The sequence below is a fragment of the Ambystoma mexicanum genome, chromosome 1p (genome assembly GCF_040938575.1).
Source record: "Ambystoma mexicanum isolate Mex_15411 chromosome 1p, UKY_AmexF1_1, whole genome shotgun sequence".
Lineage (NCBI taxonomy): Eukaryota > Metazoa > Chordata > Amphibia > Caudata > Ambystomatidae > Ambystoma > Ambystoma mexicanum.
The window spans coordinates 100322385-100610742 of record NC_090921.1 but is presented as its reverse complement, the minus strand read 5'-3'; the positions used below and the strand labels follow the sequence as shown (position 1 = coordinate 100610742).

General features: G+C 45.9%; 1 protein-coding gene and 1 pseudogene across 1 annotated transcript; both read left to right on the top strand.

Annotated features, from left to right (window-relative positions):
• The first annotated feature begins 78728 nt into the window (after positions 1–78728).
• Positions 78729–78870, top strand: LOC138462782 (U1 spliceosomal RNA; annotated as a pseudogene).
• Positions 78871–120256: 41386 nt separating this feature from the next.
• Positions 120257–247460, top strand: LOC138455260 (N-acetyllactosaminide beta-1,3-N-acetylglucosaminyltransferase 2-like). Its single transcript, XM_069607096.1, has 3 exons — positions 120257–120840; positions 190389–190892; positions 247444–247460. The coding sequence occupies exons 1-3, from the start codon at positions 120342–120344 to the stop codon at positions 247458–247460; spliced, it is 1020 nt and encodes a 339-aa protein (XP_069463197.1). The 5' UTR covers positions 120257–120341.
• Positions 247461–288358: the final 40898 nt, after the last annotated feature.

Here is a 288358-nt window from a genome sequence, read left to right as displayed (position 1 = left end):
TATGCAGTGACAAACGATCTAACAATCAATCCTGCTAAAACAAACATTGTTTACTTCTCGACCCCGCGTAGGCGCATTCCACGTTTCAATTCCACATCTCGGGAGGATAGCTCAGGGGCAACGTGCTCGCCTTGAAAGCATGACGACACGGAGCAACACAGGTTTGATCCCCGGGTCCGCGGTTAGAAACCTCTGGGTATTAAGCGCGTTATAAGTAACCTATCATATCATATAATTGGCACCTGAATGGTGTTTGCATCCCAGTGAAGCGGGAGGTAAGGTATCTGGGCCTGATTCTGTATGCAAACCCGTCAGTCATGAAGGAAAGAGAGCCCATAAGCTAATCTGCCAGATGAAAAAGATCTCTGTGAAGTACTGTACATTCTCGCTGGTCCCCCTGATTTGTTTATTATAAAGGAAAGGTGATCGTTATACGGCCTGGACTCAAATTTCCAGGCTTGGTCAGTTAACTGGTCGAGATTGGAGGGGAGACTCTGGAAAAGGGTTCTAAAAATCCCTCACTCCCTTCCAGTCTCAAGCATAAGGTTTGAACTGGGCTCTTTGGGAGCGCTGCTGGAACAGTAAATAGTCTCCATATATCGTCAATCCATTCTGGCTTTGAAGGTGGCCAGCCTGTATGAAAATGCGGCCTTCCATATGAATCAGGGTTAATCTCTGTATTTCTTGTGATTAAAAGATCTAGCCACAAATTATTGGGGAACTCAAAAGGTATTAAAAAAGCCATTCTAATCCAGGATTAGATCCTAACAATAGAATCTGTTCGTAAATTGAAATGAGCAAAACCTCTTTCCATCCTGGACAAAACCAGAGGTCCTTCCGAGATACCTGATCAAATTCCCGGATCCATACGCGAGGCACACATTTCTCAGGTTTCGTTTTAATCTAGTATTGACAGGAGAAATACGTGCGGCGGGAGACAGCCTGCGCTTGGTCTTGGTCTTTGTACTCTCTGTGGGAATGGCGAATCGCAAACACTTGTATTGTGAGTGATTGTGCGGCTATACAAGACAGGAGAATTTGATTTCTCTCCCAATGTGTCCATCAGGAAGCAAAGCTGCGGACGGTGTAGTTTTGGGAGAGAGTGGCCTTAAAACTGTTGAAGAATGCTGGTTTTATTTAATGTCTTGGGAATGTTTTTTCTCTATATTTCTTTGTTTTTTTCACTCAAAAGGAAACATATTTGTAGTTGTAAATTGTAAGGATTATCAAGCATTTTAAGAACTGGTTTTAATGTGTGCAATTTTTATCATGTTACCTTCTATGTTTTCCTCTGTAAAAAGCTGATTTGCTGCTAAATGCAATAAAACTATATATTTTTTTTAAAATAGCAAAATATCCATCGGGGTGGGGGCAGATCTTTAAAGCAAAACGTGTAAATACATGTAAGGGGCTTTTCCTCCTATGCAGGCCTTTTTCAAATACTTAACATACAATGCACGTTTTTTTCTAAAAGTGTTCATTTGCCGCGCTGCTGGGCACCACCGTCAGTGAAAAATGCAAGCATTTCCTTTGCTAAATTACAGCGCATCCCTTCTCGGGAGGTGCGAATGGGGAATTTGTCTCGTTTTTCTGAATAAGGATGCCCTGTGCAACCCATTGCGTTGGCATTGCAATTCACCCAAAAATCCCAGCGACTAATACGCAATTAGAGCCTGTTGCGCAGGAACGGCACATGGTGTCCTTGTGAATTGTTGTTCCTCGTTCATGCCGTCCTCTCTGTCATCAGCTGCGTTACCCGCATGCATATCCCCCCTGTGAGTGATAGGGGCGCTTGGCTTCTGTACTCCTTCATTAGCAGCGAGACCCGCATGTACTTACCCTCTGTGCGTGATGGGGGTGCTTGGCTTCGGGACTCCATCTCCCTATCAGCGGGTGGTTGCCATCGAGTCACACCTACTGGTGCCTTTGGTCGCTACAGGGCCTTCACACGCTGAGATGTAATCTGCGTGTGCTTCGTGTTGATGTAATCTCCTCTTTCGTCTTTCCTTCCCCGCGGATTCCTGCGCCAGAGTTGCTGGGTGACCGAGCACAACTCCCCAGCTGCCCTCTATAGCGATTGCCACTGCTATATCACGCGCATCACACCGTGCCTGGCCTCGCTCCACCCCTCCCACCAGCACTTTCCTAAGAGTCTCCTTGTATTCTAACATAAACGTATGTACTTTTTTAATCTATACACTATTTGAAAGTCTCTGTAGAGGCTATAATCGGTTGTTGATTAGACATGTCGAATGCATTTTCTCAGTGGGTTAATGCGCCGACTGCCTATGACAATCTTCATCTCTCAACCCCTACTATTCCTCGTTCATGATTGGTATTGTATCACTGCCAAAGAGGTCTGTAGCATTTACATTTCTGAGTGCTGTTTTCTCCTACTGTGACGTCATGACAGAGGATTATGGGATGCATAATCAACGTTTAGCTACCCGTAACTACCAAATGTGAATTGCACCTAAATAAATAAATAAACTGCCAAAACAGAAGCAGGGCCTCGTTATTGTTAGGAAGTATTATTTATAAATAATATTTTATACTCTTCTGTTAATTTAAGTACTTCCAATGTTTATTGGGAGGAACCCTCATGGAGGCCGACCTTCATCTATTCAGGCAACTTCGTGTATGGTTCCATCAACATTCTGGAACCATACACGAACATGCCGTCATGGTTACAGAACACATTACATCACAGTTCAGTACGATGTACTGAACTATAGTATTAAACATCACAACATCTTCCTTTCTATACTAAACTGAACAAACTAAGTTTAAAATTTAAAGTATGTTATCACAAACATTTCATAACTATATATCTATATATAGACATTGCTCATTTAATAAAAGGATACTTTTATAAAGTCTTGTATCTCTTTGAATGTTCTTGCTTCTTTGTTTTGTTGTGGTTGTAAATCAAATTTCTCTTTAATAATATACATAGTCTTGATTATGATTCCACACTCTTTTCCTAATTCTTGCCGATGACTGAACATGCTCTAGATTTTTTCCATGTATTTCATTCTTCGCTAAACTCTCCTGAGTAATTGCTTTATTCATATTTTCCAAATCATTGAACTTCTCTTTGAAAATTTCTCCTTTCGCCAACAGTTCTTCCTTGAATTTCATCACTTCCTCCTCCTTTGCCAAAACAACATCATTACATGACCATTTCTTCCCATCCTCTAAAATTACTGATTTTCCAGAGCACTCCATTATTTTCTGAGGATAACGAAATTTTGACTCTCCTTTCATCATTCTTTTGGGTTCTCTTACTCTAACCCAATCTCCTTTTTTCAACTTGCTTTCTTGAACATGTTTCTGTTTGTCGTAATAATTTTTGTATTCTTCTTGTTTTCTTTTTACTTTGTTAACTATGTCATCCAAATGTATTTCTTTGTTCTTTTTCTTAGTTATCCACGCAGGTCTGAATCTGTTTGGAGCTATTCTACCTCTCATCAAAGTGAAAGGTTCTTCTTCAGTCATTGAATGAGGAGTAACTTTATATGTGTTAAGCGCCTCCTTTAAAGTTTCTCTCCATGGTATATTGTTGACAATGGCTAATTGAATGATGCCTTTTATGAAACGATTCATCCTCTCCACCAATCCATTCCCCATCGGATGGTACAGAGCTGTCGTTTTATGTTTGATAGCCCTTTCTTTAAGAAATGTCTGGACTTCTTGTGACATAAATTGAGCTCCATTGTCAGATATTATTTCTAGAGGTTCTCCTTCTCTGTTAAAAATGTCCTCCAAAAACTTAGTAACTTTCCTCGCTGATTGGTCTTTATTTAACGGATCTGGAATCTTGAGAATGGTGTCAACTAATGACTCTTTGGGTTTTATACCATCAGCATTTATGCGATGACCTAAATAAGTTACCTCATTTTTCTTTATCTTGCATTTTTCAATTTTTAGTGTCATGCCTTTTTGCTGTATAACTTGAAGTACTCCTAGCAACTTAGCATCATGTTCTTCCTCAGACATTGCGGATATCAGGATATCGTCCTGAAAATAATGAACCCCTTGAAGACCATCAAATAAATGATGCATTAATCTCTGAAATACTGCAGCCGCAGAAGCCAATCCAAACGGCATCCTTTTGTATCTGAATGCTCCCAATGGTGTAATAAATGAGGTTAAATGTCTGGATTCTTCATCTAACATTACTTGATGGTATGCCGACGATAAATCAAGTGTAGTGAAAAATTTTGCTGGCTTCATCGTGGTCAACATTTCTCCTATATTTGGTAATGGATGATGATCTACCCAGATGTTGGCATTCAGATCTCTTAGGTGAACACACATTCTTATCGATCCATCTGTTTTTTTTACAATGACAATAGGGGATAACCATTCAGAGCTTTCAATGGGTTCAATGATGTCTTGCATGCTTAATTTATCTAATTCTCTTTTCAATGCTTCTCTAGTGCCTATAGGTATGTTTCTGACCTTATGTACCACAGGATTTGCTCCTCTTTTAAGTATGATCCGATGCTTAAAACCTTTAAGAATTCCAATGTCATTATTGAAGACCTTGGGAAAACTCTTGGCCAAATTTTCCGATGTACTACAGCTATCTCCATTTATGCAAAGAATAGGCACACTCTCACCAGGATGTATTCGTATCTTCAATGATGCTTGTTCCCACCATCCAACTATAGAAAATCCATTTTCAGCTACATACAATTTGCAGTATGTTTTCCTTCCTTCAAAATTTAAATGCACCCAGCCATACCCCACTATATTGATGGGAGTTTTTCCATATCCAGTCGCTTTAGTCTTGGTCAATTTCAATTCTTCCATTTTTTTTTTTAATATATTTACATATGTGTCCACATCCACCATGGTATATGGGGAACCTGTGTCTACCATGACCTGCAAAGTTATTCCATCTATTTCCATTGGCACCCACGGGCCCAAGCCACTTTCGTTTGGTGTGAATGCAAGTACTTGTACTTCTTCTTCGAATCTGTCGTTGATGGCTAATAAACTACTGGGACCTCCAATTTCTTCCAAAGCCTTTATGCTCGTCATGGTAGCACTCCTTCCTCTACCATATCTACCATTATTCCTCACATGGCGAGAATTGAATCTGCCTCTGCCTCTATTGTTGCGACACACTTTACTAAAATGTCCTATTAGTCCACATTTATAACATTCAGATGATGTAGCAGGACAGTCTTTCTCCACATTTATATGTCTGAATCCACCACATTTAAAACACTTGTTGTTCATTCTATATGCATTGTCTCTTCCTTGTCTAAGTCCAGCATCATTTTCAGACCTGACTATTCTTTTAACAATGGCAATCAAATCTTCTTCACCACCATATTGCCCATCAATTGTTTCTCTGACTGACTTTATTTCTGCATTCTCCATCTTGTTCTGCACCTCCTTCATGCATTTCTCACCAAGTTCTATGGATCTAGCTATCTCAATCGCTTGTTCCAATGTGGGATTTTTTTGCTTGCCACAAACGCTGTTGTATGCGAGAATCTGCCACATGGAGAACCAGTTGATCTCTCAAATATTCTTCCGCCACTCCTGTGAATATACACGTAGCCAATAGACCTCTCAATGCAGCTATGTAGGCATCTATGCTTTCACCTTTATTTTGTTTTCTTGAAAAAAATCTATAACGTTCCAACACAATGTTAGTTTTATTTCCAAAGTGTTTGTTTAGTTTAGTAATTGCCACATCGTATTTCCTGGCTCCGCTTGACGATTCGCCACCCAGAACTACGTCTGTGTGATCCAATTCTGGTAAGTTCCTGAAGATCCTGAGTGCTTCAGTACCTATACAGTTGAGTAACGTGGCTTCCTTTAAATCGTCATTAAACTTTGTACCTCCTATTGCCCTTAAGTATACTTGAAAATTGTCCTGCCACTGTTCCCAGGGACACACCGGATCCCCCGGTAGCGGCAAAAATTTCATTGGAGCTGCTATGTTCTGCGTCATTCCTAAATACTCAGTTCTTTGTATATTAGTGTGGCTGTTGCTGGATCCTCCTTGTTTACTTCTATATTGTTATATATGTTTCCAATTTCTTATTTCAATTTTTTGTATATATATATTTTTTTTTTTCCAGTTTCTGTTTTACTTGAAATTGTATATTTTTTCCACACCTTAAAACTTGATGTCAACTTCTATTTTAGTTTTAATGTTATAGATGCAGTTTCTATGTAATTCTGGCAATCTTAATGTTTTCACAATACTATGCAGCGTTTTAATATATTAATTCTAATTAGCTGTTTCTTTGTTGTTTTCACTTGGGCGCGTGCATTCACATTTAGTTATTGCTGCCAGTCACCTCCAGTAACGCACGCAGGCCAGCGTATATTTCAGAACTTGTATATGTGTTATGATACGCGCTTCGACGGCCTTTCGCATAGCGTTTACCAGTGTGGCAGAACTGTCATATCCCTAAAATGGCGGCACGCACCATACGCTCGTAGGTACTTTTCTCTAATGTTTTCTTCTGTCGGCCTCGCGCAGTATTTAAACGATGCCAAACTAACGTAAGCACACTTTTCGTTCATAAATATTGTCCTTTTTGTTTCTTTCACGCTTACAATCAGCGCCGCTAGTTCTGGTCACTTGCCTTACATTGATCCAAAACATTTCCGTGGGTTCTGCTGCCTCACCATTACTCCGATGCAGTTGGTCGAGTCAGCTTTGTATTTTGCTGCTTCTGGGGGCTTCCTCCCTTTGAAGTCCTCGTCGCCAATTGTTAGGAAGTATTATTTATAAATAATATTTTATACTCTTCTGTTAATTTAAGTACTTCCAATGTTTATTGGGAGGAACCCTCATGGAGGCCGACCTTCATCTATTCAGGCAACTTCGTGTATGGTTCCATCAACATTCTGGAACCATACACGAACATGCCGTCATGGTTACAGAACACATTACATCACAGTTCAGTACGATGTACTGAACTATAGTATTAAACATCACAACAGTTATGAGTGTGGCGGCGCAGTCAAAAAGTGTCGCTAATTAAATTGTCGCACCAGCAAATTCTGACTGGTGGTAAAAAATGTCATCACTTTGCTTTAGGGTCTTCCTCCATTTTACCACCAATAAAAGGAGTATTTAGCACAGGCAGAATGAATCCAAGTCCACAACGGCGCCCTACGGACTCTGTGTATTGGGATTAACCCTCAAAATATGTCAGATTTACCGCAGTTGCTGGTGGCAGAAATGGTCAATGGGTTTGGCAGCGGGAAATTGCCACCAACCACATGATGAGTCTCCAGGTTTTTTAATGTTATTTGCGGTCCCCACATGCCTCCACTCTACACCCTCTGCAATGCTGGTCCATAAGGTAGAATGCTGGTGTGGGAAAGGGGCCCATGAGGACCACACACAATATATGGTTATAGATGGGGACCTTGGAACTACGGGGTGTGCTTCACCTCAGCGTTCCTGGTAACATCCTAGACAGCTCAATCTTCGCTCTCTGGAACCCCTTCATGAAACATATCCCTGCACCCGAGAGCGGCCCAAGTATAATTCTATATATTGAAGATGGCATCATTCCGACACACAAACCAAATTGTCTCGCTCCCGTCTGTCACACACCACACTCCCACACATGTCCCTACAACATCTAGGTGCCCTATAGCGCTCTTGAACCCTGCACCTCCCTCCTCTGCTACTCACGTAGGGCGGAGGTCACGTGAGCGGCAGATTCCCCATTTCCCTCCGGGCCGTGTCATCTATTCGGGGCGCCGCAGGCGCCGTGTTCAGCCCTGATTGTACCCCTTCTTTCACTGGCGGTTGCCATGGCGCATTGGGGAAGGCATCCATGGACGATCGCGTCCGTGTCACGTGACAATTGGTTCTCGGTCACGTGATACGGCTGTGTGTCACGTGACGCGGAACCGATCAGTACTTAAGCAGTGATTCGCCCGCTATTCTTTGCTTCACAGCTGTTTCCTTGGAACTCTGTATGGCATCACTGTTTGTTCTTACCTCACGACTTTGAAATTCTTACACGGACTCCGTTTGTATTTGCCCTTCTGTTGTGACTTTGTGCTCTGATTTCACGGACTTCTTGACCTCGGAATTGCAACTCAGACTTCTTTTGGATTTCCCTTTTGTATTGGTGTCCTGCACCCACTCTTGGTATTCCTCTGGCAAACTTCAGGATTGTTTTCATGGACCTTCTTGCTTTCTCCAGCTTCAGTTACAGGGGGGCCAGTCGGTGTTTACTACACACCGCTGTGAGTCGCTTCAACTCACACTACTTCCATCTGTGGTGCTGCTCACGTGCCCCAGATGGAAGCACGGAACCACCCCTAAGCCCTGTGTGCTTAGCAACTACATCACTGCCATTGCTAGGTAAGCCAGTCATAGTCCCTTATTTAAACTGTATTTCTTACTGTGATCGTTTGGTGCTAATTGGCATTTTGCTTTACAGCGGCCTTGGGGTTCCAGTGTTCTGTGGTTCCAGTCTTCAAGCATCTCCCACCTGAGGCCTCAAAGACCGCACAGAGAGTGGTGTTACTTTCTCTCTGTGTGGTACTTGTGGACAGAGGTTTCTCTAATCTTCACAACAATCAAGACTCGACACAAATACCTTTTACTGTTTATAACCAAGCCCAAGAGAATGTGGCCTTTGATGCAGCCGTAAAAGTGTAACAGAAAAAGCAAGGGAGCAGTCACACCACCAAAGGAGGGATAAGAGAGACGTAAAGTAATATGGCATTTGTATAGCGCCTATTCCCATTGGTGTGGCTTCAAATCGCTGTAGGTAAACACCCTCAGGGGACCGAAGTCCGTAGTATATAAGATTCAGCAGAGGAGTCTAGAATGTGTGTGTGCATTTCAGCCAATACGAAGGTAGGTAGGGGTGGCCAAGTCCCTGCTAGCAACCTATTTTGAGGTGGCTTGGGGATGGGTGCTGTGAGGTTATAGGGATGTTATGCGATTCCAGGACACTGATTATATGTCCAGCTAGACCAAATTATTGTCCTTGGGCTTAGCTGCATTCTAATGGCAGATGTGTTGCGGATGTATCTTCAAGTAGCGTGTGATTGCAGATGAGTGTGGTTGGGTGGTTGTGTCTACGGCTATCTTCCATTGACATGGAGTGTGATACATACTAAAGTGTTCTGGACGGTTTTTTGTTTCCTTGACGTTTTGTCATTACTTTCCTGTGGTCTGCAGGAGTCTGTTGGGATGAACGTCTTACATACCACATGTGCAAGGAAATATAAACTAAGGAAGCCCACTAGGTGGAACACACATTCAAGACCAAAAGCCCAGGTCGTAAGCAGATCACCCTGTTATTCCAACCATATACCTTCACTGAGAGACAAATGGAGGACAGCATCCCACATGCATTCTGGGCGTAGATGCACAGAAAGACGACAGGCACTGTTAACCAACAATGATACGCCAAGAGTCAACTCGACACACACACATATGTAGATGTGCGTGAGTAGGCCCAAGGGACATGGGGTACGATAGGCGAGAGAGTAAGCATTCATTAGATAAAGCAAGCCTTACCAGATTGTGTCAATGAACACGACATATCAGCAGTAGCGATAGTTCCCTTTGTGACCCGAGAAAGGTAGCAGCCAGCAAATCTGCATACACATAGATACATTTATAAGTAGGCATTATGCCTAGCAAGTAATGGCACTCATAGCATAACATAGGGACAGATCTTAGCTATGACCAAATACACATGCACACTTTAGCACAGACTAGAAGAAACGAGAAACACAGCAGGTATCTATCAGTGTGTACTAGCAACACTAGAATAGAATATACAATATATATACACACATGCATACGTTAAAGCTTCATAGGTATCTAAGACTTAGTAGGCCTCAAAATGGAAGGCAGTACATGGGCCATTTGTACAGCGAAACATACAGCGTCGGTGCTTCTGAGCCCAGCCGGTCTTCGCCGGTCCTCGCCGACCATCGCTGGTAGCTGCTCACAGGTCCCTTGTTGGGTAGTTGACCCTTAAATAATTAAGTGAGAGACCCTGTTGTTAGCTCAACTGTGCTGTTATATCTGTACGTTGATATATCCCTGGTAGGCACGTGGATTTTTGCCCTTGTACAAAACTGGGAAGTCTCTAAAATACCCCCTATTTAATCCTTTGTAACTTTTCCCAGCACGCACTACGACTTAGCAGCACCCAGTGCGGCTAATATCTACCTCACTTGCTGCTTGCCCCTGACGCAGCAGATATATCGGCCCCAAACTGGAACGTATCCAGTCAAACCTGCTGCGGGATACACAAATCCTGATGCAGGCCCAGAATAGAGCCAGGATCATCAACATCACAGGTAGCCCCTGGGGACACTAAAAATAGAGATCCTAGCTAGAAACCAAAGCAGCACATAGGGACCTGGAAGAGGAAATCCTGAAGACAAAAGAAGAGCTACAGAGGGTAAAAAAGAACAGGGAGCGAGAGAGATTAAGTCTAGTCATTAACGCTGACCAAAGGACAGCAGGGGAGGTATTGTTAAAGATGAACAGAGCAGTGATTAAGGATGTGAAAATAGAGACGGAGGAAGACATGCAGTCGGAAGGGAGAAGTGAGGGAAACTCAGTAAACTGAGATCAGACTAGACAAACTCGCGACTACGATTCAGCAGTAACAGAGACTGATGAAGATCAGGAGGACAATGAGAAAGACTGGGAAACAGCGGGAGAACGGGGAGAGAGCTACATGGGGGGAGCAACTTAGGGAAGAAAGGGACTCAATTTACGTTATCACAAAAAGGGATAGGAGATCACAATATGTGCCCTGGCCACATATGGACAAAAACAATTTGATAAAGACGCTCCCTACTCTTACAGCAGGAGTGGGAAAGTGGATATATACACTTGAAACCCAAACATCAGGGGTCACATTAGCAGTGCAGGACATGAACATTTTACTCGCCAGCACATTAGGGAAACAGACAAACACCATTTGGGAGAAAGCAGGGTATCCTGGTGTTGGATTAAAGAATGACGCACATGATGAGGCTCCATTCAACAACTCCAGAACCCATGTATGGGAAACCTTGTGAAGGGTGTATCCAGACAAACCTGGCATAGGATCAATCATGGCACGCACAATGCAAGAGCAGAATTATATATTCATTCGGTTCAGGAGATGTGGAAGGAAGAGACAGGCAAACCAAGTGGTAAAACCATACCAATATTCTATCATGTATTGTGCAGGTGTCTTACAGTAGAGTTACAAACAGAGTTAGACAAAATAGTGGGCATTGAGGTTAAAACATGCAGAGAAATCCAATCGCACATAGTACATTACTGTAAACGCAAGCGCAAGCACTTCGTCTGTCCCCAGAAGGGTGAGAGGGCTGGAGCCCCTCACTGTCCTCTACGTCTACGACCGACGCGATCGATCCCCTGCAGCAGAGCAATCCATGATGCCTGACCTGCACACATCCTGCATCGAGCATGATTAATATATATGGTGAGGCTATTCACTTAACATGTAGCCCCTTCGATGCCTGCAGTCCCTTCAACCTGTTTTGCTGTGGCCCCAGAAGCTCCGGTAGTGCATCTGCACATGTTGCCTCCTAAGCACCACCATCTTGTCCCGACTTCCGGCCTGACCCCAAAATGGCGGTCGCGATGCGGCACGAAAACGAGGCTGCCATGAGTTGCTAAGCAACTATCTCGATCTTCTACCTATCCTCGCCGCCGGTAGGCGGAAGCCAGCACTCGGAAGAAGGCCCGAAGAAAAAGGCCCTGTTCCAGTCCTGTTCGCCCCGGGACGCCAGGACTAGGCGACCTGATTACGCCAGGTGGCAGACCTGCTTAAACCACCTCCTACACTGCCTGGATGCCATATACTGCTGTCGCACCTCCCACACGGACCAATGATCGACACAACACTAACTCTGCACGTCGCTCCCCACCGCCGGTAAGCTGCGTGCTAGGAACTGCACGGCCTACAAAATCTAGCATTGTTATACCCTTCCACATTACTGCCGATCGCTTTTAAGCGCAAGTCTATTTGGGTAAAGCGCATGCTTGAAAAAGAAATATAAAGTCGCATGCTTTCATGAACAATCCATTTGCTCTTAATGCTAAACTTCACCTGATAGACACATGACCTGTATGCATGTGCACAACTCTAATGTGATGACAATGTGTGAATGTACTCACTGCTCTTAAATCAGACAAAACCTACCTGCCGATGTGTATTTGCTAAAGGAGCGTGATCTACCCACATTTGATCATTGTGATGTCTACATAGTATGATGTATTATGTTATTGCTAAGAATTATCAAACAACTATTGTCACACCACACGGATCAGCCAGTGGTCCCTTTAGACCCTATATCTATAAGTCATTAGACTCTAGGCTTACTACCTTTAGAACACACTTTAGCTTTGTAGCTTCAGGCACGACTCGGAACTCAGTTGCTGCCCTTCTGCATTATTAGCTTAAGTGTCCTACCCGAACCCAGGCGATGCCTAACTCCTCTTCAGCTTACGCACTATTGTGCACTTTGATGCCGCCACACTGCATCAGGTGTTGTGCCCTATGGTCGCCTACATACTACATTTGATTGATTAGTGTTGTGCCTTATGGTCGCCTACAAGACCACATTTGATTGATTTGTGTTGTGCCTTTGGTCACCTTTAGACCACATTTGATTGATTAGTGTTGTGCCTTATGGTCGCCTACAAGACCACATTTGATTGATTAGTGTTGTGACTTATGGTCGCCTTTAGACCACATTTGATTGATTTGTGTTGTGCCTTATGGTCGCCTACAAGACCACATTTGATTGATTAGTGTTGTGCCTTATGATCGCCTTTAGACCACATTTGATTGATTTGTGTTGTGCCTTACGGTCACCTTAAGACCACATTTGATTGATTAGTGTTGTGCCTTATGGTCGCCTCTAGACCACATTTGATTGATTAGTGTTGTGCCTTGTGGTCGCCTTTAGACCACATTTGATTGAATTGTGTTGTGCCTTATGGTCGCCTTTAGACCACATTTGCAACCCCTGCTTACTAGCAACACTGCCCACATCATGTATTGGTGCCTATCTACTCTCATCCACCTACTGTATATCTACACTAGACGTTGGACTAGTCAACCTAATCCATTTCCTAGTCAAGACACTTACACCTGCACACTCATGTTAACCACCACCCTCACCTTGTGGCCTATCACCATGACACCTGCTTACCCGTATTTGGATGATCCAGCACTCTGGATACGCCACTTTGCTACCAGACCAACACCCAACCAACCTTGTACTACGGCCATCAGAAACACTAGATTGAATTCTAGAACTAGCCCACCTACCTTTCCATGCTCCCACCACCCTAGCATTTCTAATAGAAACATTAGATTGAACTCTAAAACTAGCCCACACACTCTTCCATGCTCCCACCACCCTAGCATTTTAACCAGAAACTTTAGATTAGGAGCCCGCAGCATGAAACACTCGCATACTGACCACAACCCTGCCATTTCGACCACTGACTCAGTCAAGTTAGCCCATACCCATTTGCACGAACTACCTGTACCACCTGAAAAATCTTCCCATAAAGACAAACTCATTAAAGCAGCTTTGGTGAATGCTAGGTCTCTTCCTGCCCATGCTCTCGACATCGCTGACCTTATATCTCACGAAAAGCTCGATTTCCTCGCAGTCACGGAAACTTGGCTTAATGCTGCCTCCGGTCCATCCCTGGCCCTTGCTATACCTAATGATTATGCTATTATTAGATGCGACAGAAACACCACTCAAACGAAGGGAGGTGGACTCGCCATCATATTCAGAAATACATTCGACATCAAAGTCATCCAGGACGCTCAAATCCCCTCTGCTGAATCCTTGTCTATTAAGCTACCTCTATCACCTAACCACACGGCATCTTTGCACCTTATTTACCGACCACCAGGTCCCATCTCCTCCTTTATAGAGGACATCGCATCACTCATAACCACAGATACCAAACCCAACTCTCAAACGATCTTACTTGGGGACTTTAATCTTGGTTTTAACGACCCTAAGAACACTAACGCCCATGACCTAGCTAACACCTTATCGGATTTGGGTCACACGCACATTATTCACGAGCCTACTCACGTCAAAGGCAGAACACTGGACTGGATCACTCACCTCAATTGCTCTATTGACCTTCTATCCAATGTCCCATGCACTTGGTCGGATCATCACATAATAACCTTCTCTATCAAAGCCAATACACCTCACCTGGCGCCTATCATCGCCCCAGCCACCAGCACAAGAAATAAGAAAGATATCACCCCTGACAAACTCTTACCCATACTACTCCCCATCCTGAACAATATCGACCCAGAGGTTGACCCCACAGTCTCAGTGGATATCTACAACCAGGCTATACTTAAAGCACTGAACACCATTGCCCCCCTCAAATTGCGGAAACCCAAACCACAGCGTCACCTCAACACTTGGTTCACGCCGCAGCTAAGAGAATTACGCAAAGCTAAGAGAACCGCAGAGTCACATTGGAAAAAACATCCCACAGCATCCAATAAGACTGAGCTTACCATAGCATCCTCTAGTTACAAAGAAGCCATCTTCATTGCTAAAAAGGACACATATAACAAAAGGATTACACAAGCGGAATCCAACACAAAGGAACTCTTTAAGATTTTGAAAGAACTAGAATCCCCCATTGCCCCCATAGACAAATGTGTTACAGATGCACTATGGTGTAGTAATATTCAGAAGGCCTTATTAGATAAAATAGCTTGCCTACAATCTAAAATCAACGCAAACAAATCCCTGCTACTTGCTGACCCGGACTACAAACAATTACCTAACAAATCACCTACCTTTAAATCAACTTGTAAACCTTTCAGCTTCTCACCCCTCTCAATCTGGGAAGTAGAAAACATCATCAGGAAACTTAAGCCTTCAAATTGCCAAGGTGATGCCTGCCCTGCCCCGATCATCAAAGCTGCTGCGCACGACCTGGCACCATTCATAACCAACCTCATCAATGCCTCCTTCAAAACTGGAGTAGTGCCTGATAACCTAAAAGATGCGTGGGTCATCCCACTCCTTAAATAACCTACTCTTGATCCAGCCAACCCGTCTAACTATAGACCGATAACAACTGTACCTTTCTTATTAAAAAATATTGGATAGAGCAGCCTACTTACAAATACAGGCCTACTTAGAATCAAACAATCTCCTAGGACTTAGGCAGTCAGGTTTCCGACCGAGACACGGTACGGAAACTGCATTAATAGATCTCACTACCCAGATCCAAATCCTGAAAGACAATGGTAAACTTGCACTCCTCTTATTGCTTGATCTGTCAGCAGCTTTTGACCTGGTCAACCATCAAACACTCTGTCACCACTTGAAAACTGCAGCACACTTCTCAGACGCAGCCACAGCCTGGATCAGCTCCTTCTTGGAGAACAGCACCATGAGGGTCTTCTCTCCCACTGATTCTGCTGAACCTTTACCAGTACCCTGCGGAGTCCGTCAAGGCTCTTGCGTGTCCCCGACACTCTATTATATATTCACAAAGCCCCTCTTTGATATCCTTGACTATCTGGGTGTCACGTATACCAATTACGCGGACGACACCCAGATACTCATTCCTATCTCGGGGAACTATGAAACAGACAGCAAAACCCTTAATGAAATCTACTCAGTAATTCAAGCATGGATGGCACATCATGGACTCTGTCTCAATGACGAAAAAACCGAGTTGATCATCCTTGGCACTCACGCCAAACTCAAAAATCTCAATCCCGCATTTAAATCCTTCACCATAGATGGCAATCTCATCCCTGTGTCAAATAACACCAAAACCCTTGGGGTTTACATTGATGTCACCTTATCCTTCTCCAAACAAACTAATGCAGTAGCATCATCAGCCGCTTACACCTGCAAGCTGATCACTGCATGTAGGCCGTTCATCTCCTCACCCAATTGCATTACTCTTGCTAGAGCATTAGTCCTATCCAAGATAGACTATTGTAATGCCCTTTACTTAGGCACTAGTTACAAAAATATCAACAAACTGCAAGTAATTCAAAATAATGCCATCAGAGCTGCCCTCAACATCCCCAAAAAAATGCACATCTCGGAGACCAGACGCAAACTACGTTGGCTTCCAGTCAAGCACAGAATATCCCTTAAAACTCTGGCCCTTACACATAAAGCCAGGGCCAACCTTGCACCAGCCTACCTCACCAACCAACTTACACCTCACACTTCTTCAAGACCACTTAGAGCAGCACAAGCTAACACTATGTCCATACCGAGATTTAAACTTCATAACTCGGGTGGTGCTAGCTTCCCTGTACAAGCCTCTAAATTATGGAACACAATACCTGCGCTTTTGCGAGCAGAACCTTCATTTAGCCTATTTAAACATAACAAGAAGTGTTGGCTTCACAACATGGACTCTATGACAGCCTAACTGCCTGATCCCAGCATGATCGACTGTCACTGGTACACTTTTGTAATTAATGTACTTATACTAGACTATGTATATATGCATTTGCATGACTAGGTTTGTACCCACCTGTAACTGCAATGTAACGGAACCCTTATTGACTGCTTTCAATTGCAACTGTAACCAGATCTAAGTTATGCGCCCGTATGCCCCTGGGCCTGGCCGCGCTTTATAAATAAAATAAATACAAATAAATACAAATGAGAAAGACAGAAAGAAGAGCAAGCACAGTGAGCAGAAACCAATTGAGTGCAGAAAAAGCTAGCAAAGGCGAGTACGGATGGTGCAATGGTCACAAATGCTACCAATGGGAGATAGGACCAGGATCCCCAGCAAGGAAGTGCAAGTAATATGGGAAACAATAGAAGAAACATAGGAGGGGTACAAGAAGCACAAAGCAACTCTGAAAGAGGGAGAGGAGGAGGCTTTGGAGGTTTAGGACCAAGATTCAGAGTAACATGTTGACAACGTCGTTCATGCAGCATGATATTGTAGAAGCAGGTAACCAATGAAATATCATCCCAGTCGGGCCCCAAATCAGTACCCAACCTACCTACATCAGATAGGGCAGCAGCCTATGGGGGATAAGCTCCAGGGTCAGCACAGCCACAATATCCAGATCCACAGCAGATGGTGTCCCCCACACAGGGACGGTGCATACACTATCCAACTCCAAATATTGCGCAGAACACCACACAGCAAGAACCATCCCAAGCAGTCACACCACCCTGGGAGCAGAACGCACTGCCGCAAGGAACAGTAACACACTATGCAGGAACAAGTGTCAGGGTGACAACACATTCCCGCTCCCACGGACAAAAATGTATTCACAACAGGACAGCCTACAGCGAGCCCTGTCCAGTCCTATCTATCACCCCGGACCCAGAAAAGGTACCTAAGTGGGAGTGGAGATATGAAACAGAATGTTTACCTTGATGGTGGATACAGGAGCTACAAAGTCTTGTGTAAAGGAGGGAAGGTTCCCATTGAACAACAGGTTCCTTTTACAGAAGAGGTATCCATCACTATAGGGACACAAGAGGTTCTAGCACCATTATTATACAGCACTGAGACACCAGTGAACTTGCTGGGTAGGGATTTACTCCAAAGACTAAACATGACAATCTCATTCACAGAGAATAGAATAGTGTGCTCCACACCAGGTATGCATTAAACCAGAATAGCCACAGTAGTTCAAAGACTCTGCAGCACCAGTACAACTCGAGAACTACCCTTGCATGAGCAAATGTTCATGTATCCAGTGACCGTCCTGATTGGGTGGATCCCAAGAGTTCAAAACTTATTTTGCTTGCCAGCGGAATTCTTACTTAGACTAACAGTCCCAAAAGAAAGAGCACCCGGTACAAAGTTCATTTTACACATTGATGCAGTAATCACCAGAAAAGACTTCATCATTCTCACAGGCACAGAAGAAGAGGGTATAGAATGGCACACAGCACTGTGCATAGATCCCACTTTACCATTGAGAGAAATCACTGATGACCATTTATTTGCAGACATAGAATCTGAAGGGGAAATACTGTTCAAAATGTGCATCTCATGCCACATGGTAATACAACACAGAGAGGTACCACAGACAGTATTAGTAATGACAGCACCACCCACCAATTAGACAAATACTTGGCAGCAGTGCCTAACCGACGGTGCACAGACAACCCCCATGATGTATGGATATTGAACAGCATAGGAGCAGTAAGAATCAAACTCAAACCAGTAGCAATACTCCCACGAGTGAAACAATATCCACTATCCAGGGAAGCAGGTGAGGGAATATGTGAAACAATTACCACACTGATTGAGCGGTGCATCATTAGTACCATCCACATCACCATGCAATGCAGTGATAAACCCAGTGAAGAAAGCAAACAGGTCATCTTAGAGGTTCGTACAAGACCTCAGGCCTCTTAAAAATATAGTGGAAGCAGAGTATCAACTAGTGCCCAGGCCAGCTTCAATACTCTGCAATATCCCTGCAGATGCCACATACTTCACTGCGATCAACTTCAAAAATGCATTTATCTGTGTTCTCTTACATCCAGATTCCCAGTACCTTCCCACGTTCTCCTGCTGTGGCAAGATGTGCCAGCACACTCATTTACCACAAGGGTACTGTGAGTCTTGTAGTGTCTTCAACAGGGTCCTCCTGATGGACCTGGGAAAAATACAAATGCAACACACAGTACTACACTATGTAGATGACCTGTTAGTATGTAGCACCACAGAAAAACAGTGCAGAAAAGACACTATCAAGCTCCTGCAACACCTCGCAGATAAAGGATACAAAGTAGACAAAGAAAAACTGCAACACCACCAAAAGGAAGTATTGTACCCAGGGCAGATACTCTCAGCAGTAGGGAGAAGACTTACCCCAGACAGAGTGACATTAGTCAGAAACACACCCTGACCCAAGACAGTGAAAGAAATGTAGCAGTTATTAGGGTTATTCAACTAATGGAAAACATGGATGTTTGATTACTCCACATACGCCAGACCCTTAATGCAAGCACTCAAAGATGCATAGAAAAAACAATAGCCCCTTCCTTAGACAGATGAGAGGGCAGAGTGCTTCGATAACCTAAACATGGCCATCAGCAATGCCCCAGTATTATCTGTTTTTGCACACAAATGGACAGGTGATGACAGCAGTACTCACACAGAAATCCCAGTCATTCAGGGTAATTTCCCATGTGAATAAGCTTTAGCAGCCGCTACCTTTGCAATTCAGAAATCTGCCACAATCACTATAGGCTGCCCAAAAATGCTGTATATTGAACATGCAGTTTTCACCATACAAGAGAGGATCAAATCAACCTTCACTACACAGAGAGCCTCTGGGAACAAGATACCATTGTCCAACCCAGCGATCAACATAGTGAGATGTCACATTGTAAACCCAAAAACATTTGTAACACAGACCATTGAGTCACAAAACTAGGTACATGACTGTGCAGTGGCCGAGGGGGAAGTAGAAGACAGGAACAGAGTAAGTGAGGATCTACTTCACAACAGGAGGAGAAGTACTTTATGTAGAGAGGTCATCAACCATAAATCAGGAGGATGGTCAAAGACATAGATGTGCAGCAGTAGTGAGATATGCAAAATATCAGGAAGAAGAATGTCAACTAGTGATGCAAAAAAGATTACCCACACATATGTCAGAACAAGTGGCAGAATTCATCGCACTTATAGAAGCACTTGTAAGGTCATCGAATGATGATGTCGCTATATGCACAGATTCAGCCTATGTAACATGCACAGTTCATTCAGGATTATCAACATGGAAAAGAAGATGACAGAGGAGATCTGATGGATTACCTATCCAGCATGCTGGGCTATTAGCCAGATTAGTAGATGTATTTAAATGTCCTCTTCAAGTAACAATTGTGAATTGCGCAGCGTACACCAGAGGAAAAGATGCAATTCTTGTGTGGAAATGCAGCTGCGGATGCAGCTGCCAAACAGGCAGTTTATAGGCCCTTTCCAATGGAAAGTAGCATGCCTGTCATAGCAGTACAGCAGAAACAGTTGCCAGAATTATACAGTTCAGTGTCTATGGCACGGACAGGAGAAAAGCACCATCAGAGGAAAAAGCACTATGGGTGAAAAGAGGATGCACATTGTCACCCACAGTGTCAGCAACAGATATGCTGTGGGGACAAAATCACACAGGTAAAGTATTAATGCAACATGTTTTACAGAGGTTATTCCATGAAGACCCTACAGGCAACACTGGCCCGCCCATCAGGACCTTACAAAGAGCTCCATCTTGACTTTATTGACATGGTGAACAGGTGCAGTACATATCGCTATATGATCGTGATTGTGTGCCCATTTTCTTGGAGGATTCCGGCTGGTACTTGTGTAAATGCTGATGTAAAATCTGCAGCCAAATTTCTGGTGATTTTTGCAAACAATTTCTTCAATGAGATAACAAAATTACTGGGCATAAAGTATGAGCTATGCATGGCGTACCACCTACAAGTCTACGGGATAGTTGAAAGGTTAATGGGCTTGCTGAAAAGCAAATTGCCCAATATGTGTGCCATGATGAAAAAAGCTGGGTCTATTGCTCGCCTGTGGCTCTGTTCAATGTGTGCAACAAGCCAACCAAAAACCACCATCTGTCACTGCACGAGGTGGTGACGGGTAGGCGGATGCACAAATGCAAACACTGATTGATGCTCACAGGATCTAAGATATTCTTGGGCTGGAATCTGTCAACATGAACACATGTTTTGTCTCATCGGGTAATTACAAAGACACAGCAACGGGCCCCCACAAAAAACTCGAGTCACACTGAAGCAGCATCAACTCAATTACACCCTAGAGAAAAAGTCTGCACATGATAGCACAATCGCAAATGCCACCAGCCCAAATTTGTGGGACACTATGACATCATCCAGGCTACTGCCACCGCAGTAAAACTAAAGAATTGCAAGACCTGGATACACATCTCAAACATCAAAAAAAGACACCAGCGCAGCAACAGAGCTCCAATGAAAAGCAGACGCTTGGACCAGCACCCTCAGCCAAAGTTGAGTGCAAAAGACTATAGGGGTCATTACGACCTTGGTGGTAAGGGGTTAACGGCACCGGTAATGGTAATGGTAAAACCATGTGCCCTTAGCGGGTCCCGCTAGCAGTCCAGGGAGCTAACAACGGGCCCGTTATTAACGGGCCCGTTGTTAGCTCCCTCCTCATTCCCATTGAGCCCTATGGAGGCTTGAATGGGAATGGGGATGTACCGGGTCCGGGTTCCTTGAATGAGGAATTACTGGGTCCTCAAAGGTTGGAATGGCCTGGTAATTACTCATTCAAGGAACCCAGACCTGGTACCAGGTAAGGGGGTAACCATGCCACAAATTGCAGCATGGGTACCTCCAAGGTCGTAATGACCCCCTTTATTATCATATTTTAAGAGAGCACAACCATTTGGGCTGGTAAAGGGTGACTGGTCGACTCAGACTCTAGAGACATGAATATCAGAAATAAGTAGAATGAAAGAGCGTTCCACAGGAATTTGCTATCTGGTTTTCCTTCTTCTCTCCTATTCAATGATGAAAACTAATGACTGTAGAAGCTACAAATAGGAATGTAACAGAAATAACTAATGTAACGGAGATTAAACGTAAACTTGTGACCAGACATAAAAGAATTATACAAAAAGAAGGACATATAAATGATAAAATAATAGATGAACATCATTCAGAAGGGAACAACGTGTGGTACAGTACTATGAAAGCAATCAGTAGAGCTCAGTACAATGATTCATGTTTTGTTTATGGGCTTATCCCGCATGCAGTTGGCACCCCCAGACTGTTCATTCTCAGAGAGATACCAGTGTTACAATCTCAGTGCTTGGCACATTTAGTACTCTGCAAATTGCAAGGGCAAATCCAGAACACACCATTTGAATATGGCTCGAAGAAGATAGAAGCATGTGTAAAGGACAAAAGGGACAAAACTACAACAAATGTGCAATTAGACTCCAGATGTGCATAAAAGGAGCAACATATTGGAAGAAATGGGTAAAGGGGCAAGTAATAATCAAAACAGAGGGACTGGTGGGGTACAAAAAAGAAGTCAATGTAGACCCAATGCCTATTTCCATCTACCATCATCATGGAATGTGGTGTGCTCCCTCATGAACTTGTACACCACAGTACTTCTAATCCCTGCAGAAATGTTTTTTCAATTCCCAAGAAGAAACCCCAGTCACCCACTATGCCCCCAGCAGTGCAAAGACAGAATGGATCACAAACCATAAATCACAGGTAAAAATCTAATTATCTCAGTAAGGAAGCAGATATAGCCCTAGAAGAAGTTCCAACTCAATACAGACTATTTCGCAAAGATTTAGACATTCTTCGCCTCACTTCTTGCACCTGGAATCCAAGCAGCCACTAATGCAAAGTGGTTGCATATAGTACATTGGAATCTGGTCCAGATGGCAAATGCAAATGAGCATGGACTCAATGCCATAAGAGAGAAACTGAGGGTGATATTATTGCACTGTAAAAATGCATGGTCCTCTCCTCACAGCCATGGAAGAAGGAGTTTGTAGACAAATTGGTAGTTCCTGCTACGCCTACATTCCCCTAAATGACCAAGATAATGTATCCCTCACTGTCGCAATAAAAGCTTTACCTAATCTAAAGGTTGAAATGGAAGATGAGGGGGGAATAAATAGAGATAGTGAATGGACGTCAGACCTTTTCCCCTGGATGCCCAACTGGTTATCACATACCTACCAAACATTTTTGCCAATTTTGATCTTCTTAATCCTGATTTTGAGCATTTATCAAATGATATGAGCCTGTTGTATGTCTCGTGGAGATGGTATAAAATGACTTGCAGGAAAGGTAGAAGAACCCACTTCTCCTTGGAAACACGAGAATACACAAACAGATTGCTATAAATAAAGCCCATATCCAAGATGTTACCCATAGATCACCCAATAGGCCTGCCAGGAACTCTCTTGGCACCACCGCCAGATGCTGAGAATTACCTTGAGTGCTATGTAGATCCCACAGGAGATGGGCATTTCTGGTTCTTAGGAAGCAGCCCCTGGGATTATGCCGAGAGGGGAAGGAATTTGAGAAACATCAGCAACATATTGATCCCAAAAGAAACATATGATTGGGCACACAAACAAAGAGTTAAGAGACAATGGGCCTCATTACGGGTCCGGGTTGGAGAGGAGAGTGGGAGAGAGAGGGGATGTGTCGGGAGGGTTGGGCAGGGGGTGGGGGGTGTTAAAATGAAATGGGCATCCAGGTTAAAACAGGCATGATGTGTATTATTAGTGGTTAGACTGGCATTTTGGTACACTCAGTCTAGTCATTTCTTACTGTGGCTTGACATTTTTACTGGGCATATACAATAAAGGAAGCATGCTAAGTGTTATTACTTTTCTAGACTGGTATTTTGGTGCAGCTAAACTAGCCATTTCTTACTGTGGCTTGACTTTTTGTACTAGGCATCTCTGATAAAGCAATCAGGATAAGTGTAATTACTAAGCGGCTAAGTGTGTGTTCCAAGGAGTTAATCTTCTAATGAGTGCCTCAGGCAGAAAGACACCAATACTGACTAGCTGTTATTCACTTTGGCCCCAACGAGGCAGCATGGGTTCAACTATTCACAGACCCACTGATCCATAGTTTTCTCAAGGTGGTAGTGTGTTCTGATTTAACAGCAGTGAGATGTTTCTATTGTCATGACCAGCCAGGAGCCTCACGTTAGTGAGATGCAGATCATATTATTTGCACTATTTACAAGTTCCTATTTCATGTTAGTAAATGTTACCACGACACAACCCAGCGGCCAACCTTATCCACTCCAGTTCAGGTATAACTGACAATTTCAGAGCACTCACTCCTTTTACACACCTATAATTCTCCTGAGCTGTCATTCATTTAGCATGCACCAATATTCTATCAGCATTCATGGATGGCCAGGAGGACATACCCAGATCGGCATTCCAAACATGCACAATCGTGCACCATGCCTGGAGAGCAGTGATGGTCCTGTCATGTGGTTCCGTACAGTGCTTCTTTGATACAGAACCAAAATGTCCAGATATTCAAAGGGACTTGACCTGTGGAGACCGATTCTGCCCCACCCAGCTGCTCTGGCGTATGTATGTAAACAATGTGAAATTGGACTAGAGTACTTCTTCTACATCCACCTTCTACTCAGAAATGGGGCAACAAATGCATGTCACTCCATTGCCCATTGCGATCACTGCGGGCCAGATATCCACTAAAGGACTCTGGGATTGTTCTTTCAGGGCTTCTTCACTTGCTGAGGTTTTCGAGGGAACATTGCTTTTCCTCTGTTGTTGAGCAATTGGCTTCAGGAAGATGCAATCTTCTCTCTGCGCATTAGAGGATTTGTTTCGCTGTAGGGAACGGATCACACTTTTTCCCCGGGACCCATCTCGCCCACTCATAGAAGTGAACCTCTGCATCCAGCCCTTCATAATATCCTGTGCACAGGTGAAGTGGTAGAAGACTACTAAAAGAGGGTATTCCCAAGATTTGAGTGTGGTCGTTGAAGAGTGTGTCAACATCAGATAGGTGTTTTTACCCTATTTGAAAGATTTGTGCTATCTAATGATCATTCTAGACAATTGATTTCTTTGCTGTACAAAATACTTATGGAGAGCAAGTTCATGAGAAAATGGTCAAACAACGTTATGTCATTTGGGGATCGCTGGGGGTTGCAACTGTGACTCCTGGCAACTACTGTGCGACCCCTGGCTCTTCTACGACCCCTGGTTAAGTGTTGCAGAGGTAGAGAGACGCCAAAAGTAAAAAAGTACTTTGACTTTAAAAAGAGACCCCTCCACAGGACATGGAATACCCCAGCTCCTCTGCTCTGCGCATGACAGGAACCAGAACTGGCTCCTTGCACGCATGGAGCACGGGAGCCAGAGAGGCCTGCCTGCAGAGAAGTTCCTTGGAGCAACAATGGATTCGGGAATAGGTAAAAAAATGTAAATGTGCCTGTGTGCATGCAAGGGTGTGTGTGTACGTATATATATATTCAATGAAAAAACTTTGTTAAAGGGACGTTATGGTTAAGTTGCGCTACTAAAAACCTATGAAATTCAGTGAAAAAACTTTGTTAAAGGGACGTTATGGTTCAAAGTAAAACCGAAAAACCCCTGAAATACGGCAGTTATGGTAAGATAAGCAACCATAACTCGCGCCACCGTGCAATGCTAACACTAACACCCAGGACATCAAAGATGACATCACAAATGTCATTGATGACATCACTGATGACATCACATGTGCATTTACTTTTCATGAAAACTCTGTACAAGGGATTCTTATAATGCTGACCACAAACTGTCAAGGATCATTGGGATAAATATCATGAGCTAATTAGTGCATTAAGCAATGCATTGATATAAATAGCATTCTATTATGAAGTTCTATGCAGTATACTAAGCTACTCATGCAGAAACATAGGCAGTGTGTGCAGCATACATGATGAAGGTGCAATATTCATAATCTTGCCATGTTGAATAGTGAAATGATAACTGCTTTCTTATTAGAGTTTTGCGTACTGTGAAACATGTAATAAATAGATAATAAAACCCACTTAATACATAATTGCATTATTACAGACAAAACACAAAGAGACAACAACACATACAAATATGAGTATATACAGGGACAGTGAAGTAAACAAAAAAGCAGAAGTAGTAGCAGAAAGAGTTCATAACCTAACTGATTGTCTTCATGCAGAGAAATAATTGCTCTGTTTGAAAGCTGCTACTTACCATATGTATGTGTATCACATGATGTGACTGCACCCTAAGGAAAGGAGTGTGAGTACAATGTATACAAATATGAGCATATACAGGGAAGGTAGAGTAATACAAATAAAACTATGAGAAAGTGCTGATAACCCTAATGATTATCTTCATGCACAGAAAGGATTGCTCTCTTTCAAGCCTGTGTCTTCCGCTATGTATATGTTTCATATGATGTGACTTGACTCTAAGTCTACAAATATAGTACCATTTCAATTTTTACTTCCTGACTGTTACTAAAGAAAACTATGTGGCCTAGATATGTCAGTAAAGGGAAAAAGGGAGAGCCAGACATGTGATGTCATCAGTGATGTCATCAATGACATTTGTGATGTCATCTTTGATGTCCTGGGTGTTAGTGTTAGCATTGCACGGTGGCGCGAGTTATGGTTGCTTATCTTACCATAACTGCCGAATTTCAGGGGTTTTTCGGTTTTACTTTGAACCATAACGTCCCTTTAACAAAGTTTTTTCACTGAATTTCATAGGTTTTTAGTAGCGCAACTTAACCATAACGTCCCTTTAACAATGTTTTTTTACTGAATTTCATAGGTTTTTAGTAGCGCAACTTAACCATAACGTCCCTTTAACAAAGTTTGTTCACTGAATTTCATAGGTTTTTAGTAGCGCAACTTAACCATAACGTCCCTTTAACTAAGTTTTTTCACTGAATTTCATAGGTTTTTAGTAGCGCAACTTAACCATAACGTCCCTTTAACAAAGTTTTTTCACTGAATATCATAGGTTTTTAGTAGCACAACTTAACCATAACGTCCCTTTAACAAAGTTTTTTCATTGAATTTCATAGGTTTTTATTAGTGCAACTTAACCATAACGTCCCTGTAACACAATTTTTACTGCATTTCATAGGTTTTTATTAGTGCAATGTCACCATAGCATCCTTTTCAATAGATGAAGACCACTAGCATCTTAGGTCTTCAAAGTGGGAACCCCAGGTGGTAAAAAAAGATTTTCCTTCATGCGCAGGCGTCCCGGTGCAGGAAGGAAAATCTTTTACCAAGATGGTCACCATGGAAAGGGAAGGCAGCAGGGAGACACGGGACATGACCGGGGGGCAACAGAAGAGAGACACGGGGCATGACCGGAGGGTGGGGGGCAACAGGAGAGAGACACGGGGCATGAGCGGGGGGTGGGGGGTAACAGGAGACAGACACAGGGCATGAGCGGGGGGTGGGGGGCAACAGCAGGGAGACACGGGGCATGAGCGGGGGGAAAATGAGGGAGACACGGGGCATGAGAGGGGGCTGGGGGGTAACAGAATAGAGACACGGGGCATGAGCAGGGGGTGGGTGTCAACAGGAGGGAGACACGGGGCATGACCGGAGGGTGGGGGGCAACAGAAGGGAGACACGGGCATTACCGGGGGGTGGGGGGCAACAGGAGAGAGACACGGGGCATGAGAGGGGGTGGGGGGTAACAGGAGAGAGACACGGGGCATGAGAGGGGGGTGGGGTAACAGGAGAGAGACACGGGGCATGAGCGGGGGGTGGGGGGCAACAGAAGGGAGACACAGGACATGACCAGGGGGTTGGGGGGCAACAGGAGAGAGGCACGGGGCATGAGCGGGGCGTGGGGGGTAACAGGAGACAGACACGGGGCATGAGCGGGGGGTGGGGGGCAACAGCAGGAAGACACGGGGCATGAGCAGGCGGCGGGGAAAACGAGGGAGACACGGGGCATGAGACGGGGTGGGGGGTAACAGAAGAGAGACTTGGGGCATGAGCGGGGGGTGGGGGGCAACAGGAGAAAGACACGGGGCATGAGCGGGGGGCAACAGCAGGGAGACACGGGGCATGAGAGGGGGTGGGGGCCAACAGCAGGGAGACACGGGGCATGAGCGGGGGCTGGGGGGTAACAGCAGGGAGACACGGGGCATGACCGGGGGGTGGGGGTAATAGGAGAGAGACACGGGGCATGAGTGGGGGGTGGGGGCAACAGGAGATAGACACGGGGCGTGAGAGGGGGTGGGGGCAACAGGAGAGACACACGGGGCATGAGCAGGGGGTGGGGGGCAACAGCAGGGAGACACAGGGCATGAGCGGGGGGTGGGGGGTAACAGGAGAGAGACAAGGGGCATGAGCGGGGGGTGGGGGGTAACAGGAGAGAGACACGGGGCATGACCGGGGGTGGGGGGTAACAGGAGAGAGACACGGGGCATGAGTGGGGGGTGGGGGGCAACAGCAGGGAGACACGGGGCATGACCGGGGGTGGGGGGTAATAGGAGAGAGACACAGGGCATGAGTGGGGGTGGGGGGCAACAGGAGATAGACACGGGGCATGAGAGGGGGGTGGGGGGTAACAGGAGAGAGACACGGGGCATGAACAGGGGGTGGGGGGCAACAGCAGGGAGACACAGGGCATGAGCGGGGGGTGGAGGGCAACAGCAGGGAGACACAGGGCATGAGCGGGGGGTGGGGGGGGCAACAGGAGAGAGACACAGGGCATGAGCGGGGGGTGGGGGGAACAGGAGAGAGACACGGGGCATGAGCGGGGGGCGGGGGGGCACAGGAGAGAGACACAGGGCATGAGCGGGGGGTGGGGGGAACAGGAGAGAGACACGGGGCATGAGCAGGGGCTGGGGGGTAACAGCAGGGAGACACGGGGGCATGACCGGGGGTGGGGGGTAACAGGAGAGAGACAGGGGGCATGAGTGGGGGGTGGGGGGCAACAGGAGATAGACACGGGGCATGAGCAATGGGTGGGGGGCAACAGCAGGGAGACACGGGGCATGAGCGGGGGGTAACAGGTGAGAGACACGGGGCATGAGTGGGGGGTGTGGGGCACAGCAGGGAGACACGGGGCATGACCGGGGGGTGGGCGGGAGGGATAGACACACGGGGCATGAGCGGGGGGTGGGCGGGAGGGATAGACACACGGGGCATGAGCGGGGGGTGGGCGGTAGGGATAGACACACGGGGCATGAGCGGGGGGTGGCTGGGAGGGATAGACACACGGGGCATGAGCGGGGGGTGGGCGGGAGTAATAGACACACGGGGCATGAGTGGGGGGTGGGCGGGAGGGATAGACACACGGGGCATGAGCAGGGGGTGGGCGGGAGGGATAGACACACGGGGCATGAGCGGGGGTTGGGCGTCAGGGATAGACACACGGGGCATGAGCAGGGGGTGGGCGGGAAGGATAGACACACGGGGCATCGGGGCATGAGCGGGGGGTGAGGGCAACAACAGAGACAGACACACGGGGCATGAGCGGAGGGTGGGCGGCGGGAGGGATAGACACACAGGGCTTGAGCGGGGGGGTGGGCGGCGGGAGGGATAGACACACGGGGCATGAGCGGGGGGTGGGCGGGAGGGATAGACACACGGGGGGCAACAGGAGAGAGACACGGGGCATGAGCGGGGGGTGGGGGCAACAACAGAGACAGACACACGGGGCATGAGCGGGGGGTGGGCGGCGGGAGGGATAGACACACGGGGCATGAGCGGGGGGTGGGGGGAGGGAGAGAGACATGCGGGGGGTGGGCAGGAGGGGGAGAGACACACGGGGCATGAGCGGGGGTGGGTGGGAGGGTTAGAGACACACGGGGCATGAGCGGGGGTGGGCGGGAGTTATAGAGACACACGGGGCATGAGGTGGGGTGGGCGGGAGGGATAGAGACACACGGGGCATGAGCGGGGGGTGGGGGGAGGGATAGAGACACACGGGGCATGAGCGGGGGGTGGGGGGTGGGATAGAGATACACGGGGCATGAGCGGGGCGTGGGGGGGGGGATAGAGACACACGGGGCATGAGCGGGGGGTGGGTGGGAGGGATAGAGACACACGGGGCATGAGCGGGGGGTGGGTGGGAGGGATAGAGACACACGGGGCATGAGCGGGGGATGGGTGGGAGGGATAGAGACACACACGGGGCATGAGCGGGGGTGGGAGGGACATAGACACACACGGGGCATGAGCAGGGGTGGGTGGGAGGGATAGAGACACACTGGGCATGAGCGGGGGGTGGGTGGAGGGATAGAGACACACACGGGGCGGGTGGGAGGGATAGAGACACACACGGGACATGAGCGGGGGTGGGTGGGAGGGATAGAGACACACGGGGCATGAGCGGGGGGTGGGTGGGAGGGATAGAGACACACGGGGCATGAGCGGGGGGTGGGTGGTAGGGAGAGACACACACGGGGCATGAGCGGGGGGTGGGTGGGAGGAAGAGACACACACGGGGCATGAGCGGGGGGTGGGTGGGAGGGCTCAAGACACACGGGGCATGAGCGGGGGGGGTGGGTTGGAGTTCTAAAGACACACGGGGCATGAGCGGGGAGTGGGTGGGAGGGCTAAAGACACACGGAGCATGAGCGGGGGGTGGGTGGGAGGGCTAAAGACACACGGGGCATGAGCGGGGGTGGGTGGGAGGGCTAAAGACACACGGGGCATGAGCGGGGGGTGGGCGGGAGGGGGAAGACACACAGGGCAAGAGCGGGGGTTGGCGGGAGGGGGAAGACACACGGGGCAAGAGCGGGGGTGGGCGGGAGGGGGAAGACACACGGGGCAAGAGCGGGGGTGGGCGGGAAGGGGAAGACACACGGGGCAAGAGCGGGGGTGGGCGGGAGGGGGAAGACACACGGGGCAAGAGTGGGGGTGGGCGGGAGGGGAAGACACGCCGGGCAAGAGCGGGGGTGGGCGGGAGGGGGAAGACACACGGGGCAAGAGCGGGGGTGGGCGGGAGGGGGAAAGACACACGGGGCAAGAGCGGGAAAGACACACGGGGCAAGAGCGGGAAAGACACACGGGGCAAGAGCGGGAAAGACACACGGGGCAAGAGCGGGGGTGGGCGGGAGGGGGAAAGACACACGGGGCAAGTGCGGGGTTGGGCGGGAGGGGGAAAGACACACGGGGCAAGAGCGGCGGTGGGTGGGAGGGGGAAGACACACGGGGCAAGAGCGGGGGTGGGCGGGAGGGGGAAGACACTCGGGGCAAGAGCGGGGGTGGGCGGGAGGGGGAAGACACACGGGGCAAGAGCGGGGGTGGGCGGGAGGGGGAAGACACACGGGGCAAGAGCGGGGGTGGGCGGGAGGGGGAAGACACGCGGGGCAAGAGCGGGGGTGGGCGGGAGGGGGAAGACACACGGGGCAAGAGCGGGGGTGGGCAGGAGGGGGAAAGACACACGGGGCAAGAGCGGGAAAGACACACGGGGCAAGAGCGGGAAAGACACACGGGGCAAGAGCGGGAAAGACACACGGGGCAAGAGCGGGGGTGGGCGGGAGGGGGAAAGACACACGGGGCAAGAGCGGGGGTGGGCGGGAGGGGGAAAGACACACGGGGCAAGAGCGGGGGTGGGCGGGAGGGGGAAAGACACACGGTGCAAGAGCGGGGATGGGGGGAGGGAGACAGACACACGGGGCAAGAGCGGGGGGAGGGAGACAGACACACGGGGCAAGAGCGGGGGTGGGGGGGAGGGAGACAGACACACGGGGCAAGAGTGGGGGTTCGGGGGGAGGCAGACAGACACACGAGGCATGAGCGGGGGGTGGGCGGGAGGGGGAGAGACACACGGGGCATGAGGGGGGTGGGCGGGAGGGATAGAGACACACGGGGCATGAGCGGGGGGTGGGGGGAGGGATAGAGACACACGGGGCATGAGCGGTGGGTGGGGGGAGGGATAGAGATACACGGGGCATGAGCGGGGGGTGGGGGGGAGGGATAGAGACACACGGGGCATGAGCGGGGGGTGGGTGGGAGGGATAGAGACACACGGGGCATGAGCGGGGGGTGGGTTGGAGGGATAGAGACACACGGGGCATGAGCGGGGGGTGGGTGGGAGAGATAGAGACACACACGGGGCATGAGCGGGGGTGGGTGGGAGGGATAGAGACACACACGGGGCATGAGCGGGGGTGGGTGGGAGGGATAGAGACACACGGGGCATGAGCGGGGGTGGGCGGGAGGGATAGAGACACACGGGGCATGAGGGGGGTGGGCGGGAGGGATAGAGACACACGGGGCATGAGCGGGGGGTGGGCGGGAGGGATAGAGACACACGGGGCATGAGCGGGGGGTGGGGGGGAGGGATAGAGATACACGGGGCATGAGCGGGGGGTGGGGGTTCGGGATAGAGACACAAGGGGCATGAGCGGGGGGTGGGTGGGAGGGATAGGGACACATGGGGCATGAGCGGGGGGTGGGTGGGAGGGATAGAGACACACACGGGGCAAGAGCGGGGATGGGTGGGAGGGATAGAGACACACACGGGGCATGAGCAGGGGTGGGTGGAAGGGATAGAGACACACGGGGCATGAGCGGGGGGTGGGTGGGAGGGATAGAGACACACACGGGGCGGGTGGGAGGGATAGAGACACACACGGGACATGAGCGGGGGTGGGTGGGAGGGATAGAGACGCACGGGGCATGAGCGGGGGGAGGGTGGGAGGGATAGAGACACACACGGGGCATGAGCGGGGGGTGGGTGGGAGGGATAGAGACACACGGGGCATGAGCGGGGGGTGGGTGGGAGGGAGAGACACACACGGGGCATGAGCGGGGGGTGGGTGGGAGGAAGAGACACACACGGGGCATGAGCGGGGGGTGGGTGGGAGGGCTCAAGACACACGGGGCATGAGCGGGGGGTGGGTGGGAGGGCTAAAGACACACGGGGCATGAGCGGGGAGTGGGTGGGAGGGCTAAAGACACTCGGGGCATGAGCGGGGGGTGGGTGGGAGGGCTAAAGACACACGGGGCATGAGCGGGGGGTTGGTGGGAGGGCTAAAGACACACGGGGCATGAGCGGGGGGTGGGCGGGAGGGGGAAGACACACGGGGGAAAGAGCGGGGGTGGGCGGGAGGGGGAAGACACACGGGGCAAGAGCGGGGGTGGGCGGGAGGGGGAAGACACACGGGGCAAGAGCGGGGGTGGGCGGGAGGGGGAAGACACACGGGGCAAGAGCGGGGGTGGGTGGGAGGGCGAAGACACACGGGGCAAGAGCGGGGGTGGGCGGGAGGGGGAAGACACGCGGGGCAAGAGTGGGGGTGGGCGGGAGGGGGAAGACACACGGGGCAAGAGCGGGGGTGGGCAGGAGGGGGAAAGACACACGGGGCAAGAGCGGGAAAGACACATGGGGCAAGAGCGGGAAAGACACACGGGGCAAGAGCGGGAAAGACACACGGGGCAAGAGCGGGAAAGACACACGGGGCAAGAGCGGGGGTGGGCGGGAAGGGGAAAGACACACGGGGCAAGAGCGGGGTTGGGCGGGAGGGGGTAAGACACACGGGGCAAGAGCGGGGGTGGGTGGGAGGGGGAAAGACACACGGGGCAAGAGCGGGGGTGGGCGGGAGGGGGAAAGACACACGGGGCAAGAGCGGGGGTGGGGTAGAGGCAGACAGACACACGGGGCAAAAGCGGGGGGAGGGAGACAGACACACGGGGCAAGAGCGGGGGTTGGGGGGAGGGAGACAGACACATGGGGCAAGAGCGGGGGTGGGGGGGAGGGAGACAGACACACGAGGCATGAGCGGGGGTGGGCGGGAGGGGGAGAGACACACGAGGCATGAGCAGGGGTGGGCGGGAGGGGGAGAGACACACGGGGCATGAGCGGGGGGTGGGCGGGAGGGGGAGAGACACACGGGGCAAGAGCGGGGGTGGGCAGGAGGGGGAGAGACATACGGACATGAGCGGGTGGCGGGTGGGGAGAGACAACACGGACATGAGCTGGCGGCGGGTGGGGAGAGACAACACGGGGCATGAGCGGGCGGCGGTTGGGGAGAGACAACACGGGGCATGAGCGGGGGGTGGGCGGGAGGGGGAGAGACACACGGGGCAAGAGCGGGGGTGGGTGGGAGGGGGAGAGACACACGGGGCAAGAGCGGGGGTGGGCGGGAGGGGGAGAGACATACGGACATGAGCGGGCGGCGGGTGGGGAGAGACAACACGGACATGAGCGGGGGTGGGCGGCGGGTGGGGAGAGACAACACGGACATGAGCGGGCGGCGGGTGGGGAGAGACAACACGGACATGAGCGGGGCATGAGCGGGGGGTGGGCGTAAGGGAGAAAGACACACGGGGCAAGAGGTGGGAGGAACAGGAGACAGACACGGGCATGAGCGGTGGTGGGGGACTTACTGTGCAGGCGGGATACAAAGCCTCTCATGCGAGGAACAAAGATGGTGGGCGTCTCTGAAGCCAGACGCACTGCACGCTTCCACGCATCCAATGAGAGAGCACGTCAGATGTCCGCGGACATCACGCAAGCTGCTGGCCCAATCACCGTCCTGTCCGCGGAGCGAACAGGGAAGTGTGTCCGTGAAGCGAACACAGATATCACTAATTTTTTTCACTTACATTTTTGTCATTTTTTTAAAAACTACTGGACGGATTTACATCAAATAAAGCAAAGCACGCTTTCGGGACCAAGCCGGTACTCCTGCCGCTAATTTGGTGTAAATCTGTCCGGCGGTTTGGGCTGTAGGCGTGAGCAAAGTTTTTTCCCATTATGTCTATGGGAAAAAAAAAGTTTTGGGACCCCCTATAACTTTCCCCCCCCTGGACGAATCCTCACCAAACTTTGCAAAACAATTCAGAGTGACCCAACTACTTTTTTTGCAAAGTTTGGTGAGGATCCGTCCAGGGAGAGCAAAGTTATAAGCCACCCAAAAAGTGCTCTTCCTATGGAAACAGCAACTTAACCATAACTACATGGCCACTGCCGTGGCCATGTAATATATATATATATATATATATATATATATATATATATATATATATATATATATATATATATATATATATATATATATATATATGTAATGTGTGGGAGTGCATGATGTATGGGTGGATGGGTGTGCATGTATGAGTGAATCGTTCGTCATGCATGTGCAAATGAGCACATGAACGCGTCTGCTTGTGTTCAATGCCTGGATTACTTTCCAGTAATCTTCCTTACTTCTATTCCTTTTCCTTGCCCCAGTACTTGACAATGACGTACCTTGCTGCATAAGTACTGGGACAAGGAATAGGGACATGGAGGTTATCCTGGTACAAGAAGCTGATTTTGGGGGTTGGAGAGGAGAGTGGGAGAGAGAGAGGACGTGCCGGTAGGGTAGGGTAGGAGGGGGTGTGTGCTAAAATGAAATGGGCATCCATGATAAAGCAGGCATGATGTGTATTATTAGTAATTAGACTGGCATTTTGGTACAGTCAGTTTAGTCATTTCTTACTGTGGCTTGACATTTTTACTGGGCATATGCAATAAAGGAAGCATGCTAAGTGTTATTACCTTTCTAGACTGGCATTTTGGTGCAGCTAAACTAGCCATTTCTTACTCTGTCTTGACTTTTTGTGCTGGGTATCTCTGATAAAGCAATCAGGATAAGTGTAATTACATGGCTAGACTGCCATTTGGGTGCAGGCAGTTCTTACTGTGGCATTGTGTATTTTCCTGGCCATCCATGATAAAGTAAGCATGATAAGTGGTATTACGTGATTAGATGTGTGTTTTGCTGCAGCCAGTAAGGTATGTCTTACTGCAGCATGGCATTTCTTTACTGTGCATCAACAAAGCTATGAAAAACATGTTTTATTACGTGCAAGGCCTACATTGTGCAGCCAGTTTTGACATATTTTGTTATGCACGTATTGTACTGCAAAGCAGTAAGATAACTTTGCGGGTTGAGTGCTCGCCGCTGCGATCTGTGTGTGATCTGCAAGTCACAGTTTTAAGTCCTGGCAAGGACCAAATCAGTCTTTCATTTTTCTAAGGTTGATAAATGAGTAACAACTTTGGTTGGGCTAATAATTGTATGTAAATATGTGCTATTTACTGCACTTTGGCGAAAGTGCAATATAAATAACAAATCAGTATAATTAATTAAAGCATTAATGCTCCTGTGCACTGCAGTGACTTGCATCTACTGTATTGTTGGATACTGTATTATCACACCAACTGGCATTGTAGGGGCTCTACTTTTCAGGTAATGGGCTGGTGCAACCTCAGACTGAAAAAGTTAAGGCTGTTACGGAAACCCCAAGATGTAAAATGAAGAAAGATCTCAGATCACAACCCTGGGGGTGGACGAGCGAGGGAGGATCGCCTGGGTAGGGGAGCCCGGGGTTATGCTTGGTGGAATTCCCCAGGTGAGGCAAGAAAGGGACGAGGAAAACAAGGTCCTTGGGGCTTTTATAGGCTGTACCAACTCAACCTCCCTTTCACCCAATGGACCTCCTTTACCAGAATCCAACATCCCCTCTGCATCTGGTAAATCCATTAGAAACCCTGTTGCACTCGAAAACCATATCTCCCAGAATCCCTGTTTCCCTGTTTCCTACCCGAATACTCCTAGTCATTTTCTCGACGTCCCTCGGATTATTCTTTCCCAAACTCCCAGTATACTTTCATAAAATACTACTGTTCACCCAATCCCCCCTATTTCTTACATAAACCCTGTAAATCCCACCTTTCTGAGTTGACCAACTACTCCCTTCCTTATGACATCTTTTTCTCATCCTACCCCGTAGGATATCTAGAAACTCTACCCCCTCACCGCACTTTTCCAACACAAACACTTTCTTACACTGTGACAAACAACGGACTCATACCAAAACTCTTTACCTCACATGTCCCAAACCAAGGGCAAGGCAGAGTCAGGCAATTATCAATAATTGCACACACCTGACTGCCTTTTCCCTTCCCCACAGGGATAAAAGGCGAAGCACGACAGTGCACTGTGAGCGAGGCCAAATGCTTGAGGAAACAGCTACACCGAACCAGCAGTTCAATGGAGGAGAAAGGCGGCGAGACCTGGAGGGACGACGAAGGGGGAACTACACTTGCCCTTTTCAACCCAAACCCCCCGAAGCCTCTGAAAGGGAAATCATAAGACCGGGAAGACCATCTGGCATGTGGTGTGACAGTTTTCAATGGCACACTGGGCTCCCCTGTGCTGATAGATAAAGAGGGACTAAGCGCTTGCTGCCATGGTGCCGTCCTTGACTCCAAAGACAAGAAAACTCAGACAGTTCAGCAAAGCCGGTGAGTCGAAGAAGATAGATAGTAAAACTGAACTGTGCTGGGCCCAAGGTTGCAGGCGGCAACCTTGTTGAACTAAGAACTTGTGCAAATGAACTTTAAAGAAACTCCAGTAAAAGGTTCAGAAGCAGAGTGGTCAGGCGTCGCGGGGTGCTCATTTGAAGGACTCTACCTGAAGCCTTTTTTGGGTTGTGTTTTTGTTTTGTTGCTATGAAAGCCAATAGCCCTTAAGAGAGGCCATAGAGAAGTATCAAAGTGGTCCTACGAGGGTCGAGCTAAACCCCTCATACAGTCGAAAGTCTTTGACATATTGGAGAAATGTGGTTGAACTGTGAAACTGGCAAACATGAACCCGGCAGAGGGATGCCAAACTGAATGAACTGTGAAACTGGCAAACGTGAACCCAATGGAGGGATGCCAATAGAAAGCTAGGGAAAGGGGGCCCTGCTTTCTAATGAGATGAGCAAATCATGAACTGTGATAGTAAGGCTACGTGAACCCGACGGAGGGATGTCCAGGAGAAAGCTAACAAGAGTAAATTCCCCAGTGTGAGAACACCAAGTGATCTGTGTATGTGGCAAGAGTTAACCCGGCTGAGGGTTGGCTGCGAATTGGGTTGAAGAGTAATACACCCGTGAACATTGTGTCGACAAAGAGTGAACCCGGCTGAGTGCTGTGACTGGTTATCTAAGGATTTGATAATTGTGAAAAGAAGGCCGTAGGGAACCCGATGGAAGGAGGCCCATGTTGCAAGATGGATCAGAGCCCGGCTGAGGGGGATCGAAATGGGCGATGTGCAATCGCCCAATGTGAAAGATTATCAAAGGAACTTTTGTATGTTTATTGTTTTTGGTTCAGCAGGCCTTCTAAGGTAAGAGACTTTTGAAGGAAAGGGACTTGGCCCCAGAAGGTACTGGAATCGTTGAAAGGAACTGTAACCTCCTGCTGGCAAGGCCCAGAAGTGTGCTTTGCTTAGGAGTTCAGACTTGTCCCGTGCTAACGTGGGGAAGGGAGATGCCAGCCCTACTATCCTGACTTATCATTTTGTGAACACTACTTTGTAACTTAGTTGTAAGGATTGCCAATAGTTTTTTTTTAGTATAGGCCTTTTTATTTGAAAAGACGCCACTAGGGCTGTTTTATTATTATTTGATGGTCGTAGCTTTCTCCTATCTTACATTTAGGTTTAGATTCGGCATTTGAACTGTGATCACTTGTCTGTAGTTACTGTTGCCACCATGAGTTCCTTACAGGAGGGAGTGATCAGAAGAATAAGAAGGAGGCACCATAATAAGGGAAAGAGACAGTGCTGAAGAGATAATAAGATCGAAGGAGGGCAGCTAGATGTGAGAAGTATCAGATGAATATTGAATAAGATTGGAGGGGAGGAAGGAAAATCACAGAAAGTGTGAATAGTCAATACAGAGATTGAAATCGCCAAGCAGAAAGTAAGGAAACGAGAGGTGAAGTAATGAGGAAATAAGATAGTCAAATGAGAGAAATGAGGGAGGTGAGGATAAGAGAGGGATAAAGGAGGACTGGAAGAGAATGCATGTGCCTGCCCCAGTCCTAGGGAGGCAGGGGAAAGAGAGAAAAAGGAGGCAGACGTTACTGTATCCAATGGTGAGATCCTGGTTTCAGTCAGATGGGGAAAGTGAAGAAAAGAAAAGGTGGGAAAAGGTGTCCAGGAGAGAATGGGCCTCATTACACGGATGGCGCTAAGGGATTACCGGCACTGGTAAGGGCACCGGTAATCCCTTAGCGCCATACTACGAGGTCCCTCAGCGGGTCCCGTCCTTAACATGTGGCCAGACCACACGTTAAGGAAGGGACCTGCTGAGGGACTTCAGTGCAAATAACGGTACCGCTATTAGCGGTACCGTTATTTGCTCCTTCCCCATTCCCATTGAGCCCTATGGGGGCTCAAATGGGAATGGGGAAGGGCCTTGGTGAATGGGAAATTACCACCCCGCGAACCTTGGAATGGGGCGGTAATTCCCACATTCACCAAGGCGGAATCGGTAAAATACCGGCGGCAACCATGCCGCTAATAGCGCCATGGTTACCGCCGTCCGTGTAATGAGGCCCAATGTGTTTTATTACATACAGAGCTGGCACTGAGTAACCCAGTGGACAGAGAGAGAAGAAAAGAGGTGTGGGGGATCCAAATATGATCATTTGGGTTTTGAGAATGAGTGGCATAGGAAGGAAAGGAGGAATGGGAAGAGGGGCGAACAGAACAGTGAAAGTAATAGAAAGGAAGAGAGAGAGTAGCGACAATGCCTAAGTAGGATGGAGGAAGAGTGGAAGCAAGGTTACAGAGTTTGAATTGCTTGGAAGGAGGGTAGGTTGCAGGAGATGCCTTGCGAACGCTATCCCATACTTTTTCTATTTTGAAGTATGAAGTCACACTCTTTGATAGACAAAGTTCTAGTAAGATGAACATGCTATGTTGCATTCATTTCTAAGCATTTATGTGTGTGGTATTTATATATATCAAAAAGGATCAGGGCAAGCCCGGATATAGTGTGATCCACTATTTTATTCCTTTTACCGTATGCCAAAAGGTAAAAGTGATGGTTCAACAAAACAATTCTAGTAGAATACATCAAAGTGTGGCAGAGGAAAATATACAACATACATTACATGTATACAAACAATCAGCATTACTTGTTAACATAATCTACAAGAGGTAATTTGTGTAAATGCAGAACGACCGATTTGCATTATCTTGGGGTCGTATAATAATATGCATGCTCAATCAATCAGCTGGGTATACAGTGTTGCGAATGGACACTGTGTTGTTATTGAGTTGTCGACACAAACTGTGCTTCGGGCTTTCTAGCAGTTGGATGGTGCTGTAGTTACATCAGACTTCATCAGGACAGGGAAATGTAAAGGAGTCTCATTCAATGGGATATCCTGTGGTCGTGATCTAAAAAGAACAAATAGGAATCTAGGAATGAAAGGGGTCTATATCCAGGACATATTCTAAAAAGAAGCATTTAAGATTTTAGATTTCTTCAAGAACCCCCACTAGAGGAAACTTAACATGCATAGAGGAATCGTAAACGTCAGAAAACAATTCAGTAGGTGTGTGTGATATATCTGCAACACACAGGAGGATGTTTTAGTAATCAATAAAGCCTGGGGAACTGATTAAAGGCAAGGGAGAGGTAACCCATGGGTCATGGAATACGCTTGACATTTGTGGGATTCTGGAGTTACTGTGGGGCAGAAATGTGTGAATCTATCAAGACCCATCCACCAAAACCATCTATGTCTAAGAATAATATGCAGAAAGAGTAGACAGAACTTACCCCAATGTTTGGACAGGCCTGAGACTAGGCCACAGGTCAGAGGGTGCTGGCTCTATGCAAATCATAAAAATGGGGGTAGGGTGAGAGTCAATCCTTCCACTGTAAAGAGACAGCAATCCCAGCTGAGATGCTAACTGTGGCTGAACCACGTGATGTCACTACAGTGCCACAAAAGTGCTGGGTGTCATAACTAAAGTCAAGGTGGTGGATGCAGGGATCTGGTGTAAGAAATCAGTGTACCCGGGCACTTATCCCCCCACACCAGACCAAGTCAGTAGGTACAAGGGCTCTGTCCCTGGGTTGAATCAACTCTCCCCTACCACTATATAGATCAAATCCTTTAGACTGTTTAGTAGCAATGGTAGGACTAGTGACTCTCTTACTAAGCTTCTCAAACTTAAGTGCTCTGTAGTTTTTTTCAACTGAATCTGATCCCACTCGGACACCATATGTGAGGGGTCAGAAATGAGAGACGGACACAAAGTAGTAATATTCTCAACATCAGCCATTTTTGTTAACAGAAAGGGGTTTGGCTAAAGGCCTATCTTTGCATAACTTAAAGATAATGTCTCTTCCTATGAAACTAAGAATAAAGCAGGCTGACCTTGTGTCCAAAGTATCTCTAACCATCACACTAACATAAACAATCAAAAAGTGCAAGGTAAACGTTTCTGATTTCAATTCCACAGAAATGTGCAAAAACCTAAACATATAACTTCAACAAAATAATCCAGGGTATGGATTTAGGGTATGGCTCACTTCCCCTGAATTGTTTCAAGAAAGTTGTTTAAAATATACTGTTTCAACCACAGTATATCAAAGGGAAGGGCAATGTCTCTTTCACTCAATGCTTTCTTCAGAATGGCAAAACAATTATATTTTCCATACCACTGGTTTGAATATAGTAAATGAAATTATTTTATCATTTTCAGGATGACAAAATGTTAAACTTAAACAAATTTATATAACAACATTTCTCTTTAATGAAATAGTTAAAACTTGGATTTCCTGGTATACTCTCCTGCCAGGAAACTTTTCAACTGCTTTAGATATCCTGGTTTACTCCCCTGCCATGAATATCTACCTTTTGTTTCATGTAGATCACCCGGTGCACTTTCCTTTCAGGTATCTCTTTCCAAAAAGATACACATCAGATAGTGAATCTTTCATCAGGTCTTTCTGTAACATTCATGTTCCTTTTAGATATAATACAGTCGTGTTTCTTCAAAAATAAAACTTTGTTGACTTCAGGGATTACTTGTTCCAATTGTCCCCCTTCTGACATGCCATATATGAGGGTGTGTGTTCAAGCACTGCCTGTCAACCTTTCTTTCAATGTTTCTTGACTCTTGGCAATGCTTGTTCTTGGTTTCCCCAAATTGACTGTTCATATTAGGAGAATTGTACAACTGTTGCCTTTTTATTTCTTCTATAAGGTCTTTTGGCGTGTGACAATACTGTTCCAGGTTTCCTCCAAGTGACATCTCATGTTAGGAGAATTGTACCATATTTGTCCCTGCTTTTCAATTCTATTTGGTCGGTATTAAAAAATGCTTCTCAAATGTTTTTCAGCGTATTCGCACGTCCCGTGGCCCCTACTCTCTGAGGTTGACTCACTGGGTCTGCGTGCAGCTGCAGTGAGGAGTTTTCATCAGGCAGGCTTCCCCATCTTGGTAGAGGCTTCTTCTGTTCCTGTGTCAGCGTTTCATTCTTTCGCAGATGGAACCATTGTCGCTTTTTGGGACTGCATCTTCTCCAGTCCTGCTGCACAGTTTACCTTCAGTGGTCCCTCCCGGGCATTCGCTGCAACTATGACGGAGATCCTCTTTTCTGGTCCAGAACACCTCCAGACGAACACTGGAGAATGTCTCTTGCTCTTTCCATGGCTCATCTCCTTAATTCTTACTCTGGTCTTGCTTGCCACTTAATGCACACTGCAGCTTTCCACCTCTCTCCTGTTCTGTTCTCGTTCTCCCACCTGCACGGGATGTCTGTACTTAAATGTCCAGCACAGTTGACTTTGCTCTTGACAACTAGACTGCAATTGCACTTGGTGTGATATATGCTTATGCTCCACATTAACTCCTGGCTCCTCTTCTTAGTCCCAGTACTTGAATCTTTCTGGAACTTTGAGTCCAAGGAAAATCCATATGATTTTAAATTACATTGTTGAGCAATTTTGTTTAAATAACAATCATCACCAACGTTAAATGTTAAATAACAGCATGCCATCTGAAACGAAGGAATTAAGGTTTCTTCCTCACAGAAAAGGGAAGAATACTGTGTCCCTCCCATTGGAGTCCTCAGTTCCACCGGTATTCATCGCCTCCACATGACCCTCCCTCATGACTCCACCCACCAAGGGTCAGGATCAGGTAGTGGCTGCCTTTCACTGGCCATGCGGGAAGAGACTGTCGGCAGGGAATCAGTGATGACTCTGCAGGATTCATTGCACAGTCCTTTCTCTCGATTGCTGCTGCGACATCCGTTCCAGAGTCCCTCCTTTAGTCACCACGGCCAAGGAACAGGACACCGGGTCCATTGCTGTTGCGCCGTGAAAGAATCCAGCTGCATCTTCTTCAAAACTCCTTAGGACTTGTGGTAGCACATACCTAAAGTCATCAACTTGCTCCTTTGCTGTTGAAGTGCTGATTCCAGTGTTTCCGTGTTCACCCATGCTGTTTACCCAGGCCTAATGCTTGTGTGCACTTAGGGAGCCTTTCCCTAGGTCCCGAAACCTTTTCTGTGCATTTAAAGCAGTCTACTTACTTGTAATTGAAGAATTAATTCCTTGGAACATAGCCTTTTCTGCTGCTGTGCGGTACCTGCGAAATCACTCCTGGTGTTAAGCGCTTTATAAACAAACAATTATAAATTATATCAAATAAATAACTAGTTTACTATAACTATAAGTGTGTGAGAGTTTCTTTGGGCCTATGTATTTACTGAGGTCATTGTACGTACCTACAGCTCACATCTCTCTCCTAAAATAAGCCTGGCTGCTGTGCCATTCTATCAAACCTTTGGCTAGAACATACTTTTACTAGAAGGAGCGGCTCTTTTTAGCAAGGGAAAGGTTTATAAAGTCTTACCACAGGTGGACTTTAGGGAAACTCCCCCAACAGCAGTCCTTGATGTGAAGATCCCAAGGCTTTGCATTCTGGAGCTTGAAATCCTACTTTCATAAAGGGAAAATAACACTGCAAGTGCATTACATGAGGTTCAAATGTTGTAAGCTAAAAGCCAGGACTTTCAGAACACTTCTTAGAGCTCTAAATATTATTTTTCCAAATAATTGTGAATGGTCAAGTGGTGACCTTTTTTGGTGAGAATGTGTGCAGCAGTTTGGCAGCATTGCTTGCTTTAATGGAATGTAGCATTTTCTCCTTAATAGTGAATTGTTATGCAGATTACTACTGTTTTTCCTGCCAATTAGGCAAGTGTTTGGAATGGGCCAGACCATTGCCCATTTAGTAAAAGGGGTACTGATTACCTTGCTGTGATTTTCCGTCTTCTGACCTGTAGGCTAAACCCGCTTCCAACTGCTTTTTTTTAATGAAGTGTGCCCTGGCAGCGTCCAAAAGAGTGGGGCTGATCTGGGACATTGCTGGGGCGCCAGATCCCACTGAACCACTGCAGGACACATTGACTGGCATGGCTGCAGCCGTGACGGGAGATGGCCTGCAGGTTTTAAGTCAGGCAAGCTGTGACTGACACAAGTGTCAGCCAGCCACAGCGTCGCTCAAACTGGAAGTTGCAGTCACTGTAGCTGACTCTCGTACGAAAAGAAGTTATGGTCCCATTGTTTCCCTCTCCACAATTCAAGCAATTCTACTAGATCACGGAGTCGCCAGGTTTACCGATATTCAAAGATGCCTCAGGCTTGGTGATCTAATCCGCTCTGCAGAGCAATGATGTCATTTGCGGGTCGCCAGGGGTCACACTTGCGACCCCTGAGGTCTCCCTTGCGACCCCTAAAAAAAACGTATATATATATTCTTTTTTTTAAATGACAGCTCCTGGGCTGTGGCCAATGCCACGTGGCTCTGTTTCTGGAGTGTCTGGCATTCTTGTTCAGGGCTCTTAAAAAAACAGGGGGTTCCACAAGTGTGGACACTTTGAGCAGTGACCCTAAATAGGAAAGAATATGAATAACAAATAATTTGTCTTTCTGGAATTCTATACAGTAATCCCTGAAGTCATTAAATGTTTATCTCAGGCACACTTCAGGGGGCGAGTCACTGAATTTGTCTGTTCTTAAACACCTCAAAATGACAATGCAGACAAAAACTTCCAAAAGGCACTTAGAGTAGAATAAGCATCCATTTCGGACTTTGTACTTTGCCTTTCGCAAGTTTCAGTTATAGCATGTATTTTCCTGCCGTTGTCTCTGTTACATTCCATCTCTGTGTCCTCGATCACTTGACTAAATCCTTGGGCCTAAAAGCTTGTGTACAGTGTAGAAATGTTTGACATTAGCACCTAAAGTGGCCCTTGATTTAATTGTGCCACAATTAATGCTTTGTTGTAATGTGTCTATCTTTCCCATCTCCCTGGCATGCTGTTCAGGATGTTTGTTTGCATGTATGAGGTAACGAGTGCCCAGAGTACGGGATGCCATGTAAGTGCACTGCTTTCCCTGTGCTACTCTACATTCTTTAATACACAGTTATGATCCCTTCCAATGATATGATTTTGCCAACCTCTGCAGCCTGAAAAGTAGATCCACACAGGCTTAACATGTGGCCTAATCTGCGCCAGACCTGCAGATGAATTGACGTGCTGTTAAATCTCAGTTACCAGTTTAATGATATCCGCTACAGAGTGTGATTTGCTTTCTGACTTTGAGAACATTTAGACATGTAATTGCTCATTTTCCTATAGCGGGTAAGATAGCTCTAGCCTGCAAGATAGCTCAGTGGGTTGAAGGCTTGCTTGTGCAATGTACGAGTGCTATCTACAGGTTGCAGGTCTGAATCCTGGCAAGGCCAACTCAGCCTTTCATCCTTCTGAGGTTGATAAATAAGTACCAACACAGGTTTAGAGATATTTTATGTATATTTGTTGTATATATAGCATTTTGGCGTAAGTGCTATATAATAACACATCATTATCGTTTGGCCTTGGAAGGTCTGCTTGCATTCATAGCAATTTGGTAATATTGGTCTATACACACTGGTATTAACGTTATTATTATTATTATATGGTGATCAATTCTTGTATGAAATGTATATCACATTACAGCGGAATCGTAACCATATTTTTCATACAGTACTTAGGAACAATGCAATGTGATGACACTTCCTGTTTTGTCAAGGGGTGGAAGGTCGTGTTCCATCGCTTCCGTGGTGTCACTTCAAAGTGTGGTCTAATGACATCACTTCATGTGATGTCGTCAGAGGTCAAGGGTCATGTGATGTCACTTCCGCGACCCCTGGCATTTTGGTGAAATAACGTCCCTGCTGCAGAGCACAGATCACCGAGCCCGAGGCAAATGATGGCTTGAATGGTGCACTTTCCAAGCTATCTTTTATGAACATAGAAATATGTAACATATTTCTATGTTTATGAAAAATGGCTTAAATGGCAGAACAGGACTGCGAGACTTGTCCTTGGCCTCAAGCCCAGGGACCGTATCTCTCCAGGACTGAAATCACTACACTGGCTCCCAGTGACTGCGAGGATCAAGTTCAAAACCCTCTGCATTGTCCACAAGGCCGTCTGGGGCCTTGGGGCAAAACACCTTCAACTCTCTCTTGCTAAATATCTTCCTTCTCGAGCTCTTCGCTCATCCACCTCTAAATCCCTCAGGGTCAGCCGCTTCTCCAAACAACGAGTTGGGGGCAGATCTCTCTCCGCTGCAGGGGCCTCCCTCTGGAACAGCCTTCCTGCCTCCCTGAAACTTGAGGAGAACCATCTCTGGTTCCGGAAGCACCTCAAAACCTTCCTCTTTGCCTCCGCTTTCTCTCCCTCTCTCCCCTGCTAATACTACTGAGACTGCACTGAACCTGCAACTGGGCCACTCACCGTTTTCGGTCCTTGGCCCAGCCACTCTCCCCTGCACTGCCTCCCCGGCAACCCCTGCACTGCGGGACTGTGTCTGTATCCATACAGCCCCCCTTCCCAGCACTTGTCTGCACTTACCTCGCACTTGCCACCAGGTGGCCCTTGTTATTTATCCTGTATCCTGTATGCTAATAACCCTGTACTGCACTTTCCCCTCTCCCTTTTCCCCATGCACTTTTCCCTTCCCCTCTACCCTTGCACTTGCGCGATCTGAATGACACCTAGCCTAGTAGGATCGTTGTCTGTCTCCCCTTGTTCCCCCCCCTGCCTCGTCGCGCCTTGAAACACTTGTGTATAGGCGCGTTACAAATGCCATATCATATCATATCATATCACAATTCAAGGCATCTGTTATAAAGCTTTGCCCGCTCTCCTGGCATTGCCACAGCTGGTGGGCCTTTGTCTGCTCTTCGCTGTGCTGGGAGCTCACTTCTGTGTTGAGGAGCTGCCGTGCCTCGTCTTTCAGCACCGAGCCGTCCCCTCTATCATTAGCTGGTTACCAGGGATTCCTCTCTAACAGACCCACCTGTTGCTGTGGTCCTGGCAGGCCTCGAGAGCCGGCTCAGACTCCACCTGCGCGCGCTTCGGGCTCCTGCAGTCTCTCCTCTCGAGAGCCCTTGTTCCTCCGTCTGCCGCCGGCCACGCATCCCGGATCCCGCGAAAGCGTGAGTAGAAAACCCCACCCGCTCTATATAGAGGCAGCCACAGATGCCTGATGGCATAGGACACAATGCCTGGCCTTCCAGCACGATCAGTGATCATCCAAAAGCGATACTCACAATAAAAGGTGTCCACCCTTTAATGTGAATGGCGCGTTCAGGGCGGGTTAAAGCTCCTGATGATGGGTGTAATCTTTGCAATATCTGTGGTCCCAATTCTGCCTGGCTGACCCTGTCCCCATCCTTCTGAGACTGCATTGTGGAGAGGGACTCGTACCCGCATACACGCGAGTCTGAGGCGCTTGCTCTCGCCGATCGTGTCTCTATATCACAAACCCGGGGGGCGCCTTTAGAAGAACCACTGGGGAAATGGCACGGGTTGGACAAGATAGGACTGCAGGGGTAGCGCATTTTTGGTGGACGGAGGTAAACTTAGTTTGAAACAGTGTGCACTGCCTGCCTAGTGTGGGAGTCCAGATGTTTCGTCACGCCCAAACCCCGCCCCTCCCAACAGTTGCCTCTCAAAAGAAGAATCACGAACCCCTTGAAAAGGGAAGAGTGTTCCCTGTACTGCTGGCAAAGTATAAAAGGTGCACACTGTTGAATTGTAAGTTTTGGGGTTGGATAGATCACTCGGGAGTCAGAGGTGACGTAGACAGACTTTACTGGGTTATTTTAGTCACAGGTAAGTACACAGGTATAAGCAGGGCAAACATAAGACAAGTCCATGGGAGAGAAACATCCATGCCCCCCCTGTGCCAAGCACCTACATCATCACATTCTAGTCAGTCAACATTCCGTACCAAACATTCCAGGCTCAGACACACACACATACAGGAAATAGCCTCATAGCCAGAAAAGGTAAAACCCAACACACACCCTTGAAAACCAAGCATGTCCTGCAGCAGCAGCAGCAGGCGGTTTCAGTGGCACGCTGACCAGAAGCCAAGTGTATTTGTGGGTGTCTGACCCTAACGGCTGGGGTTCGAAGGCCAGCTTCCGTACATGGTAAGCCGATTAACCAATCGAAGCCTCTAAAGGGATGCTTCCGGAATCCGCACAAAAAAAACAGCACTGCCTATGCTAGCAGCCTCACAATGAGGATGGGGGGCGTGAGAGTCGGTTACCACAACCTGCACAGAGCATGCAGACCCCGCCCCCGCTCCACTGTCTCCTAGGGATTTGAATCTGTGAAGCTGGGGTGATGGGGACATCTGCCACACATCACACCCTTGAGCGCTCTCACTTGGAGAAGTGCCTGTCCGCTGCAGGTTGCACCAACTCTGCAGCAGGCACACCTTCCCACTGAGCTATCTTACTATAATGGCTGCTTGTGACTTGCCTAAACAAAGCTTTTTTTTATTCTATTTTTTTTATTATTTGTGAATTAGTTACATACATTATCATGTGGAATAATTAATTGAGTTATATAATATGAATGCAATTTTGAATGTATTTTAACAAAATATAGTTGTATGTGCATAATTCTTGTACTATGTATTTGGATGTATTGTTTTAACCCATTTCTGATTTTAGGAAGATTTTAGATGCTCTATTTATTGTGGTTATATTTATATTCTCAGTTATCTTAATGCTGTTTTAATGTGAATTGTGAATCATTATTTATTTAATCTACTTCAACGACATATGATTTTCTAAATCACTAAATCATAAGTAATGTAATTTTTTGTTTTCCATATAATACTTGTAATGGAATCGTAAGGAATTTATCTGCAAATAATATCTTTTAATATTGTGTAAAGGTTTGTATAAAAAAAACAATTCCTTCACTATGCACTCCTAAGTTTGGTCAAACCACAATTTCTATAAATCAATCTTTAGGGTTGTGTGGCAATACTCATCAGGTGCAGGGGAGATAACTGTCAACCCTGGCATATGGGTTGTAAATCACAAGAACAAAAGAAAAAGTTCCTTGTAAAGGAGCTCCCGTCCACTGCACACTTTCAATGGCTTAATCAATAAGCCCAATCATTAATAGAATATACTGAATATGTGTCTATGTAACAGTCTTTCAATCACATTAGGTTAATATTGATCAAATTAATAATCATGCAAGATCCACAATAGCTTTCATTTTTCATTTTCAAACAAATGCTTTTTATTATTATATTTTAAATAAATAAATGAAAATAAAAATATCCATTTCGATAAAAAGAAATAAAAGTATCCATTTAATTATAAAAATTCAGCACACGATAGTCATAACATTAGCCATCTGAAAAGGCTAACAATTGGTGTTGGGCTTGCATTAAGGTAAATTTCAGAATTTCAATCATTTTATAACTGCAATTACTAATTGAGCGTCTTCCTCATCACAGCTCAACCACCAAACATCATCAGTGTGGCCTGGGTAACAGATATATGAGCGCCTGGAGACCGCCTCTGCGGTGGTAACGGTGCGTGGTATAAGTCAACATAACATATCATTCCCTGTAACCTGGGACCAGTAGGCCAAACCTACATCACAGCCGCAGGAACACTCAGCCACCCGGCTGGGATTGTGTCACGTCATCCAAGACGGTAGTCTGAACGCGCTGTTTTTTGGGTGAAAGAAACCTATGCCAAAAGTAAAAAAAGAAGCAAGAAAACAAAGAGAAGAAGGAAATTGACCCTCTTGTCTATACACATTCCTGACTGGCTTGGCAATAAAATAAAGAGAAGGAGAAAAATTGACAATTGAATTGATATGTTATTTCTATCGCGCTCGTACACAAGTGTTTCAGAGCGTGACAAGGCAAGGGAGGGGATCACAGGAGAACAAGACAACAATCTTAATAGTCCCATTGACATTGTGAACATGAAAGCAATTCTGAATAAATTGCCCTAAACGTGCAGGAAAAATAAAAAGTTGTGAACACGAGGAAAAGATTTTTTTTGTAAACCGTCAAATAAACCACACATATTAGAAGAAATGTTATGTCCTGATGAAGGCCACGTCTTTTGAGATCAGATGAGAATATCACACTCAGACATATCTCATACCAGGGGCCGAAACACAATGTGTCGACGATAAACATGATTAAAAAGAAATGAGTCTGTTGTCCTATGTGTCTGATTTGGTAATCGGGCAATGTATCACCTATCTGTACAAAGATCTAAAAATGGATTAATGCCTAAAGCGAGTTGAAATCACTCAGACGTAATCTGAATAATCTCGTTGTGGTACATGAAAGGTGTAACATGCGTTTTTGTTATTCTAGTGTGTAAATTCACTAGATTCTTGTGCTGTGGTATAAAACAAGGAAACATTTGTCACTTTTGATACTAACCCGATAGTGTGATATGTTTTTAAATCTGTGTTGGGGCGTTCATGAGAACTGGTACAGGGACGTCACCCATTATTGTGAAATGTGATATGAATTGCTTTTAGAGCAGTACATGAAAAATCCAACTTTTTTAACCGATTTCTAGTTAATGTGCAGTGGATTTATTTAGCCATTTCGCCAAACATAGCTCAAGGTTATTAACAGAGTGGAAAAGGGAGGGGTAGCCTGTTTCCTTTCTTTGTCTTGGATTATTTCTGGGAGTGGTGCATGTGGCTTTCAGGTTTAACACAGGTCTCTCTGCAGTGGGAGCATTAACCCATTGAACTATCTGGCCACCCCAATGCTCCAAACACAAGAGTGCCAAAGTAGACCACACGGGCGATGATGCCGAATGCGGGTGAAGCGAGTAGGAGGGCGTCTGCATCCTTGAGAGTGGTCTGTCTTGGTGTGATAATGCCATGTGCAAAATAGTAATCCAAGCCCTATAGGACAAGCACACCTTTCCCGAGCTTGTAGCATGCTTCTCAGCTTGGGAGCAGCGGAGGGGAAGGGAGACAGTCCACTAGTTAGCTGGGATGTTTGGGTTGATGGGTGTGCCTTTGAGGATGAGCGGTCCTGCAGAGGGGCATTAAACCACCGCATTGCAACCATCCTTGTGGCGCAACAGACGGCTACATTCAACAATGTGTACCATCCTTCTCTCTACTACCAGCTCTTCTACCTTGCACTCCACACATTTCCTTCTACCTGCCTGACCACTCCTGCTCCAAGCGTTGGAGTACTTGTGATTCAACCATTGGGGTAGCAGGATAGTTCAATGGGTTAATGCTCTGCCACCCCTCGGAGTAGTGGTTTCTTCGTCCCTTCCTCTGCACACTTTACAGCTCCTTATTTATTCATACATTGTTTGCCATTTGTATAGTGCCTTTCACCATAATTATGGTCCCCGCACGTTGTTGAATGCCCTCGGAGGGTCCAAAGTATGGGCACATTTGGAGGTGCTATTATGTGTGTGTGTGCATTTCAGCCATTAAAGTTATGAGAGGGTGGCCATGTCTGAATGGATGGGTGGAAGGAGGTATACTAGGAGCTAAGCAGAAGGGTGTGTGTTAGAGGATATTTATGTGAGTAGCTACTGTTGCCATTTATGTTGTGAAATGTAGCAGCATTCTTATGGCAGGGGTGTTGTGCAACAGTGTTTGAGTTATATGTGTGAGCAGAAGGGTGTGGGAGTGACGCCATAGGTTCGGAGTGCGAAAGGAATAACTGGGTTAGGTCAGCTATACATTCAACCTTGTCTACCCCCTGGGTAATTATTATAATTTTTTTTAATAATGTGCTTAATACCAAAGATGTTTCTAAGCGGGGACCCTGGATTCGAACCTGTGTTGCTCTGTGTTGTCTTGCTTCCAAGACGAGCACCTTGCTACTGAGCTAGACTACCATGGGATAGTATAGCTGCCAGCTAGCTACTAGCTAGGTTTCAGCTAGGTACAAGGACAATTGTATAATCTCACATATGATCTAAGTGCAATACCCACCCTCTGTTTGGATCTAAGAATGGTATATTGCTCATCCCCCGGTCTTCAATGTCTGGTTGCAGCGGAAATGCCCACCCTCAGATGCATTCGCGTTACATAAAGTATCATATACCAGAGACTATTCAAATGCAACTAATTATCCGTTGTTTGAGTGCAATACCCGGCCCACTCTCAGAATTCTTATTGAGTGCAAGTTACTGGATGCCCTTGTGCTCTAGTACCTTGAAACGTCTCTTGTGCTAGATGGAATTACCAATAAAGATCTCAGACCAAATAACTGGACAGACTCAAAGAACATGGCACATTATTACTGTATTCTCAATTTAATAAAGCCTGGTCATCTGTCAGACATAGGACAGATGCTTGCACACCACACACACTTGATTACACAGAGGTCTTATAGCCCGATATGTGTCATCTATGACTTCATCCTACGTGGCAAACTGTAAAACCTATTTGCAGGAGGTATTGGTTAGGGGAACATGCCTACTTTTAGAATGTATACGGGTTACTACTTCATTGGCTGTCTCTTATCTGTAAGACACACCTCAAACTACCCCTAAAGACGTATAATTCTGATGATAGCGATCAAAATAGCAGCAGATTGGTCAATACAACATTGTATAGCTGGTTACCCCATAGACCCACTGGTTGGCATTCTCACCCAACCTTGGACTTTCAGCTCGACTAGCAGCACGCATGGAAACCGAAACCCAGTGCTTGAATCACGTCAGATCGTCAGATTACTCCCACTTTCTGAATGAGTCCATCATCTCTCATCAGTCAGGAAATGAGCCAAAGTTTCCTGTCTGTAGTTGACCTTGTAGCCTGCTCTCTATTCTGGGACATTCAATGAGTGTAAGTGTTAAAATGGATTTCTAAACTCTCACCTGATGGACAGAAGTTTAGGAGGCCACCCTTGGTTTAGTGAACCAGGCGAACCTTCTGGACAAACCAGACAAACCAGACTAATCCAGGTAGCTTGGCAGGCGGTCAAGACTATGGGCCTCATCACGAGTCTGGCGGTAACCCTTAAATGCGGTGGTAGCGCTATTAGCCCCGCATGTAAGGGTCCACCAGATCATCACCATGCCGGATTTCCCTCCAGCTCTAAGCTGGGGGGAAATCCACAGCAAATTTGCCAATTTTCGGCACGTTTACCACCGGCAGAAAAATCCACCGGTGGTAATAGCGCAAATTTTCCCCATTGGGCCCAATGGGGAATGAGGAATTCCTGAATGGGCCCAATGGGGAATGGGCAATAACCATTCTGCCAAACCCATGATCCGGCGCTAATGACACCGGGGGGTTTGGGGGTAGGGATATTAACGCCGGCGCTATCCGCCCAACTCATGATGAGGCCCTATGTCTCAGGAGGGGTGAGAGTGATCGGAAGCCTACAATGAGCAAACATAGTAATGAACCAGAAATTACTCTTAGAAAAGTGTATATGAAAAATATCTATACATTTATTGTCGGCCGGACCAAGAGACACAATTATACTTTAGTTATGCAAGAACATTTAACACACAAAATACTCTACTGTACAGCATATATACAATACGTTTCCTAATTCGACAAATGAGGAAAACACAGCCACAACCTGTAAAGAGAAGGGTGGGTTAACACACTAGGAGTATTAGACAATTCTTCGGAGTTGTTCCTTAACTTTTAAGTCCAGCTCTAAGAAGTGGGGAGCCTTGTACTCAACAGTACAGTTGTACGTAAAAAAAGCATGATCGCGCTAGTTGAACCAACATGCGAGTCTTCCTAAGAGGGCTGTAGCATGTTAGGAATGGGCTTGAGGTGATGAAGATTTGGTTCCCACTATTCGAGTAGGATCTTCCCTTTGTGGCAGAGCAGTTTTCAAAAGGTGAGAATAGCTAGGGAGCACAGTCTAACCCAGCCAAGATTGAATACCTTTTAGTGGTATTCGTGCATAAAAGGGATAGGTTCTGCCAGGGGGCCACCGGTAAGTGATACAAGTACTCACCGATCCTCGGCACAGTCTGGACCACACTTTTCAAGTCTAGTCGAGGTCACTAGTAGTTTCGAGTCATACAGTTTTGTGGTGCTCCGGCTCTCAGTGGCTGCAGGGGAGAACGATAATCCGTGATGTGACAGTTGCCATTTCTCAGCTTCCGAAGGAGGTATAAAGAACATTCCAATACAGCAGGCTTCAGGGTACAGTAGAGCAAAACAGAAAGGCACCTACAGTCACCGTCACCAACAGGTAGTGACGCAGGAATCACATATGTGAGAAGTGTTATGCACTGTCCTAATTTGGGACCTAGAGGAGAAAGGCCTGTGAAATCCGGCAGAAGATGGTATAGGATCACAAGCAAGCAATGTCCCAAGTCTTGGGCTTCCACTCGAGATAGCAACAATTCTGCAGGATACCCTGAAGTAGAGCTGGACAGTTAACTGTATGGCCCAGGAACACTTCTGAAGGGGCTTGTTTGGGGCGAAAGCAGGGAGCGCCGAGAGTAGATGTTCACACTACTTCAAAGGGGAAAAGCGCCTTGGCAGGCCTTCTTGATCGAGGAAGAAAGCAGAGGGCGAAAGGTGCCAAAACTTTCCAAAGCATATCAGTCGGTTTCACAAGTTTGTTTCTTCATGCAGGAGGCTTGGCTCTTTCTGTAGTTCAGTAAGAACTCAGGCGATCGACCTGGAATGGATGCAGAGCCATTTCTCTTATCCAAGAATTGCTTCGCGCCAAAATAGAGGACTTCCAATCGAAGATCTGCTCTCATGCTGGCATCCCAGTCTCGGTCCAGTCACAGTCCACGGTGGTCTCAGTCATTCAGGCACTCCAGACATCCTGGCACCAGTAGTGGGGTTTTGGACCAGACAGCCCCAACACACTTCCTGGGCACACACACGTGACAGGCAGAAGCCTGTGAAAGAGATCAATTTTTGCAAGAGGCTGTATGCCCAAATAAGTAAAACCCGGGTTATTCAACGTGGGTGAAGGCAAGGGACAAAATGGCCATGGGACAGAACAAAAGACCCTGTGGTTCAGCCATTTTCGGACCTAGCCTCATTCTTGAACCAAACACGGTAAACGCGGTTAGATTCAGTAAAAAGAAGTAAAACATTACAAAAAGTAACTGCTGCCACCAGTTCGTCCCAGGCACGCTCATACAATCACCTAAAAATCCTTCAAGGGTGTCTAGGGTCATAAAACAAAAAAGAACCCCATTGCACAGTACTGGAAGATATATTGTGCAGTGTTAAATAGTTGCCAATAAATGGCAACTTTGCCAAAAACTAAGGAAAACATAGTTTCCCAGTGCTGACAGTCTAAAGGACGTGTCAGTTTCCTCATAACAAGTGAGCAAAAGCACAGGGGAGCACAGCTGAAGGCTGGGCTCCACTGGTAAAAGTTCAGGGTAGGATAGCCAAAACAAAGCAAAAGGTTTGGCGGGTCCACAAATGGAGGGGAAATTACACCTAAATTAAATCTTTCCTAACATTAAGCACATCACTATCTTCATCTGAGGTTTAATGAATAGGCCTTGTTTCCGACTTCTCAGTCACGAGTGAAGAGACCAAGAATTTGTCCACTTCGACCTCTTATTTACTGCTATTTGATATAATTATACTGAGTGGCATTGCTCTTCTTGGCCTCCAGAGACTTGCTCACTCTACCTTGTATAAACTTTATACACTTTTAATTGTCCGATACTTGGCTCTTGCAGATGTTTTCTTCTTCTTTAATCTAAGAAAAATATGTCTCGTCCATGGCTCCCTCCCTTTGTGCTTTTCAGCTATTCCTTAAAAATAGCATCCTTGATCCCAAGCCACCATAGACTCCTGTTTGTTTTGCACACAAAGCTGTTCTTCCAGCGTCTCCTTACTCTTCAACCCTGATCTGTTTCTGAGGTAGCTGAACTGAATCTTAACATGTGCTGGCATCAATATTTTAATTATGCCCATCCTAGGCATATTATATATTCCTCTATAGCAAGCATCTATATGTCTTTTCTACCTTTTCGGTACTGCATAATTTACACTTATTGGTCAGTAAGTTACTTTGTCGTCTTTTGTATTCATGATTACTTTATCATTTCCTACATGTTTCTCTTGTCACTTCAGTTACATCATCTCTCTTAACTATTTTCATATCGTTTCAGTATGTCTTCATATAGCTTCTTTATGACATCACTCTGCCCACTCAGTCTGATTTCACTCAGCGCTCCATGATATCCAATGGTGCATGCTGACATCCTTCCACACTTTCAGAGTAAGGGAACATTTGGTACGGCTGTCTGAGTTCATATCGTCTCTCGTACACTCGATGCGGTATAGGAACAACACATGGGGTCCCATATAGAGCTCTTCTCCTAACGTTCTAGTATGATGGCGGTGAGGGGGTGTGAGTTAGGGATAATGTGTCCAAATGCTCCTTTACACCCTTGACCCCTCCGGGTGTCGAGCCCTGGCTGCATTGCTGGGAGGTGGTGGCGGGAGCAAATCGCAGAAGGTAAATGAGAGACGAGGCAAAGTAACTGAATGGCAGACAGGCAGGACGGGGTGCACATGGGAAGGGGGTCTGGCTGCTAGTCGGTGCTGGTGTCTGGAAGGATGCGGGGGGGGGGTTCACAAACTCATCACTTCCACTGGCTTCTCCTGCAACTGATGATGGCCCACTCTTATTCTCCTTCCCCTCATCCACCCCTGAACCACATGTTCAACTGTCTCCCCACTCTCCGTCACTGGATGGCACTTTGCTTCCTAAGTCTCTACTCTCCAAACACACTGGTCCCCTACCTCCTCCCAACAACCTTCCCCCTCACTGACCTCTCACTCTCACCACACAGGGCATGCAGCCTCTGCATACTCTTTGACATGAACTTAAAATCTACCTGCCTATCACATCCACTGATACAGTTGCCGGCTTACACTCTCACAAACCCCTAATTTCCACACTGGTCTTCAGAGGTGAGATCACTGCTCCTGCCTATTCATTGACTTTACTCTCACTGCCTCTGTTGCTCAAAACATAGTACTGTTGTTGTTTTCTTGTTTATTTTGTTTCTATAGCACCATCTGCCTATGCGTTTCACATAAATGTATGCATCGGTACAAAAAGTGATATGATCGGGAAGTAACAGGATACGACAGAAAGAAATAGGACAACAGAACACCAACAAAGAGATGAAATGACTTGATGGTCCATGAGACAATAAGAATGAAAGTCAAGCAACATAATGAAAAAGCTGAAGGACAAAAAACAACACAGGATAACGTTGGAGGAGAACAAGTCTTGAAATAAGAAAAGCCCATCTTAACAGAAGGTTCCCGGACAGAGACATTGGCGAACCAAAAGCACAAAATGCTGGTGTGGGGCAATTTTTTGGGTCAAAGTGGGGCACATTTTTGCCCAATGTGGGCCAATGCTTTTGCCTAATGTGGGCCAGTTTGATGAGTTACTTCACTATGCGGCTAGGCATTTTGACCAGTGTTGCTGAATAATTATTCTTTAAAATGGACAACACCGCCTTGGGTACTATTTAAACAGTCTCACAAAAGGAATGAATTGCCATTTTCAACTGTGGGCAACTTTTTCATTGGTGCCCGAGACAATTTTAAGGCCCAGTCCAGCCCTGGACAGAGACACAGGCGATTCTGGGATGAAGAATGGGAACATACTGATCTATACCAATCGCTCCTCTCCTACCTCCCCCACCACCTCCAGGTTGGCTGGCTTTCGAGGCAGCACGGTCACTCTTTACATTCCTTCTTCTTGTCTTTAAATCCATTCAGGGGAAGTGCATCACCCCCTTCTGGCTGACTCTGCCTCCCGCTACTGCCAGCCTCACACTCTGGTGTCTCAAGCTAAGCTCATCCTCTCTGCCACCTTCCCACCATGTGTTTCCTCCACTTCCGCTCCCTACCACTCGAGCAGTCGCCTGCCCCCCCCCCCCAGACCAAGAGCAAAGCCACTGTCCAGAGCTCCAAAAATGTAGTCTGTCATTTTCTAACCCCACTAGGCCCTAGCCGTGCCCCACCTATGTACATGATTAATGTATGCTTGCTCGGTGCCACTTCCCCACGCTGCTTCATGCGGCATTCCCATGTTACTGCTCTATCTGTGTTAAGCACCTAGTCACGGGAATGCTCTGATTATCCAGTTGTCTTCTCTTTCTCTCAAATAAACACAAACACAAATACACATTACTTCTCACCCCACTGCAAAAGCATGATGTTTTTTCTTTTCGCAGAGTCTTAACTATGAAACAAAGAAACCTGGAGTCAAGCCGTCCCGTGTGACTGGATTAACTTCAGAAATGCTCCGCAGTGACACCTGCTGGCTGAATGCCACCGGTACTTTTCAGGTCCACCTTCGCAGCTATTGCCCCAGGCCCTGGGCCGTGCGAAGTACGGCCCTATGGGGACCTGGGGGTTAGGCGCAGGGTGGGGGCGCGATGGCACGAAGAGGCAAGGGGAGGGGCAGCCAGGTGGCGCCACCGCCCCAGCGTTGCCAGGGCAACAGCCCCCAACACCGGGAATGGTGTAAGGGCTAACCAGTATGAGAATAACAATGGGCAGAAGGAGTATAACTACGGGCCAAAAACAGAGGGAAGAACAAACCAGGCAAGACGCTCACCTCGTTCGGGCAAGCGTCTTGGGACCTGGATGCCTTGTCTCTTTTTCAGTGTGGCAGGTTCACGCCAAAAAGAAAGGGAAAAAAAAACCTCCCACACCGGTAAAGGCATGGGTTCCACTGAAGGCACGGGAGGAGAAGGAAAGATTAGCAAAGAGGCTATCTGGAAAAAACTGGAAAAACCGAAGGTACCAGTGCGAGGCATAGAAAACCTGGCCAGGTACGCCCTAACTTACAAAACGATGGGGCAGGTTCAGGGAGCTGAGGCCGGACGCCAAAAAGGAAATAACGCCCACACCGGAAAAGGCATGGGTTCCACTGAAGGCACTGGAGGAGAAGGAAAGGTTAGCAATGAGGCTATCCAAAACAAAAAAAACAAAAAAATAGGTAAAACCAAAGGAACCAGTGCGAGTCAAAGAAAACATAGCCGGGAACGCCCTGACTTACAAAACGGTGGGGCAGGTTCAGGGAGCTAAGGCCGGACGCCAAACAAAAAGAAATAACGCCCACACCGGAAAAGGCATGAGTTCCACTGAAGGCACTGAGGGAGAAGGAAAGGCTAGCAATGAGGCTATCTGGAAAAATTAGGTAAAACCAAAGGAACCGGTGCGAGTCAAAGAAAACCTGGCCAGGAACGCCCTGACTTACAAAACGGGTAAGCAATGCCGAAAACATGTGCAGAATGTATTGTTTGAGACAGGAGTAAAAAATGCGGGGAAAGTGACAACAACAAAAATATGGGGAATCCTTGGAAGGTGCTTGTGCTAAAGGGAAAAAGTAAAGCTGGGAGGCAGCACATCTAGCCGCAGCTGCATGCACCGCAAAAATAGCAGGGGTAACAGACCCAACAAACAGCCCGCTAATAGTATGAAATGAAGGGTTGGGCTAGGTTGGAGGGGAAAAAACCCGAGAGTAGGGGACCCCTGAATTTGGGAAAACTGGTGTTACTGCTGAAAACGCTACAGGTCACATCTAGCAGCAAGTACCACACTGCTCGCTTTAGGGTGGCACTTCCCGGGGCATTTAAAAAGATCTGATAGCATATTAAGGGGCTTTCAGAATAAGGGACCTAGTAGCCTGGAATACTGTAGCAGGGGATGGCCTGGAAAGAGGGAATGTTAACATGGGATCTAAAGGGATCCCAGGCTGGGGAAAAACAGAGGTTTTCATGTCAGTAATGATACCACATAGAACATAGGATGGGGCACATCGGAGGCAGGCTGTGGAAACAGCGAGGAAGAAACTGAACAAGGCAGTGGTAAAATATGGCAGGAGCACAGGCTTCCATTTTATAAGGCAGGGTTTTTTCCAAATTAACCCCGAGTGGTCTCATCATGACGGGGTGCAACGGTCCAACAACGGGATGGGTTTTTTTCTCAGACAAGAATTTCAGGGCATTAGAGGAGCGGGGATGTAGATAGGGCTACTTTTGAGGGGAACCTGAGTGGCAGAGGCAACGCCCACTCAGGTGTGGTGGCACGTGTCCAGGAACAGATGCCCGAGGGTAACCGAGACTGGTCAAGGAGAAGGCTGGCATCTCTAACCCTGGACACGGTGTGCCCAAAAGCACACACACATGTTGTTATCATGATTCTTGTTTGTGTATTTTCTGTAGAAAATAAATGCCTACGGCCAATCATTTTTCCACAACAAAACTGTCTGTAAGTCATTCCATAGTATAGGAGGTAGGAATCAAGAGCAAGGAGAAGCTCACACTACACAGCCTATGTTTCCATGTCCTCTGTTGTGTGTAATGGTGTTGTAGATCCAGAGTTCATTTGAGGGCCTTCTACAGTGTTGTTGGGCAGCCAGTAAAGCTAGCCTTGAGCTTTGTATGTGGGGGCAATAGCTGTCTCAGTGGGAGGACCATCGTCAGTCTAGCATCGTTCACGCTTTGCCAATTTAAAAGGAGCAATGCCAACTCTTGTAAGTCACTTATCTTTAGAATCTGCACCTTTGACATCACTTGGTGCTTGTGGGAAAGGAAAATCTTTCACAGTGCTTGAAATGGAAAAAATGTGTACTCTGGGAAATGGGGTGTATGGGGACGGGGATCCAAGGTCAAGCAACACTCCATCTGTTCAAGGAACTGAATCAGGCACTTTTCATAAAAGCTAAGGGCATTCTGGGAACATAAGAATAACCACATCATTTTATATTTGAAATATGCCTGTGATAGCGATTCAGCAAGAAACCGTTCTGAGCAAGTGCTGGAAGTTGGGCTCTCTGCTCTTTTCATTTGTCAGAAAACTCAGCCTGATAGAAAAACCTCCAAATTTGCTAAAGGACCATCCCAAACGCAGGGACCCAGGACAAACGCCTGTCACAACTATCACTTCTCCCGAACCTTTCCTGCCCCCTTTTATACCCCACCTGAGGCGCTCTATGCGCAGGCTAGCTCGCTGGCCTGTGCAGCACCCAAAATCACCCCCACGGCCCCCTTCCAGAATTGGAAGAACAAGAGAGAATGATTTGTGTTTTTAAGGTCACCCCGTCTCATGTTTTAGAACCTTGTCTGACTATGAGAACACATAACCGTTCCTGTTTCCTACAATATTTACAATGTATTCAATTTTAAAAAATTCCAACAAAGGACACTAGTGAATAGACAGGATAGCACCGACACAGTGTTTACAAATCATTTAAAAACAATTTTCTCAAAAACGTTTTTCTAAGAATCAAAGGGCACAATCAGAGACGTCATTTGGGGGTCACCAGGGGTTGCGCTTGCGACCCCTGAGGTCTCCCTTGTTACCCCAGTGGTCTCCCTTGCTACCCCTAAAAACAACATTTTTTAAAAAAGTTTCTTTGTTGTTTTTTTACAAAATTGAAGCTTCTGGGCTGTGGCCAATGCCATGTGGCTCTTTATAGAGTGGCTGGCTTTCTTGTTCATGCCTCTTTAAAAAAACAGGGGGTTCCCCACAAGTGTAACACTTTGAGCAGTGACCCTAAATAAGAAAGAATAGGAATAACAAATAATTTGTATTTCTGGAATTCTATGCAATAATTGCTAGACTATTTAAAGGTTTATTTCAGGCACACTTCAGGGCGCGAGTCACTGATTTAGTCTGTTCTTAAACACCTCAAATTCACAACGCGGACAAAATCCTCCAAAAAGCATTAAGAGTACAATAAACATCCATTTCGGACTATGGGCCTCATTGCGAGTTTGGAGGCAGCCATGAAGCTATTAGCTCCATGGCTGCCTCCAAACCGGGTTCCTTTACCGGGTTCCTGAAATGAGGATTTACCGGGTTATTCCAACATAGGAGGACTTGGTAAGTCCTCCTTGCAGGAACCATTACCGATTCCCATTTTAGCCCCCATAGGGCTCAAAGGGAATGGGGCGAGAGGTAACAACGGGTACATTACGAGTGTCTGGTTGTTATCTCCCTCTTCCCCTCGCGGGACCCGGAAAAGACCTCTGGTTTTACCGCAAAGGGAAACTCGTAATTGGCGCTCCCGTAATGAAGGGGGCCGGTCCCAAACTGGCCCCCTTCATTACGGGAGCGCCAGGGTCGTAATGAGGCCCTATGTATTTTTCTTTTTGCAAGTTGCAGTTATAGCATGTTTTTTTTTTCTGCCGATACATATGGTGATCCATTCTTATATAAAATGTATTTCTGATGCTTGTGAATCTGCTTAGAATCACATGCTGTGCATATAATCCGACATCTAGTGGTAATCGCATTGTATTGCATCTTTCTTTCAAAGATCGAAAGGGGACATCGGTATGGGCGTGACTGTAACACTATCCTTAACGTGACGTGCAGTGTATGCAAAATCCCTCACATGTCGAGGTTCCTCAGATTGGTTTTTTCCGTCAACCTAGTTGGTCAAGTAATGCAGAGCTCCCAAGAGTTAATATTGCTTACTTTGTCCCAAGACCTACGGTCGTCTAGTCTAATCTTCTCGATGACTGCCTCGTAGGCTTCCTGCCACCGAAGACATCCATTACTGCTCTGCGACTTTTGAATTGCTAGACGACTGTCGACTGCATGGCCTTGGCCCTCCGGCCAGCCCCTTACAGTATGGAGGCTAGGGGCCCTGGGTTTATTCTTCTTCAAGAATGTATTTCCTTTTCACTTCTCTTTCCCTATTTGGTCCGGCTGCCGTCACCCTCTGCTCTGGAGAGGACGGCCTTTAATTCTTGCCTGTCATGTAATGGCAAGTTTCCTTGGAAGGACACCCACTGCCGTTGCAATCGGTATCTGCCTAGAGACCACGACGAGCGCACATGCAAACCCTGAAAGCTCTTTCGACCGAAAATGTTGGACAAGCAGACTAAACGGTGGGCTGCCTGCGCTATGCAGGCTGAAATCCATTCCCCCGTTGGTGCCGTCGCTTCAGACAATGAGGAATACATCGGCAGCCATGGCTCTGAATTGGAAGCCATCAACCTTTCGGCGGAACCTTCAGGCTCCCAAATGCCCATCCCCGGCCCCGACAGACAGGCCACTGGCTCTGTTATGGGGAGTTCACATCCCAGCGACAAGGGCACACATGCACCACAAGTACCTGAATACACAACCTCTAAGCCCTCCTCGACGGAGTCGTTGAAGAAGCACGCAATGCCAACAGGACTGCCGAAAATTTCTGTGCCACCTGTACCTCGCGGTTCAGCACCCTCCACGCAACCGTCTTCGCAGCATGCGACTGGGCATTGCTCTGGAAAGGGCGTTCACGCAAAAAAACATATGGCCGCTGACACACCGGCCAAGGCTTCGGTGGAGTCGTCGACCACGACTGTGCCATCAGTCGCATCGAGACCTTGCATTCAGCCACCGAAAATCTGTGAAAGCCTTGCAGCTATTATTGTGACAGCTACAGAACACAAGGGCACCCCCTCTCGTTGAGAGGAGTATTCTGAGGACCCCCAGTGTCTCTTGAAGGCCTTATTAGGAAAATCTCCCCATTCTGGGCAATCTTTTCCACCTCTAGACCCTTCTGCATCTTTCCTATGGAATAGGGAGGGATTTGAAAACTATATGGACAAATGGCCCTATTTATTGACTGATCAGACAAATGTATCACTCCCAAACGACCTGGGGAAGAGGACCTCTGCCCCATTTCACATAAATTGCAGAAATGGCCCATCTCTGCACAAGGCCACCAAGAGGATATCTTAGATGTCGCAGAGCAGGAGGATACCTATGAGGACATTAATCTATTTGCTCAGAACACATCTGACGAAGACCCAGAATGGGATCAGTATCAGTCAGGGGATCAGGGTCCTTGGCTATCACCAACACACACCCCTGACATCATTTGTCTAGATCCCCCTTCTTCGCCTCCATAAAGGGAGTCATGACCTGTGGATGTCCAAATGTTATTCAACGTCATTTTAAAGAGAGCAGCCGATCATTTTGAGATCGCAACACATGAGGCAGCCCCTGACTCTGACTTTGTTGAGGATATCCTCAAGGCGAAGCCTCCAACTAGTCAAGCCATCCCCTTACTCAATTCTATAAAGAAGCGCCTAGCTCCTTCTTTGTTGTAACCATCCAGAAAACGTATTCCGCCCATCTCCTTCGGTCCCACTGTACATACCGGGTGATACCACACCGGACACTCTGGTGGTTATAACCACTAGGAAGAGGGCAGGGGTTCCACTGTCCAAGGCGGAAGCCGCTCCGGATAATGATTGTAATAAACTTGTATGCCCTCGGAAATCGAATCACTGCCTCTGTGGCCTATTCACTAGGATCACAAACAATACAACTCTCCTGGTAAGCTAAAGTGATGTCCAATGAGGCCTAGTCCAGGATGGCCTTCAAGAGATCCCAGAGCCCACCCGATCACACCTGCTGATGGTCGTAGCTGAGGGCAGACATATTACCCACAACATATTAAAAAATACTCTGGGCTCTGCTGAGACTGCTGGACGCACTCTAGCCCAGGGGACTTTACGTAAGAGACACGCCTATTTGAAGAACTCCGGCTTTAAACCAGAAAATCGGGCCTCTCGTATCAATAAACCAGACAAGGACTCCAACCTTTTTGGGAAAGCTGTCGATGATGCCCTGGAGACTGCCAAGAAGGAGCATGAAATGCTTTTTCCTGGTCTCCTCATGGACAATAAGGCTCGGGAAGTACACCCTGGACCTCCGGCCAAGGCTCTTCCGGTAATAGCCAGTATCAACAGAAAGGTCCTCGTAGAGGCAAGGTTAGAGGCAGGAACTCTACTCCTAGAGGCTCCCCGGCCTCCCCCTCAAAGTGACTCACCGATTCGGGTCGCCTCCCATGCCTCCCCGGGCACGTGGTCACTTGTGGGTGTTAAATACTGTTGCCCATGGCTATTGCATCAAGTTTCACCGACCACCTCGATACCACCCCCAAAAAGCAGACGCTTGTCGCCAGAAAACCTGTGCATCCTGCTGGAAGAGGTTCAAGTCCTCCTGGATAAGGGCACCGTAGAAGTCGCCCCATTCACCAGGTAAAAAAAGGGTATTTATTCAGTGTACTTGCTTGTACTCAAAAAGGATCGCACCATGCGCCCTGTGTTAGACCTGCGCCCAGCAAACAGTTTGTCAAACCTCAAAAATTCAGAATGACAACACTTCAGGAAGTAATCCCACTGCTGCTGCAGGGAGATTAAATGGCCACATTGGATATGAAAGATGCATACTTTCATAATTCAATGTTGCCAGCGCACAGAAAGTACCTCAGGTTCATGATATAAGACACCCACTATCAGTTCAAGGTTCTCCCCTTAGGCATTGGCTCAGATCCACGGGTGTTCACTAAGGTACTGGCGGTAGTAGCTGCGCACCTATGCAGGCAGTCCATCCCAGTTTATCCTTACCTCATTGACTGGCTCATAACAGGGATTCGTAGGGAAAATGCCAAACAAATACCCAGAAGACGGTAGATCTCCTCTTCAACCTAGGTTTCTCGATCAACGAGAAAAAGTCCAGTTTAATTCCAGCCAAGTCAAACAGTTTCGGGAGGCTCTAATTCAGACCAAAGACGGCCTCGTCTTTCTCTTCAACGAGAGGGTTCAAAACATGCTGTTCCAGATTCCTCACTATGTAGCCAGTCACAAGGTGACCGTACGCAAAGCCGTGTGACTGTTAGGAATGCTGGCCTCCTGCGTCTACTTAGTTCCACACACTCACCTGCGCATGCGCCCCTTGCAAGAGTGGCTCTCAAACCAATGGTGTCAGGCTAGCGGCCAGTGGGACGATAAAGTGCTCGTCTCAACAGCCCTCGTTCAGTCTGTGAATTGGTGGACAAGGGAAAACCTCCTTCAGTGGAAAACCTTCACCACCCTCGCAGCAGATGCATCTCTGATGGGGTGGAGGGCTCACCTCCTTCATCAGACGGCGCACAGCGTGTGGTCCCCAGCGGTAGCATCCAATCAACTAAACTTGTTGGAACTGCTAGCAGTGTTCAAGGCCCTGAAAGCCTTCCAAACACATCTCCACGGGAAAACAGTTCTACTCCTCATGGACAGAACTATGGCCATTTATTACTTAAAAAAACAATGGGGCGATCCCTCTCTAGGGTTGTTCAAACTGTCCCAGAACATATGGAAGTGGGCTCACAAACACAAGATGTTCCTCCTGTCACAACTTGTTCCAGGGGACTCAAATCTTCTGGCCGACGTACTAAGCAGAGACTTCAATCTACACGTAGAGCATGATTGGTGACTGCAGGAGGACATTGTACTCATCATCTTTGCAGACTGGGACTTCCCAGAGGTCAACTTGTTCACCACTCTGGAGAATGCCCAATGCCCATATTACTCCTCCAAGTACACTCAGAACCGCTTCAAGGGGAACATGGTCAGGGAAATGTGTCTACGCTTTGCCCTCCCATTTCCCCTGCTCAACAGAATAGGGCACAAGATGCACCAAGAGCCAGTCAGGATGATTCTGGTGGCACCGATGTGGGCCTCCCAGCCTTGGTTCTCTTATCTCATGGCAATGCCAGTCTCCCCTCCCAGGAAGCTGCCATGCCCATACAATATGCTGTCTCAAGACCAGGGGGGAAACACTATATCCATGCCCTCAAACTCTCAATTGAGCAGCCTGGCTCCTGATGTCATAGAGTTAGGGCACCTCCAACTCCCTCAAAGATACATGGACATGCTCAGAGAAGCACAGAAACCTAACACCAGGCATTGCTACTCCAGCAAATGGAAGCGTTTTGTCATCTGGTGTAATGGCAAGGCCATCACTCCTATTGAATGCACACCTAAACATTTGTCCTGTACTTAACCCACCAGTTAGATTCAGGTCTAGCTTTCAATTCTCTAAAGGTACGCTTAGCTGTGCTTTCAGCATACATCATGTCCCAAAGCAAGGTTTTATGGTGGAAAATCCCTTTAATTAAAGCATTTACGGAAGGGATAAAAAGGCTTCATCCCCCTATTTCCAACTCAGCTCCCGGGTGGGACCTGAATGTTGTTCTTACCAAACTAAAGGGGCCTCCCTTTGAACCAATGCACAAGGCTAGCCTTAAAGTACTCACCTACAAGACCACCTTCCTGGTGGCGAACACCTCTATAAGGAGAGTTAGTGAACTGCAGGCCATTTCAGTTCAGGACCCATTCGTCAAGATTCACAAAGATAAGGTGGTTTTGCGCACACACCCACGCTTTGCGCCTAAATATATCTCAAAGTTCCATGTAAACCAATCCATTTATAGGTGGTAAAAGCAGTGCTAAGACATCTCTTTGCTACTGTTCCTTCACACATCCCACCACCATCTCTGGGTATGCTTACTAGTCTATGCACAGCATGTGATTCTAAGCAGATTCACAAGCATCAGAAGACATGCATTACTCACCATAATAGCATTTGTGATGATTGTTTCTGCTTAGATTCACATGCGCCCTCCCTTCCTCCCCTCGTAGAGTAGAAGGAACATAGACCCCTTACACCTTCTCTCTTCTGTTCTCACTCACGCTGACTACAAGACTACCTCACACCAGAAAAAAAACAACCAGAGGGAACTTGATGCGTGAGGGTTTTTGGGTACACTGCACGTCACGTTAGAGATAGTGTTACAGTCATGTACATGCTGACATCCCCTTTCAATCGTCGAAGGAAAGATGCAATACTCTGCAATTACCCCTAGATGTCGGCGCATGTGAATCTAAGCAGATACAATCATCAGAAACGCTATTAGGGTGAGTAATGCATGTCATTATGTTACAGGGATATTATAACCATGTTTTTCATAGTGTACTTGGGAACAATGCTATATGATGCCACTTCTGTTTTGTCAAGGGGTAAAAGGTTGTGTTCCAGCGCTTCCTGTGATATCACTTTGGCGTCGGGTTAAATGACATCAATTCCTGTGATGTTATCAGAGGTCAAGGGTCATGTGATGTCACTTCCGCTACCACTGGCATTTTGATGAAATAACTTCCCTGTGCACAATAATGCCAATAAAGTGCAAAAGAGCTAAATAGTACATCACATAAAATATATACATCACTTCTTAAAATACTTCTTGAAATACACAAAAAACAAAAATAAACAACAAGCATTAATCTTTAATCATACAATTTTACAGACACGATTGCCCAATTCCTTATCATTCTCAATCGCGCTGATTACAAATTTAAAGTGCTTCAAAATATATGCCATAGCTTCACTAACTCGCTAGGGTCTTCCTGTAGCATGATTTTAGCTGTGCAGTGGCAAAGTCACGCGAGAAGGAAATATGGGGGCCAAGTAACGGCTTCCTCTGTGGATTCATTCATGGGACTGGGAAGAGCAGTAGTAGACATCGGCGATTAAGTAAAGAGGCTGCTACAAGTGACCTCGTATGCTGAATAGCACATACAGGAATGCTGTGTTACTAAGATTGTCAGTTTCTACTGTGAGAAACCCTGTGAGAAACCTCAAGGTGTCTCACTTGTTAGTCCCCGGGGATCTGTCATCCAGGTGGCCAGGACACGGCCATCGCTATTGGATGCAGTTCCTGAGGGTGGACTAGTGAGGGAGGATCACCTGGGTGGGGGGGTCCTTGGATAGTGGAAGTGGGACACCGACGGGTGAGACACGGTATCCCCCTTCTTCCATCTTTTCTCCAGCCTACCGCGTAGGACACGCAAACAATCTATCCCCAACAAACACTAAAGCCATTTACTTGACATGTTGCAATGCCAGGGATCAGGCAAAGGCAGGCTATTTACCAGAATCACACACACCTGATGGCCTTTTCCCTTCCCCACAGGGATAAAAAGTGGAGCACGAGAGCACAATATGAGTATGGCACACTACACAACAAGAGACCTAACGCAGCACAGCAGTTCAAGAGGAGGAGAAAGATGTCGCAAACCGAGACTGTGACAAGGAGAGAAGCAACCTTGCCCTTTCCAAAACCAGTCCCGTGAAATCTCCACAGAAGGAAACGTAAGACCATGAACAATAGCCAGCATGTGTTGCAGCAGATGTCAAATGTACATGACGACATCCTCCACTGATAACTAAGCTGAGGGGAGATGCTTGACATATTGGTACCAGCCTTGACTCCAGAGAAAAGCAAAGCAGAGCGGTTCATCACAGCCAGTGAATCGAGGGGAATACCAATAAGAGACCAAACTGTGTTTGAACAAAAGTAGCAAAACCAGCCAATTATTTCCATACAAGGGTGGGAAAACCAGCTACAGGGGAGTCAGGCACCATGCAGGTGCTTGCTTGAGAAACTCTGGGTGAATACCCTATGGTTGAAACTACCGTTACCAGAAGGTATTGGGAACGGCGCAAGAGACTTGGGTCGAAGTGGTTATACGGGAGTCAAGCAAAATCCTCAGTGCAGTCGAAAGTCTTTGACCGGCAAGTGAAGGTGAAGTGAAGGGAAGTGAATCCCACATTTTGTGAATCGCAAAAGTTGGCATGAGTGAAAACAATGGAGGGATGTCCACAGTGAACTGTTTAAAAAGACATTAAGACTGGTGAATACAAGAAAAGCCATAGTGAACCCGACGGAGGGAGGCTGATGATCAAGAGGGATCTGCACCCGGAAGAGGGGGACCCAGGGGTGACAAGACATCACCCAACGTGCAAGCAGAAAGGATCTTTTAAAGATGGATGGCGAAGCCTATCACCCCCAGCCCCTCCTACAAAATTCATGACAAGGAGGAAGATCCTGGAAACACTGCAATCACCCATTCTATTTGGACCAATTCCCAGTGGTCCTATGATTGACAAGTATGTCAAGAGATACCCCCTCAGCCAACCATATCCCCCTCAACCAGCCCTACAGACCAGGTGCAGTGTGGATTTACCACAGCGTGGATAATGAGCCACAGGCCATGATCAAAGACACCTCTATTGACAGTCTGGACTAGACACCAAGAAGCCACGTTGCTGACGTCATTAGAGACACCACAACATAGCATCATTAGACATGAAGCACACATGCCATCTACCCTTCAGGACCCAAACACACACTTAAATACATGGAGGACACGAGCGTACAGTTCTATAGTTAGAAGACAGATACATATACATACTGTCATTGCTTTATTATTTTGTTGTTATTCAAACGCAGCAACACAGAAACCGCAAGAGATCCTGAGCACAGCTTGCAGGCGCTTACATGCAAATAACCCTAAGGAACTGCAGCAGCACCTATAGGACCTGACCAAACCAAGTGTGACTAACCTATGGAAATGGAGTATAGTATGGACACTGGAGAAACCGCATTATAAGATTTAGGAAAAGTACAGCAGGCCCTTCAGCAAGAAACGGGCTGAGCTGAAATTCAGGCTGCACAGAGAGCAAGACTTGAGAAACAGGACTCGCAGACAAGGCCAAGAGATACGGATGACATTCCAATACACAGACAACAAAGGGACCAGCTGCAGAAACAGCTATTAAACGCTCATAATTCATAGCTCATATTAGTGGTCTCTGAACAAGTGACCTGGCCGAAGCAGACAATAGGCAGCAATCAGTGGTGGGAAAGGAGCACTGGTCCCAGGCCGCTAGACACAGACAGTAACAAGTCTGCTACAATATGTCACAAGTGTTGCGCCAATCAGGAGAGAACTCACATCAGCTAAGGTGGTGTACACAAGTTACAATGCAGTCACATAGTTATTCTTGTTACCTTGAAGAGGTACACAGAGAGCTGAGAACTCTTGCAGATGCCAGGCCTGCGGACATCAGTCTAGCCAATCACAGTTTAGTATCCTAGGGGTATGATATGATCGTTTATTTATATAGCACCTATACACAATATGTTTCAAAGCACTTCAAGGCAAGGGAGGGAACAAGGGAAAATACAACCACATTCTTACAGGCCATGAACAGTAAGGATGTGAAATTAACTATCATACTCGGCCTGACGACATTTCAGATAGTGCAAGAGCTAAGACATAGATAAGGAAGGAAATGGAAACAGACAGGCGACTACCATACTAGGCCTCATTACATTTCTGGTAGAGCCGGAAAAAAACAAAAGGTGAGGGAGTGGGGTGCAGAAAGGGAGGGGAGGAACAAAACAAGCGACTATCATACTAGGCCTGATGACATTTCAGATAGTGCTGGAGGGTGGTGGGGAGGAAAAAACAGTAATGGGAGGGTGGAGGAAACAGACGAGGTTGCTATCATGGTAGGTCCAGGGACACTTCTGATAGAGTAAGTGCATAGAAGAAAGTAGGGGGAGGAGATAGAAAAAGGGAGAAGGGAAAGGAAGAGAGAAAAGAGAGTAAGCAGTCAAAAAGAGTGGAGAAGCAAGAGTGGAGAGCAAATACAATTGCAGAAGTCATTAGTAACACATAATGTTGCAAGCCAGGATACAAAATGAAGATGGGAACAGCATCCCAACAGGGGTGGGAAACAACGGGCAAGTACCAATGGCAACTCCACCACACTGCAGCATTGTTATAGATAGTAACTTGGGGATGGACCAGGCCAGCCACCTGAAATGCGAGAGCCAGTAAAGTAATATCTAGTAGTGCGCTATAGGTGGTATAATATTCAATACCCAAACATGTGACCCGATAGGTTACCTGGAGAAGGGCCCAGGTTGTGATGTCACTCTGATGTAATTGGGTTGTAAAACCGGCCTGAGAGCTGTGGAAGAACGTGATGTGCATAGATTTTCTCTGTTCTTGTACAGTCAAAACCCTGTTGGTTTTGACTGTAATAAACCACAGTGTGAACTTGCCGTTGACTGAGTCCTCTGTATATCATGGGAAGGAGGGAGTTGGGCTCTCCATGCCCGTGGACTTCCAGTGTCCCTCGGGCATACCTGGCAGTTCATCCCAACACTTTTGTTTATTATTTTTTTAACACATCAGATCTTTCGGAGGCATTCGAAATTTTGGAGAAAAGAGACTTAACCACAGAAAGCCATGATACCTGAGAGTGGAAATGTAGTCTCGTGCTTGGAAAGCTCGAGCATCTCATGTACTCCGGAGTCCCGCCTGGTCCCATGCGCAAAACATGGGGAAGAGAGACCTTGACTACCTCATCCTGACTTATTATTTGTGAACACTTCTTTCTTTCCTGTGAACCATATCCTACATTCATTGTTTGTATTTAGCATAAAGATTGGCAATGGGTTTTTCTTAATATAGGCCCTTTTATTTGAGAAGACGTCATTAGGACTGCCTTAATTTTCATTTAATGGTCGTAGCTTGCTTCCATCTTAGTTTTAGGTTTAGATTAGGCATTTTCCAACCTGATATTCAGTTTAATAAACACCATTGAACTGCGATCACTTGAGTCTGTCTTTTCTATGACCATCATGAGTTCCTTACACTACTTACCGAGAAGGATGGGAATTTGTAAATAGTGGAGAGGCAATGAAAAGAGGAATTAAAATCAATGTGAGAGACACTAACATTAATTGCTCATGGCTACAGCAAGACCCTAGGGAATTAGATATCATTTTTTCATTGGTGCGCCCGACGTTTAGGGAGAGATTTAGATGTGCCTTTCATTCTCCAAGGTCTGGATTTTATTGCAGTTTGTGTATATAAAAATATGGTGGCAAAAGGCATCTTGGGATATTTTAATTTGGTCACACTGGTCTTTCGGGACTTGTGAGATTTCCGAATTCCCCACATGACAATCATGTTACCCGATGAAAAGAAGGAATATTTGTGTGTTTCTGTAATCCGCTGTGTTACAGATGGTGGGTTCTTTATCTCTGGGAACTTCTTGTGGATCTACTTCTCCCAATGGCTTAGATGTGTCATAGCTCTCTTCAGAGTATGCTCTATTCTCAGAGTTAAGTAGGTCTTTTTGTAAAGCTTCCACTGAAAACATGTTTAGGGTGGCGGGAGGAGAGAGGGTGTTGTCTCAAGGCTCTCAGGACTTCGTCTCTCTACTAGAGAGGAGGATTCACGGGGCATTTGGAAATCAGAGGACCCTACATTTTCCAGGGAGATGGTAAATTCTGTTTACAGTTTGTTAAGGTTAGAGTCCAACTTACTCTCCAAGTCAGCGGGAGTCAGACATTTTTTTGTGGATTTAGATCTAAGGTTCTGTCTCCCAGGACTTTCTACCCTTCTCTCTCTGGTCTCCTGATTAAATGGATATTGCAGGAGGGGCTCATATAGAAAGTATGCCGCCAATTCCCCTCTTTGAATTTCAGTGGGTTTGGGAGAGTAATTTAGGAGGATGAGTTGGCACTCTCCTTCATAGGGAAAAAGGGAAAAAAATACTAACCCGGTTTTCGGCCAAGGTCTTGCAGGTGGATTCGTGTAGACCTGAAAACATGGATGGATATCTATGTGAAAACCTTGAATAAGAATAGTCTTCTCTCTCCCAGGTATTAAGCGGTCCCAGCAACTATTATAGTTACTCCCCTCTATGTTCTTACTAACAGGTGTAATGGCTTCAGAAGTCAATCCATGGAAGAGGAAGCCAAAATGTATTATATTAGGTGTTACAGCGACCATAGGACTTTGGCCAATTAGGATGTTGGAGTCCTAACTCTACTGGGGACTGGGGCAACTCCATTTCAGGTGTTACCATGGAGGTCGGGTCAATAGACTTCACTATGTGGGCCAACTCTGTGCTGGGTCGTCCATTTCCCAGCCTGACACCATATATATTTTTTATTTATTTATTTTACATTTATAAAGTGCTCACACAGCGCTGTTACAGGAATTGTTTGTTTTTCTTAGTTGCGTAATTGTGTATTTTTGTTTTGTTGTCTTAGTTACGTATTTATAACGCGCCTAAACACCCAGAGGTTTCTAAGCGCGGACCGAACCTGTTGTTGCTTCGTGTCGTCTTGCTTCCAAGACACGCACGCTGCCGCTGAGCTATCCTCAGAAGGAGGAGTTGGACGACCAAATGACATGGTGAAATTGGTTTTATTAAAATAAATGAAGCCCAGGTTGCGGATAATAATCACCCTCTTGTTGGGGGGATTACATGGCCAGTAACGTCTCTGAGCACACGCCAAGGCCCGAGATTAGACTCAGACCTGTATACACCGCGATGCAGGATTGATAACCATATTCTACACTCTTTGTTACTTACTAAGAAGGATTAGGACATTCTCCCAAAATTGTAGAAGAACCACTATTAAAGCGTTCTCTTAAAATTCAAAGTCAGAATTCTTCTGTTTTTAAAAGATGATCTTTTCCCACAAATCTGCCCATACGTTGGATTCAGTGGTTATCCAAAGCACAGCAGTCAATATGTAGATGCCTAAAATGACTCTCTTATTAGACATTTGACATACATTGTCTTCTTTCGGTCCCCCAATAAACTCTGCTGTTCAAACTTATCCAAACAAAATTAAAAAACGAAGCTGCCTTTTTTCTACAGGAGAATAAGGCCACGTATGTAGCCAACCTGTGTTCAGTAGGTATTACCCAAATTGACCTTTTACAATCAAGCTCTTGTCCTAATTGACCTAATTATAGAGGTCCTAATTGACCTTCTGAACAATTGACCTTTATATTATTTTAGTTATTTTATATATGTATTGAGTTGGTTTTGGATTATAAATAATATAAGGGGATTAGGTGGGGGGTTGATGGTGTTTTCTAGATAGGGTGAGGGGTTAGGAGGGTTTCCCCCTCATATATGTCCTAATTGACCGTTTCCAGAGTCAGGGTCTTCGGATTTCCATAGGGAATAAAGATGAGGGTTGTTCCCCTGAAGAGAGGGAGGCATTGCACAGGAATCCTGAGCCAGGGGGTGGGTGCAGGGGGAATTTGAATGGAGCTCATTGGAATAGCTGTTCGCTCATTCTGGAAATCTGGGGGGATTCTGGGAGATCTGTGGGTTGATTGGCCCAGTCCTTCTTTAGTGGTTTTGAAACTGACACTGATTTCCCTCGCAGCTTTGATGTAGAATAAATTGCACCACCTGTTCAGGATGTGTTTGATGTCGATCAGAGGCTTGAACTGATCAGAGGCTTGGTGTTGATCTGGAGAGCCAATGAGGAATATGCAAACACACTTTGCCCATCGTCCCCTTGTCCAGAGAAATGCAAAAAGCTAACATAGGAGCACATGCTAGATAGCTGCCCCTGGTTTGAGGATTTTGTCTGGGGACCCTTTGAATGGCACGGTGGGTCTGAAAGCAGATCCCGGCGTTCCTACAAGGCCATCTGGTGACTGACTCTTGCTAGGTTTTTGGTCAAAGCCCAGTGTCGGGAAATCTCAAGCAAATGCTTCCACACCCCTTTGGACATGAACGGGAGGATCCAGTCACTGCTAGCACCTTTGTGGATCCTTTTCTGGAGGGGCCCGGGCAACCCCTTTGCCCATTGACACTCTTTTTCCCTTGAATTAAGCCTTTCTTGTGAGTGAAGTGGATCTTGCAGCTGGCGGTATTCCTTGATCGGCCTGGAAATGCCTGTAAAAGGTTAAGTTAGATCTTGTCCTGATACCAGAAAGAATCCAACCACTGATAAACTGTTGCATCCGAAGAAAGCGATAATTGATCGAAGGAATTAACATTCCAGAACCTGCTTATTCAGTCTGCCTCTCCGTAAACTGAGCTTGGTTGGATGTTTTAGGTGCCACAGCCTTTGACAGTACAATGGAACAAATCTGCACTCCGTCTTAGAAATATCTCCAATTCAGGGGTTGATGCTAATTTAAACAGTTGTCAACGACAGACCCTCTTCTGGAACCTCATGGGTCAGACCTGATGGAGTTGCACATTCTGTGCCTGTCTAACTTTGGAGCAGGATGGATTGCTAGGGGCCGCTGGGCTTAGTTGACTGGTTTGAGGCGGGAGACCAGCCAGATTTAGGTAGTAGTGAAACTTTTTTCTTAGTGTATAGCGTGCACCAGACACTCTATGAAGCTCTATGAAATGAGATGCAAGGTTGTGTGCTGTGTGGTGGAAAGAGGAAATAATGAATCATCCTTTGAAGACTGTCTGATGGCTAAAGAGAACTTCAGCATAGTGACCCACATGCAGGGTTCCAGATAAGACATATCAATTGAACGTAAGGCCCTCTGGCTAGCATGCACACAGTGGATGGGAAGCAGAGCAACCCCAACACCAAATAATTGAACCAACAGGGAGTTACAACGGACATCAACGGATGTTCGCTCGAGCTCTTGGTTCATCTTACAAAAAAATCACAGCTTTATAATAAAAATGTGTCATACGTGATGTCATAGTACGTGGCAAATAAGAAAATCCTACGAGGGATTATGATTCACTCAAGGGGAACATCTAAGTATACTTGGTTGTGATTGGCTCTCTACTGTCAGGTGGACAACTTATGTCCACCTCTAGCGCAAGTCATCTTCATCACTATTAGGTACACAGTATATCATTGGCTCTCAAACTATAAGGCTTTTCATTATAGGGGCTTCTACAATTGGTTGGCATGCTCATGCCAGTCTGGAACATTCAGCTCACTAGCAGCACGTAAACTCATTCCCCAGATGCCAGGAGGTGGACTTGACTGTACCTTCCCACCCAATTAGCCCAACATCTCTCTTCACACATGCCTTCTGCAATGAAGATTGTCTTTGAACTTGGCCTTGCAGTTTATGCTTGTCTTTGGGAGCATAAGGGAGTGCGAGCACCCACTATCATTGTTCTAGAACTCCTCGCCCAACTCTATTCCCATCCTTGGCACACGTGACAAGAGACCACGATTTGGTCCATTTTTCAGCATCTAATTGTTTTAAATTAATAAAACTTGGCACTCTTGGTGATCTTTCTTTGTACCTTAACAAGGGATGATACAGAATCTCATGTACACCACCTTCAAGCATAGATAACCAGTCTTGGCTGCATTAGCCTTGACACCAGTCCAGACAGCCCTTCCAGACTCTTCCACGATCTCAGCTAATTTGTGTTGCAACACATCTCTCGGCTCTTCTCTCCATGGTTCTGAGCTTACTAACTCTGTGACACCGATGTCCAGCTTCTATACCAAGGTTGTCCAACATACGACCCGTGGGCCACAATGCGGCCCACCAAGCCATTTTATGTGGCCCGCAAGGCCGTATGTTGGACAACTCTGAGTAAAAAAAAAAAAAGTTTTTTTTTAAAAATGTGTCTGTGCGCAAAACTGTAACTTCCTCTGGTAACCCCATGGGGTCAACAGAGGTAGTTACAGTCCTCAGCCACGAAGCGTTAATGTGTTTATTTATGCAATGTTTGTGAGATATCCGACAAACATTGCAGAAATAAATACATTTGTCAAGAAGATCTTGGGACATGATGATGGAGGAAGGAGAGACTAATTTGTATCACGGCATAGTGAGGGTTACCTCGGGAATACCATTCATTTTCAGTGAGCACAGGTCCATACAATTGCCCAGTACTCCCACAAACTATGAACAATGGGATTAATATAGTAGCAATTACTTGGCATTTAAATATCTCATTTCAGGCAAGTAGGACCCACCATGCAAGAAAGGAAGGGGCTCCGGCCCAGACATGCCCATTCCTCTCTTGCATGGTGCTCCGAGGGGCAAAAGGCGAGCCGAGATGAAGAGAGCAGGTGGTGAGGTGAGGAGAAGAGAGTGATGGCCCGGGCGAAGGATTATGTGGACAGGTGCTGTGCAGGAGTTCCTCTTGGCGTGGGCAGCACAGTGGATTCCTGAACCCCTGATTAGCCGTGGGCCGTTGCTCAGAGGGCCATTGTGTGGAGTTACTTTCAAGGTTTGTCGTCTCTGGACATATGTTTAGCAGGGGTTGCAGCAACACAAACTGTCTGCCCCAAAAATCGTTCTTTTTAATTGCGAATGTCACCGAAGATGAACCTTTATCAGCCGAGAAACTTAACCTTTGCAGTGCTTTTTTTCCTCGTCTCAAGACAAAGAAGAACAGCGGGAGCTCAGTTACGTTTACCTCTAAGCACAGTGTGGATTGATGAAAATGTCCATGCATTATACCAAGTACATTGGACATTATAGATGTGGCCAGTGGGGTATCAAAGCATGGCGAATACCACATGTACAGCACAATATGTTACCCTAGTAGTGCCCTAATAACACACTGCAACCTGCAAATGGGCCTCAGTGGACCACCTGCCAAGGTTTCTGGAAGTTGCTTATGATCTTGATCTGTGATCTATGATATGATCTGATATGATAGGTTATTTATAACATGCTTAATACCCATGCAGCAGTGATCCCAATCATGAAAGTGAAACAGGCAAGCCCAACAGGTATAACTTATTTTCACTCTTTTGGTAGCGCAGTCTGAGGGCAGCCTATACCCTTCAGGAGAGGTTTGAGCTGATACAGTTGCAACACAAAAAACAATAGTACTATGTTCCCAAAATACCTTAGTTCTTGTCTTTCGGATCTCAGCAGAGCAAGGCTTTTCAGCATCAGACCAGAAGCATGGGTGCCTTTGCGCTGGGTTGGGGTCAAGTCGGAGAGCAGCAGCAATGGGCCCCAATGATGCAGTTCTGTTTGGCAGTGGTGCTGATTTGCGGGTAGAAAACGCTGGGAACAGTAGGCCGTGCCAAGTGGATGGCACTGTAAGACTCAGTGACCTCTGGGCCCGGACAAGGGAATACTTGCAAGCTCGTCTGACACAACACGGCATATGGTTACGGCAAAGATGTCAAAGCTTCAGCATTGTCATTGAGCAGAACTCTGAGATTCAGGGGCGGTGGAGCGTCGAGGTCCAGGATGATTATGATGGTGTCAATGGGGCCAGCGCTGAGCAGCTCCGCTCAGGAGGGCCAGGGGCCGGTGTGATGCCTACAGGCCAGTGGGCAGACTGCAACAGGCCTGCTCGAGCCATCCTGCTATTTATACAAATCTCGGGCCGAGCAGGGCCTGATGGGAGAAAGAAACTGTGCTACAATCTGCTCTTCTAAAGGGCTCTGCCTGCTGGAGCTTCCCCCTACACATGGGACAGGCAGCTCTGCAGATGGTCAGAGCTTCCGGGGGGTGGGGGTTGGGGCTGGGTCAGGGCCTGCCTTCTCACCCTCGCTTAGCGGGGCTTCCCAGAACTGACCCAACCCCTACCCTCTTGAATGCAACTCATAATTAGCTGGCAGGGGAGAATCTGATCTCAAGGGCAGATCTCCCAGGGTGAGGCTTACCCATTGCACATCGGATTTGCTGATCCCTGCTATGTTCCCAAATGCGGGATACACAACTGCATTATTTCTGTGTTTGCGCTCTCCCCCTGATTTATTGGTGAAAGAAAAGGTAAAGTGTGCACTAGGCCTCCTAGTTTGCATACTTTAAGATTGTGCTCACATTGCGTTTCTTCAATTAGGTTCACCTTTAGGTGATCGCTTTTCCACATTTTATCTGTTGAATTGAATTATGCTTCTTTCATCACCACCGAAGTAATGTGTATTACAGAGATAAGCTGCCATATGTATTGGGCACACTGCACATGCTCAGGCAGCATCAATCATGCTTTGTACAGGACAACGCTGGCCTAAATTGGGAACAGCCAGCATAGACATGTTGCTACAGGGGCATCTTTTGGGTACAACCAGCATGACAATGTGTTACATCAGTGGCAGTGCTGTCTTACACTGTGGATACATTGATCATTAAAATGTGTTGTGTTGTAAAATGTTCTTTTCTGCTGTTGGTGACATGGAATTTTCATGTTCCCCTTTAGAACTGATTGTAAACCTATGGCTTTTTGGTCACCTTTTCTGCTGTAAAATGCACCATTTCAACCCCATATTTGAAAATAAATTCTTGGGGGGGCAACCCCCCCAAACCCTCCCTAGAAGCTTGTAGCTCCCTCGCTATGCTCGGTCGCCCCCACTATTTCAGAAAAATATTAACACATAGACACTGAAAGAAATCACAAGCAACTAACCTTTGATCACTGCCCATGACACCAAAAGGTATCTTTGGGACTGCATGGCTATCACTGCCTGTGATGCTATTGTGTCAAAGGGGTGAGGTTGTTGACTTTTGGCTCGCCTGCCCACTGGGTGGCAAAATGTTAATGCTTCGGCCCCACATTCAAAAAGGTTGGACAAGCCTGTTCTATAAAATGACAGCTCCGCCTAAAGTCTATTCACGACTTATAGCCAGCGCCTAAGATTACTTGATCTACATGCATTACAACATCTGTACTGCGATTGAATGATTTGCATTTTGTGCAGTGCTTCTCACACATGCAATCTTCTCTTTGCATATGAAAGTTGACTTGATTTTTTGCTTCGTCCTCAGTTTCTATAAGGTCCATACACTCTTTTCTTCAGCCAGTCTTCTCTGTGCATCATGTGCGTCACACTCGTCCTTCGTGATGTCACCAGCTTCTCTTTCACTCTTTTTCATATTAATTTGGGGTGCTCCTCCATTAGATTGTCATCTCTTCGGGAATACATTTATTAGGGTTTTCTCAATGGACACCTTTCGTCAAATATTCACCACGGAATGGTCACAACTGCTGGCATCAAGCATGGCACAATTTCAGGCTTCCAGCATACAGGTGGGGTGGGGGCGCCCCTTCCAGCAAAGGCATGAAGCTGCTCCCCTACACTCCGCCCTCTGATCAAGCCATCAACCACATCTTCACCGGTTTCCACATTTTGATACCGCCTCTTGAAGTAGTGCTTCTTCGGAGTCCAGATCATCATCACCCCCTTCAGGGATCTGACTGATTTGACATGTTCATCCACACTCTAGGTCATGTAGCTGCACTGTCATTTTGGATTACAGTAGATCCATCATCCTGCGTACCTGTGATTCTTCGGGTGCAGGAACTTTGTTCCCTCAGGTGCTTCGATGCTGGCCTCTATGTATTTTCTGACATCATCAATAGTCAATTCTTTTTGTCCAAACCCTGATTCGACATCGATCATGATCTTCATCCCTACTGCTTTCTTTGTTGTTTTCTTGCACTGTGTAATTATTATCCTAATCACACAGAGTTCAAACATCACCATCACTAATACGGCTCCAGGAAACTTGAAGATAATTGCCATCCATTGTGGAATCCATGAGAATATAGATGCAAACCAACTGTCATCTGCTAGGTCCTCTGTCTCATCTTCCATCTTGGTATGCAGGTTCATCAGCAGCGTTATGGCCTCTGTCAAGGTCCCATTCTCATCATCGTTAGAAGGTATGAATGTGCTGTACTGGAGGGCGTAGAGTCCACTGACGGGCCCATAGGCCAGAGCACACCCTATAGTACCTGTAAAACAAGATAGCTGCACCTTGAGGAGGTTGGGGGGGCAGGATTCACATACTCCAACACAATTCAATAAGGACAATTCGATAAGTTCAAAAGGGTTTATTTCATTCCACTGCTGACACAGTGCCCACCTATCCGCAGTAGTCAAGTTCCCTCACTCAACCACCTCCCCAGCATTACACAGAGCTCATTTTATAGCAAAATGTGAGGGAGCAATCTGCCCCCACCTTTTCCTGCACAGTCTTAGACAACTTCATCGTTAACCGTTAGCTCATTGGGCAATTATTTTTAATTGGTCTAACCCTTCAGAATGAAATACGCTCTAGCATGCATTCCTGACTCTTCTTCTGTGCTCTGTTCAATTTATAATTTGTGCAGCTGGATTTTTCAGATAAGGTTTTCAGACACAGCCTAATTAAAAGTCTAGGTTCTGCCCTTCCGTCATGTTTCTGACAGTTTACCACCCTTGAATGTTTCAACTTTAAAATGATCTCATTCTACCCTTTCTGCTCATTTTAGCCACATTTTCAGTACATGCATTTTCATTAAAGGCATTTAGCCCAGGCGATTTTCTGTCTATGTACAAAAAATGTTACTGTCCATTCTGTGCCTTGCCACCCTACTACATCATGGTAATGACATGTTTCTACCTTATAAATAGGATGCTTTTTTGAATACTTTTATATACTAACATTATGAATACCAATTTCATATAATTACAACATCATATTAGTCTGTACGACTTTCTCTGCTTAGGTTGAAGTGGGGGGGGCTCTCCACTTCATTCAGCTGTTGATTCAATATATATTTAATTCGGATCCTCCATTGCAGTGCAACTTGATGGCCCAATTTTGTCGCAAACTCCTCCTTCGATCGGTGTGATCATATCAAGGACATATCTTTTCTGCAGGGCCATTAGTCATATGGCCCTCAGCTCTTCCTTGATAGCATTGAATCCCTTTATGGTCGTGTTGATTGTCTGCAAAAGCTCCCATCTGGTAATTTAGCAACCATTTAGCATTAGCCATCGTCTGGATGCCAGGCATAAAGATAGTCATGAAGATTGAAGCAGTCTTGAACATGTGCTCATATGGAATAACGTCATATGCGTCTATTGATTTGGCTGACAAGTAATTCTCTCTTCTGTTTCGATTGGGAAATTCAAGCAATCTTCCCTTCCGCAAATGGGTATATACTTTCAGAAATTCTCCAATCTTCAAGTCACTCTGAGGAATCACTACCGCTGGAACATGGATGAGCACCAAGGAACATCTTCCTCCCCAGTCTTTGGGCAGCTTCATGTAGGCCCTGGGCCCACAAGCCCAATATCGATCCATCAGGACTGCTGGTCCTGCACCCATTCTGGTAATGTCAACTGTAGTTTTGCAGCCTATGTTATCTCCCGCATGTTTCCTTCCTTCTCTTCAGAAACACAATGTCACATTCACCAATGGAACCACAATCGTTGGACATGATTCATCTTCTACCCATGTAAGCAGTTTGGCATACTTAGCCCACAACTTCAAAGGCCAATTGTTTACTCTCTGTACCTCTTGCACATACTCTGGCTTCAGTAGATGAGCTGCACAGGACATCAGCACTCTTTCCCATCTCTTCTTGGATTTCACTTGTCCATAGACTAAGACTTGAGTTTGCTCCCGACATCCAGGCGATCCAGCTATTTCTGTTATCTCAAGGCATTACATCCTCTTCATGTCTTTCATGACTACCTCTTCCTGTCCACCTGTAGGGTACTCAATCATCTTGCTCTCCCATCCGGGTTGTTTTTCCATCTGTGACGTCTTGATACAATCATCCTGGAATGAAAACTACCATTTTTACCTCCATCGCAGAGTAGCCCAACTTCCCTGAGATTGTCCTCTGGTCATGCATGCTTCAATATGAACGAGGTGCTTGGCATCATGTTCTGGGAATTCTGTAGAAATGAAAGTTCACACTGTATTCATGGCATAGGGTATGAGAGCACAGACATAGCAACTCTCCTTAGATGTCCTCTCTCCCACCTTTTTCATGTGCTGATACCACATGTTATTACCCAAGTGTGCTGCATTGTTAGATGTGTATTTATCCCCTCACTATCTTCGTCTACATTTCGCCTATATTTCATATATGCAAAGTTTGTGTAGTGGCCATGAAGTGAATCAAACGTAGTTCTCACAGTGGGAAGAACCATAGGGACATCTGCCTTATCAGGACCAATATGATAGAGAGTGTGAAACAGGAGAAACAGAAAGACTAAAAGAGTAATCGTACAGGCATATGCTATGCACAAGACCATCGACATCCACCTTTCGTGCCATACTGGCATTGATTGCACTTGTCCATTCTCTAGAACCATGCCAGCTTCTACATGTCTTTTATTTTTGAATACATAAACCTTTCAATAATTATTTTACTACAATGATTAATAAAAATAGAAATAAAAAAGAACAGTTTCAATTATCAAAATCAAAATTTGTCAAAAAATCCATATGATGGGATATCAAAGGAAGCAGTGTCTATACAAGTAATAAGATATCAGGGGTCATGGAAGTTTACATATGCATTCTAGTAATGATAGTCTTGGTTTCGTTAGATACTCTCTCTCAATTGCTGTAATGTAACGAAATAAGGGGAGATACAAGGGAGTTGTGGTATCACCAGACTTAACTCGACCTGCTCACAATCATGTTTTCCATCTATGTGAGCTTCAGAGCTAATGTAAACTTTACAGTTGCGATTTGAACCTTATGTCTCTGAGATTTAAATTCTTTTTGCCACAATATTGCAGGAGTCAATATTTTAAAGTCTTCGAAGAGTGGCTTCAAGTATTTTGATCGATGCTCAGCGAGATTTGGCCATTCGGTCGGAAGGTGTTGTAGGCTCTCACATTGTTGGGTATCACAGTGAAATCTGCAAATATTATCAGCTTTAGCGATTTCTCGTTGTCTTGCTTGGATTTCTCTGGTTTATGTATTTATAAATGGAAACGTAAGAAAGCATGCCTGTACAGTGGGCTTGGAAACTTTAGAAGATAGGTTTCCGTTTATCACAGTTTCTTCTCAGTGAACCGATTGGCAGTACATCATTTATACAATTTGCTTGTTTCCATTGTTTGAATCCAATCTTGTTGGTAAAGTTTCCATATTTCTCGTGTTGGATTACGTAATAGCAATTCCTCTGAAATGTCTGTTGCTGTCAGTATTGATCATGAGAATTTTCTCCACTTCTTCACTGGAAACGTTGTTCAGAATTCTTCATATAGTCAGCCAACTTGCTTAAAAGTGTTTTCTTCTTCTCTTGTTCTAGAAACTTTCTATGTAGAGAGCAAACGTTCCAGTTATACATAACAAATAATGACGGCAGGCCAAGTTCAAATCTGAGTATTGCCATAGGTTGAGAGCTCAGTAAGCCTAGAACACATTTCCAATATAGACTCTCCATTTTGTCCAGTACAGTTCGGGTCTAACTGGCTTTGTGTCTGCTCCATGTAAGATGGTGTTTGCTATTTTCTGCAGATAAAAAGTTATTACTTGTAACAGCAAGAACTTTCCATATTTTGCATGAATAATTTAGTTTTGTGAAATAGCAGTTGCAATTTTAGTCAGAAGTTCTTCATGGTAGGGCGGATCTGTAATATGATTGTTGATATTAATTCGTAAGTAGTTGTATTCATCAACAATGTTAAGGACTTGGTTTCGTTTTGTTCCTGGTTGTTAACGATACAGTATAAGACTTTGTTTTTTTGTACATTGATCTCGAGGTGATTCCTGTTTGCATAAATTACTAAGGTGGTAAGTAGGTTTTGTTGGCTTTTTGAAGTTTTCGATAGAAGAACGAGATCATCTACGAAAATTGACAAGCCATTAAGGTTGTTCCCAGATGCGGTGGGTCAGAAGTTACTTGTCCAAAGTATTTGCTCATGTCAGCCATAAAGAAGTTAAAGAGGGCGACGCCAATACACATCCTTGATTGAGTCCTCGATAGTTGTTAATTGGTTCCGACAGCTTTCCATCCTGTGTGAGTCTTGTTCGAATTGACGTGCTATTTTATTTATTTTATTTTTTTTATTTGCTACACGCCCAAACCCTCAGGTGTCACGGCGTGGTTAAAAGACAGCTTAGCAATTAGTAAAATTCAAAACATTACATTCGTTCCATTACATGATATAAATTACAGAATATTCACAACATTATACAATAGCCTAAGTATTCACAGCAGTATAAGATGGACGGGGTCCTATCTTTGGGTGCTAATATTGGTCGAATAACCAGGTTTTTAACTGTTTCTTAAAGATCGTGAAGGAAGATGCTTTTTTAATGTGGATAGGTAGGGTGTTCCAGTGTTTAGGGGCTAAAGTGGTAAAGCTGCTGCCCCCTGCTCTTGTGTTTTTGAATCGGGGGGGGTCCAGAAGGAGTTTGTCATTGGATCTAAGTAGTCTCATGTCGGATTTGGGATGCAGAGTGTTGTTGAGGTAGATAGGTCCTTTTTTGGTAAGGCATTTGTGGGTGATGCATAATGTTTTGAAGATAATTCGGGCTTTGATGGGGAGCCAGTGGGCATTTTTCCTAATCTTGGATATGTGGTCTGATTTTTTTATGCCTAGAGCGGCCCTCAGGACTTTATTTTGCAAAAGTTGCATTTTGGCTAGGTTGGTGTTAGATGTGCCCAGTAGTAATACATTACAGTAATCCAATTTCGATAGGACGTAATTGGACGTAATCTAGAATGTAATTGGTGAATTAAATTCAAAAACATTTCGGGGCATCCTTGAGTTTGTTCATCAATTTATTTATTTCTAGAGATGGTATAAAATGCAGCCTGTAAATCAATATAGGCCATTTAGATTTGGATTGCTGATATTGTCATTAAATTGACGAAAGTACCCAGGCCTGCGTCTAAACCAGTTTGATGTGGATCCTGTAGATTGTTGTCACTTAACCAATGGTTAATTTCTCTCATAATGAGTCTGGCAAACAAGTTACCCGGGGCATCCAGCAAGGAGATTGTTTGATAATTACTCACTAATTGTCTGTTGCCCTTTTTCAAGACGGAAATAATCACTGATTTTTGCCATGATGATGGTATAATCTGAGTAGATAGTACTTCTGGAAGATTTGGTAAAGTATTGCAGCACATTGGTCTGTTTTTTTTAAAGAATGTAATTAGTTAGGCCATCATGCTCCAGAGCTCTGGATGTACTTTGTTTAGAAATGTAATATTTTATATCTGCAGAGTCAAATTTTAGTGGAAACATGGAGTTAGATTCCAATTCATTGGGGGTCATTCCGAGGATGGAGGTAAGGAATTACCGGCACTGGTAAGGGTGCCGATGCCGGTTATCCCTTACCTCTGTATTCCGAGGTCCCTTTGCAGGTCCTTCCTTACCTCCTGCTTTTAGCAGGAGAAAAGTACGGGACCCGCAAAGGTACTTCGGAGGTAATTACGGTACCGTAATGACCTCCTTCCCCATTCCCATTGAGCCCTATGGGACAGAAATGGGAATGGGGAAGGGCAAAAGGTGAATGGGGCATTACCGGTCCCTCCAACCCTGGAATGGACCGGTAATTACTCCATTCACCATGCCGGATTTGGGACGGTTTCGGAGGCAACCATGGAGCTAATTACTTCATGGTTAGCTCCAAACCCGGACTGAGGCACATTGTTATATTCATCATGCTCAATTTAAGCATACAGAGTTGAGCAATATCTTATCCTTTTGACTGAGGTATTACATTAAGTTGTAAGAGAGCGTGTGTGTTATGTGTGGCTTGATTGATCAGTTGCCAAATATCTGTCTAATGTTTTGTTTCTAAGGTCTGTAGCATAATCTCACTGTCATTTTGATACTTCAAAGCCTTGCGCGCTATTAGCCAATTTTTATATTTGGATTTGAGTTGCCTTGTTTAATCGTTCTTGTAGGGGCAAATTCTGAGTTAGTCTTATTTCCCTGCGAAGTGTTCTTTTTCATTGATAGACTTCTAAGTCATGTACATGTTTATGTTATGGCTGGTATTAGAAGGACAGTGAAGTCGTCCCATACTGGTACTTCGGTCAGCCATGTTTCCTGTAGAGCTATGATGTCACATTGTTCTAGGACAGCTGTTACTGAATTGAGTAAGTGTTTATGTCCTCGCGTGTTCAAGCTGATTAGGCAAAAGCATTGAAATTGTTGGTCCTTTGATTGCTATGCATCTGTCCATAGTCCATTTTGTGAGAGATGTTGCTGTTTAATCGCTGACTGTGTCTACTGGCGGTCATACATATGTTTTTGCATAGATGTTATTCTCATGTTAAATCTTGACATGTCTCCCTCAGACTTCGTCATAAGTACAGCATTGTTGTTGAAACCCAACATGTCATCCCCAGGCTGGAGGGGGTCTGTATTTCTATTTGGATGTATGTTCTCCTTGTTACTAGAGTCATAGAAGATGTCAAAACCAAGATTGTGAAGGGCCTGCTTTGCTTGCCAAATGGTGTTTATTCCAGACTGTATGCATAATCTAGCCAGTGAGAGATCGGGATCGTAAAGGAATTCCACTTGATTTATGTCGGTGGTTGTTAGGGCTTCAAGGCAAGGGACGTTGCTGAATAGGTTTAATATACTGTTCTATTTAGATCATAGGCAGGGAATGGCCCCCTCTACACTGAATGATCATGTTATGGCAGAATTGGTTAGTTCTACTGCTCATTTTTGATTTAGCAGGCTGTGTTGATGAGTCGGTAGCAGAATGCTGTTTCATCATTTGCAAGGGCTTTGTTGAGCTAGCTGATAGCTGGTTTACTGAAGTGATGGAAGATGAAGGTTTAATGTTAACAATCCTATGGGTAGGTTGTGAGTTAGGGAAATGCTGGACTCCTGATTTGCTATGTGAATTCTCTGTTGTTCCAGTGTTTGAAATGCTATTTCTTCATGTAGATGATTCTGCTCAGAGAGCTTTGGGCAGGAGTCCAATATTTTAATCTTTTCAGTACACCTCTGTTTCACAGTTGATTTTTGTGGTTCAACTTCCTCTAGTAACATGTTGAGAGGCTCTTGTTGATTGGTGATAGAGAAATTTGTTGGTTCAATCTTTTTTTTAGTTGCGTTGGATCATGCTAATTTCATATTTCTTTGTGATTGCCATGCTAGCATTTAATTGCCATTTTTTCGGCTTTGGTAAAGGTTTGATAAATAGTTTTGAGGTTGCGCGATTATGCAGTTATGTTGACTTAATGTTCTTGCTTTCCTATTGGTCTTGTTGGCCACCATTATTTTTTGTTTTCTCCTTGGCTTTTTTTAAAGATGACAAAGTTCATTTTCTCCTCTTTAGCTTTTCTGACATCCAGTTCAATTAATGATAGGTCCGATGTGGATGGAACAGCAGAGTTAGGGGTGCAAGCTGGAATTATATAAACATCCTTAGTTGGAATAGCCAGTTTGGATGCTTGTTTGATTTCAGCCATTACTGGTATTTTAGTTCTGCTGTCATTGCTCTGTTTGTACGGTTCAGTTGTTTCTTGATGTAGTAGTCTTTCGAGCAGGATGGTCTGAGTATTTAGCTTTACATTTATGACCTCATAAAGTTTGGTGAGGGATTTGATAGCTCATTTAATAGCCGTTAATGTCACCTCTAAAAGAGCGCTACTAGGGTTAGGCGAAGTTACGGGGTGTTTAATGGTCCTGTTTTGTCTGTGTTTCTTTGAAGTAGGGTGGCTGAAAAACAATGACAGAACTGACAAGTTTTGTGTTGACCTATCATACATTAACAGTGATTGCGATAGGTTTGAATGAAGTTTTGAACTCAGTTGAGGGGTCGAGGTTATCGGTCTCCGAGGTAATATGGGGCGAGCAGGTGGCAGAGTTACAGGATCACGGGCCGTCAAGGATATGGCTGTTTGCTCCAAAGGTTTCAATGCAGCTACATTGTTATCTTTTATTGTTGGAAAAATTTTAATGAGGCATTTATAGTGGTAGGTGACGTCACGCGATCGTGAATCTGTGCTGTTATCACTGTTCCTTGACCTTGCAAGTCATCAGTCCTTCTGGCAAATGTTTTTGTGTTCATTTGAGTGATCAAGGTTTGAGTCCAGGGCGAGAGAGATTCCATGGTAAGGTCACTGGGACTCTGAATGGGAGTCTCTGTTAGTAAGTCTATTAGCAAGTTAGGTGGTGGCTCCACTACCTCGCATTGTTCTTTTGGAAGACCAGTGTCAAGCAACATTTTTCCCATGCTTGGATGATTTCCTTTCAGTGTGTCAGCAAGGTAAAAGGTCCTTATATCAGCGTTCATTGAAACAGCTGGCCCCTTCCTGAGCGACGCACAATAGTTTGAAGTAGTGAAAGTATGATCACCTTTAAGCAGTGCTCGTTTAAGGTGAACTATTAGTTACAGTGTGTCAACTTTTGAAGCCATTCCCGTTTTCAAAGTGTATTGAATCAACAGGTTTGTTTAAATTCGCAAATATAATACGATGCAGAGATCAAACAGCTGAGGATGCTGCTGTTACAGAGTAATTACTGGGGGAATCGATGGCGCAAACAGCCAGATCCCTCAGCCCAGATGAATAGGTGTTTAAGAAAATGGCAGCTTCAACATTTAAAACAAGGATCAAACAGACGCAAAGTCTGTTTAAGACAAGATGGTGTAGCTGGGTGCACAAAGCTTTTCAAGCAGCCAGATCACTCAGCACCCATGAGGAAATACTTCAGCTGGGAACATTTGACAATTTAATACACGGAGCAAGGAAATGCAAGTTTCGCATTAACAGTGTAGGAGCTGGCAGAGCTGGTTGCGTGAAGGTTTTCAAGCAGCCAGATTCCTTTGCATAAGTGGAAAAGTACTTTAGCTGTGAACGCTTGACAATTCAGTACACGGGCCAAGGAAATACAAGCTTCGCTTTAACAGTATCAGAGCTGGGCTTGTGAAAGTTATCAAGCAGCCAGATCCCTCAGCAGACTAAAACGAGGTACTTCATAAGTGACGTGCAAGGCTAGGGCAGTACATTCAGACGCACACCCCAAACAGCCACAACAGCACTTCAGGAAGCACTTCCTTGAATGCATGCACGCTCCAACTCTATGGCAAAGTGGGCGTGGCTTAGCTCTGTTGAAATATAATCCAGTTTTAGATGATATAAATTGCCTGGAACATCACAAGACGCATGTATAAATATATAATGGTGATAGTAGTCAGCAATCTATGAGTGTTAGAATGAAATGAGGACCAAGTTCATACCACAATGTCCGTTATGAAAAACGAAAGGGTCCTGGAGCCACAACTCGCCACAACAACACTTCAGAAAGCACTTCTACATGTCTAATTTCTATTATAATCTAAGAAAATTATTTTAAACTTGCAATTGTAATATCTGCTCTATTATCGCAACAAGAAGGCTTTGAATCACAGAGTCATTCTTAGGAACCTGTAAAAAAGTGTGAATATCAACATCTCTTCTGACAAGAGCAGGATACGTTTGAAGGATAAATACAAAAACAGCAAGCACAAGCCGATGAACATCACTGTCAGTCAGAACCATGGGGTTGACTACTTAGAACAGGTATGCACCAAGGAATGAATGTGGATACTGAGCTCATTTCTCATTTCTGATCAAGAACTGCAATTTAGGCATACCTTTGGTACATCAATGTCATTCTAAAGTTCATTTTCCCCAAAATGTCTGAAATTCTCAGCAAGGGTTTGCACTCCTGCTAAAATATCTATAAGAAGTGTTTGTTTGAATCACAGTGCAAATATAAATCTACATCAGTCACTGATCGATTTATCGTACTTCTTCTTTGTCATCGATCGAGTCTACACACACTGAAATTCTTCTTCTTGTCTTGCTTCTGAGATGGCAGTGGTGGGAGGGTGGGTCTCGCCTTTATATGCTTTCACATCACCTAAGTGAAGCCAAACTCGCCTGCCTTGGAACTTCACTGCCTAAGCTATATTTTCACGCAAAAGTGGACATGAAAGTAGTGGCTCTTGCCACTTTGTGGTGAAGTTTTTTACTAGAATCAGATCACCAACAAACAACTTCAGTGTCCATAAATGTTCAGATGATCCAGTTTTTGAATTGTCTTCACCTGTGTTCTGAGACATTCTCATTCGCCGCCCCGTCACCAGCTCATAAGGGGTGAAGTGATGGTCTGAACCAGGCTGATTCAGAAGGGCATATAAAGGTAAGGGTTGGCAATATAGCCATCCCTTCTTCAATGTCAATTTTAAATTTGCCAACCCTTTCTTTAAGGAGGCCATTGAGTCTCTCACCTACGCTGTTTGCTTGTGGGTGATAAGCAGAAGAAAACTTGTGTTTGATATTTAACAAAAGCCCTATCTGTTCAAACACCTCATTAACAAAATGTGACCCATTGTCGGATCTCAGCACTTCACACACACCCCATCTCGGAAAGACTTTGCATACTAAAAACTTCACTGCGCAACTGGCATCAGGGTATGTACATGGACCTGCCTCGATCCACCTAGAGAAGGGACACACCACCCCTGCCAGATACCTATACCCATTACACACCTGCAGCATATTGAAATAGTCATTGGGTCTCATTCCGAGGTTGGAGGAAGCCATGGTGCTATTAGCACCATGACTACCCCCTTTCTGCATACCGGGTCCGGGTTCGCTGAATGGGGATTTACGGGGTCATTCCAACCTTGGAGGACCCGGTATTTCCCCATTCAGGGGACCCATCACATTCCCATTCGAGCCCCCATAGGGCTCAATGGGAATGGGGAGGGAGCTAACAACGGGCCCATTAATAATGAGCCTGTTGTTAGCTCCCTGGTCCTTTAGCAGCTCCCGCTAAGGGCGGCTGGTTTTACCAACCGCCCTTAGCGGGACCCGCTAAAGGACCTCGTAATGAGGCGGTAAGGGGTTAATGGTACCGGCATCCTTACCAGCGCCGTTAAACCCCTTCCTGCCAACCTCGGAATGAGGCCCATTGTGTAAATGATGAAACTGACCATTCGGTCGAGGTATTACCCCTCTAATTGTTCTCAGTGTATGCCCAGCAGTAAACTTTGGACACACGATGCAGTTCACTATAAATGGTGCAATCTGCTCTAATAAATTTGGAATGAAGCAGTCTTCTGCACTCCTTGCAGCAAGACTCTCTCTAGTTACATGCGTGGTGTAATGCAGCTGTTCAAGTGCAACCTTTAACAATGCTACTGGAATCACCGGCTTTCCAGTGCTATCCTGTCGCCATAATGCTTCTGTGGGGTATAAGAACTCCCCATTCGTTTACATAATTCCTGCTCTTCCTGTGGTGCACTCCCTTGAATCTTCATTAATTGGGTCATCAGTAATTTGTTAAACCCTTCTTGCATCACCATGGTCGTGATTACTTTCTCTTTGATACTCAGAGTAGCGAAACTCGAAATATCTTAGGACTATGCAAATCTTTTGGCTTCTGCGTCTGCGGTTTCATTCCCGCAAGAGATAAAATCTGTTCACTTGGTGTGAGCTGCACATTTAATGACTGCTATGGCCACTGGGAGTTGTAGAGCCTTAATAAGCTTGTCCAATAAGGATGCGTGCTACACTGGAGTGCCATCCGCTCGGAGGTAGCCCCAACTTTTCCAGCATGCTAGCCCTGCGTGTATGGTTGACATCACATAGGTGGAGTCACTGTACACATAACTTCCTGCCCTTTATGTTTTTCGAGCGTGACAATAAGAGCTACCAATTCTGCTGCTTGTGCAAAAATGAGACAGTAGCCTGGCACTTGCTACAACTTCAAATTCTCCATTTAATCTATGCCTCGCTACCACTGTGCCAGAATGCCTTTCCTCACTAGTGTGATCAATTGTTGAAGAACCATCAATAAGGAGAATTCCCCCCTCCACCCCCGGCAAAGCATTTTCTTTCACATGGGGTATATCATCATAAAATTCAACATAATTAGCACAGTCATGCACTTGATCGCCTTCTGCTATTGGTTCAGCTATAAACGTGGCAGTGTTCACTATTTTACATCTGACAATTTTAATTGCTAGGTGCAAAATCATTACTTCATAGGTTGAAGCTCTTTGAGATGACCATGTACCTGTGCGTTTCTCTAAAATGGCAAACAGAGCATTCTCCACAAAGAGAGTCATAGAGCAGCCCATAACAATACTTGTAAACTACTCAAATGTTAACGTGGCAGCTGCCAATGACGTGCCAATGACTGTTTGCAAGGAAAGTGTCCTTTCATAACTGGGTCAAATAATCCCACTGTAATATGCTACAGGCTTACATCCCAATGTAGATCTTTGCGTAAGCACTGCTGTCATGGCTGTCTCATTTGTGTGTGAAAATAAATAAAATAATTGGGGATTCCCAAAACAGGGGATGTACAAATAGCTGTTTTCATCTCCTCCAACTCTTCCATCATTTCCTCAGTCCATTCTATTTTTACTTTGTCCACTTGTGATCTCTTTAAAGCTTGCAAATGAGGCCTTCTGAACTAACTGTAATCAAACACCCAGCCTCTAACATAGTTGCATAGCCCCAAAAACGGTTGCATCTGTTTCAATGTTTCTGGCTTTGCAGTTTTCATAATTGCCTCAGCACTTTCAGGTGTCACCTTCTTTCCTTCATGTGAGATCAACTGCCCTATGTATAACACCTCTTCTTGACAGTATTGCAACTTCTCTGTGTCTACCTTATATCACTTGTCTGCTAGAATAGTCATCAACTGAATAGAATCTTGTCTGCACTCATCTTTTGTCATGCTACAAATTAAAATGTCATCTACGTATCACTGCACTCTTAAGATCAATATTGCCAAAGTCCATCTGCAAGACTCTATTAATGATCGATGGAGACTCACAGTACCCCTGGGGCAAACGAGTATGATTCAGTCGAGGTTGGCGAAACGTCAAGAAAGTCAAGTCTTGTGAATCTTAGTGCAAAGGGATCAATCTACCCTCATCATCCATTCCTTCGAGCATTGCCATTTCCTGTCATACTATGGCTGCTTCCAATTATATAGGGATAGTCTGTCACCCCTCTTCGTCCATAGGTATTTGCGGTCTAAACAAAAACTCATCATATTCTCACAATTGTTCCCACTAAGCCAGGTAGCCATGTCAGTAGAATTCTCACCCCATATAGGAAAACCTCTGGCTCTACTGAACGCCTCGCAGAGCCACTTGCCCGGTGAACGCCAGTATAAATTCACCCACGTTTAAGTAGTGTATTCCTGGAGTGGAGCACACTATTCCTTAATCAGTAAATGAAATCAGCAAATTTTATTTTGTCATCAAGTCTCTTCCCAAAATGTTAACTGGTGTCTGCCTTGAGTTGAACAAAGGAACAGACATGTCACACTCTCCTATAGAGACTGGCAATTCATCAGTAAAAGGAACTCGACTTATAGCTCCAGAGAACCCTTGAGCATTCATGACAATTCCCGACATTGTATATTTTCCCTCTCATGTGCATGAACGAGTAGCCCCAGTGTCTACTAGAAAAGAAAAATATTTGCCTCCTATCGTCACACCGACCCTTGGTTCCTCTTGGGGTCTGCTGTCACAGATAGTACTGAACACATTAAGTAACCCTGTGAGCTGTCCTATTGTGGGTACAGGCTCATCCCCGTTCCTGTGAAATGATTTCCTCCTTTCACAGTGACACCTCCTATTCTGGGTGTCAGCACATCCTGTGTTTGCATACTGTTGAGTCTGCATGAGGGCTTGTTGTGACTGCCCTTGCGGTGGATTCATTTGCACTTGCTCTGATTGCTGTGCCTGCTGCACTCACAGATATTGTGTCTGATACACTGTCTGATCTTAGACAAACCCTTCCCTCGTCTGTGTGCTATATGGTGGAGGGTAAGCTGTCCCTTCTCTTGTGAATTGGCCATTCTGTACATTCCCTTGGCTCCCACATATGCGCGCAATGGGCCCTGTCCTCCCACATGTCTAACATACGGGGGTGCTCGTTGTGATGCTGGAAATGCATCGGAGGGACAGGGCCTCTGTATCCTTGTCCTTTACTGCTTTTTATAGTGTGTTCTGTCGTGTTTTCCGCACAGGAGTTCATGTGGGACTCCTGGCGGTGCAGATCTCTTTCTTTTGGTTTGGTGAACGGACCCGTGGGATACCCTTATGGCACCCATGGGTGGGGGTACAACCCTGTGCCCCTAGTGTCTGTTTTTGGGCACCTGTGGGTAACCCGCAGAGCATGGTATGGGCTGGTGGCAGCTCCATGCTGAATTTGACAGGTGCGCGGAGTATCCTCCATTTTGGGATGCCCCGGCCCTGCCATTGGGATCAGTTGATTCTGGATGGAAAACAAGATGGCCCCGGTGGCCTCTTGCTTTCTATTACCCATTACCTTGTTTTCCCAAAGTCCTGGGAAGCCCTGACTCTGTGCCTTCCCCCTGACTGGCTGTTGGGTGGAAATGCCGTATATGGTGTTGTTGTGAAGGCCCGGCCAGACTAGCTGGAGCCTAACCGGTGATGTATGTTGTGGGTACCTCCTGTGGGTGGGACCTGGGTGAATAGAGTGTGTGACGAATATTCATTCTGTGTTGTGGGTGTCTAGTATCTGGTGGTTGACACAATGACTGAGACAACCCTGCCCGAAACCGGTATGAATGCAGCTTGGAGTGTTGAATGGCTCGGTACTTGTCCCAATACAAATAACTTGTTGTGAGTGTCTGGAGAGAAGTGAATGGCCTGAATACCTCTTGTGCCTGATTGGCTGCCTGCCTGCATGAATGCCCGTAGTCGTGATTGGATGCTTGAGTGTGACCCAGCGGAATGAATGGGAGATCAACAGTATATCTGGGGACCTCTCACTGCTAGGAATCGTGTTCAGAAGCTGAAGTCCACTACGACGAGTAACTGGAGTAACTGACGCTTGACCTTGAAGCCCTGCTGGACAAGAAGAATTGCTGTTGCTCTCCTTCGCAATCTGAAAGCTGCTGTGTTTCCAAGGACTGACCCAGAGAGGACCTGGTAAGGCGCCCTCTTCCCGAGCTACGAGGGACCATCGTGCACAGCAGATCTTTGCCAACGCTCCCTGGTAGACCGACCTTCGACAGGCTGCCTACCCGAAACGGGGACTGCTGCGGAACTCCAAGGAGAAGCACTCGGACTGTTGTACGCCACTGTCGATGACCGCTGTCGCTGACCGGAGCCGCCACTGACCGGAGCCGCCGCTGGAGAAGGCCTGACTGTCGACGCGCGAGGAGCATCCACCGGTGGGTTTCCCGCCACCTAAAGACCACAGAGACGCCGACGACTTGACGCCTTTACTGGGCCACAGTTCTTCATCAACTCTTTGCGATCCAGAATTATCGTCACCGAGGTGCCCCGCATGCCTCTTCCTTGCAGGACGCCAACGCTCTGTCGTCGATGAGCACCGCTAGGAACGAAGCTGCCACTTCACTGCCGTAGATCAACCTGTTCACTGTCGGACGTTCGACGACTCGTGACTTCCGCCTTAAAGGGAGGGCACTCAGGAAGGGCCGTCGATTCCCCGGCACCGAACGCCAAGTTCCCCAACACCTATCGACGATCCGTGGCTCCCACCTGAAAGGGAGGCACTCAAAAAGGATCGGTCGACGCAGCGTCGGAGAACTCTACTCCACCAGGTACATTGGGGGGGTAAATCCTTAATAGGAAGAAGTAAGACTATCGAACATTATATGGACTGGGCTTGTGCTATATATCTTTATTGACAGGTTGCCCAGGTGGGGGGATCTCCACACAGAACTGTGCCTCGTGGTAGGGGTCAGCATTCTGCCTATTGTTTCAACCATCTTGCGTTCCTTCCTATCTGTATTGCTGGTTTACTCGTTATTGATCTGTGTGACATTTTAACCGTACAGTTGATGCACTTTAAAGAGATTCGATAACCCTGGGGTTGACACTCTAGAATTGTATATATTTATCATTATTTACTTCCGAGTACAAAGTGCGTTATTGTGATCGTGTACATACCCTTGAATATTAATTATACAAAGACTGTGTTTTCAGTAATACAGTGTGTGGACATTCCTTTTTGGGGGTTCGGGGACTACACTGTACTTAAGAACCAGCCTGCATCACCTTCTGAGAAGCTAGGTCTTGATTACTCGACCACGTACCAATAATAGAGAATCTTGGCTGGGGTCCTCTGTGCCTCTCCTCTACCATATAGAGAGCGGAAGTACAGACACCCCCTACCAGTCTTTACACTGGTGGCAGCGGTGGGATGCTTATGGTTTTAAGAATCAGTGTATAACCGTGCCACTTACAAAATATCTGCACTTTATTAGATTAAGGTTTGGCTGTGTACAAAATAACTGCATTACAATCAATGGAGTCTATTGCGAATGGTAAATTGACTCGGATGAGCTTAGAGGGTCTCCAGAGTGCTTGTGAAGCCAGAGAGTTAGACTTTTTGGATAAGTCTAGGGCTGAGCTGATAGCTGCCCTGGTGGACTACCAGACCGATGGTGAAACTCTTGATGAGGGGGGAATGCAACCGATGAGGACTCTGCCCCTGGGGTTTCTACTGAATCTGTTTCTGGGAATGCCGCCATTCCTGCTGCCTCTGTTCCGAACCCCAGCAATTCCTTGGAACCTGAAATTGGCCTTTGAATATCGCAAGTTGGAAATAGATGCTGAGCTTAAGAAAGAGGAGCTGGCGCAACAAGTTGAACTCAAGAATAGGGATCTTGAACTCAAAGACAAGGACACTGAATGTCAGAGAATCCAGCTAGAGAAAGCTTGAGTGGAGAGTTCAGCGAAACCCAGTGAGAGTGTCAGGTCCCCAGCAACTAAATTTATGAAGGATTTGGTTGGTGTGTTTTCGGAGGGTTCTGATATCCTCCAATGGATTGAAGCGTTTGAAATGGCTTGTGCAATTCATGATGTTGACAAAAGAGATTGGGCTAAGTATTTGCTAAGCAGAGTGCCTCAAACTGGATATGACTGTATTCTGAAGCTGAGCGTGGAAGAACGGGGTCGGTATGAGTGTATGAAATCTGCTTTGATTGCCAAGTTTGGCAAGGCGCCTACCCAATACCTTAAAAGGTTCAGGGATTTTAAGAAAAGAGAGAATGTGTCTTGGGTTGACTGGGTGAGTGCTGCACACATGAATATGATGGGGTGGATTGATGGTTACAAGGTGAAAACTTTTGCTGAATTGTCTCACCTTTTGTTTTTTGAGCATTTTTCTGAAGCCTGTTCACCGGAGCTGCATCAGTATGTTGCTGACCAGAACATTTTGGATCCCTTTAAGCTGGCTAGGTTGGCTGACAAGTGGGTCGCCCACCGGGTGTCCCCTAAGGACTCCAGTGGGAAGGACAAGGACAAAGAAAAAGGAGCCTCTCAGAAAGCTGAGGAGTCCCAAAAACAGTCAGAGTCGAATAAACCTAAACCCTCTTCTCCTAAGACCCAAAAATCTAGTGGGGATAAGTCATCTGTGGGTGGGAATAAGTGTAGTGGTCCACCTGCTGCAAAGCAGGCTCCCAGTGGTTCCAGTACCGTACCCTGCACTCCCGGCACGTGTTGGGATTGTGGGGCTCTGGATCACAAAAGGGGTGACTCCAAGTGTAAAGGTAAGGCACTCAGAGTACAGGCTGTCAGCCTGACCTACCCTTACCCCATATCTGAGGTGGAGGCCACTGTCCTCCCCTCCTCTACAGGGATCACCTTTGGTGCTCGCATAGAGATTTCCTTAGTGTCCCTTGGGGCCTGGGACCAGTACACGGAAGTACTGGCGACTATCCCACAGAACACCCGTAGATTTTTGAGAAGTGTCCTCCTGAATGGCCAGCCTTCTACTGGTTTGAGAGACACTGGGGAAAACATGACAGTGGTGGACAGGAGTCTGCTCAAGACAGAGGACTATGTAGATGCTCCTTTGAGAACCACCAGGTTAGCTGGTGGGCCTCCCAAATGATCGCCTGTAGCCCGAGTCACACTCGTAATTGGAGACAAGACAGCAAAGCTTCCTGTCCTGGTTCAGGACAATGTCCCTGCTAACATTCTGTTAGGTAACGATCTAGTCGAGTTGGGATTGATCGCGGATGGTCTTCCCATGGCTGCTGCTGCGGTCACTAGATCACAGGTGACACCAGGTCTGGCTGTGGGTCAGGTACCCGAGCCGAAGGCGCAGCCTAAGGCAAGACGAAGGTAGAGCAAGAAGGCCACCTCTGTGGAGGGAGCTCCTTCTCCTCCTGCTGTTCCTACAGCACCCATTGGGATCCATGCTCTGGACGGGCTGGGTCCAGTGGTAAACCCCGTCTCAACTCCTGTGGGAGAAGAGCCCGAAGACTCTCCTGTGGGAGAGGTTCTCAACCCGGACGATCATCCCGATCTTCAATGCTTGTTAGCTGAAGGGGGACCCTCCCAGGCAGACTTCTGTAAAGGACAGAGAGAGTGTCCCTCTCTCGAGGGTCTGAGGAAACAGGCCCAGTCCCAGGCACGAGGAGAAGTGCCTAGGACATTCCGGATTTATTGGGAGGGTGAGCTCCCTGTTAGTGAGCCCACTAAGCCTGAACCTGGTACCCTCAAGAGGTTGGTGGTACCCCAGGTTTACAGGCCCTTCCTACTGCAGTTGGCGCATGAGGTGCCCTTGGCTGGTCATCTTGGTACCAAGAAGACTAAGCAGAGCCTCTCTGCCCATTTCTACTGGCCTCAGATGGGAGTAGAAGTGGAGTCCCACTGCAGGACCTGCCCAACTTGTTAGTTGTCTGGCAAGACTGGAGTCAGTGTCATTGCCCCACTGCAGCCATTGCCAGTGGTTGGCACACCGTTTGAGAGGGTGGGCATCCACATCGTCGGTCCCCTTGACCCTCCCACATCAGGTGGACATCGGTTCATCCTGGTTTTGGTAGATCATGCCACCAGGTACCCTGAGGCTATACACCTTCGGACTGTTACGGCCAAGGTGGTTGCCCGGGCTCTCCTGGTCATTTTTACCCATGTTGGATTCCCCAAGGAGGTTGTCTCTGACCAAGGATCCAACTTCATGTCTAGTTACATGAAAACCATGTGGAAAGAGTGCGGGGTAATGTACAAGTTGTCCACTTCTTACCACCCCCAGACCAATGGTCTGGTTGAGAGATTTAATAAAACTCTCAAGGGCATGCTAGGTGCTTTGGAAGAGCCCCTAAGGAGGAAATGGGATCGCCTCCTGCCATGCCTGCTGTTTGCTTACAGAGAGGTACCTCAAGAAGGCGCTGGTTTCATCCCCTTTGAGTTACTCTTTGGACATCCCGTGAGGGGGCCCTTCGCCTTGATCAGAGAAGGTTTGGAAGCCACCCCTCCCGGTCCCGCCAAGCAAGTGGGGGACTATGTGTTGGCCTCAGACGGAGGATGACACAGATGATGGGTCAAGCAACGGCGAATCTCAAGGCCAGCCAGGAATTGAACAAATACTGGTATGACCTTAAAGCATCGCAAGTGGATTGGACTCCGGGACATGAGGTCCTTGTGATGGAGCCTACCAAGCCTCGGGCATTGGCAGATAAATGGACTGGACCCTTCCGGGTAATCTCCAAGATGGGCGAGGTCAATAATCTGGTTGACATGGGAGTCCCAGGGGTAGCCCCTCAGATATTCCATGTCAATAGGCTCAAGCCTTTCCACAGACGAGCAGAAGTCTCATGTCTCTTGCTAGCTTCAGAGCAAGAGAGGATGAGAGTGAGCCCCTCCCTGATTTGCTGCATAGCAACCCTCAGGATGGCTCAGTGGAGGGAGTGCAGCTCTCTCCAGATTTGACAACTGAGCAGCAGAGGGCCTGCAGGACTTTGCTCCAGCAGTATGCCTCTCTGTTTTCGCTGACACCAGGCCTTACACCGTGGTGTAAGCACGAGATTGACACTGGTGACAGCGTGCCTGTCAAGAGCAGGAGCTACCGAATGTCAGATACGGTTAAGAACCACATCCAGGTTGAGGTCACCAAGATGTTGGATCTGGGTGTTATTGAACCCTCAACCAGTCCCTGGTCCAGTCCCGTGGTCTTTGTCCCCAAGACAAGTTCCCAGACAGGTACCACGGATTGGAGGTTCTGTGTGGATGACCGAGGAGTCAATACCGTCACCAAAACTGACGCGCACCCATTGCCCAGGGTTGATGAGCTCGTGGACACCATAGGTGCTGCCAAATTTGTGAGCACCTTTGACCTCACCTCAGGCTATTGGCAAATAGCTCTGACGGACCATGCCAAGGAAAAGACGGCGTTCTCAACACCAGAGCGACTCTACCAGTTTAGGGTCATGCCTTTTGGTTTGAAGAATGCCCCTGCCACCTTCCAGAGGTTGGTCAATCATGCTCTCAGTGGCCTGGTAGCCTTTTGTGTGGCTTATCTAGATGACATTGCCGTCTACAGTTCCACTTGGGAAGAGCACTTGACGCATCTAGATAGAGTGTTGCAGGCCTTAAAAAGGGCTAACCTCACTATCAAGGCCATCAAGTGCCAGATAGCTCAGGGGAAAGTCACGTATCTTGGTCATGAGGTAGGAGGGGGTCAAATCCAACCTCTCCCCAGTAAGGTACAGGATGTACAGGACTGGGAGACTCCCACTACTCAAACCCAGGTGAGAGCCTTTTTGGGCCTCACCGGGTATTATCGCAATTTCATGGCGGACTATGGAACCATAGCTGCACCACTGACAGCTCTGACTTCACCCAAGCAGCCTAGGAAGGTTAATTGGACTGAAGACTGTCAGAGGGCCTTTGATGGCTTGAAAGAAAATCTGTGTCAAGCACCCGTGTTGTGTGCGCTTGACTACAGCCGACCCTTTATCGTCCAGATGGATGCCTTTGACACCGGAATTGGAGCTGTCTTGTCCCAGTTAGATGACAAAGGGAGAGAACATCCTATCATATTCATCAGTAGACAACTCAAGGGTAGAGAACTTAGGTGGGCTACTGTTGATAAGGAATGTTTTAGTATAGCTTGGAGCCTTAGGCGTTTTAGGCCCTACCTTACGGGGTCTACCTTCAAGGTCCAAACAGATCATAAGCCCCTGAAGTGGCTTATGCAGATGAAGGGTGAAAACCCGAAAATACTCAGGCGGTCCATTAGCCTGCAAGGGCTAGACTTCACCATAGAGCACAGACCAGGGAAGAGTCACGATAATGCAGATGGCCTTTCCAGAAGGTATGTTGACCGTCTGGATGAGGGTGTCTATCCCGTGGGAGATTAGGCACCCTCCACCTCAGTATGGGGGGGGGCGACTGTGATGCAGGAAATGCATCGGAGGGACAGGGCCTCCGTATCCTTGTCCTTTACTGCTTTTTATCGTGTGTTCTGTCGTGTTTTTCGCGCAGGAGTTCATGTGGGACTCTGGCGGTGCAGCTCTCTTTCTTTTGGTTTGGTGAACGGACCTGTGGGATATCCTTATGGCACCCATGGGTGGGGGTACAACCCTATGCCCCTAGTGTATGTTTTTGGGCACCTGTGGGTGACCCGCAGAGCAGGGTATGGGCTGGTGGCAGCTCCATGCTGAATTTGACAGGTGCGTGGAGTATCCTCCATTTTGGGATGCCCCGGCCCTGCCATTGGGATCAGTTGATTCCGGATGGAAAACAAGATGGACCCAATGGCCTCTTGCTTTCTATTACCCATTACCTTGTTTTCCCAAAGTCCTGGGACGCCCTGACTCTGTCCCTTCCCCCTGACTGGCTGTTGGGTGGAAATGCCATATATGGTGTTGTTGTGAAGGCCCGGCCAGACTAGCTGGAGCCTTCCCGGTGATGTATGTTGTGGGTACCTCCTGTGCGTGGGACCTGAGTGAATAGTGTGTGTGACAAATATGCATTCTGTGTTGTGGGTGTCTAGTATCTGGTGGTTGACTCAATGACTGAGACAACCCTGCCCGAAACCGGTATGAATGCAGCTTGGAGTGTTGAATGGCTCGGTACTTGTCCCGATACACAACTTGTTGTGAGTGTCTGGAGAGAAGTGAATGGCCTGAATACCTCATGTGCCTGATTGGCTGCCTGCCTGCATGAATGCCAGTAGTCGTGATTGGATGCTTGAGTGTGACCCAGCGGAATGAATGGGAGATCAACAGTATATCTGGAGACCTCTCACTGCTAGGAATCGTGTTCAGAAGCTGAAGTCCACTACGACGAGTAACTGGAGTAACTGACGCTTGACCTTGAAGCCCTGCTGGACGAGAACAATTGCTGTTGCTCTCCTTCGCAATCTGAAAGCTGCTGTGTTTCCAAGGACTGACCCAGAGAGGACCTGGTAAGGCGCCTTCTTCCCGAGCTATGAGGGACCATCGTGCACAGCTGATCTTTGCCAACGCTCCCTGGTAGACAGACCTTCGACAGGCTGCCGACCCGAGACGGGGACTGCTGCGGAACTCCAAGGAGAAGCACTCGGACTGTTGTCCGCCACTGTCGGCGACCGCCGTCGCCGACCTGAGCCGCCGTGCTCCCGTTTGCCTAAGAACTTCCATTGATCATCGGACGCTCTCGTCTGCATCGTCACCTGCTTGTCTCCCGCTGGAGAAGGCCTGACCGCCACCTAAAGACCACAGAGACGCCGATGGAGAACTCTACTCCACCAGATACATTGGGGTGGTAAAAACCTTAATAGGAAGAAGTAAGACTATCGAACATTATATGGACTGGTCTTGTGCTATATATCTTTATTTACAGGTTGCCCAGGTGGGGGGATCTCCACACAGAACTGTGCCTCGTGGTAGGGGTCAGCATTCTGCCTATTGTTTCAACCATCTTGCGTTCCTTCCTATCTCTATTGCTGGTTTACTCGTTATTGATCTGTATGACATTTTATCCGTTCAGTTGATGCACTTTAATGAGATTCGATAACCTTGGTGGTACCACTCTAGAATTGTATATATTTATCATGATTGACTTCTGAGTACAAAGTGCGTTATTGTGATCGTGTACATACCCTTGAATATTAATTATATAAACACTGTGTTTTCAGTAATACAGTGTGTGGACATTCCTTTGTGGGGGTTCGGGACTACACTGCACTTAAGAACCAGCCTGCATCACCTCCTGAGAAGCTAGGCCTTGATTGCTCGACCACGTACCAATAATAGAGAATCTTGGCTGGGGTCCTCTGTGCCTCTCCTCTACCATATAGAGAGAGGAAGTACAGACGCTCCCTACCAGTCTTTACACTCGTCTGACAAGACCCCTTGGTTAAATCCTCCCTGTGCATTCTGAAACCCACCTTCATTATTTTGTAATCCAGCTCTTCCTCTATAGCCCATACCTTTGCCTCGTGGCACGAACCCATAACCACCTTAGTCCATCAAGCGCTGATTATTCACCTGCGATGTAACCACTGCTTCCTGCATCCCATTCCTTTTCTGCTTGTCAATACCGCCACTTTCCTGGCAAACTCTGACAATTTCTTCTGAACTAACTTGGCTTCCTCACTTTTTCTATTCTCATCTTTCTTATTATTTTTCTCTTGCAACAACCAACAGTGATGCACTATTGTCAGCTGTATCTCCGCCCACGGTTTTCCTTCCATTCCCACTTGTTTCTTCATCTGCCTCTGCACTGGCTTCATGAAACCCCTGACATAAAATGGTGTAAACTAATGCCAACATTTTTTTTCCCACGGGTTGTGAGTTTCAAGCTGTCATTTCTCTTGAACATCCAGAATGTAAGCAATCGGGTCCTTCATCTTCCTTCATCTTACGTGTCATAATTGCACCCATATCGGATGTATTGGGATACTGTACCCTGAGAGCCCTCCAAACATTTGCTCTGCAATTATTAAACAGCGCTCCATCATGGGCAGTGTTTTCCTTCCCTTCTTTCCTCTTCTTTCTTTCCTCTCTATATCCTTTTGTCTGTTCATTTCTGTGCTTCCTCCTCTTCTCTCTTCCTTTCTTTTTTATCCCTCTCTTCTATTGCTCTCATCCTATTGTCATACTTTCTTTGCTCTTTTTTCTCTTGCTCCTGCTGATACATCTGTTCTCATCGCTCCCTGCTTTCTTTTGGCTTGTCTTCCTTCGATCTCTTCTCTCTTTCGCTGTCTGTTCTGTCTTGTTCGTCCTTATCTTCTCTTTGGCTAACATCCTCAATCCTTTTCCCATCTAGCTTGAGTACTATCTGTCCTCCCATCCATTTGTTCTGCACAAGCGTTACCTCATCAGCTTTATCCTTCTTCCCTTTCTGTCTTTTAATCTCCCTTTCTATTTCTGTCGATACATTCGACCACTCACTCTTCTCTTCTTTCTCTTGTATGATCTTAAATATCTCCTCTTTTCTCTTATTCTAGTGTGGATTATCGTCACTGCAATAAGTGGGCAGTTCCTATATCGGTGTACTATACCCTGTTGCCGCTTTCAGTTCCTTTAAAGGATACAATCTTACTTCTTCCACACTTGCGCCTTTCACTTCAGGCGAGGTAAAGGAAACTGAAGGCTCAACATCTTCATCCTCACACTGGCTAAGCATCCACTCCTCAGGTGGTGTATCTTGCCTCTCATTCTGGTAGATTTTCCAGATCTTTGGGTCTAGAACACTAGTCTTTTCTCTAATTTCTTCACCGTGTACCCAGCGTATAAGTCTGTCATCATATGTTGCAATACTGCTTTTGACAGTTATCCCCCTTGTGGCCATGGCATGAACATTTTTTCTGCCGTGCCTTTCACTCATTCCACACTATACTGTTTGAGCTTGGGCATGTGGTTTGGCAGTGTCTTACATAGGTGCATCAGAGGAGTGTCTCCCATTATGACAAGTCTCAATTGATTGTCAATACTTACCAGACTTTATGAAATTCCCTTTACTTTTGCTTAAATCACCCGTTTTTGAACACCTTTAAAACAACAAATATGAGCGTGCACCATCAATCGCCGCTCAAGCATCTAATTTCTCAATTAGCTATATCTATCTCTGGATTGTTACCAACCAATTCACTAGAGAGTCACTGTAGCTCCTTAATTTTTTCTCAATCTCTTCACAATTTGTATCGCTCTTCAATACTACTTTTTAACACACAACACACAGACTAGTCGACTTTACACATCAATAAACACCCTGTGATCACCTTATTCTTCCGTCTTTTCTTAACCCTTTAACTGCCATGGGTATTTCCCCCCAGTGCAAGGGCCTTTTTTGGTGATTTCGGTATGTGGCCATTCAATGGCGTGTAACTTTTTTGTTACATGAGGTATCTTAGCCAAATTTGGTTCTTTTTATTTCCACATGTAGGCGGTCGTAACGCCATCCAGGAATCCTAGGTTGCTGTAGGGGGGTGAGAGAAAACAAGCAAAAAGGGCGAAAATGTTGGGTTTTTTCAAAAAAAATGCCAATAAAATGATTTACAAAGAAGCCTGTGGTTTTTTCCTTGTAAGAGCTAGGAACAAATGGTTTGCTGTGCTGAGTTCTCCAATTTCCTGGCTTTCAAGAACAGGTTGAGTGGAAACAAAAAAAAAATATTTTTATGTGGTTATCAACCGTTTTGTGAGATGTAGGCGATTTTGGCCATTTTTGCCAATTGGACATGCATGGACGGAATGGAAGAAAAGGGTAGGAAAGCCGAATTGGAGGACAGAATATTTCTGAAAAGTAGACAAAATTCCAAGTTTAGGAAGGGGTGATTTGCGTAGGTCAGGCAACAACTAGGTAGGGGAAAGTGCCATAGATTGGGGGAAAAGCGGGAAAATGATCGAAAAAAAGGTATGTGTTGGACTTGGTTGGCTTGGTACGGCAATGGCTTCTATGAATTTTGAGAAAAGCAATGCTCCGCTACATTCCCCCGACTCTTGCAGTTGGGAGAGCACGCATTTTTTGTAGTGTTTTACAAAACAAGCAATACCACAAGCCAAACACTGAGCCATGGTACACAGAAGTTTTACGGTCACGGACTGAACAGACGCACTTAGCATGTGTAAATCGGGAAAACCAATGTGGTGAGGAACAGCAAGCATACATTTTTTGAAAGAGCAGAGGCAGACCTTTTCAAGGGTAGGCGACTTGTGCAGGTTTCAAAAGAGTATGGTGCCTAAAGCAGCGACTAAATGTAGGTCACATTTGGGAAATGAAAGGGTTGTGTGACAAAGGGTACCAGCAAATGGGTCAAAACCTTATGAAAACCACACAAACACAACACATGGCCTACCTTCCCGCATTCCCACAGGTGTCCCGATGAAAACGGTACCTCATATGTGTGGGTGCACCTACCTGGCCGCCAAGGGGAAAGCCTAAAACACAAGTAACCCCAAGTCTGTTTTCACACCTGAATTTGAGACGCTCTGCCGACCGGCACAACATACAGATATGGGCCTCGGGTGTCCAAGCCACCAAGGAAAACAGGGAACCCCATGCATTTCTGAAAAGAGGACACCCGTGGGAATCCGCTGAGGTATGATATGCCCAAATCGCCCCAGAATATTTTACCCAGACACCCCCGCAAAGTCTGAAATGTGGGAAAAAGAACGCACTTTCTGCACATTTCGCTCGGCTCACCCATCGAAACACGCCCCCAACAACACATGGCCTACCGTCCCACGTTCCCACAGGTGTCCCGATGAAAACAGTACCTCACATGTGTGGGTGCACCTACATGGCCGCCAAGGGGAAAGCCTAAAACACAAGTAACCCCAAGTCTGTTTTCACACCTGAAATGTCACACTCTCACATCATACAGATATGGGCCTCGAGTGTCCAAGCCACCAAGGAAAACAGGGAACCCCATGCATTTACGAAAATAGGACACCAGTGGGAATCCGCAGAAGTATGATATGCCCAAATCGCCCCACAATGTATTACCCAGACACCCCCGCAAAGTCCGAAATGTGGGGAAAAAAACACATTTTCCGCACATTTCGCTCGGCTCACCCATCGAAACACGCCCCCAACAACACATGGCCTACCGTCCCGCGTTCCCACAGGTGCCCCGATAAAAACAGTACCTCACATGTGTGGGTACACCTACCTGGCCACCAAGGGGAAAGCCTAAAACACAAGTAACCCCAAGTCTGTTTTAACACCTAAAATGTCACACTCTCACATCATACAGATATGGGCCTCGAGTGTCCAAGCCACCAAGGAAAACAGGGAACCCCATGCATTTCCGAAAAGAGGACACCCGTGGGAATCCGCAGAGGTATGATATGCCCAAATCGCCCCAGAATGTATTACCCAGACACCCCCGCAAAGTCCGAAATGTGGGAAAATAAACGCATTTTCCGCACATTTGTCATGCCTGCGCCATGGGCGCACACATTGGCAACCATCATGGACTATTTGTTATTCATTTATCTTCAGAATACTCTTGGAACAACCCCTATTCACACTTTGATACTTAATTCCCATTTGCGTGACTTTGGTGCCTTCTTATATAACTCAACTAACTACATGTACCACAATGCACCTTGCTACAGCTATCAATTCCTGGCCATTCCCATTCGTCAGCATTGGAACCACAATCCCCAGAAGCCCTAGGGATCAGTGCTGATTCCACCATCTCAGGAGCAGAGAGGGAGGAGGCAGATTGTATTCAGGTGTGCTGCCAATTAGCCTGCCTCAGTACAGGGCAGGGTGGTATTTAAGCAGCTGCCTGCAGGAGCTCAGTCTCTTGCATCAAGAGTCCTCCCAGTCCCTTTTTGCCTTTTGTCTCGAATTTGTATGCTGTTCCTGCTGCTGCTGCATTTTCCTGCTTTTGTTCCAGTGCTCTTTCTGGGCTTCCTGCCTTGCAGCCTGCTACACCCTGCTGCCTACAGCCCTAGCCTTTTGGGCTCCCTGCATCACAGCCCTGCTCCTCTGGGCTTCCTGCCTTACAGCCTGCTACACCCTGCTGCCTACAGCCCTAGCCTTTTGGGCTCCCTGCTTCACAGCCTGCTCCTCTGGGCTTGCTGCCTTGCAGCCTGCTACACCCTGCTGCTTACAGCCCTAGCCTTTTGGGCTCCCTGCCTCACAGCCCTGCTCCTCTGGGCTTCCTGCCTTGCAGCATGTTACACCCTGCTGCATACAGCCCTAGCCTTTTGGGCTCCCTGCCTCACAGCCCTGCTCCTCTGGGCTTCCTGCCTTACAGCCTGTTACACTCTGCTGCCTACAGTGATAGCCTTCCGGGCTCCCTGCCTCGCTGCTCTGCTCCTCTGAGCTCGCTCCTTGCTGCTCTGCTCCGCTGGGCTCCCTGCCTTGCAGCCTGCTACTCTCTTCTGCTTTCAGCCCTGACCCTCGGGTCTCTCTGCCTCTATGCCCTGTTCCTTTGGGTTCGCTCCTTGCTGCCCTACTCCTCTGGGCTCTCTGTCTGCCGCCTCCTACAGCTCTCAGTCCTGCTCCTCTGGACTCTCTGCCTAGCAGCCTACTACAGTCCTCTGCAATCCACCACAGTTTTCCTGTACTTTGTACCATTTGGTACTGCAGCACTGCTTCCTTGTTTGCAGCCCCCTCTTTCCTGGCTGCTACTCCCTTGCTCTCTTCCTTGTTTGTAACCCCTTGTTCTTGATCCCTGTCCTTCTCTTCCTTGACTCCTCTGGCCTCCCCTTTAGTTTACCCATTTCTATTGCACTGTTTCTTCCTTCATTCCATTCTCCTAGATTTTCTCTCAGACTTACTTGTCCCTGGTTATTTCTGTTCTTGTCTCTCTTGTGTCTTATGTTGATCCTTTGTACAGAGCTTGACTGTTGGTTTCCGGCAGGCAACCTCTGCCCCTTCCCTTGTCGCGTTTTCTGTTTAACAGACACCCACAGCTGTTGTTCCCAGCCATGAGCAGACAGAGTGGGCCTCTGTAATAGTAATCCGTGCAGAAGGCTGGAGTTTCCAAAGGTCGGTGGAACACTCTTTTTCCATATCTGCATACACCCCAAGAGGGAATCCAGTTTGTTTGTATCTTTGTATTTCCTGCCCCTTTCTGCTCACAACTACAGTTGCCTACTTTTCTTTCTTGATGAGTTTCCTGCTGTGTGTGTACTTATCTGTCACCTTACATCAACACAGCCACCCAAACCCTACCTGGGGGCCCTGTGCCACTCTTGACAGAGTGCCATCCTTGACAACATTTCGCTCGGCTCACCCATCGAAACACTCCCCCAACAATACATAGCCTACTGTCCCGCGTTCCCACAGGTGTCCCGATGAAAACGCTGCCTCACATGTGTGGGTGCACCTACCTGGCCGCCAAGGGGAAAGCCTAAAACACAAGTAACCCCAAGTCTGTTTTCACACCTGAATTTTGAGACGCTCTGCTAACCGGCACAACATACAGATATGGGCCTTGACTGTCCAAGCCACCAAGGAAAACAGGGAACCCCATGCATTTCCAAAAAGAGGACACCCGTGGGAATCCGCAGTGGTATGATATGCCCAAATCACCCCAGAATGTATTACCCAGACACCCCCGCAAAATCCGAAATGTGGGAAAGAAAATGCATTTTCCGCACATTTCGCTCGACTCACCCATCGAAACACGCCCCCAACAACACGTGGCCTACCGTCCCGCGTTCCCAGAGGTGTCCCAATGAAAACGGTACCTCACATATGTGGATGCACCTACCTGGCCGCCAAGGGGAAAGCCTAAAACACAAGTAATCCCAAGTCTGTTTTCACACCTGAAATGTCACACTCTCACATCATACAGTTATGGGCCTCGGGTGTCCAAGCCACCAAGGAAAACAGGGAACCCCATGCATTTCCGAAAAGAGGACACCAGTGGGAATCCGCAGAGGTATGATATGCCCAAATCGCCCCAAAATGTATTACCCAGACACCCCCGCAAAGTCCGAAATGTGGGAAAAAAATGCATTTTCCGCACATTTCGCTCGGCTCACCCATCGAAACACGACCCCAACAAAACATGGCCTACTGTCCCACGTTCCCACAGGTGTCCCGATGAAAACGGTACCTCATGTGTGGATGCACCTCCCTGGCCGCCAAGGGGAAAGCCTAAAACACAAGTAACCCCAAGTCTGTTTTCACACCTGAATTTTGAGACGCTCTGCCGACCGGCATAACATACAGATATGGGCCTCGGGTGTCCAAGCCACCAAGGAAAACGGGGAACCCCATGCATTTCCAAAAAGCGGACACCCGTGGGAATCCGCAGAGGTATGATATGCCCAAATCGCCCCAAAATGTATTACCCAGACAACCCCACAAAGTCCGAAATGTGGGAAAATAATGCATTTTCCGCACATTTCGCTCGGCTCACCCATCGAAACACGCCCCCAACAACACATGGCCTACTGTCCCACGTTCCCACAGGTGTCCCGATGAAAACAGTACCTCATATGTGTGGGTGCCCCTACCTGGCCGCCAAGGGGAAAGCCTAAAACACAAGTAACCCCAAGTCTGTTTTCACACATGAATTTTGAGACGCTCTGCCGACCGGCACAACATACAGATATGGGCTTCGGGTGTCCAAGCCACCAAGGAAAACAGGGAACCCCATGCATTTCCGAAAAGAGGACACCCGTGGGAATCCGCAGAGGTATGATATGCCCAAATCGCCCCAGAATTTTTTACCCAGACACCCCCGCAAAGTCCCAAATGTGGGAAAAAAAAACGCCTTTTCCGCACATTTCACTCGGCTCACCCATCGAAACACGCCCCCAACAACACATGGCCTACTGTCCCTCGTTCCCACAGTTGCCCCGGTGAAAACGGTACCTCACATGTGTGGGTGCACCTACCTGGCCGCCAAGGGGAAAGCCTAAAACACAAGTAACTCCAAGTCTGTTTTCACACCTGAAATGTCACACTCTCGCATCATACAGATATGGGCCTCGGGTGTCCAAGCCACCAAAGAAAACAGGGAACCTCATGCATTTCCGAAAAGAGGACACCCGTGGGAATCCGCAGAGGTATGATATGCCCAAATCGCCCCAGAATTTATTACCCAGACACCCCCGCAAAGTCCGAAATGTGGGGAAATAAATGCATTTTCCGCACATTTCACTCGGCTCACCCATCGAAACACACCCCCAACAACACATTGCCTACCGTCTTGCGTTCCCACAGGTGTCCCGATGAAAACGGTACCTCACATGTGTGGGTGCACCTACCTGGCCGCCAAGGGGAAAGCCTAAAACACAAGTAACCTCAAGTCTGTTTTCAGACCGGAATTTGAGACGCTCTGCCGACCAGTAAACAACATACAGATATGGGCCTCTTGTGTCCAAGCCACCAAGGAAAACAGCGAACCCCATGCATTTCGGAAAAGAGGACACGCGTGGGAATCCACAGAGGTCTGCCTTGCGCAAATTGCCCCAGTTTTTATTAGCCACAATCCCCGACAAAGTGTGATATTTGGTGGGGAAAAAACACAATGTTCACTTTGTCTGGGCTTCTGGGTAATAAATTCTAGGCCGCTTCGCGCAAGTCAGACCTCTGTGCATTCCCACGGGTGTCCTCTTTTGGGAAATGCATGGGGTTCCCTGTTTTCGTTGCTGGCTTCGACACCCTAGGCCCAAATCTGTAGGTTGCCCACATCAACAAAATAGTCAGTGGCGAAGGGCTTGGGGTTACCAGCGGGTTACCCTTTTCCTTTTGCGCCCCCGGTAGGTGCACCCACACATGTGAGGTACCGTTTTCATTGGGACACGTGTTATGACGACGGAAGGTAGGCCATGTGTTGTTGGCGGTGTGTTTCGGTGGGTGGCCAGAGCGAAATGTCTGAGAATTGTCTTCATTTCCAGCCATTTTCAGAGACATTTCCCTGTGTCCACTCACCGAAACGTGTCACCAACAACAGATGTCATACCTTCTTGTGTTCCCACAGTTGTCCCGACGAAAACGGTACCTCGCATGTGTGGGTGCACCTACAGGGGGCACCAAAGGAAAAGGGTAACCCGCTGGTAACCCCAAGCCATTTGCCACAGCACATTTTGCTCATGGGGCAACCCACAGAACGCTTTTTAGGGGAGGCTGTGGGGCAACCCAAAGGGTCGGGGAATTTTCTAATGGGATGGGGCATTGACCCCCTACCCCCCACCCGCAATGGAGTGGGTGCCATGTCATGCAGCCCTCCCTGGGACCAGATATCTGCTCCTAGGAACGGACGCCTGAGCCCAGAGAGGAGTGCAGGACAGCCCCCCCCCCTTATCTGCCCCTGGGGAGGGCTACATGAGATGGGTCGCCCCTCCAATTGGGGTGGGGGTGGTGAGGTGCACCCCCCTTCACATTAGAAAATTCCACAGCGGTGTAGGGGGCTCCTCCGCCCCCGCTAAAGGGCAGCCTGCCATTTTAAATTGTGTTCTTTGTTTACTATACCTGCCTTGGTGCAGAGGGGCACGTTGGTGTGCCAAACTGGCGTTGGGGTGCCCTAACCTTACTGCCCCACCCACTGGGGGGCCTGTCCCACCATTTTTGGGGGCCCTCTCCCCCCACCCCAAATGGAGGGGCGGTGTACCTCACGCAGCCGTTTGTAGGAGGCCCAGCGAGGCCTGCATGAGGTGCCTCCACCACCCATTTGGTGTGAGGGGAGAGAGGGCCCCCAAAAATGGTGGGACAGGCCCCCCAGTGGGTGGGGCAGTAAGGTTTGGGCACTCTGGCGCCAGATTGACACACCAATGTGCCCCTCTGCGCCAAGGCAAGTTTTGTAAATAAAGAAAAAAATGGAAAATGGTACACTACACTTTAGGGCGGGCTGAGGGGCACCCTAAACCGCCAGGTAATTTTCTAATGTAATGTGGGGTGACCCTCTACCCCCCCACACCAAATGCAGGGAGGGTCTTCTCATTCAGCCCTCCCTGGAGGAAGATAAGAGGGGGGCATCTCATGCAGCCCTCCCTGGGGTCAGATGCCCCTTCCAAAAACCAGATATCTGCCCCCAGGGAGGGCTACAAGGGGTGCCCCCATTTCTCCTTGGGGTGAGGGGGAGAGGTCCACCCCCCTTTTCTGTAAAATATATCCCTAGTGGCTAGTGGCCCCCCCACTCTTTGTTTTTGTGCTTTTCGTTCTTTATTTTGCCCCCTTCCCTGGGGGCAGATGATCAGCCATCTGCCCCCTGGGTTATACACATATGTGCCCTCATGTTTTGGGGGCCAGGGGGGGGCGATGGCTGCTTACTGTAAGCAGCCCCCACCTGCCCCCCATTCAAAGACATCCCTGTGTCTTGTGTGCATTGCTGCCCGCGCATCGCGCGCCCTGCGCCCGATCCGCCGGCAGCCATGCTGTCACACAGGGTGTCCTTGGAAAGGGGAGAATCTCCCCTTTCCAAGGACACCATTTCCGAAAAAATCCCTGGTGGCTAGGGCCCCCAAACCCCCTCCCCCCTTCTCATCACGTTTTTTTTTCATTTCTTATTATTTTTTTTTTGCCCCCTTCCCTGGGGGCAGATGATCAGCCATCTGCCCCCAGGGTTGTACACATATGTGCCCCTATGCTTTGGGGGCCAGGGCGGGCCAGAGCTGCTTACTGTAAGCAGCCCCCACCCCCCCCATTCAAAGACATCCATGTGTCTAGTGTGCATTGCTGCCCGTGCGTTGCGCGCCCTGCGCCCGATCCGTGGGCAGCAATGCTATCACACAGGGTGTCCTTGGAAAGGGGAGAATCTCCCCTTTCCAAGGACATCATTTCCGGAAAAATCCCTGGTAGCTAGGGCCCCCAAACTCCCTCCCCCCTTCCCCCTTCCCATCACATTTATTTTTTTCATTTCTTATCATTTTTTTGTTTGCCCCGTTCTCTGGGGGCAGATGATCAGCCATCTGCCCCCAGGGTTGTACACATATGTACCCCCATGCTTTGGGGACCAGGGGGGGGTGAGGGCTGCCCCCACCTCCCCCTCATTCAAAGACATCCCTGTATCTAGTGTGCATTGCTGCCCGCGCATCGAGCACCCTGCGCCCAATCCGCGGGCAGCAATGCTGTCACACAGGGTGTCCTTGGAAAGGGGAGAATCTCCCCTTTCCAAGGACACCATTTCCAAAAAAATCCCTGGTGGCTAGGACCCCCAAACCCCCTCCGCCTTCCCATCACTTTTTTATTTTTTATTATTATTTTTTTTTGTCTCCTTCCCTGGGGGCAGATGATCAGCCATCTGCCCACAGAGTTTTATATATGTGCCCCCATGCTTTGGGGGCTGGGGGGGAGGGCTGCTTACTGTAAGCAGCCCCCCTCCCACTCCCCTTCCCACGTCACAAACAAATCCCTGGTGTCTAGTGGTCATTGCTGGTCATGGAACGAGCGCTCTGCGCCGATCCGTGACCAGCAATGCTTATAAAATGGTGTCTTTGGAAAGGGGAGAATCTCCCCTTTCCAAAGACACCATTTGCTGCAGAATCCCTAGTGGTTTAGTGGGCCCCAGGGCCCCAAACCCTCCCACCTCCCTTCGAAAGTATACATTTTTTTTAAATTTTTTTTTTTTAATTTTCATCCCTGGGGGGAGATGATCTCTGCCCCCAGGGGTCGCCACAGCCGTGGGGCCATGCTTTGGGGGCTTGGGGGAGAGGGGGCTGCTTACCTAGTAAGCAGCCCCCCTCCCCCCGCTCCCAAAACAGATACCTGGTGGTCTAGTGGGCATTGCTGCGCGCGGATCGAGCTCTGCGCGCTATCCGCTGGCAGCAGTGCCATCACACAAGGTATTGTTGGAAAGGGGAGGATCTCCCCTTTCCAACGATACCTGCCTCGATCTCCGGCTTGAAATACAGCCGGTGATCGAGGCAGCGGGAGAGGAGCTCTTACCTTCTCTCTTCACCGCGGCAGCCGAAAATGGCTGCCGCAGTGAATTTCCTTTCAATTTCATGTCGGTGTGAGTCACTGTAAAGACTGGTAGGGGGTGTCTGTACTTCCGCTCTCTATATGGTAGAGGAGAGGCACAGAAGACCCCAGCCAAGATTCTCTATTACGGTAGCAATTGATGAGCAATCAAGGCCTAGCCTCTCAGGAGGTGATGCAGGCTGGTTCTTAAGTACAGTGTAGTCCCCGAACCCCCACAAAGGAATGTCCACACACTGTATTACTGAAAACACAGTCTTTATATAATTAATATTCAAAGGTATGTACAAGATCACAATAACGCACTATGTACTTGGAAGTCAATAATGATAAATATATACAATTCTAAAGTAATACCACCAATGTTATCAAATCTCATTAAAGTGAATCAACTGTACAGTTAGAATTAACAGATTAATAACGAGTAAACCAGCAATAGAGATAGGAAGGAACGCAAGATGGTTGAAACAATAGGCAGAATACTGACCCCTACCACTAGGCACAGTTCTGTGTGGAGATCCCCCCACCTGGGCAACCTGTAAATAAAGATATATAGCACAAGCCCAGACCATATAATGTTCGATAGTCTTACTTCTTCCTATTAAGGTTTTACCCCCCCAATGTACCTGGTGGAGTAGAGTTCTCTGACGATGCGCCGACCGATCCTTCTTGAGTGCCTCCCTTTCAGGCGGGTGCCACGGATCGTCGAGAGGTGTCAGGGAACTTGGCGTTCGGTGTCGGGGAATCGACGGCCCTTCTTGAGTGCCCTCCCTTTGTGGCGGGAGTCACGGGTCGTCGAACGTCCGATGGTGAACAGGGTGAACTACAGCAGGGAAGTGACAGCTTCGCTCCTAGCGGTGCTCGTTGACGACAGAGCGTTAGCGTCCTGCAAGGAGGAGGCGTGCGGGGCACCTCGGTGACGATAGTTCTGGACCGCAAAGAGATGATGAAGAACTGTGGCCCAGCAAGGGCGTCGAGTCGTCGGCGTCTCTGTGGTCTTTAGGTGGCGGGAAACCCACCGGTGGATACTCCTCGGTGCGTCGACGGTTGGGCCTTCTCCAGCGAGAGACAAGCGGATGACGATGCAGGCGAGAGCGTCCGATGATCAATGGAAGTTCTTAGGCAAACGGGAGCACGGCGGCTCCGGTCAGCGACGGCGGTCGTTGACAGTGGCGGACAACAGTCCGAGTGCTTCTCCTTGGAGTTCCGCAGCAGTCCCCGTATCGGGTCGGCAGCCTGTCGAAGGTCTGTCTGCCAGGGAGCGTTGGGAAAGATCAGCTGTGCACGATGGTCCCTCGTAGCTCGGGAAGAGGGCGTCTTACCAGGTCCTCTCTGGGTCAGTCCTTGGAGGCACAGCAGCTTTCAGATTGTGAAGGAGAACAACAGCAATTCTTCTCATCCAGCAGGGCTTCAAGGTCAAGCGTCAGTTACTCCAGTTACTTGTCGTAGTGGACTTCAGCTTCTGAACACGATTCCTAGCAGTGAGAGGTCCCCAGATATACTGTTGATCTCCCATTCATTCCGCTGGGTCACACTCAAGCATCCATTCACGACTACGGGCATTCATGCAGGCAGGCAGCCAATCAGGCACAAGAGGTATTCAGGCCATTCACTTCTCTCCAGACACTCACAACAAGTTATGTGTATTGGGACAAGTACCGAGCCATTCAACACTCCAAGCTGCATTTATACCGGTTTCGGGCAGGGTTGTCTCAGTCATTGTGTCAACCACCAGATACTAGACACCCACAACACAGAATGCATATTTGTCACACACTCTATTCACCCAGGTCCCACCCACAGGAGGTACCCACAACATACATCACCGGGAAGGCTCCAGCTAGTCTGGCCGGGCCTTCACAACAACACCATATATGGCATTTCCACCCAACAGCCAGTCAGGGGGAAGGGACAGAGTAAGGGCTTCCCAGGACTTTGGGAAAACAAGGTAATGGGTAATAGAAAGCAAGAGGCCACCGGGGCCATCTTGTTTTCCATCAGGAATCAACGGATCCCAATGGCAGGGCCGGGGTATCCCAAAATGGAGGATACTCCGCACACCTGTCAATTTCAGCATGGAGCTGCCACCAGCCCATACCCTGCTCTGCGGGCCACCCACAGGTGCCCAAAAACATACACTAGGGGCACAGGGTTGTACCCCCACCCATGGGTTCCATAAGGGTACCCCACGGGTCCGTTCACCAAACCAAAAAGAAAGAGAGCTGCACCGCCAGGAGTCCCACATGAACTCATGTGCGGAAAACACGACAGAACACACGATAAAAAGCAGTAAAGGACAAGGATACGGAGGCCCTGTCCCTCCGATGCATTTCCAGCATCAGTCACGCACGCCGACGATAAATTGAAGGAAACCCAACCCCTGGGCCATGAAGAGGAACCTCCCCCTCACATAGCCCTGGGGTTGGATTACACTTTTGTGCGATCCCTGCTTAGCAGGGATCGCACAAAACAAAGTGCCTGAAAGGACGAGCTATCTCGTCCTTGGCAACAGGGAGGTAATCCCAAGGACGAGATAGCTCGTCCTTGGCACTAAAGAGGTTAATACCATGTACAGGCATTCAGATTTCACCTTACACAAACCTATTCATGCATATATATTTCACTCTACTCCCACTGGAGTTAGAGACATCTCCTTCTGAACTCACTTGAGCTAGGATTCTAGGCACTACCTTCTCTTCACACAATATTTTCAGTTACTCAAAAATCATCACAATCCCATCCTCTTAATTTGCCATTCCCCTTAGTATACTCACCATTTGTTCCTTAATCGACTCCAGGCCGGCGGTATAGTCCCTCCTCCAACCGACCACTTTGCCTTCCATCCGCAGAGCTCCCATGGAAATTGGGCAGGGATTTCATCAAAGGGGGGACCAGCCCACCACCTCAGTTCTTCTTGCAAGAATTCTATTCGGCTGCTATCCAGAGGAAATCCTGCGATCTTCTGGTTTAATGGCGGAGGATGCCCGATCATCCAAAAATCTGGAGCTGAACTAGTTTTGATCGAGGACCATCCGACACTGCTACCACGTGAACGTAAGGCCCTTTGGGTAGCTTGCATGCAGTGGATGGGAAGCAGAGTATCTCTGACACCAAATAATGGAACAAAAATTTAGGAAGATGGCAAAGGTTTCTGTTTTATTAACAATTACCTAAAACAGGGAGTTTCAACGGGCATCAACAGACATTCGCTCGAGCACTTGGCGCATTTTAGAAAAAAATCATTTTTATAGTACAAATTCATCACACATGGTCATACTACGTGGCAAATAAGAAAAACCTACGAGGGATTGTGATACGCTCAAGGGGAACATCTAAGTATACTTTCAATAAGGTATTGGGTTGTGATTAGATCTCTACTCTCAGGTGGACAATTTATGCCCACCTCTAGTGCAAGTCATCTTCATCACTATTAGGTACACAGTATATCATTGGATCTCAAACTATAAGGCCATTCGTTATATGCCCCTCTACAATTGGTTGGCACGCTCGTGCCGGTCTGGAACATTCGGCTCACTAGCAGCAGGTAAGCGCATACCCCAAGAGCCAGGAGGTGGACTTGACTGTACCCCCCCACCCAATTAGCCCAAAATCTCTCATAAATCATGCCATCTGCCATGAAGATTGTCTTTGAACTTGGCCTTGCAGTGTATTCTTGTCTCTGTGAATATAAGGGAGTGCGAGCACGCACTATTGTTGTTCTAGAACTTCTCACCCAACTCTATTTCCATCCGTGGATCACGTGACTGGAGACCATGATTTGGTCAATTTTTCAGCATTTAATTGTCTTAAATTAATGAAACTTGGCACTCATGGAGTTCTTTCTTTACACCTTTACAAGGGAAGATTCAGCATCTCACGTTCACCGCCTTCAAGAATAGATAACCAGTCCTGGTTGCTTTAGCCTTGACACCAGGCCAGACAGCCCTTCCAGACGCTTCCACGATCTCAGTAAATTCGTGCTGCGACACAGCTCTCGGCTCTTCTCTCCATGGGTCCCGGCTTACAATGGCAGCTCTGCCTGCAGTCTATTCACTACTTATAGCCAGCGCCTAAGATTACTTGATCTACTTGCGTTACGGCATCTGTACAGTTATTGAATGGTTTGCATTTTCTGCAGTGCTTCTCACAAGTGCAATCTTCTCTTTGCATATGAAAGTTTACTTGATTCTTTACTTCGTCATCAGTTCTATGGGGTCCATACACTCTTTTCTTCAGCCAGTCTTCTCTGTGCGTCACACTCGTCTTTCGTGACCTCACCAGCTTCTCTTTCACTCTTTTTCATATTCCCTCGGGGTGCTCCTCCATTAGATTGTCATCTCTTCGGGAATACATTTGATAAGGTTTTCTCAATGGATACCTTTTCTCGAATATTCGCTGTGGAATGGTCTCAACCGCTGGTGTCAAGCATGGCACAGTTTCAGGCTTCCAGCATACAGGTGGGAGGAGGGGGTGGGACTTCCTGCAGAGCCATGTGGCTGCTCATCTATACAATGGAGACTAATGCTGACAGAATGGTTGCCTTTCAGACGGGGATGCAGGGATGGGATGAGTGTATGGCTTATAGACCTGAGGCATGCATGTGGTGTAGAGTAATCATGGTGTAAGTGCAAAGACAGCTATAAGACCATTTGGGCCTGCATTGTGTTGGAAGGCAGAGAGACCGACAGATGGGGCAGCCTTGGCCGTTGTCATCTGCTGTCATTTTGTATATATGTGTCTCACACTCTTCATTTCTTTTTCACCAGGTGACCAAGGAAGCAATGAGACTACAGTGGGGGTGCCTGAAGTGTTGCAGCTTTTTCCTGCTGGTGTGGACCTCTCTGGCACTTTCTTTTCTGCTATTAAACTGGCAGCAGTATGCAGCCATGCCGAAAGACACCCACTCCAAGTTCTTGACTATTACTGAGTTTACGAAAATGGTTGGTAATGCCTCCATGGAGATGTCTGATGGGCAATTTGTCTACAACTTTAACCTGCACCAGTATGATGTGGAGTTTCCGTACATGCAGCGTTACAAGTGTCGCTTGGAGCTGGACAGGCCAGACATTTGCCATGTGCCAGGGAAGAGTTTGCTGCTCCTGTTGGCAACCAAGTCACACCCAAAGGCCCTTGCGAGAAGAACGGCCGTGCGGCAGACATGGGCCAAGGACGGAGAACTCTCTGGATTCATGGTTAAGCATATCTTCCTCATGGCCCAGTCCCCTGATCCGGTGACGATGCAGCAGGTGGTGGAGGAGGCTGCAGAGTTTAAGGATATCCTGCTGTGGGACTTTGCTGAATGTCACCACAACCTGTCGCTGAAGGAGCGCTGCTTTATCGAATGGCTGCATCACAAATGCAAAGAGGCAGAGTTCATCTTTAAAGGTACGTCACATGCCTGTATGATATCTGCACCATGGGTGGTAGTGATAGGTTGGTGTGATTTCCCAGGGTCTGCCGTCAGCAAAAGAATGTAGGCACCAAATTAGGTTTGCTAGGGTGCTACCTCCGTTCACTCCTCAGGTGATTACCAACAACCCAGGGCATGCTTACCCATCAGCAGATAGGAACCTTCCTATGTTAAGGCCAGAGCAATGGCGCAGATGTCGCCATCTGCTGCACTAGAATTCTGAATGGCAAAACATAGGCGCCATGTTGGGTGGGGAGGCAACACAACATCAAAGGCAGGAATGTACATGGATGTGTCTTGGTGGGCAGACGTGTAAAGAGGAATGTGGCATTTTTAGGATTCAATTGCTAGGTGTCGCTAATTGAGTCAGACACTAAAAAGTTGGCTGAAACATGGGTCCATGCACAGCACTTGACGTGGTATGAAGTAAGGTCCATTATTGATGTTAGGGATTTTATTAAATGTACAGTTTCATAACTAAAGATCAGTAGGGAAATATTTTAAAAAACAAGTGCGAGAACTGTGTTTCGTAGAATTGAATATTAGTAGAGGCGGCCATGGAACTGCTGGAGCTTTGCCATTCTTGCTGCAATTAGTCCCTTTTCTATTTTTCACCTGTAAGATCAGCGTCTTCGTTTCAATTCAAGTTGACAATTCGCAAATGGGTTCTACTGGACCCAATTACTTCCATGTGGGATTTTGTTCAACACTTTCACTGCAATGAAGACAGTTTCCCTGGTGTTATGGACTAATTTGGAACCTGTCTCTTTAAACCAGAGGAACCAGGGTCACGAGGGAGGGAGCTGGGGAGGGAAGGGGAAGGTGAGGAGACAAAGGAAAAGGAGGCAGTTGGAGTACAATGAATAAAGGGGAGAGATGTGGAAACCTGGTGTCTGTCATTATTGTATGTGTGCCCGTGAGAGGAACGTAACAACTGGCAACAAGTCAAGGCCCACGGCCACTATCTTGTGTAGGAGGAGAATGGAGAGGAGGACGACTGCTGCCGTCCAAGTGTAGCGAGTCTTAAGGTGAAGCCAGAAGAGGTGGCTAGCCCAGGGCGTCGAAGAGGAGCAGATCAGCCGTACGGCGCAGGGAGGAGGGCTGCGTGGCCATGCAAAGAGGAGCGGATCAGCTGTATGGCAGTCGGGGAGAGGGAGAAGACTGCCGGAGGATGCCGCCCAACAAGGAGAGCAGCAGCAGAGCCAGAGGAGAACTAGAAGACTGCCGGAGGACAGAAGAATGCTGCACCACCTGAGGAGGTGGTTGATGCCAGTGACCCGGCCGATGGTGAGGAGGACTGCCGAGGACGTAGAAAGGGTGCCAGAGGAAGCATACACGACGGTGAGTGAGACCGACACAGACGAGAAACCTGGAATCATAGTGGACGACTGCCACAGTAAAGAGATGATCCCTGACACTACAAGTGGTGCCAGAGGAGAGAGACACCGCCACGTGGAGCACAAAGCTACCTGCATCTCCAAGGTAAAGAGCAACGTAGGAGCGGACACACCCACTGATCGCCGCACGTATTACAAATGCCACGCGGCCTCCTCACATAAACCCGCTAGAATGCAAAAAAGTAAAGCAAAAATAGTCCGTATCACACAGACTACTCAGAAGCCCCTGCAGCCATACCCACTAAAACACGAGGAGCGCAACCCAATAAAGGCGCCGAACCTGCTGACAAATACAACCCAGAACAACTGTCACACGTGGGGCACCAAGACCAGTGCTCCCCAAACCCCACCAGAGACTGCATACCAGGAAGCCTCCTGCCACACACGCTATGCGATTCAAAGACAAACAGGCTCACACAAGTCAAAACAGCATACCAGATGCCTTGAGGGCCATACAAGCAACCAACCAGCCCACGATGGGGGGGCGTACCCGGTCCACAAACCAGACAGCCATACTCACCAGCACCACAGGTGCAGCACCAACCAAGGCAGTGAGCACAGACAACGCACTGATAAGCAAAGAAGGGAACACCCCTGGTGCCTCACAAGACCAGTGCAGCCATGTTTTAAGGGGTTGCAGGAGCAGCTCCTGTACCAGTGCAAAACGTGGCAGGAGTAGCCCCCACAAACCCAGTGACGTTCCTACGCCACCCAAATCCGTTCACCTTGGAACCACAGGAAGATCAAGGCCAAAGATGGCAGGAGTGGTTGGAGGAGTTCTAAAGAATTTGAGAATGGTAGTAAACCGGGATGCACGCAACAAATTGGACATCTTCACCAACCTTGTAGGAAAGGAGATACAAGGCATTATTAAGACCATCCCTACACAAGAGAAGTCCACCTACCAACTCCTTGCCAATGCAATCAACGGACAACGGGTAGTCCTCACCAACAGAGACTCTGAGTGATATACGTTCAATCAGTGCGCCCAGGCATCCCATGAGACAATCAGCCAATTCATACTTCGTCTTCAGAGAAAGCTAACGTATTGCGACTTTGCAAATTTCAATGATGATGAAGCCATTAGAGTAAGGGTGATAGAAGGGTGTGTGTCGTCGCATTTCAGGAAACACCTGCTAAAGGAACCCCTCCCGCTGCAGGAGATCGCAGACCTGGCAAGAGTCTATAAACGAGTTGACGCCGAAGCAGCCCATATAGAGAACCCGAAGTAAATGGACACGGTTGCCGCCATCCTAACCAACCCACAAGGGCAGGCCCGACATCGGGGTACATCACCCCGCCAGGACACATTGAACACCAACTGCCAAGCCCAACCAGAAAGAGAATGCTACAGTTGCGGGTTCAAATTTCCACACAAGTGCCAATGCCCGGCCATCGGCCAAATGTGCATGAGGTGCGGCTAGGAAAACCATTTCCAGATCATGTGCCAGGAAAAGGCTCCACTACTACCAGCATACAGACCGCCCCCGCAATTGACTCCCGCCAGGAAATATGACCCGACGAGGCCAGCCAACCCATGGTCGTACCCAAAGAGGGACAGTGTGAGGACCAACCTCAACAGAAATACAGCAACATACGCAACACACCCTGGGTTCATATGAGCCATAGAAAACTTACAAGTTGACACGCCCGCCAGAGTTTTCGACACACCAGAGCACCTCTTCTGCACACAGCCCTGCTAGGTGGAAGATCAAAGACCCGGACGAGAGTTCACCACAGATGACCCGTATGAGAAGCCTCCGGTAGAAGAAGAGCCACCAGGCGCAGAACTATATTACGAATATGACCGGTACAGCAGGGAATATGTCCGGCTCATATACAACACCTCTGACGTTTGTACTGCCCTGAAAGTGACAGAGCACCGTGGAGGACTCCATACACCGTTACTCATTGACACAGGAGCCACAGTCAATGTGATGAATGAAAACACATATGAGACCATGGCTGACACATACCCACTACAACCGTCCCAAGCTTGCATCTTCGGATGGGGAGCAACTCTTCCACTACAATCCAAAGGCCCATTCTTCTGCAGGAGATGTATCCTCAGCTACAAAACGGCCACCGCTTTACAACTCATCGATATTCAGTATGACCAGTACGAAATGATACAGGGTCTCCCATCACAGACCCAAACCTTATGGACCCTATCTCAAAGGGCATTGGACATCGGCGAACTGAAAACGATTTTCCCTAACCTATTCAAGGGCGTAGGCATGCTAAAGGACACCATCATCTGACTCCACATTGATCCCATGGTACGGTCTGTACCGCAACACCCCCGGAGGATAGGATTTCATCTACAGGCCAGAGTGACACATGAATTACAACTATTGCTGGACAGTAACATTATCGAAAGAGTCGATGCACCCACCCCATGGGTGTCCCCCTTATGGTAGTACCAAAGTCAGTTGGACGCCTACACTTCTTCGTAGATATGAAGATTCCTTATACTGCAATCCAGAGGGAGCAACATCCTGGGCCTAACATCGAGGACATGCTGGTCAGACTCAACGAGGGCCACCCGGTTCTCAAAGTTAGATCTGAACCAAGTGTACCACCAGCTGGTCATCGACCCCGCATCGAGGCCTATAATAACCTTCATGGCAAAGGCTTATTCCGCTATAAGCGACTCAACTTCAAATATCCTCAGCAGCCTAGATATTCCAATAAACAATACGCAGGCTGATAGCACCCATCACCAACGCTTTCAACTATATTGACGCTATCTTAATGTTCAGCGTCACCCAGGAACACCAAGACGACACACTGAGACAGGTGTGCACTATCCTCCCCGAAGCCGGCCTCACCCTCAATGGCCCAAAGTGCACCGTCAACAAACACAGCCTGTGCTTCTTCGGACATATCTTTTCTGACCAACGAATCAGGGCAGACCCCAGCAAAATCAGCGCCATAGTTAATCTTGAGGCCCCGAAAAAGGTTACAGACCTGTGATCCTTCCTGGGAATGGCAGGATAATGCGCCCATTATCTACCACATTACGCAACACTAACCAGCCCACTTAGACAGTTTCTCAAGAAAGACATCCCCTTTACATGCAATGAAGACTGTCAAAACGCCTTCCGCACCATCAAGAGGGAACTGGCATATAACTGCCAACTGGCATACTTCAATCATGAGTGGAATACAGAGATTACAGTTGACGCGAGCCGTGTGGGACTTGGCACCATCCTAGCCAAGACCGCCCAAACCGAAAGGCTGAGATGCACATAGTAACGTACTCCAGCAGAGCGCTCACCCCCATCAAGCAAGCCTATTCCCAAGAGAAACGTAAGAGCCTGGCTGCGGTCTAGGCATGCAAGAAATTTCACCACTTCATCATGGGGAGAACATTTGTCCTCATAACAGACCATCAAGCACTCCTTTCGCTCTTTGGGAATACCAAAATCAAGATGCTATCATGTATAGAGCGGTGGGGTATTTGACTACAAGAATACGACTACACCATCGTTCATAAGCCAGGATGTGAAGCCAACCCCGCAGACTACTTGTCAAGGCACCCCAAAAGTGCACCAGACAATAACATGCAGCTCGAGGCAGAAGCATACATTGCAAACTTAACCCTCAGTGCCCTTCCATGTGCCATTATAAAGGATCTCTTCGCCGAAAAGATTAGGACTGACCCCACCATCCAGGCTGCCATCCGACTCATGAATACCAACAGATGGCGACACATGACCACAGAACGCTTTGAAAACGGGGAGGTGGACAGGTGGGTCCTGCTGAGACCTGCTGAGAATGGCGAGGATACAAAGAGACCTGGCCAAAACAGACCAGGGAACACTTCTGAGAGGGAATCGACTAGTGGCCCCCAGGAGTCTCAGGAAAGCCGTAGTCATCATTGTGCATGAGGGCACAGGGGTATACCCAATACAAAGAAGATCCTGCGCAACCAGGTGTGGTTCCTGTATATGGACACAGTAGTCGTGGACACACTAAAATACTTCCCACCATGCCAGGTGACAGCAGCAAGCAGACCCCAATGCCCGCTCCAAACAGTCCTACTACCCAAAGGACCCTGGCAAAGGGTGGCAATGGACTTTTACGGGCCCCTGGAAGGAGGCCATCTACTGGTAGCCATTGGTGAGTACTCTTGCTTTCCCTTGGAGAAGCACATCCCGTCCACTGCATTCTGCCAGTTAGTGGCCGTAATGGATAAGCTATTTAGTGAATGGGTTGTCCACAACATTGTAAAGACTGACAACGGCCCACCATTTCAAGGCCAAGAATTCAGGAAGTTCGCAGCGCACTTAGGATTCCACCACCAACGGATCACGCCACTGTGGCCGCAGGCCAATGGCATGGTGGACCAATTTATGGCTACCATAAAAAGAACACGCCAGAAAGCAGCCAGATCTGGTGTCCATGCCTCAAGCCATATCCCAGATGCTGAGGAGCTACAGAAATACTCCCCATGAGACAACCGGTCGAACCCCAGCAGAACTCATGATAAATTATAAACCATGGACCGACTACCGCAGCTGGAAGGCTACACCCAGGACGAAGACACCGAGATCAGGGAACGGGAGGGTGAGAAGAGGAGGAAAGCCAAGAATGGACGGATCAAAAGCGGAAGGCCAAAGAGCATCAAATCACAGTTCGCAAGGTCGTACTGGTCAGACAAAACCAACAATGGAAAACCGACTCCAGATACAGGCACAAACCACTCGTGGTCACCAAAGTCAAGGGACTAAAGATCACAGCAAAGGGAGAAAGTGGAGAGATAACCAGGAACGCTTCATTCTTCTGCAAGCTGTTCCAAGAGGATCTTGACGAAGGGACACCCTTGATGGATGAAGAAACAGAAGAAGAGGAACCCCAGACATAACCGCCCGAGGATCCCCTGCCGAAAGCTCCAGAGGAGGAGGCTGGAGAGCTAAACGGTTGTCACAGCGAATCATATGCAGACCCCCTCGCCTCATTGAAAAGATGTAGGCCACGAACTTCTGTGATAAGCAAGGGGGGGATGTTATGGACTAATTGGACCCTGTCACTTTAAATGGGACGGACCAAGGGAACGAGGGAGGGAGCTGTAGAGGGAAAGGGAAGGGGAGGGGACAAAGGGAAAGGAGGCAGTTGGGAGTACGATGAATAATGGGGAGGGACGTGGAAACCTGGTGTCCGTCATTATTGTATGTGTGCCCGTGAGAGGAACGTAACACCTGCTGACCTGCCCTCGCCCAACCTGTACATCTTCAGACAGCCTCCCTCAAGCTACGCTTTTTCACTCCCTCCTCATCCAGCCTTTCCTGGATACTTGGCTTTCCGCTTTCCCTCTAACCACACCACCCTCATTCCCCAAAGGCCCACTACTCTAGAGCCCACAGAATGGCTTTGCCGTATGGTTAACACCATTTGGAGCAAGCAGATATGATTGGCCGAAAGTTTGTGGGTAGGAGGAAATCTGCTTGTTTCGTGTTATTATAAAAATTGGACCCATCTCCAGAAATTTTAAACTGGGCCACAACATTGTGAAATAATTAAATAGGCGTTTGAATCACATCAGTCATTTGGTTATTTGGCTCACACAGGTCTGCAACCGGATACGTCCACATGCTTTGGCTTACAACTCCCGCAATCCCTCTCAAGTGACTGTAATGGCTGGGGATGCTGGGAGATGTAGTCCAAAAGATCTGGAGAGCCAAATGTGCAGATGCCTCTGGCACTCCAGTTTATTAGCTGGCTAAACGTGGCATGTCTTCCTCACACCCCTTTAAGTACCTTTTGCTCAAGTGCGTTGTTGTGTAACACATCATGAAAGGTCACATTTCAACTGAGCAAATTCAATCTACACACTATTTCCATGCACAGTACATAGGAAGCTAGAGGGCAAAGCAACCTACTGTGCACATTTGCAAGTGCAACCTATATTAATAGTTATCTGACGTTTCTATCATTTAGAGACCAATGCAAGGCAAGCTCCTATGTAGCTGAAAAGCAAAAGGGGTCTGACAAAGCAAAGGGGGTCTGAACACATCTGCAATGCAGGAAGCAAAGTGGGTCTGACCACATCTGCAATGCTGGCAAGCAAAGGTTGTCTGACCACTTCTGCAATGCTGCAAAGCAAAGGGGATCTGACAACCTCTGCAATGCTGGGAAGCAAAGGGTGTCTGACCACATGTGCAAGGTGCGGAACCACAGGGTGTCTGACCACATCTGTAATGCAGGGAAGCACAGGGGCTCTGACCACATCTGCAATGCTGGGAAGCAAAGGGGGTCTAACAACATCTGCAAAGCTGGAAAGCAAAGGGGGTCTGGCAACATCTGCAATGCTGGCAAGCAAAGGGGGTCTGACAACATCTGCAATGCCTGGAAGCAGTGCAGGGTGGACGTCATCTGCAAATCAGTAGAAACCTCACTAGCCTGCATTGCAGAGGATACTACTAGCGCCAAGAGGTGACTGAAATGCTAGCTGCTGTGCTATTAAATATTGAAGGGCAGAGGGGAACATTTAATACAAGCAGTGGCAAAGCCAACATAGTCTTTTCTTATCTCAACGCGTGTCATCCCCCCAATTCAGATAATAAAATAACAGCTGTAGTATTACAATGTTCTGCATACGACATGTCACCCCTGGTCTTTTCTTAGTTAAAGAAAATTAGGGAATTGTATTCCATAGAAATAAAGTCCCTGGAGGCAAACTTGGTTAAGACATTTTTATTATGGCTGCAGGCGCTTGACAGTGGCCATTAATCTGTTGTCTTTCAGGCTCATGCATCACCCCCTGTGCCAAGAGATCAGACCAGATGATCCCAAATAGTTGTAATGAACCCTTTGCGGATCAGATATCTATTTCTGGAGGCAGAAATACATTTGTTAAATCCCTTAAATGTGACAAGAGTTGTGTAATAGATAGAATTTGCTGTTGGCCATTGGCCATGTTGTTCATGGTACTCGTTTATGTCCTTACACAAATGCCGAAAGTGCCAAGCCCCCACATACTTTCTATTTCCACAGGCTTTTCCTATAGTGGGGCGTTTGCTTCCTCCGTGGCAAAACTAAGCAAGCATTGGCAATGCCACCATTTTGGCTTTTGTGTAGGCATGAGAAAAAGGCACTTGGCAGGCACAGCCGTAGGGGTATTAGCTGGCTATTGTTGGTAGCAGGTGCAAAATGGTGCGGGTATTGGGGAGTCAACTGCCTAATACCGATACACAAGCCAAAACTGTTGGCTTTGCCAGTGCTTGTTTTTAACAGGACTCTAAAGAAAGAAACACATAGTGCTTATACATCAATTGGCTGAAGGAAGGCCTGTTTAATTAATTTATTTATTGGATATTTGCAAGGTACCTATACTTTATTTTTTATTTAATGTGTTGAAGTTAATTAAAACCTTAAACATTCATAAAATGGTGGGGGACAGAGGGTGGCAAAGGGGTGAGTTTAAACTGTTGTAAAAACAATAAAGATATGTTTAAAAAAATAAACATCCAGTTTCATTACGACTACATACAATACCAAATGTACAAATATAGCAATTAAATACCAATCAATTTGTCAAAACACAACAAATGGTGTTTCAAGGAGCAACAAGACCAAAATGGGGGGAGGTAAGGGGGAAAGATAACAATAATGGTCCTACTAGGCCTTGTGACATTCAAATCGTGCAAGTGAAGTAACAAGAAGTGCGAGGGAGAGAGAGGAGAGTGCAGTTTGCACAAAATGCAAAGTGCTAGGATGGGAAGGGGAGTGCAGGGCAAGAGGAGAGAGTACAAGTTAAAAAGGGTGGGGTAAGGGGAAAGAGGGCCACATGGTTTTGGGGGTGCTAAGGGGAGGCCAGGTGGGCATGTGCTGGGATGCAGGGGACTGGGTAGGGTGGGCTGGTGTCCCATAGAACTCAGAGGGAGACCAGGCAGCCAGTCACTGCAACAGATGGGGGGTGTTAGCAGGGCAGGGGAGAGGGAAGGAAGAAGATAAAAAGGGGGGTCTTGAGGAGCTTCCAGAATTTAAGGAGATCTGGCTCAAACCTGAGAGGGGCAACAAGACCATTTCAGAGGGAGGCTCCTGTGGTGGAGGGAGATCTACTGCCACTCTTGGTGAAATGTCGGCTCTGCAGAGAGTTGGAGCTAGAAGACCGAAGTGTTCTAGCAGGGATGCATTTTGGGAGAGAATTGGATTTAGCGATGTCCCAGGCCCTAGAAAGCCTTGTGGATGAATTAGAGGGTCTTGTACTTGATTGTAGCAGCAACCGGGAGCCAGTGGAGAAAGATTCTCGGACTGGAGAGATGCGGGATGCGGTCCCTGGGCTTAAGGCCAAGGATAAGTCTTGCAGTCCTATTCTGGATTAGTTGAAGCGGGCAAGGGAGGAAAAAGGCATATTGGGGAAGAGGCTGTTGCAGTAGTCCAACCTAGAGAGGACCAGAGCTCTGTAGACATTGAGTTTTTGAGGAAGTCCTGCCCTCCGACTGCCTGTATGTGGGAGGGCTGAAGCTGAACCATGCTTGACACCAGTAATTGCGACCATACCTTGACAAGTGTTCGAGAAAAGGTATCCGCTGAGAAGACCGTACCAGATGTATGCTCAAAGAAATGACAATCTAATGGTAGAGGGCCCCGAAGGCATGTGAAAACGAGAGAAAGAGAAGCTGGTGACATCACAAGAAGTGAGAGTGACACGCCAAGAAGATAAGACTAAGATGTATGGACACTATAGAAACTGATGACGAAATCAGGAATCGAGTGGTCCTGTGCGGGAAGAAGATTGTATGTGTGTGTGTAACACACTGCAGAAAATGCAAGTCGTTCAATAACTGCACAGATCCAGCAAGTAGACTAAGTGATCATAGAAGATAGCTATACGAGGGGGAATACACTGCAGGCAAAGCCACCATTATATAGTGTCTGGACATCGGTGCCACAAGCTTTAGTAAGTTTAAACCCACAGAGAAAGAAGGATCGAGAGCAGTGCATGTCTGCACGAAGAATATGCTGGAGATCGTGGACTTGAAGAGTAAGCTGTTTGGCCTGGTATCAAAGTTAAAGCAAGCCAAGGCCCGTTATCTATTCTCAAAGGCAGCAAATGTGAGAAGCTGAATTGCTCCTTGTTAAGGTGCAAAGAAAGAACACCATGAGTTCCAAGTTTTATGAATTCAAGACAATTAAATGCTCAAAACTAGGCCAAATTGTGGTCTCCTGTGACTTGGAATAAGGATGAAAATTGGAGTTTGGCATGCAGACCAAAACTGTGATAAGAGTGTGCCGTATTCTCTTATATCCCCATAGATGAGGATACATTGTAAGGCCAAGTTCAAAGGCAATCTTCATGGCAGAAGGCATGAATGATGAGTGATGTTGGACTAATTGGGTGGGAAAGTAAAGTCTGGTCCGCCCCCTGGTACCTGGGTCTGAGCTTGCGTGCTCTATAGGAGCTCAATGTTCCAGAAATGGCACGGTGTGCCAGCCAATTGTAGAGGACCATATAACTAAGGGCCTATAGTTTTAGTGGCAATGGTGTACCATGCCTCTAATAAGTGTTGAGGATGACTTGCACTACAGGCAGGCTTAAGTTGTCCACCTGACACTAGATGTCCTGCCACAACCCAACCCCTTATAGAAGGTATACTTAGATGTTCCCCTTGAGCCAACCACAATCTCCCGTAGCTTTTTCTTATTTGCCACGTATTATGACATCACGTAAGCCACATTTTTAGTATAAAGATGTGTTTTTAATGTGAAATGTTTGACAGCTCGAGCGAACGTCCAATGATGTCCGTTGTAACTTTCTATTTTAGATAATTGATAATAAAACAGTCAAAATTGTTTTTAGCCAACATCCTGAGTCGGAGAAGGGAGGTGCGTAGAGAGAGTGAGGACAGGATGTCCTGAGTTTTGGTTTAGAGGTGGGAGGCCAGTGAAGTACGGAGGATCAGGGATGGCTGGGGAGAAGCAGAAACTGCAGTAGGATCGGCAAGTTCCTTGCAGATTTCAAACAGCACACCCATGTTGTTAGTTCTGGAGTTGACAGGGCCTACAGTGATTCCTTATGGGAAATCAGGATGTACATAGATGCCCTTAGGACATGGTTAAGACATTTGTATTGCACCAGTGGCCAGTTTACAGCTCCAATTAAGTCCTTAACTCTCTGAAGACTGCTTTGAAAAAACACTGGCCACCACTTTCAGCACCAAGTTGGATGGAAAGTCATGATTAAAGGGAGCTCAAAGACTTCCCATGAGGAGCTGTTTTGGCAGGGAGGGGTGGGACATAGGTGGGAATGTCCATAGGGATTAGCATGGCTGTGGGAAAATAGCCAAACAACATTAACATGTTTTTTGTCCCCCCTCATATGCCATTTCTCTCTAGCTGTACTGTAATGAAATAGTTTCGGCTTGTAGGTGGTGTTTTAGCGAGTATTTAACAAAGGGCACCTGGTTAATGCCTTACTCTACCCAGGTAAGTAAACATTTATAGAACACAATTGAGTAAGGTCATATGGGGAGCCTGACCAGTGGAAAAATACATTCACTCCTGAAAAAACAATTCAAAAACCAATTCAGAATGTCTGCTACTCTATTTCTTATTTAATATACAAGTAGCAAGTGTTACATATACATTTGTGGAGACATAGGAGACTCAACATTGAACCTAAATACAATACATGGCATGGTACACCAATAGCATGACCCAAAAGTACATTTTGGGTATAGGTTTCCAACAATTACAAACCCCGTATTCCCTATTAGGGGTAATTAATCGGAGTATTGAGAATGTAATCGGGGTACATAAAAAAACAAGTGTGTAGAAGCTGTACAATAGTGGAGTGTTTACAGCGCAAGTAATCTGGGTCAACACAATGGTGTTTCAGCATAGAAGCTATCTTTGGGTAGTTGTAGGTGGAACGGCCTTCATCAGGACGAGAAACGTGCTGCACGTAGGAGCGTCCTATGTATATCTGTCAAGGAAATAGACAGAAAAACACAATCAGGATGGTGTGTGGTAAGGCTCCATTAAAAGAGAGGGGGGAGGGGTGCGATATAGCAGAATACTATCATTAATTACGGTGCTTACCGGAATCAAGAATCCAGTGTCAAAGACAAGTAGTCCTTGTCTTCAGCTAGAGCAAAAGGGGTATGTGACATCTCTTGCATGCCGCGTCTGTGGATAATGACCATGTATTAAAAAGGGAACCACAAAAGTGGAAAACATTTGTAGTACGTACCAACAGAATTGGAAACAACGGGTCAGAAAAGTTCAGGCCAAGGGAACTAGTTCCCTAATGCGTGGTAATTTATCAGCAGTGCTGTATGGGAAAGAGACAGGTAGGGACAGTAGATTTCCCTACTGAGCTCAGAGAGTGCAATGTAAACGCTTAAAGCAGAGCTAGTACTGTATGCCAGCTGGAGTATGTAAAAATAAGTAAGAAGCTGGTGCGGCATAATTCGGCATAATTCATGAAGGTGGGAGTTAAAAATACAAACAGATACACCATCTATGGGCCGTGTTGGTTACAATCACACGGCAGGGTGTCGTTCTCGCGGCTAAAATGCACGAAAAATAATATGTGAGACAGGATCTAATTGTCAGAGGAACGCTTGCTTAGGATGCAGTTGGATAAATAGCTGAATGAAAACAATACCTTGAGCGTTCATAAAAGGCAGAACTCTGCCATGCGGGTGCCGAACTAAATGCGGTCCGCATTGGAAAAAAGTAGCGTGCAGTTGTCATGGCGACTGCTATAGACGCCGGGTGCCATTTGTTTGGTATACCTGGCAGTCAGTAAAATTCCAAGTTGGAAAACTGCCGTGGCTCACGTAAATGTGATTTTGGGCCCCCCAGACTTCACGGGTGGCATGCCACATGACTGGATATAATTGTAATGGCATAAAAAACATATGTTATAATGGTTGCCATGGCAACCTGACACAAGCTTGGTTGTATTTACAGTATTCGGGTGGCCGGCACGGCGGTTAACCACAAAAGGTTAGCAAACTGGAGAGGCAGTGATGTTAATAAAGGTGCCCGTGTGTGGCCAGGCTGGTGACTCGGTAATGTCGAGGTGGGAGAAACTATGTATGATCATTGTGTCTTGGCAGGTCCAAAATAATACATGTTGCACAACTGTTGAACAGATAAATCATGTGTTATCCAGTCAAACAAGCTACTTCACGTTATTGACAGATGTTAGATTGGAGATAAAAAAATTATACAACATGTATAATAAAAGTCACACACATGCCCAAAGTAATTAGGGCTGTACTCGTAGAAACTGAATATTCACTTAGTGGGAGTGTGAATGAAGCATTTGTCGCAATGACAGTGAATCAACAGTACATTTTGGAAAAACAAATTTCTCACATTTCTCACGTTTAAGAATGATGATACCTTAATCTGATGAATGATGAAACACCAATCTGTGCCGGGTTTGGCAGAGGAGTCATTAAGATGTATAAGCGACTGCCTGGGGTCCCCATAGTGTTGTCCCACGTGGTGGAACAGATTTAGGGGATGTTAAAAATGTGTCTCAACGGAATTAATTAGTAGCAATGCCCCATCCACAAAAAAAGCTAGGGCAGAGGATATAATAATACGTATTGAGAAGGCAATATGTCATGTGGGGGGTAATGGTCGTACTGAATCACAGAAAACCCTTCCATTCAATGGTGACCAGCGGTTTCTCTGACACTTTGTTTTTAATGCATGATCTGTGCTCAGAGATGCGTGTCTTGATGGCTCTTGTAGTCTTGGCCATGTATAGTAGGCCACAGGGGCACTCAATGATATAAATCAGCTGTTTAGTATTACAGTTAGTGTGGTTTTTGAGAGTCCAAGTGCTGTATTTGTACTTGAAGAATTTTTTGTTATCTGTGAACTGACAAGCTAGACATTGTCCACATCGAAAATGGCCTTGCACTGGTGGAAGGTCCCACAATGTGGGCTGCTTTTTCACTGGTTGAATAAAAGTGTGAACTAGAGATTCTTTGAGATTAAGGCTCTTTTTGAAGGCGAAAAGGGGTGTGTTATTCAAAGTCCCATTATTTTTTATGAGGTGCCAGTGTTGTTTGATGGTTTTTCTTACTCAGTGGACTGTAGGCTGTGACACATACTAGTCTTTCTTGGTCTTTTCCTGGTTTTCTTTGTAAGGCAAATAGTCCGATCAGTATTAGCCGCCCGTTTCTTGGTGTGCCTTATTGCTTTCTGTTTGTTGTAGGTTTTAGTGTCAGTTCATTTTCTCCTCACCCGTAAAAAAATGGCCATAAGGTAAATTGTACTTGTTGCCTTCTGGGTGGTAGCTGTCGAAATGCAGAAGTGTAATGCGGTTAGTCGGTTTTCGGTACAGTTCGGTTTTCAAAATATTCCCAGATTTCAAAATATGTAGGTCCAGAAAATCAATGCAATGGAAATCCCACTGCATGGTGAAGTGTATATGTGGGTTACATTGATTAAGCCATTGCAGAAAGACAAACAGGTCTTGTGGGCTGCCATGCCATATCATGAGGACATCATCGATAAAACGTTTCCATATGATGATGTTGTTTTGATGAGGATGGAGTGGCGCAGTGATATAGTCAGTTTCGTACTGTGCCATATAGAGATTCGCTATGTCTGGAGCGAAGGTCGCACCCATGCTGACCGCTTTGATTTGTTTGTACAGTTGGTCTCGAAAGATAAAGAAGTCTTCGGACATAGCGAGTCTGACACACTCCAAAGTGAAGCCGGTGGGGGTAGAGACGGTGTCTGTTCTTCTATCGAGGACTGTTTTCAATGCCTCTAAGCCCTCTGTCTGTGGTATAGAGGTATACAAGGCTTCCACATCCATAGTGACTAGAATGTAGTCTTGTGTCATGATGACTTCATCCAACAGGAGGATGGTGTCTGTGCTGTCTTTCAGGAACGAAGGCATCTCTTTGACGAATGGTTTTAAAAAGAAGTCTGTGTACAAGGACAAAGATTCTAGTAGTGAGTCACAGGCCGATACTATAGGACGTCCGGGCGGTTTCTCAGCATTTTTGTGTACCTTCGTCAGGATCTAAAAAGCCGGTATGCGTGGGTGTAGCTTGTTGAGGAAGAAATACTCATCCTCGCAAATCCAGGAGTTGTCACGGGCATGACGTGTCAAATTTCTGATCTCCTCTTGCAGATCTTGTGTGGGATCTCGAAGTAGAGGTGAGTAAGCGTTAGTGTCACTCAGAAGGGGTAAGTATTCTTCATTGTAGTCTTCTGTGTCAAGGATAACGATCCCCCTGCCTTTGTGGACCGGTTTGATGGTGATCAGTGGGTTGTTCTTCAAGATATTGAGAGCTGTCTTTTCTTCTGGGGTGAGGTTGTCAGGATAGACGTTTTTGTTGTTCATACCCATAGATATGGTCTAATTGACAATTTTTTCAAAGGTCTCGAATTCACATGGGATGGTATGGGCTGGTGGAGTGAAGGTGGATTTGATCTTGAGGCCCGTGGTGTTCTCATCGGGTTTGTTGTTGTCTTTTTCAGTGGAGGTTGCTGGTCACGGATGTTCTGGGAGATACATTTCGAAGAAGTATTTCAATCGGATGTGCCAAAAAAACCTTCTTAGTTCTAACTCTGTTTCAAAAGGTTTAGCCTTTGCTGCTGGTACAAAACATAACCGTTTCTCTAGGAGATTTAATTCTGGTTTGGTCATTAGGTGGTTGGATAGGTTGAAGATTGGAATCCGGCCCTCTGGACTTGGTTGTTGTACCATTGGTTACCTTGGTTAACTCCACCTTAAAGCCAAAACTAAAAAGTGGTACTCTTTTCATAGAAAGCATTGGCATGACAATCAATTGCACAAAGAGTTTAGTGACAATTTAAAAATAAACTGAAGGATTACATTAAAATGCTTTATTGACATGCCCCGAAGATTAAGCCATTGTTTTGAACTTCTGCATGGAGTCTTTTAACTCTCCACACTATCTGCCCTGACTCTGCAGTAGAAACCTTTGATAATTGGCTGCCGGGGGCTTGTTATGTGCCAAGACCATACCAGACATTTACCTTCAGCTGTGCACTGTGATGCTTATATGTTGCCATGGCAGAAAACTCTCTACTTCTTTGAAAAAGTCTGGTCTCAGGAGGATAGCTCAGCGGCTACATGCTCGCTTTGGAAGCAAGTTGATACAGTTCAACACAGGTTCAATCCCCGGGTGCTTAGAAACCTCTGGGTATTAACCACGTTCTAAATAACCTATCATATCATATCTTTGTGATTTTTTTACGGTTTATTTTTGTACGTCTGGTTTTTTGTTTGAACGAGTGAGACCACAATGTCACCTCCTAAACCCTTGTGATTCTCTAGACACAGCCTCCCTAATGGCCCATCACATGGTGCAGGACCCATAAAGACTGCTTATCACCTTCTTTCTTCTAGCTGAGCTTTAAAAGTAGGAGCAATTTATAAGTGATGACCCATTTAAGAGACCATTGCTTTGGACAAGGCGTTCTTAACGTTTTCATTTTAAGAAATGCAAAGTGGCATTTTTATTTTCAAAAGCACACACAAAGAACCAATTAGCTGCCAATTAGCTGCCAAATCTACGCCCTCTTCCAGGTCAATTAAAATATAGCTTTCACGCCCCACCAGCCAGGTTTGGTAGGCCAGAAGCTCAGGCCTCAGCTCAGCTGTTAAAGCCCATGTCCACCCCCAGCCGGGGTGTGAAGGATATTCGCACACCTGGGATTTTTTTTAAATAGGCACTGCCATTAGCATGGAAAAGGAACTGGGTCCCTTTTCGGATGACGGCAGCCATGGAAAACATCTCCCAAAATGGCCGACGTCATCCAAAAAGGAATGTAGTCCCTTTTCTATTTCAATATCAACTTCAATTTTTCCCTATGTTTTTTCCCTCCGGTTGCAGGTGGTGACGGCGCACTCGCACCCGGGAAAGGCAGTTTGTGATTGCTTAATCTGTCTTTCCCAGGTGCAAATATGTCATAAAAAACAGTTTTAAACGAAATACATAATTTTCAGATGTTCCTATTTAACACACCAAAAAGCATTTTTATTTTTGATAGAGTATAATGTTTTCCTCGCTTGCTATGTGAAGCCTGCATTTGTCAAACATTGAAACACAAACCAGTAACCTTTTCAAACATTATCTTTTGTTATGACGCTTTAAGTCTTGAAAGTACATTTTCGAAACCCGAAGGCCATTTCTCTGCCATCCTTTTGATTAATTGCATTCTGGTATTTGTAGTCTTCCATTCAAAATGGGGGGAGGGATAATGACACAATTGTACACAGTTTTCCTAAGATATTTATATAAGGATGTGCTTGCTTGAGTACCTTACAATGGTGTGTGTACTTTTTCAGTCCTCGTTATAAACTAGAGTATCGCTGAAAGCCAAACATAAGGGGCGAAATGAGTCATGAATATTTCCACAGGATGTGACAACAGAGGTTACAATCATGGTGACTGGAGAGGTTATTTTCCCTAGTTGTGGCCATGTGTTGCTTTACAGGGCACAAGTAGAGGATATCTGTGGATGGACAGCATCTGCCCACTTTTTTCACAGGTAGGACATAATCCCCCTGGGATCTTTTTGAGGGTGGCAAGCTTGCTCAAGGGTTTGTCTAAAAGGATTTCAGCCAAATTGTCATGTTCCCAATGCAGACGCCTACCGACAAGACCACATAAGTGTTATCAAAGGACATGTTTCGTATTGGAATTTGTCTAGGGAATATGTCACTAAAGATTGTCGAGTTTAAAAGAAAAGCGCCATGCTTTGCAAGCATAGTTAATTGAAATTCCCCTCTATCGGGTTATTTTTCTGATGTTGATTAATTTGTTTGAAAGGCCAAAACTATTTTGTCTTGTGCACTTTCTTCTAAGGGTAAAGGACAATTGTACTAAATTTGTATATTTCATTTTAAGGTATGTTTACTTACTGTGTACATATTAATAGGTGTCAGCTTTTGATTTTCACTCTGGGGTCAGAAATTCCCACACTGAGCGAAGCGAGGGAGCCATACTCATTCCCAGGTCAAAACATCACATTTTACAGCACGTTTTTATGCAGGAATATAAAAAAGCCATATGATTTATAGGAAGATATAAACATGTAACATCTCACATAACCTGCTGAGTTGCTTGTGCACAATTCTGCTACATGATCCCCTGCTTCCACTTGCTATTCCTGGACCTGCCAAACAGCATTTGCCTGCTCACCCTCTCCAATTAAGGCTCAGGGTGTACATTGATGAGGCTCTGAAGAGAGGGACCTAAACATAGCCCTCGTTACACCTATCCTGCTCTCACGCCCATCGATAGAGAAACAAGAGATGTACTTCGCTCGTGGCCCCCTCCTCTCGTTTCGTACATGTGAGAGATGAAACTCACCCAGACAGCCATTCAGACCATACACATATGACGTCAAAGAAGAGATTAGCCTGCAATCAATAGAGCAAGTTGACTGCCCACAGCTACAAGGAGCAGACTGACATTATGACATAGATACGTTTGACATGAAGAACATATGCATCCATGCCAGAAGCTACGCAGACATTTTAGATTGTTGCAGGTAGACACGCTTATGACTCACATAGCTAGAGGACTGACACGAGTACACTCTAGGACCACCTCTAATTGTTACAATTACAAAGGTTAACAGGGAAATTATTGGCCACTGCAACAGAGTATGTCTTAAGGTAGGTAAGGATTGGACAGACTGTGTCTTCTCAGCCCTGAACAGCTACCAGGATGAGTGAAACTATTCAAGGAAATGGGAACAGTCACACAGGTGCTGTATGTTTCCTTCATGTTGCCATCTCTATTTGCCTAAGCCCTGAGAGCGTACATCCAGCTTTGAACCTATTTAGCAATTGTATCTTCCGCCTCTGGTCGATGGGAACAACTTGCCTCCATCTGCCTTGAATGAACAGGCACTGTCCTAGGCTTCCAGGTCACGTATGTGTGGACCATGAAATGGAGCTCTCCTGTTTGTAATTATGAGGCTTTTAAATTATATTCTTTTCAGGTATCTTATCGCCTTGGTAAACTGGAAACATTCTGTCACTGCTTGTGTTTGGCAAGGATGTGCACCTTGTATGTGCTGGAAACTCTATCTTGTCTGCCTTTAGCTGAATGAGGGTGTCAGCCTCTCCATGTATTCAAAGTTTGTCTTGTCTTCCCCATTCACTTCGATGGCTTCCATCTTTGTTCGTATGGCCATCCATGTTACTCCATGCAATTAAGCATGTGCAAGCCGATTGTACGTATTCTTGGCGTCTTGCTGTTTCCGCTTAGCAAAGGATATAATTGTAGGTGTGTGCGTCAGTCATCTCTCTGCATGAGTCATAAGCAATTGTTTTGTGTCTATCTACAATAAAAATGTTTTTGGGTAACTTTGTGCATGGATGCCTATATGCTTCATGTCTAAATGCATTTATGTTGTGATGTCAGTAGTAAAGTCTTCGGATTTTGATGTTATAGTCTGTCAACTTGTTGGATCGATGACAACTCTATCTCCTCCATTTTACCAGTCGGGTATGGTTTGAATAGCTGTCTGAGCTAATAAGATTTCTCACATCTGCGATACATGGACGATGGTGATGAAGGACCCAGGAGTGATGTCCATCTCTCTTCTCTCTGCCTTTGGGCTGCGAGTTGGGTGGAGGTCCTGAGAGCCACAATTTGACCTCCATCTTCAATACCCCCTTATTCACAAGTCGATCACACTCCCCAAACAACTCTCCCTATTTGTGTATAGCTTTGGGACCAAAACATTTGTTACTCCACCTAGATGTCCATGATACTTTGCATGGTCTCCAAACTCCAGGTCATATAGCTGCATTCTCCATCAGGGAAGTATGATATACATTTTTCCTAATAGTCACGAGAGTTGGAAGGAGAGCATTGCCTTGCAGGCACAGAGGACACTGCATCAGTGCATTACGTTTCTTGTTTCCTCATCTTCTTCTGTCTCTATGTCCAGTAATACTTTCATCCCTATAGTTTTTTCAGTAGTATTCCTGCATTGTGATATTGTTACTCTGATGACATAGAAGGCGAATAACACTAGCATCAATGCTGCTATCAGTACCTTCAATCTGTGTGCCACCCATGATGGAATCCAGGAAAAGATGTATCTTAATAAGTCATCATCCTTTCCTACAACATTTTTCTCTGCCTCCATTTTAGCATTCAGTTCTGATAGTTGAGTGATAGCCGTTGTCAGGTGTCAGGGTCCCATTCTCTTCTTCATAGGTGGGTGTGAAAGTACAGCAAGAAAGCCAATCTTGGCACAAGCGCCTCCTTCCATAGCTTTGAAATGTTCTGGAACGTATTGATTTTGTAGAGCCATTAGTCTGACAGCTCTCAATTCTTCTTTGATGGCGTTGAAGCCCTTAACGGTTGATTTTATCATCTAAATTAGCTCCCATCATGAGATTCTGAGCCACTTGGCATTCACATTAGCCTGGACTGCTGGAATAATGGAGGTGAAGAACATCTCCGTCGTTCTAAACAGCCTATGTTCTGGTAGTATTGCGTCCAGCGCATCTTCCATCTTTGATGATGCATAGTTCCCTGTCTTCACTCTTGTCAGCTGTAAAGATCTCTTCTTCCTTTGAGTGTCCATTTTAGGCAATGGGCCTCATTACGAGTTCCGCGGTAGCCATGCCACTATTGGCGGCATGGCTGCCGCCGAAATCGCGTCTGTGTCCGGGTCCTCGGAATGAGAACTTACCGGGCCATTCCGAGTTCGGAAGGCCCGGTAATTCCTCCCTCCAAGGACCCGGACACGGTCCTTCCCCATTCCCATTTCAGCCCCCATAGGGCTGAATGGGAATGGGAGAGGGAGCAACCAACGGGCCATTACGAGATGGCCCGTTGTTTGCTCCCTCTTCCCCTCGCGGGACCCGCTCTGCACATCTGGTAAAACCAGACGTGCAGAACGGGTCCCGCGAGGGGAACTCATAATCGGGCAGTACGGGGTTGACGGCACTGGCACCTTTACCGGTGCCGTTAACCCCGTACCGCCCGACTCGTAATGAGGGCCAATCTGTCTACCTTTATGTCTTTCCGGGCTATTACTAGTGCTGTTGTATTTATCTGTACTAGTGAGCATATTCCTCCCCAATTTGGCAGCAGTTGCATGTAAGCATTTAATCCGCAGGCCCAGTAGTGGTCCATTAGCACTGCGGTGCCAGCCTTCTTCGATATCTGCCCGCCCCCCCCTTTTCTTGGCGCAAACACTTTTTCACAGACGTATAACCGTGAAAGACAATGGACTAACACCAGAGCTGTATATCTGACAATTCCCAACACAAGGGTCAGGCAATGTCAGTCAATTGCCTATAACTATACACACTTGACTTCCCTTTCACTTCCCCATAGGGATAAAAAGTGGAGCAAGAAAGCACACGCTATGTACGGCCAAATAAGGAAGAACTATTCCAGGATGGCATTTGAAATGGAGGAGAAAGGCGGCAAGACCTGAAAGGACGACAAGGAGGGAATTGCCCTTGCCCTTTTCAAACCAGACCTGCAGAGCCTCTGAGAAGGGAAATTTAAGACCGGGAATTGCAGCTGGCGAATGTTGTGCAGCATGTCAGTGGCACATGGTACCCTTCCACACTGATAGCCAGGGCGGGGAGAAGCTGCTGTAAACGTGGTGCCGTTCTAGACTCGAGAGGCAAGAGGCACTAACAGAGTTCAGCACAGCCAGTGAGTTTGAAAGAGCCGATAATTGACCTGACTGTGTTGGTCTCAAGGTTGCAAAGAGCAACATTGTATGAAGAAAGAAGACTCAGGTACAAAGGTTTTTTGTGAGCCAAACTGGTATCAGAGTTAGAGTGGTCCAGCACCACGTGGGCACTCATTCGAGGACTTTGACTGATACCCCACTCCTGAATAAGTAAAATTTGTTGAACTGGGACATTGAAGTGGTCCTGCATCAAGTTATGTTGAATCCCGTGCATAGTCAAAAGTCTTTGGTTGTTGTAGTAACTAAAAGTACCAAGAGGCTTTAGGTGAGGCCATTGTGAGGTGTCAAAGTGTCCTACAAGGGCCATGACAAATCCCTTGTACAGTCGAAAGTCTTTGGCATGTTGTGGAGGCAAATGTGAACCTGACCGAGGGATGCCAAGAGATAGCTAAGCAAAGTGAACTGTGTATGTGGAAAAATGTGAACCCGGCTGAGGGATGCCTGTGAACAAGGGTGAGCAGTAATACACCTGTGAACATGGTGATGACAAGTGTGAACCCAACTGAGGGACGTCCGCAGTGAGTTGTTGGTCTGAGCCCGGCTGAGGAAGGCTAATGATGAGAGAAGGATCAGAGCCCAGCTGAGGGGGATCCAAGGGTGAAGAGTAATCACCCGGCATGAAGAGTAATAGAAGGAACTTTTGTTTAGTTGTTTATGACACATCAGGCCCTCTGAATCAAGAGACTTTTTATGAAAGTGATTTGGGCACAGAATGCCCTGATATTGAGAAAAGAAACTGTAACCCCATGTCACAGAAGCCCAGGAGTGTGCTGTGCTCAAGAGTCCTGCCTTGTCCCATGCTAGAAACAAGGGGAAGGGAGACTTCACCCATAACATCCCGATTTATCATTTTGTAAATATTTCTTTCTTTTCTTGTGAACATTATCCCCCACTATTTTGTAGCACAGGGGTAAGGATTGGCAATAGGTTTTTTAGTATAGGCCATTTCTATTTGACTAGACTCAACTAAGACTGTATCATTAGTTTTTGATGGTCTTAGCTTGCTCCCATTTTATATTTAGGTTTAGATTAGGCGTTTATCTCACCCATTCTACAGTTTAATAAACACCCTTGAACTGTTATCACTTGTGTCCGTCTTACTTTGATACCAAGCCTTCCTTACAGTTCCTAAAGGACAAAAAAACTTCCTGATCAGCATGACTTGCAATTGCCCACATTTTGTACACCACATGACTCTTTATGCAAATTAGCAAGACTATGTACTTTCCCTAATTTCACTTGATCATGTTATATATGTTGCAATTTTTACACTGAACAAACCATGTTTCTGAGAATGACACATTTGTTCCTGTATATTCTCTCATTTAATGCTAAATCACCTCTTACTGGCTTCTGTTCAAATGACTCCCATTTCTGCACAAAACACTTCATTTCTGTGTTCTCTGTTTTTCTAAACACTTTGTGGGATTCAGAGATTTGCAGCCAATTTAACTGAGTATCCATTTTAAAAGAATGGATTATCTATGTCAGGGAGCTATATGCTGTATTTATTTAAGTGATACATATTGCATATTATTGATTAATATATTTCTGTAATATCTATTAAGTATGTTATGTTATTTTGCATTTATATAGCGCCTTATGTATCATTGGTATGATCTCAAAGTGCTGGTAGGTTGAAGGCCCTCAGGAACCGTAGTTCAAGTCAGTTGAGAGAGAGACATCATGTGCGTTGGTGCACTGGATATGTGTGCAGCTGGTGTGGCATTTGCATGATAGCTGCTTGTTAGTGGTAGGTGTGGTGGTTGGGAGGTCAGGAATATGTGTTCATTTTGGGGATTTGACACCCAGACTGATTGTTGGCTGTGTTAGGCCTTAGGAGATGCTTAGGCTAGTGGTGGGTGCTCAGCTAGCTATGTTTAATAAGGATGATGAGGAGTATGTGGTGTGTGTTAGTATGTGAACAGCTATACCAAATGTGACATAGTATCGCTGCGTTCTAGTTGAGTGGTGGTATATAGGAGAGAATAAGAGTGGTAGTGTGATATGGTGGTTTTCAGTAAGGCCGTTCCTTGCACTCATCTGTTCCATGTACTCCATCCGTTCCATCCACTGCATCCGATCCGTCCACTCCATCTGTTCCGTCCATTCCGTCTGTTCCATCCACTCTATTCATTCCTTCTGCTCTATCCGTTCCATCTACTCCATTTGTTCCGTCCATTTCGTCTGTTCCATCCACTCCATCTTTTCCCTCCACTCGGTCTGTTCCATCCGCTCTTCTTCATTCCATCTGCTCTATTCGTTCCATCCACTCCATTTGTTCTATCCACTTCACCTGATCATCTACTCCATCTACTGCATCTGTTCCATCCATTCCAATCTGCTCCATTCGTTCCATCTGCTATATCCGTTCTATCATTTCAACTTTTCGTTCAACTCCACCAATTCCATCCACTCCATATGTTCCCACCACTCCATCTGTTCCCACCCACTCCATCTGTTCCCACCCACTCCATCTGTTCCCACCCACTCCATCTGTTCCATCCACTCCATCTGTTCCACCCACTCCATCTACTCCATCTACTCCATCAGATTGATCCACTCCATCTGTTCCCTCCGCCCCATTTGTTTCATCAACTCCATCTGTACTGTCTACTGGTCCCATCCGCTCCATCCATTCCATCTGCTCCAACTGTTCCATCCGCTCCAACTGTTCCATCTGCACCATCTGTTCCATCTGCACCATCTGTTCCATCCGCTCCATTTGTTACATCCGCTCCATCTGTTCCATCCATTTTATTCACTCTGTACGTTCATTCATTTCATCTGTCCATACATTTCGTCTGGTTCATCATTTAATTTACTAGTCTTTCCATCCATTCCATCATTTAGTCTTTATCCTTATAATCTGGTCTATCCATTTCGTAGATCCATTTCATCCTACACTTCTGTTTAGCGTGTTCCATCCGTTCCATCCTTCCTGTTCATTCAATCCGCTCTGTGTGTTCCACTCACTCCATCCGCTCTGTCTGCTCGTTCTGTTCCGTCCACTCCAACCCCTTCTATCCGCTCCATCCCCTTCCATCCACTCCATGCGCTCCTTTCGCTCCATCCGCTCCATCCACTTCATCTGCTCCATCCACTTCATCCGCTCCATCCACATCCACTTCATTTGTTCTAATCAGTTTATCATTTAGTCCTTATTCATATGAACGAGTCTATCCATTTCGTAGATCCATTTCATCCTACCCATCTGTTCCATCCTTCCTGTTTATTCAATCCGCTCCGTGTGTTCCACTCATTCCATCCGCTCCATCCGTTCCAGCCGTTCAATTCACTCTGTCCGTTCATACGTTTCGTCTGGTTCATCATTTAATTTACTAGTCTTTCCATCCAATTCATCATTTAGTCCTTATCCATATATACTAGTCTATCCATTTCCTAGATCCATTTCATCCTACCCATCTGCTTAGTGTGTTCCATCCTTCCTGTTCATTCAATCCTTTCCGTGTGTTCCACTCACTCCATCCCACTCCATCCCCCTCCATCCCCTCCATCTGCTACATCCCCTGCATCCGCTCCAACCGCTGCATCCGCTCCATCCGCTCCATCCACTTCATCCGCTTCATCAACTCCATCTGCTCCATCCGCCCTAGCCACATCCGCTTAGTTTATCTGTTTTATTTACACTGGCCGTTTTAGTGTTCCATTTTCTCGGTCGGGTCTCTGTGCTGGATTGTTATCTTGATTCAGCAACTTTGGGTTTCTGTTTAATGCTGATGTTTATACTGTTTGTGATAAGAGTCGATTTTAAGGGAAGAGCCATGTTTTCAGTAATTTGCGGAAAGACATGAGGTCTTCGGTGAGTCGGATGTGGGGTGGAAGTGAGTTCCACAGAGTGGGGGCCAAGGCTAAGAATGATGATCCACCTAACCTGACTCTGTTGGTTTTTGGTATTACTAGGAGGCGGGCAGAGCTTGATCTTAGAGTGCGCGGTGGATGATAAGGTTTTAGTTTGTCCTGAAGGTATTGGGGTCCAGTTTTTTACATTGCTCAGTGAGAGATGCATAAGGTTTTGAAGGTGACCCTTTCAGCAACCGGGAGCCAGTGGAGAGGTTTGAGAGCTGGGGAGGTGTGATCACTTGGACCAAGTGCTAGTAGTAATTTGGCTGCAGCATTTTGTGCTCTTTGTAGTTTAGTCAGGTGGTATACTTGGACTCCGAGGGAGAGGTGTAGTGATACACGAAATTGCATCCTTGCCAATCAGGGCTTTAGATGACAGCATTAGCCGCTGAAAGCCAATAGTGTATTCAAAGTATGTGCTAAAAATGCTGAAAGTAGTCTGTTGTAGCACTTCCATTATGCAGTAGTGAGCTACAAGGAATATGCAGGCCTAGTATGAAATAGGTCACATTATGCATTGTTGATAGACAGGCAGGGAGAGGGCCCCTAGCTCTGTAGCTAATAGGTATTTTTGGAGTGTTTGGAACATCATGGCACCTATATAGCGCTTAGATAGCCAGTCTTAAGCGCTATAAACACTAAGCTATGAGTGCATGCCTTTTAGAGCTTGCAGATGGGGTTAATACATCCCTGCTTCCATCTGAATATTCTGCCTTTCTAACTGTAGCCCTGCATGGCTTTGTAAACAAATCCTGTTCCCCTGAGAAGGCCTGGTACGGCCTTGCCCACACGCTGATAAGGACATTCCAGTGCTTTTGCAGAGAGGGCTCCAAGGGAGGGGTAGGAGCGAGCAGGGAGCATCTCAGAGAGAGTTGGGTTTTTTCCATGAGCAAGCCCATATTTTGCACAGGGAAAGTTCTGGAACTGTGCGTCATGGTGACTGACAGCACGAGATTATATAATATCCATGCTCCCATGACTCGGGGGAGATCGTCCTGTGGACTTGATTCGTGCAGAAACAAGTGCCCGGAATTGGCTCTGACGGCGTCCTGCAGCATTGTTTCTCTGAGCGGGGCTTGTTTAGAGCTAGCTTATGAGAGCCCAGGGTCTCCCAGTGCTGATTAAAGGGACGTAAGACTGTGTTTCTCTATGCTTCTCTATATTTCTCTATGTTTATCTAAGTTCCATGTTTCACTATATTTTGCATTTCTCTAAGTTTCATGCTTTGTAATATTCTCTAACTTGAATCCCAAATGTATATGAAATTCACTGCTTAGAATAAATATGCTAAAACTTTGAAAGTGTCATTTGTCACTAGCATGAGATCACTGCTCAGCACAATAGAACCTGTATTTTGGGCTGAATTGGGTATTTTTTGCTCTCAAAGGGCTGGCCCCGAGAAAGATTTTGCCCAGATCACGACATTTGGTGGCAGCTTTGTGGGATTTGTGAAGAGCAGTGCCTTGCTGTGAAATGACAAATTGTGTGAGAGAACACAGTGTAGAGTGAAGAGCAGGCTGTCGCATTTCCTTGGTGGTCTCACTGCAGCTCTGAGACTTCAAAAGGCAGCAATGTTGTGTCGGCTTGCCGTGGCCGATAGCTTGTGTGGTTAAGACTCCCTTCAGTAAATCAGTCGTGACTGACTTATTGCTTGGGATGGAGCCAGGGAGTACAAGGCGATAAACAAGCGGGAAATGGCTTTGTTTAAAGCACTCCGATGAATGGTCAAGAAAGATGTATGCTCAATTAGAAAAGAATTTTATCATGCGGTTTCCCCAGTTTAAAGTTGTAATTTGAAATGCATAGTGAGACGGAGTTCTCATCTCTATTCTGTCATGAGGGCAGGAAAAAATAATTGCAAGGATTTGACATGCAAATTGTGAATAGTGATTTAACCATTGACTCAGCCCCAGTGTGCTAGCGAGTGGGGGCTGTAATGTTCGGAGGCGAAGGTTCGCTTTTTTGATGTATGCTTTTGAAGTGTTGGCATTCCTGAAAAATAATGTGGGGAATGAGCCATGCTTAGGAGAATGAGTAACATCTGTGCTGAGAGCCTAAAGGGTTTGTTTTTCTTTTGGCAACTGTAAATTCCATGTGCTAATAGTGGCGAATTCTGTTTTGAAGGAAACACACTAAAATGGTTATATTGCATTTTAAGCTGTGCCATCCTTATAATGGGTGAGAGACTCACTTAAAAAGAAAGTGAGTGAATGTTATTTGGATTTTCGATTTTTGTGTATTGATTTGAATTTGCAGAATCAGTTTGCAATGGTTTGGGGGGAAAAACAATTTATATTTTTCTAAATTGCCCCTGGAGTATTTTTAACTGTTCCCACGCTATGCCATGGATTTGTGCTGTTGCCTTATAAGTGATGTATGATTTAGAAATAGTGACCTGTTGACTGTGATACATGATGAAAAAATGTTGTTGACACATTTAACAGCCCACACGCAATATAGAGTGTGGGTTGCTTATGCAGGAAAACAGTGCAGAGAGCTGCACTAAACATGGCATTTTTATTTTTAAATGCACTGAAATAAGTGGTTATATTTTGGCAATGGTACAACAGAATGAAAAATCTGTGTGTGATAAGATAGCACAAAGATTTAGTGGGTTGTGGGTTCATTTGAAAAATCGCACTGTGAATTGGAGTGAATTTGTGAAGCTAAACTACAAGGTTACGAGGAAGAAAAAGAAAAAAAAAACGTATGCTTTTAAATGGGACATTAATCAGTTTAAAACAGGCAAAAAAAGACGCTTTGACATTTTGCAAAATTACATGGAGTAGAATCTGATGACAAGAGAAAGTGCATCTTTTGAAAATAAGAGTCTTGCTGTGTGTGCAGAGCTTGTGCCTTGAAGCTGTTTTGGGCGAGGTGCGCGAAAGGAAGGCAAACAAAAGCAGAATACTGCACTTCAAGAAAGAGTTAATCTGGATGAACTGTCTGAAACAAGTGCCTTTCCATTGAAGCCGCCACAGTGTAAGAGTTATAGGCAAAGAGATAAGCGTAAGAGTTATAGGCAAAGAGATAAGCTTGCTGCGTGCTCATGGCGCTGCCAGGTGCACACGAAAGATAAACAATGACATTCCTGCATTCCTGAGGAAGGGGGTGCAAAGACAGAGAGCTGTTCAGAAGTAAAGAATTTGCCCAGTGACACTGTGGTAGGAAAACAAAGGCTGCATGCAGGATGGCAGACGGGCACATCACATCTGAACATTTGGGGAACCTATGCATCTGTGAATGGGCCAAGAAAAGACAGCTGCCCATTCCAACAGACATTACTGTGCAAACCGCATTCCCATGTGATGTGATGTGATGTGAAGTGAAACGCTATTGCTGTGCAAACTGCATTCCAGTGCTCCATGTGATGTGAACTGAAGTAAAGCGCTGTGCACTGGAGAAGAAACCTCTAGGCGCTTTGAGAAGAGAAAATACACATCTGGCAAACTGCAAGCTACATTGCCAGGGATGGAGTAACTGACAAAGACATTATGGCATTCCAGATGGAAGCAGAACTGACAAAAGTGCTTAGCCGTTTTGCAAGAGACAACATGCAGAGCGGGGCTTTGAAGTATAACATGAACACTGCACATTAGCCATGATCCAGAAGCCTCACGGCTTAGTGCAAGAATGAATGATTTGTTGAAGTAACAAAAGAAACTGACTTAGACTATTGCACTCAAAGGGGTAGTCCAAGAAACAGCAAACCCCCTTTGAAAAAATGACAAGTGAAAAAACCAGAGGCTTGAAAGACACTAGCTGTATGGAGAAAAATAAACAAAGCTGCTTGTATAACTGTAGGCGGTATTGGACTGAAGGACTTTACCTTTGAAAAATGGAGTGATGCCAGCAGGGCAAACTAAATCAAGACCATGAGACACTGGAAGCAAGTTGGCGCCTGGCATTTGTGATCGCTTTGGTAAAAAAGAAAAGCATTGTGCGACCTGGGTACTTATTATATGGCTTTTGTAAAAGCACAGATCAGTCTGAGGTACCATTGACCAACTATGATCGCATTGCACAAATGAGTTTGCGATTAGGCAGTTACACCCCGTATGGTTGAGTGTAAATAAGCCCCCAGAAACATGCAGATGGGTGATAAATAATTGCAGTAGCAATGATAAAGTGTGTAGTTACCTGATGAGACTTTTTGAAGATGGGGGTGGTATTATGGGAAGGGGTGGATAACGCTGATATTGAAGTTTTGATGACATCCTAACATGAAGAATAATGATATTGAACTTTTGATGAAATCCTAACATTTCTGTTTGTATTTTGCCTAGGCAAAAAAGACAAGGCATTTCACAATAACAGAAATAGATGTGTGCAGTTTGTGGGTGACACTGATCTCAGAGAATATGCGAGTTACTGATATGCGAGTCAACTTTAAACGTGCCCTGCACCGCACTCAATGCTGCTGCAACCTGCGAAAGGTGTCCAACAGAGTAATAACTTTTGCTGAACTGGCACGGTGCAGACTTGGCTAATTATCAAATATTTGATGCTACACATTGAAATGATTCAGTTGCTGGAAATAACTTAATTGACATGGCTTGCCCTTTCTTGTTTAAAGGACTATGGACAATGAGTTGTGGACTGTAACATCATGCACCACAAACAGCTGTGTGACACAGCAATTGAATGCTAACACATTGAAAAATGGTTTTTAAATGCATTGTTAAGATGAATCTGAAAAAACGAAATGGTTTTGCTCTTCCAACTGAATTGCTTTAACCAGAGATGTTTTGTTTTTTGAAAAAAAACTTCTTCTACGTTGCACGTAGGCAGGAAAATGATTTATGAATTGTTGGGGCAGCAGGATTATGCAAGCAGGAGTGTAATTTATTTTGAAATATGTTGAGTGCGCACATCAAAGTCACCTGTGCGTAGGTTAAGATTCTTAATTGAAGTAATGCTGCCAAGTGTGTGAGCTATAATTTGAAATGGTAATCTTTGAAACACTGGATACTTTTACAGCCAGTTTAAGGCAAGTAAATGAAACCATGACTGACTTGATGTTTGATTTTATGACACAGAGTGTGACACGGTTTCTGTTAAACCAACCAGTTTCATGTTTTTGTGGGGACAGCTGTCTCCAGCACACTAATGCAAAGAGTCACCTTTTGATTGTAGACATTTGGAATAATTCTTTGGAAAAGCGCTACAAATGAGTATCCACATGGAATTGCTAGCGTACTGGCCTGGTACATTGTCGGGCATCTTTTGTCACTGAATGGATACGATTTGTTTAATTTGTCTAATGTGATGTTTTTCTGACCAAGAACTGCAGCGAGTTTCTCACCAAGATTTTATGGACTATAACTTGACTAATGCATTTTACCATGGTGTGATGAAACAGCCACTGCCGGATAGTAGTATGGTGTTTGTGGCTAAAGTTAATATTGTATATGGTAGATATCCCACTTGAAGAAGGGTATTCTCCAAGTCACAGAAGGTAGACACTGTGAACATGTTAGATTTTCCAGTAGTAAGGCAACATGTAAATTGTAGACTGGTAATGCACACCTCCATTATTACAGTGATACACTTAGACATAGATTTATCATGAGGCAATGTTTCCTTAGTACTACCAAGCTGCTACAAATGGAGTCCATTTCTATGGCCCATCACTAGAGTGCGCATAGCTAGGGAGCTAGATTCATTAATTGCAGGAGCTTTATATGCTTGTGACATAGAAACTCTGCACAATAAGCTAGCCACTATGGGTTCTGATGCCAGCTCTGCTATAGAACTTCTAGCCTAGTGGGGTTCATTGATACGCCCAACACTGCTACAAGTATTGGCAACCACTGAAGATGGCAGAATTTTAGGTATGAAGACATTTTTTCTGCCATAGGGCAGGTCAACAAGACTGCTAAATACACACGATGCATTGTATGGCAAACATTGTTAAATCAGCAGGTGTTGGCTTTTTACTGGGTGGGGGCGACCATCCTCCACACACTGGCACGCAGAGCTACAATTACCAGCATACATATGGATCAAAATGCTTGCTTTTGATTGCATGGATAACACATGCCATGCTTTGATGTAAATTAGTAGAATTGTTTTTATTTAGATAACCTGGTGCCCATGGGTTCACCTTGTTCACGAAATTAGATGGTTTCTGGTTGGGTTCCACATACATGGGGGAAGTGTCTAGTCACACAGCCCATAGTCACGCTTGAATGCCCTGGGATCAGGGGGAGGTAGGCCCTTAGAGTGAAAGGCTGCCAGGTTTTAGAATTGGTAACCATACATAAATGCAATAGTGCATTGTAGATTAGACTACACCGGATTGCCTTGACATTTTAACTGCATGCTGCTTTTTAACTGACAATCAGTTATACAAAATTGATTTAGGTATTTTTTGTGTAGGCCAGGTTTTGGCTGGAGTAAATGTCCATGTTCACTTTGTGTAGGTATTTTTTGTGTAGGCCAGGTTTTGGCTAGAGTAAATGTCCATGTTCACTTTGTGTAGGTATTTTTGTGTAGGCCAGGTTTTGGCAAGGGTATATGTCACTGTTCACTTTGAGTACATTTTTGTTTAGGTAGTGTTTTACCTTGCATGCCACGCTAACTAACCACTAGAAGGTAGTTTGCTTAAACCTCTTGCAAAGCCCCAAGGTCTTTATCACTGCACTAAATACTATATTGATAGGTATTAGTCAGCATTTGTCGCACAAACGTTGAATAGGGGTGGAATGTAGTGATACACGAAATTGCAACCTTGCCAATCAGGGCTTTAGATGACAGCATTAGCCGCTGAAAGCCAATAGTGTATTCAAAGTATGTGCTAAAAATGCTGACAGTAGTCTGTTGTAGCACTTCCATTATGCAGTAGTGAGCTACAAGGAATATGCAGGCCTAGTATGAAATAGGTCACATTATGCATTGTTGATAGACAGGCAGGGAGAGGGCCCCTAGCTTTGTAGCTAATAGGTATTTTTGGAGTGTTTGGAACATCATGGCACCTATATAGCGCTTAGATAGCCAGTCTTAAGCGCTATAAACACTAAGCTATGAGTGCATGCCTTTTAGAGCTTGCAGATGGGGTTAATACATCCCTGCTTCCATCTGAATATTCTGCCTTTCTAACTGTAGCCCTGCATGGCTTTGTAAACAAATCCTGTTCCCCTGAGAAGGCCTGGTACGGCCTTGCACACACGCTGATAAGGACATTCCAGTGCTTTTGCGGAGAGGGCTCCAAGGGAGGGGTAGGAGCGAGCAGGGAGCATCTCAGAGAGAGTTGGGTTTTTTCCATGAGCAAGCCCATATTTTGCACAGGGAAAGTTCTGGAACTGTGCGTCATGGTGACTGACAGCACGAGATTATATAATATCCATGCTCCCATGACTCGGGGGAGATCGTCCTGTGGACTTGATTCGTGCAGAAACAAGTGCCCGGAATTGGCTCTGACGGCGTCCTGCAGCATTGTTTCTCTGAGCGGGGCTTGTTTAGAGCTAGCTTATGAGAGCCCAGGGTCTCCCAGTGCTGATTAAAGGGACGTAAGACTGTGTTTCTCTATGCTTCTCTATATTTCTCTATGTTTATCTAAGTTCCATGTTTCACTATATTTTGCATTTCTCTAAGTTTCATGCTTTGTAATATTCTCTAACTTGAATCCCAAATGTATATGAAATTCACTGCTTAGAATAAATATGCTAAAACTTTGAAAGTGTCATTTGTCACTAGCATGAGATCACTGCTCAGCACAATAGAACCTGTATTTTGGGCTGAATTGGGTATTTTTTGCTCTCAAAGGGCTGGCCCCGAGAAAGATTTTGCCCAGATCACGACAAGAGGGGGTTAGCATCAGTCTTGACATTACAATTGATTGGACCGCAGCGAGTCTCTTGGGGAAGGAGATTTATGGAAAAATGCGCATAAGAGTTTTGAGGTGGTAGTGGCAGGACTTAGAGACGTTGTTGACTTGGTGCAAGAGGGTAAGGTCAGAGTCGAAAGTGCATCCAAGGTTTTTTACTGAGGATAAGGTTGTCGGGGAATTGCCCATAGACGACGGCCAGGGTAGAGTGTGCGGGAGAAGTTTGGTGTTGCCATACACCATGATGTCAGTTTTGGTAGGGTTCAAAAGAAGGTGGTTTGTGGTCATCCAGTGATCAATGTCAAGGAGGCAGGCAGCAAGGTTGGGCTGGCAGCTGGGCAATGAGTTATGGAGTTTTAAGATTAGTTGGGTGTCGTCGGCGTAGTTGTAGCACAGGATATTGTGTGAGTAGATTATTTGTGGGAGGGTGGACATATAGAGGTTGAACAGGAGGACTGATAGGCATGCTCCTTGTGGAACTCCAGTATTGGCTGGTCGGGTGGCAGAAGCAAAGGGGGAGAGTAGGGTTATTTGGTTCCTATTGTTGAGGAAGGATGCTATCCATTTGAGAGTATTTCCACGGATTCCGAGGGAGTGGAGGCGGTCGAGAGGAGGATCAAGTGGTTGATTGTGTCGAAGGCGGCAGATAGGTCGAGAAGGATTAGTGCAGCGCATCCTGCAGAGTCTGCAGTGTTTTTAAGGTCATCCCAGATTGAGGTCAGGGTGGTTTCAGTTCCGTGCCAGGGTGTAATAGCCTCCTTATCTTCACATAGTGTGGCCTATTGTCTGTGTTATGTATGTTTGTACAAAATGTAAACATACTTTTTATATCCTATGATAACCTAAATAAGTGTGTGTAGTGTTCCCTATTTCCAATGTACTTTGGCTTGAATAAGGGCAGATTAACTACCTAAACAGACAATAATCCTGATGTTTACAGGAGAGTGGAGTATTGGCCCTAGCTACCATATGTATCTGCCTACCATAAGAGGTGGGGTATAGACCCCTCTACACATCCCTCTGCTGTGTAGATTTGTCCATATACTAGAAGCTGTGGTCTTTCCCAGAATCCTGACATGCCTCCTATTTCCTTTTTTTCCTGTCTTGGGGCACTGTAATTCCTTTTGTGACACTATCTTTGCTTCTCCTTTGTGTGGGCCATCAGAGTTGTAATCTTTTGTCTTGGCAGTGGTCCAGTAGTAATCTATCATGTCTTGAGTCTTGATATAACTTTACTTTATAAACATATACCGCGCACTTAGGGATCTGGAGGCTTAAGGGTGCAAGACAAACAAACATAACCTGGGAAGTACCAAAAATGAAGTTACAAAGATCATAACCAAATACAGACAGAAGCTGAACTTTCTAAAGAGCAAAGTCTTCAGTTTCCTCTAACAAAATGTCTATAACCTTCTCTTCTCTAAGATCAGGTCCAATAGCATTCCATGCCTTGGGGGCTGCAACAAAGAAGACACACTTGGTGACTTATGAGCGCCTACATCTAGGCTCCTTTAACTTATATGTATTATTTGATCTAAGGGTTCTAGCATTCACTTTCTTATACAATGCTTCCCGCAAATATGTGGGACTTGTGCCAATTAGGCATTTATGTGAGTTTACAAGAAAAAGGAACACAGTTCTAGCCTCAATTGACAACCAATGTAGATAATTTTTTGCCTTGGAAACATGGTCTCTCCGTCCAAGTTGAACAATCACCCTCACAGCACTATTTTGAATCCCCTGTAGTCTGACACACTCTTCCTTCTTGATACCAACTAGTAAGCTGCAGCAACAATCACTCTTGGACTCTATAAGAGCTCTTGCTATTGTCTCACAATTTGCCTTTTAGTTGTAGGGATAAATTTGTGCTAACAGCTTGATATAATATGCAGATATAGAAACCAAGCTTTTTACTTGTGCGTTCATATTTAGATTCTGATAACTGTCTTCATATGGGAACGTCTTCCATGACATCCATATTAATGTAAGACAAAATTAGGCAAGGGGAAGCTGTGTCCAATTGCACTGGCTTCTAAGGTGTATAGTCTACCAGCAGCGAGGCGAGTGATAACCCTTGTACCACTTGAAACTAAGTAGAGGAAGAAGAAAACCCCTCCGTCTTTGCGCTTGGTAAATGCAGCTCTACAATTTGTTTGACAAAGGATTATTCAGTTTTAGTAATGTTTGAGTTAAAAGTCCTATATTCTTAACTCACACATTACTAAAAGTGAATAATCTTTTGTCAAACGCATTGTAGAGCTGCATTTACCAAGCAAATGCAAGGGGTTTCTTCTTTATCCATCTTAATGTAGGCCATTTCCCTGGAAATCAGCCTCTGGTTGTGCAGAGTGACAAATGCATGCGCCATTGTGCTCTGGCGGTTGGAATTTCAACTGCTATGAATGTTCTGGATCTTCCTATGGCATAGGGGATAAGAAGCATACATAACAGCTCTCCTTTGTAGTTTCTTTTCCCACCTTGGTCATGTGCTTGTACCACATATTGTTTCCATTTTGTAGCACCAGATGTCCTGTGAGTTGTCTTGAAAGTCTGTAAGAATCAGCTGAAAATCCTATAAAAATATATTATTATTGTTTTAGTGTGTTAGTAAAGCATCTCTGTCTAAAATATTGGCGAGTGCTGTATGAAACAATTGCTCCCACACCAAACGAACTGTAGCACTACTTAGTAACATGTTGATGGATGAATCTCCATGGGTCAGACGTGGGTAGGTTTGTGTCATGTAAAGCAAAAAGCATGAAAAAACAATCTAGGTGAGATCATCCGTCAGTCTCGGTTTCAATTACGAATCTATTCAAAGTATGTGTGCAGGTATGGAATCATGTATTTTAAGCTGTCTGTTTACTTTCACAATGAATACCTAGTGTGAGAAAAGATAGTGAGCGTAGTCTAGTTCTGTGTTTTGTCTAGTCATGGATTGAGTCAATCTTTTCTGTGGTACTTCTCCTTTGTCTTGTTCTTCTTCTTGCATTAAATCATCTTCATACTGGTGGGTGGAGGTCTCACCTCGGAAGGGCTTGAAGTCTCCAATGTAATTTCAGGCTTTTTTGCCACTCAGTGGCCTGCTTTACAGAATAGGGGCCCTCATACCTAGGCTTGAACCAAAGACCGAGGGAAGTACATAAAAACCCTGCTTAAAGTAATGGCTGCTTTGGTCGGTTTGCCTTCGTTTCTGGTGTGTTGTCTTATTCAACCTTCTACGACCTCTCCCACTGGGATTGTAGCTGTCGAAAGATAAAAGAGGCACTAGCCATCATGAAAGCTAGGTAATATGCATTTCGTCACCTAGGACAACAGAAGAACTGTGGGCGTATGTCAGTGCTCTAGTGGGAGGAGCAAGGGGGAGTTGCATGCAGCGTCCTGTCACCACTTCATGAGGTGTTAAGTGGTGGTTGGATCCAGGTTGATTGCGCAATGCGAACAATGCTAGGGGTATGCAATGGAGCCATCCCTTTCTAAATGTGTCATTCATTTTGGCTTTTTTTCTCTTTTAGCAGGCCATTGAGGCACTCGCATATTCTTTTCGCTTGTGGATAATACGCACCGGAAAACATGTGCTTTAACACCAGTAGAGCTGTTATATGCTCATTCTCAATTACAAAGTGAGGTCCATTGTCAGACCGCAGGACCTCGCAGAAACCGCATTGTGGGAACACCTCTCTAATGAGGAATTTTGCAGTTCTTAGAGCATCAGGGTATGAACATGGACCAGCTTCGATCTATAGGGGAAAAAGGGCATACATCTACTTTCATATAGCAATAGCCTTGTCATACCTGAATCATGTCTACATAATCAACGTGAAGATGTTGGAAAGGCCCAATTGGGTGGGGTATTGCTCCTCACACTATGTGCAACATAGGGCCTGTGTTATACTTTTAACAGACAGTAACATTTTCCATGAATGTTGCCAAATGCTCCATCATCTTTGGACAAAACCACAGGGGACTAAGCCCTCTCCCTTCATGTGTGCTTGGCTCTTCATGACCTATGGCTGACGGGAGTTGTAGCGCGTCTCTGATTCTGCCGAATAGGGGCACGTGCTTTACTGGTGTGCTGTCAGTAAGTTAGAAGCCCCTCCTCTGCCATCATAACAGTACAGCATGTACTGCAGACGTCACATAGGCAGGATCAGAATACACAGCAACCTCCTTGCTTTTGCGTCTTTCTAATGCCATTATTGGAGTCACAAATTCTGCTGCTTGCCATGAAAAATGTGAAGGCAATCTGGTGCTTGCTACTACTTCGGCAATCCTGTCTGATTTCACTTTCACCACTGCTGTCCCAGTATGCCTTTCTCCTGTCAACTGGCCTATAGTTGATGACACATCAATAAAAAGACCCCCCAAGGGCATTCTCCCCACTTTAAGAATGTCATTATATTGTTCCATGTATGTAGTAAAGTCATGCACATAGTCTCCCTCCTCCACTGGTCATTTATAAATATTGCTCAGTTTACTTTTCTGCATCTCACTTCCTTTATCACTGGATTCAAGATAATCACCTACTATCCAGATGCTCTCTGTGTAGTCAATGTGTTTTTGGCCATTCGAGAATTGCAAAGAGGGAATTCTCAATGTAAAATGTGGTGCTGCACCCCATTGTGATACTCGCTGACATTTCTACTGTGAATGCAGCAGCAACCAAAGCTTGTTCACAAGGGTAATGTCCTATCATGACTGTGTTTAAACATCCGCTGTAATAGGCCACTGGTTCGTGTCCTAAGGTTGTCTTCTGTGTTAGTACTGCGGTCATCACTACTCCATTGAAGTGTGAGAACAAGTAGAATTTGTTATTGTAATAAAGAATCCCTAACTCTGGAGCTGTTCAGCTGCTCAAATGCTTCAGTCATTTTGTGTGTCCATGATAGGTTACCATCCGCTCTTTGTGCCTCATGAAGTCTGCTTAGTTGGAGTCTTGTGCATATGGTGTAGTCAAATACCCAGACTCTGCAATAATTACAGAGGCCCAGGAATTGTTGCATCTCTTTCACTGGCTGTGGCAGTGGCGTTCTGAAGATCACCTCCGCCCTTTCTGGAGTTACCTTATCGGCCTTGTTGTGATATCAACTGTCCAATCTACAACACATCCCTCTGGCAATGTTGTAGTTTGGCCTTGTCTACCTTGTAACCCTTTTCTGCTAGTACTGTCAATAAGTGCACTGAATCATTTTGGCACTGCTCTTCAGACCTGCTACAAATCAAAATGTTGTCTACATAGTGAATGATGGTACTCTCCATCTGTCTGTTTCGGACGTCCATTTGGAGGACAATATTAAAGATAGAGGGTGATTCACAGTACCCCTGTGGGAATCTCGAAGTTATTACCGTGAAATGGGTAGTGTAAGGAAGGCATGGTAATAAAGTAAAACAGACACAAGTGATCACAGTTCAAGGGTGTTTATTAAACTGTAAAATAGGTGAGATAAACGTCTAATCAAAAGTTAAATCTAAGATGGGAGCAAACTACTACCATCAAATAATAATAATACAGCCCTAGTGGAGTGGCGTCAAATAAAATGGGCCTATACTAAAAAAAATGTATTGCCAATCCTTACCGCTATGCTGCAAAATAGTGTGGGATGATGTTCACAAGAAAAGAAAGAAGTGTTCACAAAATGAAAAGTCAGGATGTTATGGCCGGGGTCTCCCTTCCCCAGCTTTTTAGCGTGGGACTCTTGAGCACAGTGCACTCCTGGGCCTCTCCGGCTCGAGCTTACAGTTCATTTCCACAATATCAGGGCCTTCTGTGCCCAAGTATCTTTTCATGCAAAGTCTCTTCCTTCAGAGAGCCTGATATATCATGCACAACAAACAAAAGTTCTTTAGGTTAATCTTCACAGTGAGCGATTACTTCTTGCCCCTGAATCCCCCTCAGCTGGGCTCCGATCCTTCTCTCAATAATAGCCTCCCTCTATTGGCCTCAGACCAACCATTCACTGCGGGCATCCCTCAGTCGGGTTCATGCGTGTCAACACAGCGTTTGCCGGTTTATCACTGTCCTACCCTATTAGTAGGCATCCCTCAGTTGGGTTCACACTTGCCAAAATTACTGTGCACCTTGTTATATTCAAGAATTTTTATGTCTTTTTAAACAATTGTACAGCTTATTTTCTCCACTTTACGGTTTCCCAAAGCACTTGCTAATTTTCATCTCATTGGGTAACTCGGTTATTATATGACAGGTGCTGGTTTCACAAAAGTACAGAGTGTTCCCCTCTTCCGGGTGCAAACCCCACCTTCTAGTCTTGTGTACACTTTCACAATGAGTCAAAAACTTCCGACTGTACAAGGGGTTTGGTTGGACCCTTGTATGACCACTTTGACCCCTCACACCGGCCTCCCCTAGGGCCTCTTCGTTCTTAGTTTTCTTGATTCAACGCAGTCTCTTTGTTCCGGAGCGGGCTATCGGTTAGAGTCTTTTGAATGAGTGTCCATGTGGCTCCGCACCACTCTAACCCTGATACCTTGTTTGTTCATAAAAAGACCTTTGGCTATTATCTTCTTTTCTTTATGTGAATATTGCCATTGCAACCTTGAGCCTAACACAGTCTGATTCAGTATCTGTTTTCTCCGGCTCACAGCCTGTGCTGAACTCGTGGGCTCTTCTTCTGCTTCGAGAGTCAAGGACAGTACCACGGCAGCAAGTGATTCTCCCGGCCCTGGCTATCAGTGTGGGAGAGCCCCGGGTACCGTTGACATCTGTCACGCTACTTGCCGGCTGCGATTCCTGTTCTTCTGTTTCTTTCTTTGGAGGCTTTGCAGGTCTGCGTTGAAAAGGGTAAGTGCAACTCCCTCCTGGTCATCCTCTCAGGTCGCACCGCTTTTCTCCTCCATTTAAACTGCCATCTCTTAATGGCTGCTTCATCGTACATTCGGCCTTGCTCAAAGTGTGCTCTTGTGCTCTGCCTTTTATCTCAGTGGGGAAAGGTAAGGGCAGTCAGATGTATGTAGTCATCGGCAATTTCCTGACTCTTCCTGATCCTTATGTTGGGAATGTAAGATAAACGGCTCTGGTGTTAGTCAGTTCTCACTCACGTAGTGAGAAAGTGTTTGTGTCAAAAAGGGGGGGTAGAGTTTCTAAGTATACTACTGGGCAGTATGGGGAAAAGGTGTCATAAGAAAGGGGATACTGCACCTCACCCTTCGGTGTTCCACTCCACGAAGACACACCATCCGGTTGATCCTCCACCACTGGTCCACCCCCAGGAACTGGATCCAATAGCGACGGCTGTGTCCTGGCCAACTGGATGACAGATCCCTGGGGACCAGCGAGTGAGACAACTTCAGGTTTCTCACAGTTGCTTCCTTTGGAACGCTAAATACAATTGTCGGTGGATTGGGAACTAACAGAAATTCTGCCTCAACAATTCCATTCAAAGGACGTAATTCTTGGATAAAATGCCTTGATTCCCATGTCGCCTTCTTCACTGGGTACACAGGGGTATTACTCTTGGACTCCGAAGGGACTAGAATGACTTGCTTTTCTAAAACGACGATCGTCTCATAAATGCCGTCGTCTGCCTCTCTAGTTAGGGGATATTGTCTTGCCCTCTGTAAAATAACCCCTAGCTTGAGCTTTATTTTGACTCCTATCACCGTTAATAGGCCCACGTAATATGGACTAGCAAGGTATTCGCCCCAAGATTTCCTCGAAGAAATGGTGGTAGTGCCTTTTTCAGCAAAACCATTCTCTGTGGCACTTCCCTGTAATGTATCCTCACCCAATGGGTAATACCCATGAAAAACACTGTTTCATGATCTGAATGGCTGCCTCAAAACAGTTCTCATCTGTCAAATCAGTCAGTCTGTGCCCTTCCCTGACCGCAATTAATGTCCTCCATGAACATCCTGTGTCGTCAGTCCCATGCAGTACTACTCTCTCTTCCTTTACTTTAACCGTCTCCATTTCCTTTGCTATCACCTGTCCTTCCTATTCATCTAGGGGAACCTCTGTGCTGAACAAACACTCGTTGGGTATAGGTAGAAGTTTGCCTTGTATCCCTGGAAGCCTTGCTATCAGCACTTCCACTCCATTTTAAAATAGCTCAAGGTTCGCTGGCAGCCCCTTCTGTATAGTCTGCCTGCAATATGCCTGGATAAATTCCCTCATGTTTATGTAGTGAATTCTTGGAGTCAAGCACACTATTCCCTGGTCAGTGAATGAAATGGTCATGTTAGATTGGCTCATCATGTTCCTACTGTAAGGAAGACATGGTATCAAACAGTGAAGACAGACACAAGTGATCACATTTCAAGGGTGTTTATTGAACTTCAATGGGTTGGTTGAACTCCTAGCTAAACCTCAATCTAAGGATGGGAGCAAGCTATGACCATCAAACAATAATAACACAGTCCTAGTTGAGTCTCTGTCAAAATAAAAGGGCCTATAATAATAAACCTATTGTCAATCCTTACTTCTAAATACAAAATTGTGTGGGACAATAGTTTATTCGAAAAGAAAAGTGTTCAAGAAATAATATGTCAGGATAGCACGGGGCAAGGTGGTACGTTTGAGCTTTGCACACACTCTGGCTTCTCTGCCACGAGTATACAGTTCAAATTATAAGTATCAGGGCCTTCTGCCAAAGCCTCTTTCCCAATAACAGTCTCTTACTGCAGAGGGTCTGTCGTAACAACCAAGCACCAAAGTTCCTTTCTTATCAGGATTTTCACATTCACTAGTTCTCGTTTCCAGTGTTCAGATTGGGCTACCCTCCTTTGGGCTTGGACCCCTTTAGCACAAAATTCTCAATTGGTCTCCCTCGTTCGGGCTCGTGCCATGTAATCTCAAAAATTGAAGACTTTCCAAGATGCAATGGGTTTTTCTTAAACCGTTGCAGGACCACTTTGATTCACTTCACTCAATGTTCTTGCCAATCTTCTACTTACGTTTCTGCATCTTCTTGGCTTTTTACCTTACAGAGACCTTCGATTGAGCACCCTCATGGTGCCGGACCACTCTGTCACTGGTATTGTATCTTTTTCCTTTGTTCAAACATTCATCAGCATTTAAGCTTTTCTTGCGTATTTCATCATACGTTTTTCAATTTTCGTTGTTTATATAATGGTGCCGCTTGCAACCTTGACTTCAACACAGACGGGTCTTGTATCGGTCTCGCCAACTCACCGGCTGTGTTGATCTCTCTGAGGCTGCTTTAATCTTGGACTCAAGGACGGTAACACAGTGGCTGATTTTCCTCCCTGACTCGATCAGACGTTCATGAGGGCCCTGAGGATCTCTGATACACAATACAGGATTCTTCAGTCTGGTTTCCTAGCCTTACCCTTTCTAATCTGAAGGGTTCTGCAAAGTAACGGTTTCTCACCGAAAAGGTCAAGGGTATTTTCCTTCTTGTGTACCCTTCTTGGTTTGCCGTCTTCCTTTCTTTCGTTCAGTTGCAGTCAGGAAAGTACTCTTCCTTCATCTGCTTTGTCATGCTCAGTGTGTGCTCTCGTGCTCCCCCTATTATCTGTATGGGGAAATTTAATGGAAGTGAGTGATTACCAGTAATTGCCCTGACCTTGCCTGACCAAGTTGTGGGACATGTCAGGTACAATGCTCGGGTGTGAGTCTGTTTTCTCACAGATTGGGCTACCCATGTGAAAATGTTCGTGAAAGGAAAGGAGGGGATAGAGTTTCAAAATATCCTATTGGGTAGGATGGGGTAAAGGTGTTACAGGGAGGGAGATACCGCATCTTGCCATCAGGTGTCCCACTCCCTGAAGACCCCTCACCCAGGTGATCCTCCCGCACTGGTCCACCCCTAAGGTCTGGATCCAAATGCGATGGCTGTGTTCTGGCTTTTGGAGAGAGAGATCCCCGGGTACTAGCGGGTGAGACACCTTCTGTTTTCTCACACTACCCATTATGTTTACTGGTGTCTCTCGGGATTATAACAATGGCATAGTCTGGTTGTGTTCTCCTATGGACAACAGAAGTTTGTCAGTGAAAGGATCCAAATCTTTAGCCCCAGAGAATCCCTTTGCACTCATGGCAATGCCTGACATCGGGTATCTCCCCTCCCTAATACAGAATCCAATCGTCCCCACATTTACGTGAAGCGCTATATAAATAACACATCATTATCATTATTATCACTATATGTGGTTCCTCGCTCGGGTTGGGTATAACGGATAGGATCGAACACATCAGGTTTGTTGCGGGTTGTCCTATTGTGGATATAATGACATTCCTATCTCGGTAAAAGGATTGCCTCCCACTATAGTCACCCCTCCCAATATTCGTACGGGAGTCTACATCGTGGAGTCTGTGCGTGTTGTGGCTACAATGTTCTGCTGCATCGATGCTTGCTGTGCTGGTTGAGGTGGCTGTGCATGTTCCTGGGCTTGCGTTGGGCTGATAAGGCTGCATTTGCACCAGTTTTGTCAAGTGTGTCTGTGCATCAATGTGATCTTAAGCACAACAGTCAGTTTGTTCTGTCTGATATGTTGGCTGATGTGGCATTTCCCATTATGTTGCATTCCGCTCCTGTATCTGCACATTTGAGATCTGTGGCCTATCCTTCCACATTGCCAGCATTGGATTGGACCCCCATTGGTTTTGGCTGTCCCCCAATAAATCCATCTCCACCCTGTTGCATTGGGTATCTGAACCATCTTCCCCAGGGCACGCTTCACTAGCCCCTCGGTCAGGGGTTTGCGTCGCCCCTGCCTACGAAGCCTCCTCCTACTGTCTGCAGTGGATTTTGTATATTCTGGGTAACTACTCCCTCTCCACACGTCAACATCGCCCCTTAAATTGGGCACTTCAATAGTTTTTTATGCACTATCTTTGCTTCTCTCCTCACACTTCTTTCTCGCATTCTCCTGCATTACCCGACAACAGTGCACTATAGTTAGTTGGATCTCTGACCATGGCTTAGCCTCCATCTCTACTAATTTCTTCAGTTGTTTCTGTACCTGTTCTGGCAACCCTTTATATAATATATGTTAATATAATGCCACTGTTTTATCCCACGTTTCTCTCGTCTCAAGATGACAATGATCTTGAATCTGCTGAATGTATTGGAGCAGTTCTTGAGTTAGTCTTCATCCTCACGCATTTTGCATGCCATAATCACGCTTATGTCAGATGTGTCCGGGTACTGAATCCTTAAAGCTTGCCATGTGGTTGTTCTGCAGTTATTGAATGGTGCGTCATCGTGCCTTGTGTTCTGTGCTGTCACTCCAGGGTATACTGCTCTTTTCCAAATGTCATACGCTACCTCCTTAAGAATGGCTGAGAGTAGACTCTTCATGTCACCCGCTGCCAGTGTCACCCCTGCTGTCAGTCTTTCTATATCATTAATCCATTTCCCAGCCCCTGCAGTTAACGAGGGTAGGTTACACCTCAAATTATCTGTATCCATCTGTTGTCACGGTATATACTGTGGTTGTCTGCCACCCTTCTCTAGTAACAGAAACTCTGTCAGTCTAATCCCTCTATCATGTCTTCCCATGCTGTTAGTGGCTGTGAATGCCCTTGTCATCTTTGACTGTTTCTGTCCTGTCAGGGCTCTCAGCCTCTGCGCATAAAAAGTAATTCCATCTGTCCCTGGAACGCTCCAGTCATCCCTTGGGTTTTCCCTCGTCTCATCCCATGTATTCCCCTTCTCCCCACAATGTTTCAATGTCAGGGATTACTTCCCTGGCTCTCCCTCTGGTCATCGTCGTTTTCCTGTTAATCTTCATCTGCTCCCATGGTCACAATACTATCATCACTGTCTCCTTCTCTTTCATCAACACTCAGTCTCCTTAACATCGGTTTCTCCTGTTGTTTCCACTTTTATCTGAAAAATTTTGTTCCCAACTCAATGGGAACCCTGTTGTACTCCTACTTGCCTTTGGGGCAACCGCATTGCACCTTCTTCTCCTATAGAGTTCCTCTATTCTTCTTCGTATCCCCTCCCCCTCTTCGTCATTTAGATGTGTCGAGCCCATCTTTGGTGTCTGCTGTTCTCTTAGCATTTGCTTTTGTCTCTTTCCCGCTCACATCTCCTATCCTCCTGTTCTCTGCATCAGTGATTTTTAATGAGTCACTCAATTTCCAGCCTTCTCTTTTCTCTCTTCATTTGCAACTCTCTCTTCTTCAGCCTTCTTCATCGCTGTCTCCTCTTGCTCTCTCTGCCTTTTTTCTCTCCCTCCTCTCTTTCCCTCTCTTCTGTTTGCTCTTGTTCTCTTATCAACCTGTCGCATTCATCCTTCTCTTCATTTTCTCTTCTCTGCACTTTCGCCATTATCTCTGGCCATTCTGTAGCTTCTTTCTGTACCCCTTTACGATTTGGAGCTTCCTTTCCCATATGTCCTAGCTTGCTTGTCGTCTTCCTATCCAATGTAAGCAGTATCTGTCCACCTACCCATTCATGTTTCAGGACTATCGACTCATGATCTCTGCTATGTCCTGTCCATCCCTCATCATCTTTTGTCAGTTTCTCTTGCAAGTCTCTTCGCTCCTTATGCTCGCCACTGATAACTTATGCTTTTTCATTCACTTGCTTCGCGCTGCTAAGTGTGTCTTTGCTGTTATACGCTGGTGGTGCAAAAATGGGCTTGGTACGTCCTGCCTCGGCTTTCAACTCTTTAAGGGGTAAAAGCCCTGACTTTCTGCTGTCGGACATGCGTCTGCAGTTTGAGGGGGAGCCGTAGGTGATTCGCATCCCAAATCACATTGACTCATCATCCATTGCTTTTGGGTCAGATCCCCTTCCTGATCCTGAAACATTTCCCATAGCTCTAATATAGCCAACCAGTTTCTTAATTTCTTCCCCTTATAAGCTGCATATATGTACCTGGTCGTATGTTGCAACACACATTTGGAAAAGCTTCCATCTTTGGGCCATGGCTTTGCCAATTTGCCCTCTGTAACACAAGTGCATTCTGCGCTATACTTGCATATTTTGTCTTGATATCATGGGAGGGACTTGCATAAATGTTGAATGGGTGTATCCCTCATGGTGACACGTTGATTTGTAATGATCAATACTTACTTCACCACAAATCAGGATTTTAACACACTTAAATACCTTTATCAATTCAGTTTACATAATCAACATCCTGTTTCGATTAAATTCTCAAAAACATAGCAATCCAAAGAATCATTTCAACAGCCTCTCTGGCTCACCACCATCAAAAAGAGCATGCTCCACGCACCGCCCACACTGAGTTTCCCGCCCTTAAGGCCCAGACCACAAATTCATTCATGTGTTCCTCATGCTCCACTGAAATGGCATACAACTTTTAATCAATTCAAACAACAGTTCAGCAAAATGGACTCCATCACCTTCTAAGCACCTCAAATCCTATTCAACAACCTCACATGTGATGTCACCAGCTGTCCAAAGAAAAACCCTAACACTTTGATATATGTCCCTGCTTTTGCCAACATAGACACAATAAAAGACATAACATAACACACTGCCATCTTCCTGCCTCACCTAGAAACAGGGTATCTGAAAAAATCATGTGGTCCTTCTTCTATACAACTGCATTTAGGAATACATCTCAATGAGATAAAATAAGAAACCACCTTCTGTGCTAGCGTCTCCTGCTGATACCTATACACAGGTAACCATACATAATCACCCGTCAACCACGCTGAAATATCTAACCCGCGGGTATCCTTTTATTGTTTTTTAATATTAGGCTGACCACCTAACCTTCACAAGAAATTGAAAACAGAGCTGCACAGCAGAACTTTCCTATATTTGCCACATAGTTGTGTCTATACTTACATCCATGATCTGCTGAAGCCCCTCGGACACTGATTCTACCATAATCTGCCACTCTTCTTTCCCTTCTGCTTGGCGTTCCACGAGGACAGAGCAGGAATTTCTACAACGCAGCTCCTGATGACCTCTTCAGTTATTCCCATGCATGGTCTTGGGGTCCGAACCTCGTGGGTCGTTGTGCATCCCTTCAGGCATGCAACGGGATGAGGAGGCTTAGTGCCATAAGGTCTTAGTGACCATACCTCTACTACCACTTGTAAAGGAGTGGCAGGGGCACTCTTAGCAGCTACCCGATTACCAGCAAGAGGGTACTTGGGCCCCAACAAAATCCCTGCCACAAGAACAAACATCTCACTCATAGGGAAAAGGTTACTGTCTTTATTATCAAACAAAGTGACAGGGATCACATTAGAACAGCCTTGAAGTCCACAGGTTCTCGTCCTCCAAATGTGTGTCACACCGTTTTAACCATAAATGACATCACAAAAGCAAGTTGCATCCCCCAAAATCAGGGAAGGGAACTGGTCAGTTTAGGAAAACTATATATGTAATACATAGGGGTTATCCTGGGGTTTGGATCACTATATCTGGTGGTTCCTCCTAGGACCACCTCTAACTGTTGCAATTACAATGTTGCAGGCTAACAGGGAAATTATTGGCTACCGCAACATAGTGTGCCTTAACATGAAAGGTAGCTAAGGTTTAGACAGACTGTGTCTTCCCAGCCTTGGGACCTTGGGCAGCTACCAGGCTGAGTGAAACTATTCAAGACAATGGGAATGGTCACAAGGGTGCTGTATGGTCCCATCATGTTTCCATCTCGGATCGCCAAAGCCCTCAGAGTGTATGTCCAGCTTTGAACCTGTGTAGCAATTGTATGTTTCCACCTCTGGTTCGATGGGAACAACTTTCCTCTATCTGCCTCGAATGAATAGGCACTGTCCTAGTCTTCTAGGTCATGTGTGTGTGGAACACAAAATGGGAGCTCTCCTGCTTGTAATTATTATGATTTAAAACTATATTCCTTGCAGGTGTCTTATCACCTTGGTAAACTGGAAACATTCTGTCCCTGCTTGTCCTTGGCTAGGATGTAAACTGTCTCTTTGCTGGAAGCGTTGTCTACCTGCCTTTAGCTGAATCAGGTGGTCAGTCTCTCCATGTACTCGAAGTCTTCTCTTGAAACCGTACACCCCACAAGAGGATATGCGCTGTAGGCGGTGAATGCAAGGAGCGCAGCGAATTACAATGAGATTGACGAAAAAAGATAAAGGGGCACCAGAATGCAGGGGGGATGACAAAGTGACAGTGTCATTGAATGAGTGGCTAGGGGGACACATATTCCTTAATGTTAGGGAGAATTCTCTGTTTAGGCTGAATTTCCTAACCTAGTGAGTCCCCCAGCAGCTTTGCTGGATTTCTGGAGTTTGTTTTTTTTCATCATGCCAAGAGTGAGAGTCTTTTTCTCCCACTCTTGGACATGATTTGTGGTATTTCTTTGAATGTTAATGTGTTCTATGGGCTATGGGGCCTTTTACTCCGTAGGGTCTCATGTGTTTTGCTATGTGTGTAATACTGGGGTGTCCTAGGTGACCCCCACCATAGACTCCATACCCTGGGACTGACTACTGTCTCCCAGGGCATGTAAAGTGACCATTGGCTTTACTAGACCTAAATTTACTAACAGAACCAGTACAAACCATCCTATTGTGGACGTACTGGTAGGGGTAATCCGATTACCCCTGGGTCTGTTATTCGAGGGGGCACTGTCCCGTCCCCCCTCGTCGAGTTTTGGCTGGTGGCAGTGGATACTACTTTTTATATTCGACCGCGAATATATTCCTATGGGATTTTCCCATTGGTCGAGGCTAATTCTTTTTCTATGTAGCCTCGTTCATACCGCTGGTTTATTAAATTAAAAATGAATTCACTGGTTGGTATTTTCTGCCAGAACTCGGTTTTTAAAATGGCGTATGTGTTTGCCTCTGTAACTCCAAACCAAAGGTTGAGCCCTTTGTTCCACTTTTGGCGGGCTTCTGCACAGAAGCCCTCCAGATTGGTGCCATTCTGTCTGGGTACCACAGGGGGTGTGGGAGGTGGTTTAGGCACCCTGGACTGAGTTGCCTTGCCAACTCAAGTCGCACTCTAGTGTGATTGGCCCAAGTGGTGAGCCGACCCGCTCACCACTTACCATGTTTGATTGACAGCTAGGCTGAATTAATGGGGGTTTTCTGCATAAAAGCAGGGCTTTTGGGACTGGAACTTCAGAAGTCGCCACAGGACCTAAGAATCCGACGAGGGTAAAGCTGAGCCAACCTGCAACGACGACACCTCCGATGGAGCCCTGCTGAACCGACTCACCACTTCCCAACGACAGAGGAGATCTCCCTGCTGGAGAGTCTTCTTCCCTTTGACTGGTGGGAACAACCAGTCCCTCCCTTTTTCTTCGCTTCCAGGACGTCTAGTGGTCGAATTGCCCGTGCGGAGCACCCCGGCAACCGGATAGCCACTAACCACTGTACCGCGACCAAAAGGTGGTGCCTTGTGACTGAGCACTCCGCGGCTGGTCTCTTCCCTGGTGGTGCAACGATCTTCAACTTTCCTCTACGACGAGATCATCTCTTCTTCTGGCAAAGCCCCGACTTGGATCCACCACCAGGAACAACTGCCCCCGCCGGAGCTGTCTCTTCACTTCCAAGGTACTGTGTCCGCCTGGCTTCCCTTGTGACGGTTAGCGTGAGGTGTCTTCAATCCTTACCTTTCCACTGGGTCGCCTTCAGACCTTCTTAACTTTTGTTCTAAAACTGGTCCAACCTTTCTGTGACATTTCGCTACAAAGACTGAAATGCATTTCCACTGTGATACTTTTGGGACATACCGCCTTGCCTCCCTCCGAGTGGGCCTGGCCTCTGAACTTTGTGATCTACAGTAGACCCTGCCTTGCTTGCCTTGCATTTGCTTCGTAAAAGTGTTGGTACTGAGTTGGTTTCATACCCTGCCTTTTTCTCTCCCTCTCTAACGAATACTAGAGTGCCATCTAGGTTAAGCACTCACCTCTGTCTGCAAATAAGTGGTGTCTTTGAACCTAGACTTGTCGAAATATTGTTATGGGATTGATATATACTTATAGTAACTGTGATTGAAGTTGTTTGCCATATTAGTGCCAGTGTGTTTTTCATAGATGTGTTTTTAAATAAATAATTACATATCTTTACACCCAAGCGCTGATCCGTGTCTGCTTGTTCTACTGTGCTCTTGTATACTCCATATACTGCCTAACTATTCTTGAGAGAAGTCTGACTGCTCAGCCACAGCTACCAGGTAAATCTGGGTGGTGCAGACTGCTACCAATTGGGTTTACTGCGCACTCCTGTCGTCTTAAACCTTTTGCAGTGGTCCCAGAGGGAACTGCACAGGTTTCTGCCTAACTCTTAAACTAGATGAAAGGAATACAGACGACCATACATGTGCAGAAGAGGAAGCTCAGAGGTGCAAGCAAAAGGAGGAAGAAAGTAGGGAATGGGAAGAGATAATGGAGGAAGTAGATAGAAGAGAAAGGGAAGAAAATGAGGAACAAGAGCTACTGAGAAGGGAAAAGGTGAAGGCAGAAGAGAAAGAAAACAAAGAGAGACAAGAAGAAAAGCTGAAAAAGAAAGGGAGAGTCAGTCACAGGTGAAAGGGGAGAAAAGAAAGTTAGAAATCGAGAGACTTTTTAAGGAGCGTTGGTGCAGAGAGAAGGAAGAAAGGGACAGAACACAGGAACAGAAAAGGAGCAGAGAAAAACACCTCAAAGAGGTAGCAGGTATTGTGATAGGACCAACACAGTTAAAGGACCAAGAGGAAGAGGGAATATGAAGGAGAATAGGGACAATGTATAGGAGCAGGAGGGACAAGGTCTCCAATCAAAGGCCAAGTAGGAGTGCAGCAGAGTGAGTGGGAGAGCAATTCATTGGACAGAATGAGGGGTAAGTGACAGGAGAAACACCTGTTCAGAAACTTAATTTCAAAGATGAGGGATAAGAGGACAGCGATGAGAGTGGAGGAATTATGGGTTCAGACGAAGAAGTAAGGGAAAATGAAAATGATAAAGGGATAAGGTCTTGCCGCCCAGCAAGGGAAGTAAGCCCTAAGTGGGAGATAACATGGGGCTGAGAGCAAAACATTAGGAAGAATACACTAGGATCTGATGAGCACTTTGAATGTCCTAAGGGTAGATTGCATAGTACAGACAAATTCACCCCATAAGTACACAGGCTGAGAGCCTTTACCCAGACGGAAAAGAGCAGTTATGATGAGAGCGTTCACTATTATGAAAGATGTGGGGAAACACGACAGGGGAATAGGACTGACACAGTTCCCGTTACAAGAAAAGGGTGGCGGATGACCACAGTACAGACCTCGGCAACAGATGGACAAAGATCATTTGATATGCAAGTTGCCCCTGGTGACCACAGGAGCGGGAACATCGATATATGAGCTAGAAAGACTGATGGCAAGGACAACATTAGCAGTAGGTGACATGAAGAGTTTGCTTTCGCTATCCTGGGGAGGAAGCTGACGATATGTGGAAACGGCAGGATACCCAGAGTGACAGCACAGAGTACGGTGCACAATGGTGCACCGTTTAACAACTGAAGAGCAGCCGTATGGCAGGCTCTGAGAGTACAGTATCCAGACACATCCAACATAAGCACGATTATGGCATGCAAAATACATGAAGACGAAGACCCACTTCAGTATATTTAGGAGAAACAAGAGGGTTGATGTTTTGAGAAGATAAAACGGTGGGATTATGTTATCACATATTGAGCCAAGGGCCACCAGAACAGGTACAGTAACAACTGAAGAAAGTGCTGGCAATGGAAGAACACCATGGTTAGAAATTCAGTTGACTATAGTGCTTAATGCAAGAAAACACTCGAAAGAAACGTGAGAAGAGGAAAAAAGAAGAGGCAAAATTAGTACAAGAGAAGCTATCAAAGTACATAATAGAAGGGGCTATGTTGCAGAGTGGAGAGGGAGTAGTTACTCAAAGCACACACAACCGACCACAGATGGCAGGAGGACATTTCATGGGAAAAGGATATACTAGTCAGGGGTCACAGGTAAGAGAGATGCCCTGAGGAAGAGGGTTCGGATAGCCGATGCAGAAGTGTGGACACAGGTTCAGTTGGTGACAGCCAAGACCCATTGGGGGTCCACTGCATTGCCTGACATGCGGTAGAGTAGGGCGTGTGGCGAGACAGTGCAGAACAGGAGGCAGAATGCAGCCAGTTAGGGGTGCGACGTACCAACCAACATACCAGACTGAACAGTCTGATTATTGTGCCCTAGATCAGTTCATGGTGTATGTGCCACAAATGGCACCAGCGCAACAGACACTGGAACAGTCACACAAACCCATGGGACACAGACACAAGGGTACAAACTGCTACCACAGACATCCCCACAGGCTCCAGTAAAGCAGAATGCCATAGCCACAAGACACACAGACTCTACAATACAGACTCCTGTAAGGAAATTAGGGGGAGCCACAGGGGTAGGGGGCAATACCTTCATGGGCACAGGAATTACCATGTTCACACAATAAGACAGCCCACAGACAGTCCTGATGTGTACAATCCTATCCTCGACCCAAACGTGGAACCACGTGTAGGGGGACCATAGGTGACAAAACATTCTCTTTTCTTGTGGGTACAGAGACAACTTGATCCTGCATTAGAAAAGGGAGATACCCAATGTCCGGCATCACCATGAATGTGCAGGGATTTTCTGGGGCTACAGATTTGGTTTCCTTTACTGACAAGCTTCAATTTCTATAGGAGAAAACAACCTTTTATTCCACTATTGTATTCCCGCCAGACACCAGCCAACATAATGGGTAGAGACATGATGAGCCGAATCAACATGAAAATGTCATTCACCAAGCTAGGGATAGTGTGATCAACACCAGGAATTCACTACATGATTGCTCGAGAATTCATTCAGGCATTTTATGGTCAGACAGTACAGAGGAGGGTGCCTGTGAACCCAGAGTTATTTCAATATGGAGTGGAGGTACTACTAGCATGGCTTCCAAGGTTACAAGGTAAATTGCTTTGCATACCTACTGATTTTCTATTCAGAACAGAGGTCCCTTTAGATGAAAAGGAGGGACAAGTGTTCTCACTAGAACTAGAAATGGTTATAGTGAGAGACAAGCGTGTAGTACTACACGGGACCGATGACTCAGGATGGGCATGGAGAAGAGTCATCGCGGTAGGAGAAGGGCACAGACTAACTGACTTGACAGACGAAGAACCGTTCAGAGATGACTATTCAGACCTCGAGACTGTGTTCCATATGAGCATAACTAACTGGCTGAGAGTCCATTACAGGGAGATGTCATAGAGAATGGTTCTATCGAATAAGGCACCAGCGCCATTTCTTGACGCAGATTTTAAGTGAGAATTGAGTTTTTATCGACCAATAGCTCATATGATGTGGGCCTGTTGAAGCGAGTGGGTGCTGTTAGGATCAAGCTCAAGCCAGGGGCAATCTTACCAAGGGCAAAACAATATCCACTGAAGTGGGGGTTCCTGGAATAGCACTCATGTCCCCTATGGAAATGTCAACCCACAGAATGTAGAATGAAAGATGTAACTCGCTGTTCGGCTCAGCTCCAATTGCACCAATGTATCCTACATATGCAATGAGATATTCTCTCAGACGACCTTTTGTGGAGACAGATGTCCCATCAATGGACCAAGTTCACTGACGGCGAAGTCCAACCAACATGATGTCCTTAGTGACAAAACGACATACAGCGTTAGTCATGAAGATAAAATTTGCATTCCTGCATGAAGATACACAGAAACACCCAAGTATACATGAAGAACATGCTTATACCTTCTGTAGATAGAGGACAGATACATTTACATAATGCCAAAAGCTTATCTTTTTCTTTAGCCAAATGGGAAAATGCAAGAAAGCCAAGCATATGCGGACAAAGTTTGCAACTGCTTTATTGCAACTAATCATAAGGAGCTACGGGAACATACAAGGAACCTATAGGGCTCTATCACAACTAACCACTAAGAAGCTATTATAACACATAGGGACACCATAGAATGACTGTTGTGAATTCACATGAGAACACAGGTCTCAAATACATGGAGATGGAGATACAGGCTCTGCAGCATGAAGCACCGAGACAGTGTCCTCAGCCAAGGATAAGGGCAGTGGAAAATTCCTGATTCCCGAGGCAGTGAGCCACCTGCAAACATTCTGAATGAAATACTCTTAATTACAGACAGATGGGCTTCGTTTTGCGATTCTCGCACACGTGGCCCAGCATTGCCGAACAATTGCTATTTACTGGTGTTGATCAGAGAAGCAGTTCCCAGCGAAGCAGGGAAGACTGATGCACGTGCTGCCCACCAAAACCTGAAACCTGAAGGCACTCTCTCAGGCTAGGTGATCAGACCAGTGACAATAATGGGGACACATAGGCCTTCCTATTACCTTGAAAAGGTACAGTACACCGAGCGCTGTGAACAGAACAAGGTCCCAGGCCTGGGAGAACCCACTGTAGCCAATCCAGATGCTCTGATCATGAGGTGGTGTAGAATGTTACACAGGCCAATGGTCTTTGTATGACCCTGCAACAATGTAAAATATAGTTTTTGGGGAAGTCACAGGCATAGCCACCAGACATGCTGGACCAATGAGGATTCAAATGTATACTGGCTCTATAGGAAATAGACTTGAGCTAAATAATTGGGCTACCCCTTAGGTTTTTTGGGATGGATTTGATGTTTGTGACACCACTGGGGAACAAAACCGGGTGACACCAGCTCAGGAGCTGTGATTGCTGGAGATTTGTGATTTCTTGTATGATCCATGTCCATTGGAGAATACAGACCATAGACTTTCCCCCATGGCTCAGTCTTCTGTTATTGCCAGGTGAGGAATTGAGGGGCCTTAGATACTATGTTGTCTTGTGATATTATTTATGCAAGCCCCCCAGTCCTCTGGCCTATTACACTCTTGTCCCAGGACACAAACAAAGGCATTTATGCGACAATCTCTTTAGTACACAACCACTCATCAAATAGCATCAGCAAGGAATTTTTGTACCATCTGAATCTCAGTGTAACACAGTGGTGTTCCCAGTGAAGAGGAAACAGGGGGATCATGGTGTTTTATTCAGGATGTTCGTCCTTTGAACCATATTGTTGAGGCAGAGTTTCTGCTAGTTCCCATCCTGGGAACTATACTATTTAGCATTCCTTCAGAAGCTACCCATTTCACTGTGATAAATTTGAAGAATGCGTTCTTTTCTATTTCACTTCATGAAGAGTCACAGGACTTGACATTGTTTCTATATAGAAGCACCAAATGGATTGAGATTTCGCCCAAGGTACTGTGAATCACCCTCAATCTTCAGCAGGGTACTCCAAATGGACCTAGGGAACATAAATTTGGACAGCACAATTTATTCAGTATGTAGATGACATCTTGATTTGTACCAAGTCCAACGAACAGTGCAGGGAAGATTCTATACAATTACTGACTGTGTTAGCAGAGAAGGGTTACAAGGTAGATAAAGGAAAAGATGTAATTTTTCCAGAGCAAGGTTCTGTATATCAGACAGCTGATATCACAGGATGGTATGAAGGTAACCCCATAGAGAGTAGAGGTGATATTCAGAACACAACTGCCGCAGGCTGTAAGAGAAATGCAGCAATTTCTGGGCCTCTGTAATTACTGCAGAGCCTGGGTGTTCGACTACAGTACATATACAAGACCTCTTCTCAGCGGGCTCAAGGAAGCTCAGAGAGGAGACAGTAACTTGACATGGACACAAGAGATGACTGAAGCATTTGAGAACTTAAAGGAGCAATATGTACAGCCCCAGGGTTGGGGAGTCCCGATTATCGTGAGGAGTTCGACTTGTTCTCGCACTCCAATGGAGCTGTGAGGATGGCAGTGCTCACACAGAAACAACCTTAGGACATAAACCAATAGCTTACTACAGTGGGCGATTATACCCAGTAATGAGAGGACACTACCCGTGTGAAAAAGCATTGGCTTCTGCTGCATTTGCAGTAGAGAAGTTAGCAAGTGTCACAATGGGCCGTAGTACCACGCTTTTCATGGAACATTACCTTTTTGCCATTCTTGAGAAACCTAAAAGCACGTTGACTAAACATAGAGTGTCAGGGTACGAAGTAATCATTTTGTATCCAGCAATAAAAGAAGTAAGGTGCAGAATTATAAATCCAGCAACATTTATAGCAGAACCAGTAGAGGTGGGAGACTATGTACACGACTGCGCTACATAGAAATATTGCCACATTCCATTTGGTCTAGCATCAGCTGTTCTGGTATTTTAGGGAGACCGGAGATCCCCATTTTACCAGGACTGTCCTGGGTTCCCACAAAGCACCCTTTATTTACTATCCGTCAAGAGGTGCCTTCTTTAACTGGAAACAGGCAGGATATATAAACAAATACATGCTAAGATCAAGGAGCAGAGGGGCTGGAAATGCATCTGTGGCCTAATAAAGGAACTGTTAAGGGCCATTATGCGTGGATCTCCCGGAACTGAGACAGACCACTCTGCCCCATGGCACTCTTGCTATAAGAGGCTGGCCTTCTCACGTTCGATAAGCAGAAGTCCGATGACCTCCATGCCAACAGCCCCAAAAGATAAATGGGATGCCCATGCTGTACATTTCAAATACACTTTTCCTGACACAGAGTTTGCAGCAAAATCGATTCACAAGAGTGACACATGTTCACTTAAAGCTCACCCTTTTCATATTTAGCGGTCTCTTGCCATACCATTGCTCCATGGTATTATTGGTGGTTTATCACCTTCTCGTTTGTTCCTGACACCGCATCACCTCCGTCCCCCTGCCTCCGAACTGAGTTGTTTTGTGCAGTAATTTCCCAGGCTTGGCCGGTGGTGGGCTCCTAGAGCCAGGCCTGGCTCGGCCCTGCCCATGAAATCTCTGCCCCCCCACCTCTACTACGCATGTCCAATTATGCTGTTGAGCTTTGCAATGCACCTCCACCGCTCAATGTTTCATACTTGTTGGATAAGTAAGTCTCCATATAGCTGACTATAGTGTTCTACTATTTCCTCTCTCGAAGTTCATATGCGTCATCCTACCGTTCTGTAAACTCTAAATTAGAACCACGTTTATCAAAGAAAATATGAATTTATTCAAATGCCCACTTTCCCAGGGTATTGGATCCTTGCTCCCAGAGTAGCCATGTTCTAGACCAAAGTTGTCACAATTGTTGAAAGGCCAGGACCTCTTGCAGTGCAACCCTTGTCATATGTCATTTTCCGAAATAGCGGCTTCACGTTGCTGAACATGCATAGGTGGACTTTTCATTTATATGGAAGGGGTTGCACCATATTTTTGTGGGTCATTTATCTGTGGTGTTCTATGCCCTGGCTACCTCTTCCCTTCCCCCAAACTCCTGCTGTCTTTGTTAGTTGGTTCGCTGGCCACTTGTTGGCCATATTGCATGCAAGACTCCCCAATACCAGCTATTATTTTATTTTTTATAAACCCGGCACAGCGAACACCTTCTCCCCATCCCTTCACCCCCACAGAAATATTTCCACGGTAGTCTACCTGAGACCAACAATCCAACACGATTCAACAGTCTGTGGAAAAACTGATAAGTGAGCTATTAGACTTCTCACACTGCTCAAAGGAAGTAGTTTCAGTTTACACCAACTACTCGATTGTATTGCTGCAAGCTAATCCTTCGACTTCCCTGGAAGCAGCTATGCAAGTGAAATGTAAATGACCCAAGAAATGGTCCCTACTAATCTGCTGGTTGCACACAGGTGTAAAGTGCACTTCTCCCTAACACAGAGGCTGAATATGTCTTCATAGTAAAGACCACCAGCACGCAGAAGAAAAATGTAAGGAACCCTGGTCTAAAAAGCTTACTTTAGAGGTCATCCTGGAATATTTCGATGATTTTGGGAGTGTTTGTGTGTGTGTGTGGGGAGGGATGTGTGTGTTTTGGAGGAGTGTGTGTGTTGTGTGTGTGTGTGTCTGTGTGTTGGGAATGTGCATATGTTGTGGGTGTGTATGTGTTGGGAAGTGTGTGTTGGGGGAAGAGTGTGTTGAGAGGAGTGTGTGTGCAAAGAATGTTACCTTCCGCAGTGTTGGGTGTGCCCTCATCTTGGCTTTTTTGAAATTTTAAATGAAATGGAATGATGATAGATCAAGCTCCGGAAAACGTGTAGGGCTAATCCGCACACATTTATCTATGCTTACCGCATGGCATATAAATAGACCCATGTTCTCTGAGTGAACACAGCCTACAGGCGGAGTTCCCCCTTGTCATATGTAGTTGGGATATGAAAAGTGGAGTACACGATCCATCTCTAGAAGGAGCAGGGCCAAACCTTCCCCCCTGCCATGGTCAGCCTAATTAACTAACAAAGGCCCTATGTCATTTTGTTGGGCTGTCTGCCTTGAAGTACAACACAAACCCAGTTGTATTTGGCAGCAGCATTCACACACTAATCAGAGTTTAATTCAAAGAGGCCCACATGAGGCCTGGCTGCAGAGGCTAACAAAGGAGACAGGAAACCCCAACACCCTTTCATATTCACTGCATCAACCTGATGCCAGCTCCCACCCACAGTATTGATTGACAGTGAAATGTCATGTCTGGGACTGCGTGTTTACAGTAGTTATTCCCACACCGGTACCCCAGTAAGAAGGTACGAGTATATGGTTTGACAGAGCCAAAAAGTCTGGTCTCACTGCAGCTTTAAGGGAGACCTCCCGCTTTAATCTAGAACCACAGAGAGCTCCATTAACCAGAAGGACCCTTTGATCCACAACAGACAGGAAGATGGGTGGGAAATAGTGTTGCATGTTTTTACCCCTTTACATTTTCTAGCAACCTGGTTATGACCTCACACATGCAGGAGATTGCTGGTCGGGACCCAGGATTGGTTAATTAAGGTAGGCTTACACCAATCCCTGTAGTCTTTTTGGCTTTAAAAGAGGGCCGAGCGCCTCTTTTGGCAAATCATCTGAAGGCTTCACCAGAAGCTGCAAAAAGAACTTATCATTGGACCCTGGCTGAAGGTACAGACTGCCTTACATCTTCCACCAGTACCAGGACATCCAAAAGGGAAGCAAAATCCCTCCCCTAAACATTTCCCAGAGAACAGAGGAAGATATTGAATTCAGAGGATGCTCCAGCAGCTCCAGAACCAGTAACCAGCCAGCACACACTGTGCCCTGCTAGGCTCTGCAGCAAGCTTCCTAGGTGGGAAGTGCCGAAGAGTCTCTGAACCAAACCAAGGACAAGGCAGCTGCCTACAACACTCTTCTCAGATTTGGGCTGTCTGCCTTGAAGTACAACACAAACCCAGTGAAGAAGCTAGGACGAGTGCATCGACAAAGAATTACCAATGTCTGCCTTAAAGGACATTTTTGAGCTGGTCGGACACCTCGAGCTGCACCTGATTGCACTGCTGACTGTTGTTACTCTGCAGTCGCTAAAGCCGTCCAAACATTTGGACCAGTGCTTCAGAACTGCAGAGCAGCACTGTGACGATTCCTGACCCCAAGCCACCATGTAGGGCAGCCTGTAATCGTCTGTCTAGCTGCGCTTTCCAAACCGCATGTCGCCTGATACCTGCACCTGTCTCCCATCATGAACTCTGGTGCAGAAGCTGCAAAGCACCCTGAAACCAACTTGACCCTGCCGAGCACCAATAAGAACTACAGCACAAGGTACATTATGAAGGCCCTACTGACATTTTATGACCCATTTGTCCCTTTCTGCTGAAACCAAGTATGCTTGAACTGTTACGATTATTTACAATACCGACAGCCCTCCTGCCAGTATTCAGAGTGCCTGCCTTTTACGTCTTTGAAACTGTCTGTCCCCTGCATTCCTTCAATGGGTGAGTTTTAATTCAAAGTGTACTAGAACTGTCTGTTGTGATAATAATAAAGTAGATATGTATATGCAACCTTGACTGGACAGTGCCGCGTGTGTGTGTGTGTGTGTTTATTAGGGGAATGTGTGTGTTAGGGCAGTGTGTGGGTTGGGGGAGTGAGTGTGTTGGGGGAATGTGCTGTGGGTGAGTGTGTGTTTGTTTTTTGGGGGTGTGTGCGTGTTGGGGTTGAGTGTGTTGGGGCGTAGTGTGTTGGAGGAGTGTGTGTGTGTTGGGGGAGTGTGTGTTGGGAGAGTGTGTGTGTGTTGATGGTGTTTGTGTGTTGGAGGTGTGCATGTGTTGGGGCAGTGTGTGTGTTGGGGGAGTGTGCATGTGTATTGGGGTGTGCATGCATGTAGGGGACAGTGCATGCATGCGTGTGTTGCTGGAGTGTGTGTGTGTGGTGGGGGAGTGTGTGTGTGTTGGGGTAGTGTGTGTGTGTTGGGGTAGTGTGTGTGTTGGGTGGAGTGTGTGTGGGGTGTCTGAGAGTGTGTGTGGGGTGTCTGAGAGAGGGTACAAGGGAGGAGGTAGAAAAGGCAGTGTGAATAGGAGAGGGGGTGCAAACATCCACTGTGTTTATACTGTGTTTGATATCATATTTTTAAAAAGTAGACAATTATACAACCTACATGAGATAAAAACCTGAATTTTGACATTGAAAGCAGACTCATAATCATGCAGTTTTTTAAAATATGCATTATTTCAGGAATACTGCATTAGGTTAATAACACCATGACTGCAAAAGATTTTAACATTTAACATGCGTAGTATCAGTGGAGCTGTATAATTTAGCTCAATCGAGAAGGGAGCAAAAAACCCATGTAGAGTGAGTTTTAGCTTATTTATTTAGCCAAAATCAAGATGGTGCGCCTGGAAAATACCAAGAAGGATGTACTAGTCAAGACTAGTTTGAGCCCATTTCTTATTGTTCACTCATTATTGTTATGAGATCACATGGTGGTTGCTCTATAAAGCATTTAAAGTATTTGAATGTGATGTATGATATGATATGATATGGCATTTGTAACGCGCCTATACACAAGTGTTTCTAGGCGCGACGAGGCAGGGAGGGGGGAACAAGGGGAGACAGACAACGATCCTACTAGGCCAGGGGTCATTCAGATCACGCAAGTGCATGGGTAGGGGGGACGGGAAAAGTGCAAGGGGGAAGGGAGAGGGGAAGTGCAGTACAGGGGTAGTAATGAACAAGATAATGTATTTAGAGGTCACCCCCAGAAACATTTACTGCTGAATAACTGTTTTGCACTTATGTATGTACACTGTCATGTGAATGTTAATTTATGAGTAATTTGAACTTATTTGTGTCTTGCTCTTTTGCTTTGCCTTGTTTTACGAATATGTCTGCCAATTAACAGGCAGGCGGTGCCAAAATAACTAGAAAATACTATGCGGAATCGAATCCGCACCCTTTTGATTTTGGTTAAATAAATAAGCTAAAACTTACTCTACATGTGTTTTTTGCTCCCTTCTCGATTGAGCTAAATTATACAGCTCCACTGATACTAAGCATGTTAAATGTTAAAATCTTTGCAGAAAATGTGTATGTAAAGTAACACAACCTTTTGTGGTAGGACGCTGTCTTGATATTGGGCAAAATCTTCCTCGGGGCCAGCCCTTTGAGAGCAAAAATACCCAATTCAGCCCAAAATACAGGTTCTATTGTGCTGAGCAGTGATCTCATGCTAGTGACAAATGACACCCTCAAAGTGTTATTAGCATATTTATTCTAAGCAGTGAATTTCATATACATTTGGGATTCAAGTTAGAGAATATTACAAAGCATAAAACAAAGAGCAATGCAAAATATAGTGAAACATGGAACTTAGATAAACATAGAGAAACATAGAGAAATATAGAGAAACATAGAGAAACACAGTCTTACGTCCCTTAATCTCAGCCCTGGGAGACCTGGGTTTCTCATAAGCTAGCTGTAAAACAAGCCCCGCTCATAGAAAAACAAGGCTGGAGGACACCGTGAGAGCCAATTCCGGGCACCTGACTGTACACGAATCAAGTCCACAGGCGATCTCCCCCTGATCCCATGTGTGCATGGATACTTTATAATCTCTTGCTGTCAGTCACCATGACGCATAGTTCCAGAACTTTCTCTGTGAGGCTGGTTCATGGAAAAAAACCCAGCTCTCTCTGAGATGCTCCCTGCTCGCTCCTACCCCCTCCCTTGTTCCCATCTGCGCTGGCTGAGGAATGTCTTATCAGTACCTTCCCAGAGAAAAGGAAGATTAGCTTGGAGCCAGGGCTAACGTTAGTGAGGCTGAATATTCTAAGGGAAGCAGGGATGTATTAACCCCATCTGCAAGCTCTAAAAGGCATGCACTCATAGCTTAGTGTTTATGGCGCTTAAGACTGGCTATCTAAGCGCTATATAGGTGCCATGATGTTCCAAACACTCCAAAAACCTATTAGCTACATGGCTAGGGGCCCTCCCTGCCTGTCTATCAACAATGCTTAATTTGACCTATCTCATACTAGGCCTGCATATTCCTTGTAGCTCACTACTGCATAATGGAAGTGCTACAACAGACTACTGTCAGCATTTTTAGCACATACTTTGAATACACTATTGGCTTTCAGCGGCTAATGCTGTCATCTAAAGCCCTGATCAATTTCGTGTATCACTACATTCCACCCCTATTCAACGTTTGTGCGACAAATGCTGACTAATACCTATCAATATAGTATTTAGTGCAGTGATAAAGACCTTGGGGCTTTGCAAGAGGTTTAAGCAAACTATCTTCTAGCGGTTAGTTAGCGTGGCATGCAAGGTAAAACACTACCTAAACAAAAATGTACACAAAGTGAACAGTGACATATACCCTTGCCAGAACCTGGCCTACACAAAAATACCTACGCCAAGTGAACATGGACATTTACTCTAGCCAAAACCTGCTGATTTAACAATGTTTGCCATACAATGCATTGTGTGTATTTAGCAGTCTTGTTGACCTGCCCTATGGCAGACAAAAATGTCTTCATGTCTAAAATTCTGTTATCTTCAATTGGCTGTCAATACTTGTAGCAGTGCTGGGCATATCAATGGGCCCCACTAGGCCAGAAGTTCTATAGCAGAGCTGGCATCAGAACCCATAGTGGCTAGCTTATAGTGCACAGTTTCTATGTCACAAGCATATAAAGCTCCTGCAATTAATGAATCTAGCTCCCTAGCTACACGCACTCTAGTGATGGGCCATAGAAATGGACTCCATTTGTAGCAGCTTGGTAGTACTAAGGAAACATTGCCTCATGATAAATCTATGTCTAAGTGTAGCACTGTAATAATGAAGGTGTGCATTACCAGTCTACAATTTACATGTTGTCTTACCACTGGAAAATCTAACAGGTTCACAGTGTCTACCTTCTGTGACTTGGAGAATACCCTTCTTCAAGTGGGATATCTACCATATACAATAATAACTTTAGCCACAAACACCATACTACTATCCGGCAGTGGCTGTTTCATCACACCATGGAAAAAATTCATTTAGTCAAGTTATAGTTCATTAAATCTTGGCGAGAACACTCGCTGCAGTTCTTGGTCAGAAAAACATCACATTAGACAAATTAAACAAATGGTATCCATTCAGTGACAAAAGATGCCTGACAATGTGCCAGGCCAGTACACTAGCAATTCCATGTGGATACTCATTTGTAGCGCTTTTCCAAAGAATTATTCCAAATGTTTACAATCAAAAGGTGACTCTTTGCATTAGTGTGCTGGAGACAGCTGTCCCCACAAAAACATGAAACTGGTTGGTTTAACAAAAAACCGTGTCACACTCTGTGTCATAAAATCAAACATCAAGTCAGTCATGGTTTCATTTACCTGCCTTAAGCTGGCTGTAAAAGTATCCAGTGTTTCAAAGATTACCATTTCAAATTATAGCTCATACACTTGGCAGCATTACTTCAATTAAGAATCTTAACCTACGCACAGGTGACTTTGATGTGCGCACCCATCTTATCTCAAAATAAATTACGCTCCTGCTTGCATAATTCTGCTGCCCCAACAGTTCATAAATCATTCTCCTGCCTACGTGCAATGTAGAATATTTTTTGTTTTCAAAAAACAAAACATCTCTGGTTAAAGCCATTCAGTTGGAAGAGTAAAACCATTTGGTTTTTTCAGATTCATCTCAACAGTGCATTTAAAAACCATTTTTCAATGTGTTAGCATTCAATTGCTGTGTCACACAGCTGTATGTGGTGCCTGATGTTACAGTCCACAATTCATTGTCCATAGTCCTTTAAACAAGAAAGGGCAAAACATGTCATTTAAATGTGTAGCATCAAATACTTGATAATTAGCCAAGTCTGCATCGTGCCAGTTCAGCAAAAGTTATTACTCTGTTGGACACTATTCGCAGGTTACAGCATTGAGTGCGGTGCAGGGCACGTTAAAGTTGAAATAGCATGTCGCAGTGGCTCGCTTTCTCTGAGAATGCGTCTGACCCTTCTTTGATCAGTGTCACCCACAAACTGCATATTCACTCTCTATATTATGAAATGTCTTGTCGTGCTTTGCCTAGGCAAAATACAAACAGAAATGTTAGGATGTCATCAAAACTTCAATATCAGCGTTATCCACCCCTTCCCATAATACCACCCCCATCTTCAAAAAGTCTCATCAGGTAACTACACACTTTGTCATTGCTACTGCAATTATTTATCACCTTTCTGCATGTTTCTGGGGGCTTATTTACACTCAACCATACGGGGTGTAACTGCCTAATCACAAACTCATTTGTGCAATGCAATCATAGCTGGTCAATGGTACCTCAGACTGATCTGTGCTTTTACAAAGCCATATAGTAAGTACCCAGGTCGCACAATGCTTTTCTTTTTCACCAAAGCGATCACCAATGCCAGGCGCCAACTTGCTTCCAGTGTCTCATGATCTTGGTTTAGGTTGCCCTGCTGGCATCACTCCATTTTTCAAAGGTAAAGTCTTTCAGTCCAATACCGCTTGCAGTTGTACAAGCAGCTTTGTTTATTTATCTTTCTTTTCTTAGCAGTGTCTTTTCAAGCCTCTGGTTTTTTCACTTGTCATTTTTTCAAAGGGCGTTTGCTGTTTTTGAACCACCCCTTTGAGTGCGATAGTCTAAGCCAGTTTCTTTTGTTGCTTCAACAAATCATTCATTCTTGCACTAAGCCGTGTGGCTTCTGGATCATGGCTAATGTGCAGTGTTCATGTTGTACTTCAAAGCCCCGCTCTGCATGTTGTCTCTTGCAAAACGGCTAAGCACTTTTTGTCAGTTTTGCTTCCATCTGGAAGGCCATAATGTCTTTGTCAGTTACTCCATCCCTGGCAATGTAGCTTGCAGTTTGCCAGATGTGTATTTTCTCTTCTCAAAGCGCCTAGAGGTTTCTTCTCCAGTGCACAGCGCTTTACTTCAGTTCACATCACATGGAGCATTGGAATGCAGCTTGCACAGCAATAGCGCTTTACTTCACTTCACATCACATCACATGGGAATGCGGTTTGCACAGTAATGTCTGTTGGAATGGGCAGCTGTCTTTTCTTGGCCCATTCACAGATGCATAGGTAAATGTTCAGATGTGATGTGCCCGTCTGCCATCCTGCATGAAGCCTTTGCTCCGTACCACAGTTTACTGGGCAAATTCTTTACTTTTTGAACAGCTCTCTGTTTTTGCTCCCCCTTCCTCAGGAATGCAGGCATGTTTATCTTTCGTGTGCACCTGGCAGCGCCACGCAGCTTATCTCTTTTGCCTATAACTCTTATACTGTGGCGGCTTCACTCGTTTCAGACAGTTCATCCAAATTAACTCTTTCTTGTACTGTTTCTGCTTTTGTTTGCCTTCACGCACCTCGCCCAAGACAGCTTCAAGGCACAAGCTCTGCACACACAGCAAGACTCTTGTTTTTCAAAAGCGGCACTTTTCTTGTCATTTTTCTACTCCATGTAATTTTGCAAAATGTCAAAGCGTCTTTTTTTTTCTTGTAATGTGCGATCTTTCAAGAGAACTCACAACCCATTAAATCTTTGTGCTATCTTATCACACACAGATGTTTCATTCTGTTGTACCATTGCCAAACTATAACCACTCAGTTCAGTGCATTTAAAAAATAAAAATGCCATATTTAGTGCAGCTCCCTGCACGTTTTTTTTTTCTGCAAGAACAACCCACACTCTATTGCTTGTGGGCTGTTTAATGTGTCAACAACATTTTTCCCCATGTATCACAGTCAACAGGTCACTATTTTCAAAGCATACATCACTTATAAGGCAACAGCACAAATCCATGGCATAGCATGGGGACAGTCAAAAATACTCCAGGGGCAATTTAGAAAAATATAAATTGTTTTTCCCCCCAACCATTGCAAGCTGGTTCTGCAATTTCAAATCAGTACACAAAAATCGAAAATCCAAATAACATTCACTCACTTTCCTTTTAAGTGAGTCTCTCACCCAATATAAGCATGGCACAGCCTAAAATGCAATATAACCATTTTAGTGTGTTTCCTTTAAACAGAATTTGCCACCATTAGCACATGGAATTTTACAGTTGCCAAAAGAAAGAAAAAACTCTTTAGGCTCTCAGCACAGATGTTACTCATTCTCCTAAGCATGGCTCATTCCCCTTCCTCATTATTCAGGAATGCCAACCCTTCAAAAGCATATATCAAAAAAAACGAACCTTCGCCTCCGAACATTACAGCCCCCACTCGCTAGCACACTGGGGCTGAGTCAATGGTTAAATCACTATTCACAATTTGCATGTCAAATCCCTGCAATTATTTTTTTTGCCCTCATGACAGAATAGAGATGAGAACTCCGTCTCATTATGCATTCCAAATTACAACTTTAAACTTGGGAAACCACATGATAAAATTCTTTTTCTAATTGAGCATACATCTTTCTTAACCATTCATCGGAGTGCTTTAAACAAAGCCATTTCCCGCTCGTTTATTGCCTTGTACTCCCTGGCACCAATCCCATGCAATAAGTCAGTCACGACTGATCTACTGAAGGGAGTCTTAACCACACAAGCTATCGGCCACGGCAAACCGACACAACATTGCTGCCTTTTGAAGTCTCAGAGCTGCAGTGAGACCATCAAGGAAATGCGACAGCCTGCTCCCCACTCTACACTGTGTTCTCTCACACCATTTGTCATGTCATGGCACTGCTCTTCACAAATCCCACAAAGCTGCCACCAAATGTCTTGATATTGGGCAAAATCTTCCTCGGGGCCAGCCCTTTGAGAGCAAAAATACCCAATTCAGCCCAAAATACAGGTTCTATTGTGCTGAGCAGTGATCTCATGCTAGTGACAAATGACACCCTCAAAGTGTTATTAGCATATTTATTCTAAGCAGTGAATTTCATATACATTTGGGATTCAAGTTAGAGAATATTACAAAGCATAAAACAAAGAGCAATGCAAAATATAGTGAAACATGGAACTTAGATAAACATAGAGAAACATAGAGAAATATAGAGAAACATAGAGAAACACAGTCTTACGTCCCTTAATCTCAGCCCTGGGAGACCTGGGTTTCTCATAAGCTAGCTGTAAAACAAGCCCCGCTCATAGAAAAACAAGGCTGGAGGACACCGTGAGAGCCAATTCCGGGCACCTGACTGTACACGAATCAAGTCCACAGGCGATCTCCCCCTGATCCCATGTGTGCATGGATACTTTATAATCTCTTGCTGTCAGTCACCATGACGCATAGTTCCAGAACTTTCTCTGTGAGGATGGTTCATGGAAAAAACCCAGCTCTCTCTGAGATGCTCCCTGCTCGCTCCTACCCCCTCCCTTGTTCCCATCTGCGCTGGCTGAGGAATGTCTTATCAGTACCTTCCCAGAGAAAAGGAAGATTAGCTTGGAGCCAGGGCTAACGTTAGTGAGGCTGAATATTCTAAGGGAAGCAGGGATGTATTAACCCCATCTGCAAGCTCTAAAAGGCATGCACTCATAGCTTAGTGTTTATGGCGCTTAAGACTGGCTATCTAAGCGCTATATAGGTGCCATGATGTTCCAAACACTCCAAAAACCTATTAGCTACATGGCTAGGGGCCCTCCCTGCCTGTCTATCAACAATGCTTAATTTGACCTATCTCATACTAGGCCTGCATATTCCTTGTAGCTCACTACTGCATAATGGAAGTGCTACAACAGACTACTGTCAGCATTTTTAGCACATACTTTGAATACACTATTGGCTTTCAGCGGCTAATGCTGTCATCTAAAGCCCTGATCAATTTCGTGTATCACTACAGACGCCTCCCTCCCTACTCATTTTAGCTCATCTGCTAACCTCACACCCTACTTATAACATCCCGAGTGCGTCCTTATGCACAGAACTTCGTTACTTCACGGCTAGTTTTGTGTTTCGTAAATCCCACATGTACACACCCACATCAGCCCAATTAGCACACAGTGCACATGAGCCTCCATTTAGGCGTCAAACTAATTCCGTGTCCAACCATCCATGTCTTGATCGAGCACCCCCCCCAGCACAGAATGGCCCTCAAATCCTCTTGTGCAGCCCACAGATTAAAGGCCTCTTAAGAAGTCCCTACACCAGGACATGTAGTGAAGTTCCTACCATCCCATCTTCAAAGCAGCCCCCAAAGAGCCACCTTCTCAAAATGGATGCTTTAAATGAACTCTGAACTTATACCATCTAACAGCACCATCTATGTCGCCTCATTGATACTCCCATTGACGACTACATGGCTGCTACACATTACATTGTTATCCCCCTGTGCTTGCAATAACCACCCCTGTTTAGATTACCAAAACAAAGAGCAAAAACAGAAGTGATTCATTCATTGTGGTATTGATCAGACTCAAAATACATACATGTGGGGACGTGATGCCCTAAAGTTGGTCTTTATTCATGGTGAGCATCTACTGATTGAAAGCCATCCTTGCAGAAGCGACTGTCATCATTGATCATGATTTTAAGATTTGTAATATTTTTCCCATTCCTTTTTTTATGCAGGGGACGATGATGAATTTGTGAACCCCAGAGCCATGGTTAATTACCTTAAAGAGACTGCCAATGGCTCAATAGCCGTCCATGGCTTTATCCACAGTGGCTCAGACAGTGAGCGAGATGGAAAATACAAAATTAGCAATGCCGCGTACCCAAGCGACAAATACCCTCTATTCCCATCGGGTGGTGGGTACATCATTCCTGGAGCCTACATCGCTGCACTTTACCGTGCCTCCACCTGGATGCCCCTCTTCCCACTGGATGATGTCTACTTTGGATTCTTGGGATTGGCTGCGCGAGTGTCATACCAACACGACTGCCGATTTCGTGTCGTTGGCATGGGGTACCAAAGGTGCGCCTACAAGGAGGCACTGGTCGTCCATGGCATAGAACCGGAGGAAATGGTGTACATCTGGTCAGATGTCCAACAAGAAGATCCATGTGGCCCATCAACATCCTGGATCAGTGCCCTCACCCTTCTGTTATTGGTTCCTGTGATCCTCTTCATTAGTTTGTTGGTGTGTATCTATTTGAACAGATGCAGGATGACATCAACACTACATGAAATTTGGAGAAACAAAAGAATTGCCTGGAGGAAGACAGGTGCTTTGTCTTCTTATTAGAATCTTCTTCTTTCACTTTAATTTCACCCATTCATACTATGAACCGCTGTGGCTTCTTTCTCCCAGTGGATTGAAGAGGCAAAAATAGGAAGTAGTAAAGGCTGGGAAGGGGTACTTTGACGAAAGGACTGACCAGGCGGGTTGTGTCTGTCTTCTCTGGCCAAGTGGGAAACTGTCTGACTGCCTGGGAAAGATGTTGCTTCATATGATGCCAGCTAAGGGGAACCTACTGTGGTCCACGAGAACTACATGCTCTATGATGAATTGACTAAGAATCGAAAACAGAAGTCTGGTTTGAGGCATTTTCAAAATAAGCACTTGATTGGCTATTATGACTGGCACATTGTGGCTCAACTGATGATCCTCTGTAGGTTCTCAAGTCATCACCAGACACAAGTGTGATGTACATACTGAGCTGTGAGGTCAACAGATGTGCCAATAGCTTCCATGCCTCCATCCATCGACAAGTGACCTGTTCATGATAGCCAGCCACAATGTCCTCTACCACACCTACAGCTTTACCTGTGTATCTACAATGGGCAAAACCAAGAACAGTATCTACAATGAACCAAGAACAGTATCTACAATGGTCAAAACCAAGAACAGTCCCTGAAAAGGAGAATGGAATCTATCAAAGCACAATGTCCAGAAGCAATGCCTCCAAAACTGAACTCCTTCTCTTCCACACCAAACCCGCATCCAGCTGTCTAACCTCTGAACACATGACAACCGATCATCCAAAGCAGGCAGGCCACTCAACTCTGCACTGGCACTTAATGCTTGTATTCTATAAGTGATCAATATTTCATCCAGTTTCCTCTGTTGTCACTCAAAGGGAAGAGTGTGCCACTACAATGGATTACTGATGCCATTGCAGAAGCTCCCACTATTTTTGCCAGACAACGCATCAAATATCCCAATAACCATGTACTTGGAATTCTTCAATAAACTGGTGGATTGAGGAAAAAATATTCTTGGATCCAACCACCTACTTCCCTCCCACGTAGAAGGCTCACCATTGTTGATACATAAACATTCATGGGATTTCTGAATTTGTCATACACCAAGACTGGTCAAACTAAGTGCTTCCACACAAATGAAATGTTAATGTTAAAGGTATTTGCACTGTGCACCGTCACCACCGGAAGTGGTCCCCAGGCATTCTGGCAGATCTGAAAGAGGAGGTGTTGGGGGGTTAGTAGGGTGTAGTGGGAGTAGGAGAGTGAGAGCTCTGATGTCCTGTTGGCAGCTTCAGTTTGGTTTTCACTGTGTGCTGAGCTTTGGTGCGGTTATGGGATCGGTGAGAGTTCCCATGTGCTGTTGATACAGGTTATGTGTTGTTTGTCTGTTGTTGCCGTGTGGTGAAGTACGTGCAGATTGCTTTGCAGAGAAGTAGTTGTATGGGTTTCTGTGTGAGACGCGTATGGGGAAAGTTGAGGTTTTCTAGTTGAGGTTAGTGTATTTTGTGTGTCTTGCCTTACCTCTTAGTCTTTGCATTTCTTTGTTCTACATTTATGGTTATCCTGTGAGTTTGGTATTGTAGTTTGTCCGTCTAGTTGGCAGGTATGATGGGGTGGCAGTTTTCCTCTGTGCTTCTTTAGTGGTTTGTGTAACTGGTTGAAGCAGGCTTGTTCCCCCACCCTGGTGTTGCCGAGCTATAGTTTACAGGATTTCGCTCCCTTCCTTTCCATTTCCATGTTGGTGGTCCTTACCTGCCTATGTTTTCTCTGTGGACTAACGGTATGTGGATATGGCATCCTCCCCCTGCCCTCCTGGTCCTTCTTTACCCATTACCGAGTTGAATCATAACCTACCTTAGTTTCCTCTTTGGCTTAGCAGCATGTGGAAATGACATGCTTCCCCCACCCTCTGGTTAGGGAAGAAACATTCGGGAGTTAGGGAGGATGGGTTCCCTCTATGCGATTCTTCTTTCCCGCTATGTATATGCTTCATGGTCGTTTCCTTCTGGGTCTAGGGCAAAGAGCCACATTTTGAGTAATTTTCTGAATTGAAGATGATCTCTTGTGTTACGTATGTTTTTTGGAAGCCCATTCCAGGTTATTGGAGCCAGGTGAGAGAAAGATGATGAGCATATGGCCCTATGGGTATTGTGCATGCAATGGATAGGTATGCAGAATAACTCCAAAACCAAATAATGAAACCAACTCAGGAAGATAGCAAAGGTGCTGTTTTATTAACAATTATCTAAAACAGGGAGTTACAACGGACATCGACAGATGTTCACTCGAGCACTCAGTGCATTTCTCATAAAAACAGCTGTACATGCAAAAAATACATCAGATGTGACATCACATAGCCAGCTTCTAAGATTACTAATCTACTTGCGTTACAGCATCTGTACAGTTATTGAATGGCTTGCATTATGTGCGGTGCTTCACACACGTGCAATCTTCTTTTTGCATATGAAAGGTTACTTGATTCTTGACTTCATTATCAGTTTCTGTAAGATCCATGCATTCTCTTCAGCCAGTATTCACAGTGCGTCACACTCATCTCTTGTGACGTCACTGGCTTCTCTTTCACTCTTTTACCTATTTCTTCAGGGAGTTCCTCCCTCAGATTGTCATCTATTCGAGGATACGTTTGATAGAGTTTTCTCAGAGGATATCTTCTTTCAACTGCTTGCTGCGGAATTGGCACAACTGCTGGTGTTAAACATGGCACAATCTCAGGCTTTCAACATATAGGAGGTAGGGGTGTGGGATTTCCTGCAGAGGCATCTAACTGCTCCTCTACAATGATCCTCCGTATTTTCTTTTGTTGTATGGTTTTGGTTCTAGGCGGATGTTGTTGCATGATCTGAGCGGTCTTGTTGAGTGGTAGACTACCCAATGTCTCAGCCTGGGATAAATTGAATGTTTTTAACCTACCCAGGAGAGTATGCACTGTATTACTATGCATATGATTAGGGTGTCTTGTTTTAGGGGTTTATTTATTATTACTTGCATGGGTGTCTTTCAAGTGTTTTCACAATTTTTCAGAATCTGTGTTTATCAGTGTTTTCCCATTTGCCCCTTTAAAAAATCATGGATAACTATTTTTTCAGTGTAAACACAGACATTTTCTTTTATTGTTTCATTGCATGCATTTGTAGGGTCATCTCTTTCATGGTAATCCAGTAATTTCTAGCATTTCTACATATCAAAACTATTGTAATACATCATGCAATACTTTTTCAAGGACTCTTTGCCCTTCCTTGCCCTTTCTTTTCTTCCCATAAAGACTTTAATTTGGGAAAACAACCTTTCCACATTGGCACTGGACTCGGGCAAGGCCAAAATATCCAACACACAAACTGGTAAATCTAGCCACTGTTGGCGCTTTCCCATCCAATACTCATGTACCTGGAGATGCAGATTCTCGGGCACTGGCTCTGCCAAATAGGCATTGAACTGGGTGCCCACAGTCTCAGTGTCATTAAAATGGTGAAAACTAAATGCATACTTTTCACAGTTTGGACTAATTTTTGTTTTGCGGAAGGGATCAAGTACTTGCACGGCATACCACAAAGAGGCTTCCCTCACTTCTATTGACATGTTGGCTGATGGGGTCTTCCTACACAGCATTGCTTGCCATTTGCCAGGCATTGTTGAGTAGAATATCCAAAACTTCACAACAGTCCTTTGATTGCCAAGCGGCAGACATTCCAGTAGGGCACATGTTACATCGCCAAAGTCACTGAAAGAGTCACCCAGCTTTCTTTCAAATAAAAATGTGACCTCCACACCAATGACATTGTACATTTGGTAAATATAGGTGATTTCAGATTCCATCCTCTTCATTATATCGACTACAGCTGTCACGCTCTCTTGCAAAAAATCTAAGAACACAGCAGACAGTACTTTTCTTCACCTCACTATCAATGTGCGCCCTCAGATCCTCACATTTCTTGCCTGAGGCATCATCACTTAGGAGACAATTGGTGAAAGGTCGCTTCATCAATAGTATGGCATTCACTGCCTCTAATACAGAGAACCACCGGCTAAAGGAGAGAATTGGAATAACCTTTTCTTTCATGTCGTACAAAGTGCAAAATGTTAGGTATTTGCTTTTTAGTTCAAGTGCATATCTAAATAGTGCACCAGAATGGACCACAACGTCAACTGCATCCCTAATGAAATCTGAGGAGTTTAAAGATGCTTTTAAAACTCCAAGTAAGTGGCAACGGTTTCACATGGGGAAGGCCTCAAATTCGACATTGCCCTTAGATAGATCATCACATGACTTTTTCATATAACTTGCAGAATCACTACAAATGTACACTTCATCACTCTAATCCTTCCCAAACGTGCTCATGACATTCTGGAGTAATGCTGCAACTGAGACTGCATTGTACGTTTCAACCACCTCTAAATCTGCCATGGTTCGGGGAGGATAGCTTAGCAGCAACGTACTAGCCTTGGAAACAAGACGACACAGAGTAACACGGGTTCGATCCCCGGGTCCGCGCTTAGAAACCTCTGGGTGTTAAGCGCGTTATCAATACGCAACTAAGACATATTCCTGTAACAGCGCCTCGATGCCCACGGGCTGTTTGAGCACTTTAAAAATGCAAGTAAATAAATAAATGATAGGATGGCAAACCCATACACTTCTTGGGTCACAAAAAGTGACGAGGACTGCTACTGCTGGATCACCCTTCATCTCGGGCGTTTCATCGACAATGATTGCAATATTTACATTACATTGGACTCTTTGATGTGGCCAATGTCTGTCATAAAAACCTCAGGTAGGTATTTCCCATACATTTGAGGGGATCTAGGCAATGTTGTGGCTGCTGGGGCCTGTCTGGGGAAACGATTATCAATTGGGCCATCTGCCTGGTGAAAGCTGGGTGCAGCCTGCACTAAGTGGGTGCAAATTCATTTGCCAAATCTTTTTCCTCATCGCGTTTTCTTTAAAACTGCAAGAGTGTCTCCGTAAAATACATTTGGCACAGAGCACTTTGAAATTTTGCCAGATCTTTCAACCTTAGGTGGGTCTTTGAAGAAACATGCTCAGCGATTCGGCTTGAATTCTTTCCATTTACTAATGAAATTGTTACTCTGCAAGTCTTGCAAATTAACAATGTATTTCCATTGTGTTCTTCTACTGTAAATCCTTTGTTTTTCCGCACACAATCCTCAGGAGACTTGGTTTTACAGGGCATTGCTCGATGTCAGAGAAGCTTGTTGGAACAATTACAAAAGAAGATTGCTTAAACTTAGACCAAGCATGACACTATGTCCTTCAAATTCAGTCCCATTACCTTACCATGCAACATATGATCTTCAAGTCAAATTTTCTCAGCCCGTTGTCAAGGACCTATAAGTGTAACTGTTTTTGTACCAAAAGTGCATTGCTTTCTGTGTGATTTCTATAAATAATTAACTAAATAAATGAATAAAAAACAAAAACATCAGTTGACCTCAGCTAACTTACACAATGTTACCTGGTGATGACACATGAATCGGCTTAAGGTGGCTATTTTGCTCCTGTCTTTTATGGCTAGAGAAGAGCTTCCATGCAGTAATGTAGATAACAACAAAAGTTATCACAGCAACACAACAAAGTGCTGGGTCAAGTGAACAAGGCCGGGCTGGACATACTAATGTGTAAACTTACCTTGGGTGAATTCAGGTATCTACTGTTGCGCTGCTTCAGTCCAGGGACTACTATTCTCATTGCTTGATGGCCACCTTCTCAAATGCAGATGGAAATCTGATTTGTTTGCTGCAAAGGAAAAACAATATTAGCATAACATCACTGGCTGGTAGTAAACAGTCCCAGTCTATGAAAAGGTCTACCCGGCTGACTACAAACGTTCCCCTGCTGCTAGAGCATTAAACCCCAGCTATCAATTTCACTTTCATCAATGGGCGAGCAAGGGCAGACATTCAGGGATTTCAACCAAAGCCTAAACATAATGTCACATGGTAAAGGCGGTGTCTTTTTGAAAGTGCCTTCGCAATATGAACTTACCTTGGGTGAATTTGGATGCCTCGTGTTTGGCCTCTCGGTTCAGTGACTAATATTCTGATTGCTTGATGGTGACAACCTTCTCAAATCCAGTTCTGCCTGCTGCAAAGGAAAAAAGACATTAACATAACACTGGCAGGTTGTAGAGTCCCAGTATATCAAACTGTCTACATGACTGAACATACAGTTTTCCCTGATTTGGTAACCACATTATAGCAGTGATGATGTGCGTGTGTGTGTGTGTCTGAGACCTGGATGGGTACAGCTCCCTCGCATCACTCAGTGTGGGAGTCTCTGCCCCCGTAGCGAAAATCAAAAGATGCCACCCATTAATATATGCACACTGAGTGAACATATCTTAAAGTGAAATATACACATTTTGTTCAATTGACCTTTGCCCTTAGAACAGGGGTCTGCAACCTGCAGCTCTCTAGATATTTTGGACCATGACTCCCATGGTCCTGCCACACTCACTATGCTAACCTTGACTGTTGGGATTTGTAGTCCACAACATTTGGCAAGGCAACAGTTGCAGACCACTGCCTTTGAAGAAAGTGTACAAGACAAATTAGAAATCGCCTTTCAAAAAAACATCATCCTGGAAAAATAATCAATTGGATGAGAATTTTCAATAACTATACTGGCAAAAGTATAAAAGATGCCCCCCTTTTAAAAGCAACAATTTAAATATGTGTGTCCAGGGTGCAAAAAATGCAGATACTTTTCTTGAATTTAGCAGAACATCTCAATGTTCCTAGAACATGCAGATATATCACACAATGTTGATATATATTTTTATTGGCGGACAACAGTTGGGGAATGTTTTTATAAACTGCTGAATAGCCAAAACAAAATATGCTTTAGTTAAGAGTGGAAGTATGGCTGAATTTGGATTTTTAACTCACTTCCCCAGCATGCACTGTTTTCTCAATAATTAGTTCACTAAGCTCATTTAGGTTCTTTTGACTTCAGTGCGCAAATATGCATAATTTTCTCCGAAGTTGGTTCTCTCATTTGACTATGGGACCTTGGGCTCAGTGTCATAGAATGCAGTGTTTTTTCACCAGTTGGTTGTCTTAGTTTGCTTAGGGACCTTGGACACAGTGCCGCAGCTTGCATTGTGTTCGCAGCAATTAATTATTTCAGTTCACTCTGGATTCTAGTACATAGGCTTTCCCAGCATGTAGCATTTTCTCAGCTACAGTTTTTCTCAATTGACTCTGGGATCACTTGGTAACGGGCCAACCAAACCACACTATGCTTGTAGGAAACAACTGTCATTCATGGAGACAATCCCACACAAACCATGATTGGCTAAGGGCTCTCCCCCACCGCCATAATGTGAACGGTGCACACCATCCAAGTGGTACCCGGGACCCAAGTCACTGAAGCATTTCTACACCAGCCGCCAATGCCTGGGTAGCATTCCCCCCATTCACTCTAGAGAATAAGTCCCCAGGAGAGACTTCCGGGGTAATCAAGTTATCTGCATACAAAGACGGGTCACCCTGCATGGCTTGACAAATGACAAAAGCACACAGAATTGTAGTTCTAGTGTAAGTGTGGGCTGGGGGTTTACATTGTTATAGTGCTGCACAGGAGCACTTATGGCTCAATAGCAGAGACCCTAATTCCCCTAAATACAATCTTTGTTGTGCATTTCTCATAAACATTTTGAAAAGTTTCACACTTTGCGTCACTGCTGACACAGAGATAGTAATGTGTTTTTCTTACTGAAGGAAATACTTAGAGTGCTGGAAATGCATCTGTGAACTCACTAGTACCATGCCATTGCATCCATCTAATCTAAATTCAGCAAACACGTAATACATTTTTGAGGTTCCATGGGGGACAAACTCAACATTTTACACACCAAAGAGTTTCATGACATCGGACCAAAAAAGCCCTTCGACACAAAAAGTTGATTTATTTTTTCCTGTACACATTTTTAACATTTTAACATTTGCATATATACATTCAATGCATCATATTCTAATTCCACTGAATACAGTCTTTTTTGCGCATTTCTCACAAACATTTTTAAAATGTTCTCACTTTGCGTCACTGCTGACACAGAGATAAAAATGTGTTTTTCGTGTCAAAGGAAACACAGTGCTGAAAATGCATCTCTGAGCTCACCAGTACCATGCCATTGCAGCCATCTAATTTCAATTCAGCAAACCTGTAATACGTTTGTGAGGCTCCAAGGGGGGACACACTCAAAATTGTACCCAACACCGAGTTCCATGGCATCGGACTAAAGAAGCCCTATGACACAAAATGTGAAAAAGATACATATGCGTGACATTCCCGCTACACCAGAACCCACCACGGTGTAGATGGAGTGTGCCGCATATGTATCTAACCTATATATATAAGTTGTTTTGGCGGGGACTTGAACATTCCAGACTGAGGCCTTATTGCCCTGTTCACAGTTGAGGACTGATTCCGAAACTGACATCTGTTGACACCAGTACACTTTAATTTGGCATATTTGCAGTTTAACTGTGCTAGCCAATATATATAGCACTTGGAATCTTATGAAGAAGCTTTGACAAGCGAGGCAGCTTTTTGAAAAGGTGATATCTTGGTTAAATCGTCATATATGGCGTTCTGACCAAGATATCACTAATTTTCATGTCAAGTCAAAATATAGTTTTAGTGTTTCTGACGACGTTAGTACAACTCAGAACTCACCACTTGTATAGATGGAGTGTCCCGCATATCTATCTAACCTAAATATACAACTTTTTGTTTTGCTTTTGAAAACTTGAAAATTCCAGTCTGAGGCCTTATTGCTTGGTTCACTGTTGAGGACTGATTCTGAAACCGACATCTGTTGACACCAGTACACTTTGATTGTGCATATTTGCAGTTTAACTGAGCATGCTCGCCAATATATACAGCATTTGGGACCTTATGAAGAAGATTTGACAAGAAAGGCAGCATTTTGAAAAAAGTGATATCTTGGTCAAAGCGTCATGTAATTTTCATGTCAAGCCAAAATACAGTTTTTGTGTTTTCGACGGCGTTAGTACAACTTAGAACCCACTACTGGTGTAGATGGAGTGTCCTGCATATGTATCTTTTTCACTTTTTGTGTCATAGGGCGTCTTTGGTGTAATGCCATGTAACTCAGTGTTGAGTTTGTCCCCCATGGGGCCTCAAAAATGTATTATATGTTTCCTGAATTTAAATTAGCGTGTTCCAATGTCATGTACTAGTGAGCTCACAGATACATTTTCAGCACTCTAAGTGCTTCCTTCGCCAAGAAAAACACATTGCTATCTCTTTGTTAGCACTGACGCTAAATGCGAAAATGTTCAAACTATTTATGAGAAATGCACAAAAATGACTATATTCAGGTGAATTAGAACAAGCTGCATTGAATATATATCAACACATGTTAAAAATGTGCTCAGTAAAAAAAATCAGCTTTTTGTGTCGAAGGGCTTTTCGGTCCGTTGCCATGGCACTCTGTGTCGAGTAACATTTTGAGTTCCTCACCCTTGGAGCCTAGAAAATGCACAGGAATTACAAAAATAATTTTTGATAAACCTTTGTATTAGCTCATTTCGGGAAAGTGGCACATGTAATAGAAATGTCACGAGTGAAACCCAAACTACACATATGACATTGGGAAGGCAGGAGTAACACCCCTTTCTTTATGCAATGTGTCAACTTGAAGATAGTTCACACCTCTCTGTATGAAAGGCAGTGAACTGCATGTCTGGGTCCAGCAGTTTCCCAGGTGTCCCTGCAGAGCAGACCCCTTTTAGAGGGGTGAAGGATGTGATTTGGGAGAGACAGGATGTCTGCTCCCAGCACATAATTCAAGGGAAGCCTGCACTTTAATCAAGAGTCACAGAGGGCTCAGTTAACCAGGGAGACACTTTGATCTACAACATACAGGAAGCACCCTGGTCCTGACATCATGCATAACAGAGGATTGTTGGTGAGGACTGAGGATTGGTTCATTAAGGTAGGCTTAGCCTGCACCAATCCCTAGGACGCATTTGGCTTCAAAAGAGGGCTGAACCCCTCACTTAGACAGATCATATGAAGACTTCGAAAGGAGTGAGAAGAAAGACTAATTTCAACCCGAGCTGAAGATACAGTCTACCTTACATTTTCCGCCAGTGAAGGAAGACCACAAGTTCATAGAGGGAAGCAAGATCCCTCCTCTAAACATCTCCCAGGGAACCTAGGGAGATACCGGACTCAGAGGGCCCATCCAGCAGCTCCAGAACCGGTACCCAGGCAGCACACAGCGTGGCCTGCTAGGTTCTGCCAGCAAGCTTCCTCGTTGGGAAGTGCTGGATAGTCTCGAGACAAAGGACAAGGCTGTTGCCTGCAATCTCTTTTCTGAGCTTTGGGCCGTCCACCCTGAAAGGACACAAGCCCTGCAAATAAGCTAGGAGGAGTGCCACACAAGTATCATCCTGCGTCCATCTTTAAGGACATTTTCGAGAAAGTTGAGCCCTCGAACCATATCCGGATGCACTGCTGACTGTTGTCATGCCACAGTCACAAGCGCCATCTGAGCCGCCTCGACCAGCATTCCAGATCTGCTAACGAGCACAGAGACAATGATTCTTGGCCTGGAGCCGCCGCACTGGACAGCTTGCAGACATCCGTCCAGCCTCGCTTGCTGAACTTCCTGCTGTCTGGTACCCGCAGCTGTCTCCCGCCATTAGGTCTGTCTCACAGGCTGTGCAGCACCCTAGAACCGCCTGTTGAGCACCATGGGGGTCATTATGACCTGGGCGCAAAGGGATACCGGGCACCGGTAATGACACCGGTGCCGGTAATCCCTTTGCGCCCTATTCTGAGATCCCTTTGCGGGTCCTTCCTTAACGATGGGACCCGCAAAGAGACTTCAGAGCTAATAACGGTACCGTAATTTACGGTACCGTTATTAGCACCCTCCCCATTCCCATTGAGCCCTATGGGGGCTCAAATGGGAATGGGGATTGACATTTTCAATGGGGACTTACCGGTCCCGCAAAGGTCGGACTAGACCGGAAAGTCCCCATTGAACGAGGGCGGACACGGTACCAGTAATGGTGCTAGTCATGGCGCTAATAGAACCATGACTAGCACCGACCTCGGAATGAGGCCCCATGAGTTCTTCAGCACCAGATAAATTGTGGTTCTTCCCCCCGGTCCTTCTCCGAAAGCCCCTAGAGACAGTTAAGACCCTTTTCCCCCTTGGTGCTGGAACCAAATAATCTTGAACAGCAAGACTGATTACTTTACCAACTACGCTCCTGTCAGTAGGCAGAGTCTATCCCTTTCCTTTGTGAAACTCTCTGTCCTCTGAGTTCCCTTAAGGGTGGGTTGTATTTTGTAGTGTGCTAGAACTGTCTGTTGTAGAATAATAAAGTAGATATTTTTTTAAACCTTGACTGCTATCATTGGGTAATAATTATATGTTTGCTGTGTTGCAACTGGAATCGGTAGAACTTACCGAATAAAAAGTTCCGACCTATTCACAAAGGTCATAAATGTATGCTACCAAAGGTTCGAACACCAAAAGTTCGAACCTTTGATGGCATGCATTTTAGATAGATAAAAAAAAGAAAAGACTGCAGGGGATGCGGCAGTGTCCTCTGCAACCCTCACACACTATACTGTATAGTATGGAGAGCGGTAGTTGCGGGGGACAGCCCCGCAGCACATAGAAGAAAAAAAAAACAGGGGCTGCAGGGGTGTCCCCCACAACACGCCACTCACTATACTATACAGTATAGTATAGTGAGTGGGGTTTGCGGGGGGGAAACCCCTGCAGCTGCCTGAAAAAAAAAGAAAAAAAGTAAAGGACCCTGTGGTGCCGGTTCCCGATCACAGAAGTGAAAGGGAATTGGTGCTGCATGGACACAGTGCATCTTAAAAGGTAAGTAGGGTGTGATTGGGGGTGTGGGTGGGGGTGAGTGGGGGTGTGTTGGGGGTGTGGGTGGGAGTGTGGGTTTTGTAGGGTTTTTAAAATTATGTTCGCATGGGAAATGTACAAACCTTTTGTGGTGCGTACATTTCCCATGCAAACTTTTCCATCGCTGACTTTTCCGCGATGGAAAAATCACGCAGATCCGTTGCAACTAACCAACGATCCACAACCTTGTGGAGAAAAGGCTGCCCTTCCATCCAAGTTACCAAAATTGAACAAGGAGGTCTTATAATTCACTTCTCTTCCAATCTGTTCTGATCCCTTCTTGTGTACTAGTGTTGTGGGGTTGATTGATGGTTTATAAACTGATATTCATCCCTGGACCACTGGTGCCCCAGAAGTTGATTCGTCACAATATAACTTTTGGATGCTTCCAAAATATGTCACACATTCAGAACATATTTCAGCAAAATGGACTCCACAGAGGTTCAGATAATGCACTGCACAAGGAGAGAAAAGTGCAAATTTGTTTTTACAACGAATTTCAGCCTGAGTGCCTTTGTAAATTCCAGCCATGTTTGACCCATTGTCATACCCCTGTGCTCTACAGTCTGTAAGATTAAGTTTGTGTTTCTCAAAAACAGAGCACAAGAATGAGGTCATCTCAACGCCAGTCTTATTTTCATTTTCCAGAAATTCAATGAACCTTTTTTCAGTTGTCCTACTTTTTGAGGGCATGGCAAATTCTGTGTATCTCAAAATGATGGTTGTTTGCTCTATATGGCTTATGTCTGGAGTAGCATCACAGATCAATGCATAACACTTTGCTTTCGCTACTGTTTTCATCATTTCTCTTCTGAGTTGTTCACTGCACAGTGATACAAATTCATTTTGAGAAGTGCCTGAAAGATAATGTACTGTCTTTTCTCCAGCTGCCTGCTGAATGTTTTTAAAATGGTCTCCTAATAAATTGTCATACTTGCCTTAAAGTTCCAGGAGACCAAGAAAGCTTCCGTTGTCCGGACTACCAATTAAAAAACGACTGCCTCTAAATGACCGGTTCTTGTCCGCTAAATATAGAGTCACATCAAAGTAACATTCCAGCAATCCTTTCCATTTCTGGACCTCAGCAACCATTGCAGTTTGCAAAGCAACATTGAATCCCTCTCCCTTTAAACTGCTATGTCTATTTGCCAATATCGAAATGAAAACAAACAATGTTTGCTTTGCTCGTGTAGTTCTATTTTTTCATGTATTTTATTTTATAAGCCCTCATTCTGTGAACCATGTATCCATTAGGAAGACACAAGCTTGATCTTTGTGCAGAATATTTGTTAGAAAATAAGCGACATCGAAAACAAAATAAATATTACTTCTTCTCACTCCGGTGTGTATAGTTTCGAAAACATTGTTCACCATTGGGGAGAACCCTGAAGAGTACAGTTTAAGGAAACTTTCTACTATCACTTTCTCTTGATAGACCACTAGCCTTAATCATTGGTGGACCTTCTTTAATGAGAAAGTCAATTTCACCCTCTGTAAGAATCACTATCCATGTTCCTGGATCAGAAGAAATGATTGTACAGCAGCACCCGCTATGTTTAGACATTGTTCTGTACCACTGTCAAGTTGTAATTGAGGATGAGGTTGACGTTCTGACGATTGGGCCAAGGAAGGGCCATAAGTTGAACATGGAGTAGGCTCTTGATCATCAACTGCATGTTCTTTTACGCAATCCTGGTGGATCCTCTTTTCCTTGTGTGATTGAACAGTTTCTAGTATCGGCTCCTTTGCTTGGGAGATGGGTGCCTTCTTTGCAGTCTTTGTGATACCAAATTCAAGTAGAGTCCTTCCTTCTGTTAGGGCCTTTTCACGTTGCAATTTCCTTTGTCTTTTCACAGATCCACTTTCATGCTTTCTTCCGTTATCACGCTTACGTCCCATGTCCTCCCAGGCAAATAATTCTACATACAAGGCAAATGGAAATAGATCTTTTAAAGTAAAACACTCATCCATCCTTGGAGAAAGTATATCTTTTGTCATAGGGACGTTGCTGTATTGGCTTTTGGCTAAGACAAACTGAATGCTAAAGTAGATCATTCATTGAACCCAGAAAGTTCTAAATCAGTCCAGTTTCAACATAACATGCATTTATCTTTAATCCAGAGAGGAATCAACAAAGCTTAATATACTAGTATTAGTCCTCCGCATTTTAATGCGCTTCGTTGTTCAAAACCAACTGACATCCCAGATTATTCTTTAACATTTTGATACTTATTGCTTTGTTCATTAGTCAAAGCAAAATTTCTGCAACAATTTCTAAGCGCTGTAAAAGTAGGTATTATTGAATGGCACTTCATTTATCAACATCAGAACGATGAACGGCTGATTAGCCCAGCCGACATTTGTACTTGAAAAGTACAGATATGTCAAAAAATTGACATTACTTTCAGTTATTGAGTAGTAATAATTTTAGATGAAATCATTTATTTTGCAAACAACTTACCAACAATTGATTTATGAATGACAATACATCATTTTGACTGTAGTACACCATGAAAGATCCGCGCGACACACTCAGTGCGAAGCGCGAGCACTGCTCCTCTCTGGGCTGGGCTGGGCTGGGCCAGTTTGAAGAGTTGCTTCACTATGTGGCAGAGTCGTTTTGACCATTTTGGCTGGAAAAATATTGTTTAAATTGCACAATTTGCATCATATTTTATCAATAAACTCCCCTTGTGTAGTATTCAAACAGTGTCACAAAAGGAATGAACTGAGTTTGGCCACGGTCTGACCCGGGGCACACCATACTTGGTGTCCCATGCAACACCTTACCTCAGCACAATCCCTTTATATATTAGCACTTAAATATCTTTCAACGCCTTTTAAAGAAGCAGCACACCACTAGTGAAACAGACCAGGCTGTGGCAGCTGGTCCATTCACAGGCCAAATTGCTTAATTCTTAAGAGGAACGAGCACCATGTACACATGCACACCGGTATTCAGCATAATCAATCTAACAAAGCATCCAGGCGATACCTTTAATTAACGTGTGGACCACTGATAGCCAGGCACGCACACGCTACACATACAGAAGCATAGCCTAAAATGACTAAACATCAATGGGTGTTGTAGGGGAGGACTGGCCGCGAGGCCCTCCTCACCTGCAGCCTTCTCCCCAGGTGAGGACCATGACTCGGTGGCCGTCCCCTCATGCCACCCGGGCCCAGGTGGAGGAGGGGTCACCCGCCGACGACATTGCCCACACATATCCGTTCCCTGCATATACCAAAATTCAGTTAGGCCTAGAAGCCATCTTGTTTAGCAAACATGGCGTGAGTTCAGCACACTGTAACGAGGCCCCCACCTTTGGAGGGCCTTTCATGCATCTCCGCCGCCGCAGTAGCCCTGGTAGATCCGCTGCGAGCACGTTCCCATGAGAAAGTCGGGTATGAGCTAACCCGAGATGCTAACACTGTAACATTTTATCGTTCACAATGTAATATTGCACCCCGCATGACCTGGTCCGCGAGGCCGGGGTGACGGGAAAAAAGCTGAAGCATCACTATCTGAAGAAAGTAGAAAATAATTCAAGTATTGGTATTAACGAACTACCTCTGTTTAAACAGATCCTGTAAACTGTGAATAAACCATAAAGATGTAATGTTACATGATACCACCCCAGGTCTGGACTAGTGCTGCTATAACCACAGAGAAAGATGTCGACCAAATGTATAGCCTTAATCTGTATAAGTGCTCTTACAATTTTATGTAGAAACCTGAACTCATATATGTTTTCTTAATCACCTAAAGCAGCGAGCATCAATTTCTGTAGGCCATAACCTAGAACTACCTCGTGTAACGTTTAATGTACATAAAATAATCACACCATGTAGTAAATATAATGTTAGGTAATGAAAAGGTACTCGGACCGACTGTATTAAAGAAATGTGTAACGAAATTGAAATATATATGTGTGTTTAAATAACATCAAAATAAGGCGGAACATTATAAAAGTTCTGCATTCAAAAGTTAGCAACGCACGAGGAAAAAACCTTTGTGAATATATGCAAGGCCATTCTCCCTCCCACCCTACCAAGCCTGCCAGATAAGGAAGCTAAGGCCTGTGCCGCGCTCCCTCACCTCCCCCAACCAAGCTGGAGCCGCTTCAGAGAGTCAGAGGCCCCGGTACCGCACCCAAGGCCACAGCCCGCCACCTGTGTTATTTACAGCACGGTAATAAACCCACGTTTGAATCCACTGATCTACCAGCACCCTCTCGTAAATTCCACAACCCTCCCCCTAGACCACCCCAAGAATCATGACCCCGTGCAAAGACGACCCCCATCACTGGGACAAGACACAGAGACCCATTTATATAATAACTTCTAACGCGGCAGACAGACATGTATCATTCGGCTCAGGCCCCAGAGCCCAGCCCCTCGACCTAAAATACCGGTCAATAGGACACAGGTAAATCTCACCCCAACCGACAACCACCGGACCTCTCACGAAGTGCATTCCTCATGTGTTGCGTTTATTCTATAAGACAAACTGCTGAGCGATTTATTGATGAACTTAGATGTCGTTTCTTGAATAACTGCAGTGTGCATGGCCTAGGGCAAACGAGTCAGGAAAGGTATTCATCTTTGTCACAGGCTGCCCCAGCATACCAACACCGCTCGGATGACCTCAAGCTGGCCTGCCAGGCCCAACCCAACCCACGAGGCTGACCAGTGACGTCCTCACGCCAAGACCAACCACGCTGCAGCAACACCTATAGTTAGTCGACGCCACCCAATCCCAATTAACTTGTGCCCCCTATAGTGTGTAGGTTCTGATGACGTTTTTTGTATTAGAAATACGCCTGTCTTTGCTATTGTCAGACAGAGCGCTCTCGGAGGTTGCAGAGTTCTTTGCATGCCCTATTCTTTGGATAAACTCCCACTTACGCTCACCCGCACTCTGTCTTGGTCTTATTCCCACTACGGGAGAGTCCCTTATTGTCTCTCATTGCGGGGAGGATCGTGCTGAAATTGGGGGCGCTTCCTTTCAGTGGTGACCCCGATAGCGTGATATCTCCAAATTATTTTTCCTAACTCCTTTTTAACGACCCCCTTGTGGCACGAGAATCTCCGGTCGAGAAGGGATACGCACGGTGAGCCGGCTCCGGGAGGCTGCCCGCCAATGGCGACCGGCACAATAAGAAGTGCGCACTCAATGAGAAAGGGTACGGGATCCCGATTGGAAAAAAATCCCCTTTGAGTGCCGCTCGCCGGAGCCAGGGGCTGACCGTTGAGTTACCGGTGACACTGCCTGGACGGACCCAGTTTCGGAGACTATCGGTTCAAGACGGGCACGTGAGTACTGAGTGCGAGCGATCGTAAAGGGGAAGGGAGGGGAAATTGTGAACAGAAGAACGGGGACAGGTAGAGGAGAAGAATAACGGGGGTCTACTAAAGGCGGGTCTTGAAACTTTCTTTATCTTTTCTTTGCATATGGCCATTAGGAGTAAGAAATAAGTGAAGTGGTAGAAGTGACGGAAACCTAGCTCCGAAAGGGGGTGGAAGGCGGCGCCGCATAGTGCTATCTAAACTAGTACTGGGAATATATGAAGAAGTAAGAAATAAGTTATTGGTGTCTGGCAAAAGGAGACACCGGGAATATTTTTTAGTGATTGCTACTCTCTCTATTTCTTTTTTCCATTCCACGGGGCAGGGGGAGAAAGCGAAAAGGGTATAAGGTAAATATACTTGTAGAAGAACTATAAAATAGGGAGCACATTTTTAGGAGTGGGGATTAAGTAGTGGCACGTACAGATGTGAACATAGTAACCTTAGCAGAAAAACAGGGACAGCTGGCCAGGGAGGAAAGGGAGGAAAAAAGACGAGGTGTGAGTGGAAAAGCATTGTGAAGGGTGCGCGCACCGTGTGAGTGTTGGAGACGAACGGTTGACCGCGAGGTGGTGCCAGAGAGTGTTGACCATAACTAGTAATTGATCAGTTGCAAGTGAAATCACATGAGAGTGTATGGGAATGGGAAGGAGATGAGCTATGGTGAGTGAGAAAGGATTTGCGCAGTGAATAAAAATTGGGTGATAATCTTTGAGACGTCCGCTCTTGTCTGTGCCATAAAGGTATACATACACATATCTACACCTAACTAAAAGTAAAAGAAGGTGGACACGGCTGTGTTAGTGATTTAGAGGATGGGGGCCGAAACTCCCTTGTCACATATTTGTAAGAGCTTACCGGGATACGCTGAACAAATAAATAAATATCACGATCAATGGGTAACAGAATTGAAAGGGGAGGGTCTGCCCCAGATTTGGCCCGAGGGAGGGTCTTTTGACAAAAGCGTTCTTGATATGGTACGAGCATGCATTAGCCTCAAGTATAAGGGGAAACAATGGCAAAATCGGAAGGAGATATTAGACCTCTGGAGGTTGTTTGAGGAAGTACCCCCACCCAAAGCTCCGGCACCAAATATTGATCTACCTTCCACCACAGATAATCCACTGATGATTCCAAGAGAGGAAAAGGAACAGCTACGTACAGAACAACCTGCGGAGGTGATTAGTTTGTACCCGATATTGCCTAAACCAGCCCCCGCAGCAGGATATAGTGACCCTACTTATGTGCCTCCCCCCACAACTGGTACACCACAAAGACCAACAGCCCCCCCGCCATACGAAAGCACCAGAGAGCGCGCCCAGGGAGGAACACAGAGGGTGGATATAGAGAAGCTAACGAGTGACTTAGAGTCGAGGCTTACTGTGGCAAGGGATGAACTCTCAAGAATAAAAGACATATGTGAGCGCACGGCGTGCGCCCCTACACAATCAGGACGCACGTCTAGAGCGTCGAGCGAAAGTAGACAAATTGAGGAAGGATGGAAAAAGGGGGAGATACTGTTCAGAATTGAGGAAGAGCCGACAAGAATAATAGAGGTAGGAGCAGTAGAAGGGAGCATTGGTGATGTATCACGAGAGAGAGGGATCAGAGAGGACTTGTTATGTGATGTCAGAGGAGGGTTGGATGAGAGTGATAGGTTGAGTATGGCAGTAGGAGGGGAAAGCGAGGAGGTGGACGGTGCATGTTCGCTAGGGACTATAGACGACGAATGGATGGGACGACTAAGAAATAGGGTGGGGAAGATGGCGTCATTGGAGTCAGCAGCGACTAAGGAAAGGGAGGGTGCAACCGCAAAAGGGAAGTTACAACTTCCATTGATACACAGAGGGGGGGGGGAGACCAAACTATATACCATGGGCTCAGATGGATAAGGCTAATTTAATGAAATTATTGCCCCAGCTGTCAGGAGGGGCGAGCAAGTGGATATATGCATTTGAGAAACATACCGCCGGCATACCGTTGGCAGTAGGCGATGTGAAAAGCCTACTAGTAACCGCAGTAGGAGATCAAGCGGACAGAGTATGGGCTAAGGCTGGTTTCCCGGCCGTGACGTTGGACTGTGATCGCCATGATGGGGCTTCCTTTAATACAGTACGAGCAAGGGTGTGGGACGCACTGCGGGAGACATTCCCAGATACCCCTGATTTACAGTCAGTAATGCAATGTACAATGAATGACGGGGAGGATGCTATGGATTACATTCTCCGGGTGCAGGAGATGTGGAGAGCGGAAACGGGCACGCCCTGGCACCAATCCACATCTCTATTTTATTTTATCATTAAGAGAGGGCTCCCAAAAGAGGTGCAGAAGGCACTCGATAAAATAGCGGGCGTTGAGGCAAAGGGGTGGCCAGAGATCCAAAGTATAATAGTGCACCATTGCAAAAGGATCAAAGAGAGAGAGAGGGAAGTAGCACAGAAAAGGTTGGCAGACGAGGCGAAGTTGGTACAATCAAAACTGGTGAAGGTTGCAGCAGCGGTAGCAGGGCTCCCACTCATGAGGGAGGGAGACGAAGGAGAGGAGGGGCAAATAGCAATACAAGGAAGAATAGCAGCAAATTGGGCAGGACAATGACAACGACAGTGGACTGAGCAGGAGCAGAACGGAGGTCCAACGTGGCAAGAGTGGGCCCCAAGAGGGGGAAGAGGTGGGTACAGGGGCCGAAGAGGAGGACAAGGGTATGGAGGAATGGGAGGAAATGGGTGGCAGGGTCCCAGAGGTCCACAGGGGAGCTGCTGGAATTGTGGGAGATGGGGGCACTACTCAAGAGAGTGCAGGAGCAGACAAAACAACGGGTTCCAGGAGACAGAACAGTATGGTCACCCCCACCCAGGAAGCCCCTACGGCCTCCCCATGGGACAATACCAACAACCAGAAAATGTAGGACAAAGAAGTAACGCACAACTACACGGACATCAGTACAGAACACAAAACCACCCACAGAATAATGACAATATGCAATACACGCCAGGTAACACTTTCGCCACAGTAGCTAACGGAGCGCCTGCTCCCGCACCTTACAGCGGGGTGTCAGTAGTTTCGGGGAACATTTTTGATCAGGGGGGGGCAATGAGACACCCCGCATAGGACAGCCCACAGAGAGCACTTGCGTGTCCAGTACTATCTACGACCCACAATGCATCAGAGGAACCATTGATAGGAGCGCAGATAGGAGACAAGCAGTTCATATTCATGGTGGATTCGGGAGCGGAGAAATCATGCATTAGAGAGGGCCGGTTCCCGTTATCTAATAGAACGTTAGAGACGCAGGGGTTCTCTGGGGCTGTAATTGAAGTTCCTTACACAGAGGCATTGGATGTGACAGTGGGGGGTAAAACAGTGAAAGCACCCTTACTGTACTATGAACACTCTCCCATTAATTTGCTGGGGAGAGATCTCTTAAGCAAACTAAATATGACAATATCATTCACCGGGAGCGGTATCGTATGTTCGACGCCAGGCATATGCCCCCTCCGCATATTAGCAGTAATACACGGCCACACAATCATGCAAGAGATCAGAGGGTTACCAAGAAACGAGGAGATGTTTGTTGAGGGCATGAGAACATTGGCTCTCATAGTACCAGAACTAAAAAGGATGGATTGGAGGATTCCAGCCGAGTTCCTCTTCCGCCCCATAGCAAGCCCCGACACTGCTCCCGGGTCAGTGCTATCGTTGGATTTACACGCAGTACACGTGTCAGCAAACAGAATATGTGTGATTGGCGTTGACATGGAAGGATGTGAGTGGCGGACAGTACTGTGTACAAATGCAAATATCCCACTGAGGGAGCTCTCGGACGAGGAGCTATTTTCTGACACTGAGACAGATGGCGAAATAGTGATGGAACTAGCAATGCCGTGTGACATTGTAGTTACAGCCAGAAAAACTCAAGTTGAATTAATGGCAGTAGTAGGAGCACCACATGCCTTTTTTGATGACGACATGAGGTTGGTACCCACTAACATATGGACAAATGGCCCCCATGATGTGGGGTTATTACATGGGGTTCAGCCTGTGGTAATAAAACTGAAACCGGGAGCAATTCTACCCCGGGTAAAACAATATCCACTGTCACGCGAAGCAGAAGAAGGGATCAGAGAGACACTAGATGCACTGCTAGCACAAGGAATAATAGTGCCCTCAAACTCCCCATGCAACACATGCATTTACCCGATTAAAAAGGCGAAGGGAGGTTCATGGAGGATGATACAGGATTTACGCCCACTCAATGATGTGATTCAGAAGGAGTTCCCTTTAGTTCCGAACCCGGCGACAATACTGTGCAACATTCCGAAAACGGCATCCCACTTCACAGTTATTGACTTAAAAAATGCATTTTTCTCGATTCCCTTAGCAGAAGAGAGCAGGTACTTAACAGCGTTTACACTAGGGGGGAGGAGGTTCGAACACTGCAGACTACCACAAGGATATTGCGAGAGCCCAAGCATATTCAACAGGGTACTACATGAAGATCTGGGGAATTTGTCTGTAGAAAGCACAGTGATTCAATACGTTGATGATTTATTGATTTGTGCACAAACTGAGGAAGAGTGCAGAAAGGACTCAATAACACTCCTGACATTATTGGCCAATAAAGGGTACAAGGTGGACAAGGGGAAGTTACAATACTGTCTGACAGAGGTCCTATACTTGGGACAGCTGATATCAAAGGATGGCAAGCGGATCATACCAGACAGGGCACAGGCGATTAGAGCAGTTGGGGAGCCCAAAACAGTAAAAGAGATGCAAAAATTTCTGGGTATGTGCAACTATTGCCGAGCATGGATATTGGATTATGCAGCATACACAAGGCCCTTGTTACAGGCACTAAAAGAGGCACAGCAGGAAAACAAAGCCATAGAATGGACAGAAGAGATGAACACAGCATTTAACTCACTAAAAGAGCTGATATCAAGCGCTCCAGTACTGGCAAATCCAGATTATGGGCGCGAATTCTTCTTATTTTCACACTGCAAAGGAACACTGATGACAGCAGTACTGACACAAAAGACATCGTTAGGGCACAAACCACTGGCTTACTATAGTGGCACCCTAGACGCAGTAATGCAAGGTCATTTCGCGTGCGAGCAATCCCTAGCTGCAGCCGCGTTCGCGATTGAGAAAAGTGCCACGATAGTGATGGGCTGTCCTGTGACACTGTTTGTGGAACACTCACTCTTTGCAATATTAGAGCGTTCAAAGAGCACATTGACGACACAGCGCGCCACAGCATATGAAATAATACTGTCCAGCGCAAACATCCACATAGTAAGATGTAAAACAGTGAACCCGGCCACATTCATCACAGAGGCGTGCACCATAGAGGACATGCAGAACCATAACTGCGCTACGTACACAGGTGACGAAGGTCAGGATCAAGTGATTTTTGAGAATGCCCTGAACGAGGGAGAGGTGTATTTCGTGGACGGGTCAGCATCAATAGACATGGAGACAGGAGAGAAACATGTGGGTATGGCAGTTGTACGATTAGAGGAAGATGAATACGAGACACTAGTGCAACACCGCCTCCCATCACACTATTCAGCCCAAGCAGCAGAACTAATAGCGCTAATAGAAGCCTTGCATGCCGCCAAGGGGTGCGCAGTGACAAGATATACCGACTCAGCATACATGACAACAACAGTACACGGCGGGTTGGCACGGTGGGGGCGGAGAGGGTTTCGACGAGCAGATGGAACACCAGTTCAACATGCAGAATTATTGAAAGAACTGATTGAGGCCCTGCAAGAGCCCACGGCAGTGGCCATCGTAAAATGCCAAGCCCACACCACAAATACAGATTTTATATCTTTGGGGAACGCGGCAGCAGACGCCGCTGCCAAAGAAGCTTCGTATTTACAGAAAGGTGTAGTAGGAGAGTACATGTTGCACCACACAGCAAGCCAAGAGGTCCCCACAGGATACAACATGATGCCCACACAGGAAATAATAGAGCTGCAAGAGGGAGCTAGTGCAGAAGAAAAATTGCTGTGGACTAAGAGGGGATGCAGCAAATCGCCGACTGATTTATTGTGGCGACAAAAAAGTTCAGGAAAAGCGGTAATGCCAGTTACATTGTTAGAAATAGCATTTCAACAACTACACTTTCCCGCACATAACGCAAAGCAACACATAATGGCGGACATACAAGAAGATTGGTTTGCACCTTGCCTCCATGAACACATCACAAGGCTGGCTTTAGAATGCACGACATGTCAGATTTACAACTCAGGTATGACATTGCGCACACTGAGAGGAACGATACCAAAACCAAATGGCCCATTCAGAGAGCTCCACATTGATTATGTAGACATGGGAGAAAGATGTAACGGGGCTCGCTACATGATTGTGGTTGTATGTCCATTTTCGAGGTGGGTGGAGGCAGGCCCCTGTGCGCGCCCTGATGCGAAGGGCGCCGCGAAGTTCCTAGTGCGGGAAGTGTTCCCGCGCTGGGGGATTTGCGAAGTTATTCGCTCAGACAACGGCACGCATTTTGTTAATGAACTATTCAAGGAAGTGACTACGCTACTGGGAATAAAGCACAAATTATGTTCGATTTATCATCCTCAAAGTAATGGCGTAGTGGAAAAGATGAACGGTCTGTTAAAAAGCAGATTGTCAAAACTGTGTTTTTCCCTTAAAAAGACCTGGATGTACTGCCTGCCTTTGGCCCTGTTTGAGTTACGAAATCAGCCAAGTAAAGACCACCATTTGTCCCCGCATGAGATCGTCACGGGAAGGAGAATGCACACAGCGCATTCGCCTCTCCGTGAACGTTCTGATGCACACAGAAGTGCAGCGATATTGGGAGAGGAGTTCACAGAGTACTTGAAAAAACTGACACGGGCAGCGCGCGTAATTGCGAAGCAACTAGCCCCCCCCTCTACAAGAGAGGAGGGGAACACAACAGAAACAGAGACACTGCCTGAAAAACCATTACAACTAATGCCTGGTGACCTCATATATGTCAGAAGTTTTGTGCGAAGGTGGAATGCGCCACGTTTCCATGGCCCTTATGAGGTAGTGTTTTGCACACCCACAGCAGTAAAGGTGAAGGGCCTACGATACTGGGTACATTTGACAGACGTACGCAGAGCCTATAGCGCCGTGGAAGGTGAGGTACAGGACGAGGCACAGGCAACTGCGGACAATGAAGTGGTGCAGAATGAATGATGGGAATTTTGTGTGCATTAAGTGATGAACATTGAACGCGACTGGCGCACGACAAGTGTACTGAAATAAATATGTGTATATATATATATATAATTTTTTACAACTTTTGAAGGTTTTTGTGGTTTTTTTGGTTTTGGAGAAGTTTTTTTTTCTCTCGACTTTCTTCTTTATATATGAAATAATGTACGGATAGTAATGGTTGTAAAGTTACCTTGTCTGTGGACACACCCCCTCCCTCACCCACTCCCATACTTTGCCAAAAAAATGTCACAACGTTATAAATGTTTACATGCTTGTACTTAATGCACTTTTATGTTTCAAACAGGATTTACTATGGCATCGAATGGGCAGCCTGCAACTAATAGATTTGTTAGATTTAGAGAAATGTTAGTAGATAGATTGACATATTCATACGAATGTGGTTTATCAATGTGTGTTATTGTGTTCTTCATCTCAATATTTTGCCTAGTGACATATTGGGTCATAGGGGGGAGGGGGGAGTAACACCACCCTTGCCCCTGGCACGAATTCAATTACAAATATGAATATTAAAGAAGGTGATTTTTTGGTCTGGGATGGATCACACCTTGTATGGGGTTACTACACTGCACCACCCACTGCTGCCCCGTTACAATCAAGAGATAAAGATATGAAAAATGACACAATGTCCCTACCTGAAATATATAACAGCCCCACTACCCTTCCCGCCCCGATACAAAACAGCGATTTGTTGTTTATTGAGGAAAATGGAAAAGTAATTACGATGACAGAACACAAGTTCCTATATGAGGAATTGGAAAAGGGGGGAGGGAATGAGAAAGGGGGGCCTATTCTTTCACCTATCGAAACTAAAAGGTATAGGAGGGAGGAGAGAAGTAGGCGAAGAAGAGAGACAAGCAGGAGGGGGTATGATGAGTATTATGGGTTAGGATTAGACAAGATGGAAGACCCACGACACCCCCACCAAGCAAATAAATGGTATGCAGATATGAGTACAACAGCTAAACAGACAACCAATGAAAGCTGCTATGTCTGTTCGCTCATCCCCCATGCATCAGGTACACCCAAAGTGTTGTTGCCAAGAGAATTGCCCATTGTGGATGCCCAATGTCTCCTTCATCTCACACTGTGTAGAATAAAGAACACCTTTCAAGCACACGATGTCTCTTTCAAAATGATACAGGACAACAAAACGTGCTATTCAAAAGCGTCTGGAGTGGTCTGTCTTAAAGAACCTTTCTTTGCAATACAAGGGACGCTGTTTTCCGAAAACAAATGGAAAGATGAAGAAATACTGTGCAAAGCGGAAGCACTGAGAGGTGTCCAACCAGACAAGCTGCGGTGGATGGAAAAAACTTGCTTACCAATATGGAAAGAACACATCTCTAAACTAACATGGGTAACAGCGATGGAGAAACCCTTCAAGCTACAAAGTGAAATACAAAACGAACTATGTTTCAAGGGAGAAGGAAAAGTGGCAATGGGAGCGAACAAAAACTGTAACAAAACTCTCACCATCCCAGACATGAAAAAAGGAACAGCAGCACTAATGGACACATACTGGGTATGCGGGAATCAGGCTTACTTGCACCTTCCCCAGGCCTGGAGTGGCAGCTGCTCAATGGCCACTTTGCATTCGGCCCTAATGGTGATTCCAGAAAGTCACGTCGACGAAAATAAAAGGACGAAAGGAAACATGAACAAGGATGCGACGTCTCCCACTGCAGAAGCGCACCTCTATGTCCTGTCCTCCGGAGGGAAAGAAGAGGAGCTATCACGGAACAAGCGAGCATCAAACTACATATCACAAGCATCATCCGATTTATTGGCACAGATCCCAGACAGGTATCGCCTGTTCAGCTCCGTGGAAACATTTTTTGCCTCACTAGTTTCAAGTGTCCAAGCAAGAGCAAATGCAAAATGGCTCCAGATCACACGGTGGGAACTGATTCAGCTGCACGTTCGTACCTTCTGAAGACGCAGAAAATGGGTCCCTGTCCCACGTCATTGAAGCAGTACATAACCTGGGAGAGAAGATGAAGCTGGAAGGTGGGGCTAAAGATAGCTCATGGTTCGACAATATCTTCTCCTGGGTTCCCTCATGGCTTGGAATGGCGATGAAGTTCTTGATACCAGTTGTGGTGGTCCTCCTCGTGGTGTTCTGCCTGTGCCAGGTGGGCCTCCGATGTTGTGCTAACGCAGTCCCTAACGGTGCGATGATGATGGTGACAATGGGCAACTCTGGTGGTACAATTAAGGCGACACAAGAAGTACATGTACAGACAGGAACAGATAACACTCCCAGATACCAGTTAGTGCCTATGTGCCGTGATAAGTACATAGTAGATAAACTATGGCACACCACTATCAAAGAACCCCGAGATGTGGAACTGGAATGGTATGAGGAGGTCTGGGTAGACTTGGAAGAAACTGGTGACTGTATATATTTAACATGTACCCCAGATGAGTATGCTAGAAGAGGTGAGAGCTTGAGGGGGGTATGCAGAGCCTGGATGCCTAGAAAAGGAACACCTGCATGGGATGACGCAGTGATAGAGGAGCAAGAATGTAGAAGATTAGAAGAGCTAAAGAATTCGTTACTTTAGTAACGAAAGGGGGGAAATGTAGGGGAGGACTGGCCGCGAGGCCCTCCTCACCTGCAGCCTTCTCCCCAGGTGAGGACCATGACTCGGTGGCCGTCCCCTCATGCCACCCGGGCCCAGGTGGAGGAGGGGTCACCCGCCGACGACATTGCCCACACATATCCGTTCCCTGCATATACCAAAATTCAGTTAGGCCTAGAAGCCATCTTGTTTAGCAAACATGGCGTGAGTTCAGCACACTGTAACGAGGCCCCCACCTTTGGAGGGCCTTTCATGCATCTCCGCCGCCGCAGTAGCCCTGGTAGATCCGCTGCGAGCACGTTCCCATGAGAAAGTCGGGTATGAGCTAACCCGAGATGCTAACACTGTAACATTTTATCGTTCACAATGTAATATTGCACCCCGCATGACCTGGTCCGCGAGGCCGGGGTGACGGGAAAAAAGCTGAAGCATCACTATCTGAAGAAAGTAGAAAATAATTCAAGTATTGGTATTAACGAACTACCTCTGTTTAAACAGATCCTGTAAACTGTGAATAAACCATAAAGATGTAATGTTACATGATACCACCCCAGGTCTGGACTAGTGCTGCTATAACCACAGAGAAAGATGTCGACCAAATGTATAGCCTTAATCTGTATAAGTGCTCTTACAATTTTATGTAGAAACCTGAACTCATATATGTTTTCTTAATCACCTAAAGCAGCGAGCATCAATTTCTGTAGGCCATAACCTAGAACTACCTCGTGTAACGTTTAATGTACATAAAATAATCACACCATGTAGTAAATATAATGTTAGGTAACGAAAAGGTACTCGGACCGACTGTATTAAAGAAATGTGTAACGAAATTGAAATATATATGTGTGTTTAAATAACATCAAAATAAGGCGGAACATTATAAAAGTTCTGCATTCAAAAGTTAGCAACGCACGAGGAAAAAACCTTTGTGAATATATGCAAGGCCATTCTCCCTCCCACCCTACCAAGCCTGCCAGATAAGGAAGCTAAGGCCTGTGCCGCGCTCCCTCACCTCCCCCAACCAAGCTGGAGCCGCTTCAGAGAGTCAGAGGCCCCGGTACCGCACCCAAGGCCACAGCCCGCCACCTGTGTTATTTACAGCACGGTAATAAACCCACGTTTGAATCCACTGATCTACCAGCACCCTCTCGTAAATTCCACAACCCTCCCCCTACACCACCCCAAGAATCATGACCCCGTGCAAAGACGACCCCCATCACTGGGACAAGACACAGAGACCCATTTATATAATAACTTCTAACGCGGCAGACAGACATGTATCATTCGGCTCAGGCCCCAGAGCCCAGCCCCTCGACCTAAAATACCGGTCAATAGGACACAGGTAAATCTCACCCCAACCGACAACCACCGGACCTCTCACGAGGTGCATTCCTCATGTGTTGCGTTTATTCTATAAGACAAACTGCTGAGCGATTTATTGATGAACTTAGATGTCGTTTCTTGAATAACTGCAGTGTGCATGGCCTAGGGCAAACGAGTCAGGAAAGGTATTCATCTTTGTCACAGGCTGCCCCAGCATACCAACACCGCTCGGATGACCTCAAGCTGGCCTGCCAGGCCCAACCCAACCCACGAGGCTGACCAGTGACGTCCTCACGCCAAGACCAACCACGCTGCAGCAACACCTATAGTTAGTCGACGCCACCCAATCCCAATTAACTTGTGCCCCCTATAGTGTGTAGGTTCTGATGACGTTTTTTGTATTAGAAATACGCCTGTCTTTGCTATTGTCAGACAGAGCGCTCTCGGAGGTTGCAGAGTTCTTTGCATGCCCTATTCTTTGGATAAACTCCCACTTACGCTCACCCGCACTCTGTCTTGGTCTTATTCCCACTACGGGAGAGTCCCTTATTGTCTCTCATTGCGGGGAGGATCGTGCTGAAAATGGGGGCGCTTCCTTTCAGTGTCCAGCAGCAGGTAAGGACTGGCATACGCCTTCAGGGAGAGGGGCAGAGATACCCACCAATTGATCAATGTGTGGCTGTTGGAGCCCAGTAGGCCATGATTTCCAGGGCTGAGAATACTCATTCACTCTGCACTCCCCTCTCCCACTATGCTCAGCACACTCCATCATATCCCAGTGAGCTAGCATGCTTTTTCACACTATACAGGTGGCCCAGTCAGAACAATCCTTTGTACCATAAGCTGGTGCCGCCAGCACTCTCTTTGCTACTATCCTCATGCCGTGCCCCTCCCAGCACTCTATTTGCTATCAAGAAAGATGCACATTGTTGACATGTACAGAATCCGCCACTGCCTAACCATACATCATGCACTACACAAAATGCCACTCAGCCAGTACCCACTGACACTCCCACCTGAGATGCTCAGTTTAGAGAAATGCACTAGGCCTGGCCAGAGCAGGGAACGCGTCGCGCATTCACAAGCCACCAGCCCACTTCATAGTGCCGGCGTTTTGTGTTAAATAAGATCAGAGGGTGTACACACACACACATGACAGCACAAATGTATGCATCATTTATAAAATAACAGCAGCACTTATGTTTTTCATTTACTTCGAAGTTCTTACTTTACTGCACGTGCAAAAATTCTATTCTGTCTCCTCGCCTTGCTGCGGGCGACTGAAGCCTGGCCTGGTCTAGACCAACCGCCCAAGTAGCCAGCAGCAGGCAGCTCCTCCAAATAGGGCTTGAATCATCGACGGGCTGATGGCTCGCCTGCGTCTTTGCACTGCAGCGTGCCTTGTTGACTAGGCCTGCTGCTGCAGTCACCCTGGTGTCTCTCAGCATGGGCTTAAGTGTGGTGGCCCAGCCACACCCAGCACGGACGCACGTGACACAGCATGGCACAGCGTGCCACCAATCTCTGGACTGGCTGATATAAAATGTACAGTTTAAATGATTTCATCACATTCAACAATTGAAAAATACCCTCTTAATCATTGTGGGATTGTCTTATATTAAAACACTTTCAGCAATTGCATGGTTTAAAGCACCAAAAATCAGGAGAACAACACCTATATTTCATGGCCAATGGAAATGAGATCAGCACCAATTCCATCTAAGGTAGTAAACAATCTGGGAGTCATGATAGACTACACCTTAACCTTAGAACCACAAATAAATGCAATAATCAAGAAATGCTTCTTCCTCCTTCACACGGCAAGAAGAATCTTACCTTTCCTCTCCTTTACCCACAAAATACTCACAATCGTCGCCCTCATTATGTCAAGAATTGATTATGCGAACAGGCTCTATCTTGCGATACCAGAATACCTCCTGAAGAAACTACAATGGATTCAAAATGCCTCAGCCAGACTCCTCCTCAAACTATCCAGAAGAGACCACATCACTCCAGCCCTAAAAACACTGCATTGGCTCCCAGTCAAACATCGCATCACCTTGAAAACAATGTGCATAACACAAAGGGCAATCAGCGGACAAGGAGCTGAATTCCTGCAAAAGAAATTAACAATCTACAAGCCAACGAGACTCCTCAGATCAAGCAACGAAATCCGTCTGGAAGAAAAAACATTGCTTAAGAAAAAACCTGGGGGCTCCTCCTTCTCCCACTTAGCCGAAAAAACCTGGAACAACATCCCGAAAGAAATAAGAAACCCCAAAGACCACCTACAATTCAAAAAATTACTAAAAACCTGGCTCTTCAACATCACATATTCAAACTCAAAAACCAACCCACCAAACGGGAAACACAATGAAAAGGATGACACATCTAGAACGACAATGACAACATCCAGAACCGAATAAAGAAACTCTTACTACAACAAGAGAGATGACACTAAGTCTAATAGGACACAAGCGACACCCATGAGGACAGAATCCAGCATCCCTAGCCAACTCCCAGCGAGCAACCTTCACCCACTCGATAGATGCTACTATAGATCATAACTCTATAAAGTTGGTGAACGTTAGCACTTGCCACACTAACTAAGCTGTAGATATTGGCATGCGCATGGACCGAAGAGAGCTGTGAATGAAGGCAGACACCGCCCCTGGACATAATTGCAAGCATTAGCATTGACACGTCCCAAAGGGGGTGGGAGTGATAACATGAATGAGCAACCAAATAAGACGATGAATGCCGAGCAGCCCTAAGACATGGGGGAGTAAACCCGGGCTTACAGATGCCACCCTCCCACTACACTGGGAATGCTTTCCAGGCTAGACTGCAAGGGACGCACACACGCCTGTCCACCCCGCATACAAACAGGGGTCACATAGGTGGCCGGTGCCCAACTTGGGCAAGGTTATGCATGTGAATGGAATGCCATATGGGAAAGGGGCCATGAGTATCGTACAGCTCTGATCTGGATGTAGAAACGAAGATGCCCACACCCCACCTGATCAGAAACACGGAAATTTAGCGCCTCACTTCAAGACAGCAATGCCAATTAACCAACCCACTAACAACTTCACCCTCTGCATAAACCTCTCAAATTCTAACCAAACAAAACCACAAACCTACAACACAACAATCCGCACAAACTTCACTACATTGCAACAACAAAACAAAGCACACATAGACCCCCACAACAGCACACAATGTCTTCTGACAGTATAACACCCCAAGCCCAGCCAACGGAATTCCGGGTTAAAGGCGTCAACAGCACATCACTGCTCTCTTGCACTTCTCCAGCTGATTCCCACTAACTCCCTCCCACCTCTCCCTTTTTTTCAGAGGTGCCAGAGCGCCAGGGGCCCACTCCGGTGGTGATAGTGTGCGGTACAAATATCCTTTAACATTAATATTAACTTATCATGCCACAGCATGTGCCAATATTGGGACTAGCTGATGTAAAATTTACTATTTCAATGACTTCAAAGACATTAAACAAGTGAAAAAATAGCCTCACAACTGTTGTGAGATGTTATAAATCAAATTTAAAAAAAAGAAAAATTCCATACCCCTCCCTAGAACATTGTCAGAAGTTCTTCCATTGCACCAATGCTCTGTATAGTAAATTCCATAGAGCTAATTCGTATGACCTTTTCAGACAGCAGCATATGCTAGTCTCTTTTCAATGTCAATGTATTCCACACGTGGCATGCCACCTAGATATTTCTTCATATCACCTTGAAATAAGTCTTTTCCTTGGTTCAAATAGTACTGCATGCATCTCTCCTCTTGGCCTCTTGTCCAAATTCCAGACCCCTCCCTAGAACTCGCAACCTCACACATTGAAGTTGGAAAATCTACCATTGCACCAATGCTTTGGATGAGAAAATCTAGAGAGCCAATTCTTATGACCTTATCATACAGCAGCGTCTGCTAGTCCCTTTTCAATGTCAATGTATTCAATACATGGCATGCCACCTAGATATTTCTTCATATCACCTTGAACTCAGTATTTTTCTTGGTTCACATAGTACTGCAGGCATCTCTCATCTAAGCCTCTTGTCTTATATTAAATAACTTTTGGCAATTGAATGGTTGAAAGCACTTGGAACACCAGCATGCCACAGCATGTCACCAATCTCGGGACTAGCTGATGTAATATTTACTGTTTCAATGACTTCAAAAACATTAAAAAAGTGAAAAAATAGCCTCACATCCATTGTGAGATGTTATAAATCAAATTTAATAGTACAATTATACTGGTGTACTCGAACTTTGAACCTATTACATCATAGCCCTGGATTCTATGTCAAGACCGGAGGCTTGTATTATGCGTAATCTTCTTCACTAAAACTCAAGCGGCAATATTAACAAGGAAAAACACATTCAACACAACTCAAAGAAAACCATAATTTTCTGTGACTATGTTGTCTTTGCAGTTTGAAACTATTGTCCTCGGGCATGACACGTCTCCAGTCCCCCAATGATGATGTTACACTCCTAGCCCCTCACGTGTCCTCCTCCCCACTTTGCCTTTATTTTCTTCTTGAGTAGCAGATAAGTACTATTTTGATTGTCTTGTGTGTGACTGATTGACTGGTTTACAGCATTACTTTAGAGCGCACAGTACACATAGTTAGGATTGCAGAGTACCGTTTCTTGTTCTTGGTTAGTGGTTTGTTTACAGGAGGCAGCACATAACTGTGGAACAATGACTAACAGGAATGTGAAACGGTTATGCGTTCGGAACTCTTGACAGTTCCGGACGTCGCAGTTTTGTCATCCCATTGTCATGATTCCTGCCCCTCATGTCCCCAGCCCTCCAAGATGTCAGGCTGGAGCCAGGCCACGATCACCCACATGGCCCTTAAGGGCCTCTCCATCCCTCCAAAGACCCACTTGGAGTCAGACTTGGCGCTTGTGGCACCAGACTCACTCACTCCCATAGGATAACATTGGGGATTGCGCTTGTAGTGCATTCATGGGGACAAGATGGATGCCCCCACATATTTCGGTTCCCAGAACTGCATGTGCAGTCTAGTCTTTTGGGTGTGGTTCAGCCCAAAGACACCTGGGATACCCAGAGACTATTTAAGCCACGGCGAGGCTGAGAAACATGCTTTGTGTTTTCTGCACCTGCAGCGTGACAATCACCGTGTTTGGATCGGTCTCCAGTAGGCCTGCCTCTTTCTTCTGCGATCAGCTACTGCAAGAACAAGAACACCGTTAGGAACAGCCTTAGCTTGCAGCGCTTCTGCCCATCATTCATCGCTCCTTCTGTTCTGCGGGCATCTTCGGCGGTGTCATTCCCATCCTGGCACGCCGCTTCCTAAGGAAAAGGGAAAAGAACAGAAAAAAGGCATTAGTAAGCATTCTGCAAATCTTCGCTTATTTTTAAATACTGTACAAGCTTCAAACGCTTACCTGAATCCCAGCCACTCTGGGGGAACTCTGTCACCTGAACTTCTCATCCATCTGCAAGAGGGAAAAGACACTCCAGGTTAGTGTGGAAACATCTAGAGGCGCCGCATACCGCGCTAACTCACCGCATTTGTTCTTCATAACCAGCACCCACGCTGAAAACATCGCGGCACCTAAAAGACACAGGAAAAGAACTCAGTTCAATGCAAATACGAAAGGGGTGCATCATGCATCGTGCTCTCACTCACCTTCAGCGCTACTCATCTCAGCAGCATGCCGCCATCCCCGGACGCCGACCATCATCTAAGGAAGGAAAGGAACGAAGTTAGAGAACTGTTCAAAAGACTCATTATACTTACCTGTCGGACTCTTGCCAGTAAGTAACTAGGCAGCAACCAGCCTGCACCAATCAACGCGCCCCTGCACTGAAAGCAGGACAGAGAGCACACTATCCAAGAAAACAAGGTGCGCTGTGGATCAAAGAGAAGGGTTGGACCCCGGGGAAGAAGGGGTTCAAGCACACAGAGACAATAGGGAGTTAAATTCTACCAATTCTGTGTTTCAGGCCCAGCCTCCAGTCGAATAGCCTCCAGGGAAGGGTCCGAGGTCGTAAGAGGTCAGAACAGGCTGAGTGCGTCCCCGTGGATACCAGGTGAGCGTTACACCCATGTTCAGTAAGGCAGCCGGTTGATTGCTCCGTACAGCGGACCATTTGTGTTAAAGGTATCCGGCAATGGCCACGATGAAAGGAAACTCAGCATCCCTGTGACAATGTCACCTACTGGCTGCAAAAACATACCGCGCCGGCAGTGCCGATTGTGCTGAGGTGACTGATAGTCAGTTCCGAGTTTACTTAAGTGATCCACACAGTAAGCGATGCATTGGTACTACCCGTATTGAACAATGAGAGAGCACATCACTAAGTGGAATTTGGCAGGCTCAAGAATTCCTGAGGTTGGTGCAGAACAGAAGCATTGCTCATCACAGGCCTATAATATATTATACATAGCTCTCAATGTTTTATGGCCTCAGGGTGGGTGAAAACACCTGACTTTGTTTTTGGTGCGGACAGCAAATGGTCCTAACGACGGGTCTCCTAGAGAAGCTGGGGTTTCTCATCAATTGGGAGAAATCCTAGACCAGCCCACAGCAGAGAATGGAGTTCCTGCAGTTTAACAGAGACTCAAAGCTGGAGCACTGTCACTGCCCCTGTAGAAAATGAACGATTCTTTGAAACGTCTCAGAATTGACATTCCATTAAAGGCTAAACTTTACTTGACAGTCTTATGTTTGCTCAATCACTCCTTCTGTTTAAAAGTTCTTTTAACTAACTGATCAATTTTCCATCAATCATATGTCATAACAAGTTGCATTCATCAGTAATTTTACAGTCACTTATTTTTTTTAATTTTTTTTATTTATATTGAAAAACTACAGTTTCTTTTATACAAAAACAAAAAAAACTTTTGTTTCAAAGGAGAAGAGATTCCATAATTCCATAACTCCATAGCTCTAAGCTTCAATCAGCTTAATTAAATCATAGTCTTCCATTCCACACAACCATCCGGAGTCATGAATAATGCATAGTTGAGCGGACCTGTTCAGGCATCCCCATATTGATTGAATACGCATTATTCAGCATCATTAGTCCTTCAAGGAACAACATTGAGCACAGCCATTAAAGGGGAAATTTCAACAGCGCGTTCAAATAGTTCACGATTGCACAGACGTGTTTAACGTTATTGCCAGAAGAAATCAAGCGCCACTACGCATCCATATCATCATCAAGAGGTGCAAATTGGCCAAGATATAAGGAGCGCAGGTCGTTAGTGGCCTGACAGTCCAAATTTACATGTTTCAAGGACTCCACACAGACGAAGCAAAAGCGTCAGTGATTGTCATTTGTAGCTGGATCTTTACGCCGCCATAAAATGTCCTTAGATTTTAATATGTTAAGGCGAAATCTCAGAAATTGCTCGCGATAATGGCTGGTGTAGCATCGTGTCAGATAAGAAGCCTGAGCATTTAATTTTTTTTGATCATAGCCAAGCGAACTTGTTGAATTCATTTGATCTCGCTTTTCTACATTGACTATCCATGCCCAAGCCTCAAATTTTTCCACCCAAAATAAACTTGTTGGGGCTTTTTGCGTGTTGGGGCCGAAAGGTTAAGTCAAAATTACATATTTCTGCAGCTTCGACCCAGGCTTGTACTATTGACCGCCATTGAGCCAATAGGCCGAGATTAGGTGCGTCTTCCATATGATTGAAGATGTAATAGGATGAAGCTTTACGCATGCAGGACATCTTGCGCATAAGAGAAATAGATTTCCAAATGACATGGCTGAAAAGAGAGTTCAATGATAGTTTGTAACGGATCGCAGTAATTGAAACACAGCGCGGAAGGTTAAGAGCCCGTTTCCAAAAGCGGCCTTCAAGTTGCTCCCAAGTTGACTCCTTTATGTTCCAACTTGCTTCGGCGCCAAACGTTAGAATGGGCACTACCTTTTGCAAGTAGAATGTTAACATCGGTTTAAGTGAAAATTTCCCGAAGTTTTTGTTTAATTTTGCCGCTTGAAGGGCTAATCTTGAGGTTTTCAGTTTTAATTCTTGGATCCACTGGAATTCACATATGGAGTTATTAAATTCCACTCCTAAGTATCGGATGGAGTTTACTAAAGATAGGTGATGACCACCGACTGCCCAAGTAAACGCTCTATCTTTTCTGCTTTTGACAGAGCCAATTGAAACAATTTTCGTTTTTTCTGTGTTGATAGATAGGTCGTTAATTGCAAGATAGTCGTGGAGGCAAAGAAGTAGACGTTGGAGACCAATCTGTGTTTTATCAATCAGGACAAGGTCATCAGCATAAGCAATGTACCTTACATGTACCTGATTTATTTTGGGTGGAAAGCAATGAACCTGGGCGAGATAAAGCGGTAGATCTGCCAGAAATAATTTGAAGAGGTCAGCGGCCAGGGGGCACCTTGCTTAACGCCACGAGTTGTTTGAATGCATGTTGATAAGTCGCCATGTTTGTTGAGGCGTACTCGGATAGAAGTATTTGAGTGGAGCGCTATTATGGGATAAAGAATAGCAGCTGGACAGTCCCACTTAGATAGTTTCGACCAAAGGCGGTCGCGATTTATTCCATCAAACGCTTGTTCCATGTCAATGAAAGCTAGGTGGAGTTTCGAGTTTGATTTTAGAGCTTCTAGCTTCATCAGCGTGAGTAAGGCAAGATTTACGTCCACACCTACGCCTTTGGAAAAGCCAGTTTGACGTTCATCCTGAATGCCAGCTTGATTAGCCCAAGTCACAATTTTACAGTCACTTATCTAAGAAGGAATCTGCTGAACCTCCAAGGGAACCTGACAGCAGGTGCGGACACTAAACAGGCAGACAACACCGGGCGGATCCCTGCCGGCTTTGGAGGCGGTTTATTACGGGTTTTGTTCTTCGTTATACCCTGTTTGAGATTCATTCATTAGGAAGCTACAGCGAGACAGTGAAAGAAAGAGGAATTGGGAAGGAGGACTTCTGAGGTGATAGGATCATAACATCATGACTCATGGTCAACGGCAAGTGTCGTGCCTGAGGGCAATAGAGTTTCAAACTGCAAAGACTACATTGTTACAGAAAATGGGTTTTTTCTTTGATTTCTTTTTTTAAAGATTGCTGCTTGTGTTTTATTAAAGAAGAGTACAGATAATATGATCCTCTGTGTCTTTAAAAGAATCATGACTTTCCTGAATGTAAGTATGGAAAATCTGGACTCTACCACAGTACTAACTGCCTCAATGGAGTTTACCATCAGACCGAATTTCTGGCTAGTATCATTTTTCTGTCAGTGTATTTCATATTGTGTCATGGAGTGCCCCCTACATTTCTCTGTCAACAGAGCTGCCAAGTCTCCCTACAATCACAGGAGTCTCTAGAAAAAGGAGACAGACACCTGCACTCTCGTATTTGAACAGGATTTTCTTTCTACATCTGCAAAGATCTTCAGCTGCGCCTCAGACAGTCCCAGACAGTAAGTAGCACACTGCTGAACACAACACTAGACAGCACATGCTGGTCTGACTGGGGTTCAGCTGTGTCCTGTACACCTTGACTGCTGAATTTCCAGCTGATCCCAGTGGCAACATTGGATAAAGCGGTATAAATGGGATAGGTGAGATGATCGTGTGTGCAATTCCAGCATAGGTGGTGTGTGAGAGGCTAAACAGCCCGTGTGATGGTCTGACATGCATATTCTGGGACACACACATGATTATAATGTCTGACAGGACATGTTCTTACTTTTCTTCTAAATTTGATTAGAAACCACATCCTGCAGTCTCATCTTAAGCACAGTAAGGGTTTCTAAGACAGACTTTTAGTTTTTTAATGTTACATCAGGAAAGGAGAGGACCTTGCAATTTTCTTATTGATTTCTACCATGTCAGTAGGGGGACCCCCGTCAATGTCAAAGGATAGGCTTTATGGAGGGACTACTTCACCTTAATATCAACTTCCCCTCGAGGAAAATCCAGACACTTCCCAACAGACTGGTTCCTCTGAACGTCGCTGTGACTGGTATGTCTCACACTCTGTGCCCAACCTCTATTGTCCTTCAAAGGCATGCATGAAATGGACAACTGCCCTCAGGCCCAAGGCTTTATGGAAGAAATGGCAGCAATTCTATGGGTTTTCCCCTTGTCCAGTCCATTTTGGCACGAGAGTAACAATATTCTTCTACTGCAGGCCCATGTGAAATATAGCTCTGTCTTAAAATCTATGTATCTTATGATTGTCCTTCTGTAGGCAGCTGATTTCTTGGAGTCATAGATGTGTGTGATGTGTTGCATTTTGATAAGTCGTTCATTTTGGGAGGCCCATTGCTTCCGAGTCACTTTTTACATGTTACTGTGTTGGATCTCAGGAGTGGGTCAAAGAATAGAAGAAAGGAGTGACAGGGTTAGTTAAAAAGAATATTTCCAGGGATACATGGGCTAGATGGAGTCTGGGGTCACCTGGTATATTAAACAGGCCAGGCATTTCAGGAGCTACATAGGGAAAGAAGGAAAGGCCTTTACCATGGAATAGGGAGTGCAGAGAGTTGAGGTTCAGAGCAAGGGAACCAAGTCAAAGTATGCATTAGACAAGGGACACTGAGTTGTAGGAGACACCTTCACTATGGGAGGAGGAAGAAAAGAGGGAGAGCGGCCTGCCACAAGGGGCAATAGCACTCAAAGGGCAATGGGAAACTGAGGTGTCATAGCTGCCAACAAATATACGTTTGAAGTCAAGATTTGTTCATGTGGGCATGTTGGGTGGTTGTGGGATGCAAAACCCAGTCTTGCCCTTGGTATCTCTGTGCTTATCACCTTTAAATCTGCCTTCTGTTTGCTTCAATTAATTTTGTGCACATCTCTCCTCTTATCCACTTGTCTTATATTACATAACCTTCAGCAATTGTATGTTTAAATCACTTCAATCACATTCTCATAGCAAACATGGACTCCTGTTTTGCTGAGATTTGCAAAAGGTTATTTTATTTCAAGGCTTGCAGAAAATACAAATAAACTTTAAAAGAATCTGATTCAAGAATAAATGTAAAGTCAATTTATATTAAAATGTAATAAAAGACGACTGTGTATTAGCACCTTCGCGACAAAAGTTCAAGGCTCTGTCATGATTCTTCTCTCTTATTTTTTCAACAAGTGTGTATTTTTGATTTTTTCTAGTCGATTGCTACCGGGCTAGCCTGTTTCATTATCCTATCAAGTGTTCCAGTGCTGTTTGATACAGAGGTGTCAGTCAACTAGATGCCCTCGGTCCAAATCCGCAAGCTGAAGCTGATACTAAAACAAGCAGCACCCAGAAAACGACTCTACACATACTTCCACCCCATTTTGTGCTACTAACGCGTCAAAAAACACCTTGCTTAGTTGAAACATGGCCATTGATCTTTGACTGATCCACTTGCCATTTAATGAAAACGGAAATGAGATCTATTCCAATGTTTAGAGGTTAGTTTCAAACTTATTTTAAAGGGTAGCATACCTGCAAGGTCAAACATTGCCACTGCACATGATTTATTCAGTGGCGTTGTGTCATTGTTGTATTTCATTTAATGTTAGACAAAAGGTGAAAGATGACACTGGAAGTCTAGACATTATTGAACGTGAAATGTCCCACACCTTGGCTTTCACTGGTATAGATTGCAACAAAACCTAAATATCACAGTGAGGTATGCTTCAGTGTAGAATTGTGGTTACCCAGCCGGCACTGGATAGTATCATGGCTGATTTAAACGACACAATAATATTTTCTTCAATCGATTTGCTGTCTGCTTATTATCGGATGCCTTTACACAAAGACTCATGCCCAATTGTGAGTTTTCCCTCTGATGTAGGTTTGTATAGATACAAGCCACTCATTTTCCGGTTATCATCGGCTACCAAGATTTTTCAACATACATTGAAAGGGTTGCTACCTTGCCTAGACACTACAGCACGTGAGTGTTGATGTCCTGATATATTGAACAACTGAAAAGGAAAATCTCAAGGCACCTCAAGTGATTTTCAGTCAATTGCATCAGAATGGACTTGTATTACATGACAAAAATGTGACATTCACAAATAGAGTGTGAGGTGTTCCTTGTTCTGTTGTGGTGTCGTCATGTCCACCTTTACATGTTTGATCATCCTATCACGATCGTGATGGACCCAAAACCACTACTGCCAATGTTCCAGGGGTAATTTCTTCACACACCACTCCTGTTAGTGCACTGGATGTTGCGGCTGTCAGAATACGTGGTCACTGTCCACTTCGAAGCAGTGGCTGGCAACCCCATGGGCTACCTGCTGGGTCATCCAGATCTTCAGGCATCGACACCGGAGGCAGTGGAAGTTGAGGCGAAAGCTCTGGTTAGCATGGTCAGATGGATGGCTCCTATGAAATGCATGTCACTTTGATTGTCCTGCTGCGGTTTAAATTCGTTTTTAGCTGTGTGCACATCTTGATTGTCCTGCTGCTGTTTAAATTAATTTTTAGCTCTGTGCACATCTCGATAGTCCTGCTGATGTTTACATTTGTTTTTATCTGTGTGCATAACCTGCTTTTCATGAGAATGTGCTAACAAGTCCACCCCCTCTGTACTCTGTCTAGTCTGCTACTGGTTCCCTCACCCTCTCTCAGTCCCATTGTCCCTCTGTGCTGGTATTCCCCTCAGCCCAACACCCGCTACCTCCCTTTCCTCTGCATGTTCACTGTTTTTCTGTGCATATTATCTCCCCCAGCTCCCATTAATTTTCTCCCAGTCTTGTGCTCTGTCTCACCCACCGTCTACCTACTGCTCTTCGTACGCCTCTGTGGCTTCAGCCTGGTTAGGTGTACCTCACTCTCTGCAGTTTGCTATGGCGCTCTCTATCTGTCCTATATTCTCAAACTGCTTCTCTACCTCTTATCCTTCACCCTTACTAATTCCTGCAGGATAAATCTCAAGAAGGACATACTGAGCTCTAACCCAGGCCTTTCTGATTGCAGGCACCTACGTCACTGCCTCTGACAGAGAGACTATCACAGACATACTCTTGTCGTTCCCTCACCCGACCTATGGACTCTCCATATGATCGCTCTTCTCTCTCCTTTCTCTTCCTCACCTATCCATGGTGGCACCTGCTGAGAGATCCTTCTTGCTCTCTCCACCTCCAGGGTCATCATCAATTTCTACCGCAATGGTACCATTATGGTCCAGGGCCCTCAACCCAACCTTCTACTCTTTGAACCTTCTACTACCCCTTATCAACCTTCCTCCACCTTCTGCACCAGCTCCTTTGGCAGCCCTAGCTCCCTTGCCAGCTGTGCCCACCTATGTCCCCTTGCTGCCTCATAACCCCCCTTCTATCCTCGCCATGGGCTTCTTGCCACCACCCTACACATTGACAACCCCGTCAGCCTCCTCCTCTTGTGTGAACCAGCCACCCACTAACACTGTATCTGGGGCTCCCTTGCCCCCTGTGGACCCCCCGCACTGGCTCCCTCCTCAACCAGTATGGTCTCGGCTCCCTTACAGGTCTTGGCTCCTCTGCCCCCTTCTACTTCTGTCCCTCAGGCACTCCTGTCACTTAGGGGAGGACCACTGTCCCCTGCTCCCCCTGCAAGTCTTTCACTGATTGCACTCTGCTTCACATTGCCACGCTTAACACCCGCTCAGCTGTCAAACACTCCACTGACATCTGCAACCTCCTTGAACTCCTGGATCTTGATGTCCTAGCCCTTACTGAAACATGGTTCAAGGATAGCTCTGTTTTAAAACACTTCTCCCAGAAGGCTACAAGATACTCTCTATTTCAGACCAAACAGGCCGGTGGGGGAGTAGCATTTATCTTCCCTGAGTGGATCCCTGTGTCTGTCAATCCCACTCAGGCCTACTCATCCTTTGAATGCTTGGTCTGCAGGATCGCCCTGTCTCCTAGCTCTTCACTCCTGTTGGCCACCTTCTATCGGCCACCTGGTCAGCCCTCCCTCTTCCTTTCAGAATGGGCTGACCTGGCCTCCTCTCTCCTGTCCTCCTCTTCTCAACTCTTCCTGCTGGGTGATCTCAACATCCACCTCGCCTCACCTGATTCCTCAAGACCTTTCCGCAACCTTTGAGATCTCTCTCTCTCTTTCCAACTTTCCATCTGGCCCAACGCACAGAACTGGCCACACCTTGGATGCTCCTTCTCAACTGACATTCCGCTATCTATCCCTTTCACTATTTCTCTTTCCTGGAATGATCATTCTCTCTTCTCTTCTCACTTGAAGCTCTCTTCTCTGCTGGCATCGGTAAGCCTGGCACTGCCTCCCATTTACAAGGTCATCCGACTGATGAAAAGAGTGTCAGTAGCTGCATTTGCCTCTACCTACTCTGCTCCTTCCACTTGTGTAGCTCACTCCCACCCTGACACAGCCCTCTCAAACTTTAACACTCTGTTTCCAACACTCTTGATAATCTTGGCCTGTCATGAGGGTAGGACTGAAGCCTACCAAAAGGTGCAACTCTTGGTATGACTCCGAACTGACAGCCCTTAAACGCAACTGCAGGGCAGCCGAAAGGAAATGGGATTCCTCGGGCGCACCCTCTGACAAACTGGCCTGCTGCCTCCTCCAAAGGTAGTATAGACTCTGCATCCGCTCCAAGAAAAGAGTCTTTATTCAAGCCTGCATCTCTGCGGCATCCAATAACATGGACAAACCTTTCAAAGTCTGCTCAGAATTAGCCAACCCTACTGCAGCCTCCTCCACCATTGTACCCACTCAGGCAATTTGCTCTGCCCAGGCTGTATACTTCACCTCAAAAACACTAGATATTTTATAAACCTTCTCTTCCTCACCACCTTATGCACCAACATCTCTTGTACCACGCTTGACCACCTTCACCCCTCACCTTCCTCTCTCTTCTCTCTCCCCTGTCACACCTGAGGAGGTCACTAGACATGTCTGGTCTATGAAAGCCTCCTCTAAACAAATGGACCACTGTCCCTCCAAAACCATCAAGGACAACAATGACCCTCTCGCCCTAGCCTTGGCTGACCTCTGCCACCTCTCCTTCACCACTGGAGTCTTTTCCACTGCTCTTAAGCACTCAATCAAACTATTGCCTGATCTCTATCACTCCTTTCCTTGGCAAACTCCTGGAGAAGTTGGCTATTTACCAGCTTACCTTCTACACTGAATCTGTTGGCTTCTTCCACGAGCACCAGTCTGGTTTTAGAGCATCCAGAGGCACGGAAACTGCTCTTCTGAACACCTGTGAAGACCTGCTCTCAAATATTGATTATAACTATCCCTCTCTCCTCATTCTACTCAACCTCTCCTCTGCCTTTGATAATGTGAACCACAAAACCCTGATCGCATGTCTCCGTGATACCCTGGGCTTCACTGATCAGGCCCTGACATGGCTAACCTCCTTTCTCTCTGACTGCCCATCCCAGGTGGAACTGGAGTCTTTCCTATCCCCTATCACTCTCACTACTTGCAGTGTCCCACAGGGATCTGAGACCTATCTCCCTTGTTTTTCAATGGCTACATGGCCCCCTGGCCCATGTGATAGCCACCTTCACCCCCAACATTCAGTGTTACACGGATGACACGCAGCCCTCCTTCAGGCTACCCTCTGCCTCTTCCTCACTCATACCTGACAGTCTGGCCGCAATTCAGCCATGATGTGCTGCAAACGACCTCTGCATCAATGCCAGTAAGACAGAGATTGTCCTCATCGGGACCCCTGCTCCCACCTTCCCTCTTTCTCTCTGGCCGGCCTCCTTTGGCCCTGTGCCTCCACCTACCAACGAGGCAAAAAACCTGGGGTTTATCTTTGACTCCACTCTATCCTTCTCGTCTCACATCAAACATTTCTAAAAAGTCAAGTCCCATTACCAACTGCACCTTCTGAGAGGTATTCTAACTTTTCTCACCTTCCTCTGGAGGATCACTGTCTGCCAAGTCATGGTCCTCTCTAGGCTAAACTACTGCAACTGCTACTTTCTTAATCTGCCCTCTTCTACCCTCTGTCCTCTTCAACTCATCCAGAACAGAACTGCAAGACTTATTCTTGGCCTCAAGCCAAGTAACCACATCTCTCCGGTGCTCAAATCCCTTCACTGGCTCCCAGTGGCTGCAAGGATTAAGTTCAAGACCCTTTGCATTGTCCACAAGGCTTTCTGGGGCCCGGGCCCACTCTATTTGCAACACTCTCTTCCTAAATGCTTGTCTTCCTGAGCCCTCCGCTCGTCTTCCTCCAACACTCTGTGGGTGAGCCGCTATTTCAAGCAAAGACTTGGGGGAGATATTTATCCTCTGCTGGTGCCTCCCTCTGGAACAGCCTCCCGGCATCTATCTGTATTGAGTCGCATCTCCTTAAATTCTGGAAACTCCTCAAGACTTTTCTATTCGCCTCCTCCTTCTCTCTCCCCCTCCCCTGCTAACCACATCTCTCTGCTCTCTCTCTCCCTCTCTCTTTCCTCTACTTTTGTTCAGTTTTGCTGTCTGGCTGCCTGGTGTACCTTCAGCGCCTCAGAGGTCCCAACCTTTTCCCGCCAGTCTCCTGCTCTTGCCCCGGGGCTTTGCACTTGCCACCATACTCCTAAGTATGTAAAATAAATGATGGTAATTGCACAGATGTATGCATTACGTTTAAATTGATAATTTTTAATATTAATAAGATTACAATGACCTCTATTAAAAAATATTTCCATACTGCAACATTGTTTACATTATAAATGTATCAAAATGTTTAATACAAAACAAATAGAAATAATTCAACTTAAATCCTTTTTGTGGAGCCTCGTATCGTGGTGTCCCTGTCCCTTGATCGTTACAGATTTTCCCTCCGTGAAGGGACGGTGATCCTGCCGGGGCTCCCCGGGACAGCTATTGAGCTTGGGGGCCATCCACCCAAATGTGAGAAAGGCACCCAAGGTTGGGGAAATCACTCCTGAGTGTCCTGGGGTTTTGGCTAGCCTGCGTTACAGGTTTTCAGTATGTATATGGATGGGAGACCCTGCTGGGGCTCCCTGGGACCGCCGCTGGGCTTGGGGATAGTATACCCTTTTTCTTTTCTGCCCAGGTAAGCGCACACACATGTGAGGTACCATTTTTGTCAGGACACCGGTCGGAACGTGGGAAGGAATATGTGCCGGTGTGTTTTCGTGGTTCCTTGGTGGCAAATGTCTGAATATTTTGTTTTTTCCCTACATTTTGGACTTTACCGGCCCTTGTGGGTAATGCATTCTATGGCGATTTGCGAAAGTCAGACCTCTTTGGATTACCTGGGTGTCCTCTTTTCAGAAATGTATGGGTTTCGCCGTTTTCCATAGTGGCTGTGACACCTCAGGCCCAAATCTGTGGGTTGTCCACAACACCAAATACCATAAGAATGTCCTCTTCCTAGGCCCTTTGGTGTACCAGTGGTTTAGCCTTTTCCCTTTGCGCCCAGGTAAGTGCAAACACACATGTGGGGTACTGTTTTTGTTGGGGCACCTTTTGGAACATGGGAAGGTAGGAAATGTGTTGTTGCCAGCGTGTTCTGGTGGTTTCCTGGTGATCCAGGAAACTCTTGCAAGGATAACAAGTTTAATTTGTACAAAAATAGGTGCGTCAGCAAAGAACTCTGCTGCCATGGAATGTTTTGGCCAAAAAGGGTGCAAGCAGAAGCTTAAAAGGGGACACAACATTATAGATTACATCATTTGCATACAGTGGAAACCCACGTGGATGGTTGGTGCGACCCTACACATGGTCGGCCTACTCCATAGGGTATGCCAGGCCATTGGTCGCAGCCCAGTCTGTCCATCTTCCATCACGTGTGATCTGCTGGGCTCATCGCCTCCAGGGAACCAAGACCAAAGAAGCAATTAGTTACATTTGCGAATAATGCTATTCTATCATTATACAATGCACCCGGCATACTCAAAGACTGGCACAGGGGGAGTCTTGAGGTCACACTAACCCACACATCCTTCACTCATCCCGATCGTGTCTCTCGGCTTTCAAGGCCCCCACCCTCGCTTTTGACCTATAATTTATCCCTCCCTGTAACTCGCAATACAAATCATGTTACTATGAAATAAAATGTGGGACGCCCATGTTCTTAGATCTTTTATGGTGGATTGGTTTATGGTCAGTGGTCTGGGGTCACCTGGTATCTCAGAATACAGGGGTCTTGGGACTAGGGCAGTTGTCGAGGCTATAACTCATGGTTGGCTGGGTGGGGGTCAGAGGCCTGCTTTGGCCTGCGTGTGATAACTCGTACAACAAGGCGCCCAGTGCTGTCTCGTGGCCTTGCAGGGCTTATTCTTTCTAGAAAACACATATTGGCAACAATTTTAAAACAAAGAAGAGTTTCTGTCAAGGTTAGAAGCGTGGGTCTCTCTTGTCAGCGCTTGGGCCTATTCAGATTTCCCCTTAAGGCTCACGGCCTGTGTCTAACACACGAAATACTGCATGGCCGTGCAGGGCCTGTGCTTCGACTATGGCTACTTAATATCTGTAAAATGGCATCTGCTTATATACGCGCACTATGTCTAAATGTCTGAATTGCGTACAAATTATGAGCATGTGGGGACCTTTAGAACGCTCCCCTGGTCTATTATAGTTCTTTTAATGGAGATTGCCTCACCTTAAAGCACCTGGGGGGGGTGGGATGGATTTGCTCCCTTCCCAACATTGGGACAAGGTGACATACCCTCTAGCCCAGAGGAAGACTAAGATGGCACTGAATGGGATTCCAGCAGCACTGAGAGTTCTCCACGTTCTGTGAGCTCGGCCACTCCTCAGGAAGGAGAATCGTACAAAAGGCGCAACAAGAGCATAAAGAAATGCAGAGATATTTCCCCGGACGACTCCTTCAATTCAAACCTGCTACTCCACCCGAGATCCTTGTTGTGGGATTCCCTGACGAAGGTTGCAAGGTACATGAGCAAGCGACAAGACACGCCTATAAATAAGGAGGCAAGGAGCAAATGAATGCAGAATGTCCCAGACCTGGACACTCCGGATGTGGATCCTCATATGTTTACATTCATTGGTCAAGACCTTACAAATGGTGGAAGAGGCCAAAGAGGGCATGTCTAGTGATGTGCCTATTATGGCTGGTTGGGCACAAAGAGCGGTTTATCTTATAGGTAACACCAACTGTGCGATAACAGCGGAGTGCAGACGATCAATTTTAGTAAAGATCGACCTGAAACTCAGGGAGTTGGCGTCCTCTGAGACCGCTACAGCAGCTACAGGGCTTTTGTTTGGAGAAGCTTTTGTCAAAGACATGCCCAGATTTGTTAGCACCTTGGCTGCTCTGTACAAAGTCAAAAACCAGAAAGGCTATAGTACCCTCTTTTTTGATGGCGGGGGCTTAACTCATGAGGGTGTAATAATAGGAACAACAAAATTGAGTCAAAGCAACCTCTCCTTTCAAGCGCTAAGCAGAGATTAACATGTAACTAGAGTCTAGTGGGAAACATTAGATCACACTAGAGAAACACACACATTACAAGAAAAACATTTTTTATTCTGATTAAGAAATGCTAACTTAAAAATGGAAGAATAGAACAGGCACATGGAAAAGTGACACAGTCTGGTGTGCAAAGGATTGTACATTTAAGACAATAAATGACACTTTGTGTGAACATAAAAGTACATGCAAGGCTTTTCACAGTGCAAAAAATGTATTTTGAGATGTTAAAATGGTCAAGAATAAATGCATGACTCATGGGGACATGTTTTGCTTAGCGCTTTAAAGGAGAGGTAGCTTTGACTCATTTTCCTTGTTCCTGCTCTGGACAAAGCCCAGACATTGTTAAAGAGTGTTCACGCCCCAGGTATTGGCCAGGGCTGACAGAAGCAGGGACCACTCCACCAGCCAATGAGGCCAGTGGCACTATAGAGGAAACAACTCGAGACAGAAGAAAGACAGAAGGCTGAATCAACCTGAATTGCAAGTAGGCACTCTAAAACCCCACCTTTGTTAATAAAAGATTTGGATCATCCTTAATATTGCCAGCATATATCATCACTAATTAACATATTCAAAAATGACATTTTGAACAAAAGTTTTCATGACTTTACTCAGTTTTACCTATGCTATTTCAGAAAATCCTGGCTACTCAACAGTTTCCCCATGGAAGGAGGAGATTGTTTTTGTGATCTTCAAGGAGGGAGACCTATCGCCCTTCTTGATGCATTCTACAAAATCTTCTCACACTTTATTTTGCAGGATCTTGAACATTGGGCTGAGGAATCTGGCAGATAGGACCTAAACCAGTCAGGGTTACGCAAGGGCACAGGCACTTCTTTGAATTGCTTGTTCATAAAGCTTTTGTCAAATCAGGCAGTGCAAAACAAACATACCCTGTACTTGGCTTTTTTTGACATTGCAAAGGCGTTCGAATCTGTAGATCGCTTTAGGCTTTGGGAGATGAAGAGGAAGTGGCACTGTCCGGAACCCTTGGTAAATATTCTGGAACACATACATTCAAACATTAGACTAAAAGTCAGGCTGGATCAAGAGGGATCGTTCTCAAGCTGGATCCTTGTCGAGCAAGGCTTACGGCAGGGATGTGTGTTCGCCCCATTTGTATTTAATCTTTATATCCTCGGCATAGGGGCAGCTCTAGGTCGTATTGTGGTTAATCTCCCTAGACTGGGCTCCTTGAAGCTGCATTACCTTCTATATGCCGATGATCTCATCCTTCTGGATTGTACTGCAATGGGCCTCCAAAGGTCATTAAATACTCTGGCTGATTACTACAGGGACTTTGGCTTGGACATAAATGTTCCCAGGTCAAAGATCCTCGTTATGAATCGATGTAGGAATCTTTCAGGTAGGCCTCATTTCCTGTGGTATATCAATAGAAGCAGAATGGAGGAGGTTACTGAATTGAGATACCTTGGTGTAAAGCAAAAAGATATTTGGGAATTTTGTTAATCAGGCTCTTAAGCATGAAGCAATTGCGGCAGTGACCTTGTTGCGGGTATTGGATAGGAAATATGGGTGCTTTTCCCTTCTACCTATTGTGAAAATGTATAACCAAATTTTGGTCCCAAAATTGACTTATGGGGCGGAGGTGCGAGAAGAGGGTCTGTCCTGGCCTAGGCTTGAGTCGTTCATCTGGAAGCAAGTGCTGGCACATCCCATGGGTTCTCCTATTGCAGCCCTACAACATATTTTGGGACTTGTTCAGCTGGAGATAACTGTTACTTGGCAGAGAATTGTACTAGTGAGAAGTCTCTTATTTCTTCCAGCCTTTTCCTTTTTTGGGCAGCTTAATGCTCTTTTTAAACAAGGTGATTGTGCTCCTTTGAAGGCCTGGATGAAAGGTGTATTATCTACTCTGGAGGGAAATGGTACATTGTTGGAGGATTTAGAGCATAGAACATACATGGTTAAGAAGAAATTATTTGAAAATGCTTGGATTGCAAATAGACGAAGCCTCGAGCTTCATACAATTTTTGACCATTTCTCCTTGAACATCAAACCATATAATCATATACAGAAATGCATGGGAAGATATCCATCTAAACAATTAAGGGAGTTTTGGTTATGTGTAAAATTAAACTTGCTGATAACCAATGATGTCGTGGGTGCAAGGAGTAGACTGCCAAAGGAACAACAGGCGTGTCACCTATGTAAGCAATGTAAAGAAACTATGAATCACATAATTATTGAATGCACAGCACTTGGTTATCAGTGGAGTTAAATGCTTGAACTATACTTTAAGGCCATGCGGAACGTTGCCGGCCCTTCCAGGACTACACTCCGGAGAGGGAGAATACCAAGTTATTGTGATGCTGATAATACATTGATAGAAAAACTACACCAAAGCACGTATTTTACTGCATTTTTACTGAGACAGAATGAAAATAGGGATTACTTGAAGCCATTGGGGAGGAGAGTGTCAAAACTTGTAACAGAGCCGCCTGTGAACCATGTCTCAGTCAAACCAAGAATATCAAGGTCATACTCTTCTAGGAGGCGGCAGATGTCAGAGGGGTGTTTGACAGCTGAGTTCGATTTAAGAGTGGCGAGGTGGAGAAGGTTGCCATCCTTGGAAGACTTCCAGGAGGGGTGCAAAACAGAGGTACTCCCTGGGGAGCTGAAGGAAGAGCCCGAGGATGGGCAGAGGAGGAAGGGGGAGGGAGCAGAGTAGCCAAGGTAGTAGATGAAGAGGACGCAGAAGATGTGGTGGACGGTGAAGGCAGGGACACAACAGAAGGGAGAGAGGGGATAGTGGGAGAAGACAGGGAATTAATAAGACATGGGATGCGTCTGTCAAAGAGGAGAAGGGTGGCCAGAGGGCCCTGGACCGAGACAGTCCCATTGCAGTAAACATGAATAATGACCTTAGAGGAGTGAAAGGAAGTCAGGAGGGCCTCCCAGCAGGTTCCACATTTAATGTGAGAGGAGGGGAAAGGGGAGAGCAAAGAGACCATATAAAGAGTCCATATGTTAAGCGAAGGAATGACGAAGAGGATGTCGGTGAGAGTCTGTCTGTTGGAAGCGCTGGTGTAGCTATCAGCAATAGGTAAACCTGTGTTGGAGACCAGGATATCCTTCCTGAACTTCTTCCTACCAGACTTAGAGAGAAGGGGGGGTTAGAGAAACAGTTGGAGAAGATAGGAGAGACAGAGAGCACCATATCAGTGGAGGGGGGCGGGGGATGCAAGCAGAGGAGGGGGGACTTGGTAGGAAAAGCAGGCAAGTAAAACACAGTGGTCACTGGGCACAGCTACGTTTAAAAATCTAAGCAGGTAGGTAAAACACAGTGGTCACCGGGCACAGCTAAGTTTAAAAATCTAAGCAAGAAGCGAACACACAGTGGTCACCGGGCACAGCTAGGATTAAAGGTTGGTGGAGGTGCAATGAAGAAGGAATGATGGAGGAGAGCCAAATGGTTGAGAGGCGGAGATGCGACTAACCCACAGGAGGAGGAATGTCATGGAGGATGGTGGGAGCAGGTCGCTATTCAGGTCAGCCGATGGGCCCCCCAGGCCATCGAGATTGCGGACAGGAAGCAGACAGGGGCCTTAAGAGTGGAATGGTGTTCGCCTGCCGGCGTCCCCAATTGGCTAGTTGTAGAGAGAGACAGCCTATCCCTGGGACCCTCAAGTGAGGGCACGGAGCACTCCAGTGCTCGTGTGGGTGTCGGCCATCAAGGGTCCCATGAAAACCAACTCCCAGATCACACAGGCACTTTGGCACACCACAAATATGGCCAAGTGCTCTGCTGACTGCTCCCCCATGCACCCTCCCCACATCAAGCCTGCCCTAATGGTCCCATACTGGCCTCTAACAACCTTGCGACCACCCTCCCCCGACCCCTACACTCCTCTGTGTTGCATCCCTTAGAGCCACTCATGCTTCCCTTACCAACACCCCTCCCTGGGGCGCCCCGCTGACCTTCACACACATGCCACAGGTACCAAAAAACCCACTCAAACACAGAATTTGAAACACCCAAACCCTCTCATCTCTGCACACCTCTCTCTATCCCTACCCTAGTTCCCTGCATGCATCCCTGACCTACACCATTATGAAATTTGCCACCTTTCCTAACTCAGTGAAATCCATCTTCAAAATGTCCTTGAACTCCTTCAGCACTAACCCCATTCAGCCCTCTCGACAATCCCCTGAAAATCAGCAAGCCAGCTTCATCTAAGACCTTACACTCTTACTTTCCACTAAACCCCTTCCATCAACAGCCACCCTCACTGACCCCATTCACCACCCTGTATCTTCCCCTGCCTCCTTACCCCCCTGACTCCACACCTGCAATCCCTTCTTACACTCTCCCTTTACCCCCTCTCCCACTCCAATCCTCCTCCATTGGAACCGTACATCTCGAGCCCTCCTTTCTGACCTTCAAAGAACACTCAGAGCCTCCCCATCCCATCTTGACATCAGAGAGAGCTCACTCTCCCCTAACTACCTCTCCCCTCTAATTCCACCCTCTTTCCCACTCCCTGCACTCCCTACTCTCTCCCTTATTCACACTGCACTGCCCAATGGGACCCACGCCAGGGGATCCTTTGCCTGCCACACAGCACCACCCCAAAGGCACCCCAAAGCCTACCTTTCCGGGGGCAAACAACACCCGGCCCCACTTCTTACTCTCATGCATCCTCATTAACACCAGATCTGTCACCAAAAAGTGACACAACATATGCAACATAATTTCCTCTGAAAGTCCAGACATCCCTTTCATCACAGAAACCTGGTTCTCTGATGACTTCCGACCCATCGCACACAAGGCATTCCCCCCATCCATAACGGAACTTGCAGATCAGGCGGGATCGTCATCCTCCACAAATCACACCTTTCCATCTCACACTCTGAGCAACAAACCTGCAATGTATACTGTGAATACCACCTTGTGACATTTTTCATCAACCTATCTATTACCCACAGCTTTATACTCATCCACTGACCCTCCCACGTCCAACTTGGGTCCTTCCTTTCCTCTATCTCACTTTCTACCTGTGGTGCCCCTCAGGGGTCTAACCTATGTCCCTGGCTCTTCAACCAATACCTGGCACCGCTCGCCCACTGCATTGCTGCTCTCTGCTCAAACTTTCAATGCTATGTGGATGACACCCAACTTGTTTTCAGGCTCCCCTCTGCCACCTCCTCTCCCTCTCTCATCTCTGTCTTTCTGCAATCCAGGAGTGGTGCGCTCCCAATGACCGCTGCCTTAATACCAGTAAGACAGAGATTCTCAATCGGCACACCTGCACATTCCTTTCCTGTCACTCTCTGGCTGGCTGGCCTCCCTTGGCCCTCTCCTTGCTCCCACTTGCAAGGCTAAGAACCTCGGGTCACCTTTGACTTCACGCTTTCCTTTTCTCCTCACATCTCTGATGTCTCAAAAAAGTCTTACTACCAACTGCACCTCCTCAGAGGTATTCTTCCTTTCCTCTCCAGAGCTCTGGTTCTCTCTAGTCTGGACTATTGCAACAGCCTCTTTCTACATCTGCCTTCAACCACTCTCCTTCCTCCACAACTCATCCAGAACAGGACGGCAAGACATGTCCTTGGCCTGAAGCTCTGGGATCGTATCTCTCCAGTCCTGAAATCTCTTCATTGGCTCCCAGTGGCTGCAAGGATTACATTCAAGACCCTTTGCATTGTCCCCAAGTCTTTCAGGGGCGTGGGTCCACAATATATTCAACTCTCCCTCTGCAAGTTCTTCACTCCTTCACTTCCAACTCCCTTAGGGTCAGTCCATTCTGCAAGCAACGAGTTGGGGGTAGATACCTTTCCTTGGCTGAGGCCTCCCTCTGCAACAGTCTCCCTGCCTCTCTGAAACTTGAGGTGAACCATCTTCAGTTCTGAAATCACCTCAAGACCTTCCTATTTGCTCTGCCTTGGCTCTTCTTCTCCCCTGCTAATCTCTCTGCTTTGGCACCGGGCACCTGGCTACCCTCTGATTTCAGACCCGGATCCCTGCCCTCACCGGCCACATACCCGCACTGCCTCCTGGCAACCCCTGCACTTGGGTCTGTATCTGCAACCCTACAGTCCCCTTCCAGCACTTATCAGACACCTGTTGTCTACACCTTATTCTCGCACTTACCACCTGCTGGCTGCACTACCTGTCGTTCTATCGCATGTTCAGCACTTTCCACTTCCGCCTGCCCCTCACACTTTCCCCCTTCCCTCTCCCCTGCACTTGCACGTTCTCAGTGTCACTGGGCCTAGTAAGAAAGTTACTTCGTCCTCCCTTGTTTTCACTTCCCTTGCCTCGTCTAGCTCTGAAACACCTGTGTATGAGCGTGATACAAATAAAATACAAATAAATATTAGATCATATAGACCTCCCAGCAACTACCTCATCCTCAACCCAAGAAAAACAGAAATTATGATCTGTGGGAAGACAGCCCTCTTCCCCCAACCCACCCTTACCCATTTTCCCTAGGTCCTCCCCCTTCCGCACCCAATGCAGTAAAGAACCTGGGATGCACCATGGACACTGATCTGACACTCTCTCACCACATTAACTCTGTGCCCAAATCTTGCTATCTACACATCTGCATTCTTAGATGTATATTGTTTTACCGCTCGTAAACACACAGAGTCACAGCGATCATGATCATCGTCCTTTTCAGCCTTGACTATGCCAATTCCTGTTACCTGGGTGCCCCGCATTTGAACTCAGAAAGCTCCAACAGGTCCCAACCACGGCAGGTAGGCTCTTCCTGAACCTTGGCTTCAGATCCTTTATATGATTGTGGTGGCAAAACCACAGCATTTTTGCTGCGATATTTTGTATACACAGCCATTTTTGCCGAGATTTTAAGACATGGAACCATCCACACGATCGTACAGCAGCCATCCACATGCTAGATCCATATGGGTAGCTAGTAGAGACCCGACCACCCCTACCCTCCTTCATATTCATCATAATTCATGTGGTGTCCCGAGGGGAACAGCGGGCCAGGATGCATAAATGCCCCCTCCTCCCGGAACAGAGATACAAACACAGCGTGTATGGTCTTCGATCCCGCTCGTGCACTGCCATGCGTGCTGATGCAATGCTGTATTTATTGACATGGCGCAATTACGTACTCTGTCTTTGCACCTTAAAGGAGACCACACCACAATGCACACACGTATTCTACACTCATCTGACAAATTTCTCATACCATCGACTTTAGTCCCACAAGGGCATTCACCTACAGCACTTTAACACCAATGGGAAAAGTGCTATACAAATGAAAAATGATGTGACATCACCTTGCAGAGCTTCTGAAAACTTTAATTGGGCAAGACTGAATGTATCATATGTAAGTGCTGTTTAACCTAAATCTGAAGATTTTTCTGCAACATGTTTTGCAACATTTGTAAATAAAAACGTTTTCATGAATCTGTATATACCTTGCAACATAAGTTATACATTTTATATGTAAAGTGTAGTACTGTATTTATCACACTTCATACAGTAAAGTGTAAAAAGTATGAATTAATCTACACACAAAAACACACACTTCAATATAGTTACCATACTGTTTTGGAAAATGTAAAAAATTTAATTGGACATTTTAAGCGTTACAGAGTGACATATTTTGTATGCAACTGTTCTTTACATTGAGGATTTGACTTAAAACAGGGAAAGGACTAACATTAAAGCACATGACTGTGCATGAAAGAAGTGGGATTTAGAGAAACTGACAGCTCCATTATTACAGCATTGTTGTGGCTTAATGGTTAAGGATATCATGGGAGTCCATTTTGTAAAAGATAGATTGAAGGTTGTTTCTTCATTTATTATATTTTTTGGCATGGCATGCGACACCTGCCAGTGGCTCCTGTCACTTGTAGTAGTGACATACAGTGGCACGTGTCACTGGCACATGACACATGCCATATTCGGCTCATACCCCTACTGCGGCATGATGATGGGTCGGCGGGACTCGGGAGCAGGATGTGTCACGATTAGCTGCTGCCAGCATACAATTGTCTCGGGCACCAACGAAAAAGTGGGCCACAGTTGCAAATGTGAATTCACTCCTTTTGTGACGCTGTTTGAATAGTACACAAGGGGGAGGTTTTTGATAACATTTGATGCAAATTGTACCTTTTAAAGACTAATTATTCAGGAACACTGGTCAAAACTACCAGCTGCATAGTGAGGTAATTCATCAAACTGGCCCACATTGGCCTAAAAAGTGAACCACTTTGACTCAAAAAACTGGCCCACACAAGCAGGAACGATATGATAATTTCATGGCCAGGAGAGAAAACCAGTGTTCTCTCCACGCCTCCTCCTTGCACAATCTTATGCATGCTGTACCACTGTTGGGGCGGTGGGGGTCTCTTGTGGGACCCTCTTTGGTTGGATGAAGTTGTTAACGGCAGAACCATCATGCAGACTATATGCGACGCTCACAGGAAGGGGCGTTTGGTACTTACCTTCATAGCCAGGGGTGCCCCTTCAATACACACAAGGAAATTCTATGGCAAGACGGAGGCGAGCATTATGCCTTCTTCTTTTATTACTGCTCCTTCAGCAATTCAACTTAAACATTTGTTTCACTTCTTCTAAAACTTGATAACACTTTTTTGTTTCCTTCCAGACCTTCTAGAAGCTTAATAACAAACAAAGGGGTAGCATAGTTTTGAAACTCAAGCAAATGCCTCTGAACTACCAATGCCCATAATCCTTTGTGTTCAGGTAGTCCTCTCCAGATCACCTCGCCCAATCGGGTCTAGCTCCTAACTATAAGAGGGACCCATGCTGACCCCAACTCCTCTTTCTTTGTTGCTGCTCCAAAGTTAAGTACCCTTTCTCAATATCTGGCCTGGCTTCTGAAATCTTATCTAGCTACACGCGACCTCGCACGCATTGCTGTAAACATATAAATATATTGCTTTGAGTTAAAGCGCATGGTTGTACTGCGTTCTTGAGAATAATTTATGTGTTAGTCCAAACACCATTACCTCGCGCATCGGCGAGGCCCATTCATTGAAGAACTTTTGGTTCGTTGAACCAGTCGGTAGCATTCTGCGTCCTCTCGCGGGGCCAGCTTCATTAGGAATAGAGGTGATTTTCTTTCAGGAGCCGGGGCCGAAGCCGCGAGCGAACACGTTCTCGCAAGACTCCCAGCCCCGCCTCTTCCAGCGTATACGCATTGAGCTGTCCTCCCAGCGGGCCTTTAGGACCCAGCAGGATCGCAGAAGCAGGCAATCTCTCCCCAGCAGCCACCGCATGCACCAAGCCGTTACTTCACCAATCCAAGTGAACGTAAGAGCACCAATTATACTATGGCACGATACAGTGAGCCCAGAGGGTTGAGATCCATGTCTCCAGAGTGGAGCTCAGAAGAATGGGCAGAAGAGCCCATACAGGAGGGCCACGATCTCTCCCTAAGTTTTAAAAGAGTCGTGGGAGACTCTATAGCACAGCCTGTTTCTGAGGGAGTTCTGCCTCTAACTCAGAGGTTAGACCATCTAGAGGCCATGCTGAATAAGCAAAAGGCTGAGCAGGAGAAATCCAGGAAAAGGAGGGCGCTCTGCCCCGGCGAGGGAACCTCACCACGACACCCCGATTCTGGGGTTGAAAATAAGGGCAGTAAAAAGGCTCAGAAGAGTAAGAACTCTATGACGCCCCCAAGCCAGCCAGAAGGGGTAGACTTGATACCTCAAGAGCCAGTTGACCCAGTAAGCAGGCTGAAAGATGCCTTTATGAGAAGGGCAACGGTGCCCGGCTCTCAAACCCCTGCTCCAGGAGTGTACAATGCAGGGGAGGAAGAGGATGCCAATACACACCAGGCAAAGAGAGTGAGGATGAAGAGGTACCCCTCATCAACCCGAGACGACAGAGCAACCTCCAGAGGAGGAAGGCCTGGGTGATATGTTTGATCCGGAAGCAATCAGACATCCTAAATCCACAGACTGGGTGCCGTCACCCAGTGTAGCCCAATACATGACACACCACATCAGGAAGCCTCTCGACAGAGAAGAAAGACCTTGATCCAAAGGTGGTCACGTTAGTAACAAAATCTTCCAAGGATGTGAGGAAACGGGTGGACATGGCATGGAGAGGCTGCCAGAATAAACTCCTGGATCTCTCCAGCCCCCTCGCAAAAATTAGGGACTTGGCCGAAAGGCCCATAGACACAGGCGTTGCTGTAGACCCCGAGTCCTAGCAAACTGGCCTTAACGCACAGTCTCCTTATTAGGAAACGCGAACTGTGCACTCTCTTTGGAGAGGAGAAGAGGAGTGCTAATGAAAATTGATGGTAAACTAAGCAACCTCTCTTCTTATGAGGCAGGCAAAGGGGCGAAAGGCATGCTATTTGGTGACTCAAAAGAAATGAATCAGCTCGTAGGGACGTATTCCGCCCTGGAGAAAGCTCAAAGCTCCATAAGGAGGATATTTCCCAGCAGAGTTTTTGTCTGGAACGGACGTCAGAGGGGTCGGGCATCCGGTCGATTTTATTACGCACAGAAGGCCCCAAGGACCAAGATCCCAATACTGGGTAACCTGCCAACAGGACAACTTCTTCCCAGCATGAAGCTGCTTTCTCAGGAACACAAGGGGGAGAGGAGACTACAGGCAGCAGAGCACGCCGGGCGGTGAGTACTATAACTACGCCCTGCAAAATAGGGGGCTGAATGGGCTGGATTTTGTAAGCATGGCACAATTTATCCAACGATGCATGGGTGTTGCAAGCAGTATCGGGCATGCGCCTGGAGTTCATAGGAACCCCCTCACAGACTCAAGAGACAGCCCCTATGTTCAAGACACAGAGCGAAAGGGCTCGGCTCTTCAGTGAGTTACACGATTTAGCAGCCAAAGGGCCAATAGAACAGGAGGTGCAGGAGGGGCAGGCTTTCATCAGCAACATGTTTCTGGTCCACAGAGGGAAGAAGGTCAGACCGGTAATAAACTTGAAGAGTCTGAACGAATGGGTAACATACAGACACTTCAAGATGGAAGCAATACACCTTCTTTGAGATCTTCTCAGGGTGAGGGATTGGCTCGTTCATCTAGCTCTCAAAGATGCCTACCTTACCATCCCCATAGCAAGCACACATCAGAGATCTCTTCGATTCTGGTGGGGGACGGAAGTATGGAAATTCACATGTCTCCCATTCGGGCTAGCATCCACCCCTTAGGCCTTCACCAAACTCATGCGCCCCGTAGCGGCAGCCATTCGTGAGAGAGGGATAAGAATAATAATAGACCTAGACGATATGCTGATTTTGGGACAGAGCGCAGCCCAGCTACGAGACCAGACAGCATGGGTATGCAACCTAGTAGCCTCCCTCGGCTTCGTCATCAATACATAAAAGTCAGATCTGCACCCCGTGTAGCGAATAGAGTTTCTGGGATTCGTGATAGATACCAAGAAAGCAACGCTGGAGTTACCAGCGCAGAAAGTTTGAGCGATAAGGAAAGAATTGAGATCAGTGATAGCGAAGAAAGTTATTTCACTTCGCAATCTAGCTCGCATAGTGGGCCTCCTAGCAGCCTCAATTCAGGCGATCTTACTGGGCCCATTGCACTACAGAGCCCTCCATAGGCTAAAGATCAGGCACCTCAGAGACGGGCTAGGCTATCATCAGCTGGTTACACTAGACCAAGAAGCCATTACAGAGCTCTATTGGTGGTTAAAAAACATGGCCTGGAACTGCAGAGCAATCTTCAGAGATACTTCAGACATAGTGATAGAGTCAGACGTCAGCAGAGCAGGCTGGGAGGCCCCATGCAGAGATCTAGAGACAGGAGGGAAATGGTCCCAAGAAGAGCTCCAACTTCACATAAACTGCCTGGAACTCTTAGCAGGGTCCTTTGCGGTGAGAGCGTTCACCAGAGATCGGGCAAACTGCTGCGTTCTTCTCGAGATGGACAACATTTCAGCAGTCTGGTATATAAACAAGCTGGGGGGAACATCGTCGGCAGAATTGGCAAAAGACTTTTGGCATCATTGCCTACTCCATCGAATATCAATATCATCGGAATATTTACCAGGAGCTCAAAATGTAGTAACTGACTGGAATTTGCGCTATATGGTAGACTCCAGCGACTGGAGACTACTTGCGGCCGTCTTCAATCAGCTGCAGTGGCTGTGGGGACCCCTAAAGATAGACTTGTTCGCTTCCAGGCTCAATACCCAGTTGCCCAGATTTTACCATAAAAAAAAAATGGTTGCAATGACTAAAAGTTCTAAAAATGCTACCACCAAAGGTTCGAACACCAAAAGTTGAAACTTTTGGTGATAGTATTGTAAAAAAAAGAAAACAGGGGCTCCGGGGGTGTCCAACGCATCGTCCTGCTCACTACACTTCACAAGATGGTGCCGGTGTTTCCATTGTCCCCATTCACATTGAGTCCTATGGGACTCAATAGGAATGGGGATTTACCGAATTCCGCCTCCGGAATTCCCGGGTCACCGGGGTTGTAATGCCCCGGTAATTCCGGGAATCAAGGAGGCGGAATGGTAAAACCAGCAGGTTACCGCCGGACTCGTAATGAGGCCCTATGAGTCAGCCACTGCAGATCTGAGGACCAGAGGATGTACCCAGCTGTTGATTGCGTGTAGGTGGCCTTTTCATGCAGTTGCAACAGCAACCATAACAAGGTGTGAAGTGGGAGATGGAAGAACAGGCTCCCGCCCTTCCCCTCTCGTGCTTGGCCTAGAGGATCACGGCCTAGACACCCGCCACGAGAGGAGTTTGCCTATCTACCAGACGACCAAATACCCTGGTACAGGAACATACGGATGTGCCCACCTACCTGCCCAGCAGCCCGCCCTGTCCATGCCGACACCTGCGGCATGGATCAACTCGACTAAACCTACACGTCGTTAGAGATGCCATGACGACCTAGCCAACGGTCAGCACACCTGTGCAAACATGCACACCGGACACTCCCACACCAATCCACACGAAGAACATACTCAGTGCTATGACGTAGGCGACAGACATACCCACGGACGTGCATCTTTATTATTTTCCACATAGGCTCTCAAAATGCAGAAACGCAAGACGCATAATGAACTTATCTAAAAAGGCTTGCTCACGCTTCTTCTAAGAACCATGTACCATAATGAAGAATATAACGGAGACACGATACTGAGGATAGAGCAATATGATACCGTAACCTAAAGCGCTCTGCATCAAACGGTTCCACCTATCCACCAGGCCCAAGTAGGCCGCAAGCAAAAGCTTCCATGAACATTGAATGAGCAAGAGCTCGGTTGCTGACCCTGCAGAATGAGCCCGGCGAAAGCACACCGCCAAGGGCACGATGTTGCAATCTCGCACGCCGCAAGCCGACGCCAAGGTCGCACCTGCAAGATAAACCAGGCACACAGTGGGAAAAACAATATTAATTGTGCTGAATTTTGCCTCAAACACGGTCCCACCTGACGTGACAAAGCCAAACCTGACAGGATGCCAAGCCCAGGAGGAAGGAGACGCCTGAATCCCACGTTTCAAGACACAGGCAGATACAATTAAAAGACTCATTGGACATCTGCAGCAGTGGGAGTATTCGACCTCCCAACATATGAATAAATCCTCACATTGTTTACACCTACCCATAGTAAAACATTGTTGCAAATGACAGGTGCACCGCGAGCTGGGAACAGCGATAGTCCCAGACTGGGAGGCTCGCGAGCGGACCAATTAGAACATGGGGTTCTTATCACTGACGCCATTCACATGACCAATCCTCAGAGGTCTTCATGTAACAATTTTCATGTATCAAATTGAAGGGACAGCCCAGGTATACCACCTGACTAACCCTCCGCTACTAACACCGTTCTCTATATGTGCGCTATACTAATCCTACCACTCGAGTAACCAATCCAGAGTGGAGATAGGTTTTTTGCTAAACTTTCCAAGTGACGCAAGTAGCGCGTCATACAAAGGTAAAAAGGGCCTGCGAGCCCCACGATTGTGTGTGTGTCAGGACGGACGCGTACGATCCTTGACCCATCCCTGCCGTTTTGTCTAATAAACAGCTTAGTCACCTTGCTTCTTGCGTGTGTCTCATACTCTATCTCTTTTGGGATATACGGGAGGAGTTGGGGCCTCCCTGCCCGGAGGTCTACGGACGGCCCGGCCGACCCCGGCAGAATTTCCCCCCGACAGGTGGGTTAGAGAAATGATGCACTGGGCAGGAGTGGATTTGACTCAGATTGGCACGCATTCAGCGAGAGGAGCAATGGCATCTAGCGCATTTGCAACAGGCGTGTCCCTACAAGACATCATGCCGATAGGTCTAATGAATGTAGTTTTAAGAACTTCTATTTCTAGCCTGTCTCACAGATAGCTAATAGAGTGATTAATAGCTTTCAACAAGCATAATGCTGGTCTCCGTCTTGCCATAGAATGAAGATTGTCCAGGCCTACAGCTCAGGCAGTCTTGACTCTATTAAAGACAAGGAGGCTAGCATTATATCCCACCCTGTTGGGGCATGATGATATCATTGACTGTATTAAAATATATGTTAATAAAAGACGCACCCTTATGATCATGTCTCCATTCCTTCCAGGGGAAGACCAGAAAGCTACCTGAGTGGGAGATCACAGGTGCAAGAAGTGGAGAACAAGAGTGAAGTTCCTTATAGCCATCTCCGAGCCAAGGTTCCGGCAAAGATGGACTGTTGGAGTAGATATGGCCATTGGTTAGCTGCCAAAGAAAGAGGGGTTGGGGTCAGCATGGGTCCCTCTTATAGTTAGGGGCCAGCCCTGATTGGGCGAAGTGATCTGGAGAGCACTACCTGAACACAAACAATTATGGGCATTGGTAGTTCAGAGACATTTGCTTGAGTTTCAAAACTATGCTACACCTATGTTTGTTATTAAGCTTCCAGAAGATCTGGAAGGCAACAAAAAAGTGTTATTAACTTTTAGAAAGAAGTGAAACAAATGTTGAATTGCTGTAGGAGCAGTAATAAAAGAAGAAAGCATAATGCTCGCCTCCTTGTCTTTAATAGAATCAAGACTGCCTGAGCTGTAAGCCTGGACAATCTTCATTGTCATGTGTGTCTTTAATTGCTCTTTCTACTGACCACCGCCTTCAAGCTATTGTCTGTGACAATGTATACATGTGCACTGACTTACGTGCACACATGACATTCCTCGATCCATTCTTTCATGTGTATATACATAGCCGACATTTCCATTGAGAGTAGAAAGCTGCGCCCTACCTCTGGACACAATGCGAGCTCCTGCTTCCGATAACTGGGTAGACTGGGTAGACTTTCTCGTATGACCAAAGGGAGTTTCTGAATGAAGTGGCGGCAGGACGAATACTTGCGGGTCTTTACGCATATACGTCATTGCAGGATTTATTCATTTATTTTATGTTATTCTGAATTTGTAAGGCACAACATTGTGCTTCAAAGTGGCAACAAGGCAGGGAAGGGAACATGGGAACAAAAAGACAAGTAGGATTGCAATGATGAGCAAGACTTGAAAAAGTTGTGCACATACATTACACATGGTTTTGGCTTGTGGCTTAAGTTCCAGGTCATGAGGATAGGCGCCCCTGGTTCCCATATCACTGATTCTAGATTTTATATTCATTTTTTAAACCGCTGACCACAGTTAAATTGTATTTTCAGTAAATATATAGCAGGCCTATGCGCTCATTTGGGGCTAACAGCCTGTGAACGTGCGACATTTGCAGGACGTCGCCCTGACCAAATCGCCGGCACCCATTAGGTGAGAGGGTGATTTGGATCAGCTGCTAATTAGCAGCTGCGCCAAAATCACCCTCTCATCAAATGGTTTGTTGGCGAGTTGGCTGTTGCTCCACTGGTGCCGCGGCGCCGTAAGCGCCCACAGTGGCGTCCCATAAAGGCCCACACCAAAACAGGGGGCACCGGCTGAACGCGCATTTTTGCATCTAGGTGTTAGAGGCGTAGACATGATAGGGCTTGAGCAGGCAAGGCACACACAAAATCTGTAAATGCAGCGCTGCGTGGGCCTTTACAGATGTTAATATCACTACATATTTTGTACATATTTTAGATGTCTTATTCGTGTTAAGAGGGTACTTTCTTTTTTCTTTTAAGTGGATAAACTATTTGAAAAAATCTTTATTTTTGGTGTAAAAAGTCAAATTGATGACTAAATCACACAAAAAAATAAAAAAAATAAAAGTTAATGTCACTACAGTGGGCCACACTGCATTAGCTTCAAGCAGGGCCATCTTGCACTTTTGAGGCCCTGGGCACGCACATCTTTGGGGCCCCCTCCACCAAACCAAAGAACTGAAGTGATTCAAAATAAGCATGTTTACTTGCTTTATGTCCACTCGCCCTCTTAATTCTTGCTCTAATCAGAATGATAAACAAGTAGCATTTGAAGGCCAGCATTGGCAGTCTACAAAGAGGTAACCTCTGTTCTAGTATAGATACAGGAGACTTTCTTTTATCAATAACATCCAGGAAGGTATGCAGCCTGTAGTATTAATGCAGGGCCATATGTAAAAGGTACATGTCCCCCAGAATAAAGAACTCATTATCTGCCTTACAGAATGCAAAAGTGCTCAAGCATGGATAAAGGAAGACCTATTGGAGGGAAGGAGAAAGCAAGACATACCATAGCATGGATAGTGAATGCAGATTAGAAGCTACCAGGATGGTGGCTGTATCCAGACAGGCTGAGATTAGAAGTTGGAAATAGTTTTCAAATAGTGTTGTCATTAGCGCTCAAAAGAGTATGTGCATGTAGGGTGCAATTTACCAATGCTCACTATTATAGTGTAAGCTACACTGTAGACAGTGAAACCATGAGCGCAGCTTTTGTGAAGATCATATCTTGAAAAGGAAGACACTCTGCAGGGTTCACAATTTTAAAAGGTTTGGGGATTGGTAATTTTGAGAGGTTAGGCAATTAAAGATTAAATGAGAGGCTCAAGATCACACATTGGTTAAGGGGTGAAGCTTTGATGTGCGCCAACTCTGCAATTTCTGCATTTGAAGACTTTCTTTTCCGATTCTTACCATGAACTAAAATAATCTGATGTTATAAAACTGACTTGGAAAGTACACAAATCATATTACCAAACATGACCATTTAAAAATAACTAAATATTATAGAAGGGTGTTACACAAAATGGGAATGATTCTAGCTTCATTCTCTCCATCACGAAGGGAAGCATATAAGTACCATTTTACCGATTTATGTGATTTAACAGATTTAATCTGGGGTTGTCTTTTGTATTTTAAAGCATTATCTACTTCCAACACACTGATTTGTGAAATTGTAATTTATAAATGTGCAGAAAAATCTTTGACTTTTACAAAAAAGAAAACCGTTTTTTGTATCAAAGAGCAGACCTTAAAATATGCTTGCCCGAGGCCTGCAAAATCTGGTCCGCTCACTTCTGTCTACCACCCCTTCCACTCAAAGGGCCTACATAAGGAAAATGATCAACTAATGGCCAGTGGTCAAAATGAGCGGGAGCGGTTGGGAGTACTGTTCCTCTACTTTTTTTTTTAAATTAAGATTTACTGTTCCTATACTTTTATTTTAAAAAGAAACCATAGACGTGTAGGAAGAAGTTGAAGCTTGCACTGCAGTGTACTGAACGTTCACTTAAACAGCATGCCCATTTGTTTGGGGCATTATATTGCACGTGGGACTGAGTTTGGTGATGGGGTTTGTGGGTTCTGGAGGCAAGCCAGCAGGGAACATAGTTCCACTATTTCTTTTCATACACTTCGATCACTGGCAAATATCACAGAAAACAGCACATTAATGTAAAAAATATGACATGATTTGACCAGGATCACTGTATCATCTGCTGGCAAAGCCAGGATACAAGCATGAACGCTTTGGATCCACAGTCTTTAATTTGGATGCTTATTCACCACTTGGTGTGAAAGTTTATGTTCATCATTGGAGGTGATTGCCTAGGTTTTACAACACTCCATCTGAACAAACCAATGTCTAGACCTTCATCATACAGATGACATTTGAGTTTGTATAGCATCTCCTATCTGGTGCAGGTACATTGCTGATAATAGCACCTGTTGTGTTGCAAAGCCAAGTACATATGCAGGCATGTTTATAAACTTCAAACATTGGAAAGGCTCAGGCAGCAGGTTTATGCTGTTCCTGGTCCTCTCCTTATATTGATGATTGGAAATAATGAACTCTAAGAAGACGATTGATACTGCAGATAATCCAATCCCAAAGAAGTCCAAGCCTACATCAGTGATGGGTGATGCCCCTGGCCCGCAAGGTATTTATTCCTTACTTCTGAAAGTAGCCCAGGACCCAGGGAAAGTGGCCCACGATGAAGGAGATGTAAAATCATCCATGGAGGACCTGTCCCTCAGAGTCACCCAGAGAGAAAGTAAAGTAGAGTCTCTGGTTTGGAAACTGGCTCAGCTTCAATGTCCTCAGAGATTTCTGGAAGTTACAGGACATACAGGAATTTAAGAGAGGATTTTCAGAAAGGAAGAGAGAAAACCATGGAAATAGATCTGAAAATCAGAAGTAAGAATTTGAGGATTGTGGGCTGCGAAGAAAAAACTGAGGAAGACCTGGTCCAAGTTGCGATTGAAATAATAAAATCCTCATTTAACTATGAACACATTGCTCCTGCTGATATCGACAATATCTACAGAGTGGGCAAGAAAGTGGGGTCCAAGGCTAGGCAAATCCTAGTGTCCCTCGTGAACACAAGAACCAAAGAGGACATTTTAAAAATGGCAAGAACCAAGGAAGCTGCTTACTTCTGGGAAAACCGGGTCTTTGTATATCCAGACTACCCAAAAGAAATCTTAATGATCAGGAAATCCTTCAAAGAAGCAAATGATTTGGCAAGGTCTATGGGAGAGAAAACCTTCTTGAATAGATTCAATTTATTAACCCTGCAATTCCCAGATGGAGAAAAAAGTACTTCTACACCTAGTAAGGCTATGAAATGGCTGTGATTATTTAAAAATAGCAATTCATCAATGGACCAATAGGTATTTTATCCCTTTGTTATTACTGAACAATTATTTATTATATTTGACATTTTGTTTACTGTTTACTGTTATTTACTTGTTTTAAAATGGCGCCACATCTAGAATACTGTTAAACGACATTAATTAAAAAAAATTCCCATCGCTCTTTGTCATATCTTGATTCCCGGAAAGATTAAGGAAAAGGACCTGGCTACGTTGCCCCTACGCTCTCTGGACCAGCTGATCACTGTGAATGTGATTACATCCGTAGATGTGGACCATCAACAGTCACTTCAAAGTTGACTACGAATGCCGGTCTGAGGAGGGGCGCTGCTGGTTTCAGAGCGGTGAAGTTTATATGTGCCGCTTTCACTTTCTTAACAAAATGACATACCTCAGAGCGTGGAGTGCTGTAGCTGCACTGAACATCACCTCAACGTCCAGAGGCTCCGGTCAGGTCAGACGCGATATCAGCGCATGCAGATGTTATTATTAAAACGGCAAGCAAGTACATGTGCTGGATGCTGAACAGATTGCAGTGGATTCCATCGTGTGCGCAGCTCTGCCGCTGCGGAGTTCATGTGGCAATGTGTGAAAACATTATTGGCGGACATAAAGAGACATCAGCATTCTTTTAACATTCATGGCGCAGTCATTGAGGTTGTCAGTAACTAAATCATTGGCATACTCAATGGCCTGACTTGATTCTGCTTGCCCTTCTATGCTTGCTCATGTCCCGTAAATGTTGATCTTTGTTTTGAATGACTGTATCAGTGAAAAGTTATCTTTGCAAATTGCACTAAACCACAGGTTGCTTTGTAGGTGAAATCAGTTCATGGGTCCATTCATGTTGAAGATTCATTCTTTATATATGCCTATGTCGCTCCTTGAAACACTTGTGTATAGGCGCATTATAAATGCCATATCATATCATATCATAATATCGGGCCAAGTCGTTCTATACAGATTTATACAAAAATGAGGCAAATGTTAATGGCACAGATGAGGAGTTCATTAAAAATATAAAGATCATGAAGGTCCCAGTGGAGAATGTGAGAGTTCTTGAAGGAAACATTACGTTGGATGAAATCAGGACAGCAATTGCTAGGTTGAATACCGGAAAGTCCCCTGGCTCCGATGGTTTGCCGGTGGAATTTTACAAATTCTCCCCAATTCTGCACTTAATCTATTGTTGAGTATGTTTACCACTTTGCGATCCAAAGGTTTATTGCCGAGTACCACGAGGCATGCTATGATTTCAGTCGTGCTAAAGAAAGGTAAGGATAAAAATCTGGCCTCAAGCTATAGGCCAATACATTTAATTAACGTGGATAATAAAATTCTGGGCAAGTTTTGATGGTGAGATTGGAATCATTGCTACCAATGCTAATACACCGGGATCAATCAGGCTTTGTGTGGGAAGAGAAAACTTCAAGTGATATCAGGAAATTATTGCACACCATATCAAAAGCAGCAGATTGTCAGGATGATTCGGCGGTCCTGTCACTGGACACTGGAAAAAGCTTTCGATCGGGCCAATTGGGAATTTCTATTTAAGATCTTAGAAAAAATGGGTTTTGGCATCCAGTTTAGGTCCTGGGTAAAATTACTTCACACCTATCCGACTGCAGATGTTAATACAAATGGGCAGAGATCAGAACATTTCAATTTAGAGTGAGGCACACGACAAGGGTGCCCACTCTTACCGTTATTATTTGTCATTGTGATTGAGCCTTTGGCCATAGCTTTGCGGTCAGACTCAGAAATACAGGGTGTAAGATGTTGGGGTCTACAGCAACAAGTTTGGCTATACTCCGTGTGCTGAGTAGTCTAAAACAATCTCTTCCAAAAGTGATGAATGTCTTGTCGAATTTCAACCGGTGTTCAGTTACAAAATAAACTGGTCCAAATCAGAGGTCTTACCACTAGCTCATGTTTGTAACAAAAGTTTAGTTACACAGTTGGGATTTTAATGGTGTGCTGATAGGCTCTTGTATTTGGGTGGGTGGATAACACCGGGAATTTAGGACTTTATTAAGGAGAATATGAATATGGTCTGTTCTACCTTTAAATTAGACATAGAAAGGTGGAGGCAGCTTCACCTGTCTCTTTGGGGGAAGATAAATGCATCGAAAATGGTTTCGGCCCCAAGAATAAATTATGTCTTAGGTATGATACCTCTGGACATTGAGAAAAAATATTGGATGGAGCTGAATAGGATAACTCTGAGCTTCCTTTGGGACCAAAAACCACCACGTTTGAAGCTAAGTAAATTGCAATTTCTGTTGTCAAAAGGAAGTTTGGGAGTAGCAAACTTTAGAGCTTACCATTTGGCTTTGGCTTCCCAATTCCTGATTGACTTTTTGGAACCCCTACCAGAGGAGTGGGTGCTTGCTGAAACTATTTTTTACGGACCACTCACACCAAGAGCAATGCTGACAACAGTGTCTAGAACAGGTGGTATAAATGATCCTATAACTAGGAGTATATGGAGATCATGGGTGGGGGGGAATTGAATAGTTACCTTGGTATTGATGCCTTGAGAGATCCAGGGGCCTCAATCTGGATGAATGCAAAAATTAAAATAGAGGGAAAGGTGATTTTCTGGCATGAGTGGTTCCTTTGCGGTTTGTGAAATGGCTTGGAGACCTTTACAAGAATGGGCATTGTATGATGGGGAGAGAAATCCAAGCCACCTTTAATATTCAAAATTTCAGTGGAGCAGATTATCGGAAAATTAAGAAAGCTGTTGGGGAGATTGAGGTGAAAGATGGATTGAATTTGGAACTGTTCAGGAAAACTCAGAAACCTGGAGAGAGTGGTCTAGCTAGCCGTGTATAGGGAATGGTTGTGGCTGCATACAAATAATAATTCTTTAATGTGATATAAAATGAAAATAAATTCAAACTTTACACATATTACAATTTACAAATTACAAAACATTATACTTGAATCATAAATATACACAAATATGTAAAAACATAGACAAATCTCAAATATAAAACAACAACTAAAAAGGAACAGTTACACAACAACTTTCCTCATAGAATTTACAGACAATCATACCAGAGTATATTACAAAGGCCAACCTGTGTCTAAGTTGGAGTTGAAATAAGTATATTTAAAAATATAATCAATTTCTATCTCAAATAAGGTGCTCTATGGATTCCTTAATCTCCTCAATATTGGGATAGATCCAGTCCACACTCCAAATCAAGTTCGGCCTGTTGCCAGATATTGTAAAGTGCAATGAATAAATGCATATTGCTGGTGTTAGTGCAATAGCGCCAGAAAGACATTTTGCGTATAGTTGCAAAATCATGTACGAATTCACCTAAGTGATGTAGAATTGTGTCCTTCAGTGTCTGGCATTCAGTGAGAAGATGTCTGGCTGTCTCTAGGCATTCTGAGGATTTACAGAGACGGCAAGTACGCTCATCAGCCGGGATATTCTCCCATGCACCTCTAATATAAAAAGTAGGCAATTGCTCTGATCTAAACAGGATGATGAAGCGTCTAAGTCTTCTAGGGGGACAGAGGTATAGGTAGGCTTGAGGTTTCATGAAATTATACAGTCTATATTTCACAAAATGATACGTCTTGAGGCTACTTATGTGTGCAAAATTCCCAAGCCAATCCCAGAGGTCTACTTTTTTTCCTAGTACATTTAAGATTTCCTTGGTGACAGATGCCCCTCTGTGTGTCCATCCAATGTCTAAGAATAATTTAGTCATATCTTTATGTAGGGGCGAAGTAGTATATTTTTTGGTCACCTCCTGATGGATCACAGTTAATAAGGGGTTAATAGAGCCACCTATCATCTTAAGGTGGAACCCTGCTCTTTTCCTCAGTACCATTGCTTTCAAAGAGGGGAGGCCCAATTCAAGTCTAATCAGGGCAATCGGTACCCCAGGGGGTAACCCTAATATCCGTCTCCAAAACCTGCCCTCCAGCACTTGCAGCCACGCGAGATCCATTGTATGCAGTGACTCAAGGCCATAGATGATCATGGGGGCAAACACTTGGATGTAAAGATGGCGCGTCCCCCAAAGGGTAAAACCACCCTGCTTGTTTGTAAAAGAGGAAATTAGTGAGGTGACTTGCATGGCCCTAGTGATTCGACCCTGTCTACAGAGTGAGTAATCACCAAGGGGCTCAATTTTGACTCCTAAATAACGATATGATGGAGCATAGGGTATGAGATTTCCGTGTACTATCAAATTCACGCGCGATACTCTTCTCTTAGTGAATCTTAGCACCTTTGTCTTGTCCAGATTAATGGACAAGCCATTTATCCTGGCATAATCCCATAGGGCAGAAGCAGAATGCCTCAAACCACCTATGGTATTATCAAAGACAACCAAATCATCCGCGTATGCTAATACCGCGCACGATACTTCACCTACTTTAGGAGGGCAGTTATCAACCTCGGCTAACACTGCAGGGATGTCGTACACATAAAGATTATAAATCAAAGGTGCAGTGACGCATCCCTGCTTTACCCCACTATCTTGGATCACATTTCGGGTCGTGTTTCCTTCCTGATTCAATCTAAGGCATGCCGTAGTATTTTGATGGAGTAATCTTAGATAGTATAATAGACCTGACGGGCATCCCAATTTCTCTAGCTTGGTCCATAGCCTCACTCGGGGGATGGAATCAAATGCAGCCTTAAAATCAATGTACAGGGCGTACAACGGGGGCTGCCCCTTACTAAGTGCCCGTGTACGGAGTATATCCATGACCAAAAGGTTATGTGAGGTGGAAAAGTCCCGCTTAAAACCGCATTGGAATCTGCTGAGTATTTTAGAATTTTCTACCCATTTCTGCATCCCACCAAGCAATAGTGAGGCAAACAGTTTACCTGAGATATCCAGCATGGATAGAAGCCTATAGTTGTTAGGGTCAGTACGGCTTCCTTTTTTAAATACAGGAATGAGAATGGCTGTTTGCCAGGACTGGGGAATTTTCCCCTGCTCTAGGATTTTGTTGAAGAGTAGGGAGAACAAGTCAGCCCAGAATAAATGATGACTCTTGATAACTACGTTAGCTAGCCCGTTGGGTCCAGGGGCTCTAGAGGACTTAAGGGCAACTATTTTATTCCGTATTGCCTCAGCTGAGACATCAAAAGGCAGCTGGGTAGGGGCCTTCTCTGAAGATCTATTCAAGGCTTCCACTCCTCCTGAGTTTCGGCCTAATAAGAATTTTTCCCATGTCTCCTTACTTATTGGATTAATTAAGGGGCTTTTGGCCATCTCTCTATTTTCTCTTTTGGAAGTGACCAAATGCCGCAGGAATTTCTAGAGCAGATAGTTTGTACCAGCTGCTGGTGTCTAATGTTTTTCTCTGTTATCTTAATGTTCTTAATCTCTGCTCTATATCGGTTTTTGATTTTCCTTAATTTCTCGCGGTACAGGGCTCCAGATAAGTTCATCGGTTTCAGACCTCGAATATCCGCTCTTAATCCTCTCTTGGCATCCCTAATTTCCCTGTTAAACGGAAGTATAACCCCCCCTGTTTTTAGCATGTGTCTCTTATTAGCCGTGGCATGCTGACCTGAGAATCTAGATATCCAATCTTCAATCTCATTTATCGTCATAAGTTTGAAGTCACAGAAGCCCAGAACTTCAGTGGCCAATCTTATGTTTCTCTCGGACCACACTATTCTGGATCCTGCGCAGTTGGCTTGGATGCTACCCATGTTCAGAGGCGCGGAGGTAGGGCTGGGGATGCGAAATGTGCACTGCAGCGACGCATGGTCGCTCCATTCATTAGGCTTCACGGACATGTCGACTACTCTAGACTGCAGCTCGGGGCACATAAATATGTAATCTAATGTGCTCGATGATAATCCATTAGACCAGGTGTGTTTCCCCGGCCGGTCACCCAAAGTATGGCCGTTGATCATAACCATATCCCAAGCTCCAAACAGTTGCAGCCAGCCTAATCCTTCCGCCTCCCTCTTTCCATGGGTCATTGAACACCTTGCGCTGAGATCAGGATTAGAGGATATGAGTGTTTCATCTATCATCTGGCAATTGAAATCCCCCATGACCACCACAGCGACATTCCCTGTTCTCAGCCACCAAGAGGACAATAAGTGCTGTATTGACTCTTGTAGTGAGTCACGAACCAGCTCTCCTGGGGGGTTATAAAGATTAATTAGGAGAAACCTTCCCAAACCATTTTCATCATAATATTCGGCTTCTACTGCCAAAAGCTGCTCTTCAGCTTTACACTGAATCTTACGGGACGTAATCATATTCACTATCCCAGTTAGTAGACCACCATATGGGCGACCCATACTGCCCCGTTTAGCCACCAATTGATGTATAGTGAAACCATCTAGTAATAATGGGTCAAGAGACCATGTCTCTTGGAGACAAATGCAGCTATATTGGGACAGTAGGTCTACAGAGCCCTCCGACCTCAAAAGATGAGAAAAGCCTCTGCAGTTCCAGGAAAGTAGTGACAGGCATCAATGGTTCTTTAACAGTTGCGGAATAGATTCTAGGAGCGACTTCAGCACTTGCTGTATTTCAGCCAGAGCAGGGTTTTCCCCTCCCCCAGATTTAAACACAATAGCCGCAGGAGCCGTTGTCATAGTGTCTTCTGGTTCAGGCAAAGGGACCTTCTCCAGTGGGTCCACATCAATATCAATGTCCACTGCTATCAAATCTTCTTTGTATTTTCTAATTAATTGCGCCGTAGTCGGGAACATACAATGTATAGCAGAGACATTGGGGTTTTGGCCCTCCAGGGGTTCAATGAATAAATAATCCTTGCTAGTAACTCCGAGCGTGCAAGCCAGGGATTTTTGCCACTGGGATAAAAGTTCTTGATGAAGCAAATCCGATTCGTGTTTATATCATTCACTGACCTCTTCTGGTTCGATGATGAGGGCTTGACAGATTCTTCTAGCGCCCGTATCTCAGGGATATGCTCCAGCTGTGTATGCATACTGGATTCCAGATCAGGCTCAGAAAACATCACCGATACTTCATTTGCGTCCACTCCGGAGGGCTTCTCTTCGAGTATCAACCAATCTGATAAAGGGCCCTTTGCCTTGGCCGCCCTTTGGGCTGCTCTCACCATTCTTTTCCTGGCCTTTTTTGAACGAGTCTCAGGTGCTGGTTTAGGTCCTGCTATAGGCGGTTGGGCACATATTGCAGCTGACTTATTTTTCAGTGCCTTTTTTGCCAATCTACGCTGTTTCTGTGTGGGAGGGGACCGGGGACTATGCTCCCGCTCCTGATCGTCAGCCTCCTCAAGGATTATCTCCATTATACTATTGCTGTTAGGTACATGTTGCACCTCGCCCTCTTCCATCACCTCTTCCTGCTCATCAATCTCATCAGCTATATGCAATGCATCTGATAGGTTAGTTTCTGCTTCTTCTCGAGGGAGGCCCTTAGGACCTAATGCCATAGTGATGGAATTAGTGTTGGCCAGGATACGTCCCGACATCTGTAGGAGTATCTTAAGGGGAAATTGCAGAGCGGCCAACGATGATTGGAGCTCAATTATCTTTACTGCGCTAGGGTGTTGTTCGATATTATCTTCAATCTCATTGTCCGGTTCATCCTCCATCGATGCCATTACTAGGTTAGGAGAAGCAGACAAGCGTCCACTGCTTCCCACAACATTATGCTCCCCCATGACGCTATTCATGCTGTTTTCTTTCAAGGGGGTTATACCACTAGATAACCTCGGGGGAGTTGGTACCCGCATCCCTCTCTGTATAGTCAGACAGAGATCTAGGAGGGAATTGTTGTCTATGTCGTCGAAATTGGTGTTATTTAAAGAAATGCCATCATTATGTATCAGTGCTGCCGTTTCCTCGATTACAGTGGAATTGGAGGCCAGGGGAGGATTCACAGGAAAAAACTCAGTTATGGCCCCTTGCGCCACCGGCAAAGCATATTTGGCATTCTTTTTAGTTTTACCCCCTTTCTTATGGGACTCCTTAGGTTCCTTTATGGGTTGAGACTTATTTTTGTGTAGATTATATATCGAGTGGGAAGCTCTTCTACCCCGCTGCATGTCTACGTTGTAACTCACTTCGATTCAGAGTCCAGAGAGTATAGATCAATCCAGGCAGGTGTGGTGAAGAGGGCGGGTGTTGATATGCAGAGATAATTCCCCTTATTCTGCACTGGTGAGATGAATGGATTTCCCACCTTTTTCTGAGACCCCCCCTTGCCAATATAGTGAACCAAGGCACTTTAAAAGCCCAGATCAAAGGCCAAAGCCCACAGTCTCTGGGAGATACTAGCAGGTTCCCCTTTTTCTCCAATTCGGCTCCAATTTACTTCTAAGGCAGTGGTCTTCAAACTTTTTTGGCCGGGGCTCCCCTGAGCAAAATTTGGGCAGGTCGGGACCCCCCAGAAATTCCAAATGGACAGTATGTATTGCGCGCCGTCACCTGCTCCCATCACAGTTGCTGGGCTCTCTCATCCCACTCCTACCCAGTCCCTGGTCTCTCCCCACCCCATCACACATCCTGGGCTCTCCCCACTCTGCTCCCACCACTATCCCATGGTTCCCGCCCATTGTGCTCCCACCATAGTCCCTGGGTTCCCCCCATCCCGTTCCCAACACAGTCTGAGGGCCAGTGGCGGCTGGTGATTTTTTTAAGTGGAGGGGCAAAACTATTTCCCCCAAAAATGCCATAGCGACCGAGCATAGTGAGGGAGCCCGAACCAATAAAGGGAGGTTCGGGGGGGTTCCCCCTGTGAATTTATGTTAAATAATGGGTTGCAAATGGTGCTGGGGGGCCCAGAGGGCAGGCATGACATTTTTTACTGGACATCTATGATAGATGTCCAGTAAAAAGTTACCATCCCTGTCTCCTGGGCCCCACTGGGCCTAACACAATCAACATGATTATGTGTGTATGCAAGGCGCTGCACATTCATACAGCAATCACTCTATCATTCACACGAGCATCCATCACCATACACTCACTCATAACATAAGCATACACGCATCCATACACATGTTTAAATAAAAACAATGAACATAAACATACCTTCTGCATTGGCCTGCGTGTGGGTGCTGAAACGCCCTGCTCCAGGCTGCTCTGTCCGTATGTGCGAGGAGGCGCACGAGCTCCCCCTCGGACATGCAGACATGCAGTGCCCCAGCCAGCATTTCCAATGAGCTATGCAATGCTGGCGAAGCAAAACACCCCAGCACTTGCATGGCTCAGTGAGCATGTGCGGCTGGAGAACTAAACTGAACTGTCAAAGGGAAACAGTGTTTCCCTTTGACAGTTCAGCCAGCCCAGGAGCACTCCATCAGCTGGAAAAAGCAGCGAGGGAGTGCTCACTGTTTCACTGGGCTGGCTCCTTAGCTCCTCCATAATGGGTGAGGGGCCACTGGGTGCGCGTCCACTCGCCATTATGGAAGAGCCGCCAGGCTCGTACTGGCCTATAGGGCAATGCCTGTACCAAAAATGTAAAATGCTAGTGTGGGCCAGTCAAAATGGGCCACCATTTTGGCCAATGTGGACCAGGTTTATGAGTTACTTAACTATGCAGTTAGTAATTTTGACCATTGTTGCTGAATATATCACAATGTACTTACATTTTAACACAAAGCACCCCCTTGGGTACTATTGAAACAGTGGGCCTCATTACAACCCTGGCGGTAGCTGTGCCGGTAAAACGGGCACGGCTGCCGCTGGAGTTGTATCCGGGTCCGCCACCCGCGAATGGGCAATTACCGGGTCATGCCGAGTTGGGCAGACCTGATAATTGCCCTTTCGCGGGTGCCGGTACCGGTAGAACCCCATTCCCATCAGAGCCCCATAGGGCTCAATGGGAATGGGGAGCTCGGATGCACCGGCACCGTTAATAATGGTGCCGGTGCATCCGACGAGCTGTGCTCACGGGTACCGCACGGCCTGCCAGGTCAGACCTGGCGGGCTGTCAGACACCCGCGAGTACAACTCGTACTATGGCGGTACGGTAGCAATGGTGCCGGTAGCTTAACAGCACCATTGTTACCGTACCGCCATAGTTGTAATGAGGCCCAGTCTGTGACTAAAGGAATGAATATCCATTTACAACTGCGTGCCGCTTTTTCATTGTTGCCTGAGACAGTTTCATGTTTCAACTCGACCATGTGAGACCATTTTAGAAAAAATATTTCTTGCTGAGCTCTCAGGGCCCCCCAGGGATGCACCCACGGACCCCTGGGGGTTCGTGACCCACAGTTTGAATACCGCTGTTCTAAGGCAATGGGTCGTGCTATCTAAGCGGGACCGCCACCCACTCAGGTGGCCAGGCCGGAGAAGGGTGTACCTATTCCCAGTGCCATGGCCACACTTATGGGGGACTCACTGCCTCTTCTAATCCCTGCGCCCCTCCTCCTGTCAAGGAGAGAAGCCCACCGGGATAAAGGCACCCAGTGAGTATGCTCTCTCAAGCTTATTCATAAAGTGGGCACTGCTGAGACCAATCCAGGCCGTGCCCACCTCTTTCAGGGGGGCTCCTTTCAGTAGAGCAGCCAGTCACCTGGTACCCCAGCAGCTTACTGCGTACCGTGACCGGGTAGGCTGTAGGAAACAAGTGCCGCAGTGAGCCGCAGGAAGCCGCCGCGCTGTGCCACGCATTATTTAAATGAGCAAAAGAAATTCCGTGTCTCGGTGCAGCGCGGCTAAGCGGCAAAGCATCCACGCTTTTCCGTGCCTCCTAGGCTCTCACCTGCTTCTTGCCTGCACTTGCCTGCACTTCTCCCTACGACCTGGGTCTCGCCTTCTTATTCACTCCTTCACTCTTTCACCCGCGAGGTTTTCCTCGCCCACTCGCTCGCTCACTCGAAACGCTCGTAACAAAACAAGAGTCAGTTTTGAGGAAAGGACCCACTGACAAGGGTTTGCGTGGGTTTGCGTGTCAAGCCGCACCTCTCACTCCAGCAGAACTTCTCACAGAGGCCGCCTCCGACACTCTAACCGACCGGCTGTATCATACCAAAGAAAATGATTTACTGAGAGAGGATTGGAGCACGAGAATTGGATGTGAGATCAATGAAAGTGAATGGTCCTGTATGTGTAAGAATGTCAAACTGTGCTCTTTGGGGTTAACAGAGCGATCAAGACAAATCAAGATCTTGAACCAGGTTTTTTGGATGCCAGAGAGATTGCAAAAGAGAGGTATGAGTGATAATTCTGATTGCTGGGCTCGTGTACAGGAATCCAGAACGCTAGAGCATATGCTTTGGGATTGCACACGAGTGAGAGGATTTTGGTTGGAGTATGATAATATCTGTGAGAAGGTTATAGGTGAAAGACTACACTATGATTTCAAGACTCTGATATTGGGTAGTAATTTGATGTCAGAAGATCTGACTACTTGTCAGAAAAGTGGATTTTCAGAAGTGCTATGAGAGGCAAAAAAATAATCCTGAGAAGATGGAAAACACAAGAGTCTGTGGATATCATGGTGTGGTTTGCAGAAATGCATAATCTGGTGGAGATTGAAAGAGTTCTTTACCATAGGGAAAAGAAAATTGCATTGTTTGGGGTATATTCCTTACATTATACTGAACAATTGAATGCAAATGTGAACTTTGAACTTTGGGGGGGGGGTTTTGATTTGTTGTATTACCATTATAAGATATATATTGTATATGTTGGTTTATTATGTGCCGCTCTATATTTAATTTAAATGTAAATAAAATATTTTTTAAAAAGGAAAGGCTCAGGCAGCCTTGCTGGAATGTGCTATTCTAATCTTGCATATGAACCGATATCTCTGCAATGAGTGCTTAACAGGCTGAGCTAACTTCTGAACCATTGCGGCACTCAATATATCAATATGCATTTCAACTTTGGCTATTGCACATGATCAGCATAATTCCCCCAGGATGTAACAAATGCTACAGGAGTTGTGCCATAAGGAACACACCTACTGCGTATACCACAATATATGAATATGACGATCTCCTTTACGGAGGACGGCATAATTTGCCCTACTCCAGGAATTAACATGCTCACAGCACGACAGATTATGCAAGCATACTGCGGACAGACAGCGATTAGGGCTGAGCCAGTAGATGGCGAACTCTTCCAGTACGGAACAGACATGGCATTTTCATGGATGCCAGGGATAGAAGGAAAGATCTGGAGGAGGCCAGCAGCCTATTTGTTCAGACCAGAAACACCAGTCAATGAACCAGAAGGAAAGGTGGTTCCAGTGGACATTGAGAGCATTATAGCAACAGCTGATTACATTGATAATACTGATAAAACTGATTACATTACATAATAGGCCGTTCAGGCGTTCACATAAACCGTTGGCCTGTGGGTGGTATGCACATGCAAATTTATGCTTGATGTTCAGCAAGGATGTAATGTGCTGGAACATTTTGTTTGCGAAATGTGGGCCATTGTCTGACCTTAATACCTCACACACTCCCCACCTAGGGAAGACCTCCCTCACTAGGAATTTAGCTGCTCTAAATGCATCTGGGTGTGAACAGGGCCCTGCTTCAATCCACCTCGAGAATGGGCATACTACTACAATCATATACCTATTTCCTTCACATACGTTGATCATATCAACATAGTCAATATGGAGATGTCGGAACGGTCCCTCTGGCCGGGGTATAGTACCTCTTATCACCATCAGAGTGTGGCCGGCCGTAAACTGTTGACATGTGAGACAATTGCTGATAAAATTTGACACATGAGAATTTAACTCGGGGCAGAACCAGTCTTCCCTAATTCATGCTGCAATTACTTCCTTGCCTGTGTGGGCTGGGTAATGTAGTTGGCTCAGGGCGGTGTTCAAAAGTGCCAATGGTATTACAACCTTTCCAGTGTCACCCTGGCGCCATAGTGCGTCGGTTGGTGACATTGTGCATCCTCTTTTAACCCATATTTCTTTTGCGGCCATTGGTGCAGCCGCTTGTAGCTCCATAATCTGTGTGGCTGGGAGATGGGTGTACCCTTCTCTTATCAACATCTCCTTAGCCAGTCCCCTCCCTCTCCCTCTCTGTGACTCTGGGGGGTTCCATATCTCACCAAAGTATGCAGCATACTTCGCATGTGCGTCTGATGCTGCATTCCCTTTTGAGATGTGATCTTCACCCTTGGTGTGTGCGGTGCATTTCACTAAAGCTAATTCTTGGGGGTCATTTTTTGCTTCAATTAGTTCAGCCAATAGGAGGGCATGTTGCACTGGAGTGCCATCAAATCTCCTAAACCCTCTTCTTCTCCATTTCGACAGCCCTGAGTGGACAGCGGATGTAACATACGCGCTGTCGGAGTATATGGTCACTCGTTTGTCAAAGCTTTCCTTCAATGCCAAGATCAGTGCAACTAATTCCGCTGCTTGAGCGGAGTAATGCTGTGGTAATTGTACACATTTCATGGCCACACACACCGGTACCTCCATCATTTTTACCACTGCTGCCCCAGTCCTCCTTACACCATCCCTTTGGTCGATAGTTGATGACCCATCAATGAACAAGAGCTCACCTCCCTCTAGCGCGTTTTCTTCAACCTTTCTAGTACATGAGTACATGTCAGTTATTTGCGTACAGTCGTGGGCATAATCTCCCTCTTCAATTACTTCTGCTAGGAACCTTGCAGGGTTGACCGTGCTACATCTAACAATTGATAGTTCAGCTCTGGATAAGATGATCTCATAACCTGATGCCCTTTGCGTGGTTAGGGTGGACTTAGGTTTATTCAATATGGCAAATAGTGCATGTTCCACAAACAGTGTAGTTGGGCGCCCCATGGTTATTGCTGATGCTTTCTCTACCGCAAAAGCAGCTGCGGCGAGACCTTGTTCGCAAGGGAAATGACCTAACATCACAGGATCCAAGTGGCCGCTGTAAAATGCTACTGGTTTGTAGCCCATGCTTGTTTTTTGGGCCAACACTGCTTTCATTACTGCTGAGTCGCAATGTGAAAATATAAAAAATTGTCGCTCATAGTCTGGGGATGCCAGTACCGGAGCAGTTGATATCGCATCTTTCAACTCATCAAAAGCCTCTTTCATTTCCATTGTCCATCCCAGCTTTTTCTCCCCTTTATTAGCTTCCTTTAACGCCTCAAGCAGGGGCCCTATGTATGAACTGTAATCAAATACCCATGCTCTACAGTAGTTGCATAGACCCAGGAACTGCTGCAGTTCCCTCACTGTTTGTGGCACTGGTGTGTTTGAAATGGCCTGTGCTCTTTGTGGTGCAATCTTTCTTCCATGTTGGGATATGAGCTGACCAATGTAAAGTACCTGTTCTTGACAGTACTGTAACTTTTCCATGTCTACCTTGTAACCTTTCTCAGCCAATATTGTCAACATCTTTAATGAGTCCTCTCTGCATGTCCTTTCATTTGTACTGCAAATTATTATGTCATCGACATACTGCAACACTGTGCTTTCCACTTCAATTTTACCCAAATCCATCTGTATTACTCTGTTGAAAATTGAGGGTGATTCACAATACCTTGTGGCAACCTGGTGTGTTTCCACTTTGTGTTCCTGTAAGTGAAGCTAGTCAGATCTTGTGAGTCTGGGTGCAATGGCATTGAGAAGAATGCATTTTTAAGGTCGATCACTGTAAATCGTGATGCTTCTGCTGGAATGCCACACAATATTGTGGCCGGGTTTGCTGCTATGGGGTATTCTGCTTCTACTATGTTGTTCAAGGGCCTGAGATCCTGTATGAAGCGCCAAGAACCCCCTTTAGCCTTGCGCACTGGGTATACAGCCGTGTTACATGGTGATTCTGAGGGGACCAATATGCCATTATTTATAAGGGCCGTTATGGTTTCATATATGCCCTCATCTGCCTCTTTTGATAGTGGGTACTGTTTCACTCTGGGGAGTATTGCACCTTTTTTCAATTTTATCCTTACTCCCCCTATACTTTTTATGCAGCCCACGTCATAGGGGCTAGTAGTCCACAGTGATGTGGGTACCTTTGTCATATCTTCCTTAAAGAAGGGGACTGGGGTGCATGCGGGTGCCTCAAGTGCCATTGCAATTTTCTGTGCTACTTGTTTGTACGCCACTCTTAGCCATATTTCCACACTCATCATAAACACCATTTCACCTTCCTCCTTTTCTTCTGAGAACAGCTCCTCATCTGACACCTGGGTAAGTCTACATCCTTCCGCTAGTGCTATCACTGCCCTCCATGCCCTTCCTTCTCTGTCTTGGGCATGTACAGCAATGTAATCAGCTGTTGCTATAATGCTCTCAATGTCCACTGGAACCACCTTTCCTTCTGGTTCATTGACTGGTGTTTCTGGTCTGAACAGATAGGCTGTTGTTACCCCAGAATCGGCAGATACAAATTAAAGACTCATTGGACATCTGCAGCAGTGGGAGTATTCGACCTCCCAACATATGAATAAATCCTCACATTGTTTACACCTACCCATATTAAAACATTGTTGCAGATGACAGGTGCACCGCGAGCTGGGAACAGCGATAGTCCCAGACTGGGAGGCTCGCGAGCGGACCAATTAGAACATGGGGTTCTTATCACTGATGCCATTCACATTGACCAATCCTCAGAGGTCTTCATGTAACAATTTTCATGTATCAGATTGAAGGGATAGCCCAGGTATACCACCTGACTAACCCTCAGCTACTAACACCGTTCTCTATATGTGCGCTATACTAATCCTACCACTCGAGTAACCAATCCAGAGTGGTTTTTTGCTAAACTTTCCAAGTGACGCAAGTAGCGCGTCATACAAAGTTAAAAAGGGCCTGCGAGCCTCACGATTGTGTGTGTGTCAGGACGGACGCGTACGATCCTTGACCCATCCCTGCCGTTTTGTCTGATAAACAGCTTAGTCACCTTGCTTCTTGCGTGTGTCTCATACTCTATCTCTTTTGGGATATACGGGAGGAGTTGGGGCCTCCCTGCCCGGAGGTCTACGGACGGCCCGGCCGACCCCGGCAGAATTTCCCCCCGACAGGTGGGTTAGAGAAATGATGCACTGGGCAGGAGTGGATTTGACTCAGATTGGCACGCATTCAGCGAGAGGAGCAATGGCATCTAGCGCATTTGCAACAGGCGTGTCCCTACAAGACATCATGCCGATAGGTCTAATGAATGTAGTTTTAAGAACTTCTATTTCTAGCCTGTCTCACAGATAGCTAATAGAGTGATTAATAGCTTTCAACAAGCATAATGCTGGTCTCCGTCTTGCCATAGAATGAAGATTGTCCAGGCCTACAGCTCAGGCAGTCTTGACTCTATTAAAGACAAGGAGGCTAGCATTATATCCCACCCTGTTGGGGCATGATGATATCATTGACTGTATTAAAATATATGTTAATAAAAGACGCACCCTTATGATCATGTCTCCATTCCTTCCAGGGGAAGACCAGAAAGCTACCTGAGTGGGAGATCACAGGTGCAAGAAGTGGAGAACAAGAGTGAAGTTCCTTATAGCCATCTCCGAGCCAAGGTTCCGGCAAAGACTGTTGGAGTAGATATGGCCATTGGTTAGCTGCCAAAGAAAGAGGGGTTGGGGTCAGCATGGGTCCCTCTTATAGTTAGGGGCCAGCCCTGATTGGGCAAAGTGATCTGGAGAGCACTACCTGAACACAAACAATTATGGGCATTGGTAGTTCAGAGACATTTGCTTGAGTTTCAAAACTATGCTACACCTATGTTTGTTATTAAGCTTCCAGAAGATCTGGAAGGCAACAAAAAAGTGTTATTAACTTTTAGAAAGAAGTGAAACAAATGTTGAATTGCTGTAGGAGCAGTAATAAAAGAAGAAAGCATAATGCTCGCCTCCTTGTCTTTAATAGAATCAAGACTGCCTGGGCTGTAAGCCTGGACAATCTTCATTGTCATGTGTGTCTTTAATTGCTCTTTCTACTGACCACCGCCTTCAAGCTATTGTCTGTGACAATGTATACATGTGCACTGATTTACGTGCACACATGACATTCCTCGGTCCATTCTTTCATGTGTATATACATAGCCGACATTTCCATTGAGAGTAGAAAGCTGCGCCCTACCTCTGGACACAATGCGAGCTCCTGCTTCCGATAACTGGGTAGACTAGCTTCAAAATCCAGCACTTTCTCCTATGACCAAAGGGAGTTTCTGAATGAAGTGGTGGCAGGACGAATACTTGCAGGTCTTTACGCATATACGTCATTGCAGGATTTATTCATTTATTTTATGTTATTCTGAATTTGTAAGGCACAACATTGTGCTTCAAAGTGCCAACAAGGCAGGGAAGGGAACATGGGAACAAAAAGACAAGTAGGATAGCAGCGAGGAGCAAGACTTGAAAAAGTGGTGCACATACATTACACATGGTTTTGGCTTGTTCCAGGTCATGAAGATAGGCGTCCCTGGTTCCCATATCACTGATTCTAGATTTTATATTCATTTTTTAAACCGCTGACCACAGTTAAATTGTATTTTCAGTAAATATATAGCAGGCCTATGCGCTCATTTGGGGCTAACAGCCTGTGAACGTGTGACATTTGCAGGACGTCGCCCTGACCAAATCGCCGGCACCCATTAGGTGAGAGGGTGATTTGGATCAGCTGCTAATTAGCAGCTGCGCCAAAATCACCCTCTCATCAAATGGTTTGTTGGTGAGTTGGCTGTTGCTCCACTGGTGCCGCGGCGCCGTAAGCGCCCACAGTGGCGTGGCATAAAGGCCCACACCAAAACAGGGGGCACCGGCTGAACGCGCATTTGTGCATCTAGGTGTTAGAGGCGTAGACATGATAGGGCTTGAGCGGGCAAGGCACACACAAAATCTGTAAATGCAGCGCTGCGTGGGCCTTTACAGATGTTAAGATCACTACATATTTTGTACATATTTTAGATGTCTTATTCGTGTTAAGAGGGTGCTTTCTTTTTTCTTTTAAGTGGATAAACTATTTGAAAAAATCTTTATTTTTGGTGTAAAAAGTCAAATTGATGACTAAATCACACAAAAAAATAAAAAAATTAAAGTTAATGTCACTACAGTGGGCCACACTGCATTAGCTTCAAGCAGGGCCATCTTGCACTTTTGAGGCCCTGGGCACGCACATCTTTGGGGCCCCCTCCACCAAACCAAAGAACTGAAGTGATTCAAAATAAGCATGTTTACTTGCTTTATGTCCACTCGCCCTCTTAATTCTTGCTCTAATCAGAATGATAAACAAGTAGCATTTGAAGGCCAGCATTGGCAGTCTACAAAGAGGTAACCTCTGTTCTAGTATAGATACAGGAGACTTTCTTTTATCAATAACATCCAGGAAGGTATGCAGCCTGTAGTATTAATGCAGGGCCATATGTAAAAGGTACATGTCCCCCAGAATAAAGAACTCATTATCTGCCTTACAGAATGCAAAAGTGCTCAAGCATGGATAAAGGAAGACCTATTGGAGGGAAGGAGAAAGCAAGACATACCATAGCATGGATAGTGATTGCAGATTAGAAGCTACCAGGATGGTGGCTGTATCCAGACGGGCTGAGATTAGAAGTGGGACATAGTTTTCAAATAGTGTTGTCATTATAGCTCAAAAGAATATGTGCATGTAGGGTGCAATTTACCAATGCTCACTATTATAGTGTAAGCAACACTGTAGACAGTGAAACCATGAGCGCAGCTTTTTTGAAGATCATATCCTGAAAAGGAAGTCACTCTGCAGGGTTCACAATTTTGAAAGGTTTAGGGATTGGTAATTTTGAGAGGTTAGGCAATTAAAGATTAAATGAGAGGCTCAAGATCACACATTGGTTAAGGGGTGAAGCTTTGATGTGCGCCAACTCTGCAATTTCTGCATTTGAAGACTTTCTTTTCCGATTCTTACCATGAACTAAAATAATCTGATGTTATAAAACTGACTTGGAAAGTACACAAATCATATTACCAAACATGACCATTTAAAAATTACTAAATATTATAGAAGGGTGTTACACAAAATGGGAATGATTCTAGCTTCATTCTCTCCATCACGAAGGGAAGCGTATAAGTACCATTTTACCGATTTATGTGATTTAACAGATTTAATCTGGGGTTGTCTTTTGTATTTTAAAGCATTATCTACTTCCAACACACTGATTTGTGAAATTGTAATTTATAAATGTGCAGAAAAATCTTTGACTTTTACAAAAAAGAAAACAGTTTTTTGTGTCAAAGAGCAGACCTTAAAATATGCTTGCCCGAGGCCTGCAAAATCTGGTCCGCTCACTTCTGTCTACCACCCCTTCCACTCAAAGGGCCTACATAAGAAAAAAGATCAACTAATGGCCAGTGGTGAAAATGAGCGGGAGCGGTTGGGAGTACTGTTCCTCTACTTTTTTTTTTAAATTAAGATTTACTGTTCCTATACTTTTATTTTAAAAAGAAACCATTCCGGAATAGACGTGTAGGAAGAAGTTGAAGCTTGCACTGCAGTGTACTGAACGTTCACTTAAATAGTATGCCCATTTGTTTGGGGCATTATATTGCAGGTGGGACTGAGTTTGGCGATGGGTTTGTGGGTTCTGGAGGCAAGCCAGCAGGGAACATAGTTCCACTATTTCTTTTCATACACTTCGATCACTGGCAAATATCACAGAAAACAGCACATTCATGTAGAAAATATTACATGATTTGACCAGGATCACTGTATCATCTGCTGGCAAAGCCAGGATACAAGCATGAACGCTTTGGATCCACAGTCTTTAATTTGGATGCTTATTCACCACTTGGTGTGAAAGTTTATGTTCATCATTGGAGGTGATTGCCTAGGTTTTACAACACCCCATCTGAACAAACCAATGTCTAGACCTTCATCATACAGATGACATTTGAGTTTGTATAGCATCTCCTATCTGGTGCAGGTACATTGCTGATAATAGCACCTGTTGTGTTGCAAAGCCAAGTACATATGCAGGCATGTTTATAAACTTCAAACATTGGAAAGGCTCAGGCAGCAGGTTTATGCTGCTCCTGGTCCTCTCCTTATATTGATGATTGGAAATAATGAACTCTAAGAAGAAGATTGATACTGCAGATAATCCAATCCCAAAGAAGTCCAAGCCCACATCAGTGATGGGTGATGCCCCTGGCCCGCAAGGTATTTATTCCTTACTTCTGAAAGTAGCCCAGGACCCAGGGAAAGTGGCCCACGATGAAGGAGATGTGAAATCATCCATGGAGGACCTGTCCCTCAGAGTCACCCAGAGAGAAAGTAAAGTAGAGTCTCTGGTTTGGAAACTGGCTCAGCTTCAATGTCCTCAGAGATTTCTGGAAGTTACAGGACATACAGGAATTTAAGAGAGGATTTTCAGAAAGGAAGAGAGAAAACCATGGAAATAGATCTGAAAATCAGAAGTAAGAATTTGAGGATTGTGGGCTGCGAAGAAAAAACTGAGGAAGACCTGGTCCAAGTTGCGATTGAAATAATAAAATCCTCATTTAACTATGAACACATTGCTCCTGCTGATATCGACAATATCTACAGAGTGGGCAAGAAAGTGGGGTCCAAGGCTAGGCAAATCCTAGTGTCCCTCGTGAACACAAGAACCAGAGAGGACATTTTAAAAATGGCAAGAACCAATAAAGCTGCTTACTTCTGGGAAAACCGGGTCTTTGTATATCCAGACTACCCAAAAGAAATCTTAATGATCAGGAAATCCTTCAAAGAAGCAAAGGATTTGGCAAGGTCTATGGGAGTGAAAACCTTCTTGAATAGATTCAATTTATTAACCATACTACTACATCGCCCCATCCAAGGGAAGAGGGCAGGAGCCCTTTCCCCATCGCTGCAACGCCATAACAGCTGGTAAGCTGCAACGAAGGCCTGCCTGGCCTTGTCCAACTTCCTGCCTGACCCCCGCATGCCGGGCGCATCGCGGCGCCACATCGAGGCTAAGCCTCGCTTATCCCGCCCATTACATCCGCCGGCAGGCGGATGCGCCGGCGGCCCTACGAAGGCCATACAAAGGCCTGTTGAGAGCCTGTTGGGCCTCACTACATCGCCCCATCCAAGGGAAGAGGGCAGGAGCCCTTTCCCCATCGCTGCAACGCCATAACAGCTGGTAAGCTGCAACGAAGGCCTGCCTGGCCTTGTCCAACTTCCTGCCTGACCCCCGCATGCCGGGCGCATCGCGGCGCCACATCGAGGCGCCACATCGAGGCTAAGCCTCGCTTATCCCGCCCATTACATCCGCCGGCAGGCGGATGCGCCGGCGGCCCTACGAAGGCCATACAAAGGCCTGTTGAGAGCCTGTTGGGCCTCACTACATCGCCCCATCCAAGGGAAGAGGGCAGGAGCCCTTTCCCCATCGCTGCAACGCCATAACAGCTGGTAAGCTGCAACGAAGGCCTGCCTGGCCTTGTCCAACTTCCTGCCTGACCCCCGCATGCCGGGCGCATCGCGGCGCCACATCGAGGCTAAGCCTCGCTTATCCCGCCCATTACATCCGCCGGCGGCCCTACGAAGGCCATACAAAGGCCTGTTGAGAGCCTGTTTGGAGCATCAGGAGCCAGGGGCCACGGACCTTTAATCTTTTGTGAGTAGTGGGAATACCCTCATTCTATACCATTGTGCTTTCTGGTATGCCCTCTGCTATTACGCACCCATAAACATTTGAACTCGGTTTCTTTAACTGTTTGCTACATACGCTCATGCTTCCAACGCCGCCGCCTCTATGCATTACTGCTGCCACTTCTTTAATAGTACAGGCATCCTTAGCCCTTAGTGCTCCATGCCTCATGACTGCTATTTGGCCGTGCCCTATGGTCGCTAACGTACCACTGCAACTGTGTTGTGCCCTATGGTCGCCCAGACCCCACTTGCATTGTGTTGTGCCCTATGGTCGCCCAGACCCCACTTGCATTGTGTTGTGCCCTATGGTCGCCCAGACCCCACTTACATTGTGTTGTGCCCTATGGTCGCCCAGACCTCATTCGCATTGTGTTCTGCCCTATGGTCGCCCAGACCCCACTCGCATTGTGTTGTGCCCTATGGTCGCCCAGACCCCACTTGCATTGTGTTGTGCCCTATGGTCGCCCAGACCTCATTCGCATTGTGTTGTGCCCTATGGTCGCCCAGACCCCACTTGCATTGTGTTGTGCCCTATGGTCGCCCAGACCTCATTCGCATTGTGTTGTGCCCTATGGTCGCCCAGACCCCACTTACATTGTGTTGTGCCCTATGGTCGCTTAGACCTCATTCGCATTGTGTTGTGCCCTATGGTCGCCTAGACCCCACTTGCATTGTGTTGTGCCCTATGGTCGCTTAGACCTCATTCGCATTGTGTTGTGCCCTATGGTCGCCTAGACCCCACTTGCATTGTGTTGTGCCCTATGGTCGCCCAGACCCCACTTACATTGTGTTGTGCCCTATGGTCGCTTAGACCTCATTCGCATTGTGTTGTGCCCTATGGTCGCCCAGACCCCACTCGCATTGTGTTGTGCCCTATGGTCGCCTAGACCTCATTCGCATTGTGTTGTGCCCTACCTATAACGCCTATGCCCCCTTCACGCCACTCCCCTGTACATTACCTTAGCCCCAGCATGCTACTCTGCCTGACTGCGATCATGTTCCCGTTCTGTGTCATGCAAAGTAACATACCCTGCACTGGCAACAGTTACCTAGCCTATAATAATGGTTTAGTCAGACCCGCCTGCCCAAGACACCACCCGATCACCTGCCCTACACCATTCCTGCCCACCACACCAGCCTTCCCCCCGGATACCAAGTCCGCCCTTCCCACCCATAGACATGCACACGTTCCGCATGTCGCAGCTAACACACACCTAGCTGTCTATAAGCAGAACCCCATCAACACGAGAGCATCTTGCCCTACCATTGACTACAACACCTCTACATTAGCTAACCCAACCAACTCCCATAACACTACCCTCATCCCCTCCGATCGGAATTCTAGACTTGGCGCCAGAACCCACCACAGACCTAGCAAAGGCCCTACCAAATCACTCAATAAGATCAACCCTCACACTGTAACACCCATCAACACTATCCATCCCAGTCTTAAAGAAGCTCTCCTAAATGTCAGATCATTAGTCGCCCATGCCTCAGAAGTCGCTGACATTATTCTAACAAACAACCTGGACTTCCTTGCGGTAACCGAAACATGGCTGCACGATGCTGCAGGTCCATCTCTTACCCTAGCCATACCTGATAACTACACCATCCTTAGAGCAGATAGACCGAACGCTCGAGGTGGCGGCGTAGCTATCATCTTTAAGTCCACGCTTGACATCAGACTATCCTCTGCTCCCCCACTCAAATCCTGTGAACACATTACAGTCAAATTTCAAACCTCCCCTAAAAGTACTATTACGCTGCACTTAATTTACCGACCCCCGGGCCCTCCTGGCTCATTTGAGGAAGACATCACTTCACTAGTTGCTGAAAGTTCCAAACCATCAGCACAATTGATTATACTCGGAGACTTTAACCTTGGGTTTAACGACCCCCTAGACACCCCAGCCACTGCCCTGGCCATGGCATTAGAGGAGCATGGCCTCCAACAACTTTGCTCCAAACCTACCCACTCGAAAGGCAGAATCCTTGACTGGATAACTACCCTTAACTGCAACATTACTACGAAAGATCCCACACAACTTATCTGGACTGACCACCACCTCCTCCCGTTTGACATTCTTACCAGCAACTCAGCACATAAAAGGCCTATCATGGCACCTGCCTGCCCTACTAGGAAAAAGAGCAATATCACAGCGGAAGCCCTAATACCTCTGGTGATCCCTACTTTAAACGCACTACCCGCCACAATGGACTTGAACCAACTGGTCAACGCCTACAATGAGTCCATGGCCAAAGCCATTGACATCATTGCCCCACTGAAACTGCGCAAAGGAATACCCAAAGCGCACCTGAACACATGGTTCACCCCGGAGCTCAAAACCCTGCGTCAACAAAAAAACAAACTTGAAGCACTCTGGAAATCAGTGCCTTCTATAAATAACAGAACCAATCTCACCAACATCTCCACCCTCTACAAAAATGAGATTATACGGGCCAAGAAAGAATCTCTCAATACTAGGATCTCCCAGGCAAGCTCCAGTACTAAGGAGCTCTTTAACATACTAAAGGAATTAGAAAACCCCATTACCCCCACTGACTCTTGCACTAAGGATAAACCCTGGTGCACAGGGATCCAGAATGCCCTAGCTAACAAAATCTCAGGGCTCCAAACTAAAATCAACAACAAACGACAACAACTCACTCTCGATCCCACCTCCTTCCCCACGCCCCCTCCACCTACTGCCACTAATTCAGGCTTCACCTTCAAAAAGGTATCCATATTGGAGGTTCAGAAAATTATAGCATCCCTCAAACCATCGAATTGCAAGGGGGACAGCTGCCCCGCACAGATCATAAAAGATGCAGCTAGGGATCTCTCCCCATTTATCACCAAATTAATAAACCTGTCCTTCGCCAACAACATGGTCCCCAGCAATCTGAAACAGTCCTGAGTCCTACCGCTACTAAAAAAAACTACTCTCAACCCTGACATCCCCACGAATTACAGACCCATTACCACCGTCCCATTCCTACTAAAAATCTTGGATAGAGTGGCTTATTTACAAATCCAGGACTACCTTGAGGCCAATCACCTACTAGGAACTCGCCAATCTGGCTTCAGACCACAACACGGGACAGAAACGGCCCTTGTTGATCTCAAATGCCAGATAGACGAACTCAAAGACAAAAACAAGGCTGCCATCCTTCTACTCCTTGACCTCTCCGCTGCCTTTGACCTGGTCGACCATAAAATCCTGTGCAACCATTTATCTCTGGCAGCACACTTCTCCCACTCTGCAGTCACATGGATCCAATCTTTCCTGGACAACAGAACCATGCGGGTCTTCTCCCCCCTAGCAGCGGCTGACCCCATCCCCATCACCTGCAGTGTCCCACAAGGATCCTGTGTCTCACCTACCCTTTACAATATTTTCACCAAGCCCTTATTCGACAAGCTGGACAATCTGGGTGTCACCTATACTAACTACGCAGATGACACCCAGATACTCTTCACCTTATCAGGCAACTACAACAAGGACGCCAAATGGATCAATGAAGTCTTTTCCATCATTCAGGCATGGATGGCCACACATGGCCTATGCCTGAATGATGACAAGACTGAATTGCTTCTTGTCGGCTCACCGAACACTATCAGTAAACTCTGTCCCGGCTACACTAGCTTCACTATTGACGGTAACACCATACCCATTGCCAAGAGCGTAAAAACCCTCGGCTTCTACCTAGACACGAACATCAACCTAGCTAAACAAATCAACATGACCGCCTCAGCCACTGCCTACACCGGTAAACTTATCAGGGCCTGCAGACCACTGATCTCCCCTAGCAACTGTCTCATCCTAGCCAGAACACTCATTCAATCCAAACTGGATTACTGTAATAGCCTCTATGTAGGTGCCAACAAAACAGTAATCAATAAATTGCAAGTTTTACAAAATAACGCACTCCGTGCCGCCCTCAATATTCCTAGAAGGGAACACATCTCCGCCACCAGAACTGCCTGCAAATGGTTGTCCATCCAACAGAAAATTGATTTGAAAACCATATGCCTTACTTACAAAGCCCTCAATCATCTTGCCCCACCCTACCTCTCGAACAAATTTACACTAAGACAGAACACTAGAACCACCAGATCGTCCAACTCATTACAACTAACAGTTCCCAAATACTCCCTCAAAAGAGCCGGAGGATCCAGCTTCCCAACCTTGGCATCACAACTCTGGAATTCCATCCCACTGGATATTAAATCCACACCTACTTTCCAACCTTTCAGAACCAAGGTCATTTCCTGGTTAACCAACAAATAACTGTCCTACCACATATGTATGCACTCCGAATGTCCAATTTTATGTATATTGTTTGAATACTATTATCTATGCCCTATCAACACTGTACTATTGTCTTTTACCTGTAACCTGATGTTCAAAGCGCATATATACCCCCGGGTCAAGAGCGCTATATAAATAAATAAACAAACAAACAAACAAACACAACAGAGGATGACTGGAGGCATTTGAAGAGTGCATTGCCTCTATCCAGGTAGGATAGGATCTGTGCTTGAACGGTGGATCTAAAGCTTTCCGGATGGAGGAAGGGCTTGACTTTTCCCATGAGGTAGAGCTGATACCAAGCTGTCTGAGTTATCGTAGCTATCTGTGTCTTGAAGGAGAGGTGTTTGTCGATGTGTAATCCGATGGACATGGCGCAGGAGGTGAGCTTGAGTGTGAAGCACTCAAAGTTCATGGTTGATAGCCAGGTTTGTATGTGTGTTCAGTGTTGTTGGTGGGAAGTAGGAATTCAGACTTGGACGGGTTGAGCTTCAAGTATGCACTGGACATCCACGACTGGATCAGCGAAAGTCAGGTTTTGAGCCTTTGAATGCCTTTGATGGAGTTGATCTTGAGGTATAGATGTGTGTTATTGGCGTATTGGTGGATGTGGATGTTGTGTGTGGCTAGGAAGGCTCTCAGTGGCTCCATGTATAGATTGGCGATCACTGGGGAGAGGATGAAACCCTGCGGGACTCCACAGGTGACTGGTAGCATTGACAATCTAGAGGAGTCCATCCAAACAACCAAACGGTTGGCGCGGTAGGACTTGAACCAGTATAGGAGAAGGTTTCTAGTTCCCATTTGCCAATGTAGGGTGTCTGTAAGTGCCTGTTGGTCTACTGTGTCGACAGCGGCCAAGTGGCCAAGTAGAACCAGGAGGTAGGCGCTATGGTGCTGTGCATTAAAAGTGTACAATCCACGAGCAGGAACTGTGGTATAATGCATTAAAAGTATACCATCATGAGCAGGAGCTATGGTCTTGAACAGGAGCTATGGGACTGTGCATTAAAAGTGTAGCATTCACGAGCAGGAGCTATGCTACTGTGCATTAAAATGACACCATCTCTGAACATTAGCTTTGGTACTGAGCATTACAATTATACCATTCATTAGCAGATTTGGTACTGTGCATTAAAAGGCTACCACCCATGAGCAGAAGATTGGATAGTGAGCATTAAAAGTACATCATGAGTAGGAGCATTGGTACTGTGCGTAACTTGATTTTGAGAGAAATATTCACTTCTGCAGCTCATGTTGCCATACTCTATTTGAAATGACATGAACAGGTGTAGTCCATACTTTACCTGATCTGTTTAAGGAAATGCCCTTCTACTGAGGCCTATCGGTATGTTATGTTGATTTATACTGCACACCACTGCCATTTGCATGCTCTCCAGGTGGCTCTGTAAGAAAGACAGCTACCTGTAACTAAGACACTCTCATCAAACAGCGCCTCAATGCCTATGGGCTGTAGTGCACTTTACTAATCCAAATAAATAAATAAGAAAAGTGGGCAGGGTTGGTTAGTAAGGGAGAGAGATATAGGATAGACACTGTGCTCATATTATGATGCATGCAGATCCAGGAGAAACTGGCATCTGTGAGCATTTTCAGTGTGCTTTGTAATGTGTACTGAGTTTGTTGTGTCCTAAAGGGTGGCGTCCAGAGTCTGAATTGTTTGTTCTCTGCATATATTTGGTTTGTAGCATGATTAGAAAAAGGTGTGTGGTTTGAGTATTTTGGAGGGTTGGTTCGCTAGCCCTCTGGGCGTGTGTAGTACGTGAGAGATTGTGGGGGCGTGGAAAAGAGAAGGGGTCTTGATTAGTTGGCTTCTGGTGATCTCTGGGTGTTGAGTAGTTTTATTGTCCGTTTTCCATTCTGTATTGTGCCATGTTTGCTTTGGTCAAGGAGTATGGCTTGTCGGGAGCGCTGTGAGGAACTCATGGTGACAACAGGTAGCACAGACACAAGTGATTACAGTTCGAGGGTATTTATTGAATAATGAATGCTGCATGCAGGTTGGAAAAACACCTCATCTAAACCTATATCTAAGATGGGAGCAAGCATCGACCATCACATGTAAAATAAGGCAGCCGTAGAGTCGTTGTGTCAAAATAAAAAGGGCCTATACTGAGGAACCTTTTGCCTAGGCTCACAACTAATAAAAACAGTGGTGTGGGATGGTTCTCAAGAAAAGAAAGAAGTGTTCTCAAAATATTATATCAGGATGCAGTAGCCTGAGTCTTCTTTCCCCACGTTTTGGACACGGGGTAAGATGGGAGCTTGGAGCACAGCACAGTCTCGGGCTTCTCCAGCACAAGACAACAGTTCCAATGGCAGTTCTCAGGACAGTCGATGGCCAAGTCTTGTTTCCTGTGAAAGTCTCTTTCATTCAAGGCCTGAAGCGGTCAAACAACAAAAACAAATGTTCCTTTAACAAATAAAAGTTCGTTTCCGATGTTCGCTGGGTGACGGGATCACCCCAGGTTCCCCTCCTTATGGATGCTGACCCATCTCAATCATCTACCACAGTTTCACGTAGGGTGCTGATTTTACCGCTGAGTCTCCCTCTTTCGAGCGCTGACCCTTCTTGTGTTGTATTCCCAAAATATAAAGTTCCTTTTTCAATCAACTTTGGGTGTTAGCTTCACTCCTGGATCTCCCTCGGTCGGGCTTGGGACCCTCTTCCCTTTGTATTCTTGGGTGATGGCTTCACCCTGGGATCTCCCTTGGTCAGGCGTAGACCCCTCTTGACTTCCTTTTCACTTTACTATCAAGTGTTAAGGGATTCACTTCCCTTGCTTTCTCTCAATATGGGATTCACTTCCCTTGCTTTCTCTCACTGTGGGATTCACGTCCTTTGCTTTCTCTCAATGTTGGATTCACTTTCCTTGCTTTCAAAGTGCTTGTGTAGATCAAAGTCTTTCAATTGTACAGGGATTTTGCTCGACCCGCTGCGTGACCATTTCGCTGGCCCTCCCATGGCCTTCTGTTACTTGTAGTTTCTCTCATATGAATTACCACCCATGTGGTGGCACTTTCCCTTTGCAGCTGGTCTCTCCTTACACCTTTTTACAGTTCATTCAAAGTTTGTTAAACTTGGTTCAAACTTGCCACTTTGCGCTTCTCATTCCACAGAGCCCTGTTCTTATCGATTCACTGGCTGTGATGAACCGCTTGGCTGTTGGCTCTTTCGAGTCAAGGCCAGTACCACGGACGCAGGAACATCCCTCACTCCTGCTTATCGGCATAGGTTTGCCCTGTGTAACATTGACATCTTCTGCAGGACACTTGTGCTATTGTTCGCAGTGTTAGGCTCTCCTCCAGAAAGGCTCTGCGGGTCTGGAGTGAAAAGGGCAAGGTCACTTCTCTCCTCACCACCCTCTTGATTTCTCCTGTCTTTGTCCTTCTCTTGAACTGCTGCATGGTAGCCGTCTCACCGAGCTGTCGCCCGTGCTCGCCTTGCTCAAACTGTGCTCTCTGGTTCCACCTTTTATGGGATGAAAACGGGCTGTCAGGTGTATGTGATTGTGATAAATTGCCTGACTTTGCCTGACCCTTGTATTGGGGCATGTCAGATAAACGGCTCTGGCGTTAGTCCATTGTCCTTTCTGGTGCGTGAAAGTGTTTGTGTTGGAGCAGGGGAGTGGGGGGGGGGGTCAGTGGTTTGGAATGTCCTAAGTGAGAGGGTGGGGAAAAGTTGTTACAGGAAAGGGAATATCGTGTCTCACCCATCGATGACCCACTCCCACTCCCCAAGGACCCCCCATCCAGGTGTTCCTCCCTCTCTGGTCCACCACCAGGAACTCGATCCAATAACAATGGCCATGTCCTGGCCACCTGCATGACAGATCCTTGAGGTTTAGACAGGGATATGCCTTAAGGTTTGTCACAGCGCGCATCCATGTTTATCTCAGTGAGTTGAATAGCCATATTTTTGTTGTTTTGTGAATGTTAGGTGGTCTTCCGTCGTTCTTAATTCCTTCGCTAGCAAGTTACATAGTTTGGCTATCAGATACTAGAAGGTGGTTCCTCTGGATTTCCGTTTCTCATAGTGTCTTGTTTCTATTTGGAGGTCGTTGCTCTGTCTTAAATCTCTTGCTTGTTGGCACGGGGGATTTTTGGCTTAGAGGAATTAAGCACCTTGTCCGCATAGTGATTTATGGGAAATGCAGAGGGATTTGAAGTGAATGCATTTATTCACTGGCAGCCAGTGCAGACTTCACTGGGCCGGTGTGATGTGGTCTCTTCTATTTAGTCTCAGGAGTAGTCTTGCTGCAGTATTTTTGATGTGTTTTCATTTTTTTGTGATGCATTCTGGCATTCCAAGATGGACATTTTTTGTGTAGTCTATTTTTGGTAATACCAAGGAGATGATTGCAAGGTTCTTTTTGGGAAATTGAGGTAAGGGAGGATCCCCCTCGTTAATCACAGTAGGTATAAACATTTTATTTGCTATTGCAGGATCACACAGCGAGATCAAAGATAAACTCCATCTGAGTTTAAGGTATGCATAAACGAACCTCTTCAGTGGACATCTGCCGCAGGCACTGCTATCCACCCTCACACTTTAGAATGCAACTATGACAAATTTGGTCTAGCTGAACACGTAACAGCTTCGCCCCTTCACCAGACTTGCCTTAAAACCTCTGCTGTTATGAAGAGGGATGGCCTAAATCTACCCCCGTTTTCCGCTACACCAGACATACGAACCGAAAG

Excerpts from the sequence above, each read along its gene's own strand:
- LOC138455260 (XM_069607096.1), top strand. The coding sequence starts at position 120,342 with ATGCCGAAAGACACCCACTCCAAGTTCTTGACTATTACTGAGTTTACG. Across the intron at positions 120,841-190,388 it reads GGCAGAGTTCATCTTTAAAG|GGGACGATGATGAATTTGTG; the intron begins GTACGTCACATG and ends TTTTTTATGCAG.